General features: G+C 38.7%; 9 protein-coding genes and 1 long non-coding RNA gene across 21 annotated transcripts; 5 read left to right on the forward strand and 5 right to left on the reverse strand.

The window, feature by feature from the left end:
* The first annotated feature begins 71,241 nt into the window (after nt 1-71,241).
* LOC149937484 (uncharacterized) lies at nt 71,242-71,922 on the forward strand. Its single transcript, XM_090153789.1, has one exon. The coding sequence runs from the start codon at nt 71,242-71,244 to the stop codon at nt 71,920-71,922; it is 681 nt and encodes a 226-aa protein (XP_090009915.1).
* A 137-nt stretch (nt 71,923-72,059) lies between these two features.
* LOC149937485 (uncharacterized) lies at nt 72,060-73,160 on the forward strand. The gene has a single exon (XM_090153790.1). It carries the CDS (start codon nt 72,060-72,062, stop codon nt 73,158-73,160), a length of 1,101 nt encoding a protein of 366 aa, XP_090009916.1.
* A 5,620-nt stretch (nt 73,161-78,780) lies between these two features.
* On the reverse strand, nt 78,781-105,841 carry bel (ATP-dependent RNA helicase bel). Of its 5 annotated transcripts, none has more exons than XM_090154092.1 (14): nt 105,667-105,841; nt 103,502-103,550; nt 99,680-99,898; nt 95,610-95,738; nt 88,249-88,324; nt 87,569-87,770; nt 86,897-87,032; nt 85,643-85,725; nt 85,304-85,566; nt 84,443-84,587; nt 84,026-84,191; nt 83,104-83,285; nt 82,662-82,954; nt 78,781-82,591 (listed from the first exon to the last, which is right to left on the reverse strand). In XM_090154092.1, the coding sequence occupies exons 1-14, from the start codon at nt 105,709-105,711 to the stop codon at nt 82,384-82,386; spliced, it is 2,196 nt and encodes a 731-aa protein (XP_090010218.1). In that variant the 5' UTR covers nt 105,712-105,841; the 3' UTR covers nt 78,781-82,383. The 5 variants fall into 5 exon arrangements, with proteins under 5 accessions (XP_090010218.1, XP_090010217.1, XP_090010216.1 ...); XM_090154091.1 differs by lacking the exon at nt 105,667-105,841 and adding an exon at nt 105,429-105,640 and having other exon boundaries at nt 82,686-82,954; XM_090154090.1 differs by lacking the exon at nt 105,667-105,841 and adding an exon at nt 105,429-105,639 and having other exon boundaries at nt 84,035-84,191.
* Nucleotides 105,842-108,410: 2,569 nt separating this feature from the next.
* LOC149937487 (uncharacterized) lies at nt 108,411-109,729 on the reverse strand. Its single transcript, XR_016472214.1, has 3 exons — nt 109,305-109,729; nt 109,169-109,247; nt 108,411-109,099 (listed from the first exon to the last, which is right to left on the reverse strand). It is a non-coding gene; the product is annotated as an uncharacterized LOC149937487 (long non-coding RNA).
* A 2,949-nt stretch (nt 109,730-112,678) lies between these two features.
* CycC (cyclin C) lies at nt 112,679-161,089 on the forward strand. 7 transcript variants are annotated; one of them, XM_090181650.1, is made up of 12 exons: nt 112,679-113,002; nt 114,334-114,429; nt 125,595-125,701; nt 130,118-130,202; nt 132,057-132,126; nt 134,438-134,489; nt 140,411-140,499; nt 141,169-141,260; nt 153,708-153,775; nt 155,797-155,876; nt 155,937-156,055; nt 160,945-161,089. In XM_090181650.1, exons 2-12 carry the CDS (start codon nt 114,398-114,400, stop codon nt 161,030-161,032), a joined length of 882 nt encoding a protein of 293 aa, XP_090037776.1. In that variant the 5' UTR covers nt 112,679-113,002; nt 114,334-114,397; the 3' UTR covers nt 161,033-161,089. The 7 variants fall into 7 exon arrangements, with proteins under 7 accessions (XP_090037776.1, XP_090037773.1, XP_090037777.1 ...); XM_090181647.1 differs by having other exon boundaries at nt 112,679-112,997; XM_090181651.1 differs by lacking the exon at nt 160,945-161,089 and adding an exon at nt 159,605-159,956 and having other exon boundaries at nt 112,680-112,997.
* A 7,376-nt stretch (nt 161,090-168,465) lies between these two features.
* Nucleotides 168,466-170,319, reverse strand: LOC149937489 (uncharacterized). The gene is made up of 3 exons (XM_090153791.1): nt 169,773-170,319; nt 169,513-169,721; nt 168,466-168,627 (listed from the first exon to the last, which is right to left on the reverse strand). Exons 1-3 carry the CDS (start codon nt 170,317-170,319, stop codon nt 168,466-168,468), a joined length of 918 nt encoding a protein of 305 aa, XP_090009917.1.
* Nucleotides 170,320-197,666: 27,347 nt separating this feature from the next.
* LOC149937490 (uncharacterized) lies at nt 197,667-200,545 on the forward strand. Its single transcript, XM_090153064.1, has 2 exons — nt 197,667-199,715; nt 199,785-200,545. The coding sequence occupies exon 1, from the start codon at nt 198,723-198,725 to the stop codon at nt 199,437-199,439; it is 717 nt and encodes a 238-aa protein (XP_090009190.1). The 5' UTR covers nt 197,667-198,722; the 3' UTR covers nt 199,440-199,715; nt 199,785-200,545.
* Nucleotides 200,546-204,306: 3,761 nt separating this feature from the next.
* Nucleotides 204,307-207,895, reverse strand: RpL8 (ribosomal protein L8). 2 transcript variants are annotated; one of them, XM_090181623.1, is made up of 7 exons: nt 207,786-207,895; nt 207,142-207,289; nt 206,899-207,040; nt 205,503-205,721; nt 204,746-204,861; nt 204,590-204,676; nt 204,307-204,423 (listed from the first exon to the last, which is right to left on the reverse strand). In XM_090181623.1, exons 2-7 carry the CDS (start codon nt 207,277-207,279, stop codon nt 204,349-204,351), a joined length of 777 nt encoding a protein of 258 aa, XP_090037749.1. In that variant the 5' UTR covers nt 207,280-207,289; nt 207,786-207,895; the 3' UTR covers nt 204,307-204,348. The 2 variants fall into 2 exon arrangements, with proteins under 2 accessions (XP_090037749.1, XP_090037750.1); XM_090181624.1 differs by lacking the exon at nt 207,786-207,895 and adding an exon at nt 207,695-207,716.
* A 3,019-nt stretch (nt 207,896-210,914) lies between these two features.
* On the reverse strand, nt 210,915-211,307 carry LOC149937492 (uncharacterized). Its single transcript, XM_090153792.1, has one exon. The coding sequence runs from the start codon at nt 211,305-211,307 to the stop codon at nt 210,915-210,917; it is 393 nt and encodes a 130-aa protein (XP_090009918.1).
* A 1,698-nt stretch (nt 211,308-213,005) lies between these two features.
* LOC149937493 (uncharacterized) lies at nt 213,006-213,599 on the forward strand. Its single transcript, XM_090153793.1, has one exon. The coding sequence runs from the start codon at nt 213,006-213,008 to the stop codon at nt 213,597-213,599; it is 594 nt and encodes a 197-aa protein (XP_090009919.1).
* Nucleotides 213,600-252,320: the final 38,721 nt, after the last annotated feature.

Consider the following 252,320-nt stretch of genomic DNA (forward strand, 5'->3'; position numbering starts at 1 on the left):
CACTATATGAGTTCGTAAAAGATAAGATAGATAATTTTAATCATAATAACTAGGCTTCGGGGCTGTAGTTGACCCTAAAGCGCCCAGATCTACGAATCGTCGTACTACCAGTAGAAATATTAGGCTCAATAGTCCCTTCATATAAATGGGATGAAATAAATAAGTTTTTTGTTAATAAAACGCGAAACGGAAAAATCCTATTAAATTAAGCAACTTTCACTGCCGCGATAAATGATTCAATTTATCACCAGACTTGTCTGCTGTTAAAGATTACTTTGTAAAGATTAGAAATTTAAGAAAGCCTTTCCAAATGGCTCGAAGCGGAATATGTACTTTAGTATTCAAAGCAGGTATAACCAGCTTAATGCTAATTAAGTTGCCTATTCGCTTTGAGTTGAGTCTTGTTTTAGACCGGCGAAGTTGCAACTCCGCTTCAATCCGGGAAAGTTTGGGTCTCCAAAGGGCATTGTGTTAAATGGAAATTTTTATTTCAATTCGAAAAAAATGCCCGGATTTATTGGATTGTATATCCAAGTCAACAGCTTAAAACACGATAAAGTGCAAGGCCTTTTGCAAACCCATATAGACCGGGATCCGTGATCGAAACTAAATGTAACACCAGCCAGAATCACACAACGGCTTCCTCTAGTAAGCCCGATGTTTGAATAACAGATTGCTGATTAACCTTATATGGTTCATTTTGATTATCTTAAAGCATGCCATGATATATTTGAATGTGGATTTCTTCGTAAAGAATGAGTGAACAGCGAGGCATCTCACCCTAGTCAGTGCACGGTTAAAGGAATGAAGTTGTTTGACAATTGGACAACGGAAAGAATTGCAAAATATGAAAATATGAAACAACAATCCAAAGTTCCTGGCATAGTTAACTTGGAAACTTTTGTACATTTTTGTGTATGGATTCCGAGACAGAAGAGCAATAAAGTAGTAGGCCTATATAAAAAGTAATGGCGTCTTCTTCTTTAAATGTAGCTACTACGTCACGAGCCCCGTAAAGTTACTTAGCCTTCGCAGGCGCTTACCCTCGCTGGCTGTCGTTTTCTTTCCTCTCGGTTATCAGATAGTCTTCTGCTTTCGGTACTTCACTAGAGGATAGCTGATTTTAAGTTAAGCCGGTTTCATATTTTTATTACCTCTCCGAGGGGTTTTACAATCACCGTGTCTGTCTGTCTGGGCTGCGAACGCGTACGTATTTTCGGGGCAAAGTGTAATCACTGTGTACGCAGTTTCTTAGAATTAGGGCAAAAGTTTTTCCAAAAGCGCCCTCTTTTTGTTGTCATTGGGTGTATTATAATTATTTTCAATTTGCGTTAGTTAGATATTTCATAACGTTAAAAATAAATGGTTGGCCGGCATTGTTGTGTGCCATGGTGCAAGCCTACTAGTTTAAGGAATCCTGGTGTGTTTTAAAATTTAGACCGGTTTCGGTCTGATTTGAGCTCATCAGTAACGCGCAGGGAATCTGGCGCGCGACTAACAAGACAACAAGAGAAGCTAACCCTAAAGAGAGAAGGATTATGACCTGGAGGACAAGATAATCCCTCCCATAAAAACTTGTTGATGTTAACGGTAATAGTTAGTGTAGGGAGCTGTTGGCTCGATCGCGTGGCATGCAGGGCTTGCCACCACCCTCCTACGCATTGTAACCCGGCCACCTGAATTAATGGCTTCAAAAGTCGCTTGATGACTTAGGCCTAAGGTGGTGCCTTGGGTATTAGCCTAGCTGATTATTATTATTATTATTATTATTATTATTATTATTATCTCGTCCTCCAGGTCACAATCCCTAAAATCTCTCTCTGCTTTCCCTCCCGTTCTCCTGAATTAGTTTTCCTCGTGCAGATTTCTGGAGAATGGATTTTACCCCTCCACTTTCTCCCGTTCTCCAGAATTAGTTTTAATCGCGCAGATTTCTGGAGGATGGACTTTACCCCTACCCAGTAGAAGGAAAGTGAGGGTCTGGCGCCAAACCCGGGTTCGGGTTTGGGTTCGGGATCGAAATCCGGGATTTAAGGGGTGAAATGGGGGTAAAATCGTCGAAATTTCAATGTATTTATGGTATTTCCCGTATATCAACATATTGTGTCCAGGCCAACTTGTTCATTTATCTCCGCTTATCTCGAAAGATACTTGAACGTATATCTTATCAAGTTTTATCGTACGGAATAAGTTGAAATGATGTAAAAAGCGATAACCTAGGCGGTGCGTGCGTGGATTACCCGGGGGACGCAGTTAATTTGAAATTAAAGTGTTTTGACGTCATGGAATATTCGTTGTTAAAATAACGTCGAATGGAATTTTTTTAAACTTCATTTTAATATCATTGTAGTACTTAAATATGCTTGGCACTTTAACCTATCTCACCAGTATTTCAAACGAATATTTCAGGGGACGCGGTTAATTTGAATTTAAGAGTGTTTTAACGTCATGGAATATTTGTTGTTCAAGTAGAATTAAATTAATTTTAAACAACATTCAATGTCATTAAGTGTCTATTTAAATCAATAAGATAGAATCGTTAAGTACTTTGCTGGAGTGTTTGAACGTCATGGAATATTCGTTGTTAAAGTAACGTAGAATGGAATTTTTTTTGACACTTGAACGTATATCTTATCACGTTTTATCGTACGGAATAAGTTGAAATGATGTAAAAAGTGATAACCTAGGCGGGAAGATAGTGTTCGCGCGCGCGTGCGTGGATTACCTGGGAGGCGCGGATTGCCCGGGGGCGCGTTTAATTGGAATTTAAAACATGGATTCCCTCTCCGAAATAATTAATGTACCCAAAATTGGACCGCAAGTTTTTTTTCTTTTTAGGGGAATCTCTATGGGAGTTTAACATTACGATAAAGCTAATAGGTCCAGTTTGGGGTACTTTTGGTCTATTTTGGTCCATTTTTGGGTACATCAGAAAAGTAGTTGGAAAAACGAAGAGCCTTATTTTTTTTCTCCATCCATCTCAAGTTTAGCTCGTGTCTCGCGATCACGAGATTTTGTTTCCTTGGTAACCTTTTCAATAGCGCAAGGATTATAAGCATTTTTGCATTTTTGGGTCCGCTTAATGTATGTTCCGCGTGAAACAGGGTCTCATTGAATTTTTTCAATGGAAATGTTATACATAGGCATACTTATGAGTAATTATGTTACATATGATATTAGGTATAAAATTACGATAAAAACCGCTTACCTATATTTTAAATACGGTAAATTAAAAATACTTAATTAATGTACTAAGTAACGTTTAAAAGAACCTTTTGTAACAATTCCAATATGTAAATATATTTATAAGGATTGAAAAAATACTTAAAAGTAAGTGGTTTACTGATAAACTCTAAAGGAATTTAACTTTAAAGGGTATATTAGATTATTGTTTTTAATTTAATGCAAGTTCAAAACGTATTAAGAGTCCTTCAAAGTACTATAAAAGGATTTTATTTACAAACTAAATTCACATTTTCGTCAAACTTTCAATTCGTTATAATTGGAATTTAAATGAAAACATCATGGATTATAGGTGCGTAATCTACTATTAGACCGAACGGATTAAAGAATACTGAAAGTAAGTGGTTTTACTGATAAACTCTAAAGGAATTTAACTTTAAAGGGTATCTTAGATTATTGTTTTTAATTTTATTCAAGTTCAAAACGTATGTTGTATGTTAAAACTTCGTTAAGGTTTTTAGTAATAGTAGGTGGAATAGGTTGTGAATGTATTGGAATTTTTGTTGTATCATGTATAAACGCGCGTGTCCAAGATCAAGTTGACTCAAGTGGAATATCTTAAGTTGAGAGGTGGTATAAGATAAAATCTCGAGAAGTAATATCCCACGAATTATAAAAGATTTCACTACGTTTTGACATTTGTCAATCAAAGAAACCCCAATTGGAAAAGTTTTCAACGATCTCAACTGTTTCACGTTTTTGTGTATAAAAACTTACTAATTTACGAGAAATGTATCCATTCTCCCCACCATCAGTTGAGATAAGCTCCTGCTGTTACCGTGGAAGTCTACAGGAGTGTTACCAATCAAATTATACGGTTTTTTGTAATTGAAAACAAAATGTCTTTTAGAATGTTGGAAGTAGTTCTTCGAAAGTTATAGGAAATCGAGATATTTTGAAAACAAAATAATTTAAATGACATTTCTAGATATTATTTCAACGCGTTGAAGTGGTACCAATTAACGACTTGATATTTGCGATCAAGAGAGTTTTTCTAATATCGTTTCTAGAGATTATTCCCAGGAGTTGAAGTAATTTAAAGAAAATTATTTTAAACTTCTTAAATATATATTCATTGGAATATTTCCCCACTCGAGTGCGTACAGTTTTTGAGGTTTAAAAAAAGCGTCGGATTTTTGGGGATGTAGTAATTTTGAGGAGTTTGGACTCGAGATTTCCGAGATTACCGTATTTAAAATATAGTCAAGTTGTTTTTATCTTATTTTATACCTATAATTACATATTGGAATTGTTAGATTCACTTTAACAAAACTCTTGTGACGTAGTAGAGAGAAGGGTCTTTCAGACGACCTAAATTTTAGCATTTCTGAATTTTTTATATTAATTATGTTTTATTACTTATAACCATATGGATTTCAATACATTTGAAGAAGCGAGTAAAATAGTGGAAGAGTATAAAGTGACGCGGTTAGATGTGCAAGACATAAGAAAGCATAGAGAAGAGTGGAAATTTAAGTTAGATGAAGCTAGTCAAAGATAAATTGTACTGAGAAATAAAGTTAAAGATATAAAAACAGATATAATTGGATTGAAATTATTGCAAGATAGTTGGAAGAGAGCAGAAAACTAGAAAGCGTGTTTACAAAAGGTTCTTTTAAACGTAACTTAGTACATTAATTAAGTATTTTTAAATATTTGAATATCGGAATTGTATTTTGTTGTAATTAAGTATTTTTAAATATTTGAATATCGGAATTGTATTTTGTCGCATTAAAAGTAGAGTATAGAATTTACATAAATTATTATTTTTAATATAAAATCGCACAATTTAAAAAAAGGAATAAGATTTTTCAAATTATTTAGGATATAATTAATCATAGACTAAAAACTTTGCTCAACGAAAAACTAAATAACGATAACTAATGTACAATTAATTTATTAAATAACGAGAAAATGTCTTAAGGTAATATAAAAATATAACAAGCGATTATTTTTAGTTAGTTAAGAATCATTAATTTTAGTTGGTCTATATTTATTATTTTCAGGGAGATTTCGGTTTTTAGACTCTTATCGATTTCTAAGTGATAGCCTCGATGCGTTAGTATCTAATCTCGTTTTGGAAGGAGCCAGTAAATTTCAGATTGTTAAGAAATATTTTGAAAGTGATAAAGTTCAACTCCTCCTGAGGAACGGGGTCTACCAGTACGAGTATATGGACGATGAAAAGAAATTTGACGAGACGATGCTACCATGTATTGTGAATTATCCTTTTTTCATTTCAGGGGTATTTATACATAAACACCATACAGCCTCGATAGTTAAGAAACAGTTTTGAATAAAAGATAACTGTAGATAATCAATCTTCAAAAAAGGAGTCCTCCAAAGTTTAGAAATGATTGTTTGATTTATAGTTCTGCAATAACAAAAAAATTTCTATTATCATTTATTTATCATTGATAATAAATTTTCCGAGCCATTTTAATAAAAAAAATAACTGTGATAAATAGTAAAACCCACTTATTTTTCAATAAATACATTTCCGATACACAAATTAATTAAATAAAAGTATTTAAATAAGAATTGCTTCACTAAATTATGCATTTGTACTTTAAACAATACCTGGATTTGAAATTATATTAGAATAAAGAGTAAAACATTTGTTCAGAGAAGGCTTGATTAATAAAGTAAATAACACAGACGTATTCAATAAAGTGAAATATAATTTTATTACGCTGTTTACAAAATACTTTTAAAACAATATTTCAAAATTTCTAAAATCGCAGATTTCGAGGTACTAATGCTCGTTCCACCTAAAGGGAGTTATGTTTAAATTAAGATACACTGAACTAGGTCGTACCTAGGTATCCATATCTCACCCATTTAATCATAGACAAAAAACATTTTTATCAAGTTTTTTCTTAGTAATTTTTAAAATTGCAAAGTTTTTAGTCTATGATTAAATCAATCTTTCGGTTATATAGTCAAGGAAATGTACAAATATACGTGTATTTGGTCATTTTAACGGTCAAATAGCCCAGTAAGGAGCTGCCAGATGATAAAGTCAGACGTTGAGACGCGGGTAGCGCGCCATACATTTTCCGGTCGTGGCGTGGCCGAGAAATAAGAAAGCATTTGGAAGAAATGGAAAATCATATAGAAGAGTGCAAATTAAAGTTAGAAGAAGCTAATCAACGAGAAATTGTACTGAGAAATAGAGTTAAAGATGTAAAAACAGATAAATTGGGATTGAAAATATTGCAAGATAGTTGGAAGAGAGCATAGAACTTGAAAGATAAAGTGAAACCCGCGAACTAGTTTAAACAGTCTCTCAGTTCGAAACTAAATCTAGAATAATTGACATCGTGAATCAGTACCATTAGAACTTTTTGTAATGTTGTATACCATTGACTAGCTTAAGTCCTGTAAAAATTGTGCGATTTAATATTAAAATAAAAATAATATATATAAATATCAATATTGAAATATTTATAGAAATAAAAGGTAGAAAATAAAAGGTAGAAAATAGAAGATATCTTATTTTTTAAAACATTTCTTAATTTCTTTATTGTCTTAAAATATTAACAATATTTTACAAATTTTGATTCGGTTTAACGTCGTAATTTGTATATGAGTTAGTGTACAATTCCTCGTCGGGTAAAATATTCTGTCCATAGCCATTTGGAGATAATTTCTGCACAAATTTACAATATTTATAATTTTTCCAAAGGTACGAAACTATGATTAAGAGATAAGTAAGTTTTATATAAACAGTTCTGAATAGAAAATTAAAATAAATAATAATGTTTTTAATATCTGTTTAATAAATAATATTTATAGTAATTAAAGGTGGCAGATGTTTTCGCAAACAACCAGTGTACTTTTTATCAAATATTATAAACAATTTAAGCAGCGTGCCTATATTATTCTGTCTGCGTATCAAAATTTTTTTATTTAATTTCCGTCTGTATGCATTTGGATAGAGCATACCTTCGTTTATCGGAGCGAAGATCGTGTGGTACAGCTTAAATTTGCTTTAATTACCCTGAAATGATAAGATTACGATTATTCGTTCTACAGCTGAACAGAAAATGACATAGCGAACGAATTTTCCAGATTTCTTTTGAACCTCCATCCGTAAATGCTACAAGAAAAACCTCGTCCTTCACCATAAGAAAGAAAAATGGGGAATAGGATTTAGTTTTGGTTATCGTTTTGTTTATACTGTAATAGCAACAATACTAAGATGACTTTTCGATAAAGGATTAGTTTTGCAGAACTATTTATATTATTGCGTTTTGCTCCTTATTACCGTATGGATTTCAACACAATTGAAGAATATAAAACACAATGCAAATAATTTAATTCTTTTAACTGATAATACTGATTTGAAAACCTTGATGTAATTTTATTTATAAGATGTGGTTTTTTATGCTATATAATTTCAAATGCAGGTATTGTTTAAAGTACAAATGCATAATTTAATGTATCAGGTTTTGTATTTTTTGTTTATTGATAATATAAATACCGATAATATTATGCAACTAAATATTACATTTATGTATTGGTGAGCTTTAAAGGTACTTGAATCTTTTTAACTAAGAACCCTTTGTAAATAATGTAACCATATTAATATTTAATTAATAAATTATAAAAATAATAACGCTTTCTATGCGTTAAGAAATATGTTTACTTTCTTCATATATTAAGCTACTTCAAATACCATAATGGGTTCAAGTACATACCATAAATATCATATAGCAATTAAAATTTTAATACTTTTAGTATTTTGTTTATTATTTTCCATTGCCGCCGTTAGATGTCACCAAAGCATCTATTTAAATAAATTTATCCCTTGTTAAAAAACTCTTTGTTTTCTAGATTTGAGGTTTGCTTTTAGGCAGCACTGTAATTAAGAAAGAATGGACACGCGCGTTTATACATGGTACAACAAAAATTCCAATACATTCACAACCTATTCCACCTACTATTACTAAAAACTTAACGAAGTTTTAACATACAACACCCACCACTACGTAATAAACAAGCTGGGCTCATATATATAATGTTTTACACCCACCGTATGCGGAAAACGCGGACTCTTTATACGTTTTGAACTTGAATAAAATTAAAAACAATAATCTAAGATACCCTTTTAAGATAAATTAATTTAGAGTTTATCAGTAAACCACTTACTTTTAAGTATTTTTTCAATCCTTATAAATATATTTACATATTGGAATTGTAACAAAAGGTTCTTTTAAACGTAACTTAGTACATTAATTAAGTATTTTTTATTTACCGTATTTAAAATATAGGTAAGTGGTTTTTATCGTAATTTTATACCTAATATCATATGTAACATAATTACTCATAAGTATGCCTATGTATAACATTTCCATTGAAAAAATTCAATGAGACCTTGTTTCACGCGGAACATACATTAAGCGGACCCAAAATGCAAAAATGCTTATAATCCTTGCGCTATTGAAAAGGTTACCAAGGAAACAAAATCTCGTGATCGCGAGACACGAGCTAAACTTGAGATGGATGGAGAAAAAAATAAGGCTCTTCGTTTTTCCAACTACTTTTCTGATGTACCCAAAAATGGACCAAAATAGACCAAAAGTACCCTAAAAACGACCAAAGTCACCATTTTCGGCCCTATGTACCCCATTTCGGACCAAAAGTACCCCAAACTGGACCTATTAGCTTTATTGTAATCATGTTATGTTAAACTCCCATAGAGATTCCCCTAAAAAGAAAAAAACCTGCGGTCCAAATTTGGGTACATGAATTATTTCGGAGAGGGAATCCATGTTTTAAATTCAAATTAACCGCGCCCCCGGGCAATCCGCGCCTCCCAGGTAATCCACGCACGCGCGCGCGAACACTATCTTCCCGCCTAGGTTATCACTTTTTACATCATTTCAACTTATTCCGTACGATAAAACGTGATAAGATATACGTTCAAGTGTCAAAAAAAATTCCATTCGACGTTACTTTAACAACGAATATTCCATGACGTCAGAACACTCCAGCAAAGTACTTAACGATTCTATCTTATTGATTAAAATAGACACTTAATGACATTGAATGTTGTTTAAAATTAATTTCATTCTACTTTAACAATGAATATTCCATGACGTCAAAACACTCTTAAATTCAAATTAACCGCGCCTCCCGGGGTATCTGCGCGCGCGTGCTCCGCGCCTCCCGGGTAATCCACGCACGCCTGCGCTATCTCTTACCCAGGTGAAATACTCGTGAGATAGGTTCAAGTGCCAAGCGTACTACAATGATATTAAAATGAAGTTTAAAAAATATTTCCATTCTACTTTAACAACAAATATTCCATGACGTTAAAACACTCTTAAATTCAAATTAACCGCGTCCCCTGAAATATTCGTTTGAAATACACGTGAGATAGGTTCAAGTGCCAAGCATATTTAAGTACTACAATGATATTAAAACGAAGTTTAAAAAAATCCCATTCTACGTTACTTTAACAACGAATATTCCATGACGTCAAAACACTCTTAAATTCAAATTAATCGCGTCCCCCGGGTAATCCACGCACGCACCGCCTAGGTTATCGCTTTTTACATCATTTCAACTTATTCCGTACGATAAAACTTGATAAGATATACGTTCAAGTATCTTTCGAGATAAGCGGAGATAAATGAACAAGTTGGCCTGGACACAATATGTTGATATACGGGAAATACCATAAATACATTGACTTTTCGACGATTTTACCCCCATTTCACCCCTTAAATCCCGGATTTCGATCCCGAACCCAAACCCGAACCCGGGTTTGGCGCCAGACCCTCACTTTCCTTCTACTCTACCCTCTCCCCCCGTTCTCCAGAATTTGTTTTCTTGGCGCAGATTTCTGGAGAACGGATTTTACCCCTCCGCTTTCCCCTCCCCCCATTCTCCAGAATTTGTTTTCCTCGCGCAGATTTCTGGAGGACGGATTTTACCCCTCCGCTTTCCCCCGTTCTCCAGAATTTGTTTTCTTCGCGCAGATTTCTGGAGGATGGACTTTACCCTACCCTCTCCCCCCCGTTCTCAAGAATTGGTTTTCTTGGCGCAGATTTCTGGAGAACGGAATTTACCCCTCCCCCCATTCTCCAGAATTTGTTTTCCTCGCGCAGATTTCTGGAGGACGGATTTTACCCCTCCGCTTTCACCTGTCCTCCAGAATTTGATTCCTTCGCGCAGATTTCTGGAGGATGGACTTTACTCTTTCGCTTTCTCCCGTTCTCCAGAATTAGTTTTAATCGCGCAGATTTCTGGAGGATGGATTTTACGCTCTCCCCTCACCCCCATTCTCCAGAATTTGTTTTCCTCGCGCCGATTTCTGGAGGACGGATTTTACCCCTCCGCTTTCCCCTCCTCCCCCCCCCATTCTCCAGCATTTGTTTTCCTCGCGCTGATTTCAGGAGGACAGATTTTACCCTTCCGCTTTCCCCCGTTCTCCAGAATTTGTTTTCTTCGCGCAGATTTCTGGAGGATGGACTTTACCCCTCCGCTTTCCCCCGTTCTCCAGAATTTGTTTTCATGAAATCGGTTTTTCCCCATTCGCTATAAATCGCAGTTTTCCTGAATTAGTTTTACCTCTCCGAAATAATTCATGTACCCAAAATTGGACCGCAAGTTTTTTTCTTTTTTGGGGGAATCTCTATGAGAGTTTAACATTACAATAAAGCTAATAGGTCCAGTTTGGGGTACTTTTGGTCTGAAATGGGGTACATAGGGCCGAAAATGGTGACTTTGGTCATTTTTTGGGTGCATTTGGTCCCTTTTGGTCCATTTTTGGGTACATCAGAAATGCAGTTGGAAAAACGAAGAGCCGTAATTTTTTCCACCCATCCCCAAACTCCATAAATTTATCGCTATAATTCCGAAACTCTATAATTTCTTTATCGCTTCCAATCCCCTTAATTTCTAATCTATAGGCAATAAAAACAAGTTTTTTAAATTTAATTAATTTTTATTTTAGAACTATGTTTACATGATTACGTAAAATGGGTTATATGACTAATCCGATATTATATATAATCCGTTTAAATCGTAATTTATCTATATCGTTGTAATTAATTCGAAATGGATATATACAATTTCATTTAAAGGGTTGAAACGAACTACCTTCTGCAACTTGTATAAATAATTTAATTAAAAGTTCTAACTTACGTATTTGTAGTGTCTAACAGCAGTATCGTCTGACATACGAGGGACAGTCACAAACGTCGTCTTCTTCAGATGCAGGTGAGAAGCTTTTATCGATGACCGTAGTTGCTTTTGGCGTAGGTGGAATGTCCCATTCTTGCGAGAGGTACTTTTTTCCGAGGGTGAATTATCCCTCGACGGACAGTTTGGAAAGCATCTAGCATGTTCAAGTTCTGGTACGTCTCCTGATTCCCAGTTGCCTAAGATTCCATGGCACTTGTAAACCCCCGTACTAAAGGGGAGTTTTGACGTGGCTGAGAAAGATTCTCAATGCAGCAACCGCCAAAATTAACCTTCTCTAAGGTCATCAAAACATATCCCGACAAATACGCTATGCTTGCTAATTTCAAGGTTGTCCGTTGATTTTCAGGATGAACTAATAGTTGTTCCAAAATTTCGAGAGTCGCTTCTGGGATAATAATGGTAGGCGATTCAGTCGGTCTGGAATCAACCCTTGTGACCACGCAATCATCTCTCAATCTGGACATTGCCGCGAAACTGTCCGCTGCTACATTAGATGATCGAACATTTGAAATAAGTGTTCCCTTTTTAAGTATATTTTCAATTGCCAAAACTACAGCTCTGGCATCAAGCATGTCATTCTCACCAGACATTTGACGAAGAATGCTGAAAAACCTTTATATCGGTTCGCTGCTGAGTTTCCTAGTTAGCACAAATTCAAAACCATGGCTCAATAAATACTTAATGCACGCTGCAGTGGATTCAATTGTGAATTTGATTGCATGATAAGTTTCATTTGTCATCATTAATTGTTTTTCATCTTCTTTAAGTTTTTCAAGATATTCCAAAAAGGTAGTTTCTAACCAAAGAAGCCTTTCATCATCAAATGAGAAACAATTACTCTTATTTGCAATTCTAGATTCGTTTGCAAAATGCCTATTGAAGGAATTATGCATATCGAACCATTTTTGAATGGTCTCCATGTACTCAATAGTTGGCCCCAGGCCCGATGAGAGAGAGGGGAAGCCGGTACAAATTACCTGGGCCCGTGCAGCCTAGTGTTCCGGGTTTGAACAATCGAGGTATACTTCACCCTGGTTTATCTCGGAAAGAGTATAGCTATCTCCAGTAGTAAAGGCTCTTTTTGGGGCCGGAATTTATATTTTACCGGGGCCCGGGCCCGCTCTCGGTGGCCCTGGTTGGCCCTGCAGTGTGTTTCTCCAAGTATTTTAGAGCTGCGATAACATGTGGGGAAAGAAAAATAATAGCCCTTACAACTTTCATTTTTCCCAAATTGATTGGATAAACACATTCTCTTTTCAAATTTCGTTCTGCTTTTACCTGCTCGTCTTTTTGCAATTCATAAAACTCTATGACATATTTCCCTGAAATATCTTCCGACTCTACAGTGGTTTCAACGTCAAGAAGTTGCTTCCTGACATTTTTGATACTTAGACTTGGGTCGAAGCTCAGAAACAAACATCGCCGTCCATCCTCATGATGGGGTATTTGTGGTCTTCAATTTCCATCGCAAAGTTTCCTCATCATGGCGACATTCATCTTATGTGACAAATCGAACAATATTGAAACAGCAATCTTCAATTTTATGTATTACAGAAAGCGTCAAAAAATACAGATCTATGCCCGTTGTTTTTCTTGAGAAGAAAAATGTGACAGGTAGTGTAAATGATCTGGAAAGTCGATGAATCACGAAGCATAATAGTTGATTTGCAACACTAGGCGGTTTCGGTCTCTCAGGTTCAGTGTCTTCTTTATCCAGATGTTTGGTGGTATCTTTCAATCCAAATATTTTGTCAAATTTCTTGTCATAAATCAGCTGACGTTTTATGGGCATTTCATCTATTTTTAGAGAAACGAACGTTTGATGGAGATCCAATTTGCTGGCTTCGGATGCCAGCCTTTCTTCGATTAATTTGGTAATTCCCGTATTGCCATCCATTTTCCCGACAAACCGCTTAAGCGTTGATTTTGAAGGGAACTTAAGAAAACCATTTCTTCTCGAAAAATTGTATCCTTTGCGACATGCAAAGTTCCAAATGGCACAAAGTCGCACGGTTTCCGATGACCAAGAGGGACGTCCAGATTTGTAATTTTTAAACAAATCTAACAAGAATAATTCGTCTTAGCCATCATGTTCAGAGGAATCCTTAATAATTTGTCCAGGTATCAGGTACGTATTTTGTTTAAAATCTAATACAGTTTCTTTTAATGTGTCTACTTGTTCTTGCTGGCTCTGTAATGCATTGTTTTGACGTTAAACTTCTGATTGCAGATTATGGATGATGATTTTGAGTCTCCTAATTTCCAAGATTTCATCGTCAACTTGTGGAACATGCTCGGAAGAACTTTCGGCTTCATTTTCAATATTCTTCTATGTACTCGCAGAAGCATCCTTTACATTCGATGATTCCATTGCTAAAGTTCTTCTTTTCTGAGGAATATACTAGGTACAGTGCCTGTTTTCGGCTTTTGTCTTTTTAAGCCTAGAATAATATTGTGTATTTAGTAAGGGTTTGTAATTTATCTGTCGGAAAATGTTTTCCATAATAAAGGTACAAACCTGAACAGAAATCATCCTCCTTGAAATGTAGACTGCAGACCTTCTGTGTGTCTTTTGGTACAAAATCATCCCGACTAATGTTTTTTAACCATAAACTTCTATAGTTTTCTTTGCGAGGAAACTCGAGATAAGATTGGTCTTTCCTATTTACATGGTTTGATGTACAATATGGTACGCAACACGAAGGCATTCTGATGAACCTTTTACTTATTTTGTTCCAAAGATGTACCTAAGTATCTTTTATCTTCAAAAATACCTCATTAGTTTTAAGATTTTTTCTCTTAAAACTAATTTAGATATACAGAAAATACTACCTAAGAACGGTTATAAACTCGTGAATTGGCTTTCCTTATTATATATACATATATTATTAATAAAGATTTATAAAGTTTAAGATATACATTATTTACACATCAAAACACCTTTACAGCCTTCAAAACTATGTGTTCGAATATGGCGCATTCGCGTAAAAAACGAGTCTCTTTTTTTCATTTAATATTTATAAGGAAATATTTTTTAAACAATGAATCTATAACTATAAATCTTAAAGTTTGTCCTTTGATTTATTTATTTATTTATTTGTATGTCATGTTTCTGAAAACTCGAGAACGGTTTGCTCTAGAGCTTTGAAATTTTAACTAAATGTTCAGGGCCTGATTTCCAACTAAACGCGCCTAGTTCCAAATACCTGACATGCTTATTAATCTAATTAAATTTTATTTTTATTTCACTCGACTTTGGACTTTCGCCCCTTTCTTCCCTTATCTATTCTTCCAGCTGGTCTCGGCTTTCAACTTTTTCCCCGACTTCCACCCCTTTGCTTCCCTTATCTCCTCATTTGAGTTCCTTGAAACTGAATGACGTCATATGTGTAAGAAATACGATCTGAATAATCTGATCAGTTGCCGTTGGAAGCACTATTATTCACAGACCAGATTTCACCAAAACCACCACCAACAATTCAATTCGTCGTGTAGAGTCTATCGGTTTTAAAATACCTTAATTTAAAACTTTTGGCTTTTTTAACGATATTTCAATTCCATATTCCCGATGAAACTTTCTCAACTCTTTAACAGAGTTATTCGCTTTCCATATCGTATCTGCCACTCAATCGGCCAGTAAACGATATTGGAAAGCTCATCCCAGTAAAAAATTAATTTCATCATCTCACAGAACAGATTATACAACCAATTTTTTCAAAGATACAAAAAAGGCAGAATATCCGTTTGAATAAAATTGTGACAGCATGTCCTCGATCAATTGATACATACTCTACAAACTCCAACGTGTTCATTTCCCGCGGACAGCAACGTTTCCGCATGTACCTTGTGCAATACCTCAAATTGTCTCGCTCCGCGGTGGTTTTCGGCGCAATCGAAAGGGTAGACGTTTGCCAGATTTCATGGCGCGCTTTAAAGAAACTCCAAGACTTTCTGTTTATGTCTATTTCCTTTTTTTATAATTACATAAAAAGGAAAATATTAAATATAATTTTTATAATTATAATTTATGGGGTATTTTTCTGAGGAGGCACTTTTTAGCCACCCAGCAAGAGGACCCGGGTGCGATCACAGCTTGTGGCACTGGCTGAAAATGGAAACAAATCCGACCGTGTTAAGTTTCCAAAGTCTCCCTCCTCTGGTTTAACTGGTTATCTCCGGAGTTCTAAGGTTTCACTTTTCCATAAATACTTGTTGAGGTTAACGGTAAGAGTGAGAGCCCACCCCGCCCACCATTTAAAGGCCATAAAATTCGGTAGCTGACTTGGGCCTGAGGTGCAGGGTCGCATTAACCCTTTCGGCGCCTCTAGGCACAAAAACATCCGCCTTAATATCCGTAAACTAAATATGTGAAGAAATAGCAGACACCTTTTGAATTTCTAGGTTTTTTGCAGAGCTAGTTTTGAACGAGCAGACAGTTTTCATATATTTAAGTTAAAACTCGGTTCGTAGGCGCCGATACTTATGACCAAAACTTAAACTACGCACGAAGCCTATTGGCATTGTCTAACGGGTTGGTCAGTTAAGTAGGGGCAAACCAAGTACTTGGACCGTGGGGCTTAATCAGAGTTTTGGAAACCCTAGAAAAATGCCGCCCTAGGCACGTGCCTACTCTGCCTAATGGTAAATACACCCCTGCTGAGGTGGCTCCTTAGTTATTAGCCTAGCTGTTTAGTATTATTAGTGGTAGATATCTTACACGTAGAAAAATGCTTTAATATATTTCGTCAACTAACCTAAAACCGGGTTTTCATGTAAGCTTTTAGCGTGTAAAAATTTGGAGTGCGCTAGAAATAGTTCAAAATACACACTAGTTCTACTAGCTTTTCAGTTTTCATCCTCGCTTGTATTTTGTGCTAGTTGCGTGCGCTTGCGAAACTAGATCTGGACTCGCTTCTAGCGTCGATCAAATCCTACTAGGTTTATTCAGGCACAAGCGAAAGTTTCTAGCGGGACGTCTGCCCATGTGACTACATTCAGCCAATATGAACCTGTTTTTAAATTGTAATTTGATGCCCATCACGAGGTCGGCGTGTTAACGGAAAAGCTTTATTTGTAATATTTACCAGTATTACCAGTAGCCCACAATGGAAACCATACCAGTGCGAAATTGACAAAGAAACAAATAAAAGAAAATGAATAACAAGAAAAAAGACCTTATTTGTTTACATTTTTATGCAAACACGGTAAAATGTAATGGTCACTGTGAACGCATTACGCTACAAATCCAGCGAGTGGGTGGGGCTTCAACGCGAAGATTAAAAAAAATAAGACTTCACGTAAAATAAAAATATCTCAATCTTTTTGTTTACACGCTACAAGCTACCATGAAATCCCGGCTTCAAAAAGTACAAAGCGGCCACACCCGTTACGCTGGAACAGGGATACGTTCCATGGTAAAACCTTCAATATCGTTTAAACATTATACTTCCGTAAATATTTGCAAGTGGTTCAACCTGGTGTGTGGGGGCCTATAACGCACGATAATATCATTAAATTTGGTTTTATTTTATCTAAGCCTTCCATCAGAGCTTGGGCTCCCTTTTCCAATGAGGTGTTTTAGGTGATTCACGGTTTGAATCTTGTTGTGTTTCTGGTAGCCCTTTCATTATTTGAAAAATATTTGTACTAATCTATCTAATTTAGGTGTATATAAATATAAGTTTTATCACCAAGAATAAGTTCTTTTATACTTGGGAGAATAACTATGTCAAGGCGATCCGTTGGCATCATGGACGAATTTTCACCGGGCATTAGACGGAGAACGATAAACGTCAGCGGCGTTTTGTTCAATGGTTTCTGAAGACGTAAGAAACGGTAAGATTGAGGGGACAAACGAGATACTGGGTCTTTTTAATTATCTTTTAAGGGAAGAGCACACTTACAGAGTCTGAGGTGGATTGGAAGAAACGATTAAAATATTTCCACATATCTATCATCTATATATTCTTATAATTAGTCGTACAGATGGTAATTTACAATTTATAAAAAAATACCCAAATTTAACGGAAACATATACCTGTTTTTTGACGGAACAGTCCCCATTTCAAACTAGACCCCGATTTGGCGCATACGAGTATCATGTCCCGGATCTATTATCGATCCTTTCGAAGTTTAAGTTCACATGGTGATTTAGTGCGTTTTCTGCGTACATCAACTGCTAATTTAATATTAACAATGAAGAAGTGTACCCAGGTTTTTAATTCCGAAGATAGCCATTTTAAAGGTTAGATGACTATCTTCTATAGAAATGCCAAGTTTAATTTATAAAAGATGGCAGCATGGTGTTGTTGTTTAGTTTGAAAATAAATAACGCTCTTTTTTCTCTCTGTAACATGTAATCTTCATCTTTTGTTTGGCTAGAGTGTGTGCAATAACACCTATTGTTTCGTCCTAAGATATAATCTTACTTACCGATAGTCAACTGTCTCCTTTAGCCACGACGGCAGATGGCTGGAGATACGCACGTACGTTGATGCCTCGAAGTACTCCTTTTGACCCTTGTAAATATTCTTGCACAGTTGTTGGTCTTCGATATATTGCTGAGCAGTACGAAGACCAATAGCGTCTGTGAAGAAGACCGCGTCACTATTCAACACTTTATTTCGGTCACGCCCTTCACGAGGCAGCGCTCTTTCCAACAGTTGTGTCGTTTCCGGAGTTGGTACCGTGTTCTGTACAAAACGGAAAATATGGCCCCTCTTTATTGAATAAATAATGATATATCTTTTATAATATCAATAAACGAGTATAGTTGGTGCTGGGGCAACGAAACTTTGTAGTCTGCTTCTAGTTGTGAACATTCGACCCAAACCATAATGAATCTAGAAAGTTCCATGAATGTTTCTCAATTCCTTACCTTAATGATCTTTTTCAAGAAGCTGTCTATATAGATACGCTGGATATTTTTCGTAGCCATTGCTTGCTGTGTAGTGTCTATGTATTGTATTGTGGCCGTGGATAATTCTCCTTTCATGTTGCAAAGGTACATTCGGTTCAAGAGGACAGCGCCTCCCAACAACCAAACGCTCAGCAGCATTCTCCGGGACAGGTGACGCCAGTTACATCCGGCAATAGCTGAATAAAAGAAACTAAAGATTTCAGCAGGGATTCTAGGCGCGAGGAGCTAAAACTTAAAAGAGATAGGAAACCTCATTTATCCCCGTATCGAATACGATTAGCCCTTTCGGTTTCCGTAGAGCCATAAAATACGGGAGGCAATTGCTTTTTGTACGTCACTAGCTATGGTTATTGAAGATAGAAAGTAAGCGCTGGAGTCGGTAAATATTTTGGAATTGGAAGTCCACGTGCAAAACGCGCGTGCCCATAAAGTACTAAAAAGCTTAAAGGGGCTCCAAAGTTCGGTGGCAAAATAAATTGGGCATGCTTTTCCTTCCCCCAACCCCTAACTCGGCCTTGGCAGCGGCGGGCAGAGTCAATCGTAAATTTCGCACTTTACTGACTTTACACACATTTTGCCACCGAACTTTGGAGCCCCTTTAAGCTCGTGACGCGAAGAAAAACATTTCCTATTTCCATAGGGTAAGATTTAAAGGATTGTTTAATTTACTGTCTTTATTTAAAAAGTAGTTTTATTATTTGGACTAATCGATTGGGTTTTGTGAAAAATTTCACAAGTGAAATCAATTATATTCTTTACTGCAGCTTGAAAGCAAAACAAAAAATGGTATTTAACGATCTTCGATAGATCTCCAAGGAATGTATTTGTCCACACTAGCCATGTAGAATTTGTAGATCAATGGTGCCTCAACCAAAGACCATCAGAGGGGTGACACTCATCATAATTTATTAATTTCTTTTCCCCACAATTTTGTTGAATTTTCCTTTTTTGATGCAAGCAAATGTTACTACCGCCTAAAACTTATATTAAACTTCTATATTAGTGCCATAGCTGCACTACACTCAAACAATTAGTGTTCCTTTACTTTCGGGTAAGGACCAAGGGCGATACCATGACTTTCAACATCTGGTGACGCCACTGGTTTTAACTTTGACGATAAATATTAAAGTGTACGAAAACGAAAAATCTTAAAAGGAGTATAAGCGGTTTGGAATATTAGGAGGAATAAATTTATTAAAAAAAATCCTCATTTAAAATCTGCACTATAGAGTTGTTTAGTAGAAGGGTCATTCCACGCAGTATCGGTAATGGTGAGCACCATGGGTCAACGGATTTTTATGAATTTTTACAGGACGATTGATACCGATATAAAACCTTCGTATGTCAAGAATTTCCGAAAAATATCAGGCCGTTATTTTGTTATAGTCGTTTTTGTTATACCCCACGAAATTGGCCCTTTGAAAAGTTCATTTCGGTACCCCTTTAGAAAATATTTAATACGTTCGTTAATATACCTAGTAATTTCATGAACTTAAGTGACAATATGTAATGGAAGCTGATGAAAACGATAAGCCACTCACATTTAGCGTAAATAATAAATCTCGAAAGCTATTGCATCATTTGTGTGAAAAAGATACTTTCGGGGGTCTCTTTTCGAAGGCTATATCAAAAATCGTCCAACTCGAACAAAATAATTAAGCCCCCCATTTTGTAGTTCTTAAAGAGATCTTTCCAACGATGTTTTAAAAAGTTTCAGTATTTTATTAGATAGTGCTGAAAAGTGTATTTTAAATTTAGCATCAAATTTAACATATTTTGTAAAATTTGCTTTATTTTAAAAACAATTCTTTTATGTGCTTTAGGCACTCACTGTCTAATTTAAAAGATCTTCCAGAAGAGCTATAGGCAGGTGGTTCGGGTAAAAGGCACAAAATATCTTTAAATGGTACAAAACATTCATCGCTTTGTCTAAGCCAAGTAAGAATGTTTGAAATGGGGTCTCTTTAAGCATAGAGTATACTGTATACTTTAAGCTTGATCACTTATCGTTTTGTTGTTTTATTAAAAATTTAATTTAATTTCCAAGAAAATCAGGCAGGATATTTTTAAATAGAATCTATATTTCTGTACTGTATAAAATGTTGAGTCCGAGGTATCGGTGTTGTTACGGTCCATGTACGAAAAATACCAGACCAAAGCCCAAAGCTCAACCGGACATTTCTCTCATTCGCTTTCCTTCACCCAAAACGGAACGAGAAAAATGTGAAAGATGGATTTAAGCTTGTGGGCGCCCACATTTTTCAATAAAAGACGTAACAAAATCGAGCAGATTATGTGCCCGTCACTTTGAAAGTTTTCAAGGACCAACTCCGTTAAACCCAGATCCAGTTCCATTACGCAATGTCATGAAAAACCTTACTAATGTGGGAGAGCATTCCAACAACGCAAGTTGCCTTTCTGATACACCAAGGAGACCCCAAAACCACAAGGCAAGGAATTTGTATATTGTAATTTCCTAATTTCTTATAGAATTTCCGTTAAATCAATATTCTTTCCGCAGGCTGAAACCCTCTACCAACCAGTTATTTTACAATTAGAAACCAACGATACAGAAACAAAGAGCTCAGCAGAATTGTATAAAGGTATCGACATAAACTCTTTAACTCCTCAAATTGGTTGGGCCACTGAAGTTTTTGAAAATAGCGTCAAGTTTAGGAAACTTAGAAAAGGCTGTACAATTATGGAATGTACTTTCTGTGAAAATACAGTCACTGTGAAGGCTATAGATAAGTGTGTAGATTTGCAAAGTATTGTCCCGAACTTTGTCTTGAATAATAAACCAAGATATCTACAACTTACTAAACCAACTGAACAAATTTAACGTTTGTGTTGGAAATTCTGATAAAGATTTTGTGGTTTTGTTTAACAGAAAGACTAAGTCTCAGCAGAGTAAAACAGGTCACTATTGTGAAAAACTACAAACCATTTTTAGTGATAATTGTCATTGTTTAATTCCATCAACCAAAAAACGTTGTTACGCATGTATTCGATACAGGGGATCTCTCAGGAAAATTCGATGGAGTCATAATTTAAAATCAGTAGCTAACGAAGAAAAGAAAAAGCGAAAAAAGTTTTAGATAAACATAAAGTTATGTCTTCAAACTGCCAAAAAACCAAAGGTGCAATATCCGCAATGAGAGAGATATTTAAAGATCGATTAAAAATGGAAGAAACAGGGTCTTTTTCTTCAGTTTTTATAAAACAACAATTAAAAGCTATGCAGAGGTCCTAATATGGAATGCGGTGGGATAAAACATTTTTAAAATGGTGTTGTTATCTGAAAAACAAATCAAAAGCGTCTTACGAAGCATTAAGAAAATCTGGATGCATTCATTTGCCAACCTCAAGGACGCTGTATAACGAGCGACAAGTTGTAACAACTAAAAGTGGCTTCCATCACGCTACGTTTGATGACATGATTAAGAAAACAAACATTTTGCATCGTAAAAATTGGGATCGCTATTTTGTTATCCTACTGGATGAGATGAAAGTAAAAGAGGACTTAATGTGTCACAAGAATACTGGCTTTTTAACTGGGTTTAAAGACATAAATGACGAAATTAACATCTTTGATGATAAGAAAAGAGGTCAACGAGATAGAAACTCCTCCATTGGCTACCCATATTCTTCAATTGATGTTACGCGGTGTAACAAACAAAATAAAGATTCCTAGTAGTAGTAGTACAGAAATATATTGCATAGTGCAAGAAGCTATCGAAAGACTGGAAAACAGTGGCTTTCGAATAATTGGAATTGTAGGAGACGGTGCCACGTCTAATAGAAAATATTTTAAGATGTGTGCTGAATCAGCCGGACAATTTAAAAATGACAGTACGTCATTAAAGTTTTGTATACCCAACCTATTCGCTAATGACGAAGAGTGAAATATTTACTTCATTTCTGATCCACCCCATCTGATTAAGACCACCAGAAACTGCTTTCATAATAGTTCAAAAAACTCGAAGGTTAGACATTTGTGGAAAAATAATGAAAATATTTCGTGGGATGTTATCGTAAAACTATATTACTTTCAACTACGCCGAAGAGGTGAATTTAAAAATTTAACAAAGCTGACTTAAAGTCATGTTTTCTTAAACTCATATGGAAAAATAAGGGTAAATTATGCTGCTCAAGTACTCAGCGAATCTGTGGCCTGTGCCATCGAAACATGTTTAGTTAAAGAGAAATACCCCAAAACCAAAAAATTTATACGTACATTCAATAAATTTTTTGACATCTGCAATGTCAAAAACTGTAAAGAAGCCTTTGAACAAAGAAAACCTGATAAAGCTCATTTTCGATCAGTTAATGATGAAAGACTAAAAGTATAACTCAACGTTTGAAATTTTAATGGAAATAAATCTAACCCAATTTTTAAATTTATTTAGTGTCTGGAATCTGATTTCATTGAATATCTCAATGATTGGGAAGCGGAAGTATTTAATCGTGAAGGAAAATTATCTGCCAATGATAGAGCTAAGATGCTGCTTAGTAAAGAAACTATCGAAGGGTTGAAAATGACTGGTATTTATTAAGGTAGAGGAAAAATTGTGATTATTAACTAATAAGAACGTTTCGTTATAGCTCACTCAGTTGCAAGTGTGGTAAAATTTTTGCTCAATAAGGGAGCTCCTTTCATTTTAACGCAGCACCTTAACCAGTATCCTCTCGAACAGTATTTTGGGCGGATGAGATCAGCTGGCGGTAGGAGTAACAATCCACCAGTTTGGCACTACCAGTCCAACATTGATAAATTGGAGTCGCTGAAAGGATTTGTTTTAGAAGCAATTGGAGGAAACATCAAACTATCTAATTAATTTTTTTTCCATATTAAAACCATTTTTTAATACTTCATTACAAATATTGCAAAAATTAATCTTTATCAACATCATCTTTTAAAAAACTATAGTCATCATTTGTTATCACAGTATTAGGTTTGGTCATGTCGGGAACTATTGTGAGATTAGGTTTGACCATGTCAGGTAATATTGTGAGATTAGGTTTGACTATTGTGTAGGGTTTGACTTGAGCCCGTACTACAGTGTTAGGTTTAATCACAGCTGTTACTAAAGCAGGAGGAAGTATAATGTTGGGTTCGATTACAGCAGGTTTAATCCTTATGATGGTGGTTGTATTCGCAGGTGGTTTTGATGATGTAGGAGCTGAAGTTTTGATTTCATTTAACTTTAAGCGGGTGTATGTGCGGTGCTTAGAAGCCTGTATTATAATTGCATGACTCTGGGTTGTATTAGGAACTAATGATAGGTTGCCATTACTAGAGCTGGTGCTAGGATTAGAAATCTTCAGTGAGGAATCGTTTGGGACGGGTATTCCAAAACATAGCTTTCTAAATTTTCCTGGGGATGTGGCAGAGGAGCTTATGCTATGTTTTCAGGTCATAGAACATGGCTTTTGTTTCGTATTTGGCGAGTTTTCTTTATTTTTCTGCCCTTTAATTTTCGTAGGTGTTGAGGCATTAACTTTCCCAGGAGAGCTCGGTAGATTTTGAACCACCTCTTTAATTTTGGACCCCAGCGGCTTCACTTCTTTCTTTAATAGCTTTCCTTAAAGCTTTTTTTGCTTTTAACGATTCTTTTGTATCATGTTGGTAATGTTCCAAAACATCTTTGACTAAAACTTTACCCCTAGTATTAAGAAATGTTTCAATAATGTGTTTTAGCCATTTAAGTTTGACATCTTCATGCATCGCAGTTATTTTTTTCCATTCTTTTAAAATAACCTCGTCTTTCATTATTGCCTCTGCTGTGTTTTGTTTTAAGTTCTTGTTCCTAATATTGTTTAACGCTTCCGCATCTAAATACATATAGTATGTGTCAGAGATAATCTTCATACGAATCGTTAGGTTGAAGAAGCCCTCTTGTACTTTTATTAATCCACCCCGATTGAGTGAATTTATCCAACGTTCCGATCTGTCTGGAGATTCTTCAAGCAACGCCTCTGCTGGTTATTCAATGTTTTTCATTAATTCTTCCGGGCAGTTCTTCCATTTTAAAGAACGTCCTAAAAATCCAGCAACGTACCGTAATACATCCTCATTTACTTGGCGATTATGCTTGTCTACCTTTTGGCTTTCAGTCTTCTTATCACAAATGTCTTGGGTTGCTTTTGCTTTCTTTTCTTTCACTTTTTGTTGAAGTTCTTTTATTCCAATTTTTGCACAAGTCATCAGGCCAGAAAAAAAAATCCGATAAATCATCTGCACAAATGTGTTTTGAAAGCATTCCGACAGTAGCTGGAATTTGGAAAAACCTTCTCGAATGACTAATATTAAATGCCCACCTTTTCGTTCATGAAAACTTATCATTAAAACTGTTTCAATATAGTTTGATTCTGACGTACAAAGTAGAAGATTATTTTTGATAATAATGTCTCCCAAATAGTTCAAAACCATAAAAGGTACATTTCCAGATATGTTCATTTCATTAAAAAATAGATTAATATTGCCCAGGTCTTCAGTCGCGTACTCTTCCTTACGCCTTTCCAGTTGGGCTAATGTTTCACACAATAGCTTTGAAAGCCTACCTACGGTGTAAATATTGTATTTAGTTAAACATATCAATTTAGTACTTATGAAATTAAATCTTAATTTCGACATCTGGGTTTCCAATTAAGCTATCTCCATCGGACATTTTGAGCGTTTTGTTTTTGCCTTGGCCTACTCAACCCATTAAACAGACGACGTACGTGAATAAAATTATCTGTGGAGTACCGGAAGTTAAGAGACAAAATTCGAAAGCGAGATCTTCCTAACGTAGCCTTCGACTCCTCTTCTTTCTATACTCTATGATTTTAGAAACTTCTTTGATCGCTTTTCTGAGCTAACGGCAACGCTAAAGACTTAAGATATGTGATATAGCTGGGCACACGAAAAACGAATACAAAAAACGATTCGACAAGACTAATCACTAATCGTGTCCAAATATATTATTTCTTTAGATTATATCTAAACCACTAAATTACAGAGGTTTCTAATTTGGTAAATTAGACAGCGAATGCCTAAAGCACATTAAAGAATTTTCTAAGATGTAAATTAAAGTAAAAGAAAATAATGCAAATTTTACAAAATATGTTAAATTTGATGCTAAATTTAAAATACACTTTTCAGCACTATCTAATAAAATACTGAAACTTTTTAAAACATCGTTGGAAAGATCTCTTTAAGAACTACAAAATGGGGGCTTAATTATTTTTTTCGAGTTGGACGATTTTTGCTATAGCCTTCGAAAAGAGACCCCCCCGAAAGTATCTTTTTCACACAAATGATGCAATAGCTTTTGAGATTTATTATTTACGCTAAATGTGAGTAGCTTATCGTTTTCATCAGCTTACATTACATATTATCACTTAATTTCATGAAATTACTAGGTATATTAACGAAATTATTAAATATATTTGAAAGGGGTACCGAAATGAACTTTTCAATAGGCGAATTTGATGCTAAATTTAAAATACCCTTTTTAGCACTATCTAATAAAATACTCCAACTTTTTAAAACATCGTTGGAAAGATCTCTTTAAGAACTACAAAATGGGGGCTTAATTATTTTTTTCGAGTTGGACGATTTTTGCTATAGCCTTCGAAAAGAGACCCCCCCGAAAGTATCTTTTTCACACAAATGATGCAATAGCTTTTAAGATTTATTATTAACGCTAAATGTGAGTGGCTTATCGTTTTTGTCAGCTTATATTACATATTGTCACTTAATTTCATGAAATTACTAGGTATATTAACGAACGTATTAAATATTTTCTAAAGGGGTACCGAAATGAACTTTTCAAAAGGCCAATTTCGTGGGGTATAACAAAAACAACTATAAAACAATAACGGCTTGATATTTTTCGGAAATACTTGACATACGAAGGTTTTATATCGGTATCTATCGTCCTGTAAAATTTCATCAAAATCCGTTGACCCATGGTGTTCACCATTACCGATACTGCGTGGAATGACCCAGAATCGTCATTACCCTAAAAATGCAAATTGGTTAGTCTCAGAGTGTCAACGCCCTACTTTATACTCCCTTTAAATCAAAAAGAAAATATTTCTAAAGAAATTACATCAGTGGTTCGAGCCTCCGACAGTGTGTCAGAATTTATAGCCCGGTGTACCTAGTACCACCGGAGGTCTATCAGAAAGATAGGTTCGAACGTTTTCGTCGCCATGTCTAAGGGTGTTGAGACAATTACATGTGGGGTGGCGGAGTGGTTTGCGCTTTCTCCTCGCAGCAAGAAGAGCTGGGTTCGATTCCAGCTTCTGCCACTGGGTAAACACTAGGAACAACTCCTTCCGCGTAGAGTTTGAAAGTTCTCTTCTCACTGATTAAAGGGGTTGCTGTTTCTTTAAAAACTTGTAAAGGTTAGCGGTAATAGTAAGAGTAGGGAGCTGTTGGCTCGAGTGCTTACCACGACCCTCCTACGCAGTATAACCCGGCCCCTGAAATAAAGGCAATAAAAGTCGCTAGATGACTTGGGCCTAGGCTGGCGCATTGGGTATTAGCCTAACTGATTATTATTATTACATTCTTCTTTGTAAAACTAATTTACAAACTCCAGTGTATAATTATTAAAATAGAAAATAGTAATAAAATACTTTACTTTGCGTAAATGAAGTAGTTTCTACTTTCTTCTTTCAATTTCAAAATAAGAATGAGATATTCTAATTTAGCCTTAGTGGTCTCTATAGAGTAGAGATGGAGGTCAAAGGTCTCTTTTCGGGGTGATGAAACCGAACAGCACACGTGTTCGCTACTCCTCTAGGCTTTATTTATCAGGGCTTTATTGCTGGAGGTACTTCCCATCTCTTTTAGAGTATCTGATCTGCCCGTACGGTTCTGGAGAAGATGCGATAAATAAAAGAAACAGCTATCTAAGATCGCGTTCGTTTTTCCACGTTGGGACATTCTTCCCTCGAATGCCACGGCCGTCAACAGCGAGATGATCAAGTAGGACAGTATCAGTGTCGTCCAATTGGTGGTCCCCAGAGCTTCTTCGGGCATAAGCACTCGAGTGTGGTCTCCTTGTCCGTCCAAACAACTGTAGAGATGCCAACCACTGGACGAGTAAGCGTGGCTGAAATGCGATATTCCGATTGCATGGTGCAGCTGATGAGGCATAAACCGAGTCAGCCCAACGGTTTTATTCTATGCAAATTAAATAGTATCATTCCACTGCACTGTCCCAGTTCCTACGGTACATTTATAACTTAGTTATGTGCAGATTTTATTCCTTATTTTCTTATAAGGCCTATTTCGATTATGTTTTATTACTATATAATTTTTAAGGGCTCCTCGAAAGCACGAGACCCTAGGCGCGAGCTTAATGCGGTTTTTGCTTAATCCGCTACTGGTTTACTACAGTATTTTGTTGGAAACTATTGGCCTCTGTTCGCCTGCACCGACGTAATTCATTTCTCATTTCACGGAAATAAGGTTGTGGCGTCATCTACGGTTGTTTTCCAAAAGCAGACATTATTTAAGTTTTATAGAAAAAGGATAAAAGGAAATGAGATATTAAATTGACAGTACCATTAAACTATACTTGGATAAATAATAGTAGTTCCTACCGGGATATATCACTCTAGCGTTCCGCTTGCATTTGCTAAGTGTTTGTTACGGGATCTGCCTTGTAGAAGGCTACTTGTTACGGGAGTTTCGGAAATTGTCCGTTAACTTCGCCGAAGCAGCGCTGCTGTCTCAAAAGCCATTTATTTGTCAGGTTTTTTTCCAAGTGATATATCGAGGTAGGAACTACTATTATTAATCCAAGGTCTATAATTACTGAAGAACTAATAAAATGTAAAGAGCTAATAAAAAAGATTTGCACGTAAAATTGTATCCGAAATTATTTTATTTATAACTAATTTGGTTATTTTTTTTCCCGGCCTGAACTCTAGTCGCAAGAAAATAAAATACAATACTGCATATTGTAACTCTAGAAACGTCCGCAGTACATCTCTGGCGCTAGGAGTAAGGGCCAATCAAAATTGGGCCTGCCAATAATAATGAGTTGTGGGCGAAATTTTTATCTAATTTTTACAAACTATATGTTATTTTGTAGAGAAACGACACCTCAATTACTTAACATAAAATAAAATCCAATTTTTAATGACACATACGCATTTACGCAGACTGTATTACTTAAGTGATGTATTTCGTTGCTAAACATTCCTTTCTTAATATCGAAGCCGGTAAACGTACATAACTTATTTTGCAAGCGCCCCCTTGTTGTGTGAATTTTTTACACATGGTAAAATCTACTGGTGGTAATTAACTTATTTTTTTTAAATTAAAGCTGGTGAGTTTCTATAAATTATGCATTTCCGACTTAATCCCGTCAATTTTTGCCAACACCCCATCTCTCGGCCCTCGTGGCAAACCACTAGCTACGAACAGCTTATGTAGGTGAATAGTTTCAACCATATGCCTCTGTTAAACATTTCCCTAGGAAATATTTCAATGGCACCTTGTTTCACACGGAACATACTATAAGCGGACCCAAAAATGCTACAATTCTTATATTCGTAGCGCTATTGAAAGGTTGCCATGGAAATGAAATAACGTGATCACGAAGCACGAACTAAACTAAAGATTGTTAAAGCTAGGAGCAACAAACACAGCACCCCACACAAGGAGAACGCAACCCGTTAAAAGTCGTGCATTTTCTTGCGTACATTTTTCATTGGTTAGACGCTTTAGCGCCTGCTGCCGTCGGAAGGGGAAAATTCGAAAACGTTCAGCGTAAAAGCTCGTCCAATGAAATTTGTACAGAACACTGCGTTAGCGTGTTTAAAGGCTAGCTGCGTTATCTTTGTGTTCGTTGCTAAAATGGGTTAAAGTTAGAAACGCACCACGAATTCAAAATCCGCTTCACTCTCTTCCGTTTCCCATCAGTAAATTTGATGACGCGTATTTCGTCACGTAGTTGGGTGACGTAATTTACGGAATATCCCCCGAACTAATTTTCATTTAAGTAAAAGCTTTTATGACGTACTTATGAGTGATTACGTTACATATGTTTCAACCTATGAAATTAAAAAACATTAAATTTACCAACATTCATTTCTGTTCCTGCAAGATGAAAGCTTCTTAATCTGAAAATAAAAACCGATTACTTTTTCAGTGGTAGATTTTGTAAAAGACCAGTAGACTTTGTTTCTCGGGATTTGTAACAAAACACGACGAGCAATATTGTATCATGGTTAGGGGTGTGCGAGTACTCGATCATCATCGAGTACCCGACGTTTTTTGAGGTCGAGTACTCGAAACTCGAACTCGAATAAGAAAATTTAAATACTCGTCGATTATCGAGTAGTAAAAATTTGCCTTATTCGAGTACACGACTACTCGAATAAGCCGCCTGCTAAACTCGTCGAGTTATTTCCCCGTCGATAATATTCAGCCCGTCGTGTAATCGTCTAAAAAACGCCACACTCCCCCTCTAAAAGAGTCTCTTTCTCTTCGTCTAGCCCTTTTCTCCACCGATGAAGCGTTTTATTTTATCTTCAACGCGCGGCTGCGCAGTACACAGCTATAATAAAAATAAATGCCACCGTTACCTGGTACTCTTAGGCATACGGTTCGACGGCTAGCTTTGAATTGGTAGTAGTAACAAGTAAGGCAGACTTCCTGTACTTCTAGAACTTTCTAGTGTTTTAAAACTTCACTTTTCAAAATCAAATGTGATAACTTGTCAGGTAACTTAGGCAAAATTACCAGTTGTTTGGTTTGCTTTTCCTGTTTTTTGGCTTTTTAACTTAATTGTTATAGTTTTAAATTTAACATGAACTACCTCTGTGATAATTTTTCACAAGACTAGAATTATAAATACCTGTGATAAATACACTAGGTCATTTTATTGTAACTCTTGAGATTTTAAAGTTATTAAAATTAATTAAAATTTTTAATTAGCTACTGGTTTTTCTTTAATCGACAACCCCGGGCGATTTTTTCAACTACTCGAGTACCCCAACGATTTTTCTTAAATACTCGATACTCGAATAAGGAAAAAATTTAGCTTAATCGAGTACTCGAGTACCCGACTCGACCAAAATATTACCCGACTCGACTAATCATGGTGGTTTTCTGTAGTACCAAGAAAGTTTAAAAAAAGGCATCGCTTGGACCATGATTTAATTGGTTTAAGAATAACTCCGCCCTAAAATCCGCACGTGGTTTTTTGAGCGCAGTTATTCTGTAACCGATTGCATCAAGGCACCAGGCGCCAATTTGATCGTTCAACGTTCTTATACATATATACGTTCTTGGTAGACTTAATTGACAAAGAGTGACGAAAAAATACCGTCTCGCATTACCTCGTTAATCATAATAAGCTATAATTTTTAATTTTGCACTTATTTTTATTGGAATTGTTTCAAATAAACCAATTATAACAATTGATTTTAGAATGTAGGTTACTTTAGAAATATACCCGAAATCAACCTAATCGCTTAACAACTGGAAAGCACCTAACTAATGCAGGAATGCAGTAACATTATGTGTCGGTTATCTTAAACAAACCATTGCGTAGAGTCAAATAACGTTATTTTAATGTTGCGTTACTGTTTCATTACATAATATTTGTATATTTTAATAATGTTCTAGTCACTTTAGCTATATACAAATTATTGACCTTCTGACCGCTGAGTTACAAAATACCAAATTAAGTGATAAAAAAAATTCATAATAAACCCCTTCGGGGGAAGTATTCCATTTCTCATTGAACCCATGTTATTTTGATGATACATAATTCTGCGACAGTTCAAAAACCGCGGGTACTTTCCATTGGTTCTTAGTATAATGACGTTTTTTGGAAATAAAAGAAGTTCCGGGGGTAGTCACCGGGCGGCTTTGGGGCTTTAAAAATAAAATGGGGTCTTTAGAAACAATTATATATAATATTGATTTGCTGTTTTTCCTTATAAATTAAATAGACCAGGTAATATAATGTAATTGATACGTTAAAGATTGTTTCACTAATTCAGTTAAATAATAAAGTTGAAACAATGATCGGGATCTTTGTCAGAAACGAAACTTGAGTCTGCAATCTGGCGGATAAAGTATGTAGTTTTTTAAATTTGGCTTGTAATATTAACTAGTATTAATTAAAGAATGCAATAAATTTAGGGTCTAGGAAATAAATGTAATTGTTGAAAATTGTAATTAACAATTTTGCTCTACCTGAGAAAAAGCCTTAAGAGCTCTTTTGGAAACAACCAGACCTGTTTCTGTTGCTTCAGTCCCATTCGGTCGATGGCGATTTTGGGTTCGTCCCATTCGACCGAACGCCGCCTAAAAATGTGATTTCGGAAATAGACGTAAATCAACGTCGATTTTTTACTAGATGCAGTAGCTGTGAATTTAGTAATACCTACCTAATATTACTCTATAGTTTTCTACAAATTATCTAATGATTTGGAAAATAAACAGGAATTTGCATTAATTGTACTTTTATCTTCACCTACTCAAACAAAGACCAAGTGGTAGGGTAATCCCCTGAAACGTTACCTACTGTAACCTAACCTTACCTATATTTAAACGTAACCTAACCTATACCTAACCTTAAACGTAACTGTTAAGTGGGTTTAATAAAGACTATGCAGAAATAAATATACTAAAAGTTTATTAATACTGATTAGTAAAACATGACTGATCATTTGAATGTTTCATTTACGGCTAAAGTAAAAACAAGAGTGAGTAAGAAACTCTCAAAAAGTACAGGTAGTTATGACGTAGGTAGTTTAGGGCGCCACCTAGTGAATAGATATATTAATGTTAAAGTATATAATTCTACAGTAACCTAACCTTACCTAATCTAACTTAACCTTAAACGTAACCTAACCTTAAACAGCCTTTTTTCCCCACCCAAAGTCCATTTTAGAAAATGCATTTTTCCCTTAAAATTACGAACTTCACATAAAAAAATAGAAAATGCACTATTACTAGTATTCGGTTGTTTGAAAACCATTTTAATTTACATTTCATATTTCCAAAGTCATCACCATTTCTGAAATCGCAAATCATTAACAATTTTTGGAAATACAAAAATTAATAATTATTTATCATTTATAACCGTACCTTCCCCGTACGGGATTCGATCCAAGGACCTTTCGCTTGACATTCCGATGCTTTTCCTCGACGCTACGATGGTTCGAAATCCGCTCTCAATTTCTCAAATATTATGCATTCGTTTTTTCAAAAGATTTTTGATTAACTATATAATAACGCGCACTATAAATATAATAACGATTTATCTCGAGGATAAATTTTGGGCGGCTCCAAGTCCGCCATTTTCGGCCACAATGTTTTTCAGCCAGTTATCACAAAAGCAGTGTGGCCAAATTCTTAATATTTTGTTTGTAATACACCGAAACGGGCGTACTTTAATTTTTTCCAACCAATGTTGAAGTATGGAATATATATTTGACTACGTAGCATAGGAGTAGAACTATAGCTCTAACGAGATTCAAATTACCTGACATTCAGTAGATTTCTGAAAACGTAGCGCAGTACTCTCCAAGAAGCCCAAAACACGTTGATTTTGTTGCTCTCAATGTCCGCCTTGTCATCTGAACCTAACTATAATAATAATAATAATAATAATCAGCTAGGCTAATACCCAAGGCACCACTTTAGGCCTAAGTCATCAAGCGACTTTTAAAGCCATTAATTCAGGTGGCCGGGTTACAATGCGTATGAAGTCAAAGTTAGCCCACGATTAGCAATGACCGCCTTGCCATTTGAACCTAATATCATGTTTGAAAAGTTTCACCAAAAACACTGATTTCTTTTAACTATTCGCGACGGAAAACGGAGACATCTTATCGCGCGTTACTCGTTCGTCGCTGTTCGTCTCCCATGGTGATGAAATAAACACTGCAATTTTCAACTAAACAAAACCAATTACATTTCCCGTACTGCAAAATTAAGCGCAAGACGTGCTGAACCTTTTCTACATTTTGGAGCTATAGCTAACGCAACAAACAAAAGGTGCTTTCTTGGGTCTATTTCCAAAAGCTGAGAAACTTCTCCGTAAAGGCGGCGTAAAGTTTAAAATCTCTGAGCTCGGGTGCCGAATACAAGTGGGGACAATACCCCCATTACGGGTGACCTTCTCGCCACCAGGCTCCGAATCCCTCGAACTAGCTTCTCCGATCCCACACCCTTCGCGATCTAATACTTTTCAATTACACAATAACCAAGAATTCAAAATACCATAAACATAACAAACAAAATATCTTCCCTTTAAATTAAATATTATACTTAAATTAACCGAAATCTAGATTGTAATACAATGTTATGAAAGTAATATAAGCTTAAATATGTATATATTTTTTAAATAGAAATATTATTAAATAAGAAAAAATTGAATTGTAACAAAAAATGAGCTTCTTCTTCCAAGAAAAAAAAACAAATCATCCTGTAGTACGTTCAGTAAAGCAAATCTGCGTAAAATCGGTTTTAATTTGATGTTTGCTTGTCGTCATAGTGACGTAGGAAGTTACTGAACGGTGTTATTTCTAGTCAGCGCGGTTTTTAAAGATGGCGGCTATAAATGGCACATAGGAAGGGAAAAATATTATTTTCAATAATTAATTAGTTGGTAAATGACGAAATTGTTGACAACTATATTCTTTATTGTTGCAACGATCAGTCTTTTACTATAAAAAGCGAAAACGGCCATTGCAGTAGCTGAGGCATTCCAATGCATTGATAGGCCTTTGACCAAACCACTAGAATTGTTGATTAAAACTACAGTTTTATATTTTTAACTCCTCCGCCAGCTAAACTGTAAACACCGACGCGTTGGGCATCAAGACATACAAAAAAAACCTTATCTCCGAGATGTTTTTATGAGCATCAGATGCCCATCGTGACGTCAAATCGGAAACGTGAAAAATCGTACAGTAACAATTTGTTGGCAACGATTACTCATCGATGTTTTTGATGAGCGATACTGAACGTACACCTGGTATCTCAATAGTTCCCGAAATCTGACGTTTTCCGACGCGATTGACGAACACACCGGTTACATTTATCTTCTATCCTCTCTCTCTTTCGCCAGGGAATATTCGACCATCATGACCGCCGATGGTCTCAACATAATCATTATCGCTAAACATTAACAGAAAACTATGTATGAATACACTTGGAATGACTGGGTAGCCCTAAGCTAGTCTAGGCTCAAAGTCGACATTAAGTCTTGTTTCGAATAAGTGTTAACTTTCCTCTTTTTCTCCTTTATTTAATCATCGAAAACGCAAAACTTTACCAGTTTCTTCGAAAAACTCAAAAATTATCTTACTTATTAAGTGTGAAACCTGTTCAGTTATGAACTACCTAGTTATGCCAAATACCCAAGGCACCACCTTATTCCCGAGTCATCTAGCGACTTAAATGCCATTAAACAGGTGGTAAAGTTACAATGGGTAGGAGGGGGGTGGCAAGCCCTTCGTGCCTCACGAACCAACAGATCCGTACACCTACTATTACCGTTAACCTCAAGGGGAAACTGAAGAACTCTAGGGAAAATCCCTTGAACTAGTGGGCAGAGAGCTTGCAAACTCCGAGTTTCCAACCAGTGCCAATGGACATTCCAAGTGTATACATATATATTTTTCTGATAGTAATAAATACATTATAATTTCTCGATATAACAACTTTAAATTGTGTACGTTTGATGGTATATCAACCAATTTGACGTTTTATCCTGCTAGGAGAGCAGGAATGGTAAAAGTACATAGGAACTTTGTTTCCTACCATCATATGCAAAATTGGGCAGCCTCTGCCATTCCTATTTCCTACGAGCTTACTGACCAACAAATTCAAGGATAAATCTTAGCAATGATACATGTATAAGACTGGTGTTTATTTGATAAACAAAATTAAGGAAATTCTTGTCCTTACTCTAATTTCCACAAATGGACGATGTTGAGTAGTATTCATTTTGGGTTTTTGCAGAACTGCTCCATTGGCAGACAGTTTTTTAATCCTCTAAAACGGTAATAACCGTTCGCCCTAAAAAATAACAAATATTGCATGAGATTCGTGCTAATTTCTTATTAGAACAAACTTCTATTCGCGACCGAAACGAGTCTAGGTGGCGTAACGGTGCTAGCCTTTCCGAGGTTGCGTCTGCTACAGACCAGTTAAAAACTCATATTTCTTAAATAATCTTACCAAAATATAAGGAAACGATGCAAATAAGTATCGTTATTTATAAAGTCAAATTTACGAGTTTAAAGTAGATAACTCGGCTAGCTATTGTTGTTTCTGTAATAAAATACTTTAAAATGAAGCTACTATGAAGGTTAAACGCGGATTGAATACTCTGATTGAGAGGAGCGATGGGAAAATCGAATTAATGCGCAATGTAACTTTAATTAAAGTCCATATAAAGTGATGTAAGGATATTGCGCAAAAACAAGGCAGACTCAAGAGCGTCGTATCAAATTCTGGCGATTGCGAAGGAGAGCGTCGGTCGCGTTTTTAGTCAAGGAAGGTGCCAAATCGTAAAACTCGTTTCGAGTACCACCATAGAAATTGAAATCACTACGCCATCCGGTAATCTCAAGGAAAACGGACAAGCTAGATCGCTGCCCTGAGAGTGGAATCGCTACCAATCTACGCAGGAGTGCGCCATCTATTACGAAAAAAATTAAACTTTTAATATTTTAAAATAGATGGCGTGCTCCCACAAAGAATACTGGCGATTCCACTCTCATGGCAGCCTTCTAATTCGTACATCTCAACACGATCTAATCGTGCTTCTAGTCTCATTGCTATTTCTATGGTTACAACGTTCAAACTGCGATTGCGCCAAAACAATGGCTCGTAACGAAATATTCCATAAAACCGGACCGTAATTTTCATAACCGTTTTTATAGCCTTAAATCCAATACAAACGGAGATAATAGCTACCCCTATAGCATTTTAGAGTCGGGCCGACGCCGGCGTGTCTCTTAAAAAATAGAGGTCGGCCGACTGTCGGGCCACCCCACTCCGTTTGGTCGAAATGTCCTAGTACAATAATGGTCGATCGACTAGAAAATTTGACTCAATATGGATATATAACCGACTCTTAAATGACTATTGGCCGAATCTGAGATGACTATGGGCCGACTTCAAGTAGGCACATTTACGACTCCGAAACGACGTTGGGCCGACGTCAAATTCGGCAGTATTTCCGACTCGGACTCAAAAAACATACTAATTTGATGCCGTAAAAGATATTTAGCTGTAATCGAATTGTTTTTATTTTTGTATGAATTTGTAAACATAAATCAACGATTCCAAAGAACTAATCCAGACAATATAAAAGACAGAAACACATACATGTATTCGGTATTACTTTCTGATGTTAATTTTGAAAAGTAATTTATAAAGCGTTCCTTAAACTTACACGAACCCTTAACCAGCTATATGAAGTATACTAAGGAATGGAAATCTTCAATAACAATATATTTCCCTAACATATTTAATTACACGAATATGACCTACTTGAGTTAAGAGATTTTTAAAAAAGAAAACATTTTCAGACTGAATATATGACCTTTTTCGAAAAAATTGGGTATAGGAAAGAAGTTATAAAAAAAATATTACATTTGTTTTGTTAAATCGCATATTTTCACTGTTGAATATAAGTCGGCCATTAGTCAGGTTATAAATGTGCAATGTCTTTTTCAAGTCACGACAGCTATTACAATTTAAGGTCCGCGTTCGGTTTCTAATTAATAGTCGTAATGATAAGACTTATTGGGTCGGTAAGTGGTCCAAAATATTAGGTCGCCATGTACCGACTTTAAAAAGGATCAAAAGCGCACTTACGCGGAATTATCTCAAAAAGGTTTAAGAACTTTAGAGTCGGCATTTGGACCAGGACCGAAAAGCGGTTTTCGATCAAAGCCCGACGCCCCGACCCTAAATCGACTCTTTGTGCTACAGGGGTAAAGAACATTTGGTTGCGCCTAACAACCAAACGATGAGTACTTTTGACATTTTAGATATTATGACTAAATTAAGATGCCTGCCAAAATTCAGCCCAGTAGCAATTTTTCTGAAGTGAAACCTTAAAATTACTGGACTACATTAGCTTCCGGTGGTGTTATCATGACTTACGCCTCATCTAATAAAAGATATATAATAGTCGGAAGTACCCCGAGCAATCGTCTAGGAACTTCGTTCGTCAACTAATTTTTGATAGAAGCCAGGGCTATTCTAAACTAAGACGCTTTCATCATCAAAATTAATGATAACTTCGGCAAAATACTGAACAATTATTGAATCTAAACGCCCTCCCCCCTCTAGCTACGCCACTGGTTGTCTGAAACACTTAGGTTTTTAATATTAGGCTTACTTGAGAGTAGCTATGTGTAGTGGGGATTTGAATTCCTGCTTGCTAATATCGTATGCTATGACGCTTTGTGAATTGTAACGGGGAGGTTTCCACATTGTTGTTTTTTAAGTAAACATTGGAATGCAATTGTTGGCTATTTCAATCGATTTAGCATAGTTCTCAATAATACAAGTAAAGAAACTTTCTATTATATTCGAGAAATGTTTCGCAAAAAAGACCTTTCGATAAAAAATACGGTTTCGTAAAACAAAAGCCAAATTATTAAAGTGAACTATGGTGAAATCGATAAAGTATCACCGTAACGACATCGACCGACGAAAACCTTATTGTTGTCACCAAAATTAACTCCTTCATCGCCAGTAAGTTTTATTGATAGGATTACGGTAGTCGGAATCGCGTTTTCTTGTCGTAATGGCGTCATTTTCATCTGCGAATCGCGGTATTTTCGAAATGGCCGCTTTGCTAATACTCGGTTGTTTTAAGTTTTTGCGTCTTGCGGAAATGGAAGAAAATAAACATTTGAGAAAGGAAAGAGTTAAAAGAAACCCTTCATAAGCGTTCGAGTTAGATGAACATAATTTCAGAAGCTTGTTTAGAATAGGTAAATTTCTGATTATTGAAATTTGTGATTTGTAGAGAAGCTACTGATTCAAATGCTTATGGGCCGAAAGGCACGGATCTCTTTACAATTATAAGCGTTTCTATAATCAAATTGGACATAAGCGTCATGTTAACGATGTCCTAACCCAAATCGGTGAAAATTCTCCAGACTAATGCGGAAAGTTAAGCCGTAAAATTGCGCTAAGTACTGCCATGAATGTATTAATTTCAACCATGAATATCGAACTGTAACATTACCCGTTCTATCATCGGGGGCTAAGATAGGCGGGACTTTGTTGCTTTTTACGCAATCATTAAAGCCAATCAGGGGACTCTGCGTGATGGTCGGAAGGGACGTCCTCTAAGCTCTTATAGACGATCCGGATCCCGGGACGATAAATAAATTTGGTTTTATAGTGAAAGAATATTTGAGTCGGTTATCTTTTGAAATATTTTAATTTATATTTTAAATGTAAAATTTAATTTGTATAAATATGTCAGAAACCAAATTCGACTTTCTAAAAGAAATCATCACAAGTGCAAGTACTGTTTATCGCATTTTTAATAAAAAAAAGGTGAGCGATAATGTAAGCCTTTGCTTGGAAAACAGTGGCAAGTACCATACTGAAGATACTGTGCTAGTAACGTTTCAAATTGTTAGAAAAGATTACACATATTTTTCCCAGCTGTTGGAGGAAAGATTTATCAGGAAGACGCTTTATTTAAAAATGAAGACATCCTTTCACTTGAAAAAAGCTTTAGATATCAAAGAGAAGAAAATCTGGTTTCTAATCCAATTAAAGTAGTGGTTTCTTCAAATACCTGGTCTGCGCAACTGGTTGTTTTAGGACGAATAAAGTTTTTACTAGTGATTCGTCTAATTTGGGAAATGTGGTAAATGATCTTGCCCTTGATACTGATACGTTTATGGAATCTAATAATGAAAAATTTTCATTCAAGGAAGTTACGGTTGAATATGTGTTCAACATTGTGAAAAACATGAATGCTAAAAAAAGCCACTGGTTCGGATCAACTACCTCCAAAAATAATCAAAGGCCTTGCCATAGTTATTTCTCCAATTCTTACCAAAATAATAAACAACTCATTCGAAGTAATACATTTCCAACGCAGTGGAAACTGACAAGAGTCGTCCCAATTCACAAGAAAGAAGATTATTCAGATGTGGGGAACTACCGTCAAATATAAATTCCTGTATGTCAGTCAAAACCACTTGAATATGTATCGTGTACTAACTGAACACTTAAATACATACCATATCTTAAATCCTTTACAATCTGGATTTCGGGCGGGACACTCGACCGTTACTGGTATTATGTACCTTCTTGAAACTATTGTATCTCGTTTAAATAGTGGACAATTTGTCGGAATACTTTTCGTTGACTTAAGTAAGGCATTCGACTCGGTGGAGCATAGTCTCCTGGTCTCAATGTTACAAAAGAATGGTTTATCACATAACAGTATGCAATGGTTTCAATCATATCTTCAAGAAAGACAACAATTTGTCACCATAGGAGAAGCCAAATCCATGGCCAGATATGTGAGAACTGGTGTACCCCAAGGTGGAATCCAAAGCCCAACACTCAATAATGTATACACCAGCGATATTCATAAACAATTATACGATAGTATTTCCAATGAATACGCAGATGATGATGCACTATTAATGTCGAATTATAAATGCTCTGTTAGACGTAATGAGTCAAGAAGCCATAAACTTAAAGAAAATATTAAAATCTAAAAAACTAACTATGAATGAAGATAAAACAGTGTATATGTTATTTCATCCAAGAAGGCAACCAATTTCAAATGTAACTAGCTCAACCAGTAGAAGGAAAGTGAGGTCGACACTCCGATCCCGGGGTCGGGGTCAGGTTCGGGATCCCGGATTTAAGGGGTGAAATGAGGGTAAAATCGTCCAAAAGTCAATGTATTTAGGGTATTTCTCGCCACGATTTGTTTTCCCGTATATCAACATATTGTGTCCAGGCCAACTTGTTCATTTATCTACGCTTATCTCGAAAGATACTTGAACGTATATCTTATCAAGTGTTATCGTACGGAATAAGTTGAAATGATGTAAAAATTGATAACCTAGGCGACGCGTGCGCAGATTACCCCGGGGGACGCGGTTAATTTGAATTTAAGAGTGTTTTGACGTCATGGAATATTCGTTGTTAAAGTAGAATGGAAATATTTTTAAACTTCATTTTAATATCATTGTAGTACGCTTGGCACTTGAACCTATCTCACGAGTATTTCACCTGGGTAAGAGATAGCGCAGGCGTGCGTGGATTACCCGGGAGGCGCGGAGCACGCGCGCGCAGATTCCCCGGGAGGCGCGGTTAATTTGAATTTAAGAGTGTTTTGACGTCATGGAATATTCGTTGTTAAAGTAGAATGGAAATATTTTTAAACTTCATTTTAATATCATTGTAGTACGCTTGGCACTTGAACCTATCTCACGAGTATTTCTTAAACCGAATATCTCGATCGCGTTTTATCGTACGAAATAAGTGGAAATTATGTAAGTTGTATGATACTTGATAACCTAGGCAGGAAGATAGCGCGCGCGTGCGTGGATTACCTGGGAGGCGCGGATTTCCCGGGCGCGCGGTTAATTTGAATTTAAAACATGGATTCCCTCTCCCAAATAATTCATGTACCCAAAATTGGACCGCAAGTTTTTTTCTTTTAGGGGAATCTCTATGGGAGTTTAACATTACAATAAAGCTAATAGGTCCAGTTTGGGGTATTTTTGGTCCGAAATGGGGTACATAGGGCCGAAAATGGTGACTTTGGTCGTTTTAAGGGTACTTTTGGTCTATTTTGGTCCATTTTTGGGTACATCAGAAAAGCAGTTGGAAAAACGAAGAGCCTTATTTTTTTTCCACCCATCTCCAAACTCCAAACATTTATTGCTATAATTTATTTATCCCTTCCGTAGGTATAAAATAAGAAAACCACTTACCTATATTTTAATTACGGTAAATTAAAAATACTTAATTAGTGTACTAAGTTACGTTTAAAAGAACCTTTTGTAACAATTCCAATATGTTAATATAGGTATAAGGATTGAAAAAATACTTAAAGTGGTTTTACTGATAAACTCTAAAGGAATTTAACTTTAAAGGTATCTTAGATTATTGTTTTTAATTTTATTCAAGTTGAAAACGTATTAAGAGTCCTTCAAAGTACTATAAAAGGATTATATTTACGAACTTAATTCATATTTTCTTCAAACTTTCAATTCGCTTTTATTACTATTTAAATACGGTAAAATATAATTCTTATACACAAATATAGTCAGAAAGATACTATAAAACACTAAAATTAAAATTAAATTAAATTTGTGTGGATAAGATTTGTAAATATCATTTTGAAACTAATAACTTTCACGCTTTATTTAAGTCAAGCCAATAAAAACAATTACCTATATTTTAAATTCGGTAAAATATAAATACCTTTCCGATATGTAAATAGGTAGAATAACACTATGAAAAGTTACTTTTTCTTCTTTTAATACGACAACACACAACTCTGATACGCAAATATATAAAGAAAATATAAAAAAAAATTTACTCTACGTTCGATACGTTAAAATACATTTCCGATACACAAATATAGATAAAGAAATACTATAAAATGTAAAAAGGTAGAAAAATACTACACATTAACCATTATGAATTTAAGCTTACATCATCCTTCACGTATAGAGCATAACATATATGTTCAGAGTTAACTTGTTTCCTCGTTATCTTTATCGCATGTGTTTTAAATAGCGTATGGAATAAGTTAAGAATGTACTGAAATGGTGTATGTTTAAACCTCGTAGAATAAAGAGTAAAACATATGTTCAGAGTCGGCTTGAGTACTAAAGCGAATAACACAGAGACGTTTCCGGTGTAGTCACGTAGGAAGAAAAATACTACAACACTCTCTATACTCTACATTCAACACGTTAAAATATACTTCCGAAATGCCAATATAGGTAGTAAAATACTACAAAATCTCTATACTTTACCTTCAATACGTTAAATTACATTCCAATATGTAAATATAGGAGGAAAAATACTACAAAAGCCTCTTTTCTTGGCGTTCAATATGTTAAAAAAGATTTCTGAAATGCAAATGTAGGTAGTAAATACTACAAAATCTCTATACTCTACCTTCAATACGTTAAATTACATTCCAATATGTAAATATAGGTAGTAAATACTACAAAAGCCTCTTTTCTTGGCGTTCAATATGTTAAAATAGATTTCTGAAATGCAAATATAGGTAGTAAATACTACATAAGCCTCTTTTCTTGGCGTTCAATATGTTAAAATAGATTTCTGAAATGCAAATATAGGTAGTAATTACTACAAAAGCCTCTTACTCTACGTTCAATACGTTAAATTAATGATATACCTCCGATCGAATCGTTCATTTTTTCCTATTTAAATATACGCATTGAAATTAGAATTGCTTCTAGTGTTCGGCAGTCGATTAATTTTTATCCACAAATTTTCCGATTTATTTAAAAAACGTTGGTAAAAAGAATATAATTTTAACTTATTTAATTGTGTTTTTTACACAACCAAGCATTTATTTGAATAAAAGTGGTATTTATTTAAATAACCAATAGTTAAATAAAAATTGTTAAATGTTTAAATAATCGAAAGTGAACTAGCCTATTTTTTAAATAAAACAAACAGACTTTAGAGTTGATAAGATTTGTAAATATCATTTGAAACTAATAATTTTCACGCTTTATTTAAGTCAAGCAATTACATTTTTAAAAATGATAGAAGTTAAACAATATAAAAATTTGTAAATATTGTAAATATTTTTAGGTAATAAAGAAATTAAGAAATGTTTTAATTAAAATATCTTTCATTTTCTACTACATTTTTAAAAATGAAAGAAGTTTAACAATATAATTATTCTAATATAATTTCAAAATCAGGTATTATTTAAAGTACAAATGCATAATTTAGTGAAGCAATTCTTATTTAAATACTTTTATTTAATTAATTTGTGTATCTGAAATGTATTAATTGAAAAATAAGTGGGTTTTACTATTTATCACGGTTTTATATATATATATATATATATATATATATATATATATATATATATATATATATATATATATATATATATATATATATATATATATATATTGGAATTGTTACAAAAGGTTCTTTTAAACGTAACTTAGTACATTAATTTATTTTGGAAGTTCAAAACGTATTAAGAGCCCTTCAGAGTCCTATAAAAGGATTTCATTTACAAACTAAATTAATATTTTCTTCAAACTTTCAATTCGTTATAATTTGAATTTAAATGAAAACATCATGGATTATAGGTGCGTAATCTACTATTAGACCGAACGGATTAAAAAATACTTAAAGTAAGTGGTTTTACTGATAAACTAAAGGAATTTAACTTTAAAGGGTATCTTAGATTATTGTTTTAATATTATTCAAGTTCAAAACGTATAAAGAGTCCTTCAAAGTAATTTAAAAGAATTTTATTTTCGAACTAAATCCATATTTTAGAAGTTAGTTTGTATGAAATACTTACTAATACCTGAAAAATGGACTTTAGAGTTGATAAGATTTGTAAATATCATTTGAAACTAATAATTTTCACGCTTTATTTAAGTCAAGAAATTACATTTTTAAAAATGAAAGAAGTTAAACAATATAAAAATTTGTAAATATTGTAAATATTTTTAGGTAATAAAGAAATTAAGAAATGTTTTAATTAAAATATCTTTCATTTTCTACTACATTTTTAAAAATGAAAGAAGTTTAACAATATAATTATTCTAATATAATTTCAAAATCAGGTATTATTTAAAGTACAAATGCATAATTTAGTGAAGCAATTCTTATTTAAATACTTTTATTTAATTAATTTGTGTATCTGAAATGTATTAATTGAAAAATAAGTGGGTTTTCCTATTTATCACGGTTTTATATATATATATATATATATATATTGGAATTGTTACAAAAGGTTCTTTTAAACGTAACTTAGTACATTAATTTATTTTGGAAGTTCAAAACGTATTAAGAGCCCTTCAGAGTACTATAAAAGGATTTCATTTACAAACTAAATTAATATTTTCTTCAAACTTTCAATTCGTTATAATTTGAATTTAAATGAAAACATCATGGATTATAGGTGCGTAATCTACTATTAGACCGAACTAATTAAAAAAAATACTTAAAGTAAGTGGTTTTACTGATAAACTCTAAAGGAATTTTGGAATTTTCTAGAATAGCAAAGTAAAACGAAAACGTAAACCAAGTTTAAAACGAAACTAATAACTGGGAGAAAGGTTAAAGTAAGTAATTTTTTTGATTTTTCGTTTTTTAATTTTTGAGTTCCCTATATTATTATAAACTAAATTAAATATAATTTTTGAAAATTTGTGATAAAAGATCTGCTCCTTCGTGTTTTACATATATTTAAAAACTCGAGATTTTAATGAATTGTTTTCAAAGCATGAAAAATATAGCAGATCCTTTGATTTTAATTGTAGTTAGTAGTTACTTAAAAAAAGTCGCTAGCTGACTTGGAGCTGGTGTAGTTAAATTTTAAAAATGTGTATTTTAAATTTTGTTTGTAAAAGTTTAGTATTATAGTTTAAATTTATTAAATAAAATAAAATATAAATTATACATTTGGTTTAGTATTTTACTATTGGTTAGTTTTTATATCTTTAATTTTATTTTTCAGAACAATTTCTCTTAGTCTAGCTTCTTCTAACTTTAATTTAGATGGCCTTAAAGCCAAGTATTTAACAAATTTTGTAACCAAGTAGATGGAGCTTTAAACAATTTTTCAGTCATGTAGTCAAGGAAATGTTCAAATATACGTGTATTTGGTCATTTTGATGGTCAAATAGCCCAGTATGGAACTGCGAGATGATAGTCAGACATTGAGACGCGGGTGGCGCCCGTGCCCCAGCGTCCGCGCCAGCCCCGTCGGTGCCCCATTTCACATTTCAGACGTCGACGGAGGCTCGGGGCACCATCAGGGCGAGGGCGCGGACGCTGGGGCACGGGCGCCACCCGCGTCTCAATGTCTGACTATCATCTCGCAGTTCCATACTGGGCTATTTGACCATCAAAATGACCAAATACACGTATATTTGAACATTTCCTTGACTACATGACTGAAAAATTGTTTAAAGCTCCATCTACTTGGTTACAAAATTTGTTAAATACTTGGCTTTACGGCCATCTAAATTAAAGTTAGAAGAAGCTAGACTAAGAGAAATTGTTCTGAAAAATAAAATTAAAGATATAAAAACTAACCAATAGTATTTCGAATACCAAATAATTTGACGTATTTGTTTTTGAAATAACTAAATAGTTTGCATATTTGTCAAAAAAAAACTAAAAAAGTAATTGAAATTACTATTAATTTTACTTGCAATAGTAAAATACTAAACCAAATGTATAATTTATATTTTATTTTATTTAATAAATTTAAACTATAATACTAAACTTTTTCAAAAAAAACTTTTACAAACAAAATTTAAAATACACATTTTTAAAATTTAACTACACCAGCTCCAAGTCAGCTAGCGACTTTTTTTAAGTAACTACTAACTACAATTAAAATCAAAGGATCTGCTATATTTTTCATGCTTTGAAAACAATTCATTAAAATCTCGAGTTTTTAAATATATGTAAAACACGAAGGAGCAGATCTTTTATCACAAATTTTCAAAAATTATATTTAATTTAGTTTATAATAATATAGGGAACTCAAAAATTAAAAAACGAAAAATCAAAAAAATTACTTACTTTAACCTTTCTCCCTGTTATTAGTTTCGTTTTAAACTTGGTTTACGTTTTAGTTTTACTTTGCTATTCTAGAAAATTCCAAAATTCCTTTAGAGTTTATCAGTAAAACCACTTACTTTAAGTATTTTTTTTAATTAGTTCGGTCTAATAGTAGATTACGCACCTATAATCCATGATGTTTTCATTTAAATTCAAATTATAACGAATTGAAAGTTTGAAGAAAATATTAATTTAGTTTGTAAATGAAATCCTTTTATAGTACTCTGAAGGGCTCTTAATACGTTTTGAACTTCCAAAATAAATTAATGTACTAAGTTACGTTTAAAAGAACCTTTTGTAACAATTCCAATATGTAGTAGAAAATGAAAGATATTTTAATTAAAACATTTCTTAATTTCTTTATTACCTAAAAATATTTACAATATTTACAAATTTTTATATTGTTTAACTTCTTTCATTTTTAAAAATGTAATTGCTTGACTTAAATAAAGCGTGAAAATTATTAGTTTTAAATGATATTTACAAATCTTATCAACTCTAAAGTCCATTTTTCAGGTATTAGTAAGTATTTCATACAAACTAACTTCTAAATTATGGATTTAGTTCGTAAATATAATCCTTTTATAGTACTTTGAAGGACTCTTAATACGTTTTCAACTTGAATAAAATTAAAAACAATAATCTAAGATACCTTTAAAGTTAAATTCCTTTAGAGTTTATCAGTAAAACCACTTTAAGTATTTTTTCAATCCTTATACCTATATTTACATATTGGAATTGTTACAAAAGGTTCTTTTAAACGTAACTTAGTACACTAATTAAGTATTTTTAATTTACCGTAATTAAAATATAGGTAAGTGGTTTTTATCTTATTTTATACCTACGGAAGGGATAAATAAATTATAGCAATAAATTTTTGGAGTTTGGAGATGGGTGGAAAAAAATAAGGCTCTTCGTTTTTCCAACTGCTTTTCTGATGTACCCAAAAATGGACCAAAATAGACCAAAAGTACCCTTAAAACGACCAAAGTCACCATTTTCGGCCCTATGTACCCCATTTCGGACCAAAAGTACCCCAAACTGGATCTATTAGCTTTATTGTAATGTTAAACTCCCATAGAGATTCCCCTAAAAGAAAAACACTTGCGGTCCAATTTTGGGTACATGAATTATTTCGGAGAGGGAATCCATGTTTTAAATTCAAATTAACCGCGCGCCCGGGCAATCCGCGCCTCCCAGGTAATCCACGCACGCGCGCGCTATCTTCCTGCCTAGGTTATCACGTATCATACAACTTACATAATTTCCACTTATTTCGTTCGATAAAACGCGATCGAGATATTCGTTTTAAGAAATACTCGTGAGATAGGTTCAAGTGCCAAGCGTACTACAATGATATTAAAATGAAGTTTAAAAATATTTCCATTCTACTTTAACAACGAATATTCCATGACGTCAAAACACTCTTAAATTAAAATTAACCGCGTCCCCCGGGGTAATCTGCGCACGTGTCGCCTAGGTTATCAATTTTTACATCATTTCAACTTATTCCGTACGATAACACTTGATAAGATATACGTTCAAGTATCTTTCGAGATAAGCGTAGATAAATGAACAAGTTGGCCTGGACACAATATGTTGATATACGGGAAAACAAATCGTCGCGAGAAATACCCTAAATACATTGACTTTTGGACGATTTTACCCTCATTTCACCCCTTAAATCCCGGACCCCGATCCCGAACCTGACCCTGACCCCGGGATCGGAGTGTCGACCTCACTTTCCTTCTACTTCAACCATAAAGAATACATCAATAAAAAGGGTTAAAAGCTTTAAATACCTTGGTATTATAATAGATGAAGAATTGACATGGGGTGAACATATAGCAACTCTAATTTCAAAATCAAACCAACGGCTGGGCATTCGTATACCTTTATATAGAACCTTGGAGACAAAAACCATCGATCTTCTTTATAATCCGCTAATTTTACCCCTCTTTAACTATGGAGATATTTTTTACAACTCTGCAAATTTAATGCTTTTAAATAAACTCCAAATTGCTCACAATAATGGCTCAAGATTTGTCGCTAAAAAGGATATGTTTGCCTCTGCATCAAATACTCGCCAAGAATTAAATTGGTTGAATCCGAACCAACACTATATATTTAACCTTTGTGTTATGATGTATGAAATCTTCAACTCAGCTTGCCCTACTTATTTGCAAGAACTTTTCAGAAAGCCAATAGACATTCAAACCAAATCAACAAGAGCTAGTGCTCTTAACTTCTTTGTTGAAGACCTACAGACTTCCTTGCGACACAGGAGCACAAAATGTCGCGGAATAAATCTGTGGAATAATCTGCCAACTGCTATAAAGAAACTAAAAACTCTTTGTGAATTTAAACACCATTTGCGTGATCATATTTTAAAAGACAAGTGATTTCTATTTAAATTTACACTCTTAATTAGTTATAGAAATTGTTTTATATTTATTGTTACGGGCCTCCTTGTAAATCAGTCATGTACTGAAGGTGAAACCCAATAAAAGCATTATTATTATTATTATTATTATTATTATTATTACCCAAAATAAGTAACTTGGCTAATTTGTTGTGGAATATTTGTTGATTAATTTGATAGTTTGAAGGTCAATTGAGTAGAATGTATTATAAGAGGAAATCTTTAGCTGGAGCCAATGTTTATGAAGGACGTAATTGCACACTTTTAATTAACATTAACAAGATATGATATTTGCCAAGTCCAAAGGAATAAAATTAACCATCTTAGGAAACGAATACGGAAATTTGAAGTGAATCTATCCCAGAAACAGTCATAAGAATTGGAAGACATTGTTTTGAAGATTGACACTGATTTCAAAGAGGACCTTAATGCGGTCCTGGATGAAAATTCAAATACCAAAGCCCAATTAAGGCGAAGATAAAATTGCTTTTACAGAAGACCAAAAAAATTACTTTTTTATATTTGCAGGGTTGTCACAGTACCAGAAAAATCTGGAAAAGTCAAGGAAGCTTAAGAACTAGTAAAAAAAGTCAGGGAACAGGATTCATACAAACCTGGAAATATCAGGCAATAGGCCTTTCCATAAATTCGCTACGACTGCCCAGTTTGTTCTTGAAATTGTGGAGTGAAACCTATGAATGAATTCATTTTCTCTCTTTGGGAGAGCTGGGGTAGCATTGTAGAAGTGAGAAAAAAACAGTAAACAAGAGGGCCACGTTAATTTATAGAAAGGCCTTTTAGATTCTGACCCAAAAAAATTTGGAAGATTCCCAATATTTAGTATAAATTAGGGAAATTTGTCAGGATTGAAAATATATAAATCATCAGGATAGTATAAATAATCAGTAATAATTTCATTTCGAGCAGTGCCATTAACGACTGGAATTCGCTTCCTAATGAGATCGTAGCTGAAAAAAAATTATTTATTCCGTTCAAAATTAATGGCCTTCTTGGGGTTAGAGAGTTGATTGTGTGTTCTTTATTTTTATTTCTTAATAATTTTCGCTTTATTTTGATCTCTATGTATTCATATTTTATTATTATCTATCATATTTTACTTTTGTATTCTGTTTTTCTGCGCACAAGTCAGCTTATTGGCTTTGCAGATATTGGGTTTTTTGGGTTTTTTTCAAATAAATAAATAAATAAAAATTCTATTTTTTCGTAGTGTTGATTTTTATGTGCTTCGTGAAATGGAAAACCACTTACTAGACATTTACGTTAAAGTAGGTGTTTCTTATATAAGGTTTTCTCAAAAATTATGTGGTTTTAAACGTAACATTTTGACGTTCATACTAATATATGTGGAAAAATTAGTAAAGAATGATGGCGAGGGAAAACTCAGGAAATTTGAAAGTGGCTAATCTGTGGCAACCCTGATTTGGTTTTGTTATATTAAATATATTTTAATTTCCATATCTTTAAAAGTTACAGGAAATTGGGGTAACAATTGGTCAATTATCACCTATAGAATTGCATTGTCAGTGTACAGCTGCCTACGCTGCTCTTAAAAGTTTCTATATTTTAGATCTTCCAAGTGGAGCTACATTGAAGCATTTCACAAGGCACCAACTAGACAAACCTGGAATCTCAAATACTTATCTTGAAAATCAACGAGCCCTTTATGAAAAGATAAAGATTGAGCAAAAATGGAAGGGGCTTAATGTTCCTCTAGGTGAAGGAATATTCATTTTTGATCCAGTTCGGGTAAAAGGGAAAATAATTTGTAACTCATTGAACCATTAACTAACAGGCCATTAGTGAACAAGATTTTACAGTGCTTGGGGAAATTTACGAAAACATTTCTGGAGCTAAGGAGAATGAAACTAGATATATTCTACAGTTTTTATGGCTAGATTTGTCGCATAATTTTGATGTGCTCGGGCCATATTTTACTTTCGCTGGATCAGTGAATAGGAGAAATTTGTATACTTTCGTGAAGATCACAATACGTTTTTTTTAATTCAAATGACTTTCATATTGGTTGTGTATGCGATGGAGCCACCACAAAATTTAAGCATGTTTACTATACATGAAGTAATACTATTTGACATTATTTAGAATTTAATTCCCATTATTTTTGAAAATACGAGCAATTTTACTTCCCCGACTTGTCGTTTTCAAAGCGATTCTAAGCGAACCGATTTGGACGAGTTGCTTCCCAAACCAACACGAAGCGATTTCTCACCGAGGGGCAGGTCACTTCCATTTTGGGTGCGTCTTAATCATAGTAAAATGATTAAATCAGGGCATGGATTAAACACTAAAGAATGTTCCACGAGCAGCATTTGCTGTACAAAGCTCGCGTTGGCTCGGTGTAAATTTATTTCCTCCCCCATTGTCTTTTTCCCCCTCTCTAGCCAGGGGCAACTGGATATAGTTTTGTAGCGCCATCTGTTACTTTTCAGTAATAATTTTCACGCGCTGTTACGATTTCGTCTGCTATTTTTAAAAAAACCATGCTTCCATCTTGGATTAAACACTAATCCATGCTTCTCCAACAAACTTATTTGGTAAGTGTTGAATTTATTTCCTTTATTTTTTAATAATACAATCAATTCAATTCAAAAATTGATTATTAACTTTTTCTCCGTACAATTTCAAAATGGGAAAGAAATATTGCATATATAAAGGTTGCAGGAGCGATTCTCGATATGCCTACAAAGACTTTATGAAAAATGAACATTTTATACCATTCCCTAAACCTAAACGTCATTTTGAGAAATGCCAAAGGTGAATACAGTGGCTATGAAGAGAGGACTTTCCAATTGACCGAGTCAATCCATCTACTTATTTATGCTCAAAGCACTTTGTGGGTGGAAATGGTCCTTCGGATTTGTTTCCAGATCCTATACATAGTCAACAAGTAGCCCTTTATAAAATAATTCTGTCTCTGTTTTATTAATATTCTAATGTTACTTATCTAGGAATTGGTGTCGATATTGAAACCGCAACTTCAACACTTCCCATTAAATGACATTTCTAATAATGCTAAGAAACAAAATGTCTTAATCGAGCCAAACCATGACTCTTCAATGGAACTGGTAATATATGTGATGTTTTGCGAACTATTTGAAACGTTTTAAAACCATTCGTATAATATAACTGTTTAAATTTAAAGGTGAAGGAATCTGTTGTGGATAATACTACTGTACAACCAGCACATTAGGAAATAACACCGGAATATCATCAACTTTTGCCACTGCAACTGAATCCATTAGAAATTTTTCAAAAATTTGTAAGTCCACTGGGCTGGTCAGTGACAATGTATGAAAATTCTTTCAAAGTTAGACTTTTACATGAAGAGACTGGAGTTGTACTCTTAGGTGTGAGTGTAGAGAATAACTATAAGGCGAGCTACAAGGTGTGTGGCAAAACTCTAACTGATCCTATTGTACTGTCAAAGTTTCCTAACTATATCCAATCTCATGGAGATCTCGACAACGCAGTAGCCTTGTTGACTCAAATGAATTTATGTGAGGGAAATACGGAAGAAGAGTACGTAAATATTTTCAAAGATCACCATGAACCACCAGGATTTTTAAGCTGCTTGGGAGCAGTTCACGCTGGAAGATGTACCCTTTTTTTATTGGACAAAAATAAAAAAGGTGCTTTTACTGTATAAAATTAAGAAGAATTCTTAGAGTAACTGCACGAAGAAAGAAGCAAAAAAACAACACAAATCTGACCCCATTTAAGAAGTTAACAAAACCGGAACTAGTGGATCGCCTTAGAAAATCTAAAAACAATGAATTTAAATTAGTTGCCAAGAAGAAAATGTGAAAGAATAATCAGAAAAAAGGGAAACCTTATTGAAGACGAGAGCCACCATAATTTCTTCTTCGATATACTGGAAAAAAATGTTGGGAAATTAGAAGATAATGGCAATGTTTCGAATGCAGGTTCACCTAACATTGGAGAATCACGTAATAAAGCAAATCAAGATTTCAGTCAGTTATTTTTAAGAACTCAATTAAAAATGCTTAAAATTAAAAATGGAACCAATAGGCGTTGGCATCCGCTGGTTATCCAATGGTGTTTATTTTTGTATGAAAAGTCACCCGCATTATACAATGTGTTGGAAGAGTCTGGGGTATTGCAATTGCCCTCAAGATCCACTTTAAGAAGGCATGCATCTAAAATAGGTGAAAATCCTGGCTTTGATCCGGATATATTCATAAAAATGAAGGCAGATTTTGAAAAGCTTAGAAAATATGATCACCAAGACTACTTGTGTTTAGTGTTGGACGAGATTAAAATTCAAGAAGGTCTTGTCTATCGTCAAGAAACTGGCGATGTAATAGGCTACATTGAGCCATCTAATGTTGAAGAAAAATTTGCCCAGCTAAACCCTGACTTATATAAAGATAAACCTTTAGCAAACACATGTACTACAATTTCTATTGCGAGGTATAACATCTGGATTCAAAATGCCTTTTTCTTATTTTCCAACCAATTCATTAACGGCTGAAAAATAGGACAACCTACTTTGGGAAGGGATTCGCAACTTGAGCTGTGTGGTTTCAAAATTCTGTGTGTCGTCGGAGATGGTGCGGCCACGAATAGAAAATGCTTTAACATGAATACTGGTGTGGTATCATATAAATGCCCAAACCCCTTCTCTGGTACTGAAGAGCGCTTCCTTTTCTTTCTGTTCGATGTCCCTCATCTGATAAAAACAGTTAGAAATTGCTTAGGAAATAGTACCGAAAAAAGCACGTGCCGCTTAATGGAAATCAATGGAGATAAACTTTTGTGGGATACAATCAAAAAACATAACCAGACAGAGCAAAAGAAGAGTGGAAACTTAAAGAGATTATATAAATTGACTGATGAACATATATCATTAAGAAACCGCATGAAAGTCAAATATGCCACACAAGTACTTTCTCAAAGTGTTGCTCTAAAATCTGAATGCGTTGGTAAATGCCCAGAACTTTTCGATTGATTGAAACATTTAATAAATGGTTTGATATTTTAAATGTTGGGAGTTGTTCTGAGGGATTCCAAAAGCGTAATCCAAATCTCTGTCCATTTCAATCCAAAAATGAATGTCGATTGAAGGTAACTTTCAAGTAACTAGAAGCAGAGCAGGGGAAGGTACTGATTTTTATATATTTTCACTTTCAGTGGCTTGAAGAAGAATTTTTGCCATACCTAAACGAGTGGGAAATGTATGCTCTTTCACAACAAATAAAGATCTCGGAGCAAAAGAAAATGATGCTCAGTACAGAAACTTTATCTGGATTGCGCCAGACTAGTAAGTAGTATTTTCGTATTAGAATGAAATGAAAAAATGAATTTTTTTTGCTTTACTTTAGCAAATTGCATTTTGGAATTGATACCATTTTTGTTGGAAAAAGGAGCAAAGTTCATATTGACCAACCATTTCAATCAAGATCCTCTTGAGCATTTGTTCTCCAAACACTGTCAAGCTTGTATGGCAGGTTCTAAACCTACCCTAAATCAATACGCTAGAAACAGTATGAAGCTGAAGCGATTAGACGAGGGAAAATTTAAACTAAAAATAACTGGTGGAAACACTAACTCGAAGTAATGTAGCTTTGCAAATATTTGACTTTTTATTCATATTGCACCTCCCTAACATCACAGAAAGGCTTTGTCTCACTAAATTATAAAATTGATCAAAATTAAATCATTATTTTGTATTCGCTTAAAAGGTGTTGTTTAACTTCTTCCTTCAGTTTTTGTTTTCTCTTCTCATCTGACTTTACTTTAGAAGTCATTTGTTTCACTCTTTCATTCATTCGGAAATTATTTCGCAGTTTGTTAGTATGTCCTTTTCCCATTGTATTTAAATACTTTCTCAAGAAGATATGCAGTATGCTATTTGCACACTCTTTGCTTACTGCAACAGTGCAACATAAGCGTGTCCATCGGTCTTGCAGAAAAGTATCTTCCATGACTGCTTGAGTGGCCCTAATTTTCTTGTTTTTAAAATAAGTTTGACCATAAAACTTCCCAACGTTCCTTTGAATTAAATGAAACAGTTCCAAGGCTTCGATTGTCGGGTATTTTAAAGCACCCCTATCTTGTAATGAAGTCCAATTTTTGTACTCATCCGGAACATTTTCCAAATTTGTTTCACAGAGTGCCTGACCTAGTTTGTTGTAGTCTGGGTTTGTATGATTTTGCAATTTGCGAAGAATATATCCAACAACATAATAGAGGTTATCATTATCTTCAGCTATTGGCTCCACGTTCATGACGTTAATGTTGTTCAAGATGCTTTCACGAGTGTAATTTCTTCCACAGTTCAAAAGTTCAGGTAATAAATAATTTAATCCCAAAATAATATCAGTTTCAATTATATCTTCGCTCTGAAATGTAATAAATTGGTAAAAGTTAATGCCCACTTTTTATTGATATAAACTCTAAACTATATACTTCAGAGATTTTCAATAATCTTCCGGAGTTTAATGTAGTTATGGTTTCTTTGAATGACGCATAAATTTTATCCCGACTAGATGTTGTGAAAACATCTTTTAACTTGACTTTCAACTGTTTATATATTTCACTACTCTCTTTTAAATTAGAAGTCCATTCCAAGCATGTCATATTTTTTCTTCGCAAGGAAAATTCAAAAGTTTTCTGACTAGAGCGGTTGCCTCATTCCATGAGGTCTGAAACATAGTTTCATAGTTCTCTAATAACAGACAACAGAAAATATACAGTGATTTCTTGGATTGAACAGTGCAGCTATGGTTCATTAAACAGATATTGTACCTTCCGCAACTATACCATTAATCTTATCCAGTGGTTGTTTCTTCAATTTTCTTTTTTTTTGGTTACATCAGACTTGGAAATATTCCTTTATTTGATTTAAAAGCATAGGTTAGAGTACATTACTTATCAAATCATTTCAAATTGACTTTTACAGATCTGAATTAGTGGAACATCCTTTAGTGTTTAATCCATGATCAGGGTGATCAAGATTAAATAATCTAATCAAGATTAAAAAATCTAATCACGATTTAAACGATATTTAATCACTCTATTCATGATCTAATCTTCTTAATCCGGATTTAATCATTTTAATCAGATTTAATTATTTTAATCGCGATTTAATCATTTTAATTAGATTTAATCACGATTTAATCAATATAATCGGTTGTATCGAGATTTTATAATTAAAATCAAAACTAAAGTACGATAATTTAATATTAATTATTAATATTGATGGTTCTATCGCAATAGGCCGATAAAAATATTATCCTACGACGAGACTTCCCATCAGTACTTCCCCCGCGTAAACCTGCAAAAAAGAGGATTTCTCTGATTGGTCGGAATTTACGGCCAGCTTCGACGATTTTTTTTTAAGTCTAACGAATTCGCAATTCGCGAATCGGCAAGTTTGAAGCGATGGATTCTCCAAAGAAAAGGTTTGTTAATGTTTTTGATAAATGTAAATTAAATAGCATTTAAATAAAACAGCAAACAGATCCTACAATTCCAATTAGACGATTCATTTTATATTTTTAACTTATAATTGACGTGTTAATCGTAAGAAACGTTCGCGTAAGGCCACGATTCTTGCTAAGGCTTATGTTTCCCACAAAAATACTGCAGCAGACGAAATTTGTTTTTAACGTTTTTTATAGTTTTGATATCTGTAGTTCTGTACATAGATGAACATACGTCACAGACTTACTTCCCCTTCCTACCCCCTTTCCGAAATCCTCTAGTAGTTAGGGAAAGAGAACAACTTAGGCGAAATATTTTTATCGGCCTATTGTGTTTGATTCTCGTTCTAATTTCTAATCACGATTTAATCGTTTCAATCAGGATTTAATCATTTTAATCAGATTAATCATTTAATCATGATTAAATCAGATTTAAACACTCTAATCACGATTAAACGTGATTTAATCAACATAATCGTGATTAAATTGAATTTAATCAAAATAATCACGATTAAATCGGATTTAATCTTTCGAGGGGTGCGTCGTTAATCAAGGAAGTGACCTGCCCCTCGTTTCTCACTCTGGTTTTGGAAACTAGTTATCTAAAACAAAGCTATTTTAGAGGTCAGGGTGAACCTGGCTTTATCTTAGAGACGGAAGCGTGAAGTTTTTTTGGTCGAAGGAGACGCTTCCAAGCTTGAGATGTAATATCATGGCTTTTGAGGGGACGCGAAGTGGCTGGAAAGCTACGTCGAGGTTTACTCACAATTAAACTACCCGACATGATAGACCTTTAGGTATCATGAATACCGTTAAAGGGAATTTTGTCCATGGACTTTCATTTTGCCATGGCAGCCAAAAATGGTTTTTGACAACTAAGGTGGAAATTTTTCATTTTTAATATGGGAAAATCATAGATTTTAAAATTTCAAAAATTTAAAGTTTTTAATTATTTGGTTTTTGTTTTCAAAACTACAAATATTTCTTTTTATAAAGTAACATGGCCTTCTTGTTTAAATGTGGCTCTTACGTTACAGCCTCTTACTTTTACAAGTCTAAGGGCCCGCGCTACATTTACGAGGAATATAGGTGTTTCTAGTATGAGCGAACAATATACTAATGAAGCTGGGTCTTGTGACGTAAGAGCAACATTTTAACAAGTTGGGCAAGAGCACTTTTAATTTTTTTAAATCCACTATTTATTTTCGTTAAAATTTAGTGTTGTAAGTTGGAAAATTTTCAGTCCATGATTAGTCTAATATTGTTTGCAAATTTAAATAAAGCGGCATTTTCGCCTAATTTTTTCGAATCTAAAAGTAAAACTAAACCTCTCAACTAGCTTTAAACTAATTAACAATGTAACACTATTAATGTTTTGTAGTATGTTTACTGTTATTAGACATTTTATCGATAAAAAGTTTAAAAAAATTAAAAACCCTTAAAATGTAATTTATGTTTCAATTTTTCCGAATTGCGGAAAATTTTCCGCATTTTATTTTTACGGAAAATTAACAACACTAGTAAAATCGAAGTAAATTTGGGTAAACTTAGTAAAGTTGGGTAAGCTTTAGTAAAATTCGGTAAAATTAGGTAAATGTGGCAAAATTTCATTATATTTGAGTAAATGTTGGTAAAATTGGTAAATTTGAGTAAATTTGTTTTCCTCCTTTGTTACCATGGTAACCAACTACAGACCGCTTGGTACAGCAACCAATGAAATCTTTTAAGGTAGAAAGATTCCGAAGAACAACAATGGATCTAGCGCAAAACAAATCATTTCCCACTGCAAAATGTATTGTATTTATAGTCTTTTATTAAACTAAGTTAAATATAGAAAATCAATTCATATAATACATAAAACAAATAATAATTTAAAATTTATTTAAAAAATAGACCAATGGAAAATATAGATGACTATATGGATATCGTATAAAAAATCCTTTGTGACTGAAAAAAATTATACAGGCCAAACCAAACGAACATTTAAAATTAGGGAAAAAAGAACATGAAAAATTCATTAAAGAAGCTTAAATGCGCAACGACATAGATTTGGGATTATTTAAGGAGGCAGAATATGAAATGGTGAAATCAATAACTGTATTCACCTCGAGTTATAATTCAGCAGATCTAAGTAAAAATTATCAATAGTAAATAATATGATTAAGTTTGCGTTAGAGGTAATGTAATAATAAAAATTATTATCAGTTTACTGTAATCAATTTAATATTCTATATTATAAAGGTTAAGAATTAATGACAAAGTAATTAAAGTTGTCACAGTATATTTTGTGATTGTTTGTAAATATTTCCTTATAAGCAAAATAAAAATAAAACCTCTCCGCCCCCCCCCCCCCCGCCGAGTCGTGAAAGGGCGAGTGGGACCCGTTCCTGGAATTTCGCCCCCCTCCCTCTCCCCTGTTATAGAATGATCCTTGGGATGCTCGAACCCTTGTTCCCCACAAAAAGATATCGTGCCAATGCATTCAAACTTCTTCTTTTCCAAGAAATCACTAGTTTTATCAAGGATTTTGTATAACAGGATAGGTAGCGCACAGTATAACCTGTGTTATTTTGAAGCTGGCAGCGTCGTCGGCATTAAGAAAGACTCGAAAGGCGGGACTTTTTGTTTACTTTTTCTCAAGGCTGAATTTAGTCCTTTCTGAAATGGCGCAAAATATTTCGTTTTAAATTTTATTTGAGAGATTTTGCTTATGAAATTAACAGTTAACGATTATTTTATTAAAAATTGGTAAAAAAAACGTTGCGTCTATTGAGCTATTCGTTGTGCCAAAATAGTGACGAAAGTTGTGAAGGTGTGATTTTTTTCGTTACGTTTCCAAGGCCTAAGAAAGATTTACAGAAATGCAAAAGATGGTAGCGGCGTGTGAGAGATACGATTCAGATTTGCTCAGTAGGTTAGAAAAATGTACATTATACATTTGTTCTTCACATTTTGTTGGAAAGAATGAACCAACAGACAAAAATCCAGACCCAGTCCTCTTAATTGAAACTAAAGATACATTCATGTTGATGGTATGTGTTCTTGTGTATAGTTTATTTCGGCAACCTTTTACAGTTTAATTGATTACATTATTTATTACCTTAAAGGCCGACTACATAAATCTTCGGTTTACTCTGTCTTTCACTGGAAGTCGGCTGACTGCATGGCACACGTGTATTGCAGTCAGCCGACTTCCAGTGAAAGACAGAGTAAACCGAATATTTATGTAGTCGACCTTTAAATAAATAGGGTTACGACAATACTTCCAATTCTATTTCCAAGTTATCTAGTTATCGTGATATAGAAGAAGTTTCTAACACTAAAGTTACTCAATCAATCAATATTGGTGAAGAAATGGTTGATTGTCGCGAAAATCTGCCAATTCAAAAAGTCACAAATGCTTTTCCGAAGGTAAAACGGACTAAGGGAATAATTCAATCTACGAGGAATTTAACCATTGTGAAAGTGAAGAAGTTTGTAGCATTAGTGACACTCAAGTTACTCAGCCAATCATTGTCAGTGAAGATATGAAGGAAATTTGCCGATTGAACATCTAACAAAATCTGCATTTACCCACACTGAAATTCTAGATGAGGACATGGAAGAAGTCTTTGATTTCAACATATTAAAAGCCATAATCACCTCAACACGAATACGTCTGCCGAGTACTTGGAGCTTTATCACCTCAAATACCAGTCTTGTTATTTTTAAAGGCAATGTTGACACTTCTTCAATGTTAATTTCCCTGACAGTTTCCGAAAACTGTTTAAGACCTGTAGTGAAGGTATATGGTGAAGTCTTACCTAATAATCACCCGATAGTAAAGGAGTTACCAGAATTTACAAGTATTAAAGCTATTCACGCAGCAATTAACTGTTTAAAAAATTGGTCCCTAAATTTGTGGCGGAATAAAAGATGTCAAGCTCAAGGCTCAATTTGAATGGAAAGAATTTAACAAGAAAGATGGACATGTTTCCTTTTTTACTAACAACGTTCACTCGAGAAAGTGCGCTATCATTTTAATCAAACTAAATCTGTGGGAAGTGTTCTTTATTTAAAGAAGGAATTCAAAAACAGATAACTCGCAAGTCAAATGTCAAAGTGAAAAGAAACCGGTACCTGACACGTGCAGCTCTCCAAAAGAAAATGGAGGCAATGAAACGTACAAATGAAAATTTGGAAAAGAAAATTAAACGCGTGAAACACGGGTTTTTGAGAGAATTGAAGAAGATAGGTCAAGATATAAGTGGCGTAGATGAAGCGTATTTTATGTGCATTTTGAATAAAAACAAGGATTCTCTTCCTAAAGAATCTTTTGCTGGTTTGTTCGTGGAGCAACAATTAGCAGCTCTCAAGTCCAAGAATAAATGTAACCGTAAGTGGTACCCAAAAATCATTCAGTGGTGCCTTTACATAAAACAAAAGTTTAAAAAAATTGCCTCTGGGGCCTCCAAATGTGATTTTTAAATTTTATTTATTTTTAAAAATTGGTCATCTAGCCCCCTAAAAAAAGAACTCCCATTCAATTCCAATTTCCAAGAGTCCTAAATGGCCCTAACAAAACGTTCCCTTTTGAACCACCTATACTCGAAATCAATATTACTTGAGTATACAAACAAAGGCAGCGAACTCTGTGGTTTCTGCTTTTGGTAGTGTACTCTGTTAACATTGATATAGAGTATATGACAAAAGACTGGCCCGGGACAGGGAAGTCCGTCGTGCAAGGAAAGCAGCAAAAAAAAAACCACCTGTTCGCCTCAGTGATAACTTAGCTCCAACCAACACAATAAACATAAGCTTAGTTTCTAGGAATTCTACAAAAGGGGGCATAAAGTGAGAAACTGGATTTCTTTAATACGACTTAAGCCGTTGCAACGCTTAAACGAAGGGAAAACCCAGCGGAGCTGAAGTCGAAGCGTAAAGCATCGTACCAGTCACTACTTTGAATAGAGAGCGTCCTGGGGATTAGGGTTTTTTCTTTTTTACTCCTTGTCCCTTTTGCGAAATCACGTGATATCAGTTGTAGCGCTAGGTTATCCCTACCTATACCTAATCAATAATAATAATTCGAAATTTGGAATAACTTAACACTACATTCGTCGAACAAAGACTCTGGCCCGGGGAACCGCGTCACTTTCTCTATTGGGGTGAGCGATATAATTATTAAGGTTGTCTAGGGGATTTATTATTGATAAATTAAAGTCAGTTATGGTGTCTAGGGGTAAGCTTAAAATAGAAATTACAACTGGTTGAGGTTTGCCATGGAAATAAAACATTTAATAATAACACTAAAACAGATAATAAAAGCATTGCCAATTTACAAGAATACTATAGACAATAATTATTAGGGTAGTCGACTACCTTCGTCATAGACGGATAAACAAAAGTTCCCATTAACGGGTAACTTAAAACGTACGGGTCAATAAACACATGATAAGAGTAAAATAATAAATATTTATAAAATAAAAATATACAGAACGATTTTACGGCATTGTCCGGCGATCCGAAGACTCGCTGTTAGTGACGATAGTTTCGCATTAGCGTTGGTTGCTGAGATCAAAGACTATATATACGCTTCGCTTACTAGACAGGCGTGTTCTATGGCTCAACTTGCATACCGATTGTGGCTCCATCTCGACGCTGGTCAAAATTTTCCCCTAGCTTGAGCTGTGTTACTAGTGGCGCCTCTAGCCGCGGGTCCAAATATTAACCCAGCTTTTACAGTGCTACAGAGGTGTTAACAGGTTTTTTCCTAGGAACACGCCTGTCTAGAAAGCGAAGCGTATATATAGTCTTTGGCTGAGATGGTCCGATATATGGTCGCACATTGCGCGTCGAAACTTTGTGTAGCGCGGCGAAGCCCCGATCTCACGATACATTTTCCGATCGCGGTCCTTAGTACACGGTTACCGTTTTCGAAGATATTTTTTTACTCTCTCTCCAACAAAATTTTGAAGTCCCGGTTTTAAGGTCGAAGGTCACGTGGTCCTTGTTGAACGTTCTTCGTTCGGCTCGACATAGATAAGGAAAGTGGAAGGGGAAAATGGTGAGTAGTCCCCGAACGACTTTCAATAAGAAGGGGGGGCTTAGAAAGGAAGGGGTAAGCTCATTAGCCTGTCACCTGGACGACCGGCGTCCCGGTAGGTAGATGAGTTCGCGGAAGACAATTCGTAAACAGAGCCATAAATTTAGGATTGTAAGAAATGTTTTAAAAAAAATCATCTGACCTTCTAAAAAAGAATACTTAATAATTTTAGCGTTACACAGTGACCACTGATCGTAGAGAAAGGACCTAGACCTTCGGTGGTCGGACTTGTCCCAGATAACGCGCGTTTCTTCATTTCGTTTTCTGCTCCTGAACAAACAGGTATTTCTCAATTTCGATTCTCTCCCAGTCAAATTTTTTCTAAGTCTCTTCCGAGACTAACTTTGCCAATACAGCCTTTTTAAAGGCTATTTAGCTGTTTTAAGCTAATTTTTAAACAGCCTTTTTCAAGGCTAATTAGCTATTCTAGCTAAATTATTCAAAAAGCCTTTTTCAAGGCTAATTATCTATTCTAGCTAAATTATTCAAAAAGCCTTTTTCAAGGCTAATTAGCTATTCTAGAAAAAATATTCAAACCGCTTTTTTCAGGGCTTTGATATAGCTGGTATTATTTAAAAATCTGTTTGAAGACAACATAGCTTTAACTAAGCTTTATTTTCTTAAACCTTTTTAAGGTTATTTCGCTATTAGTATATAATAGTAGCATTTTCAATTCAAAATAAATGGGCTTACACGCGTTGAATAACTTGGATATTAGTCTAGATAAAGATTGCCTTCCAGTTCAGCCTAATCTTAATCCTTTTCCTAAAAGATTAATTGGCGGTAAAAATCGAGGTTTCAATTCTTCTTGGTATGACAAATATCAAATGATTGAATATTCAGTTGCAAAGGATGCAGTGTATTGTTTTTGTTGCCGTCATTTTTTAGGCAGTAGAAACACTGCATTTCTAAAGGGATTTTCGGATTGGAAAAACATGGGGACACAATTCGAAGAACACTTCACTTCCAACAAATAGTCTCACCAACTAGCCTACAAAATGTACTTAGACTACATGGAATCCAAATCCCGTGGATAAATAGTTTGAAAGGTTAACGACCACCATAGACTAGACATTATTAGAAACAGAGAGGTCCTATCTACACACGTGGAAGTGATTATTTTATGTGCCCAACAAGATTTAGCACTTCAGGGGAACACTTACACATCCGCCGACAATATTGGGAATAGGGGAAACTTTATTGCAATATTAGATATTTAAAAGCAAGTTTAGTGAGAAAAATTATTGTTCAAGAGGTCAACTACTATAGGGTAGTTTGGGCGCTTGCCCAACGTGTTTAGCTCCGGGGGTCCGAATTAAAACGTAATAATTAGATTACTTTGAAATTTAAAATTGTCAAAATTATTTTAAGCACTAAACAAGAGGTTGTTTTACACATCAATATTAATTTAATAAGTTAAAACACAACAATAAAACAGTTCAGCTTGAAATAGCACGAAACTAGACAATGGCCACTGTAGTCTTCCCCCTTAACAATGGGGGAGACAAGCCTAAATAAGTAGTTGATGAATTTGGGTAAAGAGGTAATCGTAGGGTGGAATTCTTCGATTAAAAGTAAAGTTGGTAATATTTATTTGTAAATAATATACTTAATAATAAAACTTTTATTAAATTAATAATAATAACGTTTTTATTAATTTAATAATGATAAAATTTTTATTAATTTAATAATAATAACATTTTTATTAATTTAATAATGATAAAATTTTTATTAATTTAATAATAATAAAAAATTTTATTAATTTAATAATAATAAAAATTTTTATTGATTTAATAATAATAAAATTTAAATAATTATATACAATTTGGCTAGTTAAAGAACAACAAAAATTACAAAGAAGATTTTTATGAGGGCCTCTTAATCACGCAGTGCCTACTCGCGAAAAAATCCTGGCGGGGCTACTGTCGAAGCGCACTCTCTATAACTACGCATCTCATATTGGCGCTACTTCTGGATTTAGCCCTGACATCTTCAGGGAGCTACGGGAAATTGTAGAGGTTTCATGCAAAGAAGACCATAAGAAGTATTTAGCCTAATGTTTGACGAAATGAAAGTGAAGGAGGATATTGTGTACAAACATAACACTGGAGAGCTTGTAGGCTATATTAACCTAAACGACATAGGGAATGAGACTTGAAACAAGTGAAGCTCGAGTGGCCACACACGTACTTCAAGTAATGCTCAGAAGTATAACAGTAAATTTGAAGTATACTGTAGGATATTTTCACGCGATAACATGTCAAGCGATTCCCTCCACAGTATAATATCAGAAGCTATTAGTAAACTCGAAATGAATGGTGTGAAAATATTATCTGTCGTTTTTCATGGAGCTAGCAGTAATAGAAAAGTTCTGACAGAATATATAGGAGATGGATTTAAATGTTAAAATATGTACGCTATGGAAGAAGAACGTTATTTATACTTCATATGTGATCCACCACATTTAATGAAAAAAGCGATAAATTGCTTTTCAAACAGTAATTTTCATTCCAAAAGCCGTTACTTGTGGAAGAACGGTCACCATATTCTTTGGACACAAATAGTAACTATTTTCGAAAAAGATTTCAACCGAACTATAAAACGCATGCCCAAAATTACCAGCGACTATAAAAATCTCAACTCATTCTTAAGAATGCGGGTTCGTCTAGCCACTCAAATATTGAGTTCAACCGTTGCAAATGATCTTGAGGAAGAATACGGAGAAGCCTTTCCAGAAACTGTAAAATTCATAAGGTTAATGGATAAATTCTTTGATTCTATGATCACAAGAAATCATAATGAGGGTATTCGTAAACTCAACTTAAATCTTGATCCGTACACATCCGTTGATGATCCTCGACTACAGGTAAGAAACAATCTGAAAACTTTTAACGTCAGGATTAACGATAACTCTATATTTATTTTAATAGTGGCTTGAGAAAGATTTTGTGCAGTACTTCATGGACTGGGAAAATGACGTTGCAACAATAGACCTGGAGAATTTACGACTTCTCAAAGAAATATGATGAAATTAAGCAGAGAAACTGTTGAAGGTCTTTTAACGACTGCTAGACCCGTACCCGAAATTGTAAGATTTTTATTGAACAAGGGAGGAGACATTTGTTTTAACAAATCACCTTTACCAAGACGGTTTGGAACAAGAATTTGGAAAGCAGAGGAGATCATTTGGTAATAATGAAGCTCCAAATGTATTCAAGTTCGGGCAAGGAATAGATAAAATTAAAAAACCAGATTATGTGATAAAAGCACCTGCAACAGGTAGTACGTTAGTACAGAAGACTGAATAATAACAATTGAAGCTATTGTAAAATATTAAGACTTCAATTTAATTAAAAATGAGATCTTGTGAGTATTTTCAACCCTTTTCGCAAACCAGGCTTTGATTGTGCATTTAGTCTCCAAAATGCTTTCCAACAAGGAATAGTTTTAAGCCCTTCCCTCTTAATTTAAGAAAACTCCCCAACCATTTTTTTAAAACGTGCTTTCTAAATCCCATGTCTTTAGAAATGTCCCAATTTCCATTCAAAATCTCATTCCATAAATTCATAATTGCCCTATTATTATCAATCCTTGCCAATCTTTGACTTTTAAAAGGCCTATTTTGTTGATAAATAACTTTAACTTCTTTGTCTATTTCTTTAAATAACTCAATCGTTTTAATTTGACAAAGGTCATTCCTCCCCGATTTTGCTTTAAAATCCAACTAACTACCGTAGGAATGATAACACCTACATACGGTCCTATATTGGTAGAACTTATTCCCGTTAATGCTAGAGTACTAAGTAAACTCTCTTGAGAACCTTTTTTGTTCTTTCTAAAAACTTAATGTACCGTTGCACCAACTACATAATAAAATATGGCTTCAGCTTTCTCGTCAGGTACGGACAAAGTAGGTACACTTCTTATCGCAGATTGTTCTTTATCACTATTCATCACAATATCTTGAGTTGATTTCCAAAAATAGTTAAGAATCTCTCGATTGAATTCCGTAGCAACAGCCTTCTTTTTGAAATAATTAAAAGACAAATACATCTAAAAAAATAATATCCATAAATAATTACGATTAATGATATTATACATTTTAAACCGCAAGATCTTACAGGTGGTGTAATACCAGTCAGGTAGTTCGACCAAACCTTCTTCATTTAGTAGTTGTTGCCCATAACGCCAAAAGTTGTTGTTTATCGTAAAACTTTGTAATTGTTCTAAATAATTTGAGCCGCTTTCCCAAACTGGAGACTGAGAGGTTTTTCCAACCCTTCCCAGTTCCGAGTATTATGTAAGTCTATTCCTTCGTCAATTTCGATAGTTTCGCTAATTAAAATGAAATCATCTGCCTTTTCCTGATCTTCCTTTGCATTTAACCTACAATTTAAGCAAAGGCTGAGTTATTATATCATGAAATTTCCCTATTCCGTGCAAGTTATATAACTATTTATGTATATACAAATTAAGGAAAGCTTTATTATAATACCTAATATATTTGTGGTCACAATGAATGCAATTTTTCTGCAGTTTTACAGATTTTTGACTAGAAGTATTCAACACGCGACTCGTTGTTGATAAAATCGGACAAGAAGACGACAAAAGAGGATTTGGGCGTTGAGGGAAACCGAAATCTAGAATCAAGCGAAATTCTAGGAATGAATCCCCGGTGGTCTTTTGTGGAGGAACATTCTGGGTGGGGCCAAAAACGCTTATACCGCGATCAATGACGTGAAATGCCTTACGTTTGAATGGTTATTACAAATATACAGGTATTTGTATATTTCACCCATGGTTTTAATTAATCGTCTGCTAGGTTTCATCATCGAGACAAATGGCAGAACCCGTCGGATTAGTTAATTCAGATGTTTTTCCGGGATTAGAATCCGCGATATATGAGTCATTAAAACCAATTCAGGGTTTCAAAGAGACAGTAGTTTGTGACCAAGCTTGAAAGAAAAGAGCAATAATAATTGTCCGTAAAGATCAAGTCTATTCTATAGTGCTTGGCACAAAGTGTTAAAATCATTAGATCTTTCCTTGCATGAATTGAAGTCTTTAAACCGTCGGGAATATAAAAAATGCCGTTCTCTAAAAATATGTTGACATCCGAAACAACTTTCTCAATTAATACTGTTTTCAACCATTTTTTTTAGGTTCTTTAATAACTTTTTTCTTATTCTCAGTATTTTATAACCTTCAACTCTGCTAAAAACCCTAAATAGCAAGCAGACGACAGAGCAAACGACACATTAGTCACGTGGTTTTATGGGAGGAGCTAACACTCTCGGCTTATAAGCTCCGCCTGCTATGTTCGGCCACAACGGCGGGGAATCAAATCCGTTATTCATTCCAAGTAACGTTATGTATTCCTGGTTTTATTTATAACCTTGTTTCGAACATTAAAATATTTTGGAGGAAAACGTTGAAAGTATTTGTAGGATAATTTCGTTTCTTATATTGCCGCTGCCAATTACCGTAAAAGCCCAGATTTGCCACCATAAAATTCTATAGTTCTAAGCCCTAAAGCCATTCGAAGTAAATTTCAACATTCCCAAAGCGTACTTATAAAATAAGACATTGACTTTAAATGCCACCCGGCTCATAACTCCACCTCTGTATGTGATTGGTGTCACATAGTGACCCTTAACTATAACCCCACGTGACCGAACGTCCTGGAAGAACAAAATCACAGAACATTGCTTTTTTGGAGTGTGTGAGACCAAAAATAACTCTAGTTGGGAGGCAGAGAAATTCTCCACTCGACATGAAAAAAATAAGGTCTGAGGATAGAGTTGTAATATTAACGTTCGTAAATATAGTACAACTTACCAGTTTGCTAATAATAAGAAAAAAAAGGATAACTGTGCTGAGTTCAAGCCGACGTGTACCGCTTTTTTCTGTCCACTAATATTCCTCTGTGGCCATCAGTTCTCATCTCTTCGTCTTTCGTTTTCCGGAGTTAAATGAATAAATTCATGATACCAGTGATAAGTACTTTGGAAGATATATGGCTTGGCATTAGTTGTAAATATTATTTGGCATATAAATCTGGCAGCGGCAAGGGTTATGTTGTGAAATATTTGTTTATTCGAAGTGTCGGGGTTTTATTTGTTATCATTTAAAGGATTTGATTGTGGTGTCGGGGTTTATACCGGGTGTTAGGCTGTTAACTAAAAAACGGTACAAGGCCAATCACTCCAAATGTATTTTAGCTAAGAATTTAAAATTTTAAGAACGCATAGAACGTGCAGGGGGTCGCTGTCTTCAAGGTCATTTAAAATTTATCTCGAGAACCATTAAAGATACAAAATTGGTTTCAACTAGAAAAGTGTTCCCCTTCACATTTTAGATGTAAATAACTTTGATCCTTCTTTATTTGATCAATAACAAGTCGAGGGAATTTAAACAAAAACAGGTCGTGATGAAAATAATGTACCAGAGACCAGGTTGAAGGGCTAATAACTGAAATAATACTCATGCTAGAGTATCAAAATTTGCTAGACACTCATCTGGTAGGGCGTCTTTAGAATGTCCAAACTCGGATGACCTTTAACTCATGGTTAATATCAGATATTCGAAAAACATGCCAACATATATTTAATTTATCACTATAAGTAAAATCATAAGGCCTTTTGTGCTACGAGCACACACCCATTGTTGTAAATATAATAAACAAAAAACCATCTCTGCAAAAACTATTTATAAATCCGGGTTAGTAGCCGTTATATTTTTTATTAACGTATGAACTCATATAAATAGTAATCTCAAACCGTAAATTGCATTCCATTCAGTCCTTTCAATCGACCTGTTCCAGTCATCGTGTCAGTCATCCTTTTAATTATATAAGTAATCTTTTTTAACCATTTTAAATAAAAGTTACTATTGTTACGTACGGTTGGCTCAAGTTCACGAACATTTTTGGTCCGTCGAGCCGGATTCGCCTCTCGCCGTGGTTTAATTTACGAATAAACCAGAAAGCAGCCTATCCTCAACCTTCCTCGTGAGATACTTAAAGTTGCGTTCGCACCTCGTAACAATTAGTCAACTACTGCGGAAGCTGTCTTCACATCATCATCCTGAGACGAAATGGACCTGACTCTGAATATCAACAAGCGTAGATTATAGGACAAGCGACGAGATACGAAAGTGTACTCCAAAACACTTCACAAGACCAACTCGAAGTGACTGCAATCAGGTTTTATCTCAGCAAGATTGAAAAGCATACAAATGAACTAGAACAAGGTCACCAAGTTATTACTAGCCTCTGTTTACCAGTAGACGTAGATGGTCATGATCACGAATTTGATACTCTCATTGAACGTCTAGAAGTGGGGTGGCGGAGTGGTTAGCACTTTCACCTCGCAGCAAGAGGAGCCGGGTTCGATCCCAGCTTGTGGCACTGGGTCAAAACTCGGAACAACTCCTTCTGCGTTGAGTTTGCAAGTTCTCTCCCCACTGGTTTAAGGGGTTTTCCCCCGAGATCTTCGGTTTCCCCTTCCACAAAAACTTGTTGAGGTTAACGGTAATAGTTAGTGTAGGGAGCTGTTGGCTCGAACGCGTGGCATGCAGGGCTTGCCACCACCCTCCTACGCATTGTAACCCGGCCACCTGAATTAATGGCTTCAAAAGTCGCTTGACGACTTAGGCCTAAGGTGGTGCCTTGGGTATTAGCCTAGCTGATTATTAAAAAAAGCATTGACCATTAAATTTCAAATGATTCTCAGTACCAAGAACCCAACACAACAACCGGTGCGGTGGCCGTTCGTCAAACAGCCGATATCAAGCTACCCAAGATGGAGCTACCAGTATTTCGAGGCAACTACACTGACTGGTTCTCATTCCATGACCTGTTCACAGCGACAGTACACGATAACAAACAGGATGTCAAAAATTCCAATATCTCAAGACGTCGCTCCGAAACGAAGCCGCTCTCTTGATTCATTCCATTCCCGTGACGGACAACAACTACGCCGAAGCTTGGGATATTCTCATGACGCGGTACAACACTCATCGAGGCACATATCAACCGGATGTTAAATCAACCAAACATCACTCACGAATCTGGATCAGAGCTTCGTCATCTCGTAGACATCACTTCAGAATGTCTAAGAACGTCGAAGGTACTAAAAGAACCAATACAACACTGGGACGCTATACTGTTACACGTCGTAAAGGAGAAGTTGAATCCCGAAAGTCGCCGTCAGTGGGAGCTTTCATTGACAGAAAAAAATCGACCCACATACGAAGAGTTTGCTAACTTTCTTGACCAATGAGCCCAAGTTCTTAGCGTATTGGAGACGCCACAAGAAAAGCAAACCTCATCATCATCATCCATACCAACGAAAAGAGCTATTCACCACACTGACTCAGTTCGAGAATCCTGCCTTGTGTGTGACGAACCACATTCAATCTATAAATGTGGTATGTTCCTGGTGGCACCCATTCCAGAACGGTGGAACATCTTTAAGAAAAATTCACTCTGCTTCAACTGTTTAAAGTCAGATCATCGATCGTCCGATTGCAAGGCAGCTAAATGCAAAAATTGTAGCTTAAGGCATAATACTTTACTACACCAAGAGAGTCAGCTGCAACCACTTAAATCAAGAAGGTAATTTCATCAAAAGCTTCGACTGCAATCTTGCTATCAACCGCTTTAATTCAAGTAATGGACTATAATGGTCAATTCCACGCCGTCAGAGTTTTGCTAGATTCCGGTTCGGAATCAAGTTTCATTACGGAACGATGCGCTGAAGGCCTTAACTGGAAGAGAACCAAGGTCAATGTCGCTATCTCTGGAATCGGATCAACTGGAGCTGGGTCCTGTCACAGCGCAACCTCACTGAGAATCAAATCACGAATCAACAACAACATCGTAATAACCGTTGAAGTCTACGTTCTCAAAAGATTAACCGGCGATCTACCAAGCCATACCGCCAGCCCTCGGAACTGGTCATACCTAAAGAGGCTCAACCTAGCAGATCCCGACTTCTACAAGCCATAAACATGCTACTGGGCAGCGATACATTTGTCGAGGTCATGCGAAATGGTCAATGCAAGGGTCCACGAGGTTCACCAGGCGCCTTCAATGCCGTATTTGGTTCGGCAGTCTCCGGACCAGTATCCACAACGGACAGCGAACGGTCAATATCGGTTAATAATTGTCACCTGGACGACCAGATTCTCTGGGAATTAGAAGAATTTCCTAGCAGGAAAATCCTGACAAACAACGAAATTCAATGCGAAAAACACTTAAATTCAACGCACTCTCGGGAAAATACGGGAAGATACATCGTACGTCTACCGTTTCGGGACACAACTGAAGATCTTGGAGCATCGAGAGACATAGAAAAACGTCGATTCATGCAGACCGAACGTCGATTACAATCAAACCCACATTTCTACGAGCAATATCGTCAATTCATGGACGAATACCTAACCATGGGTCATATGGAGCTGGCTCAATCCACGAAGGAAGCAGCGAATTACTACTTACCTCACCATGCCGTATTGAAAGAAGCCAGTACAACAACGAAACTACGGGTCGTTTTCGACACCTCGGAGAAAACAACGAATGGACAGTCACTAAATGACACTCTTTTAATTGGGCCAAAGCTACAAGACCTTGTTAAACTACTTATCATATTTCGACTACGAGCCATCGCCATCACCGCTGATCTCACCTAGATGTATCAACAAATCTTGATTAATTCTGACGATGCTGACTACCAAAGAATCTTCTGGCGAGAAGCAAGGACGAGCCGCTTAAAGAGAACCGTCTATTATCAGTCACGTACGGTACCGCTTCGGCACCATTCCAAGCCATGAAAGTCCTGAATCAACTTGCTCATGACGAAGCTACAGAATTTCCAATAGCTTCAAAAAGTCTTTCGGAAGGTTTCTATATGGACGATCTCATGTCCGGGGCAGATACGACCTCGGATGCACTAAAATTACAATCACAGTTATTACAGCTCACAAGCAAAGGTGGATTTTCTCTTCGCAAATGGGCGTCCAACGACCAAGCGTTACTCGATTCATTGACGACCGAACTAAGAGAAATTCGAGGCCCGCTGAAAATCGAAGAAGACGAATCAATAAAGACTCTTGGACTTCACTGGCACCCAGCAAGTGATCATTTCTGGTACGCCGTCTCATTTTCGCTGGACCGGACAACTGAAACGAAACGTACCATCCTAGCAGGTATCGCGAGAGTCTTCGACCCAGTTGGACTTTTGGCGCCTGTTACAATAAATAGAAAGCTACTAATTCAAGATATGTGGAGAGAGAAGATCGACTGGGATGGAGCGTTACGACCAGAGCTAATCCACAAATGGCAGAAGTTCAAGTCGGAGCTCACAGAAATTGAAAACATTCATGTTCCCCGCCGCGTATCTCAACCAAATTACCCAAATATCAGCCTGCATGGGTTCTCTGATGCGTTCGAGAAGGCCTTTGCCGCAGCGGTATATCTACGAACTCGCAGCGACGGTGGAATTACGAAGGTCCAACTCATCGCCGCAAAAATAAAGGTAGCTCCAATGAAACAAGTCATAATACCGAGATTGGAACTATGCGGTGCGGTACTTTTGGCAAAGCTGATCGTTCTGGTACAAGAAGCGCTGAAAATCGATGTCAAGGACGTCCACGCTTGGTCAGATTCAACCGTTGTCATGGCATGGCTCTCGTCGTCTCCACAACGATGGACAACATTCGTTGCTAACAGAGTTTCCGAAGTTCAACAGCTAGTACCAAAAGTAAAATGGCATCATGTCCCTGGCGGATCGAACCTTGCAGACTGTACTTCCCGAGGCATTTCCGTACAAGAACTCAAGAACTACACACTCTGGTGGCAAGGACCTCATTGGTTGGAGGAGTCCGAGCTAATTATTAAACCAAAAACCATCGATCCTGAAGAATGTTAGACCGAAGAAAAAAGAAAGACATTGGCGGTAAATCATTCAAAACTCGATAATTCATTCCTAATGATGGTCTCTTCACTAAAAGAACTCTCAAGCACGTCACTGCGTACATGTCACGTTTCGGCTTCAACACTCGTATCAATCCAGATGTAGCGGCCCATTATCAAAAGAAGAAATTGACTTGGCATTGAACCACTGGATCAGTATAACCCAATATGAATACTTTGGCACTGAGTTCAGTAGAAGGAAAGTGAGGGCGAGACGCCAAACCCGGGTTCGGGTTTGGGTTCAGGATCGAAATCCGGGATTGAAGGGGTGAAATCGGGATAAAATCGTCGAAAAGTCAATGTATTTATGATATTTCTCGCGACGATTTGTTTTGTCGTATATCAACATATTGTGCTCAGGCCAACTTGTTCATTTATCTCCGCTTATCTCGAAAGACACTTGAACGTATATCTTATCACGTTTTATCGTACGGAATAAGTTGAAATTATGTAAAAAGTGATAACCTAGGCGGCGCGCGCGCAGATTCCCCGGGAGGCGCGGTTAATTTGAATTAAAGAGTGTTTTGACGTCATGGAATATTCGTTGTTAAAGTAGAATGAAATTAATTTTAAACAACATTCATTGTCATTAAATGTCTATTTTAATCAATAAGATAGAATCATTAGGTACTTTGCGGGAGTGTTTTGACGTCATGGAATATTCGTTGTTAAAGTAACGTAGAATGGAATTTTTTTTGACACTTGAACATATATCTTATCACGTTTTATCGTACGGTATAAGTTGAAATGATGTAAAAAGTGATAACCTAGGCGGGAAGATAGTGTTCGCGCGCGCGTGCGTGGATTACCTGGGAGGCGCGGATTGCCCGGGGGCGCGGTTAATTTGAATTTAAAACATAGATTCCCTCTCCGAAATATTTTTTTTTTCTTTTTAGGGGAATCTCTATGGGAGTTTAACATTACAATAAAGCTAATAGGTCCAGTTTGGGGTACTTTTGGTCCGAAATTAGGTACATAGGACCGAAAATGGTGACAGCAAAAGCAAACTTCTTCCACTATATCCATAAATTGATTCGAGTGGCCTCATCCGCGTGGGAGGACGTTTGAAACATGCAAATCTGCCGTTGGACCAAACGCACCCGATCATATTACCTCGTCGAAGTAAATTAACGGACCTACTGATCAACGATACGCATATTAGAAACCTGCATGGCGGTCCTCAGCTGCTCATCACCACGCTACAGAAACGATATTGGATATTCGGCATTCGAGACGCTGTCAGATATCATGTTCGAAGATGTCTCCGCTTCGTTCGACTCCAAGCGAAACTATCTACGCAAATGATGGGCGATCTTCCTGAAGCAAGAGTCAATCCTGCTAGAGCGGTCCTGAGATGCGGCGTTGACTACGCAGGACCGTTCCTGTTACGAGTTCTCAAAGGACGTGGATGCAAAATGTTCAAAGCTTACGTTGCCGTTTTTCCCTGTTTTGCAACTCGAGCAATTCATTTCGAGCTGGTCGCAAGCCTTTCTAGCAACTCTCAAACGATTTGTCGCTCGCCGTGAAAAAAGCAGCGAAATCTTCAGCGACTGCGGAACCAATTTTATTGGAGCCGATCGAGAAATGAGAGAATTCGTGGAATCAGTCATGAAAACTACGACCGACGGCGAGGTAGCGAGGTGGATGTCAGACGAAGGGATATCATGACGGTTCAATCCACCAGGGGCGCCGCACTTCGGAGGACTATGGGAGGCAGCCGTCAAATCCGTAAAGTATAATTTACGTAGAGTCGTCGGAACCAACAATTTAAATTATGAGGAGATGCAGACGCTCTTCTGTTAGATTGAGGCATGTCTCAACTCCAGATCTCTAACAGCACTAAGCACCGATCTCACGGCACTAACTCCAGGACATTTCATCATGTTGGAGATGCGTTGAAGGCGATCCCGGTGCCAGATCTTGTTTCCATCCAAACGAACCGACTTACTCGATGGAAAGTCGGCCAGCAACTACTTCAACGTTTTTGGAAACGCTGGCAGAATGAATATCTTGCTCGATTACAGAAACGACCCAAGTGGACAACAGTCAAGGAGAATCTGGCGGTTGGCGATCTAGTATTGGCAAAAAGGTGAAAACCTACCACCGCTCAAATGGAAGCTCGGACGTATCTTGCGACTCCATCCTGTTCCAGACGAAAACGTTTGGGTAGTCACTCTTAAAACACAAGTAATTGGCCCTCAAGAAACGGCCTCCAAAACGTCGAAAAACGGACAAATTATTATTATTATTCCTTGGACCCAATTGTTTCCTTTTACTAAGCATTTTTTTCGAAAAAGATCACTGGTATCAAAAGTGCTATATTAAATTAGAATAAGTAGGATAAGTGTGTAAATTACATTTTACGTAAAACGAAGATGTTTCAAAGTGTCCCCGTTGTTTAAATGAAAGTTTCTAATTGAATTGGGATCTTTTTATTCTTCAAATGTCATGAAACACGTACAAATTTTATTTAATTACAAAAATTGTTAAAAATGACCATTTACAAATGATTCTTGAACCCATTCGAATATTCCAGGCGTGTTACGGATAGTTTCACAGGCATCAATTATTCGTTGTCGTAGGCCATTAATGTCGCAAACCAAGTTTTTAATATGTCCCCAGAGATAAAAGTCGCGATATTGCCTGGACCCCTCGACCAATCTACCTCATAGGAAACGTCACCTCAAGGTGAGCTCATCTCGGCTACAATGTGGTGGGGCTCCGTCGTTCAATTACCACAAGCGCCTCCTTGTGGCTAATGTACGTCTTCCAGTAATTCAGGAAAAGTATCCTACATTAACCATACATACGCCTCACCATTAGCCTAAGTGGAAGAAAGTAATTTCCAAATAAATGGTTACTAACAATACGACTACATAGCTGTTGATGTGAATTCACACTTGTAGTGACTCGCGTGACGTTTCTTTGACTCCACTGGTGGTTAACTTTTTGTAAACATTTAGTATAAAACCACGGAAAAATGGTTGGCCACGTATTATTCGTCACAACTTAACGTTATTGGCACACACTTACCCCCCCCCCCCCCCAAATCCCGGGTATTGGTTCTGAGATCAGCTTTATAAATTGTAATTACTTAAATATTTGACGTTTAACGTTCATTGAAGTTCATAAAAATAGACGGAGAAGAGGAATTTAAATATAGTTGTAAAAAGTATTTAGATAAGCTACAATAAACCAGGGGGACATTTTCCAAACGCCGGCCATTCTTTTAGACTTTGAACTTTCACAAACAGAATGGTTGATCTTGAAGTATAAAATTATGTGCTGCTTCGACAACCAACGCCTTGCGTCAAAATGATACCAGCTATTGCGAATTTCACTAACTCTGTGTACGAGGATATGCATTTGATGTACGGACGGGCCCCATGGTAATAGTTCAGAAGCGAGGCGGTTATACCAGGAGCAATTCCCCGATAGACGCACGTTTGAAGCCGTCGATAGACGTTTACGAGAGCGTGGTCGTATTCAACCAGCAAGAAATCGTGAAAGACGTCGAAGAATAAGAAATTACACCTTGTCTTTAAAACTACCATTATTCATATAATCATTTCTTTGTCGCTTTTAATCTCCCGAAAATAGTATTTACTTCCAATTATTGATAAATAAATAGTCCATAGTTAAAAATACGTATATTTAGGTGCTTACCATTTTCGACAAGGATCCCGAAAGAATTTAACCAAACCCAGTTAATACCATCCTTTTAGGGCCTGCTCTTTCCCTTTCTTATTAAAGTTTTAGTCTGCAAAAATAGTTTTTTTCCGAAACCATGAAAAATGCCCAGATTTTCGTGCAATTTAAAACAATTACTAGTTATCGAATTGCCCCTGAAAATTTCGTACTTCTACTGTCTACAAGCGTTTCTCGCAAAAGCTACGTATTGTATCCATCAATTTCAAACACCCTGTATAGTGCTTGTTAATATAATGTTAACTTTTCACCCGTAAATAGAAAGTCGTGTTTTAGTTTATGTAAAAAGAGATACCTGGTACAAGTGAAAAGTTTCCATTATTTCAACAATACTATATAAACAGTAACTTGCAAGTCCTGGCTCTCGAAAATATTACTACTTGGCAATTTCCTTGAAGATGTTTTATTGGGCACCCCTGCCGTAGAACAAGAAAGCTTGAAAACTTTAAATGTTTCCCAACCGTAGTAAAATTTAGCTAGAATAAACTAAGAATAATTATGCTAAGTTAGGAAAGCTATAAAATCACAAATGGCTCTCTCTTCGAGCAAAACGTACATTTTCCTACTACTGCCATACCACCAATTTTCTATTTGCGGGCTTGAAAACCTTACTATTTTAATTTCGCGGGAGGAGCGGAGGGATGAAAGTCCATTGCCCTTTTTCGTTACCTAAGTGGAAAATAGTAGTATTTTGATAAAATTAACCTTAGGCTTGAGGTGATGTTTATTTCTAATGTCTAATAACTTAGTTAATTAGAAGAACTGATTAAAAAAAGTCTTTCAATAATTTTAAAATGTATATTAAATTTAAATCAAGTAATAATAGAACAAGATTCGGTTACTCTAACTTTAAAATTTTCATGAAAAATATCGTAACGAAGTTACGCTAAAATCTTAACTTTTTTCAAACAAAAAATATCATAGAAATTTCTCTAAAATCTAAACTTTTTTCAAACAAAAAATATAGTAGAAGTTACTCTAAAATCTAAACTTTTTCAAACAAAAATTATCGTAGAAATTACTACAAATAAATTAACTTTTTCAAACAAATAATATCATCGAAATTACTACAAAATCAACTTTTTCAAACATTGTAACTTGAAGTTACTATAAAAAATTTATATTTATTAAAACGTAGTTGATCTTTAATCGGTATTGATAAATCCACCCAATTACGTTAAAAATGTTAGAAATAACGGCTTTTAAACTCGGGTAACGGTTAGTTAACCACACAACTTAGCTCAAATTGAGATTAGCTTGCCCAGCTCTGCTTTTCGATGTTCTTATTGCCTAAATATAGTGAAAGTTAAAAATATTTACAACAAATTAGACAGGGTGCATACAAAATGTTACAAATCATATTCAATTTTTTTAATTCATTTTCCCCTGAAATATTCAGTTCAGTTTCTTTATTAATTTTTAGTTTAATATTTCCAGCACTTAATACTTAACGATAAGACCCCATTTATAAATAAGCTTTTAGAGATTTTTACTAACCATCTAAGAATTTTTCAATGAAATATTAGGACATTTCAATAGAATATTTTAAACTTTAAACTTAAATATTTTCGAAATTGTGGATCAAGTATTTTAGAAAATGTGGATAAAGTATTATAAAAGTTAGATAAAATATTTCAGAAAATGTTGATAAAATATTAGAAAAAAATTTGATTAATATATTTCATATCTTTTGACTAAAATATTTCAGGCATTTGGAGTAAAATATTTTAAAACCTAAAAAATATTATTTCAAGAGATTTGCCAATTTAAATGAATCAATTATTAATTTTTATTTCTTGTCCATTGAACTCTGTAAAAAATATCAGTAATATTATGGAACAATACACACTAAGAAAACAAGTACAGAATTGAAGACTTTCAATTTTTATTATTTTTTTAAAACAGTTAAGAAAAAGCGACAAACACGCTTTCTTACAGCTTTGATCTCTAAAATCTTAACTCTGCAAGTAGCAGTGACCAAATCATAATTTGGGTGAGTAATACAAACTTTTTGCCATCCCACTTATATACTTCCGATGAACGCGATTTTTAATTTGGCTATTTACATAAGATTGTTTTAGAGCCAATATTGACAACTCATCGAAAGATTAATTCTTTCCAGATTTTTTTTAAAAGTGTCATTTTCTACTTATTTGTTTTGCACGACGTGTTCTAGTCAATGCAATAGAAAACTTGAGCCCCCCATTTGAAATATTCCCAAAATTTTACAAAACATTTTGTTTTGGTATTAAGCATGTTTTAATTTAATCTTAGTTCACACTGATTATTCTAACATATCCATGAAGCAAATGGACTTAAATACGGAAAAATCGATTGTACTATTTAATTCTCTGCACAGTATTTCAATTTCAGTATTTTCTAAATATTTTTCAGCCTTTTTTGGTTAATTTAAAAATATTCCAACTTGGTGCAATGTTTATTTAAAACACGGCAATTTTAAATTACGCAGAGACCCTGGATTAATTTTGTTTCCCGCTTTGTATGTTTGCAACCTAACTTTATTCTTCAATCCCCTGTTTTTTATCAATTATTTTTTAACCGTGGATATGTACACACCTCGGACCAATATCAGTAGATTATCCCAACAGGCCATCAAGGTGACCTTGTTCAAAAACTAAATTTGTCCACAAGGAATAAATATTTAGCTGATAGATAAACATTTTACCTATTGGAATGCTAAAATGACTATCACAGTTTGGGTTTTGTTCTTTGTAAGTGAGCCATTTCTTTCAATGGTGATTTAACTGACACGTCTATCACCATAGAGCATGTTCAATGTAAAATTTTAAAAATAGAAATAAATATTATTAGATTGATTTTTTTTAAAAATATGCAATAAAAAAGCGCAGTGTTTTACAAGACCATAGGTAAAGTAAGGGTCTAATTGTATCGACCCCGAATGTGACTTATATTAGTTTAAGGCACAAAGTGTGCATGTTAGCATAACCTAGCTCTGCACGGCGATCATAATATGGAATGCTCCTTAAGTTAGTATGTTATTTAGTAACCTTGGATTGAAAATAAGGTCAGGGAGATGATAGGGCCAATTAAGAGCCCAATAAAACCTGGTTTCCCTATATTAAATAAAAACATTAATGGAAGACATCTCATTGTGGTGAGAAAATAACCATGGCAAAGATTGACCAGCTGTACAACCCGTTTCTTCCAAGTTTTCTGTCAATCAAAGAGTACCGGGTAGTAAAAACTATTGGATTAGAATAGAAGTTTCATAAAAACCTTATATTCTATAATAAATATCTAGCACTTTCAGTACATTCAAAAAACAATTAGTCACATACCATTTTCCTTACCAATATTAAATTAATTATATTATACGCAATACTCGCGGTAAATTCCTATTGACAAGTATCGCAAATTGGGCTTTGTTAATGTGGAACAGAACCCAAAAATTTCTCAGAGCCAAATAAAATACTATCAGCTTATCAGCTTCCAACAGCTTCAATAATTTTTTTTATTATTTTAACTATCTGATTTGGCATTTTGTCTATTGACTACTCTTCAACTCATTTATCAGTCATGAACTACAGGGGGATGTAATAGTTCTTTTTTATCAAAACTTTCAGCAAACATACACGGTATAGGTCTCTGCAAAAGTATAGTGCTTTATAAACTGTGCAATTTGAAATTTTTTCCTATATGAGATCTCATTTTTTGATAAAATAACATTAAAAACTTGCTAGGATTTGTTTCAGTGCAAAGTATGATTCAATGTAGCCATTTTATCATAGAATTTTCAATGCTATTTTAAAACGTGAAGTATCCATTAGTTACAAGTTATTTAACTTAGAATTGAATGAATACTGTATAGGTTCTCTTGCAAATGCAAATTCTATTGCACAGCAAATTTGTTAAAAAGTAATAAATAATTACACTATCTTACACGAAAATGTAGCACACATTCCTGCCAAGAGTACAACTTGAATTTATAATTATAAACCTTAAAAGAAACATACATGAGAATAACAGGTTTAAAGTACTACATTAAAAACCCGTTCAAACAGTCCCTACACATCTGAAAGACTAGATTTTAAAGAAACCACAGAGCAAACTCCGCAATTTTACTCTTTATAAAAAATATGATAAATTTTCTAAACTTATAAACCCATTACCAAGTTAACAGGACTACCAAAATCTTAAATAGGGATTTTTATATTTCTGCCGCAATTGTGACAAAAATATTCTATGCGTTTATATAATCACACAGGCTGAGTCTGTAACTCAGATTATTTAAGAATTAAAAAGGAAAAAAAAGGTAAAAAAATCAAGCACCCAATGGCAGGAACAACGTAGAAATATTTGATACAATCATTGAATATTAGACATGGGTATAACAGAACGTGAATATCACGATCAGTAGAACAACTAAAACCTTTAACACACAATCCTACTCCTTTAAAAATGCATATTCATATTCAAATACAGTCATACCATAATATGTCATGTACTCATTACTCCACACAGTTTTTTGGAATAGTTAACTTTAGGGGCCCACGAATTTCAGCTAAATTTTTCTTTTCAAATATTGAAAACGACATTTGTTATTTTTTGGGACGGCAAAAAATTTTTCCCCTAAAAGATTTCCCAAAATTTTACGTTCACAAGAAAATATTAGTTATTAAGATTAGTGATAATATAATATTAAATACTCATTTTGTGCTTATAACCCCTGTCTGATATAAATGGATATACAATTCAAAAATGTTATTTAACAACCAATTCGTATTTTTTAATCTTGGAAGGTTACACAAATTACCCGGGTACCATTTTTCAGCACTATCCATTTTTGGCAGTGCACCAAAACTATTTGAGGGATAGAACTAAAGTATATCCTAAAATCTTTTTTAAATTCCCTACAAATGAATATCTTTGTCTTACCCCTTTTAATAAACGAGTTACAACACAAAAAAACAAGAGGTAAAATAATATGACAAAATATTAAGGTTTCATAGACATAAATAAACAAGATCCTGCTAATTCTGTTTGTAAATTTCAAACTCGAGAACTAACTGTTACCGGTAAACACAGATGATGAAAAGCAACATTTCAGTTCTTTGCAATTTTTTTCACATTAATAAATGTCCAAGTATCTATATCTCCATAAAGCTTCTTTAGTGCTTAGTAGCAACGTTATAAGATGATAAAAGAGCATTTTATACAACTGTTGATGCCCATTATTAAAGAACACATACTTAATGATTTTTTCAAATTATAATACGCCCTTGAAATATTTTCAAGCAGCTCTTCCAATTCAAATTTTGTCAATGATAGTCCTTGGTGTGAAAAGTAAGGAAGCACCAAATATGAAAAAACTAGGAGACAGCCAAATTTTGTCACGTTACAACTACGTTCTCTGACCAGGTAATTTTTTTAATTATTTATTTTAAGGAGTGCAACTAAACATCTATGAGAAAGAACAACAATATTTTTCCTTAGTTGCCCCACCAATCGGTTCCTGGCGAATTGTAGTTCCCACCATAGTTACTGCGGTATGCTCCTATAATATTGCCGCCGTAACCACCAGCGTATTGCGGTGGATATCCTCCGGCTTGCATAGGTTTTCCTATGTTATTAGCTCCCCCGCGTTCTCTTCCAAACTGACGATAATCGCGAGAGCCAAACCCACCAGCGCTGTAATTTCTGAAACCAACAAAATTAATAAGAACTGGTTCGATACTAAAATAGCTGATTAATAAATGACGACGCTCACCGTCGTCCCCCGTTTCCACCATACTTTCTCGAATTACTGGAGCGTTGTTCCATTGAGACTTCCTTTCCGAGTGCAGCCAGCCAGTCCGGTAATTCCTGTTTCGTTTCAGTAATTAATTCTACCAAGTCCAGTGCCATATTGCGGTTTTTATCATTAAAAAATGATGTAGCTAAACCAAGATTGCCCACACGACCAGTACGTCCAATACGATGGACATACTCTTCTACATCACTCGGGAGGTCAAAATTAATCACATGTTTGACATTAGGAATATCCAAACCACGGGCAGCAACCTAAATAAATAAGAATTTCATTTAATTTATATGCATCCATTGTGGTATTGACAAATTTAGACTATTGGGTCAAAAATTACAACAATCATTCAATCAACACAGCCCAGCCACCAGATTCACAACAAATATAAGGATCAGACAGAACTTACAGCTGTTGCAACAAGTATGGGTGTTCTTCCAGATCTGAAAGACCACAAAGCATCTTCTCTTTCTCTTTGTGATCGGTCACCGTGAATGCTGGTAACAGGATATCCTTCTTTGAGAAGGAAGTTTTCCAAAGAATCTGCTCCCTTCTTAGTTTCCACGAATGTCAAAGTTAGAGAATCAGGGGCTATAAAATAACTACAGTTTTAGGAGACTGTTCGCGGCTTGCGTGCCAAGGATTCCTTAAATCCTTAAACACAATCATCTTAATAGAGAAAAGTTCACAAAACGAAGAAAAAATCATTTCAAAGTTAGTCTATATTAAAATTATTGCTAGCACTTAGTGAAAAATGACGATTGTTACGGGATGCAATTTTAATTGGATAATTGGTTATTCAGAAATTAAATTTTTAACTACCCTAGTTCCATATTTGTGCCATGTAATTTTAACAATCTTAACGTTTCCAATTTTAAGGAAACTTGCACCTTTAAGAGAATATTATTGTGATGAGCATTACAAGTTGTCAGTGATACCTCGCTAGATATTTTCAAGATAGTCACTGTGGCTAAATTTCAATTTCCTAGGAAAACAGTTTCAATGATAAATATCTGTAATTGAGCCAGAAATTGAATTTCCAGGATTTGAATCATCTATTGGTAGTTCCATACAATATTAAGCCTTAAATACTGCAATGAATTAGTGAAGTCAATGTGATTCACTACCATTTATGTGTGTTATCTCTGCCATTAAGTTCAGAGATTAGAGAACACCTTTCAAGTCAGATAAGCTGAAGCTTCTAATGTAGAAACTATAGTCAAATCAAATTATTACGCAATCACAATTTGCTTATTAGTGACAAATTTCAATTGAAACAAAAGATTGTTGGGGTACTTTGTGAGAACAATACAGCAGAAATAAAAACATACCATGGCTACCATTTTTAAGGCCAGCAGCGTTAAGTAAGTCCAACAGAAAAGATCTTTTATCATGCTCTTCAACCCAAACGATCTTCTGAGTAATATTTTCAGAAGTACTTCCTACTCTTCCAACAGCCAAGAAAATGTAGTTGTCTAAGAATTTGCGAGCCAGTTCCTACAACAAAAAAAAATAGTTACTTATCTTTTAGGGAAAACTATCTCAGCCAGAATATCTCTATTCAAGATTCAATCTAAATAATAATTATTCCCCTCCATCTTTTCACAGTTCACTAAAAAATTAATGGAAATACACTACTCCCGTACTACCCTTAATTGAATATCCAAAAATCTATTAGTCGATATTCAACATTTTCTCAAGTTAATTTAATTAAACTAAGTTCAGTTCAGTTTCTTCATGATAAATACCTGAACTTTTTTCGGAAACGTTGCAGAAAACATCAAAGTTTGCCTCTCTCCAGCAACAGGCATATTGTCTTCCAAGACAATACGGCGAATTTGAGGTTCAAAACCCATATCAAGCATGCGATCAGCTTCATCCAAAACCAAATATCTAAACAACAAATTGTGTTTCAATTATCATTGGTAGGTAATCTTATAGGAAATTAGTCAATTAACGGAGAAAGAAGCCAAATGTTTATTCAATTGACTAATTTAATTTCAATTTTTATTTATTTTTATCAAAGTGAAAATTGATAGTTTAAATGAAATTGCAATATTGGTTACCAAAGCATCAAGTTTTCATAGAATGAGAAATTAATTTATTATCAGATTGGGTATAGTAAAATACGATAAATATTTTACACGTCACTAAAAACTTTCCAATTTGTAAGAAAACATTAACAGATATGAATTGAGCCAAATCTACACCTGGTTACATGCACTAAAATGAGTAAATAAATCTGAAGAAGATAAATTCCTCCGAAATATTGAATTTTAAAATAAAATTATTTACTTTTACTTTTGAACCAATCTTTGCAACCAAAAAAAAGTGTGAAGTGTTTGTGAATTGTTAATTAGACCCAATATTTTTAGCGGTTACCAATAATAACACAGATAATCCAAGAAGTCCAACTTAGAGAGAACTAAGTTTCTATAGTTTTTAAAAACGAGTTTAGCATGTGCTAATTATTAAAACTTAACTTTTTTGTTTATAAATTTTCAAAAGCTCTCAGAAATGTCATACATTTAATTTCAATTGACATGACCTTTTCCATTTAAAATAAATAAAGATGTGACATTAATTAAGAATAAAATATTAGAACTAACCTGACCATTTCCAAGCTAACTTTTCCTCTTTCCATCATATCAACCAATCTACCAGGAGTAGCCACGAGTAGATGACAGCCTCTATCAAGATCTTTCATCTGATTCACAGGATCAGCACCACCGTACACAACGCATGGTCTAACTCTAGATCGATAAGCAAATTTACAAGCTTCTTCGTGAATTTGGCAAGCTAATTCTCTGGTTGGAGACAAAACCAAAGCCAACGGATATTGCTTCATGCGAGATGAGTAACGCTGGTTGTGCTGGAAAACCACCAAAATATAAGATTCCTATATAACTAGGATCAGCTACAAAGGAATAACTAAGTGAAAAACTCACTGCAGCAGGCAACTCTTTGGGGGGTCCATTCTCAAATATTTGGTTCAGAATTGGAACTAGAAAAGCCGCTGTTTTTCCAGATCCTTTTATTAACAAAATGTATTACAATATCATTAACACGGCTCTAAATTTATCAAGCATTACAAAGTTAACTATATGATTTAGTGGAAATGCAACTTAAAACAATTTCACAACGTTTTGTTTTTAATAGCACTTAAATTTGATGGGGGATTGTTCAAAAAGGTAAATTAATCCTACGAACTTCTTCAAGTGGACTTTTTAAAACAAGTGATCTTGATAGAAATAGATAATTTTTCATTACCTTTACTTTATACTCGAATAAAACCCAACAGGTAAAAAGTTGAGGAAGGGATGAAACAATTGGACTGACATGACTAATTGATGTCATTAACTCATGAACAAGTATTTCTCTAAAACACAGCAGGTCAAGTGCTTATGTTAGTTTCCTTGTACTGTCAACTTTCAGCACAGCACTTGTCTTTCATGGAGTGGGTGCGAAGATGCACTACTCAATCCATACTGAAATATTTAGAAAGAATGCGCTCGAAGAAATAAGGGTTTTACATGTTTGATCCACTACAACCGAAAGAACTTTGTAACTATGCCTACTAAGTTAGAGAACCAATAAAAACTATGGCACTGTGAATGTCTAAGGAAGAGTATGGGTTAATTGCCCCCTATGATTTTCATAGAAACAGACTTGGTTAACAGCAGAGATTTCGCTCGAAACAAGCTAAAATAGACCTGGCTCCTAGTTTCAGAAACTCACTTAACTCCTTTGCTCTTTTATAAATCATTTAAACAGGGGTTTTGGCGCATAACTAAACATGATAAGTTCTCTAAGATCTTCACTATGAAAATTATTTTGGGTTTCTTAAATTTATTTTCAGGTAGTTTACTAGTCATTTTTACAAAGGAGTATCCTGCATTTTCGTAGTGATGGCAGCCCACCACTGAATTTGGAATGACACTTTAGGCCTTAAGTTAGGTTTCCAAAGTAGTTTGCAATACAAAAAAAACTAGCTGCTGCTGTAGAGTGTTGGTGACCCGATACTAAATTCCCATTGCTTAAGTTCCACTTATGGCTTTTTAGACTTTTCAAGCACCTTTTATAAACCTTTACATTAGGCACAGTTTAAGCCCCGCCTTTTTCTCTAGGAGCTTTCGGAGCACAGTGGCAATGGATCCTTAGACAGTTCAAGTTTAGTTTCCTGGTCTAAAACAGTACAGTACCTGTTTGGGCACAAGCCATGAGATCCCGTTTGCTCAAAATGATTGGCATAGCATATTTTTGCACAGGGGTCGGCCTATCGTATTGAGTGAGAAGAATATTCATCCGAATAATTTCAGTTAAAGGCAATTCTTCAAACTATAAAAAATATATGAAATTGTAACATATTTGAATCATTTTCCCAGATTAGCATTATTAAACATAGCAATGGCCCAAAATTTTCATAGGCCAAAAAAAACACATCACAATTAATGCATTTTCAACCAAAAAACCAACTTCTTTGTAACTTAATTTAACTCAATCTTAATACCCTAGCATAACATGAATAAGCTAAAACACCATGGAAAACTAGGGCTAGTATTTAAACTTATAAATTTCATACATGAAAAAAAAAATAAAGGGCTTAATCCAGTCAAGTGTTACTATGGTTAGTCGCTTCTAATGATATCGAAATTAATACTTCTTATTTGGTTCAATTATTAATTAGTTGACATTATTACACTGCTGGTCTTAACATGTAATCTTTCACAAACATCTAAGTGATTTCAACATTTTTTCCATTATAAATTTTTTCAATAGCCTAAGATTTACCTTTACAATCTTTTCCCCAGCTATCTGAGATTAACACTGCCATTGCAAATTGTTACTAAACCTAAGATCTTATGTCAACTTACAGAGTTAATATTCTTTGTACAATCATCCCCGCTAGCTTCCACAGGAATGTCTTCGTATTTATCAAAATTTATTCCAGTATGACCGTGGCTAAACAATTGACGCTCTAGTCTTTCATCTTGTGGTAGAGGTCGTGTCCAATCTTCATCTTCGGCGTAGCGGTTGGTATTGCCACCTCCGCTACCACTGCCTCCACTTCCACCTCTACAATAAATTATAATTTCATTACACTAGATAGTAATAACAGAAGGGATTATTATTATTTTTAAAAAAAAATATATTCTATTATTTTAGTATCTTATACTTTAGTTTCTTAAAATAAATTGACGCTGTTTATAAATTAAAAAGCAAGTAACATCTTATGTCTTAGATTATAAGCTGCCCAGTTTGATCTGGACAAATGATATCAGAAATCTACCATGTCCAATAACTGCGTCAGTTCAAAAAATTAGTGACCACTAGCTTGCAGGAAGCTAGAAGCCTCTCTATCCAGAAAAAAAATTACAAAACTATATCAAGCTTATCCTATGCCTTATCATGGCTCCCGTACAGTCACTCAGAAAAGGCGAAGAGAACACATTAAGCTCAAAAATGTGTCGTTATTTTAGAAATGTCACCCTAATGCAAAACAATAATATTCCCATATTTTTATAATCAGAAGGTACATTGCAACTAAACATACCCTCTCCTCGGTGGGTACATGTTATTTGAACGAAAGCCATCTGACTTCCTGTTTCTTCCACCGAAATTCGAAAAATCTGAAACAGATTAAGATAGTAATATATAACAATGACTAATCAAAGAATTACCTCATCTGAAAAGAAAAATTAACTACTAGATATTAATTGGGGGTTGCTCATAGCATTATAGGCATATGATCTAGCTATGAAACTTGGCCCTTTTTCTTAATTATCACAGATAAAGAGGCAAAACACAACATAAACCTGCAAAATAAGAAGCGTGAGGTCTGTGGGCAAGAAATGAATTACCATGGTATTGAACACCGGCCACCACCAAAAGCAACCTATGAATTAAAGAAATGCCTAGACGGTAATTTAGTCTTTTAACCAGCATTAGGGTTATTTATTAGTCATATTTTAACCAAACATGGCAAAATTGCTTTAATGTTTTGCGGAAAAATATTAATGTTCCCTCATAAGTTCCATGATAAATAACAATACCCAGGCATGACCACGGAGAAAAACCCTTAAATTTTTTTAAACGATAGGAAATTTGTTTTAATTTATAGGATTTTTTCGGAAAATAATGCAAAATAATAGAATTTGTTTCGATAAAAATATGGGTTTCAAACATTTAGTTTAATTGCCATTTTAAAATTACGTTTATAACACTCTCACTATGCAGATAGTTGGAAAGTAAATTTAAGAAGCTGATCAAGATATTAGGGTTTACCCCTAGATTGAGAACATTGCTAACATAAGAAAAATGCAACAAGACACCAGCATTGCCAGATAGCAAACTAATTATTTTATTAATCTAGTCACAAATTTTACCAAGGTACTTAAGTTAAATTCCTCATTTCACACCTTTAAATTATAATAGGCTATATCTCAATTATCGAATTGAGTTTACTATATAGTAAGAAGTTGAAATTACTTTTTACAGAGCAAAAAATCTTTAAAGCCTATAACCATATATAACCCTATATAACAGCCACTAATAAGCATGTCAAAAACATTTTCTTTACTGGAACTTTGTTCAGAGGATATGGGGTAAATTACGTATCTTTCAACTCTGTGACGAAATAAATGTCATCTACTTTCTTGAAGGGAAACAGAAGTTAGTAAAGCAGATTTTGAAAAAACACTAGAATTTCTTGCATATTTCAAACTTTGACGATTTGTAACAATTTCTGGTCAATTCTATACTGTTACCATGTACGAACACCCTCCATAGAAAACTATTTCTTTGGATGGAAAGTTTCCAAGATTGGTGGACCCAACCTTTTCCACGTGATCATCATAAGCCACGCTGGACCACTGGGGATTATGGAAAAACTTTGTGGGCCCCATAGAACCTTGGTTCCTCGGTGATAAAACTGGTACTCATGTCAAGCTCTCTCTCTAACTTGTTCCTGACTGTGATCCTGGCCTGGATATATCACTTTAAATAAAACCTGACCAGCAAATGGCTTTTGAGATATAGCCACTCTACTCTAGAAGGTTGGGTAACGTGCCTTCGGAAACCTTAGAGCAAACTATACAATAACTATCCTATTATAATAAGATGCTAATATTTCTTAGATATTCCCACCAAGGGAAGAGAATGCAACCTGGCAGCCACGGGGGGGAAAACTACAACTGACTAGCAGGCTAGCTGGGAGTTAACCACTCCCATACTAATTCCTGACTGCTACTAACCACTGACTCTACAGCTCTGCCTCTATGCTCTTAATGCCCACCTCTCTCTCTCTCTCTCTTCTTGCGAGTTAGGCCTGATAAGATAAGGGTTTGCCTGTTTGGCCTACTAACAATATGGCTGCCACTGACCAAGTTGGCTACAGCGACAGCAGCGCCGCTTCAGCAAAGTTAGCGTAGAATTTCTAAAACTCCCATAACACGTAGCCTTCTACAAGACGGAACCCGTAACAAACAGCAAATGCACGCGGGACTATATAAATATGTATCCAGGTAGGAACTATTATTTATCCAAGCTGTGATGCTGACCTAACTCGTTCCTGACCATGATTCCAACCAAGCTCAGTTTTTATCATCTTGTGCCGCTCTTTGTAAACGTTTCTGTTGAAAAGTAGGCGGATAAATCAAACATGATCGCTACTAACAGGTCTATTATTATTTATTACGTTAAAGTAAATGTTTAAAATATCATACATTATTTAAATGTTGAATTAGTAGTGACCACTTAGGCCTATTATACATATCAGATACTTGGGGCAGCTCATCCTACACATGCAATCATATCCAGTGCAACTCATACAATGACCCACCTCAAAGCCTGCAACATTAGTCAATGTGTCATTGGTTAATATAGAATGTCGCCACTAGATGGCGCCACCCTAGGGTTCATCCTGGTTAAGATTAAAGGTCAATGAACTCAAAGGTCATGGTAAGGACTTATTAACAAATTTACTGATTAATATACTATTTATAACAGTTTCGCAGGAGCTCGCCTAGTCAGATTATCGGGGGTCACATTGACCTGCGCCTTACCTTACCGTTTATCAGTGTAGGATCTCTCTCTCGCCCATTTCCAGGAATTTCGCCTCTTTGTTACTACCAGCCGTAAGAAATGCATTAACCTTATTCGCGCAAGTTGGGTCAATACCAGAGCAAAACATTCCCCTTTTAACATGTCAATTTCACTTACGTTGATGTTGATCAGTAAGCGTAGTAGTTTTCATTATAAAATGCTGGCACTAATTTTAAATATTGAAGATTAATCCTCTAAACTAAGAACTTATAATCCTAAAATTATTTACTTATATTAAAAAGTGACACACTTTAGGGGTGCGTGTTTTGATGATAAAAGTATAGAACTGACCAGAAATTGCTACAAATTTATAGTTCACCTGATTTAGTTTCCATTGTAACCTTCTCAATAGCACAGTGTAAGAATTTTCCGTTTTTGGGTAAATGTTACATAGGCACACTTATGAGTAATTATGTTACATATGCTATAACTTTAGTACACCGAGCAACACATGCAAGGCACTGGGTGATACCACGTTTAAATACACTTGAACAAAGTTAACAATAGCTCTTGGTACTTATTTTTGTGTTTGTAATCTGTACACTACAAAGATTAAATTAAATGGCAAATACGTTTTGGAAGAAAATTATTAATTTGAAATTGTTCCTTGTTATGATAAGTGCTGTGTAATATGAGCATTTGGTTTTAATTACTTTTAACTTTTGATTCATTTTACCCTGCCTATCTTTATCTTTCAAAAGCTTTTTCATTCAAAATGAGAGGGTTACGGACAATATTGCTTTCAATGTTCAAAATAACACTTTTTCAACATGTACAATTTCATTAGCTTCCACCACAGAAAAATTAGGTTAGGGGTAACGTAATTTGAAACAAAACCCTAGATCATTCCTTTTCACAGTCAGCTACTTCAAATTTACATTTTCATTTAAAGTGGGGTAGAATTTCGTGAAAATGTTGGGTGAGGTAAACTACAGTGGCCTTGTTATTTCTTGGGCTCGCGCCAGTTAGACTGTCACATAGATAGCGTGGGTACTTTTCTTTTTGGCTGCAAATGAAGATTTCAATTTTAAATTTTTGTTTTGGAAATTTTTGGGATTTTTTATATGGTTGTTGTTGTAATTCTCTTTTTTGTTTATTGTTCAACACCAGTTTACAATTTCAGACAGCCCAACAATGTTGTTTAAGAACTATGCTCACGTATTCTCAGTTGCACATATTTATTGGAAAGTGCCACTGATCATGCATCGCCAATTGATCTAGAAGCGTGGGAAATCCCTTAGTTCTGTGTAGTGTAATCTTCACTAAGCCACTTTTGTTAAAGTTCCGTGGTACCAAATACTGATAATATTAATGACTACAGTAAAAATCACATTTTTTTTAACCAATCAAATTAAAGAATATAAATGTTATTGCGCAATAGAATATAAGTTTTTGTTAGCATGATCAAAATTTAAAGATCTAGTAAAATAAGACGAAACAATACCAGTATAACCAGATCCCACAACTTTGTAAAAGCATTGATCCACTTAAACTAAATACCAGTATTGGACAAATAAATTTTGTACTACCTGAATAAGTTTATATGCTGACTATAGGCACAGCGAAATTCCAGTCAAAATCTATACTACTGTTGGTTCAAGATTACCCTTACCAAAAAATAAGTTGGTTTTTAGTTGGTATTTAGTTGGTTTTCACATAGAAGTTGGTTTTAAGTTGGTATTTAGTAGGTTTTCACATTTAAGTTGGTTTTAAGTAGGTTCAAGTTGCCAGCATATTTTAATAAACTATTTAAAGAGGTAATAAGTTGTTTTTAAGTTGGCTAGAAAATACTCATTTTTTGAAGTTGGTTTTAAGTTGGTTTTTAGTGGTCAGATAATTCCTTATAATTTTTAAGTAGGTTATAAGTTGGCTTTAAGTGGTCTTTATTAAGAGGTCTTTTTAAGTTGGTTTTAAGTGTTCTTTAATAAGAAAGCTTTTAGTTGGTTTTAAGTTGGTGTAAAGTGGTTTTTAAGTAGGTTTTTAGTTGGTATTTAGTTGGCATTTGTTCCAAATACCAACTTAAAAAGTTACAAGACCACTTATTTTTTGGTAAGGGTATGCACTTAGAATCAATGGTTTCTCTATGTACTAAAAAGGTAAGAGTTGATCTTAAAATTCCAGCAGCATTTTTGCAACAGGGCCTTGGATTATTTTTAGTGTTGTAAGTCAGAAAAGGTTTCCCTTACCAAAAAATAAGTGGTCTTGTAACTTTTTAAGTTGGTTTTAAGTTGGTATTTGGAACAAATGCCAACTAAATACCAACTAAAAACCTACTTAAAAACCACTTTACACCAACTAAAAGCTTTCTTAATAAAGAACATTTAAAACCAACTTAAAAAGACCTCTTAATAAAGACCACTTAAAGCCAACTTATAACCTACTTAAAAATTATAAGGAATTATCTGACCACTAAAAACCAACTTAAAACCAACTTCAAAAAATGAGTATTTTCCAGCCAACTTAAAAACAACTTATTACCTCTTTAAATAGTTTATTAAAATATGCTGGCAACTTGAACCTACTTAAAACCAACTTAAATGTGAAAACCTACTAAATACCAACTTAAGACCAACTTAAATGTGAAAACCAACTAAAAACCAACTTATTTTTTGGTAAGGGTTTCATTCCATGATTAGTCTAATATATTGTTTGCAAATTTAAATAAAGCGGCATTTTTGCCTCATTTTTTCGAATCTAAAAGTTAAACTAACTCTCTAGACTAGTTTAAACTGATTAACTATGTAACACTATTAATGTTTTGTAGCATGTTTACTGTTATTAGACTATTTATATCGATAAGAAGTTAATAACACAAAAACCCTTAAAAAGTAATTGGTTTCAATTTTATATTTTTCCGCAATTTGAAAAATTTTCCGGAAAATTAACCACTAATGATTTCACTTAAACACCTACTGATATGCATTCAGTCCTTTGAGAAACTATCAGGAACCAATTTAAACAGTAGTCAACCCCACATTTATAGAACAATTTACATTGAGTGTAAATTAAACTAGATCGATACGTGTGCATGTATGAGAAAATGGGCAATTAAAAAACCAATTAAAGTAATAATCAGCTGTTAAATACCCAAGTCAACTAAACACAATGCCATTAATTCAGGTGGTCAGGTTAGTCAGTGTAGGAGGGTGGTCGAAAGCCCTTCATGGCATATGAGACAATGGCTCTCTACACTCACTGTTAGAGTTAACCTCACCAAGTTTATATGGAAAGGGGAAACAGAACTAGAGCAAAAAAACCCATAGCCAGTAGGTGAGTACTTCCAAACTCAACATAGGAGTTGTTCCAACTTCTCACCTTGCGTCACAACGTGGAGTTGAGTGCACTTCCTATAGCTACAAAGCAAAGTGCTAACGCCCACAGAAAAAGATATTGGCAAATGTCTATTTAGGCTCAATAATCAGGCTTAAATAGTCCATTAGTGTGTTCCGGCTATTTTTGGCCTGTTTGTAGGCACTAATTTGGCCCAATTGTTAAGCCTCTAATTTTTCAGGAGATAGTTGTCACCGAGCGGGTTGCACTAATTTGGCCCGATTTTTATTACGTATTATTTTTTAAAAACATGCATTCAGCACCAGTTGTAATTTCTCTATTACATCTGCGTAGCAACGATTCAACCCAAAAAATTCACTACGAGTCTAGTACACGTAGACAAAATTGCAACGAGGTGTTCACGCTCCTTGATATGCATCTACAGCAGCGTAAGACTGTTTAAACATTAATGTAAAACTAAATGATAGAAACTATTTTTGCCACATATACAAGACTTTTAACGATTTGTTTGAAATTAATAAGTCTTTACGTACAACAGTTTTTGTTTCTAATCAGTCTTAGCAGAAGCAAAAGCTTATAATAAGCCTAGTTCGAAGTGTCATACTATCGAGGGTTGTTACGGAATTTTCGGTTTTAAATTCCCTTTTACAAGTTTACTCTGAAATTTTGGGGGATAATTTTCAACGACATTTTATAATTTTTCATATTGTATTTTACTTAATAAAATCATTAAAATTTGTTCAAGTTAAAATTCATGGAGTTTCCCCTGATTTTCTTATTTTATTAACAAAATTCCCCATTGATTTTCAGCAATTGTCAATTTCCCCCGAGATAAACTGGTCTGACAATATTTTATAAACCCTTCCTTAAATAAATATTCAAGAGAGCAGTTTCAAAATTGTGATGGGCAAGAAACAGGGTTATAGCTCCTGGCTTGGGCCAAAATAGTGCAACCAGCGTGACCACCGCTATTTTGGCCCGAGTGGAAAAAAGCTATGAAAAACAGGCCAAAATAGTTGTCAGTATATCGCATACTATTTAAGCCGGATCAATAAGACACCCGATTATCAGGCCAAAATAGATAACCCTACGCGTGGCAGCTACTATTATCACCCAAAAATCGTGCCAAACTAGCCAAATTGATGGAACAGAACGAAGCCTGAAAAACAGCCCAAAATAGCCGGAACACACTCATGGATTATTTTAGCCTGATTTAAAGGCCCAAAATAGCTCCTGGATAATTTGGACTGATTTTCGGGCCAAAATAGACACTGCGAAAGATATTCTGCCATCCGAGCAGAAGTCAATCCTAGCAACTTTCATCGTCCATAAATTGTGCTTAAGAAAAATGTCAGTGAATATATATAGTATACTAGACATAAACTTTAACTTCAACAGAGTGCATTATTATGTTAAGAGTGCTTGTAATGTATTTGAACACAAATCATTAAATCAAAAACTATGGGGCGGGGGATTCGCAGGAAAAAACTAATAAAACTCTAATTTTAGAAATTGGCCTACCAGTGGCGCCAAATTGTACTTCTTGAGCTCCAGGTTGGGTCTCAAAGGAGCCACTATAGTTGACAAAAGCATCATTACGCCCTGAAGAATTACTGCTACGGCTGTAGGAATCGCTTGATCGTCCAGAATCTTTGGTAAATATTTTAAAAAATATGATGCCGATTGTACTATTTGTTAACGAGCGTATGGAAACAATTGACAACATCCATTATGTCAGTCATGCAAGTGAGCCTTAATTTAGCATATTCTTATATTTCACTGCAGATTTTACAAAAACTGTTTCCTTGAAGACTTTGTACTTCGTGTGGCAAGACTAGCTAGTTAAATCAATTTTAAATGTTTGCCTTCTATAACCACAAGTAAAACAAACTTACTTCAACAATTATAAAAAAATTATAACTTTATTTTATAAGTTATGACACTTTGACAAAAAAAATTCCAAGCATAAACTGCAGTTCCAGCAAGTGTTATTGTCATTTCTCTCTTCATTATGTAATAGCACTATTATACGATAAATGGACCAATTTTCTACAATGCGTGTTCACCATTTAAAATGGTAAACGCGCATTGTAGAAAATTTCAATGTAGCACTGCGCTTCAGAAACCAGCTGCTTAAGATTTGTAAGTTTTATTGGTTTAAGCTTGAAACTTCTCTTGAGTTAATTAGATTAGACTTTACTTAAACAGATAAGGAATCAGTATTGGGAAAAGAATGACTATACATATGGAAATACTGTAATGACGTCACCAAAAAGGCCAATTTGTTAAAACATTGTAAGGAAATGACAGTACCCAAAAAAACCTGTAGCATACAAAAAATATGACACGTACCATTGCGCATGAAACGATCTTTTTTTTAAGTTAAGGTGATTTGCTTCTCACAATAACTTTTAAAACAAAAAACTCCGGTAGTTTCATTTCAATACCACCTTTTATGTTAAATTAGGTCTTTAACTAACTTTTTGTAACCTCAACTGAATTGCAAAATTAGTTTTAAATAGACAAATAATGAACACATATTTTAATATTTAGAAAATATTTTGTCAAAAAACTTTCTTAGTAAAGAATCGCAATGTGTTATATTTCATGTAAGGTTTTTCGCCCTTTGTGCAGTGTAGCAACTAGCTATATCTAAACAAAATTAACAGAAGGATTTGAAAATGGATGAAAGAAGTATAAAGTGGGGGTACGTTTGAGTAACAATTTGCATCATTTCATATTGAGATTGCATTCCAAGCACTCCGATGGGGTGAAGGAACATTTAAACACCTACTGGCTGAAGGTATTTGCTTTCATTCTAAACCAATCGTATCTGGAACACAAGCACTGTACTATTTAGTTTAAGCATTAGTATATAATATCACTTAAGAGATAAATATATTCCATCTTATGGTTTAACACATTAACAAGAACATGACACTGAATGTAGAAAATTTAATACAAATTCAATGGAAAAGTGGTAGTTCCCCATAAATATTTACAAAATATTTAACAGCAGGAGTTAGTAAATGAAAGTGGTCATGAATTGGTTATTGAAGGAACAAATGTTCAAGTAAAACATATTTAACTTCTCCCCCCCATTCTTGGTTCAAAGCCTGCGGATTGGTCTAAACTTGGTTATTTGGATGCAGGATACGGAGAACAGAGGTTAAAAGGGGATAAATAATCATGGACAGGACTAGAATCATTACACGGAACAGTAATGTATAAGTACTGTCAATTTTCAAATGTACTTTTAAGCTTATTCTATTGAGGAAACCTGTAGATAGAACTAAAATTGGTTTAAGATTAAACTTCATTCCAAAGAATTAGTATTGAAATTGCAAAGTATTTGGGCCCATGCTTAAGCTTCTACAAAAATAATTTCATTCATAGTGGCGAACATAATAGTAACAGAAATTAGTTAAAAAAAGCTAAAGCCAAAATTTATGATATGTAAGTGTTTTATTTGAAATCGACCTATGTTGGACAAACTCACAAGGCATGATATTTTAACTTACAAATGGTGGATTATTAAAGTTAAGGCCCAAAATAATACACAACCGCGTTTTTGCCTTTTACGATTTGCCATTTCATACCCATAAATATATATTTTAATTACACTTTTTAAATTGAATTATGGAATTATATCTCCTTTATATGATGCTGTTGTTGAAATTATTTACTTTGGACTTCTGCCTGTGCTTGAAATGGACCGGAACACCATTACGTTTCGTAAAAGTTTTTCCTCAGTTCGTGAATAAGTCCATTTCAAGCACTGATTTCAGTTCATTATTATAAATTTGCTGTTTAGGAAGTGCAATTCAGACCGGGCCCAAATTGTTCTGTAGACCAAACAAAGTGTTAATGGCATTTTTATCAGGGTTCGTACTAAATTTCCGGAATTAAATTCCCTGACATTTCCAGGTTTTCCCTGACCAAATTTCAAAATTTTCCTTAACCATTTTTTGTAGAATAAATGAATGGTTTGAGGTAAAATTTTTGAAAAATATTATCTTTCAAAAATTTATTTGACTGATTTCTTTGGGGTTATTTTAAAATTCCCTTACATTTGGGGGCCATTATCAAATTCCTTGATCTCTCCCCGACATTTTGGAATCGCTTTCAAATTCCCTGACATTTAGGAATAATTTAGAAAATCCCTGACCCTTTGGAGGGGGATCGTAATTTTCTCACTTTGCTCACTCCTATAGAAATAAACAAGTGCGCCGAGAGGGTCAAACGAATTTCAGCGAGCAAAATCGAATTTTTCTCACTAGATAATATAGTTGAAATCTCATTTCAATGGATAATTGGATGTTACTCACTGAGCTATGTGGGAAAGCTACCTTGCGGGGGAAGTGAGCAAAATCGAATTTTTCTCACTAGATAATAAAGTTGAAATAACACGTAAGTTGTTCGACATTACTTGGTGCGTTTGGCTAAGTACTGTCCTCTAGGTCGCGTTATAGATGGCCTATCGTTTTTTAGTTTGGGGTTGTGGTGGTGCTGCGCGCCCCCAGCTCTCAACGAAGAGAGTGCGCGGCACCATCAGTCGCCAATACAAAGTGAACATTCCACGCCTGTCTTTACCTGGTGCGTACAATTGAAAAACCATCCTAATTCGATTTTACTCACTTCCCCCGCAAGGTAGCTTTCCCACATAGCCCAGTGAGTAAAATCCAATTTTCCATTGAAATGAGATTTCAACTTTGTTATGTAGTGAGAAAAATTCGATTTTGATCACTGAAATTCTTTTGCCCCTCTCGACGCACTTGTTTATTTCTATAGGAGTGAGCAAAGTGAGCAAAGTGAGAAAATTAGGAGGACCCCTTTTGGGAACATTTTCAATTTCCCTGACTTTTCCATGTCGTGTACAAACCCGGTTTTATGATTAAGTATGGACAGTATAAATATTACAAAAAAATTACTATTGAAAATAAAATCTATTAAAAAAAGAACACAATTTAGATGGGTTTGGTTTTGACCACAAACATTTTCCCCTTTGGTCTAGAGATCAATTGGGAGACTGAATTTGATGCCTTAAAAACAACAAATTTCGTAGTTTAAAGAATAGAGATCTTTCTCCAATAAAATAATTTTTCTTACATAAAAATTAAATTAGTTTTTTTTTAGATAATTGCTCCAAAACCTTGCACCCATCAAGAAAATCCAGGGCAATGGCAAATATTGCACGTAATATAATAAAAGCAACTACGTTGACTCATCTTAGAATATTTACAACAAGAAAATTAATTCTGTCGAATCCGAATCAGTCCAACAATTGCTACGATTTTTTCATAAAAATATAGTGCACTATTCGCCACATTGACTAGTAAATGCATTGCAGCACTAGAAACTAACTATTTTCCCACCTGGATTTTTCCACATTGGAACTCATACAAAAATTGCAAATTAGAAATATCAAAAAGGGCCTTTTAAGCTCTATTGCTAAAAAAACTAATACTACCATTTCTAAGCCAAAATCGATTTTTCGTGTTGGCATTGCTAGTTGATTTCGCAGCCTCCCAAATAGCCTTTGGTAACATTATTACAAAGCAGCTAAAAGCTAGTATACAACCAGGACTAACCTCGATTCCTAAAGTCTTTACGACCCCATTCTTGCTGGCCAGCAGCATTTGCATGGTAGGGATCCCCTTGGGGAACTTGTCCTTGATTGGCCCATTCACCTTGTTGACGGATGTCCGTATATTGGCCCCGAGAATTCCACTGCTGTTGGCCGCCAGCAGGTCCTAAGTTTTGATTGTTTTGACGTCCACGCAGATGAGGTGGAATATAACGGCCAGCTCCTATTACAAATCAAGCAAATCATTAAGAACACTTGTAAAGAAACTAATTTCGTTTATCTAGTACTAGGCTATTAAAACAATTGTTAAAAGCTAAGGACGTTAACAGATAAAAGTTTAAGAAAAATCTAATTTGATCTAATTTTTTTATTTTATTTTAAACATTTTTAAATATTTCGTCTCTTTCTTGAAAAATAATACGAGTGAATGATAATGTAAATTAAAATTAAAACCAACCAATTAAATTTAGTTACTACAATTTGAATTTCAATTTGCTCCAAATTGGCATTGCAACAAATATATAGAAATAAATGATCGCAAACCCTTGATTAATTAATTTTAATGTCAATGAGGGTCAGCCACTGGAGGTAGTAGCCGCTTTTAACCTGCTTTCTATCCCAGGTAAATTAACAACCAAAATCTACATTTTAACTTGACTACGTGGCATTTAGCACCACTATTTACAATTTGGCATTCAATCAGCTCCTTACAGCTGCGATAGTTAAATTAACTAGGGAAATGAAAAAGCTGAAAGTGGTTAAGGCGAGACCATATTAACAACAATAAATTTTTAAGCAGTACACTTAACTAATGTACACTGAAAAAAAAAACATTGGTTGGGTTAAGAAATTAATTAACCATTTTGTTGCCAAAAATTGTTTAATTTGCGGTAAATAAGCCAATTTGAAAGAATTTTCAGTTTACAGTAACTGGGTGGAAGAAGTAGATTCATTTCAATTATTGGTAACTCAAACACAAATAGCCCACTATTAATTAAGTTGATAATATCGTATGGCTGTACAACATTTTAGCCCATTTCGGATACAGTTATTTTATTTTACTGTCTAAACATTTGTTAATTTCTCCCTCAAAACATATCTATTTCATATATCTCAGAAAAAGGAAAATTATGGCTAAGTAGTTAACTCAGGCTTAAGCCTAGTGTTCCAGAGTTGGCCAACAGGTAGGCAGCCGGTCTGAGTGCGGGGTCGGACATTTGTACAAAATCCCGTACACTTCGCAAGAAATCTCCGACGAAATCGCGAAATCTGACGAAATCGCAAAATCTGACGAAATCGCAAAATCTGACGAAATCGCAAAATCTTTGACGAAATCGCAAAATCTCTGATGAAATCGCGAAATCCTAATAAAATCGCGAAATCTTGGACGAAATCGCGAAATCTGACTAAATCGCGAAATCTGACTAAATCGCGAAATCTGACTAAATCGCGAAATCTGACGAAATTGCGAAATCTTTGACGAAATCGCGAAATCACAGAGATTTCGAAATCCCGTACGCTTTTTTTGGGTCTGAGGCTCTAGTAAAGTTCAAAGACTAGGGGACTATGTGGTAGTTAATCTACCACTGAGCACTATCAATTAAAATAAAAACTAAAAATGGACACAAAGAACACTTCATTACTGATATATTTAGGTATCAAAGAAATAATTACACATAAAAAGTGGTAATAATAATTCCTTAAAATAACTTAATAGAGATTGTGAATCATTGGAGTGAGAATTTAAGAGGCGAAGCAAAATACTTAACTTGCCTACATCAATAGAAGTGCCCAGTATCAAAATGAAAGTGAAATGATACAAGATAAGGAAATAAACCCTAAAAATTAACCAAAGCAGTAGTTTCGCAATATTACTGCGCATTACACCAAATAAAGCAACAAAGATTGGATGACTGATAAATTATTATTTCAACTGATAAAACCAAAAATAGAGGCAAAATAAATTTTTTAAGAGATTAATGCAAGCTTTAACTCTGTTTGCAGTTTTGCACTATCCCTTAGAATATGAAGTCATAGCAATAAATCCTTAAGTAACACACAGGTGCAATAAGTATGACAATCAGCAAAAATTATCGTCTTAACTATTTTTTAGAGGTATTACGCAATTGAAATCTGCAGCCTACTAGTACCTATGACCAAGGACGATAACTACTCAGTTTGATTGCAAAGCCCAGTCAGAGCTGGGTGAGGGGATAGAAAATTGCATTAAATCAAAAGTGTCATACTTATTGTGACGTTACTTCTACTATAATAATAAAAATAATAATAATCAGCTAGGCTAATATTTTAGGCCTAAGTCATCAAGCGACTTTTGAAGCCTTTAATTCAGGTGGCCGGGTTACAATGCGTAGGAGGGTGGTGGCAAGCCCTGCATGCCACGCGATCGAGCCAACAGCTCCCTACACTAACTATTACCTTTAACCTTAAGAAGTTTTTATGGAAGGGGAAACCGAAGAGCTGATATCTGATAATACTTTTCAAATACATTCATTGAATCAATAAGGCCTGCCAGGACAGTTTTTGATTATCATTAAGAGTTAAAAATATAGCATTAGTGATAACCATTAATTCTGGTAGCTAACATTTATCAATGAGGAAGATTTTCATCTGAATATGTTGAATCTGGAGCTACACACCATTAGGGGGTTTCATTGCTTTTATTTAATTATGGCATGCGATACACGCTCAGTTGCACTTTCCAATAACGCAACACCAGGCGTGAGTCGTACACCGTAAAAAAATAGAAGCAAGGTTTTTTAAATCTTGTGTAGCCCCAATTTTGGCGTAGTAAGATTAAAAATCTTCCTAAAAAATATGTATTAGTGTATCTAGGAACAAAGGAGCACATTTTAAAACCAACATTCTCTTACATTGAAACTCAAGCTCACCATCTATATGTGATGGGGTGGGGGGGAATGATGATACCAGAAGCTTATGTTATTCTCCGATATGTACCGGAATATATTTTAGGTCATAGCATGTGCTTTAGTAAATTCTATATTTAAAATCTCCTAAGTTGATAATTTATGGAGCAGATTTTAGATTGTCTCACCCCTCAGATAATATCCAATAACTACCGTAAGCTAATAATGATTTCATTTTTAACTATAAACATACCCCTTACATTTCACTCTGACTGGTTTATTCACACAAGGTACCAGAAGCAGACTGGCCATGTTTTAGCGAGGTAGGTGTAGTACACATGCGGCCCCCCACTTTACACTCAAGCCCAGCTTCCATTATTAAAGCGACAAGCCCTTGTAAGATTTTTTGCAACCATTTTTGCTAATTTTGAATACAGCCCACACTAAGAATTTAATAAATCCAAAAATGGTTCAATCTGTACTAAGAATCTACAGCAGAATTTGATAATATATCTCTGTGAAGGATGTCATCACCACGACTGTGTAGAAATTCCCTTTAATTTGTGGTCTGCTAAAAATAGTTTGTTTTACTTTCGTTTTTGATATTAAGTTGCGTATTAATAGCTTTCTTTACTTAATAAATTTAGATTTATATGGAACTAGATACTTAATTCACCTTGCCAATTCACATTAATTTTAATACTTTTCCTAACCATATAAAATGTTAACATAACACTACAAAGGAATATGTAATAATTAAAACTTAATTTTGCAAATGTAAAAGTTTTAGAAACTCGCTATACAATGAATTTCAGTCCGCACTACATTTTCTTTCTTCCGTAAAATCAGCAGTAGCGTGGGAAGGTACATGATTCAAGGGAATAATGATAGCAGGATAAGGAGATGAATACACAAATAAAAACCCCAAAACAACCACTTACCACTTTTTCCTCCACTCTGTCCAGTGGAGTTCAGGTCTAGACCAGCAAACTAAAAAGAAAAAAATTGTTAAACTTTTCAAACGACAATAATTAACATAGAAAAAGGCCAGCAAATACCAATAAGTTTTCATTTCTATTAACAAAATAAAAACTAGGTTGATGAACCCATAAGGAAAAACTATTGGATTAAAAGTAAATAATGTTAATAATTGTAGATATATTTTGTATTCATGTTGAATGGGAAATCGTTGCGTGTGTTTTGTGGAGTTGTATGGCCACCATTTACAGCCCTCGTAACCTCATTTCCCACCGAAAACAATTTGCCAAAAGGCAAAAATAGAATGTGAAGCTCAAAAGAATGTTTTTTGTTTTACAAAATTCATCCAGAGGCTGTAATATATAACTTTGTAGCTTTGGCCATTTAAGGTACGTTTTTCATGGAAAAAGCACAGACATTTATTTAAACATAAAAAGGTACACCAAAACATGCCTCTTGAGGAAAATTTATTTAACATTTAAGACAGTATTTATTTGTCATACTGTACAGATCAAAAGTGGGAAACAAAATTTGCAAAACAGCAGCAAATTTAAGTGTATAAGACCACACTAATTAGAATAAAAGTAAATCCCCTTCAGTGGATTTACCCCAAATTTACAAGACTCCAAAATGTCCCCCCCCCCCCTTTAGAATCTGCCCATACAAGCATTTGATTTTAACTAATCTTGAGATTAGTTCCTTTTAGCACTAAATTTTCCCATTCTCCGAGAGTGGGAAATTATAAAATGAAATTCTTACCCGTATAAAGAAGGAATTAAAAAATTCCCGCTATCCATTGCCAACAATAAGTCATACTCCCAAATATTTCTGGGCCCTCTGCAAGTTGCGAAAGGTACGTACATACATATGATTCAACTTAGATCTTTGTGAGCTTCGAATAATACTAGAGGCATCACTTTTCATTAATATCAAAAGGGATTATTCCAATCTTACTAGAAGTGTTACATAATACTAGTTAATAACGAAACCAGGCATTTCGGGCTGAAAATAATAAAATCAGAGAGTCAGAGGGTCAGGGTCATGGACATGGACATGGACATGGAGGGGGAAAACTCTAGAAAATTATGGATAGCTTAACAGGAAAAGTTAGCTCATTGAAATAAAGCTCTACAGGAACAATCCCAAATCTGATAATAAATAGTTTCGTGACAAAATTACAGCTTAAGAGGGTCACATTTGGGTGAGTTCAAGAATTGAACTAGTTTAAATGTCCTACACTTCTACACTTAAATCTTTGTTCAAATTCCTTCTAAATAGAAATTTTTAAGGCTTTCTCTAACATAGCATCAATAGCCAACTGGCTTCTCAAAATCATTCATATTTGAATTTACTTAATTTCTTTCGAAATAATTTAAGACACATTCAAAGAAATACTTCTGATTTAAAAAGAACCCCAACTGTTGGTAATGGAAGGTAGAAACGGCAGTAGCCTTCCAAAAAAAAAGAATTGTTACATAAGAAACCACCAGTACTAACAAATTGACCTTGAAACTTCAGTTAGCTTTAGATGAAAGATGCTTCGCTATTACAAGTGAATTAAGTAACTATTTGCTCAATTAAATTGAAATCAATCAATTAGATTTAAGAGCTTAAAATCGAGAAAAGTACCCGCCTCTGCTTTCAAAAATTAAAATCTACAGGTATTCCATTTCCTTCTATTGAGTTACAATCCAAAAAATTAAAGAAAACTTTGGTTGTAAAATGGTTTTCAAACATGAAAACAGCCTGGCCATAAGCCATATCGGAATACCGCGTTTCATAAAGTTTACATGTATAGCACATGACTACATCTCTTTGCAAATTGTTCTAGCAGAAGTAGGCAGTACATTTTTAAATGTCATCATCTTCTGGAACATAAAAAATAATTACATTGTTGCAGAGGACCCAATAGGTGGCCATATCCAATGGTACGGGCCGACTCCACAAAGGCAAAGGCATTGTCTTATCCCAGGTTGGACTCAAATGCGCCATCTTCAATTTGACGTCCTCAGCGCAAAGGGTTCAAAGCCTGGGGGTTGCTGTAGTTTAAGCCTAACGCCGAAATTTCCCACCGACTATTTTGTCGGTTCAATATATTTTAGCTTAAAAGCTAAAAATTTTTCATTACCTGCTGATCTAGACTCTTTCCATTTTGGTTGGATGCATTAATCATATTACGAACCAGAATTATTGTTTTCGATTATTAATTCTACCCTTTGTAACAAACTTATAACAAAGACTTTAACGCTCTCCCGTCCGCACAAGATTCAACAGATGACGTATAACAGACTTTTCGTGAATGACGTCACTAAACCAAGCTGCCAAATTATTAAATAACAATTTCCGTTTTCTGGAACTCACCACTGACACCTGATCTTCTATAATATCAACCATAGAAATAAAAAATAATATTCCAGACAGAAACGAGTCTAGGGAAGGCTGCCGCTTCAAAGCTTTAGGTGCAACCTATATAGTGTCTGCTGTAAGCAAAACCTATAACTTCTAACTCAGCAACTCTTTGGCTCTTAATTGTGATAACCCTAAACTATCGACAGCTGATGGCCAGAAGGCAAAGCAATAGATTTCGTAGCAAATAATCCAATTTGAAACTCCAAAATTTGGCTCTTCCTCCTTCTCCACGAAAGATAGGCAAAAAAAGGACTTGGCCCCTAAACATTTGACTATCAAGCTAAAAATGACACTTACAATTTCAGTTATTGTACATGATATAATATCAGAAATACATGAGTAGCAACCACACAATCACCAAAATAATGAAAGATATTTTAAAATTGATTTATTAATTAGAATTAATTTAAGACGTAAATGCCAAAAATAAAACTTCAGAAGACAACTTACTTAAAGGGAATATAACCTCAGGTATTTGGTGTGGAACACCAACGCTTGCAGCTCTGGCCGCTCTTGCCTTCGGCTTTAAAAATGTTTGGCGCCACTGTACAGGGACATTTGAAAAATTGAAGGGGTCTTCCGTAAAGATTGCTTTGCAGGTTATATTCCCTTTAAGCTAAAAAAGATAATTAGAATGAAAACTTTTGATTTGTTTTTATTGAGCGTAGCTATCATTGTGGAAAGTTGGCTGTCCGTCGCGCATTGGGAGAGAGGAAAAGGGGAGCTTCGGAAAGCGACTCTAGAAAAAAGATTGCTGTCCGTCGGAACTCAAAGGAGTTGGGGGAAAAGGGGAGCTTAGGAAAGCGACTCTAGAGAAAAGATTGCTGTCCGTCGGAACCCAAAGGAATTTCAGGAAAAGGGGAGCTTCGGAATTAAAAATTAACAATAAGAGTGGATTATCTGCCAAAAAATAGAACTTGAAAGGCTTAAGATCCTTTGCGATATTACCACATAGGCCAAGTTTCAAATAAGATAAGCAATAGCTGTGTACAGATATTTTAGATTTTTATTTATACTTACCAAATAAACAGTAATCTATGGTAAACTAAATTATTTATCTCGCTTTTCTTTCTCTACTTGGGTTTAATTAATAGCCTAATTAAATACTGGATTTGCAGCTCGCTCCGCTCAAGTCTTTGTTGAAAATGCCGTTTTCGGTTTTTGCGACGACCTAGTAAATTAACCGGATTTTTTTCCTTTGCTGCGAGGTCTCTAAATGCCGACTTTCAAAGAGCCAAAAAACTGTTTTAAATTCGAGCGTGGAGCTACAATATTTTGAGAAACTCGTAGGTATACCTAAGCAGGGCTGGCGCTAGGATTTTCGGGCTCCAGGTAATTTTTACTCCAAAATTAGTTTTTTTGGAAATAGTCAGATAGTTTTAGTTAGGCACCCGTTCCGGCGGGCCCCTTTCGGAGGCCCGGGCCCGGGGTACTTTTGCCCCGCTTACCCCCCCCCCCTAACGCCGGCCCTGTGCCTAAGTAGCGTAACAGAAGAGGGAAGAGAACCTACCTGAAATTCCACTCGAATTTTCCAATGATTCTGTGGACCTTTAAATGCATAATGATTATGAAACACACTTGCGTATATTTAGGGAAAATTTAAACAATTAAAGATCGGAAACCTTTTTGTACAATAAGTAGACTTCAATTTCAATTTATCATAGTCTGCACATAGTCACACCGAGATGGAAAGTCCAGAGTTGGGGATTTTTACCAACGCTCAAAAATTGTTTCGATTGGCAACGTTTTCGAATTTGGGCATTTTCATAACGAAATTTATTTAGCATTTATTATGAGCAAATACCTTCAATTATGATTAGCCACTCATTTTGTAGTACAAGAATTTTTCAGAATTAAAAGTAATGTGCTTCTACGGTTAACCCGTAATAGTTCTATATTCAAGGTAGAAAGGGTAATTATATAGTTCCATATTCGTGGTTTAAGTTAAAGGGCCGCACCGGCGTTTGAATTTGACCAGTTTCGCGCGCTAGTTTCCAGAATAGTATTGGTCGTAATCAGATGCCGATGTTGACAATGGGTTCTGAAATTATGGTTACTAAACTACACTTCAGTAAGCCTTTTGAGGTTAACTTCCCTAGCCGTGCGGAGTGGAGTAACTTGACCCTCTGTACCAGAGGAGAGATCGTCTGGTTACTAATAATTTAGGCTTTTTATGTGTATTCCAAGCAGAAATCTTTGCTTTCGGTTCCTGTGTTGCTTATTGTTTACATCAGGGGTATCATGGGAAGGTTATCCAGATTTATTCGGATAGCCAGGCCGCTCTTAGAGCTCTTAGCCAGTATAGTATTTTTTCTAAACTGGTTTCTAGCTGCTTAGATCTCATCTGTGCTCTTGGGGTGCACAATAAAGTTCAACTTTATTGGGTACGTGGGCATAAGGGGCTGGGATGGCATCGCGGCGAAGATAGTAAAGTCTACCGCCCCACAATTACTAAAACCTCTACTTTTTTTGATTAATTTATCGTTCAACACAGGCACCTACCCAGATCTTCTAAAACAGGGTATTATTATTCCTATTTATAAAGCCTCTGATAAGAATGACCCGAGCAATTACAGACCAATAACTCTTCTCAGTATCTTTGCGAAAATATTCGACAAATGTTTTTACTCGCGCCTTTTAAACTTCTCAAACAAATTCAAATTAATTTCTAAGCACCAGTTTGGCTTTACTGAAAACTCGAATGTCGAATTAGCACAAATAAAAGTATATAAAGAAATAATCGACCACCTGGAAAATAGTAATTACGTCATCGGAGTGTTTCTGGACCTAAGAAAGGCCTTCGACACCGTTAATCACGAGAGACTTTTGGCTAAGTTGTATATTAAGGGAGTGAGGGGGCCTACCTATGAGTGGATAAAATCATACATTTCAAATCGTGTCAGCCAAACCAAAGTTAATAATGACCTATCTACCAGGAGAATTATTACCCAAGGCGTTCCCCAGGGCTCTATCCTGTCCCCGCTGCTTTTTAATATCTTCATAAACGATATAACAGCCCTGAATATTTCAAACGCCCTCACGTTATACGCGGACGACACCCTTAACTTACTCGGAGGCCCGGACTTAGAAGAGTTAATTGACGAAACCAATGATAACCTCGACAAAATTGACCGCTGGCTACGAGACAATTTCTTAAAAATCAACAACAACAAAACAGTGTATATGATATTCTCGAATGTAAATAAAAATCGTAAACATACCAAAAAAATCACAATATCCAATACGCCATTAGAAGAGGTTACATCTTATAAGTATCTTGGACTTTGGTACGACCCTCATCTTAAATGGAGTGCACATATAAACATTATTTCGAAAAAAATTGCTTTTGCAATCTACCTTATAGGCCGTTGTCGCCATATCTTCGGGGTCAAAACTTCTAAACAACTTTATCATGCCTTCGTACATTCCCACCTTACCTTTTGTATTACTATTTGGGGTAATACATCGCTCCAAAACCTAAACCGCTTAGTGGTACTCCAGAAAAGAATTATTCGGCTCATCGAAAATAAACCTCCACTATCCCACACCGCCCCGCTTTTCCGACAAAACAATATTTTAACTGTTTCAAAAAATTTTTCTTTTCAATGTTTAATCACTGTATATAAATGTATAAATAATTACATCTATAACCCATTCAACTATAGCCGGCTTTCCGTATATTTTACTAGAAAACTGTACATATTAGAAGTCCCTTTCGCACGCACTGAATTAAAATTAAAATCTATATTTTGTATCGGCCCAAAGTTAATGAATTTACTAAAGCTCCCTTCTACAATTAACCTATTTACTTTTAAAAAACTAGCAAAAGAACTTGTATTGGAGAACTAAGTTTATCTTTGTTCACCTTTTTTTTTTTTATCTCTCTTTGTTTGTGTGTATTTCCGCCAAGCTGGCTAAAAGTCGTCTTCCGACTTGGCCTAACCAGTTAAGAATTTACTGTATCCAAAGGGTCTATAAATAAACAAATTATTATTATTATTATTATTATTATTATCTTGGGAACGAAAGGGCCGAAGCCTTGGCCAAGGAAGGTGTGAGGGCGGTGTTCATTGGGCCGGAACCTGTTCTCCCCATACCCCAGGGACTTGTACGTGGCTTGATCTCCAAGTTTATGTCGGATCGTCAACTCAGACAATGGTTTGAGATAGAGTGTCAACGGCAGGGCAAAGAGTTTACTCTTGGCCCTTCTAGGGAAAGAGCCAGAGAATTACTCTCGCTCTCTAGAGCTAGTATTAGGGTGGTTATGGGCCTACTTACAGGCCATTGCCATCTAAACAGACATTTAACTCTGAATTATTGGGGTCAGTGATGACTCGATTTGCAGAGCTTGTCTAGCTGAGGAGGAAACTGCCTCACATGTACTCTGTAGTTGCGATTACTATGCGGCTCAGAGGTTTGAGCATTTGGGTATGCACCGGTTGGAGACGCATGACGTTTCTAACATTACGGCCAGGCAGATATTAAGCTTTGTGTCAGAAATAGGACTTATTTAAGTCATCTGGATTTAGGAAGCACAATGGACCTCGGGTTGAAGTGTTTGGCTTGCCACCCCACTCAACAGTAACAAAAGCAATTGGTAGTATTTGCTACCACGTGCCAAATTAGGGAAACTTTTCAAACGCCGGTGTCAGTGGCGGCGCCAGGAATTTTCGCGAGGGTAGGCAAACCAAATAAATGGGCCCCCGACCCGGGACCCCCCTTTTCTCAACGAAATACTTCAATAAAATAAAGTAGTGATGTACATGACGAACAAAAAAGTTCTAACAACCGTAAAAATTTCTAAATACGTTATCACCATTTGCTTCATTGTTATTTATAAATAATTTTATCTCTTGGGTCAATTTTGAGACCCTTTATAGATCAATTTGGGGCCCCTTATAGGGTGATTTTGGGGCCCCTCAAAATTTTAAGGTAGGCAGTGGCCTACCTGGCCTACCCCCTAGCGCCGCCACTGGCCGGTGTGGCCCGTGAAGTTTACGTTAAATTAAAGAGTCTATAGGAGAAACAATCAAGGAGTGGGGTGTAGGTTATGATGAGGAGCATTAGAACAAGCATAGAGAAGGTGTAACTCCGATGAGTAGGACTCCAAATCGGGGTACCGCAGCACCACTACCGGATACTGCCGTAATATTTATGATTATTCAAATCTTTTCCTTCGTGAATATTTACCTAATTTAGTTTTATTTTTTTTTCAGGTTAGGTTTAAAATATTTGTAACCTAAATCCATCTTTCATATCTTTCTGAACAACTAAAAACGCGTTGACCCGTTTCTAAAATTAAATGACACGCACAACGTCTTCCAAGGATCCCGTAGTAGCACTGTGGTAGCGAGATTTGGGATTCAAACAACGGAGCTCCAATGCTCCATCCATTTTAAATGAACACACGAGGTCGTTTTATCTCAAGTTCACGTAGTCATATATACTCTTTGGTTAAATTAGGTTATGAACATAGATATATGATATATTAAAGATCCACAATTCGAAGCGGGACTGATATGGAAGTGATAGCTAGCAGACAACGTTTATTTTCTGGATGCGCTACCTTGTATCGCCATCTTTTTACCAAATGGAAAAATAAAATGACACGTGACTTCAAGTCAACGTTACTCTAAGGCTATAAACATTTTAGGCCGAATCTACCATCTCCTTTTTCCCAATGCTAATTGGTAAACATGGGCAAATTTAGTAACCCGTCATCTCAAACTAACAGAGGTAAATTTGCAGCATCCGATTTTGTCCCACCTTTCCTGTATCAAAGGTAATATAGAACTACTTACCCTAGATTCGAATTCTGATTTCTGAGAGCTTTCTGATTGACCGTTTTGTAGCGAAGCGTTTACTAATTTCCGGCACGTGACCTCCGAAAAATCGGTCGCTGTATTGTCGTATCATGGCCAATTTGATAACGCGCTGTTGTTGGCGTTGGTCTTATTTATAGTTGGTTACTGTAACAATGGTAACTATGGAGCAAATTTTTTCGGAGTTCCGATAAGAAACGGGGAAACGCCATTGACCACATGCCTGGTGGTTATTTTGAATCTAGGGCACGAATTTTACCGCGGTAGCGTTCAACAACCCTCAACGAACTCAACGTTGAGACCGTTTTCTCTACTATACGATTTTTCACGTATCCGGTTTTGACGTCACGTTAGAAACGTTTTAAGAAGGTCGTTTTCTGAAGGAACTGCCGTTGATCAACGGTCACGTGACGTAGCAACACGGAGGAAGGCAAGCTGCAGCGAAAATTTACAACAAGGGTAAAAAGCGTCGTTGAGCGTTACTGAACGCAGTTCTAATCTTTGCCTGTGCCATTCATAAAGAAATAGAGGGAAGATTACCGCGTTAAGGCACCCCGTTTTTTGATCGGGAAAATTCATCCTCCCCCGCGCAGGCAAGAAAGCGGAGATGCGCAGAATTTGCAGCGCCATCTATCCTTCCTTTGTTTACATCAAATGACAGTTGATTTTCAAGCAGGCATAATGTATTTCATTTCACCGCGCGTCGATGGCGCCACGTAATCTGCCCATCTCATGGCTTCCTACATTGGCGAAAAGGGGGTCGGCACTCGCGGTCAATATCGCCAGATACAATAGTGCCTCTAATTGTTTTCTATCTCTATGGTGTCATTAAAAAAATAAAAGAAAATGAAGCCTATTTTGCTTTTGCAGTTTTAGTTTAGTTTTAGATATTCGTTTCAAGTTTTCTAATCCCGGGAAAGGCCGGGAGTAGTGGCTCACTCCTGTAATCCCAGGCGTCCGGGAGGCAGAGTTTGTGGAAGGCCGTGTGAGGACGACCACTAATCCCCCAACGGGTGGTTGTCATACTTCCGCCACGGGTGTCCCAACCCTATCCCCAAGTATCCCCCCGTTGGCGTGGCCGTAACACATATCTCGCACCTGATTAATCAAGTTAACGAGCGTACTGTATTGTCCCACCCGTCACAATAATAAAAAAAAAATCCCGGGGAAAGTGAGGATTGAATAAAGAAATATTATAGTTTACATTTGTTACATCATCATGTCCAAAGTAATGTAAATTTAATTTTCAATTTGAAATATATCAGATTAACATTTTTAACAAACAAGATGATAATAATTTTTACATATTTTGAATTTTCATGTAGATAAATCTTTTATAATTATAGAATATATCCATTATTGTCGTTTTGTTATCCCACATTTGTTTGGTTTTTTCCAAAAATGAATTATAATCAGTAAACTACTAAATCATGTGGCTGTGCCTTTAGAGGAAAACGAACATGGGAAATAGCAATATGAGTAAATCTTTAGTGGGTATTTATCTTTTCTTCGTAGGCAGAAACTAACTTTGGTGAATATTCTGCATACCCCGAAGCAGTAGTGACTGTTTAAATATGCCTATATACAGTATTTTGTTAAGTACAAAATGTTATAACCTTTTACGGAGTAGCCTATATTAAGCTATAGTCACACGACTGACTAAATGTTTCAATACTTGAATTTAAAACTAGCTAATTTTTAATCTGCTTTTAAAAATTTAGAATCTTCTTTTTTTTCATTCTATTTAGGGTATTTAATACTGTCAAACGTTTCCCTTTTTGTGTTTGGAACCTAAATCCCAAATAGATTGTGAAAGCTGATTTTGATATTGTACAATACGATTTCCTGTGGATTTCCTGTTTTTTTGAAAATTTATAGTGGTAGTTTAAGGAAATGTTTTACGAAGGATTTCAGAATTTTCTAGTTATTTCAGGAAAACATTTAAAAATAGGAAAATTTTTGCTTAACTAACTAATGATAATATTCGATTTGTGATGCACCCATATCAGTGCATCCCTACTGATGACATGGTTGAAGGGGTTTTCCCCCAGTTCTTTGGTTCCCATTCCATAAAAATTTGTTGTGGTTAGCGGTAATAGTAAGTGTAGGCTGCTGTTGACTCATGTGGCATGAAGGGCTTGTCACTGCCCTTGAGATAATTGTAAATATCACAAATTAAATGTTAATAAGATAGGGTTTTAAAATTTACATACATAGGAAACTTATTAGAAATTGATTTAACTCTTATTAATTGGTACCTAAATTTAAATTTGTAGCATTAGTAGTACAGCCCATGGCTCCAAGTGTTTCTGAAAAAAATTGTGCTTATGATCAGAAGGTGCCCATAAACAAGTTATACGGGGGACCGATTGACCTTGAAAAACCACAGAATAGTTTTAATATTGAAGGTGAAATTACAGAATCATGTGTTTTGGGAAGCAGGAAGGTACCTGAGTCATAATAAGACTACCTGAAATTGAACCCAAAATGTTGAAACAATTCTGTGGACTTTTAATTGCTAGTACTATTTTATTCTATTTAAGTTTTGGTTCATTTGAATTTAGGTCTCTGAAAGATGTTGGACTTTGATAGGGTAATGTTTGTGAATTCAGGAAGTTAGATTACGCAATGGCTGGTAATTTTTGGCAAAGCTCGCATTAGTAAGTATCCAAAATATATTTTAATTGTATCACAAACAGTTTGATTATCTTTCATGAAATAGTACCGAAATTTATAAAATGATAATAAAAGCAAAGACGTAGCGAGGTCATTTGACGCCCGGGACAAAACATAGAAATATGTGCCCCCCCCCCCCTCCTCTGGAAAACCATATTATTTAGCTTTATTTAAACAAAAAACTGTACTTTTCAAATTTCATGAAAAATTGAGGTTAAATATATACATCAACAAATTCATTTTACATATAATACTTTGGGCGCCCCCTCGCTATGCCTCTGATAACTAGGACACTACCCAAGGTGTGTATCTCCAAATTGGTTTAAACTCGAGGGGGGGGGGGTTGGTAGACTTTCTTGTAACTCGAAAGTCGCTAAAGGGAAAAGTTACAATGTTTTTGACAACTAAGGATTTTCCCATTTAAATTAGAATAGACGTGTCAGATTTTAAGGGTCCCCCTTCTTTAAAGATATTCAAATTTTTATTTTATTTTGAAGAAATCTAAACTTAAATTTTTGAAATGTTTTGTTAATTTAAGGAAAATTTCAGTGATGACTGGTAAATGTTGCAGCTTAATTAAAATATTTTGGATACATTGGATAAAATTAGGTAAAACCGATCAAATTGGGTCAATTGGATGAAAGAAATTAGGTAAATTTGGGTGAAATCTAGTAAAATTATGAAAAATGGATAAAATTGAATACACTTTTGAAATTTGTGTAAATTTTTACAAGGAAAATTTAACAAATTCAAATAAAATGCGAATGTTTCAAGCATTTTTGATAAAATCAAGGAAATTTGTGTGAAATCCATTATTGTGTTAACTTTGAAAATTTTGGTTAGCCGAGGTTCCAATAGGAAAATTACCATAAATACGGAAAATTTTAGGTATTTTAGGGAAATGTAGGAATCTATGGGTAAAATCGCTCAAAGTTTGGGGAAATTGGGAAAAACTCAATTATTCTGCTTAAGTAGTGTGGCACTTTACTTAAGTTAGTTAAATTAAAGTTAGTTGTCTAGGGGAGTTAATTAATTTTGTTACAGTAGTGTCAACATTAATAATAAATTGAATGAAACCAATTTGATCCAGAAGAATTTTAATATCTATGATAATTATAGAAGTCAACCAACTAAAGATTCAACCTAATGTTAAAAAGGGAACGTATAGGCTCTCTGGTCAACATATACAAGTGTATGTATTTCTTACACAATTTAGTCATTTCCCGGGTAAAGCTGGTGTCTGGCAATGCCACAGCTGATCACGGTTTTGTCCAACGATGAAATCATAGGTCCCACAGAAGCTTTAAGCCACGTACGACGCGAAGCACTTTTGTTGCTGTGAAATTGGAGAAGGCATCTTAGCTTGCAAACGTGGAAGGGATGACAATTCACGCCAGAAGAAGACTGAGTTGTAGTCGAGCTGATCAAAGAGTATTATTAGTGGGTTGGGTGTTGGGTCCATTGTGCAGCCCCAGACTTTTAAACATGGAAAAGCCCAGTCTCCGAAACAAAGAGCAAAATTTGCTTCGCTGAGATATAATTGGAAAGATCGCTCGTTTCCAGCCTGTGTAAACCAAGATGCTCAAACCTTTGAGCCACATAAAAATTACAGACAAAAAGGACATGAGAGAAAGTTTCCTCCTCTGCAAGGCATGCCCTGCACATAGAACTCTCACTGATGCCAATCAGATGTAGATGTCTATTAAGCTGGCAGTGACTAAATAGTAGGCCATTAACCACCCTGATACTACTCCTAGAGAGCGAGAGCAATTCAGTTGCTCTGTTATAAGATCCCCAGGGATAAACTCTTTGGCCAGCCTCTGACCATCCATCTCAAGCAAAAGCTTGACCTCTCTCTCAGCCATAGCGCCATACTCATGGCTGCGAAACCAGGCCATTGGATAATGGTAATTTTGGTATAGCAGGATTAGTATTCAAGAACCTACCCTCCGCACCCTCCTTGGCCAGAATGTCTGCCTTTTCATTACCATGATGCCCCCTATGACCTGGCACTCAATAGAATTGAACTCTGATATGGGTGCCCAGTTCTGAAAGGAGATCCAAACAGCTAAGAATGAGCTTAAACTGATAAAGAGCCTTAAGGGCTGCCTGGCTGATAGTAAACCCCAGCTTCCACCCTGAGTGAGTCTTGGAGCCATCTGTGAACCAAACAATTTCACCCTTGGTTCCAAAAACTGTGTCGCCAGTCCAGTCTAGGCGACTTGGAAAGTAAACACTGAACGTCTTTTCGAATTGTAACTTTGCAGCCATGTTGTCAGCACCCATCAATAAGATTGGTAGATCACCAGAATAATGCCGAAACAATTTGGTGTGGCTACTTTCCCAATTAGCAGACCTACACCAACCATTACGTAGTAACCGATAGGCACTCATAATTGCAGCCTCCTCTTTAGAAAGAGGGAGCAGTGTAATATCCAGGAGCACCTCCAGAGAAGGGCCTGGGGCTGTTCTCATATCTCCTGTAATGCTGATTGCACAGTGCATAATACAGCCTGAACTGACTTAATCCCTACCTTTGGCCACCAAACCACAGCATAGGCTTGATTATCATAGTATAGATCCAATAAACAACCTTTGGGCTAAGACCCCAAGACTTGCTTATGGTACATTTTAGCCTTCCTGATACTAAGATCAAGATGAGGCTTCCATGTTAGCTTACTGTCGAGAATGACACCAAGGTATTTTACCTCAGTAGACTTGACCAAGATGGTCCCAAAGAAAGAAATATAGTTAAACATATCCTGTACCTTCCTCCGAATGAAAGGTACCAGGCTCGTCTTATCAGGTTTGACGGTGAGGTCAACCTCCCAACACCAGCATTCCACAGAGATGAGAGCTTTTCTCTCATAGCTGAAATGGTTCCTGGGAACTTCCCAGCAATTATCATTGCGACATCGTCAGTGTAACTAAAGTCGCGACAGCCATCCCTGTTTAGCTTGTAACCAGTATCCAATTCTAATTATAAATAATTAATCCGAATTGAACGATACCAACGGTTTACATTTCATTTTGTTCAGAACCTATTTCCACTTAGGCTTATTGTAATTAGGACACACAATTCACTTACTCTTATTGAGTGTTTAAAAAGGTTTTTAATAAATTATCGTGACTTGCAATATAATCGAGGCCGTCGATTTGGAGTTGACCCAAACCGGACATTATATAAATCTTTAAAAAAATGTTCTGAGAAATAGCCAAATTGTCCGAAGTGTCAGAGAAGAGGGAAAAAATTAGTCTAACTCTTTATCTTCTTAACGCGTGTCTTTTAAATAACAAAGGAAAAAGAACGTCACATGACTTCTAAAAGATATGCTTTATAAGAGGCAAGGTCGCCTGAACTGTTGCAAGCTTGCCCAAGAGTGCGTCCACGACCAGGCACCACAGCAGGGGTGAAAGAACAACCCCTTGAGGGCAGCCCTGGCTGGTGGTGACCCTTAATGATTTTCCAAGCAAGGAGGCCGTCACGACCCGATCAGTCAAAATAGCACCGATCCATAGACACAACGTATCATTGATACTGAAGCGTTGTAAGACCTAACAGGGGGCGCAACAGAGAAGGGGTCGAAGGAGGCGCCCTTAAAAGGGAAAAAGGAGAAAGGCAGTCGGAGTTGGGCGCAGGCAGAACATTATTATTATTATTAATAAAAGGGGGTGGGGAGGCATGAATGTCCAATCATGCACTTCGACCTTAGGTCCATGGTGCACCCCTGACCTATGACTTACAAAAGTCCTATCTCCGACACAAACCTTAAAATACTTTTGGCTGGCATATTAAAGAAGTCGTTAGTTTCCAATTGATGCATCCCAAGATGCTCTAGCCTTTGAGCCACATAAAAATCGCAACTACAAAGAATGTGAGAGGCAGTTTCCTCCTCGGCCATGCAGTGACCTGTAAGCAGGCCAGTAACCAACCTTATACTAGATTTTGAGAGCGAAAGCAGTTCTTTCGCCCTTTCTGTATAGGTGGGCCAGAACACAGGTTGACCGTAGAGGGTGATTAAATAAAAAGGTTTTTTCGATTTACTTAGCTTGTTTTATTTGATTTATTTATATAGTCCATTACAATGTTTAGCAGCAGATTCTGCACAACACAGGACAGAGATTATCAATTCCCTCCTGTAATAGGATGGGTGAGATTACATCCAGCCCAGTACCCTTGTAGGGCTTAAATGACTTAAGTCCACATAAGCCTGGAGTGAGTGACAACTTGTTTTGCCACATCCCAATCTATCTTTTTAGTTCTTTTGAACTGAGGAAGAAGATCATAGGAATCATTTTATCAGTTAATTTGGAGTCTGGAAAGTGAACCTCCAGCATATGCACCTTCCTTTCCAGAACTGGAGTAACTACCATCCTTCAACTTATTAGTATCCAGATGTTTCATATTGTCATGTACCATAATTTTCATTAGTGTGGCCATACTGGGAATATCAGAGATACTCTTGCAAAAATCCCTCCTAGAAGCCTGTTTGGCATCCTGGATGGCCTTAGGAAGTGAGGGTCTGCTTATAGGCTGACCAATCACCCGTCCTCTTAGCTCTATTAAAAAGTTTGCGAGTAGTTTTGAGAAGTCTAGCAATCTCATTATTCCACCAAGGAACTATTATTAGTATTATTACGGAAAGGGGTGGAAAGCCGTGCACTTCGACTTTAGGTAAAAAGTCCTATTTCCGACACAAAGTTAAGGATCTGTTGGCTGGGATGTTGAAGAAACCTTAGAGCCGCATAATACAAACAATGTGAGAGGCAGTTTCCTCCTCGGTTAGACAAGCCTCACAAATTGGGTCATATCTGACACCAATAAGATTTAGGTGTCTGTCAAGTTGGCAATGGCCTGTAAGTAGGTCAGTTACCAACCTTAATTCGTCTTAGAGAGCGAGAGTAGCTCTTTTGCTCTCTGCCAAGACAGGCCAGAGATAAACTCCTTGTATCTATTTCAAGCCAAAGCTTGAGTTGATCGACGATTTAACATATACTTGGAGACCAGACTGCGTACCAGGCCACGGGGGATGGGTAGAGCAGTTGAACTTTATTGTGCATCCCAAAATCAGAAAGTTCTAAGCAGCTTAGAACCAGATTATAAGTGATATTGTACTGGTTAAGAGCTTCAAGAATGGCCTGACTATCCGTGTAGGTTTGGATAAACTTCCCACGATGCTTCTTTTCCAGGCAATAGTCGGCACAGAAGCAGATAGCAGAAATTTCTGCTTGGAAAAAGGTAGCGTATTCCCCCAGGATTTCGTAAAAACCATAGTGATTATTAAGGCAGTACATCCCCGCTCCTGTATCTTAGATCCGTCGGTAAACCAGACCTGCCTTTCTGAAAGCAAACTGTGCGGAGGAGAGGGGATTTTTAGAGGTAACCTCCACCATCTTTTCCAAAATTTTTAAGAGAAAAGAGGTTAGACTAATTGGCCTAAACGCCTTAGCCTCAAACTAATTTGACTTACCAGGCTTGGGTATGAATATGGCCCGAGACTAGTTTCCAAGTGCTTTTTATATGCCCTAGGGCAATACAAGCCCTATAGATCCTTAACAGTAAAGGGCAGAGAGAATCAGTGCTCTCTTGCAACAGAATGGGAAAGATCCCAGCAGGTCCTAGTGACTTAGAGCTTAAATGATTTTATAGCCCATACGAGTCTGGAGTGCGTGACAACCTTATTCGCCACTGCCCAATCTTCCCTTTTGGTACGTTTGATCCTTAAAGTTAGCGTATCAGAGTCCCAGTTATCTGTGATTCTGGTATCTGGAAAGTGCGCATCTAACATGTGTTAATGTGTCCTTGCCAGAAGTAGAGAAACTACCATCTTTCAACTTAATAGTGTCAAGATGTTAAGTATTATCGTGTGCCATAATTTTCAATAACTTGGGTGAACTGGGAAACTCCTCCACAAGGCTTTTTTAGCATCGCGGATAGCCTTATGGTAGGCAGTGAGGGTCTGCTTATAAGCAGCCCAGTCTCCTGACCTTTTAGCTTTGTTAAGAAGCCTTCTAGGTTCTTTGCGAAGTCTACCAATCTCATGATTCCACCAAGGAACTAGCTGGTTGGTAGTCTTCGCCGGACAGTTGCGGTGATAGGAGTCAATAATGGCATGTTGCATTCGATCAACAGCCAAATCGATATCTAATACTGATGAAAACTCTGGCTTATCATCCTTAAGGAAGAAACTTAGATCTTCCTTATAACCAGACCAATTTTTACGTCTGGGATTGCGAACCTCAATACAAGCCACTACGGGTAAGTTTGACTGTAGCAATATCCCTAGAGGCTCTGGGAATAGCAGATCTGAGTTATAATCAAAGAATATATTACCTTCCATTGACGACCCAAGGCGACATAAAGTTCAAAATCTGTCTGGCCGTGATATTAGAGACGTCATACGTCTCCAACCGATGCATACCCAAATGCTCAAACCTCTGGGCCGCATAGTAATCGCAGCTACAGAGTACATGTGAGGCAGTTTCCTCCTCAGTTAGACAAGCTCTGCAAATCGGGTCATCATTGACCCCAATAAGCGTTAAATGTCTGTTTAGATGGCAGTGGCCTGTAAGTAGGCCAATAACAATCCTAATACTAGCCCTAGAGAGCGTGAGTAATTCTCTGGCTCTCTCCCTAGAAGGGCCAAGAATAAACCCTTTGGCCTGCCTTCGACCCTCAATCTCAGACCATTGTCTGAGTTGACGATCTGACATAAACTTGGAGATCAAGCCGCGCACAAGTCCCCGGGAGATGGGGAGAGCAGGTTCTGGTCCAATGAACCCAGCCCTCGCACCCTCCTTGGCCAAGTAGTCAGCCCTTTTGTTCCCAAGATGCCCCTTATGCCCAGGCACCCAACAAAGTAGAACTTTATTGTGCAACCCAAGAGTGCAGAGGAAATCTAAGCAGCTAAGAACCAGATTAGAAAGAATACTATACTGGCTGAGAGCTCTAAGAGCGGCCTGGCTATCCGAATATATCTGGATAACCTTCCCATGATACCCCTGATGTAAACCATAAGCAACACAGGAGCAAATGGCAAAAATTTCCGCCTGGTGTTAGGATTTTTATCCACCCCTGTGTAGTGAAAATCTTACCTCCTTAAAACTGCATCTGGAAAATCCATCGAATGAAGTTCTTGTCACAGATAGAGGTGACTTCTTTCGAACGGCTCGTATTAAGCTTGTTGTTGTAAAGGTGCAATCTCTTAAGGACTTTTGGATTTTTTTTCCAGACATTGTTATTCCTGAAGGCGACTTTGACCGGTTTTGGTAGTTCACTGGCCTTTATTACTATATAAGCTTTGTGCCCTCCAAAACAGTTATTCTGGTCAAAGGCCTTCCTTAAGCACTCCGCAGTTGGGGCATCCCCACAGAGGTAGGTAATGGCACCTCTGGCCAGGTGGAAATTCCTGATGAGGAAAAGAGGCTACCCTTACCAAAAAATAAGTTGGATTTCAGTTTGTATTTAGTTTGTATACACATTATTAGTTGATATTAACTTGGTATTAAGTAAGCTCAAGTTGTCAGCATATTTCAAGTTACTAGTTGAAGGGGTAATAAGTTGTTATTCAGTTGGTAGGAAAATACTTCTTTTGCTAAGTTTGTAATTAGTTGGTTTTTAGTAGTCAGTAAGTTAAATATTATTTTTTAAAGTTGGTTTTAAATAGTTAAATGTAAAAGTTGATTCTGGTTTAGTTGGAAATAAGTTGATTAATAAAGACGATTTAAGTTATTTTTTAGTAGGCATTTGTCCCAAATACAATCTGAAAACCAAGTTGAAATACAAGTTGTCGTAAGTGGTTTTTAGCCAACTTATTTTTTGGTAAGGGTAGATACAAAGGGTTTCGCCTGGTTTCCCGAGGGGATCTTTAGTGATACCATATTTTAGCTTCCCTAGTACCATTCAGCCCTCAGCACGATACCTTACACCTTGGCTTAAGGAACAAGCAGAGCCTTAGTTGGCCAGCATGAAGGCTTACCCCTCCACCTGTTACTCCCTTCCACCACGAAGAGTTTCAAGGTTGCAGGATTATGGAAGGGGAGCTGATCAAAACAATGGATGCACTATCCAAAGACTTCTATCGTTAAAAAATTACCTTCAAAACACATTTCTTGCTATTTATTCACTCAATAACTCCTGGTTGAGAGACCTACGGGGTTCCATCAGTTTTAGCACGGTTGGATGGGAAAGTTAGTTTTCAAAATATTCGGCAATACCAAAGAGCGTAGAAAGTTCTGCAGGTGGCTGGCACTAGAGAGTTTAATAGGGAATAAATCCAGGGAAAGATAGAGCCAACGTAAAAGGGGACATTTATAAAGTTAGAGAGTTAATTTGGTGGGTATAGTAGTATAAAGTTAGTGACGTTACAATATTTCCAAGGAAATTTTGAGCTATTTTGTAATATATATCTGATATTTCCATGCTATTTTAAATTGGAAAATTCTTATTCTTATATTTTCCATACAAATTTAAATTTTTGAACATTTTTAAGGGGGGGGGGGAGGAATGAGTCTTGCTAAAATTAATTTTTAGGATCTGAGAATTCTTAGAAAATAAGACTATTTTTGAGTATTGAACTATATATATTTTAGAAATATATATTAATATTATGTATAAAATATTTAAATCTGAATCACCTGTATTGCACTGTATAAAATATCCCACATTTTATAGTTTTTCAATAATATTCATTTTTTTCTCATATGGTTTTAACAGAATTAGCTTTGCCCATCCCAATAAAATTTCAAAATTTGAATCCAATTGTATCTTTTGGAGCTATAACAAATAATTTCACCCTATTCAAAATATTTTACTTTAGGATCACATATATTATCCCTACTAAACGGTTGTCACAGGTAAAAGTCAGAATTGAAAGGATTTTGTAAAAATTAGTTCGATTCTTTATAAAAAAAATCGGAAATTTTAAAGAAAAACTATTGAATATTTGGGATATTTTACCATTACTATTGTGATAAAGTGAAATTATTTTTAAAGTGAAAAATGTAACATTCTATAAATGTATAGAAAATAAAATTTTCCTAGCAAAAAAATTAGAATTTGAGCAGAATTAAATTACTATTGTTTTAATTCTAATTTAATACTGGACATTGTGGAATATCCAATAAAAGCTTTTTATTATTATTATTATTATTATTATTTTTACCGTGACCATATCACGGTGGCAGAGAGGCGGCTTTTGATGCTGCCATTTTTACTAGCATGGGGTTTTCGTCGAGATTGAGAAATAAAAATTTGGGGGATGGAAGTTCAATCCTGGCCGTTGAGTTGAAGGACAGTGGGTGTTTGGAGGAGTTGATCGAGAGAGAAAAGCTTTTTTATGGTGCCTGTCGCTAAAAGAGATGCCGCTGTTATTATTTGCCTGCACTACTTAACATTCCATATGGTTTTGGTGTAACTAGTTATGAATAAACTAAAGCTTTATACTGATAAAGAAAAGAGAACACGTTTATTCCTGATCATCTCCAAATACAATATGTAACCTCGTGTGGCATATAAAAAGCAACTGCATCAACTTGCAAGCAGACGCCTTTACGGTGTTGCCAGGGCTAGATATAACAAGGGCATGGAGTAATGATTAATAGGAGTAGCATTACGCATTATGAAAATCAACAGCTGCTATGCTAATCCCTCTCATCGACAATATAAATTTGGATTACTGGTAAAGTTACGTACCACATGTTAGGTGTTCGATTTCAGGCACTTTAAAGTTAACCATTCGTTACACTTAAAAGATCCTGAAACTGGGACACTTACTAACCATATAGACGACCTTTGGGCACATGCTAAATGGTCTTTGCCGCCTTCAGGTAGGAGGAAGGGGTTTATCCCCCGGGTATCTAGCCAGCCACCGTCATGTTTAGAAGCAGGGCTAAACAGCAAGGAAAACACATGGTTTGGAATTTTTGAAAGCTGTAGCTTTTCTTCATTCACCCCAATATTTGAAACTTTTGTACATTTTTCTGGATACTTACCCTTACCAAAAAATAAGTTGGATTTCAGTTTGTATTTAGTTTGTATACACATTATTAGTTGATATTGAGTTGGTATTAAGTAGGCTCAAGTTGTCAGGATATTTCAAGTTACTATTAAAGGGGTAATAAGTTGTTATTCAGTTGGTAGGAAAATACTGCTTTTGCTAAGTTTATAATTAGTTGGTTTTTAGTATTCAGGAAATTACAGAATATTTTTAAGTTGGTTTTAAGATGTTTTCCTAGTAGGATTTAAGTTGCTTTTAAGTAGTTAAGTGTAAATGTTGATTCTGGTTTAGTTGGAAATAAGTTGATTAATAAAGAGAATATATGTTATTTTTAAGTAGGCATTTGTCCCAAATACAAACTGAAAAACAAGTTGTCCTAAGTGGTTTATAGCCAACTTATTTTTTGGTAAGGGATAATGCCTTTAAAAAATTTAAATATAGTTTCACCCTGATTTTTTTTCAATTTTTACCCCACTTAGTCTTTTTCTTGCGTTTTATTGAAATCTTGTGAACTACGAGTAAGCCACAATATTTACACCCACTAAAAACTGTTTTTTAGCAAAAATAATAAATCTTCCAAAAGTTGCCTAAACTCTTAAATTTACTTAAAAATTAAATTTTCAGTTTTGGCCAGTAAAAATACCCTTGTAATCTCCGGGTGAAATCCTATCATATCCGCCGGAATAAAGGTCGCTGTACTTAAATTTTTATGGTTGCTGTAAAGTTGCTAATCTTGATTCTTAAAGTATAAAGGATAAATTATTTATCGTAGTACTTTTAGAATTTTTTAAACCCTGTGGCACAGTTAAGCAGAAGTTTTTGCACGTTAATTTAAAATAACATAATGGTTTTGGTATCTTAGGATTTTAGCTATATATCGCCCTTTCTTCATGGTTTACTAACCAATGTGTAAGCGTCTAGTGCTGTTTGACTGTTTTGAGGCATGTGGATAATAGCAAAAGTCTCATTAAATCAAAAAGGGGGCAGGTCGTTTCATTTCTTTTCAAACAAGGTCCGTCTCAGTAAACTACTGTATTAGGTGATAAGATTTTACGTCTTTTACTGCAACAAATAAGAAATGGTAGTTTGTTAATAGAAATTTGGGTATTATGACACTTAGGTAAAATGCAATTTTTTTTCTACTCATTTAGTCAACAGTGGTTGTTGGAACGACAAGATTTGTTGAGGGAAAGACATGGAGACCTACAGGCCTTACAAGAAGATGAATACCAAAAGCTTATGATATTTTTCTCCAGTTGTAAGTTTGAATACCAACTGTTTAATTTTATTTCCTTGGTGTATTTAAATATCATCAACATTTTCTTGATAGTATTTTTTAACTCTTGATGAGTTTTTTAAATTTTAGCAAATGTTTCATGTAAGTTATAGTAATATTCCAATTAAAAAAGGGTGCTGATCAATTAGAATAATATGAGATTTATATTTAACATAAAGCTAATACAGAAATTTTCACAGAAGTGAACACAGTAAGCTGAAGAAGTCTGTACATATTTTGATGAAAAATGGCAAAAACCTAACATATATAGCATGTATATTTAACGCCAATTTGATATGGATCATCGTAGCATTTGGTAAAAATACTTCGTAGTGTCTATTTTTTTGTCTGCAGTCATTCATAAATTGGAAGTCTGAGGCCTGTTCACTCGTGGCCTCGGTAGTCATATGGTAGTGGCGTCGGAACAGTAACCCAAAGGTTGTAGGTTCGATTTCTGCCCGAGGTTATATGATTTTTCTCAATCACTCTGGTATGGAAACTTGGGCAGAAGTATTCCTTGGTAAAAAGAAAGTTCTAAAATTTGACCCAATAATGTTGGTGTAGTGACTTATGGAATCGTCAATCAATTTTCCTAGTAAATTGTAAATGGTGTGTTAAGTATGGCTGAATGATGGGCAACTGCCATATTATCTTGAAGGTTATGGTTGCTGGTTCTTCTAATAACAAATAAGAATTTGTTATATTAGACTTGGTAAAAATGTAGAGTTTCTATAATTAACCTTAAAAGTAACTTAATAAGGTGGGAACCATCAGAAAATTATACCTGTGCTTGGTCAGTTACATTGGCTATCCTCAAATATATGTCTGCAGTTTGGGTTGTAACTTGGGTTGGAAAATAACACTTTCTAATAATATCCAGATCATAATGTAGTGTAATATTTGGGGTTCCTGAAATATGCTAATAAATATCTGTAGTAGTTCATGAAATTTTTAAATTGATAATGTAAAGCTAAAATAACTTACTTTCTATTGATTTAGTTTTAGTAGATGAAAAATAGTACGAAATTAATCTCATTTAAAGGAAAGTTAGGCTAAACAAATCATTACAGTTTTGTCTTGAAATTTTGGCTCTTGATTTTGTCGACCTTTACACTCACAAGGAGACTACCCGAGGGGTAACTCGTCGATTTTGTTTAAATTCAGGGATTAAATAGACCTTCACGTGACTTAAAAAACCCCAAAGGGAAAAAATGCGATGGGCTTTAGGTTTACCATGGCAACCAAAAACGTTTTTGACAACTAAAATATTGTATTTCTCTATGTAAATTAACACCCCCCCTTATGAAATTATTCAAAATTTCAAAGATTTTTCTGTACAAAGGTGGTTAAATTTGGGTAAATATCTCATTTTGGGTAAATATCTCATTTTGGGTAAATATCTCATTTTGGGTAAATATCTCATTTTGGGTAAATCTCATTTTGCGTAAAATATCTCATTTTGGGTAAATATCTCATTTTGGGTAAATATCTCGTTTTGGGTAAATATCTCGTTTTGGGTAAATATCTCGTTTTGGGCAAATATCTCGTTTTGGGCAAATATCTCGTTTTGGGCAAATATCTCGTTTTGGGCAAATATCTCGTTTTGGGCAAATATCTCGTTTTGGGTAAATATCTCGTTTTGGGTAAATATTAAATTTGGGTAAATATTAAATTTGGGTAAATATTAAATTTGGGTAAATATTAAATTTGGGTAAATATTAAATTTGGGTAAATATTAAATTTTGGGTAAATATTAAATTTTGGGTAAATATTAAACTTTGGGTAAATATTAAATTTTGGGTAAATATTAAATTTTGGGTAAATGTCTAATTTTGGGTAAATGTCTAAATTTTGGTAAATGTCTAAATTTTGGTAAATATTTAAATTGAATTTAGGTAAGTATTTAAATTTGAGTAAGTATTTAAAAGTGGGTATTTAAATTTGGGTAAATATTTTAGTTTACAATTTAGATATTTACCCAAATTGAGATATTTACCCGAATTAAAAAAATTACCCAAATTTAAATATCCAATTTTAAATACTTACCAAAATTTAAATTCGTACCTAAATTCAATTTAAGTATTTACCAAAATTTAGATATTTACCTGAATTAAAATATTTAGCCAAATTTAAATAATTAGCCAAATTATTACTCAAAATTAGATATTTACCCAAAATTAGATATTTACCCAAAATTAGATATTTACCCAAAATTAGATATTTACCCAAAATTAGATATTTACCCAAAATTAGATATTTACCCAAAATTAGATATTTACCCAAAATTAGATATTTACCCAAAATTAGATATTTACCCAAAATTAGATATTTACCCAAAATTAGATATTTACCCAATATTAGATAATTACTCAAAATTAGATATTTACCCAAATTAGATATTTGACCAAAATTAGATATTTGAAGAAAATAGATATTTGACCAAAATTGGATGTTTGACCAAAATTAGATATTTACCCAAAATTAGATATTTACCCAAAATTAGATATTTACCCAAAATTAGATATTTACCCAAAATTAGATATTTACTCAAAATTAGATATTTACTCAAAATTAGATATTTACTCAAAATTAGATATTTGACCAAAATTAGATATTTGAAGAAAATTAGATATTTGACCAAAATTAGATATTTGAAGAAAATTAGATATTTGACCAAAATTAGATATTTGGCCAAAATTAGATATTTGACCAAAATTGGATGTTTGACCAAAATTAGATTTTTACCCAAAATTATATATTTACCCAAAATTATATATTTACCCAAAATTATATATTTACCCAAAATTATATATTTACCCAAAATTATATATTTACCCAAAACGAGATATTTGACGAAAATGAGATATTAGACCAAAATGAGATATTTGACGAAAATGAGATATTAGCCCAAAATTAGATATTTGACCAAAATTAGATATTTGAAGAAAATTAGATATTTGACCAAAATTAGATATTTGGCCAAAATTAGATATTTGACCAAAATTAGATATATACCCAAAATTAGATATTTACCCAAAATTAGATATTTACCCAAAATTAGATATTTACCCAAAATTAGATATTTACCCAAAATTAGATATTTACTCAAAATTAGATATTTACCCAAAACGAGATATTTGACCAAAATTAGATATTTGAAGAAAATAGATATTTGACCAAAATTGGATGTTTGACCAAAATTAGATATTTACCCAAAATTAGATATTTACCCAAAATTAGATATTTACTCAAAATTAGATATTTACTCAAAATTAGATATTTACCCAAATTAGATATTTGACCAAAATTAGATATTTGAAGAAAATTAGATATTTGACCAAAATTAGATATTTGAAGAAAATTAGATATTTGACCAAAATTAGATATTTGGCCAAAATTAGATATTTGACCAAAATTGGATGTTTGACCAAAATTAGATTTTTACCCAAAATTATATATTTACCCAAAATTATATATTTACCCAAAATTATATATTTACCCAAAATTATATATTTACCCAAAACGAGATATTTGACGAAAATGAGATATTAGACCAAAATGAGATATTAGCCCAAAATTAGACATTTGACCAAAATTAGATATTTGAAGAAAATTAGATATTTGACCAAAATTAGATATTTGGCCAAAATTAGATATTTGACCAAAATTGGATGTTTGACCAAAATTAGATTTTTACCCAAAATTATATATTTACCCAAAATTATATATTTACCCAAAATTAAATATTTACCCAAAATTATATATTTACCCAAAATTATATATTTACCCAAAATTATATATTTACCCAAAATTATATTTTTACCCAAAACGAGATATTAGACCAAAATGAGATATTAGACCAAAATGAGATATTTGACGAAAATGAGATATTAGACCAAAATGAGATATTAGACCAAAATGAGATATTAGACCAAAATGAGATATTAGACCAAAATGAGATATTAGACCAAAATGAGATATTTACCCAAAATTAGACATTTACCAAAATTTAACCACCTTTGTTTAAAAAAATCTTTGAAATTTTGAATAATTTCATAAGGGGGTGGGGGACCCTTAATGATTTTCGATTTTGCCATGTTAATTTACATAAAGAAATATAATATTTTAGTTGTCAAAAACGTTTTTGGTTGCCATGGTAAAACTAAAGCCCATCGCATTTTTTCCCTTTGGGGGTTTTTTAAGTTACATTAAGGTCTACTTAATCCCTGAATTTATACAAAATCGATAAGTTACACCTCGAGTAGTCTCCTTGTCAGTATCCCAAATATGTTCTTTTTTATTTATCTTAAATCTACAAATTGATAGACCATGTAAAATCTATAATTTTGGTTTCAAATACCAAATAAATAAATAAAAACACCAAAGTTTCTTTAACAGTTATTCAAACCTTGGGTGAACAATTGAAGGTGAAACAACAAGTAATTGCTACTGCAACTGTATATTTCAAGCGTTTTTATGTGAGGTAAGCCTTGAATTTAGTTTTTATTCTAAACCTTTCCAACTGCACCCATAACTATTTTTCTCCAAACTTTTGCATTAATTTATCAGCTGATAGAAATAACAGTCAAAGCTAATTTCACTGAATAAGTTTTTAATTCTGTAATTGCTCTTGGTCATTGTGACAGATTGGTTACAGTACATATTTCGTGTAAGGAGAGCTGTGTTTCATAATTTGCTTCCCATTCCATTGTCCATCATTTATTGAGAAGTTAAAATCCAGGGGCTAGGTTCTCCACTTAATCAGTGTATTAGCCCATACCATTGACTGTAATAATGGGATTACGCGTAGTCTTCAGAGTTTCAACCTTTATCAGGGTTGAGTACAGTGGATAGCCCCTCGGTTAAAATAGTTTGCCCGACAAATGTCCATATAGTGTTTTAAGTCTCAAAAATGGTTACATTTTATTGAGCAGCCAAGTGCTTAATTCCGGCTAGTTGCCAGGTTGGAAGTGTCCTGAATTACTCAACAGTGGTAGTCGTATAGACTATAGAGCATCAAAAGTGTTGCTTGGGAATGAGAAAAAAACATTGCGTGGCTGCATAAGTTCATATTGCACCTTGATGCTTTAGCCAGATGAACTGCCTATCCTGCCCCCTTTCCCTAAATTCCTAACTAGTGTTGTAAGTCGGAAAAAATAAAAAAAAAGTTTTAATTCCATGATTAGTCTATTCTATTGTTTTTGTTATCATGTATTTTCATTGCCAGGGATGAATATGTTTTGATATTTTACAAGAAGTTTAATATAAAAATACATACATGGCGCGTACAACCGCGCTATCATTGGCGATCAAGAACCGAATGAATCCCAACCAGCGTCACTCGTGCTAAGTCGTGAATTCGAAAAAAGGGGAAGGGGAATTCAAAAAGGAAAAGTAGTGGTAATCTGTTGGTTTGTTTATGGAATAGGTATCGCCATCTATCGTAGCTAACAGTTTACAAATTTAAATAGTGGCATTTTCGCCTAATTGTTTCGAATCTAAACTAGTTTACAAAATACGTTACACTACATATTTCCCATACTTCTTTTACTTTTTTTTCTGAGGAAAATTTTTTCATACATTTCTTCTATTAGCTTTTTGTTTCCAGTCCTCTTCAAGCACTCTATTATCGGTAGTGTCCAATGAGGGTAGACAGAGGTGAAAATTTTTATTTGGTGGGTGCCTTGGACTAATCTTACTTCGTTGGTTAAATTTAAATAAGTCCAAGTTTGAAATAATTAAATGTTAAGATAACCATGCACATTCTACTCCATTTAGAAAATAAACTGTATCCAGGGAATATTTGGTAAATAGGAACAATAGCCCCTCTACTGCCTTTGTTCCCTTTTCTCGAATCCCTTAAAGTACTTTTTAAGGAGATTCCAATGGTGCAAAAACTTTTCCCTGCAAAGCATTATTTTAAAAGTTAATTAAAAATTACCCAAAGACTATACATTGGCGCCCCCCTTCCCCATTCTTTATATCATCATGGGTGCATATATAAACCCCATTAACTATATCTCCTTAAGTATTAATTCCCGGAAAGAAGGGTTTCGCATTAAAAAACAAGAAAAAACTAGCTACTTCTTGGCAATAATTATTAAACTGAGACACATTTTTCTGAAACACCGTGTGTTGCAGCAATTTTGCGCTGCAGATCGAAGTTGCGTACGTAAAAGTACACAATTAAAAGAATTTCCTGCAAATCGAGGTGGTGGTTTGAAAATAGCCGAATATTTTGGTTTTCTAAATCTAAAGAATCGTGTTTGAGATATGACCTATAAAGATGTTCGTAAATTTTTCATTCAGTAAATAGTTTTAACTTTTTCCGTTATAGAAATTCTTTGAAATGTATAGATCCTCTTTTAATGGCACCAACTTGTGTATTTCTCGCATCCAAAGTTGAGGTATGTCAACACAATATAAATTGTTACTTAACTGTCTTGCTGTATGAAATATTGCTGTTGTTAATTTAATAGGAACAAGAAAGTGGAAATTAAATTGATTGTTATTTAGGGAAAGCCAAAATCAAGTTCAATTTAAAAAAAAAAGATAGTAAAGAATATGAAAATCAAAAATTTACATATTTGACTTTAGATGAAAGGTCATTAAATTCGAGGTGTTCTTTTCTAGCATGTATATGTTTCATAACAATATCTCACAATTAGATGACTGAAAATAACAAGCACATGCCCTGTTGTATTAGAAACAAAGGTCTATTAGAATTGTACAAGAAATGTTTTGAGTATTTATTTAAGTAATGAAAGACACATGATTTTGGCAATTTCCTCTACCCACTGATCAGTGTGTTTTTAATTATTTTTGTGGTGTGTTATTTTTTTAAATTTAATGTTTCATCAAGCCCTAATGTCGCACTATGAGTAATATGAAGAGTGTATTTAGGGACCTAAAATTATGGGAATGTAAAGATTTTACACATCGTCGCAATAGTTCATCTGCCCTTCGATTTTTAGTGTTACTAAAAATTTCTATAGTGGCAGAGCCATCGTGAGCCATTTTGGCACCCCAGGTAAAATGGTTTTTCGGGCCCCTAATTATGGTCACTTTTCGTTTCTATTTTATTTTGCATCATGATTATCATAGTGAAGAACTTTCTCAGAGCATAACAAGTGCCCTGAGCACACACTATGCACTGAGCATGTTAAAAGTTTTGAGTCCCCTTTTAGAGTCAAAAATCAATGTTAGGTTTTTGATGGGTATTTGAACCATAGATGATACGCTGATGTACAAATAATGTGCAAAATTAAACTTAAGTGCTGATAAAGAAGCGAAAAGTGAAATGCCACATTTGCTTTTTAATGAAAGCGAAAACAGAAAAACGCGGTACGAGATTTTCAATGAGTGCAAAATAATAGGGGCACTGTTTTCGTTTCATCAAGAAACGTGAAAACAATATAGTGGTGTTTTGTTTTCCCAATGAACGTTAAACAGAATATCTGTAGATTATCTTGGATCAATTACAATGACTTAATGCACAAAACAGTTTATTTATTCATAGTCTAATATTTCAAATGTATTTACAGACTTATGTAAATATTTTGAGTATAAAAATACACTAACGCTAAGTTAAAGTTTTAACAAAAGACACATCACTGGAGGTTCACATGAACGTAATCATAACTGAAACCAAAAGTTGTTTCATTTTCTTTTAGCAGACGACGCAATAGAGAATGAACACAGTTTGTAAGGCCTTTGCTGTACTTTGCATAGGATATTGTAAATGTCGTCTGCAAAGTCAATGCAGACACTTTAGCAGACTAATGTTGTCTGCTAAACATAACAGACAATATAGCAGACGAATTTCGTCTGCAAACCAAAACTAAAACTTTACTTGTTGTGTCATGTTCTTTTGAGAGAGATATGTGTATTTTGACATTCTAACTTTTGGTCTTCATTAAATTATATTTCATTTAAAGGTGTCTAGATTATTTACTAATTGCCATTAATACCCCACACAGTACATAAGGAATTATATTTCTAACAAGATCGCTGTAATATAATTTTCAATCAGTGCAAAAGAGTCGCCATTTCCATTTCTAAAGTGGACATGAAAACTGAAAAGCACTGTCCAAAGTTTTCAATGAGCACACTAAGAGAGGGACGCCCATTTCGTTCCACAATGATCGTGGGAAGTGTAGAGCATGGTACTAGTGTTTACAATGAGCGCTGTCTTCATTTCGCAATGATCTTGGAAAGAGAATAACGCCGCTTTTATGTCCATAGAAGATTAAGAGCGAGGCGCACTATTTTTTCGGTATCTAAAGAGCTTTGATTTTTTATAATGAGTGATAAAATTATAAAAGGATTTGAAATAAAATAGTTTATAAAATTATAAAATACGAAATTTAAAAATATGGAATTGTTTTTCACCCCTTTGAATTTGGCGCTCCAGGCAACCACCTGTTTTGTCTGTATGTCAAGACGGCCCTGTATAGTGGTGTGGCAATTTATGACTTATGGTAAAATGAGGTTTTAAGTCTGATTTAACAGGCCGGTAACTTGGCGGTTTCTAAGTTAAATGTCTTGGAAATTTTGATGTGTCGCGGTTAGTCATTAGGGGAGTTAAAACGATATTTATATTTAGGGTGGGCTTAGTGGTTTTGTCTACTTAAATTTTTTTATCGAAATTTGGTTTAAAACGAAGTGGTCATTTGTTAAATTATGGCTTATAAATATATTTTACGTATTTTGTTCTAGGAATTTGGAGTTATTTCTAACAGCAGATTGATTACTACCTGCCAGTCAGTAGGTATGAGAGTATCATTAACTATTAATAAGCATTTAATTGTGATAGGAACTAATGTATGCCAAATTAAATCAATCTAAATGGGGAAAATTAAGAAGGGTGGTTTGAATAGTGCTTTATGCTGCGTGTGTACTAACACCATATTAGTAAAATGTTGCCAGTCATATGTTCTTGGAAAGTAATCTATGAAGACAGGTACATTTGGTTTAAATAAACGGCTTGAAAATATTTGGGCTCAAATAACTAATCCTTCAAACTAAAATTTATTCAAAACCAAGTATGTCACTATAGTCTTTATATTATATTATATTATATACCAAGAACACATTTATATTTACTTAGGAAGAATTACTATGTTGAAAATGTTTTTAAGTAATGGTTCCATTCACCATGATGCTCTATCATTAAGCTACTTGTCCAAAAAAATTAAATCAACTCAATAACTCATTGGTTTCCTAAATCTTGTCTAATGACACAATGTAACAATTTTTATATATGTTTGGAATTATAATTAAATGTTATTAGGGAAGTTAAATTATTGGTTTCGTTGGCTAGGGGTTAAGGTTATATAATAATGATTAAATTTAAATTGTTACATTGAAGAAATAAAATAAAAGGTTATAGAAGTATTTAATTAATGGGTCATTCCATACGATTTCGACCACTCATGTCACCATGGGTCAAAGGATTTTTTTAAAATTTTAAACACGGATAGATCTGTCTAAAAAACTGTGATATCCAAGGTTTTAGCTGAAAATATTGAGAAGTTTTAGAATAAACACAGTTTAACCGAAACCCCACATTTATTGGTATATCGTACCTCGATTTCAGTACCCCTTTGCTTTAAGTTTAATAACTTTTTATAAATATATTTTATTTTAACAAAATAACACAATCCTACACATTTTGGCAAGGCCAATTCAATGGTGGAGTTTATATAGTCCTAACTAGAATTGATACCAGGTTATTGAATGTCAAAATGTACATTTTTATTTTTGGGGGGTCTCATTTGAGGGGTTAAAGGGTCATGTGGGTGATTGAAAACACGAAATATAAATACACTATTTGATAGCTCTATAAAAGAGCTTTAAAATGAGCTCTTAAAAAAAGGGGGTATTTTCCTTGTTTTTATTTGATAAACAATAACCATTTTCGTGAAATTAAACACTTGAAATTTTTATTTTTGATATCATACAAAAAATGGTTTAAATCTTTTAGAAATTATTACTACGTATTTAACGATGTGTGATAAATAATGCTCGAATATTTTCTAAATCATAATCTTTACGAATAAAGGATCTAGCCCTGGAAGAAGTCGCTGTAGGCGTTGATATTAGTCGCAAAATCAAGTTAAGAGGTACATGGCATTTGTCGTCCTGCTTAGGCTATGACAGACTGTTAACTTATGTATATATTTTTCAACCCTTAATTTTGAGTAGTAAATTAATAAAATATTTAATTGAAAATAATTGCGTGTTAAATAGAGGCATTGAACTTTTTAGTATCACCTGTAATGTTTGTTGTAAGTGAAAACTACACCTAATCTATAAATAACTAGAAAAAAACCTTATACCCTTCAGTATTGATGTTTTCTAATCCACCATTTTGGTTAGCTTGGAAAATACATTAAGAAACACATGGTACAATAAATGCTTCCGTATTTTATTTTTACCTTTTGTAATACCAAGCTCCCATAAGTATCAACATTGCAAAAGATTCATTTTATATCATCTATAATCTGTGATAAGTTCAATTTTACCTTCTTAGGGGGCAGCCTCGGCTGTGACCAGTTCATTTTTCACAATTTAAAGAAAAAATAATAATTTATGTATAGTCAGGAGTGGTTCTTTGAAATATTTTCAATTAGTAACCCTAAAACAATATTACTTTTAACTACGTATACAATCACAAAACTAAATTTGTGTTAAAATAATACTCAACGGCTCATGTTTCTCACTTCGTAAAACTCACCTTTTTATATCTGCTTATGGAAGAGATGATTTTATATAATGGTTTTTGAGGCACCAGTTTAAAATGATTAATAAAAGACGAAATCAATAGTAAATGAACCGAAGTTATTGAAATAGCGCTCGGAATCGGAGGGCGTTTTCCTTATGAAAATGATGAGAAAATCGAGTCAAATAAAAGTTAATTTCTATCCCCGTCTTTTGATGTGATAAATTGCCAAAGCTTGAGTTGACGGTCCATCATGGAGTAAGAGATAAGGCCGCGAACTATGCCAGAGGGGATAGGAACGGCAGGTTCGGGACCAAAGAACCCAGCCTCTGCCCCCTTCTTGGCCAGGACATCAGCCTTCTCATTACCATAGTACCCCCGATGGCCAGGAACCCAATAGAGTTGAACTTTATTGTTGGTACCTAGCTCCGAGAGGAGATTCAAACAGCTGAACACCATTTTTGAAGAAACCTGAAACTGGTTGAGAGCCTTGAGGGCTGCCTGACTATCCGAATAAATTTGGATAACCTTGCCATGAAGCTTCTTTTTGAGACAAAAGTCAACACAGAAGCAGATAGCGGCAATTTCCGCCTGAAAAACGCTAGCATAAACACCAAGGCTTTTAAAGAAGCCGAGATTGCTAGTAAGACAATACATACCCAAACCAGATCCAGAGCGGGTCTTAGACCAATCGGTAAACCAGACTATTTCTCCTCTGGCCCCGAGGGTACTATGGTTGGCTCACTCCGTACGCCTTGGATAAAAAGTATTGAAAGACTTACTAAAATGCAGCTTCATAGCCATCATATCAGAACCCATTAGCTAGACAGGTAACTGACATGAAATGTCCCGATAGATCTTGGTGTGGCTATTAACCCAAATATTCACCTTCCACCAACCATCCCGGTTGAGCCTATAGGCTCCCATGGCAGCAGCTTCTTCTATAAAAGGATGAAGAGGAAGAATGTTCAGGAGAATTTCTAGAGAAGCACTTGGGGCTGTTCTCATAGCTCCTGTGATGCTGACACAAGCCAGCCTTTGAAGGGTGCGCAGATCACTCTGCACAGTCTTAATTTGGACTCTAGGCCACCAGACCACTGCAGCATAAGAGAGCAATGGTCTGATGATCATGGTGTACAGCCAGAAGACCACTTTAGGGCTAAGACCCCATGACCTGCTGACTGCACTCCTGGTTCTCCAAAGTAACATCTTAGCCTTCTTAATTATAGAGTCAAGGTGGGGCTTCCATATTAGTTTGTTGTCAAGAATAACACCGAGGTACTTCACCTCCGTGCTTTCGCCCAAAATAGTCCCACATAAGGAGATATTATTAAAAGAGTTTTGCAGCCTTTTACGAGTAAAAGGAACAAGAACCGTTTTATTAGGATTAACCGTAAGATCAACTTCCCTGCACCAGTTTTCTACTGATGCAAGAGCCCTTCTCACTAAATCGCTAATAGTATTGGGGAACTTACCCGTAAAGATGATAGCGATATCGTCGGCATAGCCAAAGCAGCGACACCCATCCGTGTTTAGCCTCACCAAAAGCTCATCCACAACCAGGCACCACAGCAGAGGTGATAAAACACCATCCTGCGGGCAACCACGGCTGGTGGCGATCATAAGGGATTCACCAAGCAGAGAGGATATCACCACACGATTCGTCAGCATAGCTTTGATCCAGAGACACCGTGTCTTTAATGCCAAAGCGCTTTGCAGCCTTCATGATGACTGCGCTGGAGACCTTATCGAAGGCGCCCTCTATATCAAGGAAAACTGCTAACGCTATTTCCTTATAGTTGATAGCCCTTTCAATGCAATTAGTTATGCCATGAAGGGCAGTCTCAGTAGATTTACCTTTTTGGTAGGCATACTTAGCCGTTGAGAGAGGAGAATGAGGAATAACCTCCCACCTGATATAGTTGTCTACCAATTTCTCCAGAAATTTTAGATAAAAAGAAGTCAAACTGATTGGCCTGAAGGCCTTAGCCTCGAGATAATTAGATTTCCCCGGCTTTGGTATAAAAATCACCCTAGAAAGTTTCCAGGTGCTAGGAATATATCCAAGGGCAATGCAAGCCCTATAGATTCTACTCAACATCGGGCAGATAATATCAATGCTCTCTTGCAGCAGAATGGGAATTATCCCATCCGGCCCCGGAGACTTATAGGGCTTAAAAGACTTTATTGCCCAGATAAGTCTGGAGTGCGTGACAATTTTGTTTGCCACCGCCCAATCCTCCCTTTTGGTACATGCAATCCTAAAGGGAAGGGGGTCAGAATCAGTACTGTTCGTAATTCTGGAGTCAGGAAAGTGTACATCTAACATATGGGTTAGAGTCTCCTTACCCGATGAAGAATGGCTACCATCTTTCAACTTAATAGTGTCAAGATGTTTAGTCTTATCGTTGGCCATAATTTTCATTAACTTTGCCATGCTGGGAATATCAGAGATATTTTCACAGAAATTCCTCCACGAGTCCCTCTTGGCCTTGCGGATGGCCTTATTGTACGCAGTGAGGGTGTGCTTGTAGGCAACCCAATCACCCGACCTTTTAGCTTTGTTAAAAAGCCTTCTGGTTTCTTTGCGAAGTTTGCCAATCTCATGGTTCCACCAAGGAACTAACCTTGGTTGGTTGGCAGACTTCACCGGACAGTTGCGGTGGTAGGAGTCGATAATGGCATGTTGCATGCGATCAACAGCCTAAGCGGGACGACAAATGCCATGTACCTCTTAACTTGATTTTGCGACTAATATCAACGCCTACAGCGACTTCTTCCAGGGCTAGATCCTTTATTCGTAAAGATTATGATTTAGAAAATATTCGAGCATTATTTATCACACATCGTTAAATACGTAGTAATAATTTCTAAAAGATTTAAACCATTTTTTGTATGATATCAAAAATAAAAATTTCAAGTGTTTAATTTCACGAAAATGGTTATTGATTTATCAAATAAAAACAAGGAAAATACCCCCTTTTTTTAAGAGCTTATTTTAAAGCTCTTTTATAGAGCTATCAAATGGTGTATTTATATTTCGAGTTTTCAATCACCCACATGACCCTTTAACCCCTCGAATGAGACCCCCCAAAAATAAAAATGTACATTTTGACATCCAATAACCTGGTATCAATTCGAGTTAGGACTATATAAACTCCACCATTGAATTGGCCTTGCCAAAATGTGTAAGATTGTGTAATTTTGTTAAAATAAAATATATTTATGAAAAGTTATTAAACTTAAAGCAAAGGGGTACTGAAATCGAGGTACGATATACCAATAAATGTGGGGTTTCAGTTATCACAGTTTTTTAGACAGATCTATCTGTGTTTAAAATTTAAAAAAAATCGATTGACCCATGGTGACATGAGTGGTCGAAATCGTATGGAATGACCCTAATTATAATAAAAATATAAAGGCTGGTCAGGCCACATTTAAAAATAAACACAAACAAATTATTATGTACAATGAAAAGAATATATTTACACACAACAAAGGTCCATGGCGTCCCAACGTCCACTGGCCGAAAAACTCGGCCCACACTACGGGCACTAAGGCCCCGCCGTTATGACGCGCCCAAAAACTACTTGAAGCTCTTAAATCATGTCGTCGTATCTGTTCGGCGATTGTTTCAAGTCTTGCCTTTCTCTCGCTCGGGTTGGTGGTTTTAACCCCTACAAAGGGTATTGCGAATTTAGGTGAAACCTCCTTCCCAACAGGGAAAGTTTTGGACAATGGAAAACCCATGAGGCAACGTCATAGTTAAGGGAGAGTTAAATACATTACAACTATTAAAGCCCACGCTGGTGACCTAGACTGTAATGCCTACAGATCACCTCAACATAATAATTATCCCTTAGAAATAGTAAATACATTATTGGTATTATATAATATATTTTACATTACACTAGCTTGAGTTGAGTAGTATTAAATTATAATTTAAATATTCTTAATGTTCCTTGCAGTGAAAAAATTTGCATATGCCTATCCTCAAGAGTTTCCTTATAGAATGACTCATGTGTTAGAATGCGAGTTTTATCTTCTAGAAATGATGGTAAGTTCTGCACTTGATTTTTCGATTGGTGAAAAAATGTTAATTACTACTGCCTATTCTTAAAAATAAAACGAATGTGGAATTAACAAGAGTGGGAAGCAAATTTAAAACTTTAATTTTTAGGATCAAAAACATGGTATAATCTTTTTCACAAACTAAATACCAACTTAAAGTATTACCTAGACCACTTATTTTTTGGTAAGGGTTCCTAGACAACTTATTTTTTAGTAAGGGTCCTTGAATTGTGTATTATGGTCTAGTGGATTTCAGAAAATGCTTTGATCATATGGGGTTGTCTTTTTAAAAAAAAATGCTTTGGATTTTGAAATTTAGTATTATGATATTTTGAAGATTTTTTAGCAAAGAATTTAAAAACCTTTGGGAAAACTTTTTTTTTAAACTGAGTATATACTATTAAAATCACTGTAAAAACTAGTACGTCAATTCATTTTGCTTCCTGTAACAACTTTAAATCAGTGAGTGTTAAATTAGGTTTACAAGCACTTAATGGCTATTTAGTAATTAGGGTTCTTGGTTCTCCAAAATATTTTATAACATGTGGTGCCATTTATAGGTGAGACATTTGTCAGTAGAAAGAGGGTAGCCTGATTATTGAACTTAGGTTTTTGAAATGTAGAAAGTCTTTTCTGTTTTTAATTATAATATTAGGACTGCTGTTTGGTTCTGTATCATCCGTACCGTCCATTAGTACAATACATTCAAGATATTTCTCAAGAGGAAGCTTTACTTCCAATGGCATGGTAAGTTTCTTTTTTACTTACGTAAAACTTTTGATTATAGAAGGTTTACTGCTTATAGTATCATCGGTCTGTAATGTACCTCATATATCGTAGTGTATACTGGCTTTGTTTATTAAAACTAAAAGGAGAAAAAAAATATTTTCTGAAAAATAGATCCCTGAACTTGTTTTTGGCCATTGCCAATTTTGTGACAATTAAGTCACGAACCAGAGGCTCATGTGCTCAAAGGCTTCAATAAAATTCCCGTGCATATAAATAATTTAAATAAAAAATTGCTAATATTCTTTGGTTTTTCCTAATTGTTTACTTGTTACATAAAAACAATCAAATTATAAATCAGTCCATTATGTTTAACAACAAGTAAATTAATTTTCGCTCTTAATCAATGAAAAAAACCTGCTTATTCAGTCAGTGATTTTATAATAAACATGGCATTGATTCTGGAAATGCAAAAAATTAGACGTTAAGAAACCAAACTCAACGTTTACTCAATGGTGAGTTTATTGAGTGCAATTACACTGAAACAGCAACTGTTAGGTTGTGTTAAATTAGCGTTTAGGGTAAATGTCTAACTAGGTTTTATTGAGGCACAAAAAGCCCTAACTGAAGAAATGAGGTAAAATTAAATATTAACTTTGTCATATAGCTGTACAATGACGTTGTCGGTTTATTTAAATTGGCCGCCATCCAATTGACGGATTTTGAAATGTTTTAGCGCGACACTACAGGTACGTACAGCCTTCTTTTCGTGCTCTTTTTACCATAATATGTCAAGGTATTTTCACGCGCAAAATTAATTTTAAAAGCCGTCAATTTGATGACGTCATATTTGGCGCGGGTTTGTTATCGTGTGGCATACGCAAAAGTTTCCCGTTGTTGGCTAGCTCACGTTTGATGCAGTTAGTTTTTGCACTCCCTCTCCCTTGAGTACGGTTGTAATTAGTTTATCATTAATATTTATTAATTATGTTAAATTATAGTTTTAAATCAACTCATTATGTTTTATCCTCTGTATTTACTAAACCGTTCTTATAATGGATGTACTTTAACATTTAATAAGAAGTTAAGGGTTTTATTGAGGCATCCTTTTTGGTAGTTTACACTGATTTACAAAAGGGTCTAGTACCAACAACTAGTTAAAATAAAAAATCCTAGTGCAGATAACTCGCTATCCGTTAAAATCATAGGTCATTTAAACCTGAAGTCTTTTATTTATTGGTATGGCACTTAAATTATTCACTGTCTAAATTGGTAATGTTCAAATGTCGTTGGTGCCTAAATATTGCATACTATCTTTTTCCCTTTCCTGACAAACAACAAATAGAGGTCAATATGGAGTTAATTGAATAGTTGCATTAATTTATCCTAACTATATAATTACAATATTAATGAATGGGATTTTAAAAAATTTCATTTTAAACAATTTGTCAATTAGTTGATAGTTTTTTATTTTATGACTAATGTAGGTAGATGGCCACCTCAAATATACACTCAACAGATTGAAAGATTTCCAAAAAAATGGGTTTTGTTAGATTTTGTGGCTCTCTTTCCCACGTTTTCTCGTTGGTGGAAATTTCATCGTGACTAAATCATGAAATATGCAGCTAAAGTGAATTATACAGGGTGTTTCAAAAGGTTATGCAAAAATTTTAAGGAGATGTAGGGGGTGAGTTGAGAAGTATGCCCATTTTACCACGATGAGTTGATAGAGGGCCAGGGAGCTTAGAAGTGTCGCCTACTAGCCCCTGGAAGTAGACTGCAACAAGCACAAAACCATCTGAACATTGTGGGCAACTCGTGGTCGACCTACTTTGCAACGGATGTCTCTTTAGCAAATGTTAACTGTTAACTAATTAACTGGAAATAAATGCGATCAAATAAATAATATAAATATAATTAATTGTTAGAACATCTTATTTACAATGTATTAAATTAATACGTTATTACTGAGCTGAGGAGAGAACAGCCTTACAGACCCACGTCAAACAAGCAACTAACTTTCAGACTACAAGGCATAATACATAACGATTATTATACCGAACTACGGCAACATTAGTATACACAGCACTTCACCACATAATAATTATTCAGTCCATAAGGTTAATGTCATTAGTCCTAGTTATATGGTAAAGTACAAAATTATGACATTAACCCTAGGCTTGACACTCCTACGCCTACTTTGTTATATTTATATTTTCTGAAGGAGGGGTAAGTTTGAACACTTAAAGAATGAATGAATACTTCATAGTTAACAATAAAACAATTTATTAGCAAGCTATTCTATTTAACATTATTTACAACTGAAGTGGTTAGCTGGAGAGGCAGGGAGAGACTGACTAGTATACTGCTTCTCTTAAGATCACCGGGTTGCCATGTGACCATTACGCTGACGTCATGGAGAAATTGGCAGGAATAGGGCAAAGCTCAAAATGTTTTTTACATGACTATTTACATGACTATTTACACTCCCCCACTTTGGCGTATACATATATTTTTCTGACATTAAATTAAATTATTAATTCATTAACTTTATCTTTGTTAAACTTTTAATCTTAACATTGTTATATATTTCATAAAGTTAGTTTTGTTCACAATCTTCGTTAGTACATCTGCGATGTTATCATTCGATTTCACGTAACTTAAATCAAAAGTATTTTTATCCAAATTCTCCCAAACAAAATGATACTTCAAGTCAATATGTTTGGTACGTTGATTCTCAACATTGTTTTTAGATAATGCTATGGCAGCTTGGTTATCGCACAAGATCAGGGGCTTTTCTACACAAACACAAAAAGATTTTAATTCAGTAATTATTGGTTGTAACCATAGCAGTTCTTTGATGGCTTCAGTTAGCGCAATATATTCTGCTTCAGCCGTTGACAAGGCCACAGACTTTTGTTGTACGGAACGCCATGATACCGGCGAGGAACCAAGGAAAACAATATATCCACTATGCGATCGTCGTGTATCTTTGTTGGCCCACCAGTCACTGTCACTGTAGATGACAAACTGAGCTTCCATCTCACTGCGATAGATTAGTCCATATTCTTTGGTCGATAAGACATAGCGTGTTAGCTGACACAATCTCATCCAGTGTGTCTGACCTGGATTGGCATTGAATTGAGATAGTGTTATGACGGAAAATAAAATGTCCGGACGCGTACGTTGCGCTATAAACAACAAACATCCAATTAAGGAACGATAAGGAATGTCTTTCATACTTGCTTGGTCGTCTTCAGACTTAGGGCAATCTGCTTTCGTTAATGAGGTGTTGTAAGGGATTGGCAAACTAACTGGTGTATCCAGAATAATTCCAAATTTCTTAGCGACCTTGATGATATACGATGTCTGTTGTATTTTCAAACTCCCATCTGGTCGAAAATCAAAGACGACTCCTAAAAGCTTCTGTACGGGACCAAGATGCTTCATTTGGTATTTTGTTGAGAGTATCTTGAACGTGTCTTGTATCGCTTCGTTATTCTTGGCCAATACCACTAGGTCATCGACGTAAACCAGAACAATAACCGTGAAAGGTTTATAATAAACGCAGTTTGTTCCGAATAATTTGGTAAAGCCCAGTTCTGTGAAACTCTTGTCAAGTTCTAGGTACCACTGCCGCCCACTCTGGGGTAAACCGTATAGTGATTTATGTAAGCTCAGGCAGAATTTGTTAGGATCCGCCTTCATAAAACCCGGGACTTGTTTCATCAGTACTTCTTGATCCAATTTTCCGTATAGGTAAGCATTGGTGACGTCAAAGTGACCATGCGTCCATCTCAGACACATGACGAAGAAAGAAAGAAATATTCTTATAAGGGTGAAATTGACTACGGGTGAAAAAGACTCTTCATAGTCTATGCCTTCTGTTTGTCCAAAGCCTTGGGCCACGATCCTTGCTTTGTATCGGATAATCTTGCCACTTGAATCTTTCTTTAAGGCGTAGACCCATTTACATCCCATGATCTTTCCGCTTGGTTTTTCAACAACCTTGGCCACTTGTCTCTCTTCTAATACTTCCATTTCGCGGTTCATTGCTTGCTGCCATTCGTCTCTTTGTGGTGAATGTATAGCCTCATCATAATTGACGGGTATTTGTACTTCGGCGCAATGAGCTTCGTGACTTTCTTCGGCGACACAGCTGGCCATTCCAGCCTTCTTTGTGAAATCAAACAAACTCAAGTCCAAATCCAAACTATTCTCTTGTCTGTATCGTTTCACATCAGGTAATGATCTCAATGTAAAGTTGTCAGGACTGCGATAATATATATCTCTTTGACCCGCAGAGGCCCCAGATTGGCGTATCTTCACCTCTCGTGTCCAACCAGGTAGGCCAATTGCCGCTTCTCGTCCCACAGGGTGTACTCTTGCGACCTCCAGGTTTTTGGCGGGTTCTGCTATGTTGACTGGTTCTAGCTCTGGCTCTGGTGATGCGTCGATTGAGTAGAACACTATATCAGATGTTTGCGGTATATTCCCAATATGTTCCACTCCAATCCTTTCCTCAAGAAATGTGACGTGCTTGGACTTAATTACTTTTTTCTGTTCTGGGATCCATACTCGATAACCCATGGTATCAATGGCATATCCTACCAGCACACCAGGCACGGCCCTTCTGTGAAACTTGCTCTGACGTTTTTGAGGAGGAATGTGAACAAAGGCTTGACAACCGATTCTACGTAAGAATCTACCACTCGGTCTCTTCTATATCCAAAGCTCGAGGGGGACCTTATCACCCAACTTGGAATGCCTTGTTCGATTTCGCAATTTCGCTGCTGTTAGAACCAGCTCTGCCCATAGTATGTGAGGTAAATTACCATCTTCAATCAGTGCCCGTACCGTATCCAACAAGGTTCGGTTTGCACGCTCCGCAACCCCATTCATCTGTGGTGAGTATACGTTAGTGCGCTCATGCACTATTCCTGCGTCTTTACAGTAGTTCTTGAATCGATCGGCCAAATACTCAAGTCCATTGTCTGTCCTTAGAGCTTTGATTTTCGTATTAGTCTGATTTTCCGCTTCCGCCTTGTAATCTAGGAAGCATCGAAAAGCGTCACTTTTTCGCTTCATTATGTATAGTGACATATATCGACTACGATCATCAATAAACGATATAAAATAATACGCTCCGCCAAGTGATGGAATACGGGCTGGGCCCCAGACATCGGAGTGCACGAGCTGTAGTACTTCTTGACTTCTGATAGTCCTGAGCAGTGGATGGGTGCTGCGTGTACTTTTTGCAAGACGACATGGTGCACAGACCTCAAGATGCCCTCTTGGAAAGTCGAGCCCATCTAGCATTTGATGGTTTGCCATATATCGGAGATCATCTTCATTCAAATGCCCAAGGCGTTTGTGCCACAAATCAATATTCTGAGGATCCTGCTCGTCGAGTGGTCCATCCAACAAAACTTCAGCTTGAATGGCGTAAAAGTTCTCTTCGGACAAATGGGCCTTAAATCCGAAATCCCCATTTGGGTAAAACAGGAATGTTCAATTACCGACTTGAAACCGGCTCGGTCCATCAGGCGGCTGGACAGTAAATTCCTATGCATACCTGGCGTATGCATAACTCCACGAAGCTTGAACATGTTTTCATCTATTTTCAGCCAGATATCACCACGCCCAATAACCTTGGATTTGCCTTCACCAATAATGGCTTCCGAGTCATATTGTGTGATGATGCGTCGCCGCAGAATCCACAATCCAAGTACATGATCCGGTAGCGCTAGTCATCATCGCTGAAGCATTAAATGCACCTCTCATGACTTTCTTTTTCTTAGGTATCTCTGGCTTCTTATCTTTATCTTTAGTTAAAGCGGACTTATTCCTGCAATCTGCAGCTTTATGACCCCAAATATTACATAGATTGCATCTACCTTGATATCGTTTGCTTTGTCCTTTCGAACCATGACTCTTTTGAACTTGAGCTGTGTAAGCCGTAGATGCGTGTCCGGATGCTTCTTTCAACGCTTGACGTCCGTACTCCGCTATGAGTTGATTCTTTATAACTCCAGGCACGAAGTTTTCTGGAGATGCATCATAAATAACAGAAACCAGACTTTTATACGATTCAGGTAATGATCCTATTAACTGGTACGATATCTCTTTGTCAGATACAGTCTCACCGGCCTCCACAAGTTGTCTTTTGGCATAGTAGACTCGCCCGATAAAAACTGGCATCGCCTCTCCTTCCTGATATTCAATGTTATAGAATTGTTTTCTTAACATTCCAATCCTAGCTCTTGATTGTGGTTCAAAAGCTGCATGTAAAGCTTCCCAGATCCCAGTGGCGGTTGTTTCCCCTTCTATTAGACTCCTGATGTCTTCAGACAGTCCAAAAGCAATCGTGGAATAAGCCTTTGACTTTCTCTCTTTGTACTTCTGTATTACTGCATGCCCTGCTGTGTCTAGAGGGGCAAAATCACTTTCTTCCACTATCTCCCACAAGCCTTGACTTCTTAACAACATCTCCATATCGAAACGCAAGCTGCGATAGTTATCTGAGGTCAATCTGGCCATTTGTCCCATCATTGAAACACCTGAACCGGCGTCCGCCATTTTCACGATGTTCGTAACTGCGTAGTTCCGCCGGAATACTGTTTCAACTTAAGCCTTGTACAGTCGCTTGTTACGATTTACATTCACTCTCCCCAGCAGAGATGCCAATTGAAGGAGGGGTAAGTTTGAACACTTAAATAATGAATGAATACTTCATAGTTAACAATAAAACAATTTATTAGCAAGCTATTCTATTTAACATTATATACAACTGAAGTGGTTAGCTGGAGAGGCAGGGAGAGACTGACTAGTATACTGCTTCTCTTAAGATCACCGGGTTGCCATGTGACCATTACGCTGACGTCATGGAGAAATTGGCGGGAATAGGGCAAAGCTCAAAATGTTTTTTACATGACTATTTACATTTTCCATAGTTACTCGCCTCTCCCGGGAGATGCCGTTAGAGGGGAGGAAACGCCTAAGGTCAGGGGAAGATCGTATATATAAGCTCAAGTCCGAGCCGAGAGGTTTTTTTGAGCTAGAGGACTTCTAGCATAGAGTTGATCCTGGGTAGCTGGCCAGACTTCTCCTGGCAGCCTTGTACTGACTGTTAAATAGTGCACTTAGACCGTGGTGGGTAATTCTCCCACAGAAATTTTTGAGGCAATCCGCTGACATGGCGCTCTCTCCTCTGGTAACGTAAAATCATTTCTTTACCCAATATTATCTTTGTCCATCCGTTGATATATTAAGATAAGCTTCTTAAAATACTGTAAACCCCTTTGTGACCCCAAATAAAGACTTTATTTATGATAATAAGGTATTTTTTATTTCTATTCAACCCAATTCAGTTTCTCCATGGCTCGAAATTGGTTACACTTCGTTCCTGTTCTGTAAAATGAACAATATGTTTGTAACGAACCAGTCGCAGACAAGTTTAAGTAACAAATTAAGTACTGTACGCAGAATGTGTCTGTCTCACGTAATCGATGATGGACATTGGTGAAAGTCCGTGAGACGGGGATGCGCCGCTTCGGGTACCTTTCGTGGTAGAGACGTTGAGCAGCCAAAGCATTGCCATCCGCTAGTCCATACACTAAATTTATATCCGACAGTTCTTCCGAAGTGAACTGAATTGTTGCAGTTTTAATGTGATGTGAAATCGCGGTCCACCCCGACTTTAAATACTGTTTAAATTTACTTTTTTATGCTGGTTACCTCGATTTGTTTACCAAGTACTTTTTTAATTATCACACGAACCCAAACCTTTATGTTAGCAAACGTATTTGAACCTAAGACACGAGCTAGAATAGCTGTATTGAGAAAAGAATTTTATTCAACAGCATATCAACCCGGGGAAAGTATGGCAGATTTTATTGGCAGGCTTTATAATATAAAGACTCAGCTGGCCAATGCAGGGAAGATTGTAGACGACGATGAACTATCGTATCAGCTGATAGGGTCACTCCCAGATGATTATAATTCCTTGGCATTACAAATATATCAATTTCCCGATTCCAATTTTAAACCCGAGGTAATAAAGAAAATGTTGCTTGCAGAATATGGGCGCCAGGTGGCCAAGGAACAGAGCTTGGTAGATGGTTCTGATGCGTTATTCGTAAATACGAAAGGTAAAGAACCTAAGAGGAATGACAATCGAAGGTTGTTTAAAGGGAAATGTTACAATTGTGATAAGTATGGCCACTGTTTTGCCGATTGTAAAGGTCAAGGCAAAGGGAAGAGTTCCTTAAAGGGAAAGGAGAAAAAGAAAGATCATACGAATAGAGCTGGTTTATTTGCTACAGCGTTTTGTACTGCTGACGCAACACAAGAATGGATAGTTGATACGGGTGCTACACACCATTTCTGCAATAACAAACACTGGTTCTATACGTATGAATCTTGTGATGTAACTGAGGTCTCTGTAGGAGAGGGGAAAACTAAAGCCGAAGGGCGAGGATCTGTTTGGTTAGAGGTCCATTATGAAGATAAGATTAATTATATGCATTTGAGAAATGTAATACATACACCCTCTATGAGAAAAAACTTATTGTCCGGACGATGTATGGATAACGCCGGTTGGAAGGGTATATTTGAACAATCAAAGTTAGTGGGTTATTTTCCCCAAGGTCATGTGGCATTTGAGGCCAAATTGAAAGATAATTTTTATGTCATTGACACAAAAGTGTTGGTCGAAGGCCCACCAGACGAAGAAACAGAGGCTTATAACTCATCATATAACGTTAGAGACACTCTTCGGCCTATTGAGCTCTGGCACGCCCGTTTAGGACACGTGAATGAGTATGATCTAAAATATATGGCAAACAACAGCATGCTACAAGGACTTGATCCTATTAAGGGAGAACTCCAGACCTGTATTCCCTGTAAGATTGCCAAAAGTACTAAAACACCGCATAAAAGTTTGGATAATATACGAAGTCAGACGTTATTGGAATTAGTTCATGCTGATGTCTGGGGTCCGTCTCCCGTTACATCCCTAGGAGGAGCTCGCTATTATCTAGCATTGGTGGATGATTATAGTAGATTTATTAAAATATACATATTGGCCAAGAAAAGTGACGTTTTTGCTTGTTTCGAGAATTATAAAGCCGAGGTGGAAAAACAAACAGGGACCACAATAAAAGCCCTCCGTACAGATAATGGTTTGGAGTTTTGCGCCGAGTACCTAGAGAAGTATTGCCGTAGAGAGGGTATTAGGCATGAAAAAACTAATGTATATTCACCCGCCATGAATGGTGTTGCGGAACGAATAAATCGTACGTTGATGGATATGGTCAGGGCTATCCTGGAGGATTCTAAGTTACCTACTAAGTTATGGGCTGAGCTAGTCACAACATCAGCTTACATTAAAAACCATCTGAAGCATTCTAAACTCGGTAATTCCACCCCATTAGAACTCTGGTGTGGTAACAAACCTAGTGCCCGACACCTTAAAAGGATTGGTTGTCTGACGTTCATGCACATCCCCAAACAAAAGCGTAAAAGCAAATTGCAACAGAGAGCGAAACAAGGTGTATTGGTGGGATATGCACTACATACTAAAGGATATAGAATATGGTTTCCTAATGACAAACACGTACTAGAGAATAAACATGTCTCATTTGACGAAAATATATTGGGTGTAGAGAAATGTAACATAAAGAGAGGAGAGGAATTTTTCCAGTGGCCCTGTATCACCGATCCAGAAATAGTTCGTACTGATGAGGAACAAACGACTTCTACCAACCCAGAAGAACAAACAGGTGATGAACCATTAGTCCCGGAGGCGACCATCAAAGAAATCAAAGAACAATTGCCAGAAAATAAGACACTGCCTGCAGATTGGAGCTATGAGGTCGTCACATGACAAAAGGGCGCTACTGCGGGTGCGATTGATATTTATTACAGGAATCCAGAAGGCAAACGGCTTCGTTCCAAAAATGAGGTGATGGCGTACTTACAGAGCAAGGGACTAACACATGACATCACATTGTTTGACTTCTCGAAGAAGAACTACGAATCTCCATCATCCAGTACATCAAATTTAGCTTCATTACCGGAAATAATGGATTCACCAGCAGCACTATTTGCCGATGTGATTATCCCACAAACTTATGATGAAGCTATGTCCTCACCGGAGAAGGTGAAATGGGAAGAGGCCATGGCGGATGAGTATCAAACTCTCAATAGTCGACAAGTTATGGAGACTGTATCACTACCCCAGAACAAGAAGATTGTCGGATGCCGTTGGGTATTTGCGGTGAAGAAGAATAGTGAAGGGACCATTATCCGTTACCGATCTCGTCTGGTAGCGCAAGGTTATAATCAAGTGGAAGGTCTGGACTACGATGATTCTTTCTCACCCGTAGTCAACTTTAGTTTGATTCGATTTTTTGTAGCCTTGTTTGTCGTGCAACTTGGTTGGGTGCACTCATTGCTAGATGTTAAGAATGCTTATCTCTATGGCGAATTGGACCGCGATATTTACATGAGACAAATTCCTGGTTTCGTAACTCATGATCCGACTATTTATTGCTTGAAGATCAAGAAAGCTCTGTATGGCCTGCCTCAAAGCGGAAGGCAGTGGTTTATTGAATTGGATCGTACTTTTAAGCAACTTGGATTCGAGAAGGTACTTGGTACCAATTGCGTGTATTGCATTCCAGGACGAGCGATAATCCTCGTTTATGTTGACGATATACCGATTATAGCAAAGAATACCGAAATCCTGGAAGATATAAAAGACAAAATCGCCAAGGTGTATGAAGTTAAATGTATGGGTCCAATTAAAACGCTTCTAGGCGTGGATTTCGCCACCCAGAGTGATGATAATAGTTTAAAACTGAACCAAACAAGGTATATCAAGCAGGTTGCTGTACGATTCAATATCAAGGCGGACGAACCAGTTAGTCTCCCAATGAGCCCAAATATCATTTTAACTAGAGAAGATTGTCCAAAGACCCCAGGGGAAGTTGACACCAAGGAATACCAGGCACTAATAGGCTGTCTCCTCTTTCTCGCTCAGAGGACTAGACCAGATATTATGTTTACAGTCATTGCACTATCCCAGTTTAATAATAATCCTGGTATAGTTCATTGGAACAGACTACGACAAATTATGCGATACGTTCTTACGACTGCAAGTTACGGGCTTATATATCGACGACAACAACAAGAAATAAAGATAGTTATGTATTCCGACTCTGATTGGAGTTCCGATCGCGATACCAGACGATCGACAAGTGGTTACGTTCTTTTTATTGGGTACTGCCCAGTAGCATGGAGGTCACTAAAACAAAAATCAGTGTCTCTTTCCACTATGGAAGCCGAATACGTTGCCCTCTCTGAATCAGTCAAAGAACTTATGTGGCTTACACAGATAATCAACGAACTAAACCATTTTGCACTTAATTTACCAAAGCCGGAATTGTGCTGTGATAACCAATCAGCAATCTTTTATAGTCAAAATAGTGTGGAAAAACATAAATCGAAACATATAGATATTAGATATCATTTTGTACGAGAAAAGTTAGCAGAAGGACTCTTCACTCTCAAATATGTCCAATCAAAAAATAACGTTGCTGATATCTTTACAAAAGTGTTATGTAAAACTAACTTCATTAATTGTGTTAAATTATTAAACTTACACGAAGATGGACTGTCATAAGAAGTATGTCAAAGTAGGGAGAGTGTTGTTGGGTAACTTTGCCATAGCCAATATGTAGTGCATGTTGTGTGTAATACTTGGTAGTTGAAACTATGTGTATTTTTGTCATGATTTCTTATCAGGTCTGGCAAACCTGCATAATTCAGTTTGTCAGTCAGTCTAAAGCCAGCCACCATAGGTGTAACATGTTCACTCATTAATTACTAATAAATTAATTCAGTTTACTTTATTTGGTTTGTTGTCATTCCATATTACCACAGAACAGTTTTAATGTGATGTGAAATCGCGGTCCACCCCGACTTTAAATACTGTTTAAGTTTACTTTTTTATGCTGGTTACCTCGATTTGTTTACCAAGTCCTTTTTTAATTATCACACGAACCCAAACCTTTATGTTCGCATTTCCCTGCTGCTTGGTTTTTGTGTTTGTTGCAGCCTACTTCCAGGGGCTAGTAGGCCACACTTTGAAGCTCTCTGGCGCTCTTTTAACTCATCGTAGGAAAATGGAAAAAAAAGGCATTCTTCTCAACTCACCCCGTACAACTCCTTAAAATTTTAGCATAACCTTTTGAAACACCCTGTATAACTAGATTTGCCCTAAATTTTGTTCTTTTTGTTTTTCCAAGCAATGGTCCTGTTCGTAAGTTTGTGACGTTCCTACAAAACCAATTTAGTTGAATATGAATATTTGTAAAATTGATGTTTATTGTAAAAAATTCTGGTTATATTACAAACACGCTATTTGAAGTTTAACATATAGTTTATGACAATCGCTTTCTATAGGAAAGTGGTGAATGATAGCTTGCGAACTGATGTGTGCCTTTTATATCCTCCACATCAAATTGCCTTGGGTAAGTTAGTTTTCGTTGAAAATTAAAAACCCTTAAAAAGTAATGTATGTAAAAAATTTAATTTTTCTGCAATTCGGAAAAATTAATTTTTTTCAGAAAATTAAAAACTTTTTAAAAAAAACTAAATTTCACAAATTCACAGATGCATTTGAAGCACAAAATTTTAGATTGATGCTTTGTATGGATTTTGCTTAGTAAATTCTAATACTGATTTTTTCTTTTACCCTTCGAGAAAAAGTGTACTTAGTTTTGGGAAACTGTAAATTTTGAATACATTATAAATTAAATTATCAATTATTGTGTAAAGAAAAAAATTTATGGTTTGCGTAGATAGTAAAATAATGAGAACCACCGTTCAGCCGGAGATTGTACGTATGAAAATATGTTGGAAAACTAAAGCACTATTGGGGGATATAACACGTACATACTTTGATCGATAGTCTTTTCAGGCGAAGGAATAACTGCCCAAGTTGGATTTTAGTTGGTATTTAGTTGGTATACCCATTTTAGTTGACGTTAAGTTGGTTTTAAGTAGGCTCAAGTGGTCAGAATATTTCAATAAACTAGTAAAGGGGTAATAAGTTGTTATTAAGTTGATGGGAAAATACTTTTTTCTTTAAGTTGGTAATTAGTTGGTTTTTAGTGGTCAGAAAATTACATAATATTTGTAAGTTGGTTTTAAGTAGTTTTTAAGTTGGTATTTAGTTGGTTTTAAGTTGGTATTTGGAACAAATACCAACTTAAAGTATTTCCTAGACCACTTATTTTTTGGTAAGGGATTACCATACATACCAAAATAGTTTTAATTTACAACCCCTTTTCTTTGCTATACTTTCGTTTTAAAGATAAGAATTGAGAATTGCCAAAAATGCCAGTAATGGCTTATTTTGTATAACTTCTAAGAAAGAATATTTTCTGATATTTCTTATTTGAATTGTATTTTACTCTTCGGAGTTTCGCTATCTTTAACCCAAGGGTTAAAGATAATTTATGACTTTGTCATTGAAGTATTGTGCAAAAATTCTTGGAAGTTAACCTTTGACCGAAAGGGGGTCACCAACAACTGGTACCATAAACCCAAAGTGGCCGATTGGCTTAAGTAAAAGGTATGCCAAAACGTGATTTGGTCCTCTGGACATCACCAGCGACCCGGATCAAGAAAACTCATTCAGAGATGTGCGGCTTCGGTGGCTTAGTAAATTTGTGCGCGGGGTATGGTGAAACTTAATAAATAAATGTAAATAAAAAGAGATCTAAATGATCCACCCGTTCTCGCGTTGCGTTCAACAATTAGTGGGCACCCTTCAACTTCGTTTTCACTATTCATCCAATTGCACTAGCTACTGGACTTTTGACTTTCATAGCAGCACATAAGTATTTTTATAAATAACCTTTGCCTTCTGGCGACCACGTCTGTGTAAATAATATCTCGTGTCCTTCGGACAAAATGTTTTTAAAAATTTAGCTTTAAGGAAAACTTTAAATTAAAATAATTAAATATTTCATCTAAATAAATAATTTGGCAATTCTCAACCGTACTCTTCTGATTTAGTATTTAAAGTTAAAGTTAGACTTCCACTAGACACCTTTAAAATAAGTCATGCCCTCGCTAACGCCAATAGTGAAGTTAAGCGAGTTACCCTGGACTGGATAAAATACTGACTTTATTTATTATTAGCCTACTAATATATATTTTCCATTAAGGCCTACTGCATTTTAGAATTAAATACCTCACAATCTCAATCTGACACCAATATCCAAATACTAGCTACCAAAGCACCAATAATAAAATATATTTTTAAACATTTTATGCCTCTTTTTCCCAAACTGTTTTATGTATAAATAATGTTTGACTAATGTAAAAGTCGACTTTAATTGCCCAAGTGATAATACGTGCCTTGAAATCTTTTATGATTTAGAATTAATGAATTTTAGAAATTGTCAATTTTAATTTCCTGCATTTGTTTTGAGTTTTGCTTCCAGCCTAAAGTAGTAACTAAGAGTGTATTTCTTTTAATTAGCTTGTCTTCATATTGCTTGTGTCATCTTGGGAAAGGATTACAAGCAGTGGTTTGCGGAACTTAATGTGGACATGGAAAAGGTGAATTATTATGGCCTATTTAAACGAGGGTAACAAAATCAACACATCTAACTTTTGCAGATATTAGAAATTACTCGTCAGATCTTATCTTTGTATGACTTGTGGAAAAACTTCGATGAGAAGAAAGAAATTCCTCCGTTGTTGCTCAAAATGCCAAAGCCAAAAACTCAGCCTTCCAGGTAGGTTCAAAGTCAGATCATCTAATATCCTGGGGGTGTGCAAGCACTGGATTCATTAGCTTCTTTATTGATCCTATTCAGTTCAAGGCACAGTAATCTTACTTTTTTCGATGTTTGATGAAAGCTTTGTTTTTTACTAATATAAATAAGTCTAAGACCTGTTTTATTTTGAATAAAGTTAAGTAAAGTGGCAACGAAATTCTCATTTACATTCCAGTTTTCATTATCAGTACTATAGCTTTCCATAAACTACTGAGTGTTTTAATCCCCAAACAATGTGGCAAACTATACATTTGGTGACCTTCCCCGGTGTGATGAGTGGGCCCTCATAAATATTAGACATTATTCAAACTAAATACATTAACTTCCAGGTGGGGTCCTTGCTCTAATGGCCACCAATATTTTTGGTCACAGTCCGCTAGCTGCCCAAATATGCTGCCATAATTTTAGCAGCCAAAAACTGGTTGTATGTCAAGTCAGGCCAGGGTTGCACTGTCTATATTTGACTCTGGGATCTTATGGAACGTATCAGATTTATTGAAATAATATAATTATATTTAGAATGATAACTGCTGACATCCTTTTAAAGTAGATTCTAAAGCTTTCTTATTATGAAAAATGATCGAATTAACTATATATCATCTGTGTGTTATCATGGCAATGTGGGTAAAATGGAAAACTTGTTAAAGCAAAAGTGATTAAATTTAGTGGTTAGCTATAGCAGGGTTTGCACAATCCTACCACCCGCTACTACAAGTGATCCTGGCGTGTTGCATTGCACTATTTAAATTATTATAATTTTTAAGCTTTGGTTAACAAGAACAAGTGTTTGAAAGCTGTAAGCCCATAATTTATTTTAAATAGAAGACTTTCAATGTGATTAAAACATTGTTCTTAAATACTATTAACTCGGCTCCAGTCGCATTAAAAAAATTTAAGCTCCATTTAGAAGCTCAAATAAGTTAAATATGAAAGCTCAAGGGGTAGTTTGACACTAAAAATTCAAGGCTTGCACACCCCTAATCGGATCTAGCTTATGGTTTTTGTGTTTTTTTTTTAATTTTGTTCCTTTTAGGCAGTAAATAAAAGTTATCTGATGTTCCTAAACTTTTGTCATTGTCACATATACACGTAAATATATTGGTGTACGTATATATCAATATACATATGTGTATATAAGTATGCCATTAAAACTATGTGCTTTAAAAATTTGTGTAGTTTGTAATATTAAGTTTTATATTCCTAAAATATTGTAAAGACAAACTTAGTTTAATTTCTTTAAAATTCTTAAATAAAAAAGCCAAAGGAAAAGTGTTTTTTTAATGCTAAATTTTATTAAATGAGAAAGATTATAATTAAGTACCAATTTAGTAACTTTAAAGGAAAGGGTTAGGTTTAGAAAAACTTCATGCCATTAGATCTTGAAAAATAAATCATAAATGCAATTTTTTTTATATTTACTATAAGGCCCTATGCATTAGGGTCACCTACTAAAAATTATTTCAAGGCTCATCCACCAACTTTGCGTTGTGTTTCTTGACTTTTTCCACAGTGAGAATTGAAAAGACACACATTTTACAGTTTTGTTGTGGGCGAATCTAACGCTTAGACGTCTTATAGAAAATTAAAATAAATTTAATTTTTTAACAGTTATGGTTTTAGGTAGAAACATAATTTCAATTGCATTTAGTATTTATTTTCCAGGGTCTTTCGAATGATGAAACTTTTTTTACAACCTCCTTTAAGCAATGTGTACTCCTAGCAAAAACATACCATCAACTTGGGGGAGAAACTAAGCTTTATTAGGGACAATATTTCAAACTAAATATAAAACAAAAATTCTTGGGAACGCTGTACTCAGTGCCGGCCCGAGGCAAGTTTTAGGATGGCGCCACCTTCCTTGCCCCTAATATAAAAATAGTTTCCTTAATTTTTCTTTACCGTTGAGGCTCCTTTGAGACTTGGCGCCTGGAGCGGCCGCACCGGTCTCCCTATGGTAGGGCTGGCCTTGGCTGTACTCCTAATATAACTATAAACAAGGTACGCCTTCATTGCCACATAAGATATTAGTCTGATCACGTACTGCCACAGAAGCGGCCTCATTGAATTTTATATTAATTTTGTTTGTGCCTGATAGACGTTGTCACGTAAATGCCGAAGGTATTTTTTATTTTTGACCGCAAATGATTATTTAATTTTTTAATGTAATTTCAAAAATTTCTCATTTTTGGGCATTTTTACATGTTTCATTGTACTTATTTCCGTCGTGTGTTCGCCGACACCACAGTTTCGGTGTCCTAATAATTTCCACGTGATATGCCCGTACTTCATAAAATCAATTACAGTTTTTGTTCATTTTCTAGGTGTTTTGCATTTTTGGGCCACAAATGCTTTTTTCTGGTTGATATTAAAAGTAAATACTTGATGCGTAAGGCTTGGTACTGTCCTCTAGGTCGCGTTATAGATGGCCCATCGCTTTTTTTAGTATGGGGTTGGGGAGGTGCTGCGCGCCCCCAGCGCTTGAGTGAGTGCGCGGTGCCGTTAGGCGCCAATACGGGGAATTTAGTTACTGAAAAGATGAGGTAAAATTAAATATTAGCTTTGTCATAAAGTTGTTTAATGACGTTCACGGTCTATTTAAATTGGCCGCCATCCAAATTGATGACGTCATATTTGGCGCGGTTTTTGTTATCGCGTAGCATGCGTAGTTGACCCCAGTTTTAGACTAGCTTACGTTTGATGCAGTTGGGTCTTTGCACTCCCTCTCCCTCGAGTATGGTTGTAATTAGTTAATACTTAATATTTATTAATTTATTCGTTATGTTAAATTATAGTTTTAAATAAATACATTATGTTTTATCCTCCGTATTTATTAAACCCTACTTCAGTTACGTCTTTTACGTGTTCTGGAAGCAAACCTGTTCTCATTTTTGTTACTATTAAAGTTGATACGATTTCACTAGGTACGATTACAGAAGGCCCACCGTCAATGCTCGGAATTGGGCTGGGGCGCGTCAAAAAAGTGGTGCCGATGGATACATGACGGAACTATTTTTTAGAAAAACGTTACTAATCCCCTAAAATTACTACTTTTTTAAAATTAAGTTAATTAAAAAAATTATCATTTGCGGTCCAAAAAAATAACTTAGTAATCTACGCGTCAAGCGCTACATTCTCCGCCAAAAAAAAACCACAATCCCCTAAAATTACTACTTTTTTAAAATTAAGTTACTTAAAAAAATAATCATTTGCGGCCCAAATAAAAAATAGTTTCGTAATCTACGCGTCAAGTGCTACATTCTCCACCAAAAAAAAGGAAAATTACATGAGGCCGCTGTAGTTCAATTTTGCCTAGCTATGTTATATTCGCAGAATGAGTTAGCTTTATAAACAGTGAGTAAAATGTGTAGTGTCATAAATCTTTGACAGTGTCAAGGCACGTGCAGACTTTAGCTAGGCCGTGTGCAATCTACATACATAAACTTTTCACTATCAATTCTAATATAGTTAATGGTGGGAGGTAGACCCTGCTTTCTAATGTTTTAGCAGTTCTAGATCTGATAGTGGAAAATGATGGTACAGTTTGTGCTGAGGTCCATTTTTGAGAAGCAGATCGGGTTTTTCCTCTGTAATTCTTTGCCACCAATTATGATGTGGCGCTCCACCAAGATCCTTATAGTAATTCACCAATTGTATATGGGTCATCTGAAACATTTGCCAAGACTTTGCAGCTGCACATGCGGGACTTATTATTGCGCTGAGCCAGCTCTAACAGTACGTTATCTGAAAAATTTAGGTTGGATTATGGACTTAAAATGAAAGGGCTAGTAACAATTTTACAGCCCAGAATCATTTCGATTAATAGTGCAACGAGTACTTGTTCTAAACTTTCTGGTGTTTTTATATTTACCATAGGAAAATAATGTACAATATCATTTTAAAAGATAAGTATTTGATGTTCTACCAAAATCACTAGATGCCATGTAATGTTGTCTTTCTTATTGGTCACAAAATAAATATTTCATTCTCAATTCATGTATTACACTCCGATTAAAAGGAAAGCACATGGCAATGTAACCAGTACTACTAGTAATTAAAATCCAAAAATTTGTGTAGTGGCTCTCTCTTTAACAGGATCGTAATAAAGTTTTCAATTATTGTTCTGAGATAATTGGGTTTGTTTTTGAGAGTTTATGGAAAATATTACTAAGAAATGTTTTAAAAGTTGGGTAAAGTTAATAAATTTTTAAAATAATGTCAGTAATGTTGAATTTATACGCTTCAAATGGCAATTTATAAATATTGTACACAAATGAACTGTATTTTCATTGGATATCTTTTTTTTTTTTGCCAACACATTCCCCAGTACCAGAAGTGTATAATATATCTCTTAGTTATGAGAAAATTATCTATCTAGGCTACTAAAATGAAACACATAATGCAATGGCCACAAATTTCCCACAAAACCCACATAAGCAAAGACTGCATCTCATTTTAAAATGTGTAATACTCTGTCTAACGATATAAATGTAAAATTTGCATGTTGTAGGGTTATTTGCTATTCGGTAGTTTTAGAAAATCATAATAACAGTTCTATTCCAAAACATATCTTGATCAATGAGTTTCAAATAGCATCATCAGTGTAGGGAAATGGATGCTTCTCTAAAAGACGTTATATACTTCTGTCGGTATATTGATATAACCTTATTAAAATGATAGAATTCAGCAGGTTTAAACTTGTGGTGTATTATTTATATAAACATGTAAAAGGAAACTGTTTTTAAAACCAGTAGAACCTGATTTTTTAAAAGATATTTAAAAATGTTCCAGGCATACGTTAAAATATACAAATCTCCAAATACACTGAGGTGACTTATTTCTGATCATAGGCCTCCATCGCAAGGGCCAGGTTCAACCCAAAACGACCCTAACACCCAAGCTGTTGTCACAAGCCAACCTTCCACTGTTCCTGGATAACTTACAGGTCAATGCAAGATTGGATGGTGAAATTTCAAATTCCGGTACTTTGTAAATAGTGGTTTATACTATTATATATATATATATATATATATATATATATATATATATATATATATATATATATATATATACCCATTATACAACAGTAATACTAAATATAGGACCAATTGCAGTTAACAAATGCAATTGGGTTATATTTAAAACTAGTGGCAATATGAAAACTTACATCAGCGGTGTACCATAGTTTATTTTAAAGGTTGTGGTTATATTTATGACAAGTGATGGATATACAGTACCAATATTTGCAAGAAAACCTTAATTTTGACGTTGATAATATTTTATAAGTAAACCTAGCTGCTGTAAAATGAAAAGAAAAAAATAATGAAAATTTTTCAATACTAAATAAATGTATAATATTTGCTCATTTACCAAGTTAACACTCTCTGACCCAAACAGCTAATAGATTTGCTCTAGAGCCAATCTATTAGTTTGGTGCGTACCAGGTGTGTAGTATGTTTAAGCCTCTATTTATGATAAAAAATTGTGTTATATTAAAAAGAGTGAAATGTTAAAATAAAATTTTATGGTGGCAATTAGACGATAACACAATATCAAATCATTGTGAAGTTTAGGAAATGCTCTGAGCCGTTTGTTCGTTACCAATCTCACAATTAACTATGTTGACTAAAACTAAGTTCATTTGCATTCAGTGATATAAGGATTTTTCCATTACTAAACTAGATACCGAATATTATCAATAATTAAAGGGCAACACAAGTGAGATGGCAGAAGCTGCTCAAACTCAATGTGATACATAAGCTAATACCTTTGACATTGTACACCAGCTTGCTTTAAATTAGGTCCTGCCAGTGTTTTCCCCTTCACCCCAATGTGACTTTTGTTCTCCATTTTTATAGACAAAATGTTTTTTGACAGCAGTTTGAATAAATCAATATAAATTAAACAATTAAAATTATTTGACATGCCTTAAACTTTTTATGAGTAAAATATTGATATCAATGTGAAAATTTTGGATATTTCCCAACACTAGTGGGAGTTTTATGTTAAATGATATAAGTATAGTTACAGTTAAATGAACTATATAATAAATTTTGTGATAGTTCATTAATCAAGTAGCGTAGTAGAAGAAAAAGCACACTTTTGTGTTTTTTTAAATTATACATTTGCCAATTATATTGTTTACCTTTTTAATGATAGTCTGTTTGCTAATTAGTGAGCCTAAACATCAATTATGTAGCTGAGGACTGACAACTCTCAGAGTTTCTATTCTTAGGAAATTCCAGGTAAGGTTTCCCAAGAAAGCACTGTCAGTAGCCTTTTATTACAGACCATCCAAGGGTTCATTATTCAAAATTAAAACTCTTCACGTACAAAAGTGTAAATTTGAAATTGGCCAATGATGAATTTTTGAATTCCAACTTAAAATTGATAATTCTTTGTTTTAAATATGAGACCTAAACAAGTGTTTGCTCATATTTATCGCTATCAAACTAATCTGGCAGTAATTTTGGATAAAGGGAGTATGAAGTGACAATTAAGTTTCTTCTTCCAAAACTTTAAATTTAATAATCGCTCTGGACAGACTATCATTATCCAAAATCATATAGGGTCATACTTATGTCAATTACATTATATATAATTTATAAGGCAAATACCACAAGATAAATTAAATTTATAATTACACTATAAAACATGTATGACTTCTTTTCAATGCAATCTAAATTTTTCTGCAAATAATGGTATTTACATTTCCATATAATGAAATTGAAACTTTATGGTCACATACTACTTGTATTTAAATGAATAGAAATTATAAATGTTGGTTTTTCTTTTTAAATTTTTGTTTAATATTCGGTGAGTGATGAAGTCCATAACGCCTAAGAATCTTAGTTTTACCCAATTGTTATTCAGAGTTTGAGCTTGTGTCAACCCTTACCAAAAAATAAGTTGGATTTTAGTTGGTATACACATTTTAGTTGACGTTAAGTTGGTTTTAAGTAGGCTCAAGTGGGCAGAATATTTGGATAAACTAGTTAAAGGGGTAATAAGTTGTTATTAAGTTGATGGGAAAATACTTTTTTCTTTAAGTTGGTAATTAGTGGCCAGAAAATTACATATTATTTGTAAGTTGGTTTTAAGTAGGTTTCAAGTTGGTTTTAAGTCCAAATACCAACTTAAAGTATTTCCTAGACCATTTTTTTTGGTAAGGGAACTGGTGCGGATAATATCAAATTCAAATCTTTTAATTTACAATTCATCTTATTAAAATATTTTTTATTTAGTGAAAGGTTGTAAAGTAAAAAAGGGAATTTTTACCTGATATTCTACCCTAACAAACTTTATTATCTTATAATTGTCTCATGATAGCAGACACACGCAATTAAAGAATTGTAAATTTCTAGACCATGCAATCTAAATATGAGCAGTGCATCTCAATACTCCATCTGTTGCTGGTAAATGACCACAACAAATTCGATTATATCATATATTGTAAAATTTAGTAATGAAAATATGTGACTTAAGCATATTACTATATCAAAGAATTTGGTTGCAACTAAAAGTATAACTTTCTAGTAACTATCAAATGAATTTTTTTTATACAATGTTATATTTCTAAGAAACCGTACACTAACTTGGAATGCTTATCGTGTCAAAATCTTTATTGCTATAAATCATATGTGAATTGTGATCTCATTTCATTAGTTCTCTGACTGCAAACCCCCTTAGAAATGATGACCTGCAATCCCAGTCTATTCTCTAAATACTTAAGCCACGCTTTGTAAAATATTTGATGTAACATATTTACAATCATGAATTACTAATTGTCATTTAAAGTATTAATTTAAAATATGATAACTTATTAAAATGATCTAGTAAACCAACCATGCCTTTTTGTGCTGCCATTGCAACTGCTAAGGCTTAACAACAGGTTTTTATTATGCCCATCAGCCTGAAGCAATAGTGTATGCTCTAAGATGTGCCAAAGTATGGCATTAGGCCTAACGGGGGAGTCTGGTAGTATGCAGTCTCAAGTTAGAAAATATTTATTTTTATCAGATTACAAAGTTTGGATTTGTATTAAAACTTTCAATGGCTTGTAACCAACTAAACCTTGGATACTAATTTTAACAGTTAGTATTAGGTTCATAAAAACAATTTTTGGTTGGTTGAAATTGACCGGTAAGGGGTGTGAGTTATCGGGTTTTTTGTCTCCTAAAGGGAGTATGAACTAACAAGGAGACGACCGGAGGTGATATTCACAGATTTTGTTCAAAGTCTGGTATAATGTACACCTCCATGTAACATGAAAAACCTGCAAGGGAAAATTTGCGACGCGCTTTTGTTTTGCCATGGCAACCGAAAATGTTTTTGACATGATTAGGAAATATTTCCATTGAAAATAATATGGGAATCTGGAGGATTTTAAGGGTCCCCCAATTGACGAAATTGCATTTAAACTTGATTAAATTTATTTTTATAATCAATTTTAATTTTTTTTTTAATGTTTTTGAAATTTAAAAAAAATTTAATTTTTTAAAAGGTTTCACAGGGGGGACCCTTAAAATCCTTCAGATTCCCATGTTATTTTCAATGGAAAAATCCCAAATCATGTTGTCAAAAACGTTTTCGGTTGCCATGGCAAAACAAAAGCCCGTCGCAACTTTTCCCTTGCAGGTTTTTTAAGTTACATGGAGGTGTACATTATACCTGACTTTGACCAAAATCTGTGAATATCACCTCGGGTCGTCTCCTTGTAAGTGGAAAAATGGTGTTTAACAAAACTAGCTTCAATCTGGTGGCAGAAATGTGAAATTTGCTGATCCATCATAAATATGGAAGTTCATACTCCCTTTAATGCAACTCCTAGTTATCCCTGGGATCTTGCCATAAACGATATGGTAAGTTATATATTCCAAGTTGGGGGGTATGGATTTCTGATGTCAGTTATTCTTCCAACAATATAATAAACATCAAAAGATACTTTCTAAATATTTCTACATGTATGCCACTGCTTACTAATTATTATTAGTGTTTACAAAACAGGTATCAATTCAGATACTAGCACTAGTATCAGTCCAAAGCTACCTGTGCATAAATAACAGATATAAATAGTACAAATTTAATTAGGTTCTATTATTGTAAAAAACAATGACAATATTTTTTGTGTTACTTGTACTCTATAAGTTAATGGACAACCTACAGAAATCTCCACTGAAACTTTTGTTATTTGAACGTAACTGGATTTTTGGTTACATTTTTGGTGCATCTAAAGAGTAAAAACTTGCCCTAGTCGCCCCCTATGGTTCCGGTGTTTTATTCAAATTAAAAAGTTTATATTGTTACCAAACATAGTATTGTCCAAGGTATTCTGAAAGTTTTGAGACATACGTTATATGTAAATATAAATGTAAGCGCGAATTTACTTAAATATTTCATCACAATTTTTATGGTTTTAATAAAGTATAATAATATAAGAATTTTAAACATTTTGTCCTTGAATTGATATTTTGCACAGTACTACATCTAAGCTTATTGTGTATCATTAAATAATAATAATACACTCATTTTTTATAGGTTGTTATAATTCCTTTGTTTAGCTTAATTTTTTAAACTCGAGAGAAAGGGATATGATGCCCAAAATATCATCTTTTTTTGGGGAGTCGAAGAAGGGACAGATCCAGGATTAGAAACTTGTGGGGGGGAGGCAAGCCTTGTAGACCTTTGGGCGCACCGCACCCTCAAAAGTATTCTTTGTCCCCTCAGATATATTACTTTTCAATCTTTATTTGGCAAAATTTTTGTTGAAATTTCAGTTGCGTCTTAGTTTTTGGCTGCGGATACTGTAATTTCTATAGTACAGGGCTCTCAGCGATCCTATACTTAAGAAATGGTCCTATGAAATCCTATCGTTCCATTTCGCTACCAAAAAATATCGCTACACCCCCTTTAATTCGCCATTGAAACCTAGATAGGTAGCGGCTAAAGCAGACTATTAGTTTTTTCATCTTCAATCTTAAATTTGACTTAATAAATAATGATACTTGCATTCTAATATATTTTTTCTATCGTTTGCTTATATTTTGATAAGTTTATTTTCGAAAAAACGTTCTTATGACTTATTAATTTGACTGTAGCAGATGCTAGATCATAGGCGCTACGTTGGAAAAGCTAGTGCTGTTCACGCCACCTAGACTCGTTTTGGTCGTGAAATCCAATAATTTTCCTAATCATTGGTATTTGTTTGAGGTTTGCTTATTTCTAGACCATTTTTATCAGATCTATAGTCATCAGCTAATTTTAGTTTTTGTTTTCAAATTATCCCTTAATAATAATATTATTATTATTATTATTAGCATATGTTGGGCCCTTTTCCCTGCACAACTTAACAATTTATTTAGGGAGAGTTTTAGGCTCATCACAGTGAACAAAAACAACTAAAAATTCTTGCTAACTCTAAACTTTTAGATTTTGGATTTCAAAACTTAAACCCTACAAATATTCAACAGCATGCTTTTTTCGTTGGTTTCGTTTCAAAGACTGGTTCAGAATTTTTATCAGATGCTAATTAACTAATCACTCATTAAACATTCATTAGAAGGAGTATTATTATTATTATTATTATTGAAAGGGGTGAAGGGCTAAGGACCCATTCGCGCACTTCGACTAGAGGTCCATTGTGCAACCCCGACCCTTAAGACTTAAAAAGCCCGATATCCGACACAAAACGGAGAATCCTTTTGGCCGGTATATTATAGAAATCAGAAGTTTCCAGCTGATGCATACCAAGATGCTTGAACCTTTGGGCCGCGTAGTAATCGCACCTGCAAAGCACATGAGAGGCGGTTTCCTCCTCAACCTGACAAGCCCTACAGATTGGATCATCGCTGATTCCAATCGGGATAAGATGTCTGTTAAGGAGACAGTGACCTGTAAGTAGGCCAACGACCACCCTGATATTAGATTTGGAGAGCGAGAGCAGCTCCTTAGCTCTCTGCCTAGAGAGGCCAGAGATAAACTCTTTAGCCTGCCTTTGGCCATCCATCTCAAGCCAAAGCTTGAGTTGACGGTCCGTCATGGAGTTAGAGATAAGGCCGCGAACTATGCCAGAGGGGATAGGAACGGCAGGTTCGGGACCAAAGAACCCAGCCTCTGCCCCCTTCTTGGCCAGGACATCAGCCCTCTCATTACCATAGTACCCCCGATGGCCAGGAACCCAATAGAGTTGAACTTTATTGTTGGTACCTAGCTCCGAGAGGAGATTCAAACAGCTGAACACCTTGAGGGCTGCCTGATTATCCGAATAAATTTGCCATGAAGCTTCTTTTTGAGACAAAAGTCAACACAGAAGCAGATAGCGCCAATTTCCGCCTGAAAAACGCTAGCATAAACACCAAGGCTTTTAAAAGAAGCCGAGATTGCTAGTAAGACAATACATACCCGAACCAGATCCAGAGCGGGTCTTAGACCCATCGGTAAACCAGACGATTTCTCCTCTGGCCCCGAGGGTACTATGGTTGGCCCACTCCGTACGGCTTGGATAATAAGTATTGAAAGACTTACTAAAATGCAGCTTCGTAGCCATCATATCAGAACCCATTAGGTAGACAGGTAACTGACATGAAATGTCCCGATAGATCTTGGTGTGGCTATTAACACAAATATTCGCCTTCCACCAACCATTCTGGTTAAGCCTATAGGCTCCCATGGCAGCAGCTTCTTCTATAAAAAGATGAAGAGGAAGAATGTTCAGGAGAATTTCTAGAGAAGCACTTGGGGCTGTTCTCATAGCTCCTGTGATGCTGACACAAGCCAGCCTTTGAAGGGTGCGCAGATCACTCTGCACATTCTTAATTTGGACTCTATGCCACCAGACCACTGCAGCATAAGAGAGCAATGGTCTGATGATCATGGTGTACAGCCAGAAGACCACTTTAGGGCTAAGACCCCATGACCTGCTGACTGCACTCCTGGTTCTCCAAAGTAACATCTTAGCCTTCTTAACTATAGAGTCAAGGTGGGGCTTCCATGTTAGTTTGTTGTCAAGAATAACACCGAGGTACTTCACCTCCGTGCTTTCGCTCAAAATAGTCCCGAATAAGGAGATATTGTTAAAAGAGTTTTGCAACCTTTTACGAGTAAAAGGAACAAGAACCGTTTTATTAGGATTAACCGTAAGATCAACTTCCCTGCACCAGTTTTCTACTGATGCAAGAGCCCTTCTCACTAAATCGCTAATAGTATTGGGGAACTTACCCGTAAAGATGATGGCGATATCGTCGGCATAGCCGAAGCAGCGACACCCATTCCTGTTTAGCCTCACCAAAATCTCATCCACAACCAGGCACCACAGCAGAGGTGATAAAACACCACCCTGCGGGCAACCACGGCTAGTGGTGATCATAAGGGATTCACCAAGCAGAGAGGATACCACCACACGATTCGTCAGCATAGCTTTGATCCAGAGACACCGTGTCTTTAATGCCAAAGCGCTTTGCAGCCTTCATGATGACTGCACTGGACACCTTATCGAAAGCGCCCTCTATATCAAGAAAAACTGCTAATGCTATTTCCTTATAGTTGATAGCCCTTTCAATGCAATTAGTTATGCCATGAAGGGCAGTCTCAGTAGATTTACTTTTTTGGTAGGCATACTGAGCCGTTGAGAGAGGAGAATTAGAAATAACCTCCCCCCTAGTATAGTTGTCTACCAATTTCTCCAAAATCTTTAGAAAAAAAGAAGTCAAACTGATTGGCCTGAAGGCCTTAGCCTCGAGATAATTAGATTTCCCCGGCTTTGGTATACAAATCACCCTAGAAAGTTTCCAGGTGCTAGGAATATATCCAAGGGCAATAACATCGGGCAGATAATATCAATGCTCTCTTGCAGCAGAATGGAAATCATCCCATCCGTCCCCGGAGACTTATAGGGCTTAAAAGACTTTATTGCCCAGATAAGTCTGGAGTGCGTGACAATTTTGTTTGCCACCGCCCAGTCCTCCCTTTTGGTACGTGCAATCCTAAAGGGAAGGGGGTCAGAATAAGTACTGTTCGTAATTCTGGAGTCAGGAAAGTGTTCATCTAACATATGAGTTAGTCTCCTTACCCGACGAATAATGGCTACCATCTTTCAACTTAATAGTGTCAAGATGTTTAGTCTTATCGTTGGCCATAATTTTCATTAACTTTGCCGTACTGGGAATATCAGAGATATTTTCACAGAAATTCATCCACGAGTCCCTCTTGGCCTCGCGGATGGCCTTATGGTACGCAGTGAGGGTGTGCTTGTAGGCAACCCAATCACCCGACCTTTTAGCTTTCTTAAAAAGCCTCCTAGTTTCTTTGCGAAGTCTGGCAATCTCATGGTTCCACCAAGGAACTAACCTTGGTTGGTTGGCAGACTTCACCGAACAGTTGCGGTGGTAGGAGTCGATAATGGCATGTTGCATGCGATCAACAGCCAAATCAAAATCCAGCACCGATGACAGCCTAGGCTTATCATCCTTCAGATGAAGATTTAGATCATCCCTAAAACCAGGCCAATTGGTTCGCCTGGGATTGCGAAGTTCGGTATAAACCGGAACCACATTCATCCTGACTTTGTAGCAGATGTGTCTGTGATCCGACAATGATGGTTCACTGGACACATGCCAGTCATTAATTAGAGCTGCGACATTTTCTGTGCACAGCGTGAGATCAATGACCTCACTTCTATTACGAGTAACAAAAGTTGGTTCATTGTTCCTATTAAGAATATGAAGTTTTGTACTAACCACATATTCCATTAGTTTATCACCACGATCGTTGCAGTCACTGCTGCTCCAGATAACATGGTGAGCGTTCGCATCAGAACCTATAATGAGTTTCTTTCCCGACCTCTCACAGTGGTTTACCAGATTGGTTACCTCCTGTGATGGTGGGGGCAGAGCATCATCATAAGGAAAGTAAGCAGAAGCCAGCGTCAGTTCATCATTCCCACCAGCGATAGGGGAAATGATTTTAACCACGGCAGTGTCCCTAGAGAGAGAGATTGAAAGCGGAAGGGCATGAATTTCCTTACGTACCAATACACAAGCTCTAGGTGAGACGGAATTATAGTCATAATAGACATTACCTGCACAATTAAGACCAAGGATTTTACCCTTGGCAATCCAAGGTTCCTGAATAAGAGCAACATCAATTTGCTCCTTAGCAAGCCTACGACAAAGTACAGCGGAGGCTGCCTTGCAGTGATGAAGATTTATCTGCACCACCTTAATGCTCATGGCGACAGGCCTAGATTGGTGGTTGACCGGTGTCACCTCCGGTGCGGGGGTGTGGACACCACACCACTCCCGCTGGTTGGGTTAGCACCACCAGTCTCCCCCACTATTGCTCCATCTGACTGAGCCACCATGTCTTGGACCCCTTCACCGTCCGAGACACTGAGGTTTTTGATGTCCTCTGTCAGCGTATCCCCTTCCGAATAATCGCTGAGCAGAGGCTTTAGGTCCTCTAGTCCTGAAATGACCGAGTCGTTAGACTAGGATTCATTAATAGGTGTAGGATTAACCACACCCTCTACAGCTTTTACGACTGGGGTTTGATTTGGGTGACTGAGTATCTTAAAGATACCCCTGTCCAAACCTGTCTGTGCAGCAAATCCTGCCGCTTTGATAGCGTCGACCGACTCACCATCCATCAGAAAAATCCAACGGGTGGCAGCCGGTTCCTCGGACTTGCCCAGAACCTTCCAACAGCTGGTGTTCAGCGCACCGTTGAAAGTTTGTAGACGCCTTAGAAGAACTTTAGGGTGCTTCGTCCAGACGTCCCTCGTACGGAGAGCGACCTTAAAAGGTTTCGGCAGGTCACTGGCCTTTGTTACCAAAAGCCTCGTTCCCTGGAGAACCTGTCCGTTACGGTCGAACTCCTGACTTAACCATTTACCTGTGAAGTCATCCTTGCACAGGTAAACCAGGGCACCTCCTTTCAGCTGGAATTGCAGGAATTGAGGAAGAGGGTTACCAGAGGGTATCCCGTCTATCCTCTCCAGAACTCCAAGCTGGATGGCGCCCATTTCTGCGGTTAAGCCGTTCGAGGGAAAGCCTTCTTTTATGATGGTCATCCGCGTCGAACCCACAGCTTCGCTGAAGGTCAGTGGCTTCGACTTTTTGGCCGCCTGTTGTTGCGAACTTGGAGAGTCTTGGTCCGACTCCCTTGTTCTCTTGTTTGAAGAGGAGTTACCCTTTGAAGAGTCGTCTACCTCCTTCTAGGTTTGTCTTACGACGCCTGTTCCTCTTGCGAGTACGAGCATTTGAAGCACTTACCTTGCTTCCCTCCGTCGGGGTACTGTCTTTAGTAGACTCCGGCTTCTGATGCTGGGTACTACCGGAGGCAGACCCTAGCACCATGGGCTCGGTATCTTCCAAGACAGACCCACGACCTGAACTTGTGGAAGGGAGGGTAGTGTCCTGAGATACACCCTTCCCCTGGCTAGAGCAGGGTGCTGTCAAAGACAGACCCTTGCCCGATGGTTTTTTGTTTGTTTTTTTGTTATTGGAATTCATAAAAGATCCCACGAGAAAAGAGGAAAGTAGAAGGTCACCACCCTTAATCCTCTATCCGGGCGGAAGGTTAAAATACAACGGGGTGTCGCCTGGTTCCCCGAGGGGATCGTTCACGATACCGTTTTCTCGCTTCCCCAGTACCACTCAGCCCTCAGCACGATACTTCACACCTTAGCTTAAGGAAGAAGCAGAGCCTTAGTTGGCCAGCATGAAGGGTTGCCCCTCCACCTGTTACTCCCTTTTACCACGAAGAGGTACAAGGTTGCAGTTTATGGAAGGGTTAGAAGGAGTAACTGTATTTAAAACTGAATAGGTAGTATTGAATAAATCAATATTTTTAGACAACCGAGCCAATTTAGGAAAGGAATGTACTAAAAACCCGCCAGTCAAACTATATCCATATAAAAACATTTTTCTTCATCATAGACAACGTATGTCACACGAGAGAAAGAGCTACTTAACACTGCTGGTGTACGAAAAAGAAATTTGTATTTAGAATTGTGTGTTAACAAATTCAAAAAAGTAAAACCCCTTACTATAGTAAGGGGTTTTTATAAATAGTTCACATTAATTTTTTAATGGTATATACCATTAAAAAGTTAATGTGAACCATTTTTAAGACCAAGCTAATTAAGTTCAAAAAAGTTGTGACGAACCGAGACTCCGGAGGTGAAGCGGCTGTGGGCGGAGATAACTAATGTCACTCCTCAGAGTATGTTTGTATTATTTTCTCTCTCCGCCCGAAGGCGTTGTAGTCGCCGGAGTCCCCGGTCGTCATGACGTTATCTCTTCCCCCTGTCTTTGATAAGAGTGAAGTAGTCGGGTTGCAACGGATGCCCTAATGTATGAAACCGAACTTACCCTAGGCATAGTGGCTTTTGCCACTAGGATAGCCTGACACTCCTATTCCTACAGTACTATTTATTATTTTAGTTATCACCACTCCAGAGAGATGGCGCCAGAGAGGCGAGAACCGCCTTAACACCCAGGGGGGCTACTCTATATAAGCTCTAGTCCGAGGCGGCAAGGGGGCGTATATTTTTTTGGCTTCTTGACTCAACGGTCAGTCGGCAGCCCGCCGGAGTAGCTCGCCAGATGTTCCATGGCAGCACTGTTCCTTTTTTGTAAGGTTTATTTTTTGCCGTGGTAGTTTTCCCTGCCACTAGTTATCACAAGCCTGATCTCAACAGCAATTAAAATGGCTCTCTCCTCTTTGGTAATGTTAATTGTTAATTTTGTCACTGATTTTGACTATGAAATAAGCATCCGTTGATAGTTTAAGATAAGCTAGTTCCTCATTGTAATTCTTTTCGGCCCCCAAATAAAGACTTTATTTATTGAAATAAGGTAATTTTATTTCGATCGAAGCCGATTCGGTTTTCCCTTGACTGAACATCGGTTACAGAAATAAAAAATGGCGCCCGAACTGGGGCACGAAAGGGAATGTCAATGCGCTTTTTAGGCTTAACATTCTTGCCTGTAGATTAATAATTTTTTATTGTGAAACATACTAAATATATAGTTTATTTTTAGTAAATATATACTAATAACTAACGCGAACATTGCTCGTCAATGAAGCACTTATTTTCTTTATTATTATTATTAATCATTTCTAATAACTTATCCGCAATGGCCCAATGGCGAGATACCCGGCCGCCTTCCGAACCTTCGTCACCCGACAAGGCTCTATTCGACCCAGACGATTCTCCAGACGACGCGGGTACAGACGGCCACCTTCGCTTTTCAAAGGTCTACTTCCGACCACCGCTCCTACGAGATTCTACATTACTTGGCGCTACGGGAGGAACAAAGGAGGGACTGTCCCCTAAAACAACTTTACCCTCAGCCACGCCTCAATATCTGAGTACTACTGACGATCAGGCCAGGAAGCAAAGGGAAAGATCACCGACCACCCCCAGCTGGAATAACCTAATCTGGACAGCTCCTAATATCACCTATCAACAGACGGAAACACCTCTCAGCAGGCCTCGATTAGAGAAACGAAGCCCACGGGACGATTCTGGAGTTACCTTCCAGGGAGCAACACCAAGAATTACCCCACTATTCAACGAGACCGGTGCCGTGAGTACTTGTACTCAACCCTTGAACATAACTTTTACCGCTTCTCTATCATTAGGGGCTCGAGATGCCCGATTACGTTCAAATCCTTCTACGAACAGAGAGGTTCCTACGCGGGAGGACACTGGTTTAGCTACCTCCGGAGGTCGGACCTCTGGGGTAGGGGCAATCAGGACTCGCTATAGTCAATCCACTCCATATTCTTATACTTCCACTACACCGAAGTTTGTTCCAATACCCTGTCCACAATCTAGAGAGGCCACCCATAATACCTTGGGAATGGGAGGCACTTCAATTCCTAAACCTACCCACGCTGCCCAAGTTTTACCTACTGGAGGACAAAACATTACCACTCCTACACCTACCCGCAATGATCAATTAGATAACCTAATTCAAGTAATGAACACTTATTTTTCCAATCTCGCAGGCCAACCAGGACTTTCGGCTCAAACCCCTCCTGCTAGGCGGGCTTTGCCCAATCCTTCATTTTCTTTCTCTGGGGATAAACGGGAGGTAATGGAATTTATATTTAACCTAGACATATATCAAAACATCCATAATCTAACTGACGCAGAAGTTCTGCGAATTATACCGATATGCTTACGTAACCGAGCCCTCGATTGGTATAGGCAAGACCAGTGCCAATATATTGATAGGTTAGACAGGCTTAAGAGAAAGTTCCGAGAAACCTTTTTACCACTCGTAGATGAACAAGAACTTGAAATAGAGATATTAAGAACTAAGCAAACTCATAATGAATCGGTAGTAGCTTATATTCATAAACTCCAAAGGCTTAATTTAACTTTAAGGGATCCAATTCCTGAACATAAATTAGTACATTTCTTAGTAGAGAACATGAGGTCTTCTCTCAGTGTTCATTTAACGCGAGATTTTACCACCATAGCTGACTTATTGAGGGTCGCTGAACGGGTCGAAAGAAGGGTAAAATTGGCTGCCCCAACTGCTCCCATGAATAGGCCCGTACCACCTCCCCCTATTCCAGTAAAAGAGGAAAACCCGAGAGCTGGTCCGAGTCGGCATTGGAACTTGAGGTGCCACCATTGTGGTACGCCAGGGCATATTAGGCCTAATTGTCCTGAGCTCGCGGAAAACTGAAACGCAAAGGGACGAGTAAGGGAAACTCCTTTTGCCGTAAGAGACATTCCCTTCATTATAAGACACCTATTAGTAGAAGGCATATTTCATGTGGTAGTGCAGGAAAAGGACATGTACCGTCTTTTGCACTTCCATTAACTATTCCCCAATCTCTTCAACCCTCTTTTGTTTACTTTGCCAGATTAGATGGTGGGGCTGAGGCTTCTTTTGTAGCTTTAGAAACTTATTTTAAGCTTGTCGGAACTGAAAAGACTCCCACATTTACGGATGATTGTGTTTTTATGCCTAATGGTCATTATTTCTTTACAAAAGGCAAAGTTGACTTGCACTTTAAAGTAGAAGGCCTGAAATTTAGTCATACATTCCATCTAGTCCCCACTTTATACTGTTGGGACATGACTTTTTCTTATTACATCAGGCTGTTATCGATTATCCGAACCGACACTTACGGCTTGACAACCAAGAATTTCAAATGGTCGAAGCTCCTCCTTTAATTTTATCGGCTAGTGAAAAGCTAGATGTCAAACAAATTATTGCTAACGCTATTGACACTGGGACTATATCCGCTATCCAACAGCAGCAACTATCTGGTCTCCTAGGGAAATTTCCAAAGCTTATATCTGGGAATAATGGTAGAACTACAGTAGGCTCACATATTATAGACACCGGGGATGCCAAACCTGTACAGGCTTACTATAAAAAGTTTTCGCCCGCTCAGAAAAAGATCATTAAAGAGCATGTAGATAAATTACTAAGAGAAGGGCTTATTCAACCTTCTCGTAGCCCTTGGTCTTCAAACATACACCTAATACCTAAGAAAGAAGGGGGGTGGAGGATGTGTATTGACTTTAAGGCGGTCAACAAGGTTACCATTAAAGACCCTTATCCTCTGCCGGACATAGCAGGAACCATTCGCAATTTAGGCAAACCAACTTATATCACAACTCTTGACCTAAAATCGGGTTATTTCCAAATCCCCATGGACCCTGAGAGTCAAAGTAAAACCGCTTTCGTATCACCTTTTGGCAAATTCGAATATAAGGTTATGCCCTTCGGAGTTTGTAATGGTCCCTCTACATTTCAGAAAATAATGGACCACATATTTCGTGATAAGGCCTCTTTTAACATCGCGGTCTACCTAGACGACCTAATGATCCTATCTAAAACGTGGGAAGAACATATGCAGGCTCTAGAGTACGTGTTTACGCAGCTTAGCAATGCAGGCCTCGTTTTAAATATGGAGAAATGTTTCTTCGCCCGTAGACAGGCAATTATCTTGGGATACATTATAGATGCAGAAGGCATCCATATTGACCCGAATAAAACCATGGCCGTCCAGAATTTATCTAGGCCTTATAACTTAAAAACCTTACAGCAGTTTTTCGGCTTCACTGGCTGGCATAGTCGATTTATCCCGAAATACGCGGAACTAGCCGCCCCTTTATATAGATTAAAACGTAAAAACGTTAGATGGGCATGGTCCCCTGAATGTGAGGTCGCTTTTAAGGAATTAAAAGGGGCTATTCTCGCAGCCAATAATTCACCCATGGCTCATTTCGACGATACTAAGCCTATACTCGTAACTACTGACGCTAGTAATATAGCTATTGGGGTGATGTTATCTCAGAAAGAGGACCATCACGAACGACCAATAGCATATGTATCTAGGGTACTGAACCAGACCGAGAAAAACTACTCGACATATGATAAAGAATGTTTGGCCATATACTGGGCCATAGATAAATTTAAACAATTTTTAGAGGGTAGGCCCTTTACAGTCATATCCGACCAAAAGGCCCTTCAGTGGCTATTTAATCATAAGGAACCTTTTGCCCGAATAGCTCGTTGGAGAATATACCTCCAAACATTCGACTTTACCATCCACTATAAGAAGGGGTCTGAAAATGTAGTTGCAGATCTCCTATCGAGAGACTTACCACCCAATGACGCGCCAATCGCCTTGGGGGCATTGCATACTAGTTTACTTCCTACACCACCACCCCTCTTACTTAATAGCTTCACGCTGGGTGAAATCCAGGCCGACCAACAAACTGATGCCGGATCGTTGCATTACATACGCGAAGTAGAATTAGCTCACTCTAGGCATATGGTATACGAAGTTATTAATGGTATATTATATCGAAAGGCTTATAGGGGCCAGCCTCGCAAAATCTTTTTACCTAAAACCTTAAGAAAACGAACCCTAGAATTATATCACTCTCACCCACTCTCTGGGCATAGAGGAAGGGACAAGACTTATGAACACTGCCGTAAGCGTTTTTATTGGCCCTCAATGAAGCAGGACATCGCCCTTTTCGTACGAACATGTGTCCCGTGCCAACAATACAAAGGTAAAAATCGTAAAACCCCAGGTTATATGGTCTCAACCACAGTTCATGAACCATGGGATCTAGTCAGCGTAGATTTGATGGGTCTTCTACCTGAAAGTTATAATAGAAACAGATATTTAATTGTCTTTGTTGACGTTTTTACGCGTTATATAGAAGTGAAACCCCTACGGGATATTACAGCGCTGACATTATGTAAAGCCCTTCAAGAACTAATTATCCGATGGGGGGCGCCAAAAGCAATCCTTTCCGATAATGGAGCCCAATTCACTTCTAACCTCTGGAAGGAATGTTGCCTTTTATTTAACGTTCAAACAAAATACACCTCACCTTATCACCCTCAATCTAATCCAACAGAGCGAGTGAACAAAGAAATCGGCATACTCTTATCCATGCACGTAGGTAATGACCATCGCTCTTGGGACACTAGTTTAGCGGGTTTACAGCATGTACACAACAATAGTCCCCATGATTCTACTGGTAGAACTCCTTTCTATCTCAACCATGGCCGGGAAGCTCGTAAACCCTGGGAATCCTATCAGGACATAGTGGAACGAGTGAATATTAATGAAGCCACCGAAGAAACGCAACAACGATTCTTAGCCCTTGGGACTGAACTGGAGCAAGCTCAAAGAACTATTTCAAGGAATCAGGAGAAACAAAGGAAATACTACAATCAACGAAGGGAGGATGTGTTGCTAGAACCCGGGATGCTGGTTTGGAGAGAAAATCATCCTCTATCCCGGGCGGAGATCCATCATTCCGCCAAGCTCGCACCCAAATGGTTAGGACCCCTAAAGGTGCTCCGTCAAGTCGCTCAGGACTTGGTCTACGAGGTAGAAGATCTTGGAACTGGACTGCGTAAGCAGATCCATATAAGTCAACTAAAATTGTACCACACCACTGGGGAGCTACCTCCTCCTACAGAGAGGGGTGACGAATCACTCCTAGAAGAGCCGGATGAAACCTTCCATCCCCATAATGACCGGCTGTCTAGCTCAGCCCACAGTGAAAGTGAAACAGACTTCTCCGCCCACGAAGGACGACCATCCAACCTCGAACCACAGCAACCCGTAGAACCTGGCTCTCCAGTTCCTTCGAACGCTTCACGAACCTCCGAGCCTGCACTCGCTGGTCCGACGGTAGAAACCAGGAACCACTTTTTACAACGATTTCCGAAGTTAACAGAGAACACTATAAAGCCTTTCGAACACGGATTTGTACGGGAAATTGTCTACCGCAACAGAATTCAGCCAGATGGCCCAGTGTTGGACATATACTACCACGCGCCGCCGCCTTACCGAAAGAAGCTTCGATCTCGAGTCAATGCTCAAGCGTACCTTAATGAACATTTTAATAGATTTCCTGACCTTACATTACACTGCTTTAATTTCTCGAGGGACGATATAATTTTTACTCCTCCGTGGGAAATTTCCAGACAAGTAATGTGAAACAAAATTGTATCATTTATTATATCTTTTTTTTTCTTTACAGACTCCTATTGCAAAACACTATGGGTTTATAAACCAGGCTGATACGATCCTGATTCCTTTAACAGTACTATTTCAATCCCCTTACTGTTTCGTTACCATGGGGGCCTTACAAGGGCATGTAGAAATAGCCGTTCAGGGGCAGGACTTAACTCAATTCTCTCCTATCCTTTCCCAAGTGTGGCCACATTTTGATTGTAGAGCCAATATCACAGGCTATATTCCGAAGCTCCAAGTTACCATGGGAGACAAGCCTATGACAATTTTTGCACTGGTTTTAGCTGATTCTCAGCCATTTATCATTATTAACCGTATTGCTATCAAAAATAATGTTTTTTTTTATTGTATATGTGACGAGTGTTTAATTCATGGAGGGCTCAGCGGAAATAATCCACATAACGTCCCCACCGCATTTGCCTCACCTAAGGCACCATCCGAAGCTGGGACGCCAGTAGAAGATGAACTTGATTCAGTGATGGACGCGCTGTCCCAGGACTACCCAGCTGATTTCTATGACGCTCCCACAACAACACTGACACGAACCTGTCACAACCACCACACGGTTTCCGGATTACCGGCTCCGCTCAGGGGTTTGCCAACACCTTCCGCCGCATTACTGCCTACCCCGAAGGACATTCCCTTTGATTCCAAGCGTTACAGTGTGCGTAGACGGGGATTAAAATGTTCTCGATGTCGCGGCCCTCATCTCCGCCGGAACTGTTCTCTCGCACCCCACCAGTAGTGCTACAATTAATAACTTGTTTTCTTTTTTTTTGTTATTGTACTTTTTTTTTAAAGGGGGGAGGTATGCAACGGATGCCCTAATGTATGAAACCGAACTTACCCTAGGCATAGTGGCTTTTGCCACTAGGACAGCCTGACACTCCTATTCCTACAGTACTATTTATTATTTTAGTTATCACCACTCCAGAGAGATGGCGCCAGAGAGGCGAGAACCGCCTTAACACCCAGGGGGGCTACTCTATATAAGCTCTAGTCCGAGGCGGCAAGGGGGCGTATATTTTTTTGGCTTCTTGACTCAACGGTCAGTCGGCAGCCCGCCGGAGTAGCTCGCCAGATGTTCCATGGCAGCACTGTTCCTTTTTTGTAAGGTTTATTTTTTGCCGTGGTAGTTTTCCCTGCCACTAGTTATCACAAGCCTGATCTCAACAGCAATTAAAATGGCTCTCTCCTCTCTGGTAATGTTAATTGTTAATTTTGTCACTGATTTTGACTATGAAATAAGCATCCGTTGATAGTTTAAGATAAGCTAGTTCCTCATTGTAATTCTTTTCGGCCCCCAAATAAAGACTTTATTTATTGAAATAAGGTAATTTTATTTCGATCGAAGCCGATTCGGTTTTCCCTTGACTGAACATCGGTTACAGGGTCATTGTTTTTTTTGTTACGAGAGTTGGCACTGTTAGAAAAACACCACTAAGCAACAGTGGAATGAAAGAACCAGAGCATAGTTTAACGAAACATGTTTATTAATGATTAGGCGAGGAATGACAAATTATAAGTAGAATATTGACATATATATACATAGTATAAAAAACATTAATCCCGATAAGGTTAAAAAGGTTATTGCGTAGAGGCGGCGTCGCTTATCTCTAACAGGCACGAGACCACGAAGCGGGACGGATTTTGTTTTGATTACCCTATAAGTTTGTAATACACTCTTCTTGGGTCAGTTTGTAGTAATGAAAAGAATCGCTCCTGCGAGTACAAATAAATAAGGTTGTATATAAATTTACTGGGCCACTTTTTTCCGGAAGGTATATATTTCAATATTTCAATATTTAAGGTCGTATTCCTGAGTTTATCTTATCAAAGTGTTGTACACACGCAACGGCATCGACCATTTAGCAAAAGCCGTTACATAGACTTATTTAAAACTTTCAATAAAATGATGTTACCATACCTGGATAAAATATATTGAAGCAGCATTTATTCTGGCAGCTGGGAGCGGCGAAGTTGAAAAAGTGCTGTTGGTTCTGTTATTGGGGACATCACACATTTAACTGTAAGCTCTACTAAATTCCCTTTAAGTAGTTTTAGTAGGCACATTTCCACACAGAATTGTCAAAAATGGTACTATGCCAATTATTTTTTTGATTAATGAAAGGTGAGAAGGGCTAAAGATAAGCCCATTCGCGCACTTTGACCTGTGGTCCATTGTGCAACCCCTAACCCAAATTATGGGTCTATGTAAAATCTTTACACTAATTTTGAGTAGCTTAAGGTTTTTTCACCCCATATTTAGTACTATAGGCAAATTTGGTTGAATACATAATGACTATAAGCTGTTTTTTAGACATTTTTCTGGGGGTGTAAGAAAATTCGAAATAAAATATTAACCGTAAAATATTTTGAGAAATCATTTCATATGCAGTGTTTGTATGGGCACAGTATAATTTGTGCGAATTTTTATCGAAATCCGTTGATCTATGGTAAAGTCACTGACCGATTCTGTGGAATGACCCACACAACTGAGCCTCTTGAGTGTTATGTGCTGTACTGGTGTAACTGTTTGGTCAGCCCATTCCTTTAAAAGCCTTCAGATATTGATCTTTAGGTGTTTAAAGGAATGTGTAGCCATTATTGTTTCTGTGGGTATTAAAGGTTCCGTTACTTGCATAATACCCTGATTTTCATTATTAACTGTTTAGTATCTGCTCCAACTACATGTATTGCCCTTGACAATTAACATTGAATACTAGGGTTTCTGTTCTATTGCCTATTGAACATATTGTAAGTGGCAATCCCCCAATGGACGAAAAGTAAGGGAATTCTATTTTCTCTTGACACTTTTTGAAGGTAATTTTACACTAGATCTATGACCAATTCTATGATTATCATTTATTTCCTTAGAAGTAAGGCTAATTTTTTCAACATTACAATAGCCTCTTTACTTAAATATAAGTCCATTTAAATTTATCAACTTCTAATAAAAGTAAAATATTTGGAAAAAACAATTGTATGTACAAACATACATATTGGGGGGGAAACTCAAACAATTGTATGTACAACCATTCCCTATACCCTATTCCCCTAGCTATGCCTCTGGGATAGGTGGCGTTTGGACATTTTCCCTATAACTGCAAGTTGATAAAATATCAATGACAGTAGCAATATCCTCCATTATTAGCAATTAAATCTACCATTTCCTCTTCCACATCCTCTGTGTGATGCACTTCTTGTGCATGAAATGAATTAATGGTGTATTAAATAAATAAATGCTTATTATGGATGGTAAAATACGCGAAAAAGGGATAATATAGCTAAATCCTAAACAAATTTGAAGAAATTTAAAAACTTACTAATAACTCGTACCGATAGGTCTTCGAGCAACGCGAAACTCGGATCAAATAGATCTTCGAGTAATAAACTAAATAAAAAAAAATAAATAAAAAAATAAAATAAATAAATAAATATCATCCTTCTCACAGTCCATAGGTGGTTTCTTCTAACTTTATTATGGATAACCCATTAAGTCATTGTTATTTAGTCATGTAAATAATCATCTGTTGTAATACACATTCAAATATTCCCGCGTAAATATAAGTAGTTCCTATTTTGGTTAATAGAGGGAGCTAGCGTCACTACAACAAAAATATATAACAAAAACAATAGAGATCAGAGTTAGGAGAGAAGAATGTAGATAAGTTCATTTATTCATTATTTGTTAATAAAAAGTATTTAGTTCATAACAACCATCAGAGCTTTATTACAACCCACGACACAACAGTCATAAGACTTATTTTCAGTGGGGTACAGTTTAAATTAATTACAAGAGAGACTCAAGGTCGTGGTAATGGGAATAGATAATAAGATTAGGTCCTAGTAGTTTTAAACCATTGCAGCTTAAAAAGAAATAAAATTTTATTTAAGATATAAAGACAAATTATTTGTAAAATTCTTGGTAGGTTGTTCCATTCTCTGATTCCTATGAATTAATTAATTGCTATAATTCGAAAGTCCAGGTATACTTATTTCAATATGAAAGTCATATTTCTGACCTCTAGCTCTAGTTATTATATGGCCAGTTGGGGAGAGGAACCAGTTGAAGACATAATTGGGTTGGAGAGTAATTTTTGCTTTAAACACGAAAATTGCTAGGGTTTGAAGGTCAGCAGCTTTCCTAGCTTCTGTAGCTGATGAATGAGATTCTTTGGTCCCATAATAAGTTTAGCACCTGCATTATGAGAATTTAAAGTTCATCGAGTTTTGCTTTGATGCATTGTTGTATAGAATGTTCCCATAGTCAAAGAGGGGTTTCACTAAAGCCAAGTAGAGTGTTATCAGTGATTTTGGGTCTAAGTAGACTTGGAGTGAGCGGAGCAACCATATACGAGACTTCAATTTGTTCACTACTTGGTCTGTGTGGGCAGACCATTTTAAGCTTGATTCGATCCAGATGCCCAGGTGCTTGAATTTAGTAACTCTCAATCTCACAGTTTAACAGATTCTGTACAGAGTTAGCAAGTTTTTTAGCTTCTCTTGAAGAGCTGAAGATCATAAATTTATTCTTCTTCATGTTCAGAACCCAGCCTTTATGATCTAGTTTATTTGTCATATTTTCAAGATCCTTATCTGCCCACTGAAGAGTTTGGTTCAAGTCTTTTCCAGGACGAGATATGGCATTATCATCTGTATATTAATTTTAACTAGATTTTTTAAGCTCAGTGTGTATGTCAGTACATAAAAAAGAAGATCGCCAATTGAGGCCGCAAGTATTCTCCATTAATATATACTTGGTGTTCTTTCTCAAAGAAATATGACTCGTACCACATAAGAACAGTTCCTTTGACGCCTATGTCATCCTAAACATGAAGTAGCTGGGCATGATTGATGTATGCAAACTTCCCGTCTCCAGCCCGGAGGTAAAGCGTTGGCTACTGGTTGAGCTTCTACCTCTTCAATCGTTTCTTCGGTATCGGACTTATTCTCCATCGCAGTAGACTCAGGATTCTCGTCTTTATATATACACGGGTATATAATTAGTCCAACAGTTCGATTTGAGCAACACGCGGACCAATCTAACTTTGTTAATAGAGAAAAAAGGACTATATGGATACAACACACTCGTATTTCCGTGAAAAGTACCCCGACGTAGTCTAATGGGAAACTATTGGCCTATATGTAGGAGCTCGCGGTACTATCACTCCTTTTTTGTGAATTTTATTCGAAAATTCAAATTACCAAGAACCTTAATTGATGACGTGACTTCCAGCACAAAGGGCGCAGACAGTTCCAAAGCAGAATAATAGCGCATTCCAGATCACGAAAATAGGGCAGTCACTCTATTTTTTCCAAAACCAGAGTCTGAATCTAGCAATGCAGGAAGTACAACCTCATGTACCAGGGGCGCAGACAGTTCCTTCAATGATCAGATCCTCAACACAGCCACAAGTTATACTCAAGCCAATCAGTCCAGTTCGCAATCAGTTTAGACAGTACCGGACCAGCATCAGTGCCGGGCCAGAATCACGATCCGAGCAAATCAACACATCTAGACGTACGAGTTCGCCTTCAAACAGCCACGGAACAATTACCATATTTGAGACCAAAGACTCAAATGAATAATTTGTTATTACTTAAAGGGGGAGATGTTGGGGGATGCCGCTATAGGGTGTTGATAGCCTAGCATAAGTGGGGAGACGGCTACACAATTACCTTAAATAGGTGGTGACCTTTTACTTTTCGTCATACTCGTGGTATCTGTCAAGTGAAGTTTTATGACAGTACGAAATTGTAGACGAAGTATTTGAACAAAGTTAAATTTAATAAAATAAACTTGGTTAAAATATATATTTACAACATGAGATACAATAGTTAATAGTTACATTTAAACATAATACCAGGCAGATAAGGCACAGCTGAAGTGAGTGACTGAAGCTAGAAGTTAAGAGTGAGGTGGGTAGCTGTGTCTGCATGGCTTTATAACCAGAACATACTGATGGTGGCGCCACCCCGCGATCGTAACGCGTACTGTTGTTATAAACAAATATATTCATAAGTAAATAAGATTTATATAAGCAGTTAGTGTCAATTTGTGGTGCCAAAGTAATGGAAAACTATGTTTACCAACAGTATCTTTCATGGATTCTAACCAAAAACAAAATGAGCAGGGGTTTGCTTCCAGCAGTACCCGGCTTGATGGGGAGTCTGGGTCATAATCTGACGTTACAAAAAAATCGCAACGCAATGCACGTCGTAGGGTTCGGTCACCCAAGCCAAGAAACCCTTTTACTAAAGAGGCTCAGGTCGGAGGACTCCAATCCCTCGCCTGTGTCTTCCCAATCTGCGGCTCAAAAGGCTAAGGAGCATTTACCTTCTATGTCTTACACTGACGCAGTAGGGTTGCTTAAGATGGTCATTGTAAAAGATGGTTTTCTGAACAACCCTATAACAATGGGGTAAATAGGCACTGTCCAGCGTGGAATTCAGGAGAGTTGATGAGATTCATTGCCTACCTCGGTGTGGGTGCCCCAACTGGGAAGTGGTTAAGGAAGGCTTTTGACCAGAATGACTGTGTTTATGAAGCTTTTAATCATAAAAGCCAGTGAACTACCGAAGGTCAAGGTTGCCTTAAGGACTAAGGATGTCTGGACGAAAAATCCAAAAGTCCTAGTAAATACGACCCGTTGGAAAGTAGTCACCTCTGTTTGTGACAAGATATTCATCTGCCAGATTTTACAGATGGATAAAGAGTGTCACAGCCTTGAAGGAAGCAGGATTTTTTGCCTCCACTGGGGTGAATAGGGGGACTTTCAAAGCATCGAAATCCCAAAGAATGAGCTCTGCATTAAATTTGTGTATCATTGCTAAGCGCTGAATAAATCCAAGAGGCCGTATCACTTTAACGACCTTATTTTCAATAGCAGTCTTAAAAAATACCTATTTACATTAATATTTTATTACCTTGAAAAAATTTTAAATAAAAATAAAAATTAAATAATCATTTGCGCCAAAAAAAACCCACGCTATCTATGTGACAAACTCTATCGTCTCCGCCTGATATAATTATAAAACAAGATGAGGTTGCTGTAGTTAACTTAACCCCAAAAGGCTTAGGAATTGCCAACTGCTCAACATTAATTTCAAAACAACTGTTTTTTATGACCATTACTATAAATTGTAATGATCCTAGTCTTATTCATATCAACTGGTAGTGAAACATATGTTGAGACAAGCAACTGAATAATGTAGACTTTGTAATTCAATATATGTATTATATTGCATGAGTGATGGCAAGCCCTTTATATATTTTACAACTTAGCTAGTGTCCTATTACAGAAAACGCCCAATAATGGTGCTTGTCTAGTAGTAAAAACGAAAAGAACTTCTTTAAAAAATCAACGGAGGTACATAACATACCAACTCGTGGGTCCACCTATAACCTTTATGTTAAAAATTTGGATACATCACTCTCTAGAAAAAGCCTCAAACAACATGACATCTAAATCAAAGAGTATATAAATCTAGTTCTTTCCCCCGAAAGTCATGTCACGGGTGTGTATACAAAATGCTGGATACACGGAAATGAATTTTTTCACCAGGCTTTAAGGGGAAATCAACATTCAGGAGCCAGAGAGTCAACTAACAGCTAATTGGATTTTTCTCACCGAGTATTTATGGGAAACCAACCCACAGGGGCCAGAGAGTAAAATAATATTTTTCTCACGGGGTATTGACGGGAAACCAACCCGCAGGGGCCACTGAGTGTCAATTAATAGCTAATGGGATTTTTCTCACCGGGTATTTATGGGAAACCAACCCACAGGGGCCAGTGAGTAAAATAATATTTTTATCACGGGGTATTGACAGGAAACCAACCCGCAGGGGCCAGTGAGTGTCAACTAATAGCTAATGGGATTTTTCTCACCGGGTATTTATGGGAAACCAACCCACAGGGGCCAGAGAGTAAAATAATATTTATCTCACTGGGTATTGACGGGAAACCAACATTCAGGAGCTATAGAGTCAACTAATAGCTAATTGGATTTTTATCACTTGGTATTGACGGGAAACGAACATTCAGGAGCCAGAGAGTATAGCAGCTAATTGGATTTTTCTCACCGGGTATTGACGGGAAACCAACATTCAGGAGCTAGAGAGTCAACTAATAGCTAATTGGATTTTTCTCACTGGGTATTGACCGGAAATCAACATTCATTCGCATCGTTTATTTACGAGCCGAGCTGAGCCTCTGCTTTTGCTAGTCGAGTCAAGCCGAGCTATCAAAGAGCTCGCTCAGTTCGGCTCGTGAACAGTCCTATTTTAGGTAAATCACAGGGGCCAGTGAGTAGAATAATAGGTTATTGCATTTTTCTCACCGGGCACTGAGGGAAAACCAAACCCCAGAGGCCAGTGAGTAAAATAACAAGTTATAGGATTTTAGAATGAATGAATGAATGGATCTTTATTTTACCACCCTAACTTGGGGGAAGTTGGGGCAACGGGGTCTCGATTGACAAACTGTTTAAAAGAATTTTTGGATTGCCTCCAAAATTCGTCTGTTGCTGACGTCACCCAGATGAGATCCCATTGATTTTCAATAGGATCTCATCTCACTGACATCACTATGTTCGTTAGCAACAAAGTTACCAACCTTAGCCCTTAGCAACCACAGCGTATCGAGGCAACCTTTTATAGCCTAAAATTTACTAATCTGGAACTTGGGGTCCCTTTTACATCAGGGAGACTGCCGTTAATTCACCAAAATCATTTTCAACGAAAACGTTTTTTGGGGTAACGTAGGACTCAGAAAGACGAAAACACGGTTAGACTGTAACAGACGGATTTTGGCACTTCCTTAGTTTACAACAGTATTAGGCCTAAGGTAAGTGTGGTAATAGCGTTACCCACTTGACAACCTGCCACATCCTATTTCCTACTTATATTATCTTTTTGTATAACTGTGAAGACCGCGGTTATCAATTAACTCAATGTTGTTTTACTTACATAGTTATGTTCCTAGTGCGGGGCATAGGGCAAAAGTCACTATTTTTTATATGCGTTTCTCCACGCACCGGACAGAGGGCGTGATCGTCAGTCGGGAGATATAAATACCTCGGCGGCAGAAGGAGAAGGTCAGAACCATACAGAAGGGAGAGAGAAACAGGAGGGCTGCGGAGAGAAGAGCCTCCGCTGCAAGAGTCCAGTCCAGCCAATGTAGTTGTTCTTCCACTGAACAACCATCTCGTTAGTCCTTGGTTAGCGATTAGTTCGACCAGTATTGTTTTTGCCGTCGTTATCTCGACGTACAGAGGTTAGTTGTAGGGTCTGTTTCGCCGGTCGGTCGCCATGGCTCTAAATGCATTGGTGAGTGAACTTTTGCCCTTATGGTTTCTCGTAATTATTAATTATTAAAGCAACAAATACACCTTTAAACTCGTACTTAATTTCTTAATCTTATGTTATTTAATGCCAAATCAACTACCAGATATGTGAGAACCGGTGTACCCCAAGGTGGAATTTTAAGCCCAACACTTTATAATGTATACACCAGCGATATCCATAAACAATTACACAATAGTATTTCAAATGAATACGCGGATGATGATGCACTACTAATGTCAAATTATAATGTAAATGTGCTGTTAGACGTAATGAGTGAAGAAGCCATAAATTTAAAGGAAATATTAAAATCCAAAAAACTAACTATGAACGAAAATAAAACAGTGTTCATGCTATTTCATCCAAAAAGACAACCAATTTCAAATGAAATTAGCTCAATTTTAAAGAATACATCAATAAAAAGGGTTAAAAGTTTTAAATACCTCGGTATTATAATAGACGAAGAACTGACATGGCGAGAACATATAGAGACTCTAATCTCAAAATCAAACCAGCGGCTGGGGATTCTTAGACCTTTATATAGAAGCCTGGAGACAAAAATCATCAATCTACTCTATAATTCGCTAATTCTACAACTCTTTAACTATGGAGATATATTTTACAACTCTGCAAACTTAATGCTCCTAAATAAACTTCAAATTGCTCACATTAATGGCTCAAGATTTTTTGCTAAAGGGGATATGTTTGCCTCAGCAACAAATACTCGTCAAGAATTAAATTGGTTGACTCTCAATCAACACTACATATTGAACCTCTCTGTTATGATGTATAAAATTTTCAATTCAGCCTGCCCTACCTATTTAACAGAATTCTTTAGTAAGCCAAGAGACATTCACACTAAATCAACAAGAGCTAGTGCCCTGAACTTCTTTGTTGAAGACTTACAGACTTCCTTACGACACAAGAGTGCAAAATGCCGCGGAATAAATACTTGGAATAATCTGCCAACTGTTATAAAGAAATTAAAACCCCTAAGTGAATTTAAACACCATTTGCGTCTACATATTTTAAAAGACAAATGATTTCTATTTAAATTAACTCTTAATTAAATATAGAAACTATTTTATACTTTATGTTACGGGCCTCCTTGTAAATCAGGCATGTCCTGAAGGTGAAACCCAATAAAAGAATTTTTATTATTATTATTATTATTATTATTAAATAGGCCTTAGAATGTTGTAATGTATCGATGTTAAACGATGAACAGTAAAACACCTTTTTTCTAGTCTTTCTTGTCTTTTAGTCATTACGTAGTACGTAGTAAATAATTTAAGCTCGATCCCAGGTCTACTGGATCCATATCGGTTACAAGCCTACACTAAAAATCTCAAAAGATTTACCAGAATTTGAGCAACTGGTTAAGACAGCGGAGTATTTAACCCGTGATGAGCTCGAACGGTCATGTTAGAAATTGGGAAACTACCCACGCGGGTAGTTCCCAGTGAAGTTCAAATGGGAAGTACAACAAAAAAAGAAGTGAGGAAGTAGTAAAGGAATGGGGTCGTTTAAAATTGGTTTTCTGAATATGTACGTTCAAAGTAAAAAGCGAGAGTCGTGGGAGGAATTATCAGAAATAATTATTAAAAATAACATTGCAATATTCTGCGTCGCGGAGACTCATTTACGGGGTGAAGCTTTCCCTGCCTTACAAGAAGGGTTCAATTGGCATAGCGTAAACAGGACATCGTTGGAGAAAACCGGAGGTGGAATTAGAGTGATTTGTGCTCCAAGTGTTTCTTGTCTACCAATTCTTGATTGCACAGAACACTGTTGGTTGCAAGTCTCATTCGGTAAAACGACGGTTCTAATTGCGGTAATATATAGGGCCACGAATAATGAGAAGGCTGAGTAAAATAAAAAAATCGGTCGCTGCTTGACTTCTGATATCTCTGAGCTCATCCCGGACGGAAAAGCTCCCATTACAATTTTTGGAGGCTTCAACGCGCATATTCTGGAACTGGGCAATCGTGAAGATCGAAGTAGTTGATTGTTAAAGACTCTTCTACATCAACGTAACCTACACCTCGGGAACCTGTCAGAAAAATGTAAAGGCACGGTTACAAAATTTAATATTATGCGCAGGTTGTTCTTCATTGTTATAAAATATCAGGGAAAAATTGATTAGCTACCCTCTACTGTTCCTAGTGATAGGAAAAAAGGACACTTCTAACTGGCTCTAGAAAATACGTACTGCAGTACATCTACTATAGATGCTGCATGTTAATGTATGCTTAAGGCAACTCAAAAATTACCAACATTCCTACGCGTTTTAACCCGGCCTCCTGAATTTATGGCTTTAAAAGTCGCTTGATGACTTAGGCCTAAGGTTGTGCCTTGGGTATTAGCCTTGCTAATTATATCAAATCTAGTAAATGTATTTTAGATAAGAATATTACTCCATTTCTTAATTTTAATTTTAAATAAAACTAGTTAGTTTTACTCTGACAGCAAATCAAGTGAGATATTTTAAGTGTGTAAGGAATATACTTGTTGAAAATTGTATTTATAAATATTAAATACTTTAAGAAATGTATTTATTTAATATATTGTAAAAGATATTAATCTTAAAAGCGGCCTTAATTCATTTAATTAAAAATTCTAAATATTTATAACTTCTTTCTGTTGTTTTAAGCAGTGGTGTAGCGTCACAGTGGTTGACATTATTATAAGGCTCCGCCACTCGCCTTGAGAATCTGGCGTCAAGCGGATGAACAGCAACTGACGGCTTATTCCGCTCAGGTTAAACGAAATTTAAGCACGACTCGGTGGTAGAAAATATTGGAAATACGTGATAGATCGTCAGAAGCGAACCCAATAATTGTGGTTAAAGACGCAATCCAGTCTCGCAAATTCGTGAATAGGGCCCTTAGGAAAGCTCGCTACCAAAATGAATCGCCATCGACAATAATCATTCTCAAGGATAAATACCAGAAAGCGCAACAGACGGTCAAAAGTTTGGTTACGATCAAAATCAAGACCATTTATCAATGGACTGAAAATGGCATAAAAGACGACGGAAAGTTGGCGGGGAGGTATTTCTGGAGACAAGTACTTGGTGGGAACAGTCAGCTTAAGGGATGAAAACGGTAATACCCTCGGAAAAGTTAAGATATTTCAAATTACATGGAGCTCTACATGCAGCAGGATCGAAGAACGGAAAATGGTGTTGTAAGGACCGCTCAATGAACAGCAAGACCGCCCATGCCATCCATACTGCTGGCCGTCACGCGGCGAAAAAGTTCTGGAGATTCTTCAAACGGTCCAAGGGCGGACACGGCAAACCAAAGCCGGAAGGATTAAAAAGCGCCGACGGTCAGAAAGAAAGAATCACAGCGACATAGCGGACAACTTCTCCCGCAACCAAGAAGGCTGGCTCAGTCTAATTCCTACCTTCCACAATGCTCCTAGACCACCAATACCTCTGGGGGACAATCATGAACTACTCATGCCGTTCGCGGCGAACGAACTAGACACGGCTATTAAAGCTCTTAAGACTGAAAAATCTGTCGGCCCGGACGATATTCCCAACGAATTTCTGAAGGCCTTGGGACCAACAGCTCGGGCAGACTTACTGAGTCTATTCAACGATATTCGTACTTCAAACGATGTCCCGAACCAGTGGAAGAAGTCGCGGGTCCGTCTCATTTTCAAAGGAAAGGGCAAAGACCCGGAAGCAGTTGACGCGCACCGGCCGATAACGGTAGCGAGCAATGTGTACAAACTGTATGTCACACTTTGGCTTAATCGCCTGGTCCCCTGGTTGGAGTCCCGGGGAGTGATGGGAGACATGCAGAATGGGTTTCGCCCTCGTCGATCACTTGCGGATAATGTGTTCGTCCTAACCAACCTCATAGAGACCGCGAAGTTGGAAAACCGAGAGATGTATGTTGCGTTCCTCGACCTCAAAGCCGCTTATGATAGTATCCAGTACCCGGTGCTCTGGGACGCAATGCGACGAGTGAGCATTCCGGAGACGGTTATAGACCACTTCCAGGCCATTTACAACGAGGCGACTGTATTTCTACAATGGGAGGATATCACCACCAAAGCGATCCCAGTGAGGGTTGGGGTCAAACAAGGATGCCCCCTATCGCCCCTTCTGTTTGCACTGGTCCTGGAAGAGCTGGAAGACCGTCTACGTAGTACTGGGGTGGGTTTCCACCTGCGATGGCCATCGGCAGATAGGTCAGACAGGACAATACCGGGATCTTTCTTTGCCGACGATATCGACCTCATCGCCGACTCAGCGAAAGATCTCCAGGTGCTACTCGATACGGCTGGGACGTTCGCCAAAGGAAAAGCAATGCGATTCTGCCCCGCTAAGTCGGTAATAATGAACTTTACACCAAAAGCCCTTCTACCGGAAGATCTCCCGGCAACGGTGTTCTACCTAGATGGCCAGGCGCTCCCGGAGGTAGACGAGACGAAATACCTGGGGGTAATAGTATCCACCCGCGAGGACTACCTCGACGCTACGAATGCGGCCCGTATTACGAAGGCGAATAGGTTGAAAGGTTCAATCTCCTCGACGAGCCGTGCGTCTTACGACAGATACGAGGTGGGCCGCGCCCTGTGGAAGTCCGTCGCCGTCCCCGCCCTGACGTTTGCCACGGAAAGTTTGTGTCTAAATGCCACAACTTGGAAGATCCTCGAGCGAAGGCAAAGGGAAGTTGGCAAGGTGTCCCTGGGAGGCAACGCCATCACGGCTAACGCGGCCATAGAAGGGGAGATTGGCTGGTCCACTTTCGAGGCACGGGAAGCCCGAGCGAAGATGAATTTCCTCGGAGCATGCCTACAGGCTCCCCCGGATCGCCAGATACGTGCGGTATACGACTATATCGATAGGCCCGCCCACCGAACGCAATGGAGCCGCCGCACAAATCGCACCAACATGCAAACTCTGCGCTGCCCCGTCAGAAACCGGGGCTCACATCTTGGAAGAAACCCGGCGTTGACCCCGGAGCGACTTTTAATACGCGAGTCCGAGCAAATGCCTATGGTAGTAGCCCCATCATCCCCGGATTATCTCCGATGGCTTGGACTAACTGAAGACAAACAAAAAACAGAGACGACGGAGGCCACCAAACACCTCTTGGACTGGTGGTGGTCGCTCCGCAAACCTACAAAAAGACCAACGTGGTGACACACACCATGTCCCCCCACTGCGCCCCTTATCCGAAAGTTTAAGTGAGCCTCCCTGATTTAAAAGGGACCAAATTCGGAGTGGAAAAGTGAACTGAACTGAACTGAACTGAACTGAACTGAACTCCAACACCTCTAGTGGTTAAATACCAGAGGTGCAGGAGAAATAGATATAGATGAAGACGAGACTAGAGAAGGGAAGGTATAAGACAAGCGGCGGAACAATTAAGCGTAAGAAAGGATCGTTAAGTAAACTAGGGAGTTCTAATAAATAGTAATTTATGTTGTTCAACCAAACTCAGGCGTCTCTTATATTTAAAAATCTAAGTAATTTATTGTAATACTCGCTACGTAGAAGAGAGTTCATTACATAATGGTGGCCCATGGGGGGATGCCTTTGTAAAAAATATCAGTATTATTTTGCGGAGTAGAAAACTCACCACTCAGAGTTTCGAAAAAAGAATTAAACAACGTAAAATACGATCTGTACCTTTAAGCGCCATATTGTTTTTACGCTGCCGTGTTTCGCACCAAAATACGAGCACGTGACTTTCCTGCACCAATCTAGATGGGAAAGAAGCTCTTTGTACAAAACAACAGCCGCATCGCCATTTTGGTGGAAGCATTCAGTCCCGTATATCACGCTACGACTTTCCCTCTCATTTTGAAGAACGGTTAACCAAATCGTAAGCTCGTCTTGCATTTATTTTAACTAATTAAATTAATCTTAATAACTTTTAATACTTTAACTATTGTTTATATTAATAATAATTCGGATATAAAATATATCTGGGACGATATGGAATCTGTGGAGCAGTTGAATAATATAATATACATCGTGCTGGTTCAGCTAAAAAACTATGTTACTGATAGCTGGGAATTGATTTGCTGGCTGTACCGTAGTGTAGCATGGGGACTTTATTTGGCCCTTGGCCTTTACCTTTTGATTTGCTGGGGATTAATCTACGCATTCTTTTGGCTATGGCTATGGAAGTGGCCTAGTTCTTATATAATAAGAGGGGCAAAATCGCTGTGGATGTTAATACCTATTTTTATCTCCTGCGTGTTAATAGGAGTGTGGAGAATCTTAACCTTTTTAAGTAGAATAGGTCTAAAGTATGGCCAACAAGCAGAAGACTTTGGATATAAGTTGGGACGAAATCTCCTAGATTGGGGTAATACTATTGAGCCTGAGCAACCACAACCACCACCAATTCCGACCACTAGCACACAGGACCAGAGCTCTGCAGAGACAACAACTACTACTGTGGACGATGCAAATAGATCGCCGGAAAGCAGAGAACTATCACAACTACGACAACAGATGGTTGCATTACAAACCAGTATGACTGAGTTACTGAACCATGTTTCTTCTGGAGTTGGACTCCCACCTAACAATGGTACGAGACCAATGAATGGATTGAACTCAACCGAACTTCCAACGCCACGACGGACAGTACATTTTCCGGATATGGGTAATATTGACGATCCGTACCGTTTATCCTTTGGGTTGAGTATGGGACCTGAGCCGAGTAACAACAATAGGGTGCATTTCCCTAATTTGGGTAAGGTAAAACTAAATATAAATAAATATAGTGTAACTAACCCTATGCATTAAAATACTGAATAAAGTAAAATCAAAACCACTTTTGCATAGTAAAAATTAAAAGAACATTTTATTTAAAATGCTGGTCACGACTAGTTTCGCTTACCGTTCGGTAGCATGACACTATGACACACCTGATGATGCTACCGAACGGTAAGCGAAACTAGTCGTGACCAGCATTTTAAATAAAATGTTCTTTTAATTTTTACTATGCAGAAGTGGTTTTGATTTAACTTTATTCAGAAAACTAAATATTCCTACATTTTCTGGTGGTAAGGAAAACCCACGTAGTTTCTTACGAGAATTAAAACTGTATGCTGAAGCTAATCAATTAAATATGCAAGGCATAGCTGCTATATCCCGCAGTGTTTTCAGAGGTGAAGCCCGTGTCTGGTATGAAGGTTATGAACTGGAGACCGAACCACTGGGTTGGAGCTGGTCAGGCTTTGTGCAGGCGTTCGAACGACACTATCTGACCGCAGAGCGAGAACATCGAATCAAGGCCGAGATTGAGTTGTCTAAACAAGGAGACCAGGAGTCTGTGGGAGCTTACATAACTCGGATACAACAACAGAACCTGTCGTTGCTACAGCCGTTGTCAAAAGAAAAACTGGTGAAGTATATGATTAAAAACGTTCTGCCGATTTACACTCCACACTTAAGTAGATACAACTGCCACGATCTTGAAAGTTTTCGAGTAAAGGTTACCGAGATGGAACAGATGTTCGGACAGAATGCTACCCAAACCCCAGTTCAATTTAATCAACCTCGATTAAATTATAGTCCAGTCCAGCAAACCAGTTCGAATTATGGAAGATCTCGAGGAGGACAGCGTCGGGGCCAGCCTCGCCACACCACCAACAACATAAACCACGAAGACACCTCGAGGAAGGAAAACGAAAGTCGAGACTGAGCAAGGCAGGGACTCGGCCTCCGAATTTAACTAAACCTGCAGTTTTAAATATTAACTTACGCCAAGCCTACGGCATCTATTTTACTATGAATAACACTACCCAACTGGCATGTGTGGATACTGGTGCCGAAGCAAGCTTTTTAACTAAAACGTTTTTAACATCTTTAGGACTAATCAAATTATTAAAAAAGTCTAACCAGATATATTTTCAAGCAAGTGGAGAAACTATACCGATATTTGGAACAGTACCACTACAGACATCTATTAATGGTCACTCTACAGGTTGTTTGCACTTTAATGTTGTAGGGTCGTTGCCTTGTCCCGTAGTCTTGGGAACAGATTAAATGACTCGTATAGGTGCAGTTATCAATTTCAATCAGTACAAGCTTACTTGGGGCAATAATTCAACACAGTTACATCGCATCGACAGTGAACAAAGGGGGAAAGAAGAAGTTATACCAGACCATGTTATGGCCGATGTGGATAAAGCCATAAGCGGAGAAAACACCACTAAGAAACAGCAAGGTGAATTGGTTGAATTAATTAAAGAATTTCCTACAGTGGTAACAGATCGTGTTGGCCAAACTGATTGGGTGTACCATAAAATTAAACTCAAACCTGGAGCCAAGGTGGTCCAGAGTAAGCCAAGATGATTTACAAGACAAGAAAATGCTGTTGTAGAGGAGGAGGTCCAGTCGATGTTAAGGGACGGAGTCATAGTACCATCTGACACTCCGTATACCTGTCCCGTCAGAGTTATTGGAAAGAAGGATGGAGGAAGAAGGTTTATTGTTGATTATAGAAGACTTAACGATGAAATCGAAGACGATCCTTACCCCTATCCACGAATTAATGATATACTAGATTCTATCCAACAGCCAAAATACATCACGAAGCTGGACTTAAGAGCTGGATTCTGGGAGGTCGCCATGGACCCGGACAGCGAAAAGTATACCGGATTTATAGTGGAAAGTGGCAAGTACCATTTTAAGTATATGCCCTTTGGGTTAAAAACGAAACCGTCAACCTTCCAGCGGTTGATGGACCGAGTACTTAAAGACGGCAAGCATCTGGGGGTGGCCTGGTATTTAGATGACATTATAATCGCCAGCCGCACTTGGGCCGATCATATAAAAGCACTTCGATACGTACTATCACAGTTGCAGAAAGCCGGCTTAACTTTGAAAATATCAAAGTGCGCCTTTGCCTGTTCAGAAGTCAAGGTCTTGGGACATGTTGTCAACACCGAAGGACTAAGCATTGATCACGCTAAAGTTCAAGCCATTCGGGAGTACAAAATCCCTAAGACTCAAGTGGAATTAGCTACATTCCTGGGTATGGTAACTTATCATATACGTTTCGTACCAGATTTTGCAGAAGTTGTAGCACCACTGCAGCGACTGAAGAAGAAAGGGGCAAAGTGGAGGTGGACTGAGATAGAAAATACGGCATTCGTAAAGATTAAAGAGCTCATTGCAAAAGCGGTTATCTTACATATACCCAACCCAGAGTACCCGTTCATCGACACTACAGATGCAAGCGACCACGCCATCGGTGCTATGCTCTCACAGATACAAGATGGGGTCGAGGTGCCACTAGCCTATACCAGCCGAGCTTTTAGAGGAGCTGAGAGGAACTATGCAATCCCAGAGAAAGAATGCCTAGCAATCGTATATGCAATTGAAAAGTTCCGCTATCATCTGCATGGTCAACATTTCACTGTGGTCACAGACCACCAAGCCTTAACATGGCTGTTTAACCAGAAAAAGCCAAAAAGTAAGTTGGTCTGATGGGCTATTCAACTTCAAGAATATAGCTTTAATGTCATTTACAAACCGGGTAAAAGTAACCGAGTAGCGAACGCGCTATCTCGCTCTGTTGAAGACCTAGGTGTAGACAAGGCCATTCCGTTGAAAAGTTTAATGACAATTTATTTAGCTGCTGGTGATCAAATGCTTGAACCTGTAACACTTCAAGATGTCAAACAGACACAAGAAGTTGACGAAGAGTGGACCGGAATTCTGGACCTTCTGTTGAAGGGCACAGAACATGATCTATACGAGTTGCGAAATGGTATAATCTTCAGGAAAGCTACTACTTTCAGACCCGCTCGAGTTGTGGCACCGAAAACTATACATCAACGTCTCATAGATATGTACCATAATCATCCCACCTCTGGACATCGAGGAAGAAGGGTTACGGAGTTAAAAGTCACTAAGAAATATTTCTACCCTGGCTTTCGGAAGATTATATATCAACACCTCAAGAATTGCGTTATATGTCATCAATACAAGGCAAGTAATACTAAGCCTATTGGTAAAATGATTACTAACACCTCTACAGATGGACCTGGACAATTGGTCGGTATAGACATGATGGGACCATTGTTACCAACTCAACGCCAGAACAGATACATAGTCGTAATTGTTGACTACTTCACCAAGTATGTAGAGCTTTTTGCTATTCGCAACATAACAGCCCATACAGTGGCCAATGCATTTTTAAAATATGTCTCGCGACATGGCTGTCCTGAGCGGGTACTTTCAGACAATGGCACGCAGCTCACCTCTGCAGTATGGAAAGAAATGTGCCGTATGATGAAAATCAATCCCACCTTTACTACTCCGTACCATCCACAGACCAACCTCAGCGAAAGAGTAAACCGAGTGTTGGGAGAGCAACTAAGTATTTATGTTGGCAACGCCCACAATAAATGGGATCTTGGTTTAGAATTACATCAGCTAGCAATCAATTCAGCCCACCATGCAAACACTAATAATTCTCCGTTTTTCCTCACTTATGGTCGAGAAGTATGTCTACCTTGGGACGTAGAAAATATTCGATAAGTAGCTGACGAAGTTGACCTTTCTGTGTTACAAGATTATGAGAAACGGCCACTCACAGAGCTACAGAACGCCCTAGAAGAAGCACACAGGTACTCTCGTATAGCACAGGAAAAACAGAAGTACTATTACGACCAACGGTACAGTGCAGCTGAGTTAGAAGAGGGACAGCTAGTATGGAAGAGAAACCATAAGTTGTCCAACGCAGCCAAAGGTATTATGGCCAAACTGATGCCAAAATGGGAAGGACCGTTACAGGTAGTACAAAAGATCAGTCCTGTAACTTATGAGCTCAAGGACCTCAAAACTGGTAAACTAACTGGGAAATGGCATATTAACCAATTAAAGTTTTACATGGAACAGGATGATGGGAGTCAGTTTGATGAAGTTCAAAATGCTGATATCAATGAAGAACCTGAAGTTGACACTCCGCCCACTGAAACTGTGATATCAACGCCTAGTACGAGTAGTGAACAGGTAGCAGAACCCGAGGCTGAGACTAGCTTGATAGAGCCAGAGCCTGACGGAGAAGACAGTATAAGTCCTGGTAACATAATCATATGTAACGCAGAGTTGATCAACTCGGAAGAATCACTGGATAACATAGATGAACCTAACGAAACTGAGCCATTGATAGAGGAAATCGAGCAACCGTCACCATATTTAGAACCTCTAAACCAAGGCTGGATAAGAGAAATAGTGATTCGGAAGAAGCAGCCACAAGGCGGTAAGAAAGGCCGAATTGGGGACGTTTACTACTATTCACCTGTCCCGTTCAAAAAACAAATAATATCCAGCAAAGAATTGGAGAGAATGTGGGACCCCCTAGTCGATTTAGGGTCAGTCCAAGGTTTGAATATAGTGATGTTTAACTTTAGTCCCGAACCAGTTCCTGGAGCAACACCTGATCAGGAATGGTTGAGAAGTGCCCGCTAATTATTAATAGTCAAAATATTTCAGATGGACTCCCCTACCTTCTTCATAGGAGAAGAGGAATGTACTGTGGTCGGAGAATACCGAAAGGATCTGCCGTTTCCCATTATTTCAAAAGAAACCTACCATATGATGAAAAGGAGTCCTCAGGATGAAGAAGAAGTAGACGAGGAACGTTTCCAAAAGCAATATGGGGTAACCGGAGTAATTGCCACCACTAGAGTAGCGGTCCGGTATGGATAACATAAATTAATTAAGAAGATGGGAGCTCCAACAGTCGTAAGGGACAATGAGATATTAATCGACCCAGCAACCGAGTATGAACTAATGTTTTCGTTTGATTACCAGGTGGAGCCAGCAGAATATTCCTCTAATAATGAGTCTACGAGTCTGAAAACAGTTTGTACCGTGTCCAACGAACCAGTGGTACGTTTTAATGGGAATTTTGACATTAAGCCCGCAGGCTATAATCGTCATATCAGCTACGTAAAGAAGCCAGCTGCCCAACAGACGAAACGCTATTCTGTCAACCGACCAGCCCCACGACGTGAAGTCCCATTGCGAGCACCTAGCCAACCACCTACTAGAAGAAGACACCCAGTGGTCCAATGCTATAGGTGTGGTCACAACCATCTCGTAAAGGACTGTCGAGCTGAGAGGCGAGTATCAAGATCACAACAACAACGCCACAGCCACCAGTTACCATACTTAACTGAAAGGGAGATGCCACGACCGTATCAAGAAATAAGACATTTACAACGATAAAGTGAAAACCAAAGCCTAAATTAATTGAACTTTTTATTATTTTGTATCATTTCAAATACTAGAAATGTTTATATTTATCATTATCAATTTTGTAATCACAGACGATCCTTTCTTAAGTAAGCGGGGGGAGTTGTAAGGACCGCCATAGAGGGCGCCCCAGGAGGGGGCAAACTCCAACACCTCTAGTGGTTAAATACCAGAGGTGCAGGAGAAATAGATATAGATGAAGACGAGACTAGAGAAGGGAAGGTATGAGACAAGCGGCGGAACAATTAAGCGTAAGAAAGGATCGTTGAGTAAACTAGTGAGTTCTAATAAATAGTAATTTATGTTGTTTAACCAAACTCAGGCGTCTCTTATTTAAAAATCTATGTAATTTATTGTAATAATCGCTACGTAGAAGAGTTCATTACAGTGTTAGTTCATGAAAAGCTAGTCTCACCGGCAGATTCAACGCGATTGATTCTGACTTTACGGAAGATGAAGTTGAGGGCCTATTATCCCCCATAAGTCTACAAGAGCTGAATGAGTCCATTAAATTAAAGACCGGGAAAGCGGCTGGTGAAGATGCCATAACCAATGAGCTGATCCGAGCTCTCGACGTAGAAGCCCGGCTAGTCCTACTTGATTTATTCAATAAAGTCATAACCACGAATGACGTTCCCGAGTTCTGGGCCTGGACGGAGATCAGACTCCTTTTAAAAGGCGGAGTTAAAAATCCAACAAAATTGGATTCCCATCGGCCCATTGCCGTGTCTTAGTGCCTTTCCCGACTTTATATGGAAATTCACATAAATAGATTACTTAGCATCTCACGAACAGTCGCTGTTGGCGAAAGCGGGACGAGTGTCTGGTCTTGCACGACACTAAGGGTTCCATTCGTGTAATGTAGTTTCCAGCTCTCGCACTCTCTGGAAGAGGATCGCCGTACCGGGACTGACATATGTAAACGACGTCCTAAGTTTCAAGGAACCGACAATTCGGAAATTTGAACAAACACAGCCTGTAGTTGCAAGGAACTTTTTAACGTCAAAGGGGCCATTAAGGGTGAACTTGCTATCTTCCTTCCAAGATTGGGAAGCCAAAAGTAAACTGAACTACCTAGGAAGGTTAATGAACATGGATCCCGACCGAATTCCCAAGCGAGTATTTAATTATTTCCGCCTGGATTAAACTCCTCGTAGTATAAAAATCTATCCTTTATCGATGGCCAGCAATGCCGTTTCAAGGCACAGGTGAGCGAGGCAGCTGCCTAAGGGCCCGCACCACAAATCTTTAAGAAAAAATGGTTTTCAAAACTACTAGATCCAAGATTGAGTGTGCATTTTACCATTTCAACGAGTAAAGTCTGTAACTCTGGTATAAGGAGGGCCCACCGTGGCCCACACCACAAGTCTGCCTTGGGGCCCAAATTTAGTTAAAACGGCACTGATGGCCAGTATGGAGTGGCAACTCACAGGTCGTCTGCAAACTCAGTCAGAATGACACTCCATCGTTGAGAAGGGTGTTTTGGAGGTTACGCGAAAGAAATGGGAAAATGAAGTAACTAAACATCCTAGCTTGGAGCTTTACGGCTCCAAAGCTCGTCCCTTCTTCGAATGCGTCTATCAAAATGGCCTTGCAAGTCAGCTGCTTTTCCAGGCGAGGACAGGCTTGCTTCAAACGGCGAACAGAAATTCAAAGGTGTTTGCCCGTCTTGCAAAGATCAAGAAACAATAGCGCACATATTAATGGAATATCCACGGTTCTCCAATATCCGCGCTAAAATTCCCTCGACGGTTCCTCTCTCCAGTCGACTAGCCCTAGACGACGATAGGACGACGGCCTACCTCAACGATACCAAGTCAATTCTTAAAGCGTGGTGAGTGGACAAACACAAACTAACTTTTAATATCTAAATTAAATTTTTGTAAATATTGTTCGTTAGTTTTAATGTGTATTTTTAAAATATTACTATTTGTAAATATTTAAAATTAATCCAATCCAAGTTGGGGGGGGGGGAATAATGATTAATTCATTCATTCTATACGACCTAGAGTATTCTAGTTGAATATTCATGGGGCTTAATAGATACATGGTATTATTTTAACTAATGGGCGTGCCTAGAATTTTCCGAGAAGAAGCTTTGTAGTAGACCTCTCGTCAATGCCTGGTGAGAAAAATCCAATTCGGTGTGAAAAATAACGGCCCCTATTTGTTTATTTCGCCTCAAAGCCCTGTGAGAAAAATCCAATTCTCTATTAGTTGACTCACTGGTCCCTGTAAGTTGGTTTCCCGTCAAAACCAAGTGAGCAAAATTCAATTAGCTATTAGTTAACTCCCTAGCTCCCGAATGTTGGTTTCCCGTCAATACCCGTTGAGAAAAATCCAATTATCTCTTATTTTACTCACTGGCTCCTGAATGTTAGTTTCCCGTCAATACCCAGTGATAAAAATACTTAACTCACTGGCCCCTGCGGGTGGGTTTCCCGTCAATACCCAGTGAGAAAAATACATTCGCTATTAGTTGACTCTGGCCCCTGCGGGTTAGTTTTCCGTCAATACCCGGTGATAAAAATCCAATTAGCTATTAGCATCCAATTACCTCTTATTTTATTCACTGGCCCCTGCCGGTTGGTTGGAAAGAATAGGAGTGAGCAAAGTGAACCAGTAAGAAAACCAAGACTACCCCCTGAATTAAAGCAAATCTATATAAGCACTAAGATTACAAAGTTTTCTTATGACTATGCCTACTGAATTATTTAGTTTATTGTTAAACTCATGAAAGAATAGGAGTGAGCAAAGTGAACCAGTAAGAAAACCAAGACTACCCCCTGAATTAAAGCAAATCTATATAAGCACTAAGATTACAAAGTTTTCTTATGACTATGCCTACTGAATTATTTAGTTTATTGTTAAACTCATGTCAATTTTTAACTTAAATATTCCAGACCCTCTGTCAAAAGGTTTATTTTTAGTTAATTTTAATTTATATCTCTGAGAGATTTTCATTAAAAGCCTTTTACTGTTATTATTCAGGCAATGCAAACCAAGGATATGTCAAGTAAATTTTAATAAAAAATTGTAGAAAAGAAATTTTTTATGTCAAACTTAAGCTTTTTGATCTAAATCACTAATTAACTATAGGAAGCTCATCTGGGTCCTCTTAATATTTATTTGTAAACCTCTTCAAATCAAGAAAACTAATGAGTTAATAAAAGTTTGATTATTCATTCATGATCCTTAATGGTCTTTTCAATAGTCTTGATAATTCAAAATAACGGTTGAAAAGCAAGCCTCTGCCATTTTCGGTGTGGAGAACCAGCACTGCCATGCCAAGAGATAGCAGTGTTGTTTTAATTAAACCGAAAATGGTCACTTTGCTTTCTTCACATTTGGAGGGAAAACTAAATTGATATTTTAGTCCTGGGCAGAGCGAGCTCGGAAAAAGCATAGGACGGACTCACACCGCAAGCTCAGGGTTCCCTAACTTCCCCTGTTCGGCCCCTGGGTATAAAAGGCCCTGTTTTGACGGCCCAAATTGATTCCCTCCGCCTCGCTCTACAGAGGTAGCTTCTAGGTTCAGAACTAAAGACTGAAAAGTTCAGCACGCTAAAGGTTTAGTACCCTGGGCGGTGAAGCTGCTAAGCTTACCTCAGGCTGGTAAGTTTTCTCGCGGTGACCTTAAAGCTGAAAAAGCTCCGTGCCGTGAGATTTCATTTATGTAGGCCAAGTTTGCAAACTTTATGCAGCAAGAATTCGTCTGTAGACCCGCTCGTCCTGTCAACATTTACATCGCGTTAACCTTGCCTTGTAAATATATTCTGTAAAATAAGTTTCTCCAAATAAATGTTTTTAGGGTTTTTATGGACTGCTCGTTTACTCGCGCGACAATATCGACTGGTACTATGGCTGCTAACAACAATGAAATAAAATATTGTGTGCACCAGAAAAACTTTAGGATACTGATTGCAGATGGTGTAAAGAATTTCTAACAATATTTTTTCTAATTGCTTAACTATCAGAGTAGAATTAGTGAATCTTGATATTTATTGACATTTGCCCATGTCTTGATAAAGACTGATTTATCCTTGTACAACAACTAAATTCCAAAACAACCAACAAGTCATAATTACAACGTCTTTTATTGGTTTCATACATTTACTTTTTACGTTTCTTTACCACCAACAGATGTTTTACCACCACGAATACGACCAGTACGTCTCGCAGCAATAAGACCAACCTGTGATGAATAATTACCATTAGTTAACTTTTTAAGACTTATAAGCCATTTGGTGAATTAAATTATCATCAGAAACAGCCTCTGATATCATCACCACAAATTAGAAGTCAGATATAACATCACTGCATTATAAGTATAATTCTGAGAGTAAAATTAAACAGTTTACCTTTCTACCGGCAGATGCGTCTCTCCTAACAGTAGAAGCTTTACCGATGTGCTGGTGATTACCACCACCATGGGGATGCTCCACAGGCTGGAATTTTTTTTAACCATTTACTTGTTAATATCGTAATTTTACCTAGCGAATAAAAAGACAACTTACGTTCATGGCTACACCTCTAACTTTAGGCCATGAGTTTCGTTTTGCCTTATACTTGTGGAAAGCTCGTCCAGCCTTAAGAATAGGTTTGTCTATCCTTCCTCCTCCAGATATAATTCCTAAAGATGAAAAAATCACCTTTATTGTGTTTCTGGGTATATGATATATATATATATATATATATATATATATATTGGGATTGAAAAATGTGCCTTGTTTTCAACAGATATACAAGAAGTTCTTAACATATTCTAAGGGTCATTGGGGTGATATTTGAGTTGGGGTCAGGAACATGGCAAGAGAAAATCAGTCTGGGATTAAGGAATACATATACCAAGTGATAATTCCATATTTCCAACCAGTAATTTTTCAATTAAGGTTTATTTCACAAAACATAGGATCATAATAAATGGTGCCTATATAGTTGGTAACTATATTTGCATTATCAATCAAAAATGGTAACAAAATTTGCATTAGCTCTAAAAAATGGAAGTCATAACATCTAATTCTGAATTTTTAGTACTGATCATTGATTGTTTTCCTTTTGAAATTTTTCTGAACTCCAATACATAATTTAAGCAACCTTTAAAAAAGGTTAAATTCCCAACGTACCATCTATGCTCCTACACATTTTCCATCATGGGCTCTAACTGTTTATTACTAAATTAAACTTAACAAAAATCAATTGAAATTAAAGATTTATTTATTTTGGGTAGCTGAAGAAAAAAACAAGATATGAACCAAAAAAAATAACACTTACCAACCATGGCGCGGTTAGCAGATGGAATTACTTTCTTGGAACCAGAAGGCAACTTAATCCTACTTTTTTTCGTTTCTGGGTTATGACTGATAACCGTAGCAAAGTTCCCAGATGTACGAGCTAACCGACCACGATCCCCAGCTTTTTCTTCAACATTGCAAATGATGGTACCTTCAGGCATTGTTCCAACAGGAAGGACATTTCCAATTTGAAGTGTAGCTAAAAATAAATATTTGATAATTATATTATTGGAAATGTTAAATTTGATTAGGCATTGCATTTATATCATAATAACAATAATTTACAAATATTACCCATGCTCTGGTCATTTTCCACACGCTCACCTTGGAACCAGTTCGCACCAGTTTTATCTCTTCCAGAAACTTCACCCCTTGCACTTTCCCCGTGGACCTCGTAGCCCATAGTCCATAAATAAACCTGACACGTGTTCTAAAAATATCTGAGTCGCTCTCTCTTGAACATCGCTCGTGGAAGTCTACCTGCTCCCGATGACCATACCGCCAAAAGAAACGCGCTGTAACAGAACCTAATTTTTTAAGAGCTTTTAAATAATAAACGTCGCCGCTGGTCATGATGACCATCTCCGCAAAGTTTCGGCTACGAGCAAGCTATTGTTCGGGCACCGAGTAATTCAAGATTCTCATCCTTGCACAAAGTTCTTCAAGATCACAGACTCCGTAAAGAAATCAACCGTCATAAGATATACATAACTTTTATCATATATAAAACTATTGGGTAGACCAGAGCAAAACCAAACTCCCTCTTGTAGATATTAGTATTGCATTTTTATAACACTGTATTTTATGGTATACCAATTAACTATGTTTTATTGATCTATTAAAATGATTTCAATTTCTTAAAGGAAAAGTCCAGGTTGGGTAAAACTTAGATCTATTTGAAAGATCATGTTTAAATATACTCAAAAATATCAGTCGTAAAATTTTATCTTTTTTTAATAACGATAAATTAATTTTTAAACGAGTCAAATTTACCCGCCAAGCGATCTGCCATTTTCTTTCGCGGTGATGTTTTAGATAGATTTCAGTCGTTTAAAAATTAATTTCTCGTCATTAAAAAAGATACAATTTTAAGACTGATATTTTTGAGTATATTTAGACATGATCTTTCAAATAGACCCAAGTTTTACCGAACCTTGACTTTTTCTTTAAGTAATTACGTTCAACCTCTTTATTTTATATTTAATGTTGACCCTTTATTTCTAATTAATCAAACCCCTAGACAAACATAACGTACCAAATGTCCATTATATAAATTCCATAAGTAAAATGTGTCACAATAGTTAAAGCTAAATGTCAGCCATCCAAAAAACATTTAATGAACCTAAATTATTACACTTGGTACAATAAACTAATACCTTTTCTTCCACAGTAAACAAATTGCCCAGTGTACATTCCTTCAGCAGCCAGGAATAATTCTTTCTTTTGTTTGTAACGGTATGGATCCCTAAAGACAACAATCGCCAATGGTGCTCCCCTACCTGGATCATGAATTATTTCCTAGATTCAGAAAACAAATTAAATGAAAGCTCAATATATATTTAAACATTACCTATGGTAAATTGCTAAAATAAATGATAGCAATTGATAATGGTATTTACCTTTATAATTCCTTTAATGTATCCATGGCGTTCTGCAAAATCAACGGCTCTGAATTTTGGTGCTCCTTTACGATGTTTGTTGTGAGATTTAAACACACTCCCAGCACCTTTCCTCTGGGATCTAATTACACGTCCCATGTTTCAAAGGCTAAAATTGAGAAAAATTACAATAAACTTAGCAAAAATGTATTGTAAGAAGACTATCCTTCACTTCAGACCAAAAACGGCCTTTTTCATTTCAGCTATAAAGCAAATACCATGTGTTATTTTAAGACCATTTTTTCATTTTATGATAATAACACTATAGCTGCAGTGTGTAGCGTGTTCAAACACCGCAACAGAATTTTACAAGAAGCTTAAGCGAGTTTAAAACCTACAATTTGTTACACTAGATATAATTTAAATAGTTCAATGGGATCAATACAAATTTTTTGATTAATATATTTCTGAACATTGTGTACACGTGAATATGTGTCGGCCAAGTGTTAAGCAAAAATACGGAAAAAAATTAGAATTAAACAATCGAAACAAATAAATAAATGCTAATACGTACATCAAAAACAACTAAGCTTGATATAATTTAAATTGCCTAATTATGTTCAAGCAATTTTTTAAGATTAAACGGATAAATTAATAATACTTACTCAAACGCCGATTATGCCGTCCGACGATTCTTTAACAGAGAAGAACTTCCGGAAGACGAGAAACTGATATCAGATTGTCAGTGTTGTCAGCTTCCGATGAAATATTTTCCTCATCCATAGGGAGTACATTTAAGCGGTTCCAATTTCTAAAACTGCTCCGGCTAGGACTGCGTTCAGTAAAAAATGCAACATTTTAAAATCTATCAAACGGTTTCTTACTTAACGATTTTTCCTATTTCCGATCGATTGAAAGCATTTCAACCTGCTCGAGGAGCCGGTTCATTTGGAGTGTGACGTCACAACGTTAATGAAAGTAATGGGGTCGAACCGATTGCGTGAGTACCGAAAACTTTCAGTAGCTCTTGACGTAACGTTGCCAACGATATGCAACAGTTCAGATACCGCTGCAGTTCCGATTACTCCAACTGAACGCAGCCAATGATCTATTAAATTTTACGCATGACACCAATAAAAATCTAGAACGCTCCTTCGAATGGCGAGAAGCGCGTCAATTAGAAGGTGTAGGTTTGACCGTGCTTTTTGTTTAGCGGATGACGAAAGGATCGCCATCTCTGTCGTACCTTGGAAGTTCCTTTTCTTAAATGTTCAGGCCTTCTTTATAAATAATGTAGGCACCCATATAAATAATTATTGAAAAGCGTTATTCGTTCATCATTCATCGGGGTCGTTTCCATTTCCCTAACACCAGATTTCAACGAATTTAGCCCGCATTACCTAACAAGTTACTACTTATTAGAGACAGGCTTACCCATAGATATAGGAAATATATAATACTCTAGATTCAAGATTTTACGAGGGCTTAACGGGGACGTGGTAGCTAGCAAACAGGGGTTTTTTCGACAGTAGCAATATCGTCGGTGAAATCAAAAATTAAAGGGGCTCCAAAGTTCGGTGGCAAAATGTGTGTAAAGTCAGTAAAGTGCGAAATTTACGGTTGACTCTGAGGGGTGGGAGGGGGGGATGAAAAGCATGCTAAATTTTCTTTTCTTTTTTTGCCACCGATCTTTGGAGTCCCTGTAAGTAATTGTCACCGTCAGGTCACGTGACTCTTCAGCTGGGACTCTAATTGCGGCCAAGATTTGAGAAATTCTTCGTTTAGTGCTCTAAAAGTTAAAAATTAATTGAAATTGAAATGACATGTCGAAAATAAGTTTAATCATGGGAAACTAATATCAAAGGCAAGTAAATTATCAATATATATATTTCGCATGTACAAGTACTTTTTTGTTAATTTCAATAATTGGCCAAGGCCTAGGTGAATTATAGTGGAATTTGAAGAAAGCCGCTGGAAATTCATTAGTGACGTCAAAAAAAACAGTCAGCCATTCAAAGATAATTTAAACTCGTACCCTAGATTCGAAATCACTCTCTCGTGCGTGGTCGATAGCGTTTACCCACTACCCGCGGGTACTCAGAAAAAATTCGCTCCATGGTTTGCGTCTTACCGCAACCGATGGATCCCGATTTTTCTGAGGTCACGTGTCGGAAAAGGGTAAACGCTTCGTAACAAAACCGTCAATGGGAAAGCTCTCAGTATTCGAATCTAGGGTACGAGTTTAAATTATCTTTGGCCACATCGATACCAAAATCTGCCTGGATAAGTAGAGGTATGGATTGATGTTACATACCATACAAGTGAAAAGTTTCCATTACTTCAACAAGTACTATATATACAGTAACTTACATTACCTGACTCACGGGATTATTACTTCTTGGAAATTTCCTTGAAGATATTTTATTGAAGCTTCAATAAAACATCTTCATGAAAATCGCTAAGAAGTAATACTAAAAGTTAATTTTACATTTCTGATTTTTTTTTTGCGAAAATAAAAATAAAACTGATAACGATTCCCATAAAAATCTCATAGGTAACTAGAATGCTGCCGTGTAACTGGCAAATGGGCCAAACGCCGTGGCAGACGATAGCCAGATCTCAGCTAATCATAGCTCAAAGGGTGGTTCGGCCAAGAATTTAATGTCACCAGAGAGAATGACTTCACCTATCTCCCGCTATAGCGGATCCAAGGAGGATTGCTATCCTCCTTGGCGGAACCACTCTACGGCCTCTCATTGGCTGAAGGTTCAAGGCGAATTGGCGTCCAGCTCGGCCTTTGATGCTAAAAGTTCGTAAAATTCTTGGAGTCGCTGCGCTTATAGAGATGGGAAACTCCGCCAAAAATGTGAAAGTAATAAATTTAGAGTCAGCGATGGCCTGTGGCCACGTGGATTCGGATACGAACTTGTTTTAATAATATAATATTACGCTTACTGGATATATTACTCTACCCCCGTCAAGGCGCAAGTTAAAAAGTCGTTCGCGTGGGGGATCGCGTTGCCCGGAAATCGCCAAGAAGTAAGGTTTCCGAGATCCAGGACCTGCAAGTTACTGTTTATATAGTTGAAATAATGGTAACTTTTCAACGGTAAGGTAGGCAACAACTAGGTGTTTCCTTAAACCAGGTAGCTTTTTGATACATTAAGGCTGAGCAAAAACACAACGTTCTCTCTACAGGTGAAAAGTTTCCATTATTTCAACAACTACTACATAAACAGTAAAATGCAGGTCCTGGTTTTCGGATTTAAATTTTACCAATTTAAGACAATTTAAAGGACTTTTATAGGGTTAAAATATAGAAATATGCAATTTTTATGGCATGCATCAAGAACCTATAGGAAGATTAAGACTACGCAGTACGCATTCTGGAATAGAAAATAGTACTCCCCCAATACGGGCTCTCCGGTCTCTCTATGGCGACTTAAACCTTTAGACACACCTGGTTTATTTAAAATAACATATTTAACTAAGAATACATTATGCACACAACATGGTTAGAGTGGGTGATTAACTGAGTGAGAGCTAGGTATATATACATTGTTTAAAAAAACTATGCGTTATCAGTTAAAAAAGGTTTCGTTAAAAACGCGTAGTAAAAACCAGGCGGGAAACATTAAAAAGTCTACAGTCGTTTTTTCCAACACTCGCCCTCGATGAAGACTTTTTCGAACGAATGGAGATTTACTTTCTAACGTAAGTAGGTGAAGACTTCGTTTCCGAGTGGCTTGGTGAAGATGTCTGCCAACTGCTCTTCACTGGGAACGTACATGACATCAATGATGCCTTCTTCGACCAGCTCTCGCACGTAGTACGATGCTGATGTGCTTCATTCGACGGTGGAACTCTGGATTTCGGATCAGCTTGATGGTCCTGGCGTTGTCGATTCGAAGTACTGGTACATCGGTTTCTTGATCCACTTGTATATCAGAGAGGATTCTCTTGACCCAGATAGTGTCTTTGGCGGCTTCTGTAGCTGCTACCAACTTTGCTTCTGTGGTAGAAAGAGCAACAGACTGTTGCTTGCGGCTCGCCCAAATGACTGGCGTTGATCCCAGGAAACATACAATGCCGGACGTTGATCGTCTTGTTTTTCCGCACCCTGCATAGTCTGCGTCGCTGAAAGGTGTGATCGTCGAAGAGTTATCAGCATTGAACAGCAGCCCCATTGACGTTGTTCCTCTCAGGTAACGGAAGATACGTTTGACTGCGTGCTAATCAGTGGTTGAAGCCCTGGCCATCGCTTGAGACGCGCGATTAACTGCGAACTCAATATCGGGTCGTGTACCCATAGTTGCGTATCGAAGACTTCCAATAGCTGTGAATGGTCATAGACTCGAACTCTTTTTGACTTTCTTCGCAAGATTCTGTGGCGCAGGCGGGTGTCTTGACTGGTTTGCAATCGACCATGTTGAATCTTTCCAGAATGTTATCCACGTAAGCGCTCTGATGCTGAAAAATAGAGCCGTCTGCTGTGTAGTCAATCTTCAGACCAAGATATGTTGAATCTTGAACCGTCGTAGTCTAAAATTCTTCACTGAAATGACGAAGAAAATCTTCAACAGCTTCATCATTATTCCCTGCGATTAGCCCGTCGTCGACGTAAAGTACGAAGATTAAGAATTAATTTTCGGTTGAGAGAACGTACAGGCATCGGTCTCCATCTGATGGCTTGAATCCAAAATCTGTATACCTTTGTCGATCCGCTCGTTCCAACAGCGTGGTGAGTGCTTCAGACCGTAAAGGCTTTTTCTAAGCTTCCAGACTCGATTGCTGCCGTCATCAAAACCTTCTGGTTGCCGCATGTAAATTTCTTCGGACAGGTAACCGTATAGAAATGCAGTCTTAACATCAAACTGCTTTAGTCGAAGTTTTTTCTGGGCCACGATATTCAGGAATATCCTGAGCGTCTCAAAGCGTGCGACTGGAGAAAATGTCTCATCGTAGTCGACTCCTTCACGTTGCGTGTAACCCTTTGCTACTAACCGAGACTTGTGCTTCGTGATCGTGCCATCTGCGTCATTCTTCGTACGAAACACCCAACGATTTCCAACCACCTTTCGACCATTGGGAAGATCAACCAGGTCGAAAACCCTGTGTTCTTTCATGGTGGCCAGGTCTTCAGACATTGCCTCCTTCCATTTGACGGAACCTGTACTGGAACATGCTTCTGCCGCTGTCTGTGGTAGGACGTCGCAGACCAAGAAAGCCTTGTTAGCCGGGGGACAGCTATTGCAAAGAACAGGTTTTTTCAACTTTGAACGATCTCTGAGTACAGGACCGTCCTTTTCAAAACAGCGGTCTGGTACTTCCACAGATTTGGTAGTCTCGACTTGTGACAAGGCAGCGGCTGTGATTGGCCTGCCTCCGGGTGCGTTTGCAGCTGTGGCTAGCCTCTCTCCAATTGCATCGGCGGCTGTAACTGGCCTGCCTCTAGGTGTGTTTGCGGCTGTGGCTAGCCTCTCTCCAATTGCATCGGCAGCTCTGTCTGGCCTGTCTCTGGTTGCTTCGGCATCGGTGTCCGAATCTTCTGATACCTGTTTGCCCTGGTTATGAACTGTTAGGTCGTGAACAATTATCAAGGGCATAATTGCTTTATTTGATTTGGTATTTGGCGCGCCTTTTTCGATGTACAGATTACACGCGAGGGGGCTTAAGATACGTCACTCTTGGAGGGAAAGGACCCAAAGATCTGTGATAATAAAAGTTTTATTCACCAACAAACTAGTTATTGTTTTATATTCACAAGACCTAACAATTGGCGACGGAGATATAGCGAAGTATTTCTAATAATTACGAACTTTTATTGCTACGTTTGGCCCGATTTCTTCCTTTTACACTATCGGCCAAGGCTTACAACGTTGGACATGTCTTCCATATACGCACAATTTTCTCCTTTCGATGAAGAATCTGAACCGTGGTCTATATATGCCGAAAGATTGGAGCAATTTTTTCTGGCTCACGATATTACAGTGCCTGCTGCAGTAATAAATTCCGCAAATGCTGTCACCAACCAGAATGCCATTACAGCCATGCAAGACAAGAAACGTGCTATTTTGTTGACAGTACTAGGCACCAAGACATATTCTCTTTTACGCAGCCTCATCGCTCCTGAGAAACCAACGGATAAAACTTTCGATCAACTGGTGGCTTCTTTAACAGCACATTTTGAACCAATAACTCATGAAGTTGCTGCCCGTTGTAAATTCTACACACACGAGCGCAAATCGGGTGAGTCTGTTGCTATTTTCGTTTCTGAACTACGACGAAGAGCTGAGTTTTGCAATTTTTGGGCCACATTGGAATCTATGATCAGGGATCATATTGTCTTGGGTATTAACAATGATGCTATTCAGAAGAAATTGTTATCAGAGCGTGCTTTAGATTTGCAACAATGCATCACCCTCGCTCAATCGGTCGAAATTGTAGACAGAGAATCTGAAGAGATACGCAAACACTAATCAGACGATCCCACGATTAACAAAATATCACAATAGAGCCCTCAGAATAACTCACGATTGAATTCTAGTGCAACTAACTCACGTTCCAGATCCACTCCTAGCTCTTTGCAAGGCCGTGACTCATTACAACAGACTATGCAACCGTTGCAATGACAACCGATACGCCGCTTATGATTGCCCATTTCTGAATGACACGTGCTTTTACTGCAATATCAAAGGAGACATTGCTCGGGCGTGCCGCAAACGTGCCGCGAACAATAAAAAACAATCTCCCATGCCTAATCCGCGAAATGCCTTCTTACATGGCTCTAGTAGAGGTGGTAGCCATACTCAAGATACAAGCTTTCGGCGTCCAATCACTAGGGTTTCCAATGACTAGACCAGTAACTACCGTGGCTCTTCCAACACACACAATTTCACCTCCAATACCAATCACATAGCTGATTCCCAAGAAGACAGGTCAGACACCACCGCCAACAGTATCTCCACCGTGCACCACCCCGAATACGATATATTCCATGTAAAGTCTTCTGTTTCTTACCCACCTCCACTAACTGTCACATGTCGAGTCAACAACGTACCGATCACTTTCGAAATGGACACCGGGTCTGGGCACACCTTAGTCTCTGATGAACTCGAGACCCGTTTACATTGCAAACGCCTTTGCAACCAGCTGATGTGGCGTTTAAATCTTTTTCTGGACACGTGGTCAGTATCAAAGGAAAGGCTGTCGTCACAGTGACGCACAACGACATCACATTGAACTTGCCAATCTATTTTTTCCGTGGCCCAGGAACTAACCTTATAGGTCGAAGTTGGATCTTTTCACCATTCCGCATGTTGTCTCGTACCAATGACAATATTTTTCACCTTCGCTCATCCCAGGACAAATTGGCTGCTGTACTCCTACGTCATAAGGGTCCTTTTGAGCCGGGCAATGGTCATATCAAGGATATCAAGGTCAAATTCCTCTTTCGCAAAGATGCGTCGTTGCCTCGTTTTCACAAAGCCCGGAACTCGGCCGTTTACAAGACGAAGGAAGTATCACTCCTGTTTCGCATGCCGACTTTGCGACACCGATTGTTCCAATTATGAAACCTAACGGCACCGTACGAATTTGTGGTGATTTTAAAGTCACCACCAACAAAATAATTGATACCGACCAATACCCGTTACCTCGCGCCGACGACATTTTCGCGAAACTAGCGGGTTGCACTGTTTTTTTCAGGCTAGACATGCGCAAAGCATACAACCAGTTGGCTTTGGATGAAGATTCTAGTAATGCTGTCATTATCAACACCACAAAGGGGCTTTTCAAATACACTAGAATGCCTTTCGGCATTTCTTCGGCTTCCGCCATTTTTCAACGCTATATGGATACATTGGTACAGGATCACCCCAGCTGTGTTCCTTTCCAGGACGACATCTTGCTTGGCGGACTATCCGAAGATGATCACCTTGAAAAGTTGGAAAAATTGCTTTGTACATTCGAAAACGTGAACGTCAAACTCAATAAGGACAAATGCAATTCCTACAACCGACTATCGACTTTTTGGGTTACAAATTGGATTCACAGGGGCTACACCCACAAGAAAACCAGTTGGAGGAGATACAAAATGCCCCCACTCCGCAGACACTTGAGGAACTTCGTTCCTTTTTGGGACTAATAAATTATTATTCAAGATTTCTACCCAATTACTCCACTATGTTATCAGCTCTATACCACTTGCTCAACAAAAACACCCGTTGGCAATGGACCAAGCTTCATGCAGAAACTTTTCTCAAGGCTAAACACGCCATAACATCGTCCAACATGCTAATTCATTTCGATATCAACAAAGAAGTTATTGTGGCATGTGATGCTTCGCCCGTGGGCTTGGGTGCTGTTATTTCTCACATCGTTAATGGCGTGGAAAGGCCCATATCGTTTGCGTCTCGATCTTCGTCCGCCACAGAGCGCAAATACAGTCAGATTGAGAGAGAGGCTTTGGCCATAGTTTTCGCTGTCACACGTTTTCGGGACTACCTACTTGCAAAAAGATTTACTCTCATTACCGATCACAAGCCATTGATTGTTTTGTTCTCGGAGAACAAGCCTGTAGCAGCAACAGCAGCTGCCCGATTACAACGTTGGGCTTTGTTATTATCAGGATTCGATTACAAAATAGTATATAAAAGAGGCATGTTACCTGGCAACGCCGATGCCCTCAGTAGATTACCAATACCTACCCCAGATCATGAACCACCGCTTCCCACCGAGCTCGTCCTCCTACTGCAAAACAATTCTGCTCTTCCGATTGATGTTGTTCAAATGGCCGAACACACCCATAGATATCCGATTCTTTCTGCCGTGTTACAATTCACCGTCGAAGGTTGGCCACCTCTTAACAAAATATCGGACGTTTTACGACCTTACCACAAACGTTCAATGGAATTATCTACCTTAAATAACATACTCATAATGGCCAACAAAGTTGTAATCCCGGAGTCACTGCGCGGTTACATCCTCTCGGAGTTACACAGTACGCACCAGGGGGCTCGTCCCATGAAGGAGTTAGCTCGTGCCAAAGTATGGTGGCCCAACATCGATTCGGACATTGAACGTGTTTCTCATTCGTGTACAATTTGCAGAATGCACGCCCCTGCACCACCTAAGGCATACAGCAGTTGGCCGAAAGAAAACGCCCCGTGGCTCCGCGTCCATGTCGATTTTGCAGGTCCACTGGAAGAGCGGTATTTGCTTATAATAGTGGATGCTTTTTCTAAGTGGCTCGAGGTAGATGTCACGAAATCGACTAGCACAATCACTGTCATACAATGTTTACGAAGTCACATGGCGCGTTTGGGCTTGATACCAACATTGGTTACGGACAACGGCACTTGTTTTACTAGCGAGGAATTTTCCACCTTCACCAGAAATAACGGGATACGTCACATTACTACTGCGCCTTACCACCCGGCTTGCAACGGTCAGGCCAAACGCTCAGTCCGGACCGTCAAAACTACTTTACGTAAAATAAACGGTGACACATCCACAGCCACTGAGTTAGTTGGCTCCGGATTAGTTCAATTTCCTCGCGGAACGTTACAAGGACGCATATCTCGTTTCCTACTGAATTATAGACGTACCCCACTTCAAGATGGCCGCTCACCTGCCGAGCTAATGTTCAATAGGTCACTCTTCACTCGCCTCGACTTATTTCATCCCTCGCAACTTACAAAAAAACCAAGGCTAATAATGAATCATTGCTCCCTTATAATACAACTGTGTTTTCGCGTAACTATGGTCGTGACAACCGATGGATACCTGGGCAAATTATCAAGCCACTCGGTTCTATGTTGTACGAGATACAAACGGACAGCGGCTACCACAGGCGTCACAAAAACCAGATTCGATTTTCTCAGTCCCCGCTCAACCCAGGGTTGGATCCGACATCAACCACCACCACGGGACGTATTCCGCAAGCTTCCTCGACCATTGTTGCCTTTCCTCCTCAACCTGTTCCTAATGTGGTTCCTGTCGATGCTTCCGCACTCCACAACAAGGTTCCGATGTTTTCACCTACACGGACTCCAACCACTATGGCTGGTTCCTTGCAACGTACAATTCAGCAACGCATCCCTTTTGTTCCGAATCACATACCCAGTGCAACAACTCCGGACTACACGCATGGCAATAATCCAGACCCTTACGTTCCTGCCTTACCTAATACTTCTATGGAACCTCGTCGCTCGACGCGGGTTCGCAAAGCAAAGCAACTTTTCTACGCATAAATATTTCAATTTGTAGTTAACGATATGCACTTTTCAACAAAAAAAGAGAGAAAGTAATGTTAGGTCGTGAACAATTATGAAGGGCATAATTGCTTTATTTGATTTTGTATTTTTTCGATGTAAGGATTACATGCGAGGGGGCGTGAGATACGTCACTCTTGGAGGGAAAGGACCCAAAGAGTGACAACAAAAGATCTGTGATAATAAAAGTTTTATTCACCAACAAACTAGTTATTGTTTTATATTCACAAGACCTAACATGAACATCTTCTGCAACAACCGGAATATGGACGGTGTATGTCTCGGGACTGAACCTCACGTCTCGAGATCGTAGGACGTCGTTGAGCTAAGGGACGTAAACTTGGTACCCATCTGCATTGTCCTCATAACCAACCAGGAACCCAGAATAAGCTTTCTTGGAAAACTTCTTCCTGTTCTCCTTTGGGATGTGGACGTAGCATTCAGTCCCAAAAACCCTGAGATGCATAGGGAGTTCACCCAGGAATTCGAGTCGGAGGCGTGTGATTCAGGATATATACTGCTGTATTAACTGCTTCGGCCCAAAGTTTCGGTGCTAAGTTGGATTTATTATGTGCCATAGCTCGCACAGACTCCATAATTGTCCGGTTCTCTCTTTCAGCGACTCCATTCTGCTCTGGTGTGTACGGCATAGAAGTACGATGCTTGAGACCACCTTCCTGTGACAACCAACGACGAAATTCTTCATTAATGTATTCTGTTCCATTTTCAGTGACCAATTCCTGAACAGTATGTTCGCTGTTCCTGCACAGAGCAAGAAATCCCTTGAATCGATCAAGGACCTCCGATTTCTTGGTCAAGAAATAGGCGACCCGCAATCTTGAGTACTCATCCTTGAAGAGCAAGTAGTAGCGTTTGCCCTGCATGGATGGTGTCGGTGAAGGACCCCAGAGGTCGGAATGAACTCGTTCGCCTGGTTTCGTTGCTTTCTCGACACGAGTGCCAAACGTATGCCTTGTCATCTTCCCGTACATGCAGCCATTACAGAGCTTCTCGGACTATGGATTGGAAACCTTGTATCCAAGTCTCTTCAACGTGGCCGCTACATGAAGTTTGTCTTGATGACCCAAGCGCTCGTGCCACGTCTGGAGATCTGCTTCATCGTTTCTTGGATCTGCGGCGAGATGGACTGAACCTTTCGGCTGTTCAACCCGGACATCGACTCTGAATAGATTCTCTACTTTTCCAGGAAGGCGAAGCTTTCTCTTGCCATTGACATTCTCGTATAGACCGCATGAAGACGCTGTGGCTTCGAATTTCAGGTCTTTGTTACGGCTCATGGCACTCTTTAAGGAAAAAACGTTACAAGCAAACCCACAGATATGCCAGACATTATGGACAACCTCTTGATGCCACTTCTTCCCAATTCGGAACTTCATGGTGATGTCGCCTTCGCCGTCTGCAGACATCACCGCTTTATTTCCGATCTGAAGTGACTCTGGTGTATCGAACTTCCTGAACCGGATATACCTTTTGGCGTCATTCGTTACATAATGGGTTGCTCCGGAGTCGAAGTACCACACAGCTTCACTGGATGCGTGTGCAACCAGGCCGTTCGCGGCGAGAAGAACTCCGTTCTTCTTGCTTTCGTTGATGCCGTAGCAGTTTCTACTTCCTCCACTCTACCACTGTACGCTCTAACCATGTTGTGTGCATAATGTATTCTTAGTTAAATATGTTGTTTTAAATAAACCAGTTTTTACCAGTACTATATTGTCTTTGGTCATCAATCGCACTGGCTGCGAAATGATCAAACTTCATCAGTTATACATGGTGTTGTAATATTGGTTAACTCTCTAAAATCTTTCGATTTAAATTACGCGCCATATGTATGGCTAAGTAGCTAGATGGCGCTATTTATGTCACGTGAGCTATATTAGATTCTAAATTCTCGGGACCAGTCAATTTCTCCATGTCGTGGCGTACAAAACCTTCCATGACTCCAGGAACAGACTCAGCATATGGAAAGCTGGAACCAGCAGACTTGTCTAGATCATCTTGGCGCAGTGGGAGCGTGCTGGGCCCATAACCTGATGAAGTTTCAACATTTAGCAGCAAGTGCGTTTGATGACCTAAGACAATATGGTACTGGTAAAAACTGGTTTATTTAAAACAACATATTTAACTAAGAATACATTATGCACACAACACGGTTAGAGCGTAGAGTGGGTGATTAGTTGAGTGAGAGCGATGTAAATATACATTGTTTAAAAAACTATGCGTTATCAGTTAAAAAAGGTTTCGTTAAAAACGAGTAGGAAAAACCAGGCGGTAAACATTAAAAAGTCTACAATCGTTTTTTCCAACAATAACTTTTTACCTAGTTCCTAAGCCTGGTAGGAATAAGAAACATTTCAGTGCAACCGAAAAAATGGCTTGAAAATATTATTATTATTATTATTATTAGCAAAAGTAGCATAAGACCCTACTTTTGTTATTACTATGGAAATTGCATCATTACGTTTGTAATTTGCATTTCGTAGATGGTAAAGGACCAACTACGAAAATCCTTTTCCTTCCCGACTACCCAATAAAGTAGTGCGGGACCCATTATTTCCATTAAGGCGGAAGTAAGTGGTTTTGTGTTTCTGGGAAAAAATAAAGAGATGGCACAGAAACACGTCTCTTACTGGTCGCACTACTTTTTAGTTGTTTTTTTTTGGTTCGCCAATACTTTTTAATTTTATTTTATTTTTGGGAACCGTTTTTTTCTGGAATGACTGAGGACTAGGGCTCTCGAATGCGTATCGATCTCTTAAATCTTGGGTCTGGAAGAATACAGCATTCGAAATAGAATTTGAGTTTTCCAAACGCCTTTCTACAGAATGCGGGGTTTGGATAAATTCGTTCAGTTGCCGAGTCCAGTGGCGTCCAAATTACAAAGTCGCAGTAATTCCTTTTGGTGATGTATTGTTGACCTTGAATTTGGTAGTAATAGTCGTGGTTACGCTTTAAGATCAAAGAGTCGCCAACCGCTTTGAACAAAAAAAAAATTTTTTTCGGGGGCTTCAAGTGGATGGATATATCTCGCTGAATAAGGGCACTGAATTTCCCATAATCCATCAGTTCCGATTATTCCATTCTATTGAAGGAAACTTGTTTCCCTCCGACAGCCTTGGCGACGAGAGGCATGTAATTTTCAGCCAGGTTGTTGATTTCATTGCGAAGGAGAAGGGGGTCAAATTTTGGACGCGTTTAAAAGCTTCTCCTAGTTTCATCTCTAGTGGTATAGTCAATAACGCGGTTCTATCGGGTCCCGATTTGTCACAAAAATAATCGCGACAATTGGTATGACGTCCAAATACGTGCCACGGAAGATTCTGGATATCCTTTCTCAGAATTTTCTCGTATTGTGAGTGAATACGTAAGACCTTAATGCTGGTCGTATCGTCCCGCACTTGATTCTTTAGATATTTTTCCATTTCATCCACAACGTGCGAAATAGCCACTCTCACGCCTGTCTAGCGTTAGAGATCCCTTGTAGGATTTGGCTAAGGCGTATACACTCTTTTTAGAAACGTTTACTGGGCGCCGTCAGTATCGTACAGACAACTAACGAGCAAGCTATCTACCGCAGAAATTTCATCCCCCCAAAACCGGTTTTTTCATCACCCTCCCCGTAGACTGTAAGGTAATGGCGGTCGATTGGGAAGGCGCGTTTAAGAGTCTATAATTTCGACCGATAGTTTCGTACCACGTCGTGATTGGCACATTTTCTTTTCTCCACTTTCGTTCCATACGCTACAAATTTCTTTATATTGGCGTAAACCGACAAATCCCCGTCACCAATAATTCTTAAATACTCAACGCCGTGTATATTCTTGTATACTTTCGTTGAACCCCTCTACTATTGTAATAATATTGTGATTGACATTCGTGCATGTAGATGGCGTTTGCGTGCCTATCGGCAAAAGACGGGAAACAAATTGTAAAAAACTAAATTGCTTTGTATATAAACAAATGTAACTAGATTGGAGACATTGTTCTCGGCTATGTAATAAACTTTTATACTCTTTGAATATGGTTTGAAATCCCTTATTAAAACATGGTATCAGAAGTCACGAATCTACGTTCATCACTGCGAGCTTGCACCGCTACTGGGTAAGACTCGCCAAATTTGTTGATTAATCATCATTCCTCTCTCTGCCTGCTACGCCTCGCTTGCCTTATGGCCTCGAATTACCGTGGTCCTGATCATTTTGACCCTACAAGTGACAATCCTGCTGCAGCATGGGCTACGTACAAGGCAAGATTCAAACTTTTTTCCGGTGCCACAAAGCTTTCAACAGAATCGGCAAGTACTCAGCTATCAAGTTTTCTATATACTTTGGGTCCGGCTGGCCAAGACATTTATGAGAATCTACAAATTCCTCTGCCTGCGGGACAAGAAGACCCAACTCTTGAGCAAATTTACACTGCTTTTGATGCCTATTTTGCTCCTTATAGTAATCCGGACTCCCACCGAGAAAAGTTCTTCCATACAGTTCAGAAACAGCACCAGCCCTTCGATGTTTTCGTTACGGAATTACGCAACCACGCCCGAAACTGTGAGTTTGGTATTTTAAAAGACTCGTTGTTGCGATACCAGATTTTGTCGGGCATTCGCAATCCTGAGTTACGGAAAACATTGTTTTCCCATCGTAATCTTACTCTTGACCAAGCCATCGCAATTTGCCAAACCGATGAAACCTCATCAAATCATGCTGTCCGTCCGGGCACTCAAGCTCAAGCCTCAGTTGATGCCACATACCATCGTCCCCGCACGCGTGGACTTCAAACTACGTCTAAATCACGACCATTTCAACAGCCGTCACGTTATCAACAAGTTCCAAGCGGTTGGCGACAACCTTTCAGTTCTCATTCCAGGGGATCGCAACTTAATGGCGCTCAGATATACCATCGCCCATTTCACCGCTCACACTCTCAGCACTCATCCCAATCATCTTGTCGAAACTGCGGTCTTCAACACGCTAGATCCGATAGGTGCCCAGCAGCCCAAGCTACTTGCCATGCATGTCGTCGCCGTGGTCACTGGGCTGGCCTTTGTCGAACCACCCAGTCTCGGACACCAGCTCACGTCCATACCTTGCACGATCCTATACAACACTATGATGAGACTCACGACCTCCAGGATGATTCCGATAATGGCGTCGATGACTTAAACACTGCAACATACTCGCAGCAAGTGCCACACCCTACAAGGGGTTAGCAACTACCGGGTCAGCAACTACCGGGTCAGCAACTACCGGGTCAGCAACTACCGGGTCAGCAACTACCGGGTCAGCAACTACCGGGTCAGCAACTACCGGGTCAGCAACTACCGGGTCAGCAACTACCGGGTCAGCAACTACCGGGTCAGCAACTACCGGGTCAGCAACTACCGGGTCAGCAACTACCGGGTCAGCAACTACCGGGTCAGCAACTACCGGGTCAGCAACTACCGGGTCAGCAACTACCGGGTCAGCAACTACCGGGTCAGCAACTACCGGGTCAGCAACTACCGGGTCAGCAACTACCGGGTCAGCAACTACCGGGTCAGCAACTACCGGGTCAGCAACTACCGGGTCAGCAACTACCGGGTCAGCAACTACCGGGTCAGCAACTACCGGGTCAGCAACTACCGGGTCAGCAACTACCGGGTCAGCAACTACCGGGTCAGCAACTACCGGGTCAGCAACTACCGGGTCAGCAACTACCGGGTCAGCAACTACCGGGTCAGCAACTACCGGGTCAGCAACTACCGGGTCAGCAACTACCGGGTCAGCAACTACCGGGTCAGCAACTACCGGGTCAGCAACTACCGGGTCAGCAACTACCGGGTCAGCAACTACCGGGTCAGCAACTACCGGGTCAGCAACTACCGGGTCAGCAACTACCGGGTCAGCAACTACCGGGTCAGCAACTACCGGGTCAGCAACTACCGGGTCAGCAACTACCGGGTCAGCAACTACCGGGTCAGCAACTACCGGGTCAGCAACTACCGGGTCAGCAACTACCGGGTCAGCAACTACCGGGTCAGCAACTACCGGGTCAGCAACTACCGGGTCAGCAACTACCGGGTCAGCAACTACCGGGTCAGCAACTACCGGGTCAGCAACTACCGGGTCAGCAACTACCGGGTCAGCAACTACCGGGTCAGCAACTACCGGGTCAGCAACTACCGGGTCAGCAACTACCGGGTCAGCAACTACCGGGTCAGCAACTACCGGGTCAGCAACTACCGGGTCAGCAACTACCGGGTCAGCAACTACCGGGTCAGCAACTACCGGGTCAGCAACTACCGGGTCAGCAACTACCGGGTCAGCAACTACCGGGTCAGCAACTACCGGGTCAGCAACTACCGGGTCAGCAACTACCGGGTCAGCAACTACCGGGTCAGCAACTACCGGGTCAGCAACTACCGGGTCAGCAACTACCGGGTCAGCAACTACCGGGTCAGCAACTACCGGGTCAGCAACTACCGGGTCAGCAACTACCGGGTCAGCAACTACCGGGTCAGCAACTACCGGGTCAGCAACTACCGGGTCAGCAACTACCGGGTCAGCAACTACCGGGTCAGCAACTACCGGGTCAGCAACTACCGGGTCAGCAACTACCGGGTCAGCAACTACCGGGTCAGCAACTACCGGGTCAGCAACTACCGGGTCAGCAACTACCGGGTCAGCAACTACCGGGTCAGCAACTACCGGGTCAGCAACTACCGGGTCAGCAACTACCGGGTCAGCAACTACCGGGTCAGCAACTACCGGGTCAGCAACTACCGGGTCAGCAACTACCGGGTCAGCAACTACCGGGTCAGCAACTACCGGGTCAGCAACTACCGGGTCAGCAACTACCGGGTCAGCAACTACCGGGTCAGCAACTACCGGGTCAGCAACTACCGGGTCAGCAACTACCGGGTCAGCAACTACCGGGTCAGCAACTACCGGGTCAGCAACTACCGGGTCAGCAACTACCGGGTCAGCAACTACCGGGTCAGCAACTACCGGGTCAGCAACTACCGGGTCAGCAACTACCGGGTCAGCAACTACCGGGTCAGCAACTACCGGGTCAGCAACTACCGGGTCAGCAACTACCGGGTCAGCAACTACCGGGTCAGCAACTACCGGGTCAGCAACTACCGGGTCAGCAACTACCGGGTCAGCAACTACCGGGTCAGCAACTACCGGGTCAGCAACTACCGGGTCAGCAACTACCGGGTCAGCAACTACCGGGTCAGCAACTACCGGGTCAGCAACTACCGGGTCAGCAACTACCGGGTCAGCAACTACCGGGTCAGCAACTACCGGGTCAGCAACTACCGGGTCAGCAACTACCGGGTCAGCAACTACCGGGTCAGCAACTACCGGGTCAGCAACTACCGGGTCAGCAACTACCGGGTCAGCAACTACCGGGTCAGCAACTACCGGGTCAGCAACTACCGGGTCAGCAACTACCGGGTCAGCAACTACCGGGTCAGCAACTACCGGGTCAGCAACTACCGGGTCAGCAACTACCGGGTCAGCAACTACCGGGTCAGCAACTACCGGGTCAGCAACTACCGGGTCAGCAACTACCGGGTCAGCAACTACCGGGTCAGCAACTACCGGGTCAGCAACTACCGGGTCAGCAACTACCGGGTCAGCAACTACCGGGTCAGCAACTACCGGGTCAGCAACTACCGGGTCAGCAACTACCGGGTCAGCAACTACCGGGTCAGCAACTACCGGGTCAGCAACTACCGGGTCAGCAACTACCGGGTCAGCAACTACCGGGTCAGCAACTACCGGGTCAGCAACTACCGGGTCAGCAACTACCGGGTCAGCAACTACCGGGTCAGCAACTACCGGGTCAGCAACTACCGGGTCAGCAACTACCGGGTCAGCAACTACCGGGTCAGCAACTACCGGGTCAGCAACTACCGGGTCAGCAACTACCGGGTCAGCAACTACCGGGTCAGCAACTACCGGGTCAGCAACTACCGGGTCAGCAACTACCGGGTCAGCAACTACCGGGTCAGCAACTACCGGGTCAGCAACTACCGGGTCAGCAACTACCGGGTCAGCAACTACCGGGTCAGCAACTACCGGGTCAGCAACTACCGGGTCAGCAACTACCGGGTCAGCAACTACCGGGTCAGCAACTACCGGGTCAGCAACTACCGGGTCAGCAACTACCGGGTCAGCAACTACCGGGTCAGCAACTACCGGGTCAGCAACTACCGGGTCAGCAACTACCGGGTCAGCAACTACCGGGTCAGCAACTACCGGGTCAGCAACTACCGGGTCAGCAACTACCGGGTCAGCAACTACCGGGTCAGCAACTACCGGGTCAGCAACTACCGGGTCAGCAACTACCGGGTCAGCAACTACCGGGTCAGCAACTACCGGGTCAGCAACTACCGGGTCAGCAACTACCGGGTCAGCAACTACCGGGTCAGCAACTACCGGGTCAGCAACTACCGGGTCAGCAACTACCGGGTCAGCAACTACCGGGTCAGCAACTACCGGGTCAGCAACTACCGGGTCAGCAACTACCGGGTCAGCAACTACCGGGTCAGCAACTACCGGGTCAGCAACTACCGGGTCAGCAACTACCGGGTCAGCAACTACCGGGTCAGCAACTACCGGGTCAGCAACTACCGGGTCAGCAACTACCGGGTCAGCAACTACCGGGTCAGCAACTACCGGGTCAGCAACTACCGGGTCAGCAACTACCGGGTCAGCAACTACCGGGTCAGCAACTACCGGGTCAGCAACTACCGGGTCAGCAACTACCGGGTCAGCAACTACCGGGTCAGCAACTACCGGGTCAGCAACTACCGGGTCAGCAACTACCGGGTCAGCAACTACCGGGTCAGCAACTACCGGGTCAGCAACTACCGGGTCAGCAACTACCGGGTCAGCAACTACCGGGTCAGCAACTACCGGGTCAGCAACTACCGGGTCAGCAACTACCGGGTCAGCAACTACCGGGTCAGCAACTACCGGGTCAGCAACTACCGGGTCAGCAACTACCGGGTCAGCAACTACCGGGTCAGCAACTACCGGGTCAGCAACTACCGGGTCAGCAACTACCGGGTCAGCAACTACCGGGTCAGCAACTACCGGGTCAGCAACTACCGGGTCAGCAACTACCGGGTCAGCAACTACCGGGTCAGCAACTACCGGGTCAGCAACTACCGGGTCAGCAACTACCGGGTCAGCAACTACCGGGTCAGCAACTACCGGGTCAGCAACTACCGGGTCAGCAACTACCGGGTCAGCAACTACCGGGTCAGCAACTACCGGGTCAGCAACTACCGGGTCAGCAACTACCGGGTCAGCAACTACCGGGTCAGCAACTACCGGGTCAGCAACTACCGGGTCAGCAACTACCGGGTCAGCAACTACCGGGTCAGCAACTACCGGGTCAGCAACTACCGGGTCAGCAACTACCGGGTCAGCAACTACCGGGTCAGCAACTACCGGGTCAGCAACTACCGGGTCAGCAACTACCGGGTCAGCAACTACCGGGTCAGCAACTACCGGGTCAGCAACTACCGGGTCAGCAACTACCGGGTCAGCAACTACCGGGTCAGCAACTACCGGGTCAGCAACTACCGGGTCAGCAACTACCGGGTCAGCAACTACCGGGTCAGCAACTACCGGGTCAGCAACTACCGGGTCAGCAACTACCGGGTCAGCAACTACCGGGTCAGCAACTACCGGGTCAGCAACTACCGGGTCAGCAACTACCGGGTCAGCAACTACCGGGTCAGCAACTACCGGGTCAGCAACTACCGGGTCAGCAACTACCGGGTCAGCAACTACCGGGTCAGCAACTACCGGGTCAGCAACTACCGGGTCAGCAACTACCGGGTCAGCAACTACCGGGTCAGCAACTACCGGGTCAGCAACTACCGGGTCAGCAACTACCGGGTCAGCAACTACCGGGTCAGCAACTACCGGGTCAGCAACTACCGGGTCAGCAACTACCGGGTCAGCAACTACCGGGTCAGCAACTACCGGGTCAGCAACTACCGGGTCAGCAACTACCGGGTCAGCAACTACCGGGTCAGCAACTACCGGGTCAGCAACTACCGGGTCAGCAACTACCGGGTCAGCAACTACCGGGTCAGCAACTACCGGGTCAGCAACTACCGGGTCAGCAACTACCGGGTCAGCAACTACCGGGTCAGCAACTACCGGGTCAGCAACTACCGGGTCAGCAACTACCGGGTCAGCAACTACCGGGTCAGCAACTACCGGGTCAGCAACTACCGGGTCAGCAACTACCGGGTCAGCAACTACCGGGTCAGCAACTACCGGGTCAGCAACTACCGGGTCAGCAACTACCGGGTCAGCAACTACCGGGTCAGCAACTACCGGGTCAGCAACTACCGGGTCAGCAACTACCGGGTCAGCAACTACCGGGTCAGCAACTACCGGGTCAGCAACTACCGGGTCAGCAACTACCGGGTCAGCAACTACCGGGTCAGCAACTACCGGGTCAGCAACTACCGGGTCAGCAACTACCGGGTCAGCAACTACCGGGTCAGCAACTACCGGGTCAGCAACTACCGGGTCAGCAACTACCGGGTCAGCAACTACCGGGTCAGCAACTACCGGGTCAGCAACTACCGGGTCAGCAACTACCGGGTCAGCAACTACCGGGTCAGCAACTACCGGGTCAGCAACTACCGGGTCAGCAACTACCGGGTCAGCAACTACCGGGTCAGCAACTACCGGGTCAGCAACTACCGGGTCAGCAACTACCGGGTCAGCAACTACCGGGTCAGCAACTACCGGGTCAGCAACTACCGGGTCAGCAACTACCGGGTCAGCAACTACCGGGTCAGCAACTACCGGGTCAGCAACTACCGGGTCAGCAACTACCGGGTCAGCAACTACCGGGTCAGCAACTACCGGGTCAGCAACTACCGGGTCAGCAACTACCGGGTCAGCAACTACCGGGTCAGCAACTACCGGGTCAGCAACTACCGGGTCAGCAACTACCGGGTCAGCAACTACCGGGTCAGCAACTACCGGGTCAGCAACTACCGGGTCAGCAACTACCGGGTCAGCAACTACCGGGTCAGCAACTACCGGGTCAGCAACTACCGGGTCAGCAACTACCGGGTCAGCAACTACCGGGTCAGCAACTACCGGGTCAGCAACTACCGGGTCAGCAACTACCGGGTCAGCAACTACCGGGTCAGCAACTACCGGGTCAGCAACTACCGGGTCAGCAACTACCGGGTCAGCAACTACCGGGTCAGCAACTACCGGGTCAGCAACTACCGGGTCAGCAACTACCGGGTCAGCAACTACCGGGTCAGCAACTACCGGGTCAGCAACTACCGGGTCAGCAACTACCGGGTCAGCAACTACCGGGTCAGCAACTACCGGGTCAGCAACTACCGGGTCAGCAACTACCGGGTCAGCAACTACCGGGTCAGCAACTACCGGGTCAGCAACTACCGGGTCAGCAACTACCGGGTCAGCAACTACCGGGTCAGCAACTACCGGGTCAGCAACTACCGGGTCAGCAACTACCGGGTCAGCAACTACCGGGTCAGCAACTACCGGGTCAGCAACTACCGGGTCAGCAACTACCGGGTCAGCAACTACCGGGTCAGCAACTACCGGGTCAGCAACTACCGGGTCAGCAACTACCGGGTCAGCAACTACCGGGTCAGCAACTACCGGGTCAGCAACTACCGGGTCAGCAACTACCGGGTCAGCAACTACCGGGTCAGCAACTACCGGGTCAGCAACTACCGGGTCAGCAACTACCGGGTCAGCAACTACCGGGTCAGCAACTACCGGGTCAGCAACTACCGGGTCAGCAACTACCGGGTCAGCAACTACCGGGTCAGCAACTACCGGGTCAGCAACTACCGGGTCAGCAACTACCGGGTCAGCAACTACCGGGTCAGCAACTACCGGGTCAGCAACTACCGGGTCAGCAACTACCGGGTCAGCAACTACCGGGTCAGCAACTACCGGGTCAGCAACTACCGGGTCAGCAACTACCGGGTCAGCAACTACCGGGTCAGCAACTACCGGGTCAGCAACTACCGGGTCAGCAACTACCGGGTCAGCAACTACCGGGTCAGCAACTACCGGGTCAGCAACTACCGGGTCAGCAACTACCGGGTCAGCAACTACCGGGTCAGCAACTACCGGGTCAGCAACTACCGGGTCAGCAACTACCGGGTCAGCAACTACCGGGTCAGCAACTACCGGGTCAGCAACTACCGGGTCAGCAACTACCGGGTCAGCAACTACCGGGTCAGCAACTACCGGGTCAGCAACTACCGGGTCAGCAACTACCGGGTCAGCAACTACCGGGTCAGCAACTACCGGGTCAGCAACTACCGGGTCAGCAACTACCGGGTCAGCAACTACCGGGTCAGCAACTACCGGGTCAGCAACTACCGGGTCAGCAACTACCGGGTCAGCAACTACCGGGTCAGCAACTACCGGGTCAGCAACTACCGGGTCAGCAACTACCGGGTCAGCAACTACCGGGTCAGCAACTACCGGGTCAGCAACTACCGGGTCAGCAACTACCGGGTCAGCAACTACCGGGTCAGCAACTACCGGGTCAGCAACTACCGGGTCAGCAACTACCGGGTCAGCAACTACCGGGTCAGCAACTACCGGGTCAGCAACTACCGGGTCAGCAACTACCGGGTCAGCAACTACCGGGTCAGCAACTACCGGGTCAGCAACTACCGGGTCAGCAACTACCGGGTCAGCAACTACCGGGTCAGCAACTACCGGGTCAGCAACTACCGGGTCAGCAACTACCGGGTCAGCAACTACCGGGTCAGCAACTACCGGGTCAGCAACTACCGGGTCAGCAACTACCGGGTCAGCAACTACCGGGTCAGCAACTACCGGGTCAGCAACTACCGGGTCAGCAACTACCGGGTCAGCAACTACCGGGTCAGCAACTACCGGGTCAGCAACTACCGGGTCAGCAACTACCGGGTCAGCAACTACCGGGTCAGCAACTACCGGGTCAGCAACTACCGGGTCAGCAACTACCGGGTCAGCAACTACCGGGTCAGCAACTACCGGGTCAGCAACTACCGGGTCAGCAACTACCGGGTCAGCAACTACCGGGTCAGCAACTACCGGGTCAGCAACTACCGGGTCAGCAACTACCGGGTCAGCAACTACCGGGTCAGCAACTACCGGGTCAGCAACTACCGGGTCAGCAACTACCGGGTCAGCAACTACCGGGTCAGCAACTACCGGGTCAGCAACTACCGGGTCAGCAACTACCGGGTCAGCAACTACCGGGTCAGCAACTACCGGGTCAGCAACTACCGGGTCAGCAACTACCGGGTCAGCAACTACCGGGTCAGCAACTACCGGGTCAGCAACTACCGGGTCAGCAACTACCGGGTCAGCAACTACCGGGTCAGCAACTACCGGGTCAGCAACTACCGGGTCAGCAACTACCGGGTCAGCAACTACCGGGTCAGCAACTACCGGGTCAGCAACTACCGGGTCAGCAACTACCGGGTCAGCAACTACCGGGTCAGCAACTACCGGGTCAGCAACTACCGGGTCAGCAACTACCGGGTCAGCAACTACCGGGTCAGCAACTACCGGGTCAGCAACTACCGGGTCAGCAACTACCGGGTCAGCAACTACCGGGTCAGCAACTACCGGGTCAGCAACTACCGGGTCAGCAACTACCGGGTCAGCAACTACCGGGTCAGCAACTACCGGGTCAGCAACTACCGGGTCAGCAACTACCGGGTCAGCAACTACCGGGTCAGCAACTACCGGGTCAGCAACTACCGGGTCAGCAACTACCGGGTCAGCAACTACCGGGTCAGCAACTACCGGGTCAGCAACTACCGGGTCAGCAACTACCGGGTCAGCAACTACCGGGTCAGCAACTACCGGGTCAGCAACTACCGGGTCAGCAACTACCGGGTCAGCAACTACCGGGTCAGCAACTACCGGGTCAGCAACTACCGGGTCAGCAACTACCGGGTCAGCAACTACCGGGTCAGCAACTACCGGGTCAGCAACTACCGGGTCAGCAACTACCGGGTCAGCAACTACCGGGTCAGCAACTACCGGGTCAGCAACTACCGGGTCAGCAACTACCGGGTCAGCAACTACCGGGTCAGCAACTACCGGGTCAGCAACTACCGGGTCAGCAACTACCGGGTCAGCAACTACCGGGTCAGCAACTACCGGGTCAGCAACTACCGGGTCAGCAACTACCGGGTCAGCAACTACCGGGTCAGCAACTACCGGGTCAGCAACTACCGGGTCAGCAACTACCGGGTCAGCAACTACCGGGTCAGCAACTACCGGGTCAGCAACTACCGGGTCAGCAACTACCGGGTCAGCAACTACCGGGTCAGCAACTACCGGGTCAGCAACTACCGGGTCAGCAACTACCGGGTCAGCAACTACCGGGTCAGCAACTACCGGGTCAGCAACTACCGGGTCAGCAACTACCGGGTCAGCAACTACCGGGTCAGCAACTACCGGGTCAGCAACTACCGGGTCAGCAACTACCGGGTCAGCAACTACCGGGTCAGCAACTACCGGGTCAGCAACTACCGGGTCAGCAACTACCGGGTCAGCAACTACCGGGTCAGCAACTACCGGGTCAGCAACTACCGGGTCAGCAACTACCGGGTCAGCAACTACCGGGTCAGCAACTACCGGGTCAGCAACTACCGGGTCAGCAACTACCGGGTCAGCAACTACCGGGTCAGCAACTACCGGGTCAGCAACTACCGGGTCAGCAACTACCGGGTCAGCAACTACCGGGTCAGCAACTACCGGGTCAGCAACTACCGGGTCAGCAACTACCGGGTCAGCAACTACCGGGTCAGCAACTACCGGGTCAGCAACTACCGGGTCAGCAACTACCGGGTCAGCAACTACCGGGTCAGCAACTACCGGGTCAGCAACTACCGGGTCAGCAACTACCGGGTCAGCAACTACCGGGTCAGCAACTACCGGGTCAGCAACTACCGGGTCAGCAACTACCGGGTCAGCAACTACCGGGTCAGCAACTACCGGGTCAGCAACTACCGGGTCAGCAACTACCGGGTCAGCAACTACCGGGTCAGCAACTACCGGGTCAGCAACTACCGGGTCAGCAACTACCGGGTCAGCAACTACCGGGTCAGCAACTACCGGGTCAGCAACTACCGGGTCAGCAACTACCGGGTCAGCAACTACCGGGTCAGCAACTACCGGGTCAGCAACTACCGGGTCAGCAACTACCGGGTCAGCAACTACCGGGTCAGCAACTACCGGGTCAGCAACTACCGGGTCAGCAACTACCGGGTCAGCAACTACCGGGTCAGCAACTACCGGGTCAGCAACTACCGGGTCAGCAACTACCGGGTCAGCAACTACCGGGTCAGCAACTACCGGGTCAGCAACTACCGGGTCAGCAACTACCGGGTCAGCAACTACCGGGTCAGCAACTACCGGGTCAGCAACTACCGGGTCAGCAACTACCGGGTCAGCAACTACCGGGTCAGCAACTACCGGGTCAGCAACTACCGGGTCAGCAACTACCGGGTCAGCAACTACCGGGTCAGCAACTACCGGGTCAGCAACTACCGGGTCAGCAACTACCGGGTCAGCAACTACCGGGTCAGCAACTACCGGGTCAGCAACTACCGGGTCAGCAACTACCGGGTCAGCAACTACCGGGTCAGCAACTACCGGGTCAGCAACTACCGGGTCAGCAACTACCGGGTCAGCAACTACCGGGTCAGCAACTACCGGGTCAGCAACTACCGGGTCAGCAACTACCGGGTCAGCAACTACCGGGTCAGCAACTACCGGGTCAGCAACTACCGGGTCAGCAACTACCGGGTCAGCAACTACCGGGTCAGCAACTACCGGGTCAGCAACTACCGGGTCAGCAACTACCGGGTCAGCAACTACCGGGTCAGCAACTACCGGGTCAGCAACTACCGGGTCAGCAACTACCGGGTCAGCAACTACCGGGTCAGCAACTACCGGGTCAGCAACTACCGGGTCAGCAACTACCGGGTCAGCAACTACCGGGTCAGCAACTACCGGGTCAGCAACTACCGGGTCAGCAACTACCGGGTCAGCAACTACCGGGTCAGCAACTACCGGGTCAGCAACTACCGGGTCAGCAACTACCGGGTCAGCAACTACCGGGTCAGCAACTACCGGGTCAGCAACTACCGGGTCAGCAACTACCGGGTCAGCAACTACCGGGTCAGCAACTACCGGGTCAGCAACTACCGGGTCAGCAACTACCGGGTCAGCAACTACCGGGTCAGCAACTACCGGGTCAGCAACTACCGGGTCAGCAACTACCGGGTCAGCAACTACCGGGTCAGCAACTACCGGGTCAGCAACTACCGGGTCAGCAACTACCGGGTCAGCAACTACCGGGTCAGCAACTACCGGGTCAGCAACTACCGGGTCAGCAACTACCGGGTCAGCAACTACCGGGTCAGCAACTACCGGGTCAGCAACTACCGGGTCAGCAACTACCGGGTCAGCAACTACCGGGTCAGCAACTACCGGGTCAGCAACTACCGGGTCAGCAACTACCGGGTCAGCAACTACCGGGTCAGCAACTACCGGGTCAGCAACTACCGGGTCAGCAACTACCGGGTCAGCAACTACCGGGTCAGCAACTACCGGGTCAGCAACTACCGGGTCAGCAACTACCGGGTCAGCAACTACCGGGTCAGCAACTACCGGGTCAGCAACTACCGGGTCAGCAACTACCGGGTCAGCAACTACCGGGTCAGCAACTACCGGGTCAGCAACTACCGGGTCAGCAACTACCGGGTCAGCAACTACCGGGTCAGCAACTACCGGGTCAGCAACTACCGGGTCAGCAACTACCGGGTCAGCAACTACCGGGTCAGCAACTACCGGGTCAGCAACTACCGGGTCAGCAACTACCGGGTCAGCAACTACCGGGTCAGCAACTACCGGGTCAGCAACTACCGGGTCAGCAACTACCGGGTCAGCAACTACCGGGTCAGCAACTACCGGGTCAGCAACTACCGGGTCAGCAACTACCGGGTCAGCAACTACCGGGTCAGCAACTACCGGGTCAGCAACTACCGGGTCAGCAACTACCGGGTCAGCAACTACCGGGTCAGCAACTACCGGGTCAGCAACTACCGGGTCAGCAACTACCGGGTCAGCAACTACCGGGTCAGCAACTACCGGGTCAGCAACTACCGGGTCAGCAACTACCGGGTCAGCAACTACCGGGTCAGCAACTACCGGGTCAGCAACTACCGGGTCAGCAACTACCGGGTCAGCAACTACCGGGTCAGCAACTACCGGGTCAGCAACTACCGGGTCAGCAACTACCGGGTCAGCAACTACCGGGTCAGCAACTACCGGGTCAGCAACTACCGGGTCAGCAACTACCGGGTCAGCAACTACCGGGTCAGCAACTACCGGGTCAGCAACTACCGGGTCAGCAACTACCGGGTCAGCAACTACCGGGTCAGCAACTACCGGGTCAGCAACTACCGGGTCAGCAACTACCGGGTCAGCAACTACCGGGTCAGCAACTACCGGGTCAGCAACTACCGGGTCAGCAACTACCGGGTCAGCAACTACCGGGTCAGCAACTACCGGGTCAGCAACTACCGGGTCAGCAACTACCGGGTCAGCAACTACCGGGTCAGCAACTACCGGGTCAGCAACTACCGGGTCAGCAACTACCGGGTCAGCAACTACCGGGTCAGCAACTACCGGGTCAGCAACTACCGGGTCAGCAACTACCGGGTCAGCAACTACCGGGTCAGCAACTACCGGGTCAGCAACTACCGGGTCAGCAACTACCGGGTCAGCAACTACCGGGTCAGCAACTACCGGGTCAGCAACTACCGGGTCAGCAACTACCGGGTCAGCAACTACCGGGTCAGCAACTACCGGGTCAGCAACTACCGGGTCAGCAACTACCGGGTCAGCAACTACCGGGTCAGCAACTACCGGGTCAGCAACTACCGGGTCAGCAACTACCGGGTCAGCAACTACCGGGTCAGCAACTACCGGGTCAGCAACTACCGGGTCAGCAACTACCGGGTCAGCAACTACCGGGTCAGCAACTACCGGGTCAGCAACTACCGGGTCAGCAACTACCGGGTCAGCAACTACCGGGTCAGCAACTACCGGGTCAGCAACTACCGGGTCAGCAACTACCGGGTCAGCAACTACCGGGTCAGCAACTACCGGGTCAGCAACTACCGGGTCAGCAACTACCGGGTCAGCAACTACCGGGTCAGCAACTACCGGGTCAGCAACTACCGGGTCAGCAACTACCGGGTCAGCAACTACCGGGTCAGCAACTACCGGGTCAGCAACTACCGGGTCAGCAACTACCGGGTCAGCAACTACCGGGTCAGCAACTACCGGGTCAGCAACTACCGGGTCAGCAACTACCGGGTCAGCAACTACCGGGTCAGCAACTACCGGGTCAGCAACTACCGGGTCAGCAACTACCGGGTCAGCAACTACCGGGTCAGCAACTACCGGGTCAGCAACTACCGGGTCAGCAACTACCGGGTCAGCAACTACCGGGTCAGCAACTACCGGGTCAGCAACTACCGGGTCAGCAACTACCGGGTCAGCAACTACCGGGTCAGCAACTACCGGGTCAGCAACTACCGGGTCAGCAACTACCGGGTCAGCAACTACCGGGTCAGCAACTACCGGGTCAGCAACTACCGGGTCAGCAACTACCGGGTCAGCAACTACCGGGTCAGCAACTACCGGGTCAGCAACTACCGGGTCAGCAACTACCGGGTCAGCAACTACCGGGTCAGCAACTACCGGGTCAGCAACTACCGGGTCAGCAACTACCGGGTCAGCAACTACCGGGTCAGCAACTACCGGGTCAGCAACTACCGGGTCAGCAACTACCGGGTCAGCAACTACCGGGTCAGCAACTACCGGGTCAGCAACTACCGGGTCAGCAACTACCGGGTCAGCAACTACCGGGTCAGCAACTACCGGGTCAGCAACTACCGGGTCAGCAACTACCGGGTCAGCAACTACCGGGTCAGCAACTACCGGGTCAGCAACTACCGGGTCAGCAACTACCGGGTCAGCAACTACCGGGTCAGCAACTACCGGGTCAGCAACTACCGGGTCAGCAACTACCGGGTCAGCAACTACCGGGTCAGCAACTACCGGGTCAGCAACTACCGGGTCAGCAACTACCGGGTCAGCAACTACCGGGTCAGCAACTACCGGGTCAGCAACTACCGGGTCAGCAACTACCGGGTCAGCAACTACCGGGTCAGCAACTACCGGGTCAGCAACTACCGGGTCAGCAACTACCGGGTCAGCAACTACCGGGTCAGCAACTACCGGGTCAGCAACTACCGGGTCAGCAACTACCGGGTCAGCAACTACCGGGTCAGCAACTACCGGGTCAGCAACTACCGGGTCAGCAACTACCGGGTCAGCAACTACCGGGTCAGCAACTACCGGGTCAGCAACTACCGGGTCAGCAACTACCGGGTCAGCAACTACCGGGTCAGCAACTACCGGGTCAGCAACTACCGGGTCAGCAACTACCGGGTCAGCAACTACCGGGTCAGCAACTACCGGGTCAGCAACTACCGGGTCAGCAACTACCGGGTCAGCAACTACCGGGTCAGCAACTACCGGGTCAGCAACTACCGGGTCAGCAACTACCGGGTCAGCAACTACCGGGTCAGCAACTACCGGGTCAGCAACTACCGGGTCAGCAACTACCGGGTCAGCAACTACCGGGTCAGCAACTACCGGGTCAGCAACTACCGGGTCAGCAACTACCGGGTCAGCAACTACCGGGTCAGCAACTACCGGGTCAGCAACTACCGGGTCAGCAACTACCGGGTCAGCAACTACCGGGTCAGCAACTACCGGGTCAGCAACTACCGGGTCAGCAACTACCGGGTCAGCAACTACCGGGTCAGCAACTACCGGGTCAGCAACTACCGGGTCAGCAACTACCGGGTCAGCAACTACCGGGTCAGCAACTACCGGGTCAGCAACTACCGGGTCAGCAACTACCGGGTCAGCAACTACCGGGTCAGCAACTACCGGGTCAGCAACTACCGGGTCAGCAACTACCGGGTCAGCAACTACCGGGTCAGCAACTACCGGGTCAGCAACTACCGGGTCAGCAACTACCGGGTCAGCAACTACCGGGTCAGCAACTACCGGGTCAGCAACTACCGGGTCAGCAACTACCGGGTCAGCAACTACCGGGTCAGCAACTACCGGGTCAGCAACTACCGGGTCAGCAACTACCGGGTCAGCAACTACCGGGTCAGCAACTACCGGGTCAGCAACTACCGGGTCATTACGTTTGTAATTTGCATTTCGTAGATGGTAAAGGACCAACTACGAAAATCCTTTTCCTTCCCGACTACCCAATAAAGTAGTGCGGGACCCATTATTTCCATTAAGGCGGAAGTAAGTGGTTTTGTGTTTCTGGGAAAAAATAAAGAGATGGCACAGAAACACGTCTCTTACTGGTCGCACTACTTTTTAGTTGTTTTTTTTTGGTTCGCCAATACTTTTTAATTTTATTTTATTTTTGGGAACCGTTTTTTTCTGGAATGACTGAGGACTAGGGCTCTCGAATGCGTATCGATCTCTTAAATCTTGGGTCTGGAAGAATACAGCATTCGAAATAGAATTTGAGTTTTCCAAACGCCTTTCTACAGAATGCGGGGTTTGGATAAATTCGTTCAGTTGCCGAGTCCAGTGGCGTCCAAATTACAAAGTCGCAGTAATTCCTTTTGGTGATGTATTGTTGACCTTGAATTTGGTAGTAATAGACGAGAGGCATGTAATTTTCAGCCAGGTTGTTGATTTCATTGCGAAGGAGAAGGGGGTCAAATTTTGGACGCGTTTAAAAGCTTCTCCTAGTTTCATCTCTAGTGGTATAGTCAATAACGCGGTTCTATCGGGTCCCGATTTGTCACAAAAATAATCGCGACAATTGGTATGACGTCCAAATACGTGCCACGGAAGATTCTGGATATCCTTTCTCAGAATTTTCTCGTATTGTGAGTGAATACGTAAGACCTTAATGCTGGTCGTATCGTCCCGCACTTGATTCTTTAGATATTTTTCCATTTCATCCACAACGTGCGAAATAGCCACTCTCACGCCTGTCTAGCGTTAGAGATCCCTTGTAGGATTTGGCTAAGGCGTATACACTCTTTTTAGAAACGTTTACTGGGCGCCGTCAGTATCGTACAGACAACTAACGAGCAAGCTATCTACCGCAGAAATTTCATCCCCCCAAAACCGGTTTTTTCATCACCGGGTCAGCAACTACCGGGTCAGCAACTACCGGGTCAGGTCCTACGATTCCATATAATAGGGCCTACGAAGGTCCGAAAAGTCGGTAAATGAGAGATTTTGCCTAAGTCCTACCATTTGCCGTATTCAGAAAAACAGCGTTTTACTCAACCTCAGATTAAAATGTACCATTAAGGGTTTCGAAAATGATCGCTACCAGGGGAACGATAACAAGAAGACGTTTATTTGAGAAAAATACTTTAAAACCATTAACCCTTTTCGGGCTTTTAAAAAACGTACTTGCGCTGAAATATTAGCTCGCGGAATGAAACGATACTTTAGCGCGTTACATTTGAATTTTGCTATTTTCTAAGAAAGTCGATCACCAAGACCGTACCGGGTCAGCAACTACCGGGTCAGCAACTACCGGGTCAGCAACTACCGGGTCAGCAACTACCGGGTCAGCAACTACCGGGTCAGCAACTACCGGGTCAGCAACTACCGGGTCAGCAACTACCGGGTCAGCAACTACCGGGTCAGCAACTACCGGGTCAGCAACTACCGGGTCAGCAACTACCGGGTCAGCAACTACCGGGTCAGCAACTACCGGGTCAGCAACTACCGGGTCAGCAACTACCGGGTCAGCAACTACCGGGTCAGCAACTACCGGGTCAGCAACTACCGGGTCAGCAACTACCGGGTCAGCAACTACCGGGTCAGCAACTACCGGGTCAGCAACTACCGGGTCAGCAACTACCGGGTCAGCAACTACCGGGTCAGCAACTACCGGGTCAGCAACTACCGGGTCAGCAACTACCGGGTCAGCAACTACCGGGTCAGCAACTACCGGGTCAGCAACTACCGGGTCAGCAACTACCGGGTCAGCAACTACCGGGTCAGCAACTACCGGGTCAGCAACTACCGGGTCAGCAACTACCGGGTCAGCAACTACCGGGTCAGCAACTACCGGGTCAGCAACTACCGGGTCAGCAACTACCGGGTCAGCAACTACCGGGTCAGCAACTACCGGGTCAGCAACTACCGGGTCAGCAACTACCGGGTCAGCAACTACCGGGTCAGCAACTACCGGGTCAGCAACTACCGGGTCAGCAACTACCGGGTCAGCAACTACCGGGTCAGCAACTACCGGGTCAGCAACTACCGGGTCAGCAACTACCGGGTCAGCAACTACCGGGTCAGCAACTACCGGATCAGCAACTACCGGGTCAGCAACTACCGGATCAGCAACTACCGGATCAGCAACTACCGGATCAGCAACTACCGGATCAGCAACTACCGGATCAGCAACTACCGGATCAGCAACTACCGGATCAGCAACTACCGGATCAGCAACTACCGGATCAGCAACTACCGGATCAGCAACTACCGGATCAGCAACTACCGGATCAGCAACTACCGGATCAGCAACTACCGGATCAGCAACTACCGGATCAGCAACTACCGGATCAGCAACTACCGGATCAGCAACTACCGGATCAGCAACTACCGGATCAGCAACTACCGGATCAGCAACTACCGGATCAGCAACTACCGGATCAGCAACTACCGGATCAGCAACTACCGGATCAGCAACTACCGGATCAGCAACTACCGGATCAGCAACTACCGGGTCAGCAACTACCGGGTCAGCAACTACCGGGTCAGCAACTACCGGGTCAGCAACTACCGGGTCAGCAACTACCGGGTCAGCAACTACCGGGTCAGCAACTACCGGGTCAGCAACTACCGGGTCAGCAACTACCGGGTCAGCAACTACCGGGTCAGCAACTACCGGGTCAGCAACTACCGGGTCAGCAACTACCGGGTCAGCAACTACCGGGTCAGCAACTACCGGGTCAGCAACTACCGGGTCAGCAACTACCGGGTCAGCAACTACCGGGTCAGCAACTACCGGGTCAGCAACTACCGGGTCAGCAACTACCGGGTCAGCAACTACCGGGTCAGCAACTACCGGGTCAGCAACTACCGGGTCAGCAACTACCGGGTCAGCAACTACCGGGTCAGCAACTACCGGGTCAGCAACTACCGGGTCAGCAACTACCGGGTCAGCAACTACCGGGTCAGCAACTACCGGGTCAGCAACTACCGGGTCAGCAACTACCGGGTCAGCAACTACCGGGTCAGCAACTACCGGGTCAGCAACTACCGGGTCAGCAACTACCGGGTCAGCAACTACCGGGTCAGCAACTACCGGGTCAGCAACTACCGGGTCAGCAACTACCGGGTCAGCAACTACCGGGTCAGCAACTACCGGGTCAGCAACTACCGGGTCAGCAACTACCGGGTCAGCAACTACCGGGTCAGCAACTACCGGGTCAGCAACTACCGGGTCAGCAACTACCGGGTCAGCAACTACCGGGTCAGCAACTACCGGGTCAGCAACTACCGGGTCAGCAACTACCGGGTCAGCAACTACCGGGTCAGCAACTACCGGGTCAGCAACTACCGGGTCAGCAACTACCGGGTCAGCAACTACCGGGTCAGCAACTACCGGGTCAGCAACTACCGGGTCAGCAACTACCGGGTCAGCAACTACCGGGTCAGCAACTACCGGGTCAGCAACTACCGGGTCAGCAACTACCGGGTCAGCAACTACCGGGTCAGCAACTACCGGGTCAGCAACTACCGGGTCAGCAACTACCGGGTCAGCAACTACCGGGTCAGCAACTACCGGGTCAGCAACTACCGGGTCAGCAACTACCGGGTCAGCAACTACCGGGTCAGCAACTACCGGGTCAGCAACTACCGGGTCAGCAACTACCGGGTCAGCAACTACCGGGTCAGCAACTACCGGGTCAGCAACTACCGGGTCAGCAACTACCGGGTCAGCAACTACCGGGTCAGCAACTACCGGGTCAGCAACTACCGGGTCAGCAACTACCGGGTCAGCAACTACCGGGTCAGCAACTACCGGGTCAGCAACTACCGGGTCAGCAACTACCGGGTCAGCAACTACCGGGTCAGCAACTACCGGGTCAGCAACTACCGGGTCAGCAACTACCGGGTCAGCAACTACCGGGTCAGCAACTACCGGGTCAGCAACTACCGGGTCAGCAACTACCGGGTCAGCAACTACCGGGTCAGCAACTACCGGGTCAGCAACTACCGGGTCAGCAACTACCGGGTCAGCAACTACCGGGTCAGCAACTACCGGGTTAGCAACTACCGGGTCAGCAACTACCGGGTCAGCAACTACCGGGTCAGCAACTACCGGGTCAGCAACTACCGGATCAGCAACTACCGGATCAGCAACTACCGGGTCAGCAACTACCGGATCAGCAACTACCGGATCAACAACTACCGGATCAGCAACTACCGGATCAGCAACTACCGGATCAGCAACTACCGGATCAGCAACTACCGGATCAGCAACTACCGGATCAGCAACTACCGGATCAGCAACTACCGGATCAGCAACTACCGGATCAGCAACTACCGGATCAGCAACTACCGGATCAGCAACTACCGGATCAGCAACTACCGGATCAGCAACTACCGGATCAGCAACTACCGGATCAGCAACTACCGGATCAGCAACTACCGGATCAGCAACTACCGGATCAGCAACTACCGGATCAGCAACTACCGGATCAGCAACTACCGGATCAGCAACTACCGGATCAGCAACTACCGGATCAGCAACTACCGGATCAGCAACTACCGGATCAGCAACTACCGGATCAGCAACTACCGGATCAGCAACTACCGGATCAGCAACTACCGGATCAGCAACTACCGGATCAGCAACTACCGGATCAGCAACTACCGGATCAGCAACTACCGGATCAGCAACTACCGGATCAGCAACTACCGGATCAGCAACTACCGGATCAGCAACTACCGGATCAGCAACTACCGGATCAGCAACTACCGGATCAGCAACTACCGGATCAGCAACTACCGGATCAGCAACTACCGGATCAGCAACTACCGGATCAGCAACTACCGGATCAGCAACTACCGGATCAGCAACTACCGGATCAGCAACTACCGGATCAACAACTACCGGATCAGCAACTACCGGATCAACAACTACCGGATCAGCAACTACCGGATCAGCAACTACCGGATCAGCAACTACCGGATCAGCAACTACCGGATCAGCAACTACCGGATCAGCAACTACCGGATCAGCAACTACCGGATCAGCAACTACCGGATCAGCAACTACCGGATCAGCAACTACCGGATCAGCAACTACCGGATCAGCAACTACCGGATCAGCAACTACCGGATCAGCAACTACCGGATCAGCAACTACCGGATCAGCAACTACCGGATCAGCAACTACCGGATCAGCAACTACCGGATCAGCAACTACCGGATCAGCAACTACCGGATCAGCAACTACCGGATCAGCAACTACCGGATCAGCAACTACCGGATCAGCAACTACCGGATCAGCAACTACCGGATCAGCAACTACCGGATCAGCAACTACCGGATCAGCAACTACCGGATCAGCAACTACCGGATCAGCAACTACCGGATCAGCAACTACCGGATCAGCAACTACCGGATCAGCAACTACCGGATCAGCAACTACCGGATCAGCAACTACCGGATCAACAACTACCGGATCAACAACAAGGACAACAACAAAGCGGTGAAGAACCAACACTCTCAATGCCACAGCCAAAAGGTTTTATCGCACCATCGCCAATTCCATCAACAACTCCACCATTCTCGGCACCTAAGAAAAGCACTCGTTCTGGACGTATAATCACAATTCCCAAGAGATTTTGTTAAAAAAAAAAAAAAAGTTGTAATAATATTGTGATTGACATTCGTGCATGTAGATGGCGTTTGCGTGCCTATCGGCAAAAGACGGGAAACAAATTGTAAAAAACTAAATTGCTTTGTATATAAACAAATGTAACTAGATTGGAGACATTGTTCTCGGCTATGTAATAAACTTTTATACTCTTTGAATATGGTCTGAAATCCCTTATTAAAGCACTATGATGTCGGATTCCATTGCTGGTGCACTACCGACTAAATTATCGCGTAATCCTTCAGTCAAAGTACCCCCCTTCGGATAGAGCGCGCACGGGCCTTGATAATTTAGTCGGTAGTGGCTGGTGAAGAGCTAGTCCAATTGAGGAAACATTTATGTTCTCTCGGTATCTCTCCGGGGGCCGTCATCAGGGCCGCCTTATCCATAAGGCAGACTAGGCAAAGTGACTAGGGCCTACGAAAATTTTAGGAGACATTCGGTCCTACGATTCCATATAATAGGGCCTACGAAGGTCCGAAAAGTCGGTAAATGAGAGATTTTGCCTAAGTCCTACGGAAGGGTTAAAACGGCCCTGGCCGTCATAGCGCAAATGCAACAATATCTATACCGTACTCCAAGGAAAATAATTTTTTTGGTTGTAGCGCCTATGATACAAGCTACACCGCATTTGGTGGAGTAGTGATGACTACCGGATCAGCAACTACCGGATCAGCAACTACCGGATCAGCAACTACCGGATCAGCAACTACCGGATCAGCAACTACCGGATCAGCAACTACCGGATCAGCAACTACCGGATCAGCAACTACCGGATCAGCAACTACCGGATCAGCAACTACCGGATCAGCAACTACCGGATCAGCAACTACCGGATCAACAACTACCGGATCAGCAACTACCGGATCAGCAACTACCGGATCAGCAACTACCGGATCAGCAACTACCGGATCAGCAACTACCGGATCAGCAACTACCGGATCAGCAACTACCGGATCAGCAACTACCGGATCAGCAACTACCGGATCAGCAACTACCGGATCAGCAACTACCGGATCAGCAACTACCGGATCAGCAACTACCGGATCAGCAACTACCGGATCAGCAACTACCGGATCAGCAACTACCGGATCAGCAACTACCGGATCAGCAACTACCGGATCAGCAACTACCGGATCAGCAACTACCGGATCAGCAACTACCGGATCAGCAACTACCGGATCAGCAACTACCGGATCAGCAACTACCGGATCAGCAACTACCGGATCAGCAACTACCGGATCAGCAACTACCGGATCAACAACTACCGGATCAGCAACTACCGGATCAGCAACTACCGGATCAGCAACTACCGGATCAGCAACTACCGGATCAGCAACTACCGGATCAGCAACTACCGGATCAGCAACTACCGGATCAGCAACTACCGGATCAGCAACTACCGGATCAGCAACTACCGGATCAGCAACTACCGGATCAACAACTACCGGATCAGCAACTACCGGATCAGCAACTACCGGATCAGCAACTACCGGATCAGCAACTACCGGATCAGCAACTACCGGATCAGCAACTACCGGATCAGCAACTACCGGATCAGCAACTACCGGATCAACAACTACCGGATCAACAACAAGGACAACAACAAAGCGGTGAAGAACCAACACTCTCAATGCCACAGCCAAAAGGTTTTATCGCACCATCGCCAATTCCATCAACAACTCCACCATTCTCGGCACCTAAGAAAAGCACTCGTTCTGGACGTATAATCACAATTCCCAAGAGATTTTGTTAAAAAAAAAAAAAAGTTGTAATAATATTGTGATTGACATTCGTGCATGTAGATGGCGTTTGCGTGCCTATCGGCAAAAGACGGGAAACAAATTGTAAAAAACTAAATTGCTTTGTATATAAACAAATGTAACTAGATTGGAGACATTGTTCTCGGCTATGTAATAAACTTTTATACTCTTTGAATATGGTCTGAAATCCCTTATTAAAGCACTATGATGTCGGATTCCATTGCTGGTGCACTACCGACTAAATTATCGCGTAATCCTTCAGTCAAAGTACCCCCCTTCGGATAGAGCGCGCACGGGCCTTGATAATTTAGTCGGTAGTGGCTGGTGAAGAGCTAGTCCAATTGAGGAAACATTTATGTTCTCTCGGTATCTCTCCGGGGGCCGTCATCAGGGCCGCCTTATCCATAAGGCAGACTAGGCAAAGTGACTAGGGCCTACGAAAATTTTAGGAGACATTCGGTCCTACGATTCCATATAATAGGGCCTACGAAGGTCCGAAAAGTCGGTAAATGAGAGATTTTGCCTAAGTCCTACGGAAGGGTTAAAACGGCCCTGGCCGTCATAGCGCAAATGCAACAATATCTATACCGTACTCCAAGGAAAATAATTTTTTTGGTTGTAGCGCCTATGATACAAGCTACACCGCATTTGGTGGAGTAGTGATGACCGTGGCTTCTTTGGGACCACCCTCCATCAAAAGCGACACTGATGTAAGGCACGCCGTTGTCACCGTCACCCCTTTTTCAATTGCCCGCGCTTTCTCCATTTCTCCAGCGGCAGCCATTTCATCGAAGAGAGATTTAGCCCCAAGCTATGAAAAACATTACTTCATAAAATATAAATACCCAAGCGGACCACGCCTACACCCGTATCCCGTGACAACATTATTCTAATACACGCGACATCAATTGTTTTACGTAATTCTGAGATTTCAATCTCCCTTTTCAAATAAGAAGGCTTGCACATGTTTGGAATTCCGAGTACCGACAATTATTCATCCGTGTTAGCGTAACCGCTGCCGATGGAGACAAATCCCCAAACGGCCAAGTGGTTTAGAGTCGCTTTGTTTTTCTTAAATGCCATGAATTACAGGCCACCTAAGGTAGATTTCACCTTCGATGATGAAGACACGATTCGTTCTTCTTTGCATAATTTACATCGAAAGTAGCCCATTCCGGGTTTCCTTTAAAAATTCAAACATCCCGCCTATCGCAACACCACAGCGATGAACGTCGAGTTGGCGGACATCTTCAATGCAGTGCTTGATGTCAACAATCCTATTCCCAGTCAGCTTGAGAAACGTCTCATTGGGTTCGGGAGGAATGAAATTGCGTTGTGGCGGCATGCAAGGCTCAATAATCAAGGGAGGAAAAGTGGATTAATCTTCTCCGCAAGTATCCCTAATTTGTTCTTCAAACCAATTGTTTCTAACTGGTGACTGGATGAGTTGGTGTTATAGAAATATTTCTCACAATTTCGACTTCTTCCGGATAAATTTTTGAATCAAATAGTCGTCGTTTTGGGGTGGAGATTCTGGAGAATAAATCTTTAAAGGCTAAACTCAGAGCAACTTAATTCCCTTTCGAAATCTTCGTTTTCGACTTCTATCGCTGTAAATTCAGAGTTAAATTGTCGTTGAGTCGATGTCGAAGACTAGAAGTAAAATTTTGTTTAACTTCCATTTGATAATTTTCGCTTGAAATCGCAGATGCTTTAGTAGTTTACTTTGGCCTTCCTGGAAAACATAATACTCGATTAGAAATTGTGAACGATATGTGTATAGTATATGGTAAAAGTACTTACTGATTTCAAATCCTTTTATTTCTGTGGATTCTTTACCGTGACGGTGGCTTACGAGAGGCACGATGAGGGGCGGAAAATCTGCCCATTTCGCGTATAGAGGCGAGATTCAATAAAAACAATTATTTTCGGTTGGAAGTCGCAGATTGATAAAAACCAAAAATAACTCTACCATTTGCCGTATTCAGAAAAACAGCGTTTTACTCAACCTCAGATTAAAATGTACCATTAAGGGTTTCGAAAATGATCGCTACCAGGGGAACGATAACAAGAAGACGTTTATTTGAGAAAAATACTTTAAAACCATTAACCCTTTTCGGGCTTTTAAAAAACGTACTTGCGCTGAAATATTAGCTCGCGGAATGAAACGATACTTTAGCGCGTTACATTTGAATTTTGCTATTTTCTAAGAAAGTCGATCACCAAGACCGTAGCGTCAGTTAGGCGAACTACTCAAAAATGCGGTTTTAATTGAATATAAAATTAGTTTTTTAGACTAGCGGTGCCATTTTCAATCGCAAACTATATTTATGTCAAACCTCTCACGAGCAGTTTTAATTTTAAAAATCGGTCCACTAGTTACGATTTTTTCAAGACCACCAGTTTCCAAATACTATAGTTTGTAATTATTTAAAATTAAATATTAAAAAGAAATTCGAGTATAAATCTTCAATCATTGACTAGTTAAGGTTTCAAACAAAATTATGCAAAAAACCACGGTTTAATATCTTAATTATTGTAGAATTACGGAGTGTCGTGAGAACGTCTTATTTACAAGGTTATTGCTGACTTCCCCCTTAAACGTTAATAAGATGGGTAGTAAGAACTCTATAAAGCAGCAACTATAGTAACTGTTCCAATAAAATTTTATAAATAAAACCGAGCACCACTTTCAAATTAATAATCCGTTAAAAACAATTAAACATTCCCACCTGTTCCAGACTCCCAGCCCAAGAGTTTGAGGTTGGCATTCATGCTGCACCCGGATTTCCACTCCCGAAATCAACTTTCAGCCTCCTAGCAAGAACGACATGTATTTTAATGGTTTATTAAAAACTTGAAGCAAGATCAGAAAGGGAAATCTTATTGAAAGATTTAAAATTTCGCGAGGGTTATTGCTTTTCAAAGAAAATGACAAAACAAATATATTTCTTGTTGGTGCGTAAATATTTTAAAATTTTCATCAGTTAAATTGGTCTTTAACCCAATGTTAAAAATAATGGAAACATTCGCGACCGAAGTCCGAAACGAGTCTTTAGGTGGGGTAACGGCGCTATAGCTTCCCCGAGGTAGCGCCTATAGAGTAGTAGCACTCCGTAGCTTTGGCTATGGCCGCCATTGTGGGCACGAATTTTTTATGAATAGGAAAAAGCATGGGTGACGTCGTGTGACGTAGCACTGCCATTACTCTATGGTAGCAAGAATCCTTGGTATAGCGTCTACTACAGAAAAATTGAAAAGGCATAAAAACGTTTTTTCTTAAATAAACTTATCAAAATATAAGCAAACGATGCAAAAATTATATTAAAATGTAAGAAAGAAATAATAATAATACTTTATTGTCAGGATAGAGAAAGTGAAATACACTTATTGAGCTCCTGAGTACGCACTTACATTACGTACACCAAGCATTCAAACATAGAACAAAATAATACAAAACAAGATTACCAACACAAGACAGAGATTTAGATAAAAAAATAAACATAGGGAGCGAGGGGTTGATGAGACGGGAAAAAATACGGATAATAAAAAAACTAAGCGGATCAGTATAAAAAACAAGTTGGCAAGCCAAAATATACCTCTCCTCGGAAGAATTGTCCCTAGTGGTATTCACTTCTCGAGATAACCCTTAAAGATATATCTCCGCAATTTAGAGTTATTTGTTAAACATGTTATCCCAGTTCTATCCCGCCCGGTATAAAATTTTAATTATAATTAAAGTAATTGAGACGAAACGACCAATTTTAATTTATTCAGAATATCATAAGTTAAGTAGTTACAACAGTGAGTTAGACGTACTATAACAATGCACAATTGAATTAAACCCTTTTTACAGTACAAGTTTGTCAGTTGAATATAATACAAAGCAAATTTTAATGAAAGAAATATCTACAGAGGGTTTTATAACGACCGTTCGCTTTTTGGTTTATAATTTTAACGGAATCGGGCCGATTTTAATTAAACTTTAGTTTATCGAAATTTTGTTAAAAGAATATTCCCTAAGGCCGCGCGATAAATTTACGATAATAATTTCCCGTCGCCGTTATATCGAAAATTTAGTTGATTCGGGATTGCCAGAACTTTAATGTTGTGGGCGAGTGATTAGAAAATAAAATGGCAACCAGAATTATGCAAAATTATAAATGTTTATTTTTATTCAGAACAGTCTATGGAACGTTCTAGATTTAACTTTCATCAATAACCCAACAATATACAGGGTCTTTTTTTTTTGCTCGGAAAAGTGTTTTTTTTTTAAAACTATTTATAGTACCGATTTCAAATTTGGAAGGTCAATTTTCTATACCGGGGGACATCAGTTTGAGAAATTTGAGCGTTTTCGGTAATGTTTTTCACCAATTTTGAAAAATTATTTTTCGACCACTAGGTGCGAGATAAAAAATTTCTATTATAAAGTTGTAGGCCGTCATCGAAAACCCTTAAAAATTGTTCACTCGACGAAAAACAACTTATTTATCAGTGAAAATTCGAGCTTGAAAAATTTACAAGTTGGTGAAGCCAAATTACGATTGTTTGAAACGATAATTGAAAAGGGAACAAGTCTAATACAAACGTAGTAGAGTTTTCACACTTGAAAAAATGTACACGTTTGGTTTTTAAATGCAGATATTTTATTCACATAAATTTTTACAAAACATTTTCAATAATATCACCATTGGCTGCAACACAGGTTTGTACGCGGACAATTAACTTCTCAAACGCTTTCTCTACCATTTCTGGTGTGACGTCTCGGCAAGCACTGATTATTCGTCTAATGAGTTCCTCCCTAGTTTCAATGGGCGTGGCGTATACCTTTGCTTTAACGAATCCCCAGAGAAAATAATCCAGCGGTGTTAGGTCAGGTGACCTTGCTGGCCAATGCACTGGACCATTTCTCCCTATCCACCTTTCAGGAAACTCGTTGTTGAGGTGCTCAGTTACTTGCCGGGGAAAATGCGGAGGGGCGCCATCTTGCTGAAACCACAACTGACGTCTTTCAGCCAATGGAAGGTCGTCGATTGCGTCACTCAGTTCGTTCTGTAGAAAATGTAAATACCTTTGGCCGTTGAGGTTCGTCGGCAGGAAAAAGGGACCAATCAAACGGTTTCCAACAAGTCCAACCCAAACATTGACCCGTTCAAATTGAACCTGGTGATGATATTCAAAACCCCAATGTGGGTTGATGTCAGACCAAAGATGGCTGTTTTGATGATTAAAGGGCCCATCTCTAGAAAATGACGCTTCGTCGGAGAACAAAACATGGCGCAAAAATTGTCTATCTTCTTGGACAGCATTTAGTAACCAGTTGCTAAATTCATAACGTCTTTGATGGTCTCCGTCAATTAGTCCTTGGTGGAGCGTAGCTCTGTATGGGTGATAGCGATTCTTACGAAGAATTTTCCACACACGATTTGCAGAACAACCCAAATCAGCAGCGGCGTTAGCGCAACTGTGACGAGGATATGCCACAAAGTACGCGAGTACATTGTTCTCGAAGTCTAAATCCGGTTGACCCAATCCGCGAAACCTAGGTTGCAAGTTACCAAATTGATTGAAATGGTGAATTGCTCGTCTTACTGTATTTACAGATGGTGCTCCATTTGGATGTCTTTCTGCGAAGATTTCAGTCACTCTTCTAAGGTTTTGCGCTGCTTCTCCATAGTAAATGGCAACTATCTCGGTACGCTCAGCTACTGAATAACGAGGCATTGTTCGAAATATTATCAAACACTGATAATAATCTCCCAAAGTTTTCCTTTAAATACCCAATGCATGTTTAGGATTGACCTATAGCCTCGTGTTTTTTAAATCCGGTCGTTTTTTTAACCAAAGTTTCAACTGGATTAGGTAATTCGGTTTCAATTATCGTAATTTGGCTTCACCAACTTGTAAATTTTTCAAGCTCGAATTTTCACTGATAAATAAATTGTTTTTCGTCGAGTGAACAATTTTTAAGGGTTTTCGATGACGGCCTACAACTTTATAATAGAAATTTTTTATCTCGCACCTAGTGGTCGAAAAATAATTTTTCAAAATTGGTGAAAAACATTACCGAAAACGCTGAAATTTCTCAAACTGATGTCCCCCTGTATAGAGAATTGACCTTCCAAATTTGAAATCGGTACTATAAATAGTTTTTGAAAAAAAACACTTTTCCGAGCAAAAAAAAAGACCCTGTATACATGTATGTAATTGGTGATGTCCCATGAATGTGAGTGAAGTAATGAATTTCTTTCCGTCGGAAAGCTCTTGAATCTAGAGCACAGAGTTCTGTAGTTTCTTGGGGCTTAGTAAAACTAACTAGGAAATCTTCATTGAAAATATCTTACCCTAACATATTTAGCTATATGAATATGACCTACTTGAGTTGAGAGATTTTTTAATAAGGAAACATTCTCAGATTGAATATACGATCTTTTTCGAAAAAATATAATACAGAAAGGAAGTTATTTTAAAAATATTTCAATTTGTTTTATTAAATCGCCAAAGTTTCACAGTTTTGAGGGATTAATTGGCAAATAAAAGGTCGGATATAAGTCAACCGTTGGTTGGGCTATAAATGTGTAATGTCTTTTTCAAGTCACGACAGCCATAACAATTCAAGGTCGGCGGTTGGATTCTAAATAGTTCCAATGCTTAGACTTTTAGAGTCGGCAAGTGGTCCAAAATGTTGAGTCGCCATAGCGACTTTAAAACGACCAAAAACGTTTTTACAAGGTACCTATTATCTCACAAACGTTTAGGACTTTTAGAGCCGGTATTTGGACCAGGACCGTAAAGCTACTTTTCGACCAAAGATCGACTTTAAATCGACTCTTCGAGCTACAGGTAAGTATTATTTTCGACCCAAAAAGTACTTAATGGTGTTAGAACCAAACGAGTGGTGTTTAAGAATTAAAGAAAAATAAGTCAGTTGAAAAGTATGAAGATAAAGATTTTTAGTCATTTTGTCGATCACGGGTGTTCGCCAGCTCGTTTTATCTTTAATCTTGTACACGATTAAAGTAAAGAAATTTGACAATGCATATCACTTTTTCAATAAATTTTCTTTAAA

The sequence above is a fragment of the Leiobunum rupestre genome, chromosome 7 (assembly GCF_980474605.1).
Source record: "Leiobunum rupestre chromosome 7, qqLeiRupe1.1.hap1, whole genome shotgun sequence".
Taxonomy (NCBI): domain Eukaryota; kingdom Metazoa; phylum Arthropoda; class Arachnida; order Opiliones; family Sclerosomatidae; genus Leiobunum; species Leiobunum rupestre.

Excerpts from the sequence above, each read along its gene's own strand:
- CycC (XM_090181650.1), top strand. The coding sequence starts at position 114,398 with ATGGCTGGTAATTTTTGGCAAAGCTCGCATTA. Across the intron at positions 130,203-132,056 it reads TTCAAGCGTTTTTATGTGAG|AAATTCTTTGAAATGTATAG; the intron begins GTAAGCCTTGAA and ends TTTCCGTTATAG. Across the intron at positions 140,500-141,168 it reads TTTATCTTCTAGAAATGATG|GACTGCTGTTTGGTTCTGTA; the intron begins GTAAGTTCTGCA and ends TTATAATATTAG.
- LOC149937485 (XM_090153790.1), top strand. The coding sequence starts at position 72,060 with ATGAAAGTCCTGAATCAACTTGCTCATGACGAAGCTACAGAATTTCCA.
- RpL8 (XM_090181623.1), bottom strand. The coding sequence starts at position 207,279 with ATGGGACGTGTAATTAGATCCCAGAGGAAAGGTGCTGGGAGTGTGTTT. Across the intron at positions 205,722-206,898 it reads TGTTTACTGTGGAAGAAAAG|CTACACTTCAAATTGGAAAT; the intron begins GTATTAGTTTAT and ends ATTTATTTTTAG. Across the intron at positions 204,677-204,745 it reads TTAGAGGTGTAGCCATGAAC|CCTGTGGAGCATCCCCATGG; the intron begins GTAAGTTGTCTT and ends AAAAAATTCCAG.
- bel (XM_090154089.1), bottom strand. The coding sequence starts at position 105,530 with ATGGCGCATTTGAGTCCAACCTGGGATAAGACAATGCCTTTGCCTTTG. Across the intron at positions 85,726-86,896 it reads CATGGCTTGTGCCCAAACAG|GATCTGGAAAAACAGCGGCT; the intron begins GTACTGTACTGT and ends TGTTAATAAAAG. Across the intron at positions 83,286-84,025 it reads CCTTAAAAATGGTAGCCATG|CCCCTGATTCTCTAACTTTG; the intron begins GTATGTTTTTAT and ends GTTATTTTATAG.
- LOC149937493 (XM_090153793.1), top strand. The coding sequence starts at position 213,006 with ATGTCTTCCATATACGCACAATTTTCTCCTTTCGATGAAGAATCTGAA.
- LOC149937490 (XM_090153064.1), top strand. The coding sequence starts at position 198,723 with ATGGCCAAACTGATGCCAAAATGGGAAGGACCGTTACAGGTAGTACAA.
- LOC149937484 (XM_090153789.1), top strand. The coding sequence starts at position 71,242 with ATGCTACTGGGCAGCGATACATTTGTCGAGGTCATGCGAAATGGTCAA.
- LOC149937489 (XM_090153791.1), bottom strand. The coding sequence starts at position 170,319 with ATGAGCATTAAGGTGGTGCAGATAAATCTTCATCACTGCAAGGCAGCC. Across the intron at positions 169,722-169,772 it reads TGAACCAACTTTTGTTACTC|CTCTAATTAATGACTGGCAT; the intron begins GTAATAGAAGTG and ends AAAATGTCGCAG. Across the intron at positions 168,628-169,512 it reads TGCTGGATTTTGATTTGGCT|GAAATAGCATTAGCAGTTTT; the intron begins GTTGATCGCATG and ends ATCAACTATAAG.
- LOC149937492 (XM_090153792.1), bottom strand. The coding sequence starts at position 211,307 with ATGGGGCTGCTGTTCAATGCTGATAACTCTTCGACGATCACACCTTTC.